Here is a 241,320-nt window from a genome sequence, read left to right as displayed (position 1 = left end):
TGCACTGACTTCCGACCTCTTCAGTGTAAGTACACACACACACACACACACACACACACACACACACACAGACAGATAAAAGGTTACAATGCAAAACAAACTTTTTTTGTGTTTCAAATGCTGGCAAAACACAGATGTGATAGTCACCAAGGTGATGGTGAAACTTTAATGTTTAATGTATTTTAATTTCCATGTTATTTTTTGCCCAGAAGAAAGTTGCTCTTTGAAAGCTGAGGTGACTAAAATTCCTTAGACAAAAATAGCATTTAGACAAAAAGGACACATAGGTACTTCTGGCCTAGATAAAAGTAATAATAGTTATTCACAACATGAAAACTGAGAAGACTCATAGTCTCAGATGAGAAACCTGATAGAAACTGTGAAATTCCTTTCCTTAGTTTAGTTGTAGATAAACATTAGCTGTATCTTGTTAAATCTGAGCACAATGTGTGATCTTGAGATCTCTACAAAACCTCAGGAGGGGATGCATGTGATTACCGAAGCATTTTCTTCACTACAGAGATATTAAGAAGAGATCTTTTTCATTATTTTTATTTTTTTAGGGGCAGTTTTATTTCTTTTAGATTGTTTTTTTTATTTTTAGTGAGTTCATTTTCTTGGGCCCTGTGACTATATTTATCATTATTGTTATAAATTATATCACAGTATGTCACATTATGCTTTTCTGGGTATATTGTGAATATCATCCTTAAAAATCACATCCCAACTGCATGTTTGATTAAAAATAGAGCATGATTAGTATTGTTTAACTGTATTTAGCATAGTATATGAAATATTGAATACTGAATGTTGAATTGGTTTTACAAATAAATGTATTTTGAAGTGGAGTGTTGGGATGGAGTGCTATTTTTTAAAATGCTTGTCAGTGTTCTAGAGCACATTCATCTATAACTGTCAAAACAGAAAGCAATTACAATGCTCTGAAAACATGTTTAACATTTACTTAAAATGATTTACAATATTATGCCTAAAACCTGCATGTGAGAACAGTTTTAAGTCATTCTATAAGCAGTGAGATATATGGATGATGTTGTGAATATGACTGACAACATTAAGGTCAATGATAAAGCTATAGGTAAGAAATAGGCTCAGTTTGAAATTGTAAGATAACTGTTTGTAAACAGATGTTTTGGTGTTGTTTGCATGTCTGTAAACAGGGTGTTTTGGTGTTGTTTGTGCAGCCCGGACGGACGCTGTGAGATCGGAAGCAGAGCAGCCAGTCAGAAGTGTTCTAAGCTTCCAGAAGAACCTACACTCTTCACATTACAGCAGAAATCACACACATGCCACACATCACACACTAGACCAGGAGTACATCGGCCAAGCTAAGGTGAGAGGGATAGATGAAGGACTACAAGAACAGAAATAGAGTAGAGCACAAAGAGAGCTAAGAGGCTATGGTAAAAAAAAAAGTACACATAGCACATAGGAAAAGAAAGAGATATATATATATATATATATATATATATATATATATATATATATATATATATATATATATATATATATATATATATACACAGTCGTATCAAATGTCTGGGCAATGCTCGTCAAATTACTTGTTTTGTTGGTGACATCATTTAGAGATATTTTTGTACATTTTAATACACAATTACTGTTGATTTGCTGAATTTAACCTATTAAAAATGTGGCCTGTGCAAAATGTAATACATATGTAATATTTTATGGTATATTTTTTCCAATATGTTAAATTCAGCAAATAATTAGAAATTGTGTGCTAAGATGCCCTATTTAGGTTTGTGCCCTGTTCTCTGTATGTTAACTTGTTTTCACTGTTTCAACATGTCATTTCAAGTGTTCAGACTTTTTGCATACAACTTTATATTTAGTGCAGAACATAAATCTCCTTAGTGAGCAAGCCTACTGATATTTGTAATTTTAGGTTTAGATTTTTGTTTGTTTGCATGATTTATTTTTTCATATTTCTTTCTAATTGGTAGTACATGTTAGGGTGTACGTGCATTTAATGTGTTTGGTGTTTCTCATTGTGAAATATCTGTTCTGTGACAGTGTTTGCTGCGCAAAGTTGGAAGCTGGAGCTTTGATATCTTCCTCTTTGATCGACTTTCAAATGGTGAGCCATCTACTGGCTACTGCCTGTGACTGCAGTAACCACTCTTCTTTATACACTATATAGAATTAAAGGAGCTTTTTGGCCTAACACTAGATATTTTAAACAGGTTTATGATGTTACAACCCATGTTATACATTATTCTGTAGAACATCATTATGTCCTTCGACCTCCTGTGTTAGGCATTTTATGTCATTTTTATTTTTTCGTTTGTCAATCATCCACTGATCTGTAGGCTAATAAATACAGCCAAGTGAGCATTACTCTTAGTCATAAAGAAATATTCTTTCTTTATACTGCATAAAATGGATGCCAAAAACCATTTTTACTCTTTCAGTCAGAAAAAGCCAAATTGTATGGTATCTAGTACCCAGGTAGATATCTTGCTCTCTAGTTTTTAGCCTGTTGTCTTCCTCATCTAATGAATAATTGCTGTTTTTTTAGGTAAGCCGTTGTGTTTACTATAATGATGATTTGAAGACAGTTACTGTAGTTATACGTCTAAAATAATATGTATGGTTCCTAACAATAAAGTTAGCTATCTGGTTTCCCTGTGCTAACATAAAAAAAACAGTAGGTTGCCACCAAAAATGTACCCTAAAGCAGTTGTACTTTTTTCTAAAGGTTCCTCTCACCTTTGCTAGTCATCATCAGAACAGGATTTTGCAAGTCTTTAACATGGAAAATCAAACTGTAGAGATTAAGCACATTTACAACTGATGTAAAGGTGGCTAGAGATGTAGGATTTTAGGTAAATAGTGTGGAGCTTTTAATTCTCCAGCTACAAAAAGCTACACAGACAATATTTGATCAATACTTTTCATAAATTTAGTAAAGCATATCACAGCCCTTAGTATTAGTATCGGTAATAAGGATGTAACAATACATCAGTATTTATTTTTCCAGTAAAACTGGTCCTTTTGCATAGGTAAAGAATTTTGTTTGGCACTTCTGTTGTGTTGCAATATACAGCACTTCTTTTCAAGCACAACTGTTTGCTCCAAGTAAAACTGATATTGTAGAAGAGACATATCATTACTGTGTTGTATTTTTGGAATACCAGACATTTATACCCCTGTGCTCATTCTTTCTTGACACAGGAAAGAGTTTAGTAGATTTAACCCTTCACCTCTTCATTGACTATGGACTAATAAAGCTTTTCCGGCTGGACTTGCTCAAACTGCGGCAATTTTTAGGCAAGCCCACAAACACATACACATACACAAATGTTGGGTTGGTTTACTAAATGCAAGTGGTAATACAGGCTTCAAATTCATTGTAGGAGTCACAGTGATTTCTTGTTCCCCCCATAGTGATGGTACATGAAGCCTACCGCAGACAGAACCCGTATCACAATGCTCTCCATGCTGCCGATGTCACCCAGGCCATGTACTGCTACATGCAGGAACCACAGGTGTGTGTGTGTTATTGAGGGGGAAAGCCAGGCCAGGCAATGCAGCTTGCATGGACCAAGACTAGGGGAAAGGGGGTGACAGCAGTGAGAGAGGATGACCTAAGAATGAAGAAATGGGGCAGAGGAAGCAATACTTTTTTACACCATATTATGAGTGTAAGACTAATAAATACCAATGCATCTAATGAAAATTTGTACGTGTGTCTGTGTGTATTTCCAGCTTTCGGAGTCTCTGACATCCTGCGATATCCTGTTGGGTTTGCTGGCTGCTGCAACTCATGATTTGGATCATCCAGGTGTCAATCAAACCTTCCTCATCAAAACCAACCACTATCTGGCCTCACTCTACCAGGTAAGGACACTTCCTTTGCACCCAGATCTGATTACTGCTAATTTCATTGCTGCTCACTACTGTTTATTTGTATATGGATCAGGTTTTTGCAACAAATGTGTTTAAATACCAGCATTTAATCAGAAGTCCCCATTGTTAGTGGTTTTTGGTGGCCTGGGACATGTGCTTGAGTTTGTAGTACACAAATAACACAAGGCAGAGAAAACAGAAACATGTAGGGAGCTAGATGTACTCTGCTCCCACTCTTGCCTTGTCTCATTTGTTCCACCCTAGCTCTGCCTTCTTTTTATTCTGGTCTGGTATGGCTGTGTAATCCCTTCTAGCACTAATTGCCTCAAAGGTGTAAGTTTTTCAGTTTGTGTGCGTGTGTGTGCGTGTGTGTGCGTGTGTGTGCGTGTGTGTGCGTGTGTGTGCGTGTGTGTGCGTGTATACACACACACACTATATATATATATATATATATATATATATATATATATATATATTGTGATAGTACTTTACAAAACTGTATTTGAATGGGAGCCTTTAGGAGTACTGAGGGGCGAGAAAACATCACAACATCACAGGAGTGTGGTTTAGTACGGCTGTGGATTAAAGCTTGGGGACCTGCCCTGAGTACGTACACATGGCTTGTTGGCTGTCAGGCAAATGAAATAATAGGGTTGGAAAGATGAGTGCAGGTCAGAACATTGAATTTTTGCTCAGAGGTCTGCCCTGAGATAGTATATGCAAAATGGAGTTCTTTGGTCAAGCAGAAATACAATATATGGGCGTGCCACTTTTGTACTATGTTCATTCCTTTGGGGGAAAAAATAGTCATTTACCAGGAATCTATGAAAATCGTACATCAAATCAAAAAGCAGTATACAAGCACACCATTCCTGTATACAAGACATAACATTCTGGAGTTGTAATGGTGACGATATCTCAAATACTGTGGGACAAGTTAGGGGACAAAAAATGTGTACCAAGAAGAAGAAGAAGAACATACCATACAACAATATGTGTTATGCGTTTTATTTAACTTATTTGAAAGCAATAGAAGATGACAGTTTGGATAAAATATGTAACATCCTCCTCTTTCTTTCTCCACTAAACTTGATGGCTCTGAATTAGTTCTACTCCAGAACTAATAATATATCCTGAAAATATATTAAAAATGTAAGTACAGTAACAAGAATAAATGTAAATTGTTACTTTCCACTTCTGGCTGGATCTCATACTTGAGTGTTGAAGCTTATTGACTCAGCATCAGCTGAGTGAAACCACACAGGTAAAGCCAAGAGACAGAAAATGAGGAACAGTCTAATTGTCAGGAAAAAGTACTATATAGGTACATTTTTATTCAAGGTACAAAAAAATGTAAATGTATCCTCAAAGGTAAATAATGATCTGAAAGTCCAATTGTATAAATTAAATTTCATAGGTACGTTCACTTTTCCAATGGAAATATTTGCATCTTCTCATCACCTAATGTTTTAAAATAGAAAAAGCCTGGGCAGAGTGCATGTAGAGCTGAATGATTAGGGGAAAATGTGTAATTGTGATTTTTCTGACCAATATTGCGATTGTGATTTTAAAAAAAGAAACACAATGATTTGCTCAGCTAGGTGTATGCATTCTTGATTTTAGCTTAAAAATATAACTGAAACGGAATATGGTCCAATTAAGTTCCCTGACTAAAGGCACTGAAGATGTTTCCTTGATGGTACTACTTCAATGGCAGTTCAGTACCGGTTCTCTGAGAGTGATAGGTGTGTGTGTGTGTGTGTGTGTGTTTGTTACTGTGTAATGTGTCTGTTACAGAACGCGTCAGTATTGGAGAACCACCACTGGAAATGTGCAGTCAGCTTGCTCAGAGAATCAGGTCTTCTGTCCCATTTCCCTTCTGAGGACAGGTACACACACACGCACACACACATCTTGCTCTTTTGCACTCACTGACATGCCGCTCAAGAAAAAATATACAGAGTCTATTTTAACTGTGTATATGTTGTAAATATAGAAATGACACTCCTGTGTAAGAACACTTCTAAACAATAAAGAATCTCATGTGTATGTAAATATATTGAGTTGTTGTTTTAAAATAATCTGACATAACCTCTGCACTGTGCCCCTGTGAACACCAGTTTAAACCAGGGTCTGTAGGTGTTTCATGTTTTCTTCCATCTGTGATTCTGGGCTTCAGTTACCTTTGGTCAGATGTAGTAATTCATTTCAAATGCAAATACGTATATTGCTGTTGTCGGTTCAAAAATCTCCAAAATAGTAACTTTACAGGAGAAGGAAAAAAAACATACTTTACTTTTAATGTAAGTCATTGGAGCCAGACATTTTCCAAGTCATTTTATGTAATTTCTTTTAGTTCATTCATCATGAAATATACCGGCCACATGTATATAAGGGCCACATGTATTTTCAAATTATGGCAAAAACTGAAAAACGGTTAGTATAGCTGATTACATGTTCTGTTCGAAGTACTAAAGTTTAATTCATTAGCAATGGTCGTTTTTTATTAATGCTATCCAAATTAACAGTATCCAAGGTGAGTTGTTGGGAAACTTTCTTTAACAATGGAAACTGTCATAGCTGCTGGACAGATTCATAGGACTAGAATATTTACCAGCAGAATAACTCGACTGCCTTTCATAGTGTGAAGGTGCTGTACAAAATACGCCTTGATGTGGGCAGAATTTGTTTTGTTTATGGATGGGAACGAAAGTAGTTTATTAACACCTCTATCTCTTTGTGAACTTCAGCTTCATTTTTTTACTGTGCCTTTTATGTCATGAGCTTTGTAAGGATAGCACAATTAGTAAGTGTTCCTTTGTACAGTTTGCATGATTAGCTTGAGCCTAAACTGAATATTAACTTCATTTCATGCATTTGTAACACATACTGGGGTCCCATCAAGGTCTCCATTCCTCTGTCATTAACTCAGTATGAATAAAAACTGTGTTTGTGTGTAGGCAGAACTTGGAGGAACGACTGGGATCTTTGATTCTGGCGACTGATATTAGCAGACAGAATGAATATCTGAGTCAGTTCAGAGCACACCTGGACCGAGCTGACCTACACTTGAACAATAGCCAGAACAGACACTTCATACTGCAGGTAGTATGCTTATAAAAGCACCTTGCCCAAATGATGAAAACAGAACACCCAACACATACTGCAAGTTAGAACTTGAAATATTTATCGAAACTTGGGATCAGATATCATTTGCCAAATATGCATTGCACTCAATTTTCACACAGTGTGCCTCCAGCTTTTACCAGTTTTCATCCTGTACTTCCCCCTCCTTTGGTTACTTCTTACTTTATGTGTCCTCTACTTTCATTGCCTTGTTTTAATCAGGCATGCTAGAGTCACCTGCTTGTGAATTTAGTGCACTTGTGAGAAAATGGATGCATGGAGAATTAACACAGCAGATAAAAACTTGTTGCTATGGGCAGGATTGGACTTTTAAAAAGTAGTGATGGCAGAATACTGAATAAACTATCCTGAATGTACTTAATAATGTGTCATAAAAATATAGAATACATCTTGATAAGCCACATGGGAATCTTTTTTTTTTTTTTTTTTTTTAAACTTAATTCACACTATTCCTTGTGTTACTGCTTGGCAGATTTTGTAATGTAATTATTCTGTTAATATGTTTCATGAACAGTTTTCTTATAACTGAAGTTATAAAAATTTAATTTTTTTTCAAAATCTCCTACTTCAGTCCACTGCTGCTCCCATAATCCCACAAGCAGGAGTCCAGTACAAGACTGATGCTATGCACCAGTATTCTCTCACAAACACGCCCACTACTGAGGAGATTATTAGTTTGATTATCCATCAAAAAGCTCAGTAATGCAGATAAATAACTGGTTCATCACCTTAATTTATGTCGATTAATGTCCTCTTTAGAATTAATTTGTCTAACAAGCAACTTTGCTACATTCAGTGCACCAATTCTAAAACAATTAATAAACATTCTTATAAAGTTTTTATATCTATTTTCTTTGTTATTTAATAGGTAGGTATTTTAATTTAATTTTAAAAATAACAAAAATATATAATTGTAAAAAAAAAAACATCAGTCCAAGTTATGTTTTATTAAGGCAGTATTCAGAATACAGTGATTTTATTTCTGTATTCTAAAAACATATTCCCAACACTTGTATTCCATCACACCCCAGAACTGGTTATGGATCATGTCATAAATTGGAAAGAAAGTTATTGGAAAGTTATTTTTTATTGGAAAAAAATTCACACCTGGTGTAAACTCTACAGCAATGCACTGCATGCTACACACATACACACATTACACCCAGCTCAGACACTGTTTACTGCAGGTGTATTATGAACCAATTTTGTGCTCAAAACACAGGAAGTGCTGATTTCTCATTACATTGTATAGCTGCAATGTTTTTGCTGTGCACAATACTGAATATGTCTTTCTCTTTTTCTCTCTTGCTCTTTCTTTCTCTCAGATGGCTCTGAAATGTGCAGATATCTGTAACCCCTGTAGACCCTGGCACATCAGCAAACTATGGAGCCACAAAGTCACTGATGAGTTCTTTAGTCAAGGTTCAAACCCACACTCACTCTTTCCATCTTCTTTAGTCAGTTCATTTCAGCTGACCTGGGCTGGAATTCCCAGAAGCATCTTGGCACTGATTCTTAAATGGTAACGCCAGCATCCATGCTGAACAGTCTCCGTACCACATAAGATAACACTAGCACACTACCACTTAACATTAGATGCTTTCAGGAAACCCAGGCCTGTTCAGTTACTTCCACAGTGACAGCATTATATTCACTTATAGCTATTAGCTATTTGCTATGTGCTGAATAACTGCTTAAGGCGGTGGTGAATCATGGTTTTGTGGGCCCCCTGGCTAAACACCTTTGGAAGCCTGTGAACTCTAACAGTAATTGACAAAAAGTCAAACCGGAGAGTTTTTTTTTTCCATATCAAAGGGTAAACCACTATCACATAATATATTTATCAGGTACCCTATGCATTTGTATTACTACTACTACTACGTATTATTATTATTATTATTATTATTATTATTATTATGTTGTAACAGAAGCATGAGTTTTTTTTATTATTGTTTTGCAGTTCAAATTCATAATTGAAATGCGACACTAGTTAGTATTCAGTATTTTAGTTTACATTATTTAGTAATTTAATGCAGTTAAAATTCATAGTTAAAAAAAGAATATCCCAAATAGTATCAGTTTAAGACCCCTGCTGTAGTGTGTTTCACTGATAAACCTAATGAATGTAGCTGTAGGTGATCCTATGTGAAATATGGGGAAGGTAGCTGTAGTATGTTGCAAGAGTTTGAATCCCAGGCCAAGAATCAGAGAGAGCAAAAATGGTCAAGCATGCTCCATGTGGGTAGGATGACCCTTTCATTCCCCTGTCACTTGATGCTAGCTAGTGTGGGCATAGAGCTATTCAATGAGAAAAAGCAGTGGCTTAACAATGTCCCATGGCTTGGCTTCATTCACAAGAAGCATGTACTTGTCTTTACCATCCAAGCATGGTAACATAGAGAGGGAGACCTATTTAGAGGACAGGAAGTGGATGGGAGAAATGATTGCTGTAGTGTGTTTCAGCATGAGTTGAAACTGTGCGACATGGATTAATTGTTTGTGTGTTTCTTTGTTTGTGTAGGTGACAGTGAAAAGAGGCAGAATCTGGATGTGAGCATACTATGTGACAGGAATGCAAACACTGTGGCCAAAATACAAATCGGTACTTTAGGCAAACACATGCACATAAATACACACACACACACACACACATTTGGACATTTATGCACACATCTACAATATATGGGCAAAAGTATGTCGATGACTCCCATTGATTTGGGTTGATTATTTTAGCCACAAGTACATAGCCGTGCAATCTGCGTAGTCAAAGGAATGCCACCTTCGCTGCAAGTCAGTTCATGCCCTGCTGGATGTGCCCTAGTCAACTGCAAAGTACTAATATTGTCAAATGCTCGCAGCTGCAAGCAACAGCAGCTGAGCCCTGAAGAGGTAGACAACTCAAACTCAAAGAGTGGTCACTGAGTGCTGAAGACCACCAACTTCTGCCTCTGGAAGCAACATCAGCACAATAAGAGTAAAGAGTTCAGGGTTTGGGCTTGGCCCTTTAGTTCCAGTGAAGAATAATATTAATGCTACACCATACAAAAACGTTTTACACAGTTATTATATATTAAAGCCCAAGGTTTTGGTATATGATTTTCAGTAAACTCATGTACATGTGATTTTAAGGTGTTCACATACTTTTGGCCAAATATTGTATGTACATCCTCATATGTTCACTTACTTACTCACATACCATACAAAAAGTCTCTCTTCCTTTCTCTCTGTTTCGGTAGGGTTCATATCGTTTGTGGTGGAACCATTGTTTTTGGAGTGGGCTCGTTTCTCAGACACGCCCCTTTCCCAAATAATGCTGGGTCACATGACTTCTAACAAGTACAAATGGACCCACCTACCACAGGAGGACCTGAGAGAAAGCACTCAGAGCACATCATCCAAAACTCTACCTCAGGGCGGCCTGGGGCCATGACCTTTTTGTACACATACACACACACACATCCACCACACACAGAAAAGCAAACAAACACATACAATACCTATGCCAAGGAGGGTAAGAGACTGAAGTACTGCCAACCCCCATGATTCCAGACACAAACATGCTTGCACACACTCCCACTTCATTAAACCACTAATTCTTATTTTAAACATAATTTATTGTATTTAATAAGCGCTTTTCTTCTTAAACATAGAGCAATACAGAGATACCTCACACTGCCTATTCTTCCAGTGCTCCTCATCAAGCTTCTGTTTAATTTATTTTGTGTTTGAAACAGTTGAAAGTTGAGTTGAAGGGAATGGAAATCAACATACAGACGTATACACATAAATTGATTTAGCTGAGAAGGGGTGTGCATGCTCCTCCTGAACTGATGTGCCATTACACTGTACTCAATATTGAACTGTACAAGTGATGACACGTGTGTTACTGTTACGTGCCATACTCCACTTATCCACTGGGTTTTTGCTCTCTCCACACACATGCGTACCTGTGCACGCACACACGCACATACACACACACACACTGATGTAAGTGCACTGATGCGTTTAACGCCATAAAACCAGTGTGTTTCTGTCTTTACACTGTGAACCAAGAGCAAATTGCTCTTACACATACAGAGCACATCATAAGCCAGCACTACGACTTCTACTGTCCCTGCTAATACAAACACACATTCATACAGCATATGTCCAAAAGTTTGTAGACACCTTCTTATTCTGTGTTTCTTCCATAATCAAGGGTAATTAGAGGGAGTATCCCCCCTCCCCCTTGATGCAGTAACAGCCTCTATTTTCATGTGAGGGTTTTGCACTAGATATTGGGACATGATGATTGGCATTCAGCCACAAGAGTACTGGTGATGGATGATTAATTTTAGATCATAAGCAGCACTCCGGCTCATCCCAAAGGCCTAATGCTGTGGGGTTTTACAGCTGACCATAGGCATTGGACATGGTGACCTGACTTGTGTAGCTTCTTTACTTTCCTATTTTATTACAGTGCTTTTCTATGCAGATTAAACAAGCTGTTTAAGCAAACTGTGCACAATTAAACGTCTGTGTCAGCAGTGGGTGCACCCAAAGGTAGCTGAATTCACTAACTGGAAGATGTCTACAAACTTTTGGGCATCTAGTGTATATATTTTAACCCCTCACATTCAGTTATGATGTGTGTAGTTTTATTTTGAGTCTGCATAGCCAGCTTGAAATGTGGGTTTGCCTACAGAAACTACACTATGGGTTACACACATCATTGTTCAGATGAGAGGGACTACATGGCCCACTGAGCCTTTTTAACAGTCTTTGTAAGTCTTTAAAAAGACAGTTAGTTTAACACCTTTATAGTAAATTTTAATAAAGACAGTTTTAACGTCTTTATAGCAATAGACAGTGAGTTTCATTGTCTTTACAACAGTTATAAAGACAGTGAGACTCAGTGAGTTATTACACCTTGTAAAGACAGTTATTCTCAATGGGTTCTAAAGCCTTTATAAGGGTGCTTATAAAGACTCATAGGACAAAGCAGTTTATTACTAAGCTTGTTTATAAGCTATGCACTAAGCTGTGTGACCAAATCTTTGTCACAGAGAGAGCTCAACCTCTTTCAGCAGCTGCTTGCCTTTAGCGAGGGACTTTTAGGTATTTTTTTCTGTCTTTGATTTTCAGGTTGATACATTCCACATTTATTTGATGTGCCCTTATTAAATTTTCCTTACACTCTCCCACTTGGTTTGTCCCCTCCAGTAGAAGACAGCTGTGAATGGTGATCTAGGGTTAGTTGTTATCTTTCACGTCTTGATTCTGAACCCATTAAGAATGGGTGGGGAATTATCCTAGATCAGTAATTTGAATCTTAGATACTCCATACACATGCACCTAGATTCTCTGATCATTTTGCATTGCTCTCTCTTGGCAAGCACAAGGAAGCTGAGGTTGAGTTGAGAATGCTGTTTACCATTTTGTGGGAAGTTCTTTTTGAATACAGCTTTTAACAAACCGAAGGAGAGTCGTTTCTAACGTTTTGCCAAAACTGATTTTGATACACACCCATTGCGGTAACATTTTCTTTAATAAAAAGGCAATTGACAGAAAAGGTTTTCTGTTTTGTTTCCTCTGTTATGTCACACTTGTTGTGTGTTCTGAAGTGCAGAGCATCCCAACTTTCCACTTCAACAAACAAACACCAGCAAACTCCGATGTTGGTGTGTCATATCTGTGGGTGTAGAATATTCTTGTTTATTTACACTGGTTCATTTAGCTTTCAACTTTTTTAAATTTGGAACAGTATAAATCCAAATGCTGAAACTGTAGTCCTAGAAGTAGAAGAAGTAAGTACACCCCATGGAATTTTTTTTTTGACATATGTGGACATATGAGTAATTTATCTTCAGTATGTAAAAGAGTATGTAACATGTAACTATAAACAGTATGTAAAGAGAAATGTTACATAATAGAACAACTGTATAAATTTGACACGCGCACACACACTTTCTAAGCCGCTTCTCCCTCAGGGTCGCAGGGGGTGCTGGAGCCTATCCCAGCGGTCATCAGGCAGAAGGCAGGATACACCCTGGACAGGTCACCAGTCCATCGTAGGACAGACAGACAGACATACGCAATCACTCACACTCACACCTAGGGGGCAATGTAGCATGTCCAATTGGCCTGACTGTATGTCTTTGGACTGTGGGAAGAAACCAGAGAACCCAGAGAAAACCCACACAGACATGGGGAGAACATGCAAACTCCACACAGAGAGGACCGTTCACCCGGCCGGGGAATCAAACCCAGGCCCTTCTTGCTGTGAGGCGACAGCGCTACCCACCATGCCACCCGACATTACAATCATTTATTAAAAAAACAACATTATGTCTGTTGAAAAAGTAAGTACATCCCTGGCCTCAGTAAATGGTACTATCCTTCTTGGCAGAAACAACTTTAGGGAGGCATTTACTGTAACTGTTAGTTTCTGACACTACCTGAAGATCCTGTGATGAAATTATGGGGTTCATAGAGACTTACAGTCTGTTACAGTTAAATTTGCTGGGGTGGCCTGGCCTGGATAAGTTGGCAGTGGCTTCTCCTCTTGTAGATTATGTTCCAGAGAGAGTGAAATAATTGATTTACAATACTTTGGATATCTTCTTGACGTCGTTCATGACTCATAAGCATCTACATTTTTCATTCTGAAGGCATGAGAGAGCTCTTTTGATATTCCATAATTCTAATAACAAAGAGCAAACCAGACCAGATATCTGAGGTTTCAATAGGATAAAGTTCTCCAATATATTCTCTAATGGTGTTCTAATCATTACCATCTGATTTCAATTTGACAAGTTTAAAGTAGTGCTTACTTACTTTTTTTAACATGAGAAATTTGCCTCACAGCAAGAAGGGCTTGGGTTTGATTCCCCGTCCAGGTGACCAGGGTCCTTTCTGCATGAAGTTTGCATGTTCTCCCCATGTCTGACTGGGGACTTTTCCAGGGTATATCCAGCCTTCCACCTTCCGATGACTGCTAGGATAGGCTCCAGTTCCCCCCTGCTTCACAGTGCACTGCCTCTGACTCTCCTACTCCAATAACAATCTATAAGACATATAAACAATCTATTTGTTACACCTCATTTATACACAGTTCTTCCACACCAGTTATATCACCAAATGCATTAGCTTCGTTTACACTTAATGTCATCTCAGCAGCTCAGAAATTGTAAATCTAAATGCCAAGTCATGAACTTGCAGCAAAGAAAGGATGCCAGGTGTCGAGTTCAAGCAAATAGATCAGTTTAAAAGAATGAGTTCATGGGTAAATTTAATTTACTCTAAGCCTTCTGGAAGTCCAAGACTTGTCACTGACTACCAGTAGCAACTTAATCAGTGGGTTAGAAATGGAAAAGATCAGTGACAGCTCTAAATCTCACTACTGAAATAATCACTGTGAAACTGCTACATGATAAATTATATGCCAATATCTCTGTCACAAGCTTCAAGTTAACATGAAATTTCTTTTACAAGCATCAAATGTATATGTTTAATCTAATGTTTAATTGCTCCCACTTAAAATGATGCAGCAGTGCCATTCTGGTGCCAATAAATGTCCTGGGCCACCTTAAACATTGCAGCAGTTACATTCTGGGGCCTGGTGCAGTGTTTAAGGTGGAATGAATAGGTCAAATAAGAAGTTATCTTTGGCCTCGTCAAAAAGTGTTAGTGTGAATCACTGTTAGCTGTGCACTAACAAACTGTCTGTGTTTTTCCCTCACCTTCACTATTCTACTTCCATTTGTGCATTGTTGCTTTTAATGTTGATGAATGTTATCACAAACATTGGATCACAAAGCCCTTCAGGAATAATTGTCCTAAAATAAGGACAAAAATTCTATGTTGATTGTTTTACATCGCCAGCGTGGGCTCATGTTGATGCTTGGGGCTCAGGCGCTGGCTTCACACTGCCTCTCATGGCTCTTGTGGCTCATGCTCTCATTTTAGTGATATTTGACTGTGAATTATTTAAGCTGATTAATGTACAAAAAACCCCAAAAATTGCTTTTGTCAAAAGTACTGAGAAAGTTTTCAATGGAAAAGTGTGAACACTGTTATGATACACATTTGATACAAATATCAGTCTATATAACCATATCAGTCTATATTATCCATCTACGAAGCGTTAACAACTAAGAAATGCATTTGTGCAGTGCTGTGTCTTGAGATGTTTTAAGATGTGTAAATGCAGCTGGATATGAAAACATTAATGTTAACCATTAAAAAAGAAATAATCTGTACATTATATTTATGGTATAAAGTGCAGTTGTGAAATTCACAGACAATCTAATTAAAACCACTTCGTTTTGTGTCACAAGTGACAGGGAAATTCCAAATATTTTTCTACATTACAGTATCATAAAATGGTTAAAATAACCAAAGCTATTCAGAGCAGTTTTGCGTGAATTGGTCTGTTATAGAGAAACTTATCATGTCAGAATTGTTGTGGTGGTGGTGATAGAAACCTGACACCTGAAGGGTGGTATCACACTGCTCAGCCTCCCTGGGAAAGTCAATGCAAAGGTGCTAGAAAGGAGACTCCGACTGCTAGTTGAACCTCAGAATGAGGCGGAACAATGTGGATTCCGTCCTGGCCGTGGAACAATGGACCAGCTTTTCACCCTTTCACAGATTGTTGAGGGGGCATGGGAGTTTGCCAACCCAGTCTACATGTGTTTTGTGGACTTGGAGAAGGTTTATGACCGTGTTCCCCGAGGTATCTTGTGGGAGGTCCTACGGGAGTATGGGGTGCCAGGGCTATTACTCCGGGCCATCCAATCTCTGTACTCTCAGAGTGAGAGCTGTGTCCGTATACTCGGCATTAAGTCAGACTCTTTCAGTGTTAGCGTTGGAATCCGCTAGGGTTGTGCCCTGTCTCCACTCTTGTTAGTGATATTCATGGACAGAGTGTCAGGGCGTAGCCGGGGTCAGGAGGGCATTATGTGTGGAGGCCGGAGGGCGGCGTCTCTGCTGTTTGCAGATGATGTTGTTCTTTTGACGGAATCACATGACTCGCTGGAGTGGTTTGCAGCTGAGTGTGAAGCGGTTGGTATGTGGATCAGCACCTCCAAGTCTGAGTCCATGGTCTTGGCCCGGAAAAGGATGGCATGCCCACTCCAGGTAAGGGGAAAGGACCTGCCCCAGGTGGAGGAGTTTAAATATCTTGGGGTCTTGTTCACGAGTGACGGGAAGAGGGATCGTGAGATCAGCCGCAGGCTGGGACAGGCGGCAGCAGTAATGCGGTCACTGTACCGGACTGTCTACATCCCAACCCTCACCTATGGTCATGAGCTGTGGGTAATGACCACAATAAAGAACGAGATCGCGAATACCAGCGGCGGAATGAGTTTTCTTTGTAGGGTGGCGGGCTACACATTATGTGAGCTCGGTCATCCGGGAGGAGCTCGGAGTACAGCCGCTACTCCTCCGCATTGAGAGGAGCCAGCTGAGGTGGTTCGGTCATCTGATCCGGATGCCCCCTGGACGCCTCCCGGTGGGGGTGTTCTAGGCATGGCCTACTGGGACAAGACCCCAGGGTTGTCCTAGGACCCGCTGGAAGGATTATATCTCCAAGTTGGCCTGGGAGAGGCTTGGGGTACCCGGGAATGAGCTGGAGGAAGTTGTGGGGGACAGGGTCATCTGGGATTCTCTGCTCTCCCAACTGCTACCGCGACCCTATCTGGACTAGCGGTCAACGACGATGATGGTGACATTGTTTTTTGATACTTTTTAGAAGTTTATTTCTAACAGCCATTCATGGTTCAATACCACTGTACAGAAATCGGAGTTGGCAGGTTTCTCTGCAATGAACCGTTTCACATTAAACCACTCTGAAAGACTTTGTTTACATCTCCACTATTGAACTATTCGGAAATTTAGAACATTTTGTGAAATTCCCCTTTAACAAAATAGTACTTCTAAGTCGTAGTGGCTAAGAATTTATTACTAATTAAGATGATGCAGTGTAATACTGACGATAGGAGTGCTTTTTAGAAATCTTGGATCTTTTAGGGATCTTCAAAATTAGCTACAAATATCTGTACCACTGGCACACAGGTTGGTATTGCTGGAAACTTGTACTTTCTGTAAGGCTCTGTACCACAGGATGTGCTCGAATACTACAGGAACACGTTCAAAGCGCACCATTGATTGGCTTGTACCAACCAGCCTCATCCAATCACACGCGAACGGGCGAGGCGGAGCCCACAGCCTTTTGCTCGGAGAGGATGCTGAGGTTTACTAGCAAGAGCGGTTAGTCCCTGCGCTTATGTTGTCAGTTTTTGAAAGATGCAAGATGATGATCAAAATTCGTGAAAAGGACTCGGATAATGTAATATCTGATGTCGTGTAAGCTAGATGTATCTTCAAAGCCTTTAGGAGTATTTTGTAGCTCTGCTGGTGGACAGTGTGGCGTGTGCTCGCAACTGTTTTGTCTTGTTTGTACACAAATGGGCGTAGCGTAGTGCGTCCAGTCATTTTAACAGACGTTAAAAGATGCAAGGCTACAGCCACAACCGTACTGCACACCGACTGTAGGCAGAAATCTGGAAGACAGTTGACCAGCTAGCTCTGGATAAAATACATAGGCCTAGGTTAAAATGATCAGAAATGACGATAAATTCTGACTGTGAATCGTTTGTAGCTTGTTGGTAGCGCGCTTGAAGACAGTTTGCTTCACCGCCGAGTGTGTATGGGTCGCTTAGCTCAGACGGCAGTATGAGTGCGGAGCCGGACGCTTTAGCCGTAGTGAATCAGCTGAGGGAGCTGGCAGCGGATCCTCTAAACCGGCGGGCCATAGTGGAGGACCAGGGCTGTCTGCCCGGTCTCATTTTATTCCTGGACAACACTAACCCACAGGTGGTCTATACAGCTCTGCAGGTGAGGGAGACAAAACGTACACACACGCACTTATTTAAGGGACCATGGGTTTCTGGGAGACAATCCATCTGTTTAAGTGACGTAATCTACCGTAGCTGACTGTTGTGTGTGTGTGTGTGTGTGTGTGTGTGTGTGTGTGTGTGTGTGTGTGTGTGTGTGCGCGTGTGTGCGTGTGCGCGTGCGCGCGCGCGTTTGTCCACATGTCCTCGCAATGGGAGAACAACATGACACATGCCGTTTTCACCACAAATTCAATTGTTTTGGGAAAAAAAACTAAAAGAGCAGAAATATTGCCTTTTGGTTACGGTAAGGTTATGGCAAGGTCAGGTTTAGCTGTATATTACAGTAATGCAGAAATCAATGGAAATCAGTCGAAGTTCTCACAAGTAATGTAAGTCAGACGTGTGTTTATGTGTAGGCTCTACGGTACCTGGCTGAGTGTCGTGCTAACAGAGAGAAGATGAGGGGGGAGTTTGGGATGCTGCTGAGTCTACAGAATGTAGTAGAGAAGTGAGTACAGTGCTGCTCTCACTCACAGATAGACGATTCTGTTTGGCTGAGAGCTGAACTGAAAAGCTGTATGAAACATCTGGGGTTGTGATTCTTTTCCTGTGTGGTTTCCAGGACAGCAACGCCGGGGGAGACGCGGCTGCTAGCATCTGAGGTGTATGAGCTGTTGAGGAACGTAGGAGCAGATGGAGGAGAGGAAGAAAGAGATGGAGAGAAGGATGAAGAGACGGCCCCCTGCAGGCGCAAAGCTCAATTTTTCCTCGGCTCATCCAACAAACGTGCTAAAACTGTCATATTATACATCGATGGCCTTGATGATTCGGTGTGTGTGTGTGTGTTTTCTGTTGCAGTGTCCTGTTCCTCATGACTGATGATTCTCAGTGAAGGTGTATATTGTTATTTGTACACAGTTACAGTGATATGAAGTTCGTCCCTGCAAGCACACTCCAAACTGTGATACAAACACCATTGTTCTATTGTTCGTGAAGCTGTAACAACGGGTGCCTTCTGACCCCTATGAGATAAAGAGCTACCTCATAGAGATAGCACCAGTCTGACACTAGATATCAGGTATGGAGCTAAGATCAGCAGAAAATACTGGACCAGATATCAGATGGTTAAATAGTATGAATCAAATCCTGTAACAAACTTAGCAATAGTACATTCTTATGTTGTGTGATGTCATGTAGTAGTTTCATCTTGTTGAATAGTGTTTGAGTGGTTTGTGCATGGCAGCCTACATTTAGATGCTCATCTTAAAGTGGAATTCCACCGATTTTTTTGTTCAATTTTGGTTTAGTTCTCTTACTGAGATGTAATCAAAGTAACTCAGAGTGGTTTGATGTGAACTGGATTACTGTAGAGAAACTCACTGCTTCTTTTATTTACAGCTGTGTTGATAGGAACCAGTGGCTACAGTGTTGACAATGCAATGATTTTATTTACTATCCAAAACAACCAGTAAACCTACACATGTCTTCTTAAGTTTTATATGTAATGTTAATAATAGTTAATAATAACTTTCAGTTTGTCAGTTAAATTTTATTTTGGGAAAAAGTCCCTCAAGCCAAAATCGTATTGCAAAACTAGTGTAAAACAAGGTCACAGCCATCAGGCAGTATAATCCTAATAATTTCATGTAATAACTTTTTGTGAGGGAGCTTTTAGAGGCATTAAGAGGTCTTGTTCCTGTCGCATTGATTGTGAAAAATTCTCTCTGTAAATCTCTCTAGAAAGGTGGGTCCACATTAAACCACTCTAAATTACATGTTTATACCTTCGTGATTTAATTATCTGCGATGGACTGGTGGTCTGTCCAGGGTGTATCCTGACTTCCGCCCAATGACTGCTGGGACAGGCTCCAGCTCCCCCCTGTGACCAGAAGGATGGGCGGTTTTAGAAAATGTGTGTGTGTGTGTGTGTGTGTGTGTGTGTGCATGGGATTTGATTGAAAAATTGTGGAATTCCGCTTTAAGATCATTTCTGCAATTAAAATAGGTTCCTGATGCAGTATTTTGCACTAATCTTTATTTTAAAACTTAACAGCATATTTTGTGTAATTTGCAGACATTTTTGTTACACATTTAAAAAGAATCTTTGGATTTGGCAACATTTCCATTTATTGTGATAGTAACACTGTTCTAAATGTTTAGATTTTAAACACTTTTCTGTAAAACTTTTCAGTCACAATTTAGTAACATTGTTTACCTTCCTTTATTTTAAAACAACTTGGGGAAAGCATCAAATAAACTAGACATCACTGCGTTATTTTTAAAAATAAAAGTTCTTCTACACTGATGTTTATTCGATGTTACAGCCAAGTGTTCCCAAAATGGTCATCAGTTATGGTAACAGTACAACTGTGATTCATTTAAAAAAGGTTTTATGGAAAAGTGTTTTACAATATACTTGTTTTACAAAACTGTAAATGTTTAATGTAATATCCTGTGAATGCAGGAGCGCAGGTCCCTCTGTGAGGATGCTCTACTGCGGATTCGAGGTGTGATCAGCTTCACTTTTCAGATGGCAGTGAAGAGATGCATTGTCAGAATCAGATCTGACCTAACTGCTGAGGTAAAATGCACACACTCAAAAAATGAAACATTAACATATATTTCCGTGGAAGCCCTTATATGGCACAGACCCGAAGCAAGGATGGTGAAGGATTCAGCAAGCCAGATATATGTAACACACTGTTTGTGGTTTTGTGGAATTTGTATTTTAATGTTTGTTGTTTTTCCAAAACCTAATACTCCTATAATTTCAGTTAATTGCTAAAACAAAATCATTTCATGCACATGCTGTACAATCCAGGCATTCCTGAGTAAATTATTGTCCAAAAAGGTTTAAGATTCTCAAGCACTTCCATTGTTAATTTGTTACAGAGCAGTATTGTTTGTGTGTGGTTTGACACTCAGTGGCCTTTATTCATCAAAGTGGTGTTTAAAAAAATGCCTTTAATGACAACCATAATACTCTACGTCTGATTCATAAAACTTTTGTATGATGTGTAAACACAGTGCGGAAATCCTGAATCAGTTTCAGTGCATGAAATCTCATTTATATGTGAAGCACTCCTTAATTAATTTTGATAGTATTGATTGCTTTTTGATGGGGCATGGGGGAATGATGCAATTGTGCATTTATTCTCATAAATTAACATATTTAAATGCTGTATTACTGCAGTGTATGAGATGCATTTGCACTAGTTGTGTTTTGTATTTTGGATTTTTTTGTGCAGTATGACTGGTACAAAAAAGCGCAGTATATTTTTAAATTGAACATAAAACAGCAACATTTGTTTATTTTACTGAATTGCCATGCATGTAAATTATTATTGTTATTTTTTATTTTTATTCTTATCATTGGTATTTTATATGATAATTCTATTCATAATAGATGGGGTTGGTTAACTGCAAATCAAGCATTTTTTTCAGTTTGTGAATATATTATCCTTAAAATGTACAAACAGAGTTTTGATGACTTAAGGTCCACAAATATGATTATCATGCGAAAGGGTTTGTGCTCCCTTGTTTCTGCATTCTTTGTCTGTCTCTGGTGGTGAATACATTTGTTTGACTTAAAGTTGCAGTAAAACACATAACCGTGCCTCCTCTCTTGATAGACTCTGGCCAGTGCAATTGCCTCAACTCAGGTGCTAAAGGCTCAGCAGGTGGTGAAAGGAGAGAACGGTGATGAGGTCAGACTTTAATACCATACTTATGTTCATACTACTACTATCCTTACTTTAAGACACTCTGACATTAATCTTAACACTAACCATCACTTTTATGCTGACCTTTCTCTAATACCAACCCTTACTCTCAAAAGAATTGTTCCTTTACCTCTACATCTAACATTTATCACTAATGCCTAATCATATCCCTAAAACGAACACAGTTAGTTCAACTTTGCATTGTAATTTTTGGAAGCAAATGATGGTGAAGTTATTCTCCATCCCTCCTTCTCTAAAATTAAAAATGTTTATTGTTAAAACAATCTGATCTGCCTAGTTAAGTCATCATCAATTAGATCCTTAGCTGGCAGCAAACAGATATTATTTAAATATGTACTCTTGAATTAAATAAAGTTACATTTAACAATAGAATAACATGGGACTTATCTGCTGAATGTAAGTGAAATTTTTTGTGAGTCAAGTGCTGGGAAAGAAGAGCAGTTTCTGCTTTCTCACTGAATTCATCTGATAATTCTGTTCATTTCTGTTTCAATTCTTTTTTTTTTTTTCCAACTTCATTTCTGACATACTGTATCTACCTTTGTGTAACAATTGAGTCAGGAACTTAGTGAAGCCATAGGCCGTGTTAGAAATTCAGCTTTCAGGAATCAGAAGTCAGGAGACCTTCAGCGTAGACTTGATTTTATTGACACACATGAAATGTGGGCACAGCTTAGTGGATCGCAGTCAGTCTATCACAGCCAGTCTGACTAGGGATATATTAGGAGAACCTTATAAACACTGGAAGTTGTGGGAGGAGGATAAAGGTGTGGAAAAGGGGTAAGGGGAGGGGTTAAGCAAGGGGGATGAGGGTGATAAGAAGAGGGGGGTTAAGCAAGGGAATGCGAGGGGGATGAGGGTGATAGGAAGAGGGGGTTAAACAGGGGGATGATGATTACCCTATCAAAAGGACAGAGGTGCCGACTCCCTGCAAGGATGGCGAACATCAACACTCCTTGATGGTTGCCACCCTGGAGGGTTATTTTGTGACCATATGGTCAGCAATCAAAGGGCCAAACCAACAATGCAGGGAGTTGACCACCTTAGATCAGCAGATAGAAGCTTAATTTCTCTCAATTCCCCCTTTGATTCTCCTTAATGGAGAATCACAAAATTATGTTATGACTACAAGTCTTTATTAGTGCAGAAGTGCCAAAAACATATGGTGTCTTCAGGTAGAGCTGGTCTATGATGGATGCAGGTCAGGGAGCTTGGATGATTTGCTTCTGCATGATGGAACGTCAGGTCTTCTGTGGGCATGCGTGTGCAATCCCATGCATTTGAACCATAGATCATGGTTATGATCATGCACAGTGTTTGAATTTGTGATGTATTCATGTTGTCCTGGTGAACTTGACAGCGTCTGTTGCTTGGTAGGTCGTCCTCAAGGTCTCATCCTTGTCTCCAATCAGCTGCGCAGATTTTCTTGAGACGCACGTTTCTTGAAGAGTCAACAAGGCATCTAGAAGTCCATGCAGTGTCCTGAGTGGATGGGGACACCGTCTCCGCTGTGTGGTTCTATAGAATACACAAAAGGAACATACGCAGTGAACTGTTCATCAGCAAAATTTGAAGATTTTCATTCAATGATTGTCATGCAGCTCCCCACTATCTGTCCCTCAGAAAAGGCTGTTATGGTGATTCACAGTGTTGTGGAGTCTTCACCTCAAGGGTAACCCCCATGATAATAGAAATCATAGTTCTTCCTTGAGGCTCTGTACATCACCCACCTCCTCTTTTACTGGCCCTTAAAGTCATTTTTGAGGAGCAGGCACAACCTTACAATGAGAAACATGAATCCATGTTTTCTTTCCTTCACATTTCACTGCTGAGTTAGTAATCAAAAGAACCTGATATGGGCCATCCCATCTGGGTTCTAGAGATTGTCTGTCATGTTTCCTCACCATGACCCATTGACCTGGAATTATTGTATGGCCACCTTCAGCTGGTTTGCTCCAAGCGCTATTGGCCTGACTCTGAGCTGCCTGTACTGCTTGTGTTAGTGTTTGACAATAATTAAGAAGTGCATCTGACAGTAAATGCACATCTGCTTTGCGGAGATCAATCACCCCTGGAACCAGCATTGGTCTACCTGTCACAACTTCATAAGGACTAAGCCCAACCGTTTTGTTGCTAGTTGCCCTTATACTGCAAAGTACCGCTGGCAAGGCTGCAGGCCATTTGACACCCTGACTGTGGAGTTTAGTCAGTCGTTCCTTGATGACACGGTTTACACGCTCTACCTGTCCTGAAGCTTGTGGTCTGTATGGACAGTGAAGTTTCCAGTTCACCTTCAGGAGTTTACAGACAGCCTGTACTACCTGTCCAGTGAAGTGAGTGCCTTGATCTGACTCAATTTGCTCAGGAAGACCCCACCTAGGAATAAAATCCTGCACTAACATTTTAGCAGTGTGTGCAGCAGTGCCCTTGGAAGTTGGATAACATTCAATCCAGCGAGAAAATTTATCCACTATGACCAAAACATCTTGTTTTCCCTCGCATTTAGGCAGTGTGATGTAATCTACCTGTAAATGGCGAAATGGACCTGGAGGCGCTACTGTCTTAGTAGCCGGACTGCGCATCTGAGGAACAACATTGACTTGGTTACAAGCAACACAATTTTGAACAACTGCTTTAGCCTGTTCCCTGAACTTAGGATTCCACCAGGAATGTGAAAACTGATTTACCATCTTTTCCACTCCAATGTGACCTAAAGAATGTATCTGTGTAGCTAAGTAAGGGAGTAGTGACTCAGGTGCAACTAATTTTCCCCCTTTGGTCCAGACACCATCTGGAGCAATTTTTGCACCTGAGTCCAGCCATGTCCAGAGTTCCCAGTTTGGGGAATCGGACTGTAGCTTGTGAATAGAAGAAATGTCATTAGTATTACACTCTGTATTAGTGAGGGATGCAATGAATAAACGTTTTTCTTTTTCTCAATAAGGTCAATGAAGTCAAGGCCCATTACCCTTGGATGTTTAAATTCCTTGGACAGTCTATCCAATGTGGCGGCATCCAAAGGAATGTGGCCAATCTGTACCCTTGTTTCCTTGACTTCACCACCCCTATTGAGGACCTCAGCAGATCTGATTGTTACAGGTCTCATTTGAAATACTTTACTCTGAGTAGATTCAGAATCTTCATCAGAGAGTGAGCAGAATGCGTCCATGTCTGGGTACAGCCCATGCAACATTGGAGGATTTTCAGCCTCTGTGTAGCATGGCTGACCTGGTCAGCAATCAAAGGGCCAAACCAACAATGCAGGGAGTTGACCACCTTAGATCAGCAGATAGAAGCTTAATTTCTCTCAGCCGGTATAATGTAGAAAAAGAACTGTTTTACTGGATTTGAGTGCCTGAGTACTATAACACTACTCATTTATAACTCTAGCGCTATCCATGCTCTAGGCCCTACAAAGATATGCGGTCAGATTCAAGTTAAGTCAAGACAACTGCATTTATGTAGCAAGTACAACATATGTGGCTTTTTATGAAACACTGTAGGGCCTAACTCTGAGCACAGAGAGTAACCACTGTGAATTTCAACATGGTATGGAATGCTTATAAATCATGCCTAGTACAGTTTCTTGGCATGGTAACCTAGACTTGCTCAATGTAGCAGAACCATTTGCATAATGGTGGATGGATTAATAATGTAGATATTCACTTTCAACTTTACTCTCATAACACATAAGATATGAATGCTGATTCATACATTTTTGCCTTGGTTTGAAAGAAAAAGAAACCATAAACATGCACAGGAGTCTATGCCGGTGCAGAATGGCAGGATTTGGCCATGGTAACCTTAACTCTGCAGTACAGAAGAGACTATTATGAAAAGCAGCTTTACAGAAAACTGTTTAGAAAACCTAACAAGAAAGCCATGTGCAACAGTGGGAAAACTTCCAAGATAACATGAGAAAGAACCATGTGTCACATAGCAAAACGGCAGGATGGCAGCAATGAAAAGATGCTAACTCTGACCGTAACTTTACATTACCCTAACTCTGTTCTTTACAAAGTGAAATACTGTGAGCCTATATGTTTGCTGATTTTCTCCTTTTTTGCCATACTTTCAGTGTAGCACTTCGGCCATAGCTGTAAAGCTGCAAATCACTACTGAAACTACTACTGTTATTTGAAACCAATGAGCATTTTTGCAGTAATAAATCTGAATCTCTACTGGCATCACCGGCCAAGCTCATCCAACTTTCAAACTCTGTTCCTGTGTTGTGTAGGTCCTGATTCCATTCCATGAGGAAGGGGAGGGTGAAGAGAATGTGTCGATGTGCACAAATCTGCCAGAGTACCTGTCTGAGGATGACAGTCCAAGCGTTGAGAAGGAGAAGGTTCTGAGCCGGGTTGGTTCTGCCAGTGAGGGCAGCGGCTGGCTTGCCTCTGCTGCAAACTTCCTCTCTAGATCATTCTATTGGTGATCACCTACTGTACTGAACACTCCTGGGATCTCTATATTCTGGTCAGAACTTTCTGTTGGTGACCACTTCATGCTCTCAGCATTCCAATGATGACTCTTTGCTGTCCAAATCTGCTGCAGGGATCAGGGGCAGTTTACAGTTGCAGAGAAAACTCACAATACACACACACTTCCACATGTATACATGTGAAAGTATTCAAACTGATTTAAAGTTTAATTTTTGTTGGAAAAAAAAGACAGATAAGTAACTAATTTTAACTTGTAGACAAATTGTAAGAGCATGTGAGTTCATATAAAAAAACTGATTAGAAAAATGTGTGAAGCAGGAGAAAATGTTGATGATTTTCAAGGGGTTTGAATAGTTCATTAAAGCACTGTATATGTGCAGGGCCTTTGTCACAAAATATTTCCAGTCATGTGAGTTGGTCTGTGTTGATACGTACATTTGAAATTGCGCTCTGTCTTAATGACCCTAGTGTAAATAATGGGCACATGATACCACTTTTTATAGCAGTCCCTTAAATGTACACACAATAATCTTAGTTTGTAATAGGTTTAAATTTATTTAATGGGCCTTTTAAGTAGACAGTGTGGATCAGCAGTGAGTGTGGCATTTACACATAACAGGCTGTAAGATTTTAAAAGTGGCACCAGTTAATGAGAGAGCTGTTGAGAGGCTTAATTTGACTACTTAAACTTAATTGGTATGTCTCAATGCCTAGTGAGCTACATAGGGAGCTAGGCAGCGTGGAATTGAAATGGAAGCTTATTGAGTGATAAAGCTATTGCATCACTTATTTTTTCTTTCAACTGCAAGCTATAGGTGTTTATGCACCTTAGGCATTCACATTGTTGCAGCATTTTCTGTTTTTGAGTAATGCTAGCTAAGTAGCTAGGTAGCTCCTTAAGGATATATTCACTCTCCTGAGATGAATTGTAGTTCCAGCCATGTTATTTAATGCTTTCCAGCAGTTCATTATGTTTAGCAGTTCATAAGTGGCAGGGCTCTTAAATATTGACCTGCCAGAACTCATGTACAGCTTCTGTATCCTTTACAGCAACCTGCAGAAGTGTTTTTCCCCATTTATCTCGACTTTATTACATTTATATCTTAAACTCTGATGGGCACCCAACCAGGAGGGCTCACACAGAGAGTCAGGAGAACAACAAGATAAGGAATGGACTATGTTCACCATGACTCAATAGCTCAAATGCAGCGCCAGGAGTGGCTTAGGCACCTTTCTCTAAGACACTGTTTCAGAAGTAGTAGTATTGGGTTCTCAGATGTTTCCCAGAAACTGTCATGCAATGGTGGGTTGATGCACATTGCATACCCCAACCACAGCATTATCACCCTTTGTGTTTCTTTATCTTGAAGCTTTTAACAGGGGCAGTTGCCAGGCTGGATGGAGTTATGCTGACTATATTTGCTGAAGTGGGGCTCCATTTTTATTGTCAGTTTTTGTGAGCTTGCATTGATTATCACACAAGGCAGCAACACATTGCTTTGTGCTGGACTAGGCTGATCCTGAGTCTCTTTGGCTTCATTGGTGTGGCCCTACTGCTGGTGCCCCTGGGATAGCAAGGGTAGAAAGTACCACCCTGATTGCTTTTGCTACTGGCTTAGGTGTCCTGTGAACGAAGGAATAGTCAAGAATAGTTTAGAATCATGTTTGGTTACCAGACTTACCCGTGTCCCTTCTTTGAGTGGTTGGTCAAGGCAGGCAGGATAGGCACTTGGATCTGTAATTGTTAGCTTTCTTGTTAGTGTTTTAGGAGTACTTTCCACTTTGACACCCACTGTAGCAAGCTAGTGGTTCAGGGAAAAGAATACAGAGGACCAAACCTCAACTGAAACATTAGCTTTTCGCTAATGAATCACTCATTTTAACAACGATCATGGGGACTCCTTTAAAGGAGCAAATGATATGATTTGTAGTTTAAAACATTCCAAAACTATCAGCAGAATGTGATGAAATAATAGTTCTGACATTGTCCAAGATGTCTGTGTATTGTGTTGTAGAGATGTCTGCTGAAGTTAGCATGCTAACCAACAGGCCTGTCCTTTTTCAGAATACCACTTAGTACCTCAAGGGACGACAGTGAGTCACTGTAGCGTCAAGTCTGCCATCAGTCCAACATAAGATGATGGGAAAATATTAAAGAATTGAGATTGAGATTGCATTTGACGGTTTAAAATCCTGCTGTACCACTCACAGTGTTTTGAAGAATAGTCTCTCTTGTATCACAAAACTTTTAATCAGATCCTCAAACCATGTTTACCTGACAAATCATTTTTCATGTAGGATTGAAAGTTGAGTTGTTTTTGTATTGAAATTGCAGTTTGAATGAGTGCAGTTTTTATCACACGAGCTGCAGTTTTTTAATACATTTTAATACATTATCTTAAGTTTTAATGGGGGAATTTTAACCTAATAACACTTGGGAAATGCCTGTTTGACCAATCAGAAAATGCACACATGTTCTGTATATGTGACAACACAACCATCATAACTAAATGGTAGTCCTGTGCATTCTGCTTTCAAGGTTTATTTACTTACACCAACTTACACTTTTGCACGAGTAGTGTGTTGCGTGTCCTTTGGCCTTTAGAAAAGCCTGAATTTGCCTTGTCACTGCAATTTGTGTGTGGAAGAGGGTAGGGGTGGGGGTTAACTCAATAAACAGGGAACAGTTTCAACTTGATTGTCAATAATACATACTTGCACACTGTTTGTTGCCAAATCACCACAATAACCACAGCCCATACACCCCTCAAAGGGATTTGTTTTGCTTTGTATCTGTAAAAACTTTCCAGCACTCTATTTAGTCAGAAAAACAAGTTCTCATTATCTTTCAAATTTCCTGTTGATATTTCCAATTTTTCTATTCTTCTCATAATGTCTATCATGTGTTTAGGTATGAAAATATTCCTTCATTGAAACTTCTGCCACTAAAGCATAACAGCTGCTCACAGACACACAATATACTTTAAAAGTTGTGGTATTTATGTTATTTATACACTTTATTTATGGTAATTAAAATTTAGTAATGATACTGTAATTACAGTTTTGGTGAATATATTAATTAAGTGTCTAGTCATCTTTCTATCTAAGGGATGCGTCAGTGCCTCTGTGGGGACAGTCAGCAGCTCAGATCCATCGATAACAGTTTGTTTTGTAATGTTCAATTATTAAGATGTATTGTGCAAAAGTCTTGGAAGGCCAAGAAAATTGCTTAAAACTGATTATCTCAGGATTAAATGTCCAAAATACATTCCAAAAAAGTTTGGGACAGTATGTGAAATGGTTATAAAAACAAAAAGCAGAAAACAGAACCCCCCCCCCCCACACACACACACACACACACACTCCACCATGACAAACAACTCTGCCAACTCTACAGTGATAATAATTGCTGCTTTTCTTTTTTGACCCAGAGAGCGCAACGTCCCTTTTTTCCAAGAAGAATTTGAAAGGTCGACTCAACAGACAACAAAACAGGTTTCCACTGTTCATTAGTCTGTTTCGGATGAACTTGAGCCCAGGGAAGTTTTTGAGCACTATTAACATATGACAATTGACATCCTCTATACATAGTACAGTCTTGAGTTTGTGGATGCAGTGACAATGTTCATTGACAGCAGTTTTAAAAATATTCCTCAGCCCATATGGTCATATCCATCTCCATACGATGCTATTTTTATGCAGAATTTGCTTATCACTGTTTTCTGTTTTTATTTACATTTTACCTACTGTCCCAACTTTTTTGGAATTGGGTTAATATTTTGCCTGTAAAGACTTTGTATGATATTATACAACAGTTAGTTGAGAGGTGTTCTAACTGTGCTGATATTTCGCCATAACATTGCGGGTTTTTCACAAACACTGTATCACTCAGCTAAGACGCCATTCTTAAGCAACGAGTTTGCCAACCATTTGAACGTTTTTACTTCTTACTTTGCACACAAACAGAAAACTGATACTTTTAAGATCACATTTGACCTACAGCCAAATGTGGTCAGACGCTGAAAGTGAGACTATAATGTTACTAAGTTCCCAAACTGTCATTACCGCTGAGCAAGTTTTTCAGTCGGCAGCTGTGACAGAAGAACACCTAAACAACCTGAAATTAGCCAGAAATTAACCACATACCATTCGCCAAATGTGTAGTCTTATCTTTAGAGTCTGAACAAATTGGACTGAACCATAAAACTGCCGCGATAAAAGTGGTAATGACAGTTTCGGGATTTAGTTTAAGGAGCTGAAGAACGAACTCCCCCTGTTCCCCCCTCATTGCGCATGTCGAAATCATGACGTCTTCAGTTGCCGCTGGTCTACAGGGCTTAATTGGCTTAATTCGTTTGTGTTTGTACAGTTATTTTGGCCTGTTCCTCGCGGTAAGCGGATTATCACGTAGTTTGCAAAATTACTTGTAATTAAACACGTCTTCAAGTATAAAATGTGCTGTTAGCAGATGTTTTAATGCTCAAACACTACATGGGCTTTCTTGCTAATGCTAGCTTTGGCTCTGTTTTCATCTAATTTTACTCCCAGTAACATAAATTAGAGTTAATGCTGTTTCTGATTTAATTACCGTACAGGCAGACACATTTTGTTGTTCAGACTTCAGTGATTTTCAAGGTGTATTTATGTCCCATATCCTCATGGGTCTGCTAAGATGTGTGAATAGATTTGAAATTTGTTGCTGAAATAAATAAACTACATTACACAGCACAGTAACTAGTCTGTGTTATTATTGTTAGACTACTCATCTCAGTGCACCTAGGAAGTTAGATTCCCTGTAGTGTAGCTGAAGTCTTACTGTTATGGTACTGATGTGACTTGTCTTTACAGTAACTTTTATTCATATTATACAACCTTTACACTGAGAATACAGGGGAAACATTTTTAACCAGAGTCTGAGAAAAGTGGTTTCCCCTTGTATATTCCAGCTGGAGTTGATTAATTACTTTTTAAAAGTGTGTTTTGTGCTAAGATCCTGTTGAAATACTAGTTTTATGTTGTGTTCGGATGGATTTAGTTTTACATAGAGAATGTGTCACTTTTTTCACTATATCAGTAAAAATTTTGTCTTTTATCTTCTAAAATAAGCAGTAGAAATAACCTCAGGTAAAATTTATTTTGTGTGAATATTCATATTCTGTGGAAAAGGAGTTTCTTAAGCATGGAGGCTTAAGGAAGCATTTTCTTGTGTTCTCTGTGACTAAAATCAAGCCATTATGTGCTGTCCTACCTCAAGCATACAACTCATAAGATTATAACCTAAACAAATACAGAAAAAAAATACTTGATTTTATATGATGATATTGTATGTTGATTCACAGGTTTATGACTATACAGTGCATTCACTTAAGACAGCTGGGTAAACAAAGGAATCTAAAAGAAATGTTTTGATATGTTTTCTATTTTTTTTTCCTAGATTAAAGGCTGTGTGTAAATTGAATAGCCACTCCCATGTCTGTCATCTACACCATGGTTTCTTATCCTGTGTGAGTCAGCGGATTGTGGTAAACTTTTTTTTACCCTTTCTTTCATGAAGGATAATCTGAATAGTCTTATAGGTGTCAGGCAGTGTGTTCATAACCATTTTATGTAAAAACTTTCTGTAAGGGAGATTTTAGCTGGTTCCTATTGCCACAACTATAAATTTAAAAAAAAATTCAGAGGAAGTTTCTTTTAAAGCTGGACCTGAGCTCTGCAAGGGCACTAGATCTCCTGTAGCCAAGCTGGACATAGGTCAATACCTCCTGTATAATAAAATGTATGATGAGTGTTGTCGCTCCTTTGTCTTGCAAATTTTGCTCTCAAAGCTTTACCAGAGTGGGGTCAGAATACTTTTGACAGTATTGCCAGCTTGCCATGAAGTGCTGGAGAGGGGTGGCCAGTTTCTAAAACATCCAGTGGGACATTATGTCCTGTCTGTTCAATTTCTGTTTGCTGACTATTTTCAAAGGTCTCTGATCCTGACAAATACCAGAGCACTATATAACTAGAGAGAGAGAGTGAGAGGGAGAGAGAACAAAGATATGGGTGGGTCTGGACTGCAGTCAAAAGAAACCAAACAGAGAAAGCTTTATGCTACTAAACAACAGCTTTGAACATATGCGCACTGGTGAAGCCTGGGGCAAATTGTAATGAGAGAAGCAGCTGCACACTCGAACTAAGAAGTCTGTCTTCATGTCTGTCTTCATAACGAAGATTTGCGACTTGGTCTATATGTTATGGTCATTAAATTAAGGAGAATTAGTAGTCCACAGACTAGGCAATACCGAAGCAAATGGTGCAAACGCTGAAGGCAGCGTGTTAATTCTTAATTGTTATCTGCAATATTAGTCAGTTGCTGCTGCATGTGGTAAAAACAAACAAACACTTACAGCCTACAGTGCTCATGCGCCACCCCTTTAAAATGCACCGCCCTCAAAACGCTCAACTCGGTCCATTCAGTTTGTCCAGATTTCAATTAGATACGCTGATTTTCCTTTTATGTTTTAGTAGACAAGACCCCTACTGACTGCTTTCCGTCGTCCGCTCTGTCAGAACCTCCGGGCAGAAGCCAAAATTCTTACTGTATATCAGTAGTGCTGATGTGAAAGGTTCGTGGGAAGGTGACCACCGTCTGAAGCTTTGAATCGATTAAACCGAAGGAGTTGACATGTTGGAGACTTTGTTGACGGTGTTTCTCGGCATCGCTTCCTTTTTCGTGCTCCACAGGCTGTTCGGGAGAAGGAGGTGAGTGAGTTTATGCGTCTTTTAATTTCATTTCAATAAATCAAGATGATTGATTTCTGAGAACAGCCATTCAGTAGCAGTGACAGCGCCGTATAGGAGGTAACAGGGCTATTGATTTTCTCTGCTGAAAAAGGGCCATTAGAAACCACTCAATCAAAACCTTGAAGTTTTGGGTTTTAATAGGAATTGGCTTAATTGTTTGCAATAGACCCCACCAGTTTCCTGTAGAATACTTTTAGATCCCATTAGGAGACCATCATATGCATTTAGAAACATGTTACAAAACCATTAGGAACCAGCAGAAGCACTTAATGGTTTCCATGTTTTTTTTTTTAGCAGGGTGGTTGTGTTGACGATGGTTACAGTATAAATGATTGTTGAGTTTTAAATATTTTTGTCCTGTTTTTACAGTTTAGGGGTCTTTTATGCTGCCTGATCATATACCCACAGAAAGCGTGAGCAGTAGTGAAACCATTTTAAATGTTTTCAAATTCGGGTTCAGGTTGTCAAGGTGGGCTGTGAAGTTCATTTTCTGCTTCCATGAGCAAGAAAAACGATAGTTTTCCGATAGTGCGGCGATATACACTGCTCAAAAAAATAAAGGGAACACTCAAATAACACATCCTAGATCTGAATGAATGAAATATTCTCATTGAATACTTTGTTCTGTACAAAGTTGAATGTGCTGACAACAAAATCACACAAAAATCATCAGTGGAAATCAAATTTATTAACCAATGGAGGCCTGGATTTGGAGTCACACACAAAATTAAAGTGGAAAAACACACTACAGGGTGATCCAACTTTGATGTAATGTCCTTAAAACAAGTCAAAATGAGGCTCACTTGTTTATATTTTTGGATTTATTCATTTGTCAATTACTTAATTCAGTTGTATATAATTAATATTTACAATTTCATTTTTAAAGTTTAAGAGCTATAACGCAAATTCAGCATTTCTTTACAATGTTTTTTTTACAGGCGTTGTGTATTTTTTCATACCTTTAAATCTCTCACTTTATTCTCAGTCTCAGCCTTTTGTGATTGGGGCTTCTAACATTGGTCCCCCTATACCAACTTACCACTCTGCCCGACACGCAGAGATCCAACTCCTACTGCATTAGGATCTCATTCCCATGCCTTACTAAGTTGTGGCCATGCATTATTTTATTTTTATTTTTATGGGATGTCACCAGCAGGGCTTTGCAGTAACCAGCTGTGCTGCTCTATATTGTCCTTTCTAGCAGGGGCCAGTGTTGCGAGGTTGGACAAGCTTTAGAGCACTGGCAAAACTCAACCCACTACAAATTCTCAAAACACCCAGTTTCTATTAAAACATACACACAAAGGAATTGTATTTTACATGCTTATACATGTCACATTGTTAGCTATACTTGTTAGATGTCAGTGTGTATTTTTTTTGTTGTTGTTGCACTAAAGATTTGTGGCACTGTGCTCTGTGGTTTTTGTCAGCCAGTGACAAGAAATGTTGCTTAGATGTTGCTGCATGCTGTAAATGAGCAAAATGGCATTTTCATTGTGGACACGGCTGTATTTTATATGTGGAACACCCCCTGGAAGGCTTGTTTAGCAAGCTAGTTTCTCCACGAGGGTGAGGCTATTAGCGCTCAAGTAGCTTTTGATGCTTCATAAGAGTGGTGCTTTGCATCACTGTGTAAGTAAAATGCAGTAAAATGCAAGAAAAGCATTTTGTCATTACTTTTGTCTTGGTATTAAAATGATTAGACATAGACAGTGCGCAGAGGTCACCAATTTTCCACGGAGTCAATTGTTACAGACCTTCAAACTTCATGTGGCCTTCAGATTAGCTCAAGAACACTGCGTAGAGAGCTTCATGGAGTGGGTTTCCATAGCTGAGCAGCTGCATCCAAGCCTTACATTACCAAGTGCAATGAAAGCATCAAATGCAGTGGTGTAAAGCGCCTCCACTGGACTCCAGAGCAGTGGAGACATGTCCTCTGAAGTGATGAATCCCACTTCTGCATCTTGTAATCCGATGGACAAGTCTGAGTTTGGTGGTTGCCAGGAGAATGGTACTTGTCTGACTGCATTGTGCCAAGTGTAAAGTTTGGTGGAGTGGGGATTATGGTGTGGGGTTGTTTTTCAGGAGTTTTGTTCAGCCCCCTAGTTCCAGTGAAAGGAACTATTAATGCTTCAGCAGACCAGAAGATTTTGAACAGTTTCATGCTCCCAACTTTATGGCCCCTTCCTGTTCCAACATGACTGCTCACCAGTGGTCCATAAAGACATGGATGAGTGTGAGTTTGGTGCAGCCTGCTTGCTTTGACTGGGCTGCTTGACTTAACTGGCTTTTGATAAGTTATTGTAGCCTGTTGTCAACTTCTGGTTAACACCCCAATGCTTACAGATTCATGCAAAAGATGGGAAGTGAATTGTGCCCCTCAATCAGAAACCAAGTATGCAGGTGTTCTCCATCGTGTGTAAATGTCCTTGATCAAAATTTTGGTGATTCGAAGTTCCTTTTGCCTTTCTAGGGAATATTTCAACCCATTTACCACAGTAGTCAACGATTACCAACAAATACTCATTCTGTTTAGGGCTTTTGGGAAAGGACCCATAATGTCAATGTCAAGCATGTAACCGGCGGGCTCTAGCACAGGAGTAGACTGATGACCAGGTAATTTTGTCACTCTGGGTTTGTACTTTTGACAAGTACTTTACTTTACTTAAAGCATTTGTTGAGCGTTGGTAATATTGGTCCAGTCCACAGGTAGGTCACCTATGACAATGATTGCCTTTTTTTTCTTCACCGTAGCTGCGTGACAAAGCATCAGGGGCTATGTGACACTGGCCTTTTCTATAGATGACCTTAACATCCAAACTCTGCATCGAATAGCCCACCTTGTGAGTATAGACGTTGGATTCGAGTGGTTAAAGACCCAAGTCAAGGCAGAATGATTCGAAATGTGCCTTCCAGATATGGTCTCCGTATTTCGACTGCCCGTAACACCGGCAGACACTCTTTCTCTGAAACAAAGTAGGACTTTTCTGCTCCATCGAACAACTTAGAAGCATAGGCTATTACTCTCTCTTAACCATCCTTTTCCTGGACAAGAACAGCTCCAATGCCATTTGCACTTGCATGTGTTTGAACCTTGAACTGTTGGGTGAAGACTGGAGATGTGAGAACTGGTGCTGACACCAAAGCTGCTTTGATTCACAGACTGCTCTTACTTTGTCTGGATCTGTTGCAGTCCCATCACTGGAAATCACATTTCCCAGAAAGTTCAAAGTTCTCTGCATGATGTTAAACTTTAGTTTCAAAGTTTTTCTACATAAGCAAACACTTCAAGGAGATCTTTCAGATGCTGTTCTTTGGTGGATGAACGTATTATGAAATCATCAATACACAAAACAATTTCTTTACCTGTGGAAGTACCACTTCCATCAGCTGCTAGAATGTAGCTACAGAGTTTTTAATCTGAAAGGCAAACACAAAAATTCTTGCAAGTGCTTGTGATGAATGCAGTCCTGGGGATGCTTTGAGAATCAACACTTGAGTGCCAATATCCACTCCGCAAATCGAGGGTAGTGAAGATGGAGGCACCATGTAATGACTCAAGGATTTCATGAATCTGAGGCATGGGATAATCATCCTGATGAGTTTTGGTGCTAAGACCATGATATTCTACACAGAAGCACAAACCTCTGTCTTTATTTGGCACAAGTATGTCAGGTGATGACTATGGGGATATAGAAGGCTGAATAATTTCCTCTACAGTCTGGTCAATGATCTGTTGCATGACCATGAGTGAGTATGCCTTCTTTCTCACAGGAAGCTCATCAGTTGTAACAATATGATGTTTGATGACATCAGAATCCCCAATGGCATCATGTACACCAATCATATAATAAACCTTCCAACTGGGGTCTGACATGTCACATACTTCTGCTGAGTATGTCAGCCTCTGGGTATGTCCTAGAGACTCTTGTGATACAGCAGAGATTGGTTGAGAAATACACAAGTATAAACTCAGACTCTGTGTGTGTTTCTGAGTGTTCTTGCCTTTTTCCATCTTCAGAAGGCAGACTGCAGATAGTGTTACTGAAATCAATGGTCATACCCTGTATTTATTACAAAATCTAAGCCCAAAAGGAGAGGAAAAGCAAGACCAGCATCAAATAGAATATATAATGGCTGTTGATCATGGCATATTTTATATGGCAGCCTGCATTCCTATTCAGTGGCACCAAAAAGCTCTCTGCACTTGTCCTGTGAGCCTGTGTGTGTTTTGAAGTTTTGTCCTTTGCAAGATTTTCAGAGCTTAATTTACTTAGTCATTAAACATAAACAACTCACGTCCTTTTGAGCCAGACGTGGTGGCCTTGTTGTGGTGTCCTGGTTCTGGTGACTCAATTCTATTGACCCAGTCCTAGAACTTGGACAGTTTCACTTGAGTAATCTGAGCACATTCTATACCCCCAAACTGAGAACTCACAGAATCGCTGAATCACATAGCTAGCTGAGTTAAACTTGGCATAGTGTAAGAGATTTAGAAGGTATTTGTGACATGACACAATTTAAATTTAATTAGTGATGAATCAAAATGTTAATTTTTTTAAAAAAGTGTATGGCAATGCAAAAGTGTGTTTATTTGTTTTGTAGGAGAGAGGGGGAGCCTCCTCTCATAAAAGGATGGATCCCGTTTCTGGGAAAAGCTTTGGAATTCAGGAAAGATTCCCATCAGTTTCTACAGCAACTACAGCAGAAGCATGGAGACGTCTTTACTGTTCTCATTGCAGGTATAATACACATTCATATACGTACCTAGAAACTGATGGATGTATAGTATAGCATTCTCAGTCCAGAATGAGTGATCATAAACCAGCTGGAATTCATTGGAACAGGAAATGCTGGTCAGAGAAAAAAATTCCTACAGTATTGCACCATTAAGACATGCATTTATAGTTGATAGCCTGTGTGTAGGAGGAGGGGTGGATGTCCAGAGCTGAGAACAAAGTGAAGAAGAAATGTGAGATGATGAAATGGAGGAGAGAGAGAGAATAAAAACTAACATTTGGTTTTAAGAAAATGGGTGTATACTTAACACAGTGATTCACATGCATAACAATCATTCTTGCTCAACAATGAAACTGTACTGCTGAGATCAGTCCAACATAGGCTTGCAAATAATTTTGACCAGGATTAGCACATTTTACATCAGTGGTGACTTTGGTTAAGTGAGTGTGTTAAAAGATATTCAATATGAATACATTTTTACTGTTGATAATGATTTGAACATGTTTCTCCAGACTTTGATCAGTTTAGAAGCAGGGTTGGATTTAATGATTCTGAGGCTTTAAGCAAAAGACAGAAATTGTGCCCCTTGGATGCACATTTTTAAATTAGTTTAGGCTGTTGGCTCCTGAGTGGCACAACCATCTGCACAAAAATATGATAATGATATGATATCTCAGCAACTGAACTTTTGTTTTTCTCTGGTGTTTCCTTCTTAGCACACAGAAATCACAGCAATGAACCTCCTCTTTCAAACATAGATTATCACGTAATTGTTTTTTGCACGCCTGTGGTAGACTGGTGACTGGTATGTATATGTGGAGTGGGTGGAGACGGGTGTCAGGGCTGAGTGAAAGGGAAGGTTTACAAGACAGTAGTGCGTCCTGCTATGATTTATGGTTTGGAGACTGTGGCTCTGTCTAAAAGACAGGAGGTTGGGAGTGACAAGGATGGACAAGATTAGAAATGAGCAGATCAGAGGGACAGTGAAGGTAGAGCAGTTTGGAGATAAAACCAGAGAGGCCAGGTTGAGATGGTTTGGACATGTGTTGAGGAGGAATAGTGGATATATTGGTCAAAGAATGTTGGAGATGGAGCTGCCGGGTAGAAGGAGAAGAGATAGACCTCAGAGAGGGTTTATGGATGTAGTGAAGGTGGACATGGAGATGGTTGGTATAAAAGTAGAGGAGACAGTGAATAGGGCAAGATGGAGGCAGATGATCCGCTGTGGCGACCCCTAAAGGGAGCAGCTGGAAGAAGAAGATATACATATACATATACATATAATCAGTCTGTCTCTATGTTGTGTCATCACATAACAACATGGAACAGTCCATTATAACCAAGGTTAGAGCCTGGGGTGTATGGAGGTAATATTGTGCCAGAAGTTTCGAAATACTACAATCCACATGCAAAAAAAAGGCAAAAAATGAGTCAATCAAATCACTCATTCTGATATAAATTTACTACTCATTTTTGCTATTTTTTTTTTTGCTATATTTTTTTCATTTTTTTTCTATTGGTTGATTTTGTGGTGATTTTTTTGCTTCTGGAATCACTCTTTTTCTACTCAAATTTTTCTTTACATCTGACTTTTGAAACCTTTTCATAGGAAGTGAGACTTAGAAGAAGACAACCGGCTGCACGCTCTATTGGTCAAATGATCTGCAGTGACACATCTTCTGAACATGTAGCCACTCAGCATGAACTGCACCACATCATTATGTAACTGTTATTTTGAGCATTGAAGAACAAAAACGTAGTTATTTGTAAATGAATGAAGCTGTACCTTCCAGGTTAGCTGCTAGCACTAGCTAACCTAGCAGTGTCCTCTAGGGCTAATTAGGCTAGATATACTGGTAATGCAACTAAACTGCTTAAATATCTTCAGTTAGTTCATTGTATTAATGTGGACAGTGATTTGGAGCAGCGGATTTTGTAAACTGGTGTACTGAGATAGCTAGAAAGACGGTTTCAGTGACAGAGGGAATCTGTGCATAAAAAACAAGAAAACGTTGAGATAATAGCCTTCGTAAACCCTAGAATGGAATGCCCAGTTATGACAACATGTCAACTGTATTCCCTTTGTAATGATTAAAATTGACCGTCAATCAACTATCAGACATGGCAGCATAACCCCCTCTGGCATTCACAGCCAACATTCTTCTCCTTGTTCGAGGTGGATCATGGCTCTCAGAGTTGGAGCGGCTACATGTTCAGAAGACCTGTCACCAGGGTTGGGATAACTACTGAAAAATGAGTAATTAGCTACTTTGTATCTACTTTCCCAAAATTTGTAGCTAGCAACAATTTACCTACTTTTCCAGAAAAAGTAGTGGCTGCTTTTTAGCTACTTTCAAAGCGTGATTGTCAGAATGCTAGTGAATCTCCACCTGACACACCAAACAAGCCCAACTGAAAGTGTGAACAAGACACATCACCAAAAAGTAAGTTTAGGTGTAACCAACAATCAAACCAAAGGCGTGATATGAAAAAAAAATTAACTAAGTAAAGGCAAAGTCAATCCATTCCACATTTGCTAACAAAAATCAACAAAAATAACTGAATACAAACCAAACAATTTTGTGCAAAGCATTGTCAACTGCTGAAATAAAACTGCTCCACTTTAAACATTTTAGACAGAAATGTACAGACATGACATTCAGAGTCCCTTGTTAAACTTCAGTAAAACTTTAGCCTCAAAATCCTCATTAGTGACCCTGGCTCTGTTTGGAATGAGAATCAGGCCTGCACAGCTGAATAATCTCTCCTCTGCTGCAGAGCTGTTATGGCATAGTAGAACTGGATAGGTAAAACAACATAATCTTCCTTTGTGGAAAATTGTTATAACACAGTTCTAACATAGCTTTCACAATAAATGGTCTTAAATGCTGGAGTTAATGTATAACTGCTAATTCACCTACCATTAATGCTTAAGGCTGATGCACAGCCTGCTGGTCACACAGCAATGCAGACAACGAAAAGGCAAAGAGAGAGATTTAAGACGAACTTCAATAATTTGGAGATTAATGGACTTTTTTGCAGCTTCTCACTCACCAGCTTCTCCTTCCAATTATCCCATTACACTTTAAATGGGGCAGCAGTATAATCTGGTGCCTCAGACACCATTTATTAGAACCAGAAGCTGGTGAATGATAAGCTAATTGAGCTTCATATTAAGTTGATCATTGAGAGACACTTTACAAGAAACTCGCAGAGAAGTTTCCTGAGATGCGGGAAAAGTGGCTGCAGCTGAGCTAAAGGTTAAATCAGAGCAAAGTAAGCATGTGTTTATATTATATTTTTATTCTGTAATAGCACATCAGCACATGCTGAGACATACTTACCGCCAAATTGGTAAAATGGACTTAAAATGTGCCACACAAGGTGGTTTGATTTTTGTTGGATGGACAAAATGGCTCTTCTTAACATTTCGGTTTCCGACCCCTGAGCTAAGCCTACTAGTAAGGGTGATCAGCGCACCCCTGAGATGCGTATGATCATTAGCTTGAACTGTCCAAGACTCAGTCAGGATTGCACAGTCGCCACCAGCCCAGTTATCAACCGCGTTGTATGGTTGCGATTTTGTGTGGATTGTTTGAAGTCTGTAGCGAAAATTATCGCTGTAGCTACACAAAAATGTGCAGGCGCTATAGCTGCTAGCTACATTTCATAAAACTGTAGCGGCTACAGCTACGAGCTACAAAAATTGTAGTTAGCTCCAAAAAGTAGCATGCTATTTAACTACTCTTCCATCCCTGCCTGTCACTCCAAATCATTTAATGAATAGTCAGTAATTAGTAGTAATCTTTTTGAAAAATTATGTTAAATTTAACTCTCTTTATTTGTATTTGCAACATATTTTGGACATTTTGCTTACAGATTTTTTTTATTTTATTTGAAACTTTTGGCACAACATTAACTTCATTGTATTTTGCACACTGAAAATAGTGACAGTTTCTACAGTCACAAATAGCAGTTTTTATAATGTACAATAGTGTGCAAAAGTCTTAAGTGGTGTAAAACCATTATCTGAGCATTGAGTGTGTTTCTGCATATAAAAATGTATCTTTAGAATAAATGTAAATAAACAAATACAGTATAATGTATCAAGACATTCTCATTTTCCAAAAAGTAGTTGATAACTTATGAGCTTGTTTGAAGAACAAATTTTGGTTCCATTTTCCTCCTGGATGTATTCAGCTGTCATGTGGGTTTTATTCAATTCCATCAGCAGCACTCGTGATATAACTCAAGGACTGTTTAGCTAAACCAGGTATTGGATGACAGCTACAATGAATACTGGGCTAACTGGAGGAGATATTTGGAGCTAGTTAAACAAATTCATTGACATACATAGTATATCTAAGTTGTATTTTCATGGGGCTCTTGGCTAATGGGGACCCGATGCAGCTACCTGCTTTGTCTAGTGCAAAGACTGTGCTGTTTAGAAGTGTTTCCAAACCGACAAAATGAAAGCCAAGAAATGCCAGCTTTCTGAATTTGGCAGATAGGTTTAGAATGTTCAGGAAAAGTACCTGACAGGCCAGACTGAACAACGGCCCATCCTGTGCAGGCTGATGCTGTTCCTTTATCTGCCTTGAATGGCTGCCCACTCCTAGTCACTTTTCTTTTGTTGATGGAGCTTCCTGCTATACAACGCTTTGCAAACCTTACCTGCATGCCACTGACACTTGTGGAATGAGATTTTTCTGTAAAGCTGTTTTGTGACAATGCCTGTTGTGCTATATACATATACTTTGACTTAGGAAAGTGAAAAATACTTAAAGCACTACTTGACACTATGTGTCATTTTATGGTGTTCATTATTATATTACATTATTACACAATATGTACTGGAAAATAAGGAAATACATATATACAGTGTGTGACATACCCCCTGGTATTCGGGGGTCCAATATTTTCTGGCTGCTAACTCAAAAGCCATTGCAGTGCTGATACTTAAATGGTAGCAAAAATTTGATTGAACCGTTCTTTTTTTTGGAAATGCTCTTTTCTAGTTTGATAATGCATTCTTCCACACATCAACTAAGATCTTACACATCTCTTTCTCATCATTCAAATTACACATGTATATACATTACAATTCTGCAAATTAGCAGAAACCTTAAAAAATGTACATCATTTATAATAGAATATATAAATTTTGTGTGTTTGTTATGTTGTAGGTAAATACATGACATTTCTGATGAACCCTCTCCTGTACCCAGCTGTGGTAAAACATGGGAGGCAGCTGGACTTTCATGAGTTTTCTGACGCAGCAGCATCTGCAACGTTCGGCTATCCAACTGTCCGCTCCGAAAAATACCCTGGCATGAGCAACAAAATCCTGAAATTATACCTGCTCCTGCAGGGCCCTGCTCTCAACTCTCTCACACAGACAATGATGGGTAACCTACAGGTCATCTTACGACATCGCTTAGCCTCCACCCAGGTTGCAAGGCCAGAGTGTGATTGGTGGGAGGAGGGCCTGTATCAATTTTGTGAACATGTGATGTTTGAAGCAACATTTCTCACACTGTTCGGACGACCCCCACAGGCAAATAAAGATCCAAAGATATACTTAGAAAGGCTCAGATGGATAGATACACTACGTGAAAACTTCAGGAAGTTTGATGCCATGTTTCCACTGCTGATTGCTGGCACACCCATTGGCCTACTGAGGAAAACCAAATCCATTCGGGAGAAGCTGATCAAGTTTTTTCATCCCGACAGAATGAAAGAATGGACCAGTCCATCGGAGTTTGTGCAGTCACGTACTGAATTGTTCCAACAGTATGACACACTCAAAGACATGGAGAGAGGAGGTAATCTGTACACATCTATTACTGTATGTACAAGCACACATATGAATTGTTCCAATAGTTGAACACTCTTGAAGTATTTGAGTAGGTAAGTCTTAAAGGTGGCCCACTGAAAGACTTGAGTAAAATGTAGACAGAAACTTTACAAAGGGGGTATCCTAATAAACAAAATGGGAATTGAAACAAGACCCATGCTTTTAGCTAAATGGTTCCCAGTTTCTTTATTATTCTTTATTATTTTATATCTGAGGAACTTAGTAAGCTGCATGTGGCCTTCTGTGGGACAGACTTTGTGGATGGTCATATGGATAGAAACCTTGACAGAGAGTCAGTTACCTCTCTGTTTTATTCCAAACTTTCAACAAAATTTCCTGTTACTAGAAACACTTGTGGAACTCAAAGCATCTGGTACTAAGATTAGGTTCCAGTGTTCTCAAATTGTTTAAAGTACCCTAACAATCATAAATTGAAACAAAAAAATCACATATCATGAATACGAAATTGTTACATGTATTTGTATATTATTGTTCTGTCCAAGAAACTATTAAAATGGCATCCCTGAAACTTCACAATTATTAAATATGTGAAGCTCTGTAAATATGCTAATTGAAAACCTCATCCCTTTCCTCAATATCCTGCACACTGTCTCTTTGTTTCAACAAGACTGCAGGAACTCCCACTGTAACATCAATAATTAGAAAGATTCTGTCTTTGTCACTCTGGAAACAGGCTCTCGATTTTACTTGCTCAGATTTGAGACTTTATTCTATAAACTTCAGAGTCTTTATACCTTCTTGCTAATCTAACACTTGTGGCTGGTGGCAACATCTAGCGGTGTGGCTGCCGGACCATTACTTACATTGAACCTCTGTGTTGTTGCCGTGGGATGTTAGGGGAAACCGGTTCTCTCTCCCTCTTGGCTCAGGTATTGGCAGCATGAGCTCATCCTGCTTCTCGCTGCTCTCTTAGGCACTGAGGCTCGGGCCCTGACCTCATGCTGCCTCATTCAGCTCTCATTGCTGCCTGGTACCTCATCTCATTAGCATACTAGTATATATAACCATAATTGATTCAAGCTAATTTGTAATGAACAAATCTAAGCTGCTATGCACAAAAGCAGTTAGTGTTTTTCTATGATGCTTGATGAAACTGGAGAATATAGAGCAAAATATTTAATCTGCTCCTTGATGCAGATTAACTGTTGATCCTCCACAGTCATAGGTTCTTTCTTTTGGATTCTTCACTTCTTACTTGTGTCCTCTTCAAGGGAAATTCACTGAAGCTGTCTTTGTTTGAAACTTCTTAGCTACAGTGTCATTATTTTCTTATAGCCATTACTTCATTAATGAAGATCAAAACACTTTTGTCTTAGTTTTATGTGTACAATCTCTAAAACTTAATCTTTTTCAATGAATGATTAATTACTAAGGGAATATGGCCTCTGTTTTTATGAGGTTTTTTTCTGAGACTAAATTTAATTAAAGGTTAGGACTTTCTCACATTATGCCTGAGACACAAACATTTTTTTCATTACCTTTTTTTTTAAAAACCCATCTTCACTGTTATTATGGAGCAGACTGAACATGCCAGTCAATACATACACTGGCTCTATATTTTTCTCTATATATATTTTTCTATATTCTCTCTCCCTCTTTAGCTCATCACTTTGCCATATTCTGGGCATCAGTGGGAAACACTATTCCAGCATGCTTCTGGTGTGTGTACCACATTCTCTCAAACCCACAAGCCCTCACAGCTGTGATGAAGGAGATTATGAATGTGATTGGAGACCCTGACGTCGAGTATATCCATAACCATAATATCACACTGACCAGAGAGCAGCTTAATAGAATGATATACCTTGGTAAATCACACTGACATGCACTGTACACACGCATATACATCCACTCAAATGCATGCATCATTATAAAATTGTGAAAAAAGATGACAAATGGACACGTAGAGCATTTCTTATTAGATTTATCTCTCCTCATATATCTCATTCTCTCTCTCTCTCTCTCTCTCTCTCTCATCTGTAGAAAGTGCTATTAATGAGAGTCTCCGCCTGTCCTCTGCTTCAATGAATATCCGAGTGGTTCAGGAGGATTTCTGTCTGAATCTGGACACCCAGTACTCTGTGTGTCTGCGTAAAGGGGACATTGTTGCTCTACACCCCCAGAGCACACACCTGGACCCTGACATCTATCCACACGCACAGGTGGCTGCAGAGACAAACCACAGTAGCTACAGTGACAACAAACAAATAAGCATAACTACTTAAACAACTGTCTGATTGACTGACTCTGAAGTAGCCTGATTTAAACGGTCTTATAAACCTCTCACTTTGTTTTGCTCCAAGTGCTAGAAGATTTACCCTGCTATGTTTAATTAGAACCAGGTTTTATTGGCCCAGTGTATTTTGCACATACAAGCATCTTGTCTTTGGCTACTAGGCGTGGAAAATACTTATACTTGTATTAGTTTGGAAGAATTCAAATTTATTTGAATATGATAAAAAAAGAGTACTCTTATTCAGTTTAATCATGATTTTACTTAATTACGTGATTTCCATTGTGAAAAAATACATACTTTTTTCTTCTTACAACTTCATTTTGAATTCTTACATTTCCATTTATATGTACAAACCCAGTTCCAAAAAAGTAGGTAAAGTGCCAAAATAATTTAAAAAGCACACACACACACATACATACACCCTGGAAAGGTCACCAGTGCATTGCAGGGCTACTATAAAAAGAAAGTAGTGATTTATAGATCTACTTCAATCTATAGTATAACAAAAACAATACAAAGACAGTATATTTAAGGTTTAACCTTATCGACATCATTGGGTTTTTTGGTTTTTTTTTTTTGATATTCTGAAATTGATGCCTGCAACACATTCCAAAAAAGTTGAGAGTTATTGTGATGTTAAAAAAGCATCTCAAAAAGTTGGAGCAACCATGCTTGAGTATAAAAACAGCATCCAGGAAAGATCTAGTATTTATGAGTAAGGATAGGTCAAAGCTTGCCACTTTGATAAAAATGCATCAGCAAGAAATAAAAAATAATATCCTCAGTAAGCATGTGCAATAGTTTTAGGGAATGTTATGTTGATTTTAACATAACAAACCCAGAATCATTCTGCATGTGTTTCAACAGCATAGCTACAGCAGTTTTTACCTGTCTCAATGAAGGACCTATACGGTTGCAGAGCTGAAGACTTGTATCCCCAAATGGTTATTAAGTTTTGTTAAAAGGAAAGATGATGTAACACAGTGGTAAACTTGTTCCTGTGCCAACTTTTTTGGAACATGTTGCAGTAAAACAGAAAATTCTATTTTAAATTTAACAGGTCAAATGGAATTTACCAATCATTGCTTTCTGTTTTTATTAGCATTTTACTAATGAATATGAAGGAATTAATATGATTATATGCTTTATGTGTTTTTATGGTCTTGCAGCAGTACCAGTTTGACCGGTTCGTGGAAGATGGGAAGGAGAAGACTGAGTTCTATAAAGGTGATCAGAAGGTCCGGTATTATCGCATGCCATTTGGATCAGGGGCCACAATGTGTCCTGGACGATTCTTTGCTGTTAACGAGATGAAGCAATTTGTGTGTATCACCTTGCTGATGTGTGACATGCAGCTGATTGTCGACCAGCAGGAGGCAAGGCTGGACAAAAGCCGAGCAGGCCTGGGTATCCTACCACCTGCTAACCACATCACCTTCAGATACAGACCGAAACGTCAACTTAAGGGCAGGGAAGAGGGAGACAGAAATGAATGATAGAGGACTAAGTGGACTGATGGAAGTTTCTGGAACGCAGCTTCTCCACTACAGATCACATCCAAATCTATATGAACTCTAATTGCTTCCACTGTTGATTATACACACCTGAATATATTAGAACTGCGTGGATGTAAAATTGACTTTTCAATGTTTAACTTATAAGTTGTCTGACCAGTGGTAGGATGGTCCCCCCTTTAGATGTGAGTCTTGGTCCTCCCGAGGTTTCTTCCTCCTCCAGCTCTGAGGGAGTTTTTCCTTGCCCCAGCGCTCACGGGGGTTCTGTATATTCTGTATATTATGTTCAGTGTTTTGTCTGATTCTCTGTGCTGTGATTCCCATTTTTGTAAAGCTGCTTTGTGACAACATCAGTTGTAAAAAGCGCTATATAAATAAATTTGATTTGATTTGATTAAGTGAGAGAGAATGAGACCTGTTTTGGTTCTCTTCCCAGAAACTATAACAAATTGCCTTAAAAAAAAAGGACAGATGTGACCAAAGGTTAAAATTATGTTGTGCTAATGAGAATTCGAGAAGCAAGAATGGTTTATGTTGATGTTCATTAACATTCTGAAATGCAATGGAACATAAGTTTTTCATTTATATGTGAATGCACTGTACAGTAATAATACAAATCACCACAAATACACTGTGAATTACAGAATAGTTTTTTTTATGTATCCTTATTATTTCCTTGTTTATGTCTTCATCTGGTATGACAAAATGATATTGTATATTAAAAAAGAAAGAATTGCAGAATAAATCTTACAAACCTGATCAGACTTTTATGTTATGCACTTGGTTGTAGACTAAATGAGCAAGGCTTACATGATCATTTGTTTCTAGTATCTGAATCATGCTGAATCATGAATTTGTCAGGGCCGCTGAGGTAACGTCTTGGATGAGGAGAGGATGTTACTGCGTTGTGACTCATACTGAGCAACACTGTGAAGCACCAAGACCCAAGAGCTTCAGAGGAAGGTCATATGTGAACTGAAAACAGCGCATTGACTTTAAATGGGTGCATAGACTATAAGATAACTGAAAATCTGTTTGTAAACATTGACTGATACAGCAGGACCTGGACGAAAAGACGCAGTCACTGTATCCATTCTCTGTAGGGGGCGATAAGCACAACTTTGGTGGCTTTTAGTACAAAACGAAGAAGTTCAGCAGTATTTTCATTCGAGAGCCTTTGGCGGATTATATCAGCAGGCGAAGCTTATAACCGCCAGACTGGTGAGTATTTATAGTTATTTGTAAGGGAAGAAGTTAAGATAGTGAATCAAAGAAAGGATTTTTGTCAGTTTGTGCGCTAGTACTAGGATGCGCCCGTGATTTCCGGTTGTGGGGTGACGTGTATTTGCACACGAGCCGAAGACAAAGCGAGTTGTGTGCTGTGCGCAGCGCTGTTGGAAAAAGGGCGCTTTGATTCGATCGTGCTGAGCATCGCTCGCTCCGGTAAGCCGCCGCTGATCGTAACGTCCGAGCTCTGCTCTTCACACGTGTGTTATTATTGTGAAAAGTGAACAGCGGCAGGTTTCACCGACCAGGCCTTGTCCTGTGAGACACAGGCGCGCTGTGCTGCTTTGCCAGCTCTTCGTGCTTCTTAACACTCGTCGATTCACTTGAAGTTTGTGGAGCAGGACATGATATTTAACTGATGTAGAGTAGATAAAATTCCGTGAGAGGAACTAAAACTAAACGTACCTTCAGAACGGGGTGTTGTCACTTACGTTTATACCGAAGTGACACGTTACACTAGAAAAGCTCAACATATGGTGGATATGACACAACCCACTAATAACGTTTGCGGATGACTGCGTGATTCATAATGATTGTAGTGACGTGACCGATACGTTTTTTCGTCTCGCGCACATCAGATTCAGTCCTGTTGAGCTCTATATGAGCTGAAAACACTATACTGTGTAGTGCTGTTGTTGATGTGTGTGCGCGAGGAGTGCTCCAGATGGCACTGCAGACCCTTCGCCCAGATGCTGTAATGCCAAATTAGTTAGTTCTCGTTACATATGTAGTCAGACGGGCCGAGTTCCAGGCTACATTTACTGACTTCTGTTCATGGATTTGTTTCTTTCTCGTGTAATTTCAGTTCCGTTTCTGATACTCCTGTACATTTATGCGGGAAGGGATGTGCTACTTCATTACATTTTAGTCGTTCGCTTTCAAAAATTCTTTTGTGCGTTGAATTTCATTCGGTTCTTTTTGGATAGTGTCTGGACTGATTTGCTGATGCTCACACCTCTCACGTTAGAGCTTGTCATTTTGTTTTCAGATTAGAAGCATCAAAAAGGGAAGAAGATGATCTAACAAACAGTTTTTTTTGGATAAGTTGTTGACATGATAGTTTTCAAAGTCCTACTCAAGTCTTTTTAAATTTTCTTTTTGTTTGTTTGTTTTTGCTATTTCTACTTAAGTCAAATTACAGCTCAGGGGAATTCTCTGACTTCCCGTTTTGAAGGTTTCTGGTTTGCTTAGTCACACTAACTTGTTCATTAGTATGGTGTACCCACCATATTCCAGGCCAGGAACACTGTTTTAACACCAATAGATAAATTGAACAAGTCATGATTCAAAAGTAAAACTGACTGAGAAATGGCAAATGGGATTGTCTAGTTTTATTACACATACATTTGACTCTTAATTTTGCTGTTGACCCCAGTTTTACATACTATGGTGTCAGAACTTTAAGGGGAGGAATTGGTGTTGCTGTATTATATATAAATATAATACCAATATATTCATTAATTCATCTACTGTAGGTGACCATGTCCCCTGCCTGGGCACACCTCCTGGCAGTTACATCACTGGTGCTGTTTGGGGCGTGCTCGGTGGGAGCGAGTGCTGACTGTGGCCCTGTTGCAGTGGAGACAGACATCCGGCTGGCAGAGCAGACACAGAAGCAGCACCTGCATGCACTCTTCCTGAAGTACGGACAGAATGGCAGCATATCATTGGCTGGTCTTCAAAGACTGCTGGAGGGAGTGGGGCTAGACCGCATCAGGAAAGTAGTAGTGCAGCACCATGGAAATGAACACAATCACACACACTCACATTCACACTTACACCCACATGCACATAAACACACCACACAGACGCACTCAGTGTCCAGCAAGAAGGAGAGTGACGGTTCTCATGTTGAAAAGAGTGACTCCACCCCCAACATACATTCTGATTCCGTTTCTGGAAAGAAGAGCCAATCAGATGCTCACCATAATCTTTACATGAAGAGAGCTCCTGACTCGACTGCACTTTTGACCACACCCTCTTATGCCACAAAGTCCCGCAGAGCGAATCGCAGTGCAAACTACAACCTCATGCAGGACGCTGACTCCCCTCAGTCTAATTCAACACACTCTAACCAGACTGAGAACTTGTCCGCACATCACCTGGATAACCATGAGCATGATGATCATGAGCATGATCATATCCAGACCAGCCTTAACTACAGTCAAGAGGTACACATTCTCATGCACATACCTGCTATAAATACAAGTCTGCACCATATTTAAGATTTTTGTGATTTTGTATTATTTCCATTCATTTAGTTTAGTTTAACATTGCACATGTGGGAGTTTTGATTGTTTATAAATTTGGCAGGGATACAGGTGCTCATTTACTTTCACATTTGCCTCCTTTAGTACCATCAAATGTGTTCCTGCAAAAAAACATTTGAATTTTACACATTACAACATGTGAAGGTCTCCGCTCATGACCCAACCTGTTATTCAAATGGCTTGCCATTTATGCCTGTCTGTCATTATTGGCAGCATCACTTGCTTCAAGAATGATACAAGCATCTGTAAAAACAGGTTATCTCAACAGCACAACAGCCATGTGTTGCTAGAAGAAGAGAAAAACATGCTCTGATGTTGAATTTCATTTGTTTGGTGCAGACCATAGTTAAAAATGTGTCAGAGCAGTGAACTGAACAAGGTTCGCCTGGAAGGCTGAGAACGATGCTCTTGGACAGGCCACACTTCTGTTGTACACTCCATGTACAGATGGAGTGTTTAGATCGATCGGAATGGACTGAAAGAAAAAGTTAGATTAGCCTGCACCAAACAACTCCACAGCATGCCAAAATCATGGTCATTACTATGTGTATGCATGTATGAAAGTGCTCTGAAACTACATTTCAATATAGCCAACATATAAACAGTTAGCTGCTGACAAAGGCATAGAGAGAAACTACATTTCAGCTGCGTTTAACAATGTTAGCTTGGACACATGCTTGCTGATGAAAAACTGAGATTCAGAACCCCATTTAAGTACTCCCTGCTCTGTATTGGTTCTCACTGTCTCTGCTGAGCTTTCCTCTGGAATACAAAGAAAAACAAAAAGACAGCTTGCAGTGCCACAGAGAGCAGAGCTCCTGGTCAAAGGAGTTTAAAGGAATACACCTGCATTTCTCAGCCTAATCTCTATACTATGTCTGCAGTGTACAGTTGCTTCAGTACTTGCAGATTAGCTTCTATATCAAGATATTTTGGCTAAAGAGAATTTTTGTAAAGTGAAATGTGTTGAAAGATGTGTTAATCGACAATACAATGCAGATGATATAAATGCAGAGAAAAATGCCAGAGTATTGCTTTAACCTAAGGGCCTTTAAGTGGATCTTCATTTTATTCCACTTTCATAGCTACATAAAAACATTTAAAATTGTGTATTATTTTCATAGTAATCACCAAGTAGTTCATAGTATTTACTCTCTAAAGTTTTCAATCAACCTTTATTTAGTCTCAGAGAACATTGAGGGTGCCCCTCATTTACAATGTTGCTAAGTTTTAAGTCTTAAGTTTATTTATTTATTTTTTTTTTTCATTTTTTTTTTTTAAGAGTGCTCCAGTGTAATACAATAAGCAACAAGATACATGGCAAGAAAATGAAGCACTCAAAGTTTCATAGTTGAATAGTAGTATTATTCAACCACATAATCAGTGGGATAACATATGGGAAGTGCAGAATTTGGCATCACATAGATGATCACTTGAGTTTTTCCCCATTGTTTCAGAAACCTAAATCTGTTCTTTTATCTCTTTTTCTCAGTGCCAGAATGCCACTACTATTTTGCAGTCCCATGGCATGTCCCAAGAAGTTATCCTCTCTGTACGAGACTTCAGTTTCCTTTGCCCTGGCCTCCTTGCACAGATTGATTCCAAGTCCTGCCTTCTGCATCCTGAGAACCAGTCAGGTTAGAACATGGTCCAAATTATTTATAAAGCCTATCTTATGCTCAGTAATGACATAGTGTGTTTAAGAGATGTGGTGGTTTAAATGTCACTTTCAGATTATAAAAATCACTGGCACCATGATGATCATCATCACCACCACCACCACCACCATCATCATCATCTACCCAGTGACAAAACACACAAGAGTTCTCCCATTCAGATTGGTAAGTATGTAATGTATACATGCAAATAAGAAGAGTATTAAGCATGTGTATGAGGAGATGTATTGAATACAGTCTAGATTCCAGAGAGATGTGCCTGTGTGTCATATCTCTGTATGTGTGTGACTGCATATGTGTGTATTTAATGTGTTGCAGCTTGGATTGGTGGGTTTCTCGCCATCACTATAATCAGCTTGCTGGCTCTGGTGGGCGTGGTCTTGATTCCACTCATGAACAGAGTCTGCTTTAACTTCCTGCTCAGCTTCTTGGTTGCCCTTGCTGTTGGCACACTTAGTGGAGACGCCTTCCTGCACCTTATACCACATGTAAGATACACACATAATTTACACACAGTTTCCTGTTCTAATCTACTTATTACCTGTGTTGCATACGTTCCTTTGCATTCCAAAGCTTACGTATATACAGCAGCCCTGTCTGGAGTCTCTGATTGACTTTTTTTTTTTTTTTTTAAATCAGTCTCAGGGTCACCACAAGCATCACCAGGAGGCCAGTGAGAGCTTGGAGCACAGTCTGCATGGAGACGATGAGGATTCTTTGAAGCCTGTTTGGACAGGACTGACAGCGCTGGGCGGAGTCTACGTCATGTTCCTCATTGAGCACTTCCTGACCCTTGCAAAAATGTACAAAGACAAAAAACAGAAGGTCAGACAAACAAACACCTGGTCTGACAAATACACATGTGGATTGAGCTGATTACAGGGCTGTATATTACAGTGTATTTATAGTGTTTGAAAATTAGGCAAGATTATTATTGTGACGACCCTAATGCACATTTTATCCAGGCAGTTGAAGTTTCCTAAAGGCTGTAGCATTTATAGCAATCTCATGACCAAGACTTGTCTTGTGTTTATGAGCTTGTTAAGTCTCATTAGCACAATGGATAGTACAAGTGATTGACAAGTGATAGTACAGTATGTAAAGTGGTTGTATAGCATGTTTATTCCAGCATCACCCCACAGGCAGGAGATTGGTGTATGATTCCTTGTTCAGTCAGGAATGGTAAGACACTCACCTTTGCATTTGCTTACCATTGTAAGTCACTCTTGATATCAGTGAGGGTGCGCTAATAATTCCATCATTATCTGATTTCAGCTGTTATCCAACTGGTCATGTAAGCAACATACTTGGATTTCGTACACCAGATTAAAGTCACTAATGAATATCTCAAAATCATGTAAAGAAACCTGGATTTTCGTTCAGTACTGGAGTTTGTAAATCCTTATTCAGATTTGTTTCCTTTTTCTACACCTGCACTGCCTGAGAAACAGTAAACACTAACTTAATATGCCATGGGCTGTGGTTATTTAGGGAATTCATTGGCTAGTAAAAGCAACGGTTGAGGTGTGCATTTTGAATTCATAAATCTGATTATTAAGAGACTCCTGTAGACCCTGATTACTGAATTGCTGTTAAAGGTGCCAAACAAAACTTTACCAACATTGGTTTTACTGCAGTTATCAGATTATGTGCATGTAAATGTAGTCACTAGCATAAAAAACAAACAGAACAAATTTTACCACCTTTAACAGCACACCTTGTATTTCAAGGAATCCAAGTTGCTCAAAATTGTGATTGTATACTATTCTTCCTTTTGTTAATTTATTTAAAACATACCTCATTAGAATTGGATTTGTTGTCAGAATGCTGAAAAATCACCAGCCCTAGTTGCCAGTAATGCTACATATTTTAACCAACACAGTCATCAATCACTATTCGACTTCAAGGTCAAATTCAGGCCTGTAGGATTTTGGTAGATTATAATGTGCAAATGTGTGTAAAATGCAAATGTGTGTTTGTGTGCATGCAGGTGCAGAGAAGGGCAGACTTGGCTAATGAAATTTTGGAGTCAGAGAAACTGCCAGCTCTAGAAGACCATGATGTTAAACCCCTGGATGGTATGTGTGTGTGTTTGTGTAACAATGAATTTGTGTATGAACCAGATGTTGCAAAACACTGCACAGTACCAGTTTTGAAACTAGATTTAGTTGTGTGTGTTTTTTTTTTAATAATCTTTGATTTTTCTTCTTATTCTGATTCTCCCTAAAACATGACTTTTTTTCCCCTAACCCCCATTTGATCCTCACAAAACTTTTATACTATTCTCGGGAGTCTGAAGTGTGATAATTATCAACATGTTGATATTTCCAAACAGTATGACCACCGTTTTGCTAATTAACCCTTCCACATTGGAACAAAGTTTACTTAAACAGTAACTGAAGATTGCTTCATTTGATATGGTTATGTGGCACATGATTCTGAGATGACCTATACATTTTTTGTTGCATGCCCATTGTTAGAGGGTGTTGTAACTGATGAGCTGTTTCTTGGCATCTGTACATCCGATATAGCTGAAATTTGATAGCTTGAAAATTGGGCCACCTCTAGCCAATCAGATGTCAGCATGTATTTGATAAGCTTGACATTGAGCAATCATGATTAAGCTTCAATGGTATGGAACTTTCTATTGCCCTATTAAATTAAGTGAATTGACCACTAACTGGCGCTACCTATGTTTTGAACAGTGAAATATCTCATTATCCTTTTCATTTCTGGACATCAAATTGGATTCTAATTATTCTCTCAAACAGGTCTTAAAATCATGTTGTTGTAATTTTCTTCATTCCACAGATAAGTATGGGTGTGTTGTCATTCAGCTTCCTAAGTTGAACAACTTTGTAATTGCATCATGTCAGAATTGGTTTGTCAGATATTTTTACTTACTTGTTTAAACTTACTATACCAAAGTCAAAAAGTAACTTTTACTCAAACTTGACAAACATCATCTTTACACATTTCTCATCACAAATTATGATAAATGGAGGCTTTTTTGAAAACTCTGTCTGCCTCATAGTGACCTCATAGTGCTGTTAGAGCTTATGGCAGTTATACTTTTTCTTTTCTGAAATTCTGTAAAGCTGCTTTGTGACAACATCCGTTGTAAAAAGCGCTATACAAATAAATTTTGATTTGATTTGATTTACTTGCAACTCTGCTTGGACCCCAAACCATAAGTTGTAGAACCACAAAATGTGGAGGTTATGTTTATGACGTAACCCACACCAAAGGATATTAAGCCTCATTATGCTGATGAGTGCTTGGACCTCGTGTATTGTGTTTTGCCACTTGCAGCTGCATGTAAATATTTCTTTCCTCCTTTTCCTTTTTCGCTTTCAGACGCTGGGGCAAATGGTAGGCATGCATGTGGACTCAGCTTACCTGAGGAAGAGGAAGTAATGTTATCTCAAAGCTGCTACACAGATGAAGACTGTGAGAATAAGTGCCATTCCCACTTCCATGACACGGTTGGCCAGTCAGATGAACAGCACCATCATCATCATGACTACCACCATATTTTGCACCACCACCACTCCCAGAATCATCACCCGCACACTCACACACATCGACACACGCAGTCATACTCTGTCCAGCACTTTGAGCATGCTGGGGTTGCCACCCTTGCTTGGATGGTTATCATGGGAGACGGCCTGCACAACTTCAGTGATGGACTGGCAATAGGTAATATACCCTCACACTGAGAGACCCATGTAAGCTCATTGCTGTAGCATAGCTTTAGTGATGGTCAACCTTCACACTCAACTTGCTCCTCTGATGAATCCCTTCTAATGATCTGTGAACCCACAGATATAGTATTTCATTTTTAATCGGTCAGTCAAAACTAAGATAATAATGTGTTTAAAATATTATAGACATGCATTTTATGAGTAAAGTTTTGTTTCTTTCTTCAGTAGCCTTTGAATGGTGGGAAACATAAAAGGTTAATATATAAATTATCAGTAGCCAACAAAAAAAGAGCTATAACTTCATTTTTGTCTGAAATTGACATGGAACACAATTATTTCTATGGACTATTATAACCGCTGTGAGCTAAATTACTTTCTTCAAATTGCATTGTTAAGTGGTCATGAAAATCACCTAAAAATACATACAAGCCCAATTCCAATGAAGTTGGGACGTTGTGTAAAACATAAATAAAAACAAAATACAATTAATTGCAAATCCTTTTCAACCTATATTCAACTGAATACACTACAAAGACAAGATATTTATATTGTTTTTATTTGCAAATATTCACTCATTTTGAATTTGATGCCTGCAACACATTCCAAAGAAGTTGGGACAGGGGCATGTTTACCACTGTGTTACATCACCTTTCCTTTAAACAATGCTCAATAAGGGCACGTAAATGTTGAAGCTTTGTAGGTGGAATTCTTTCCCATTCTTGCTTGATGTACAACTTCATTTGCTCAACAGTCCGGGGTCTCTGTTGTCGCATTTTACGCTTCATAATGCGCCACACATTTTCAATGGGAGACAGGTCTGGACTGCAGGCAGGCCAGTCTAGTACCTGCACTCTTTTACTACGAAGCCACGCTGTTGTAACATGTGCAGAATGGGGCTTGGTACTGTCTTGCTGAAATAAGCAGGGACGTCCCTGAAAAAGATGTTGCTTGGATGGCAGCATATGTTGCTCCAAAACCTGTATGTACCTTTCAGCATTAATGGTGCCTTCACAGATGTGCAAGTTACCCATGCCATGGGCACTAACACACCCCCATACCATCAGAGATGCTGGCTTTTGTACTTTGCACTGATAACAATCCGGACAGTCCTTTTCCTCTTTGGCCCGGAGGACACGGCGTCCATGATTCAAAACAATTTGGAATGTGGACAGACCACAGGACACTTTTCCACTTTGCGTCAGTCCATCTCAGATGAGCCCGGGCCCAGAGAAGCCGGCAGCATTTCTGGGTGTTGTTGATATATGGCTTCGCTTTGCATGGCAGAGTTTTAACCTGCCCTTGTAGACGGAGCGACGAACTGTGTTCACTGACAATGGTTTTCTGAAGTGTTCCTGAGCCCATGTGGTAATTATCCGTTACAGAATGATGTCAGTTTTTAATGCAGTGCTGCCTGAGGGATCGAAGGTCACGGGCATTCAGTGTTGGTTTTCTGCCTTGCTGCTTACGTGCAGAGATTTCTCCAGATTCTCTGAATCTTTTGATGATATTATGGACTGTAGATGATGAAATCCACATTGAGAAACACTGTTCTTAAACTGTTGGACTATTTGCTCATGCAGTTGTTCACAAAGTGGTGAACCTCGCCCCATCCTTGCTTGTGAACGACTGAGCCTTTCAGGGATGCCCTCTTTATACCCAATCATGACTCACCTGTTTCCAGTTAACCTGTTCACCTGTGGAATGTTCCAAACAGGTGTTTTTTGAACATTCCTCAACTTTCCCAGTCTTTTGTTGCCCCTGTCCCAACTTCTTTGGAACGTGTTGCAGGCATCAAATTCAAAATGAGTGAATATTTGGAAAAAACAATGTTTAGCCGTTTGAACATTAAATATCTTGTCTTTGTAGTGTATTCAATTGAATATAGATTGACAAGGATTTGCAAATCATCGTATTCTGTTTTTATTTGTGTTTTACACAACGTTCCAACTTCATTGGAATTGGGGTTGTAGAAAACAGTACAATAATAATGGTACAATTGTTTAACTCAATTAATGAAACTGTTCCACAGCAATATACCCATGTATTTTAGTCTTGGAGTGTACCAGAATGTTAAAATCACTGAAATGATGCCACCAGACACCACTGCAGAGGATTGTTTTCTGAACTTATAAACTCTTACACTACCCATAAGTTTTCATGTCTGTAAACATGTCTGATTCAACTTATCACTTAATTGCCAAGTTGAGTAGGAGTGGGAGCAGAGAAAACACTAAACTGTGATGTATACACTAATTTAAGAGGTCTTAATTATACAAACACTTAAAATCTAATTTAAAAATAGCAAAAATAAAATGCAACATCACAGAACATAACATATGTCTTTTAAAAATCCTTTTCTGTTTTTTCAGGAGCAGCATTTACAGAAGGTTTGTCCAGTGGTCTCAGCACATCAGTTGCTGTATTCTGCCACGAGCTTCCTCATGAATTGGGTGAGTAAATGTCCATCTTTGTCATTATCGTTAACTCTTTTGAGCTCATGTGTTTGCACATGCAGTTTGTAACCCTGCAGTTGTGTGAGTGTTGAGCCCATGGCTTGTCTGACTTGGGTTTTAACAATAAAACCGGCACAAAACTTCACTGTTGTATTGGAGAACACATAAAGAGATGATAACCGTTCTCCCTCTGTTTAGGTGATTTTGCGGTCTTGCTTAAGGCTGGGATGACTGTGAAACAGGCAATTCTCTATAACCTACTCTCAGCCCTAATGGGCTACCTGGGGATGATTACGGGGATTCTGATTGGCCACTATGCAGAGAATGTAGCCATGTGGATCTTTGCTCTTACAGCTGGACTCTTCCTGTACGTCGCACTGGTGGACATGGTGAGTCAACATTTTGCATTTATTCATCTATAAAATATTTGTTGCAAAGCAAATCTCACAGGCTTGTTTGTAATTTCTGTGTAGGTCCCGGAGATGCTGCATAACAATGCCAGTGAGGCAGGGTTCAGTCACTATGGGTTCTTTGTCCTGCAGAATGCTGGCATACTGCTGGGTTTTGGCATTATGCTCGTCATTGCAGTGTTCGAACACAAGATTCAACTCAGCATAGACTTCTAAATCCATGATGATCAGTCACACCAAACCTAGTTGGTAGCTCCTAGGATGATACTTAGTTCCTTATCAATCCATGACAGCAGAATGGACAGTACCATTGGCCAGTAGCCATTTTCTGCTCTTACACTTGGCTGACCATATAGACATTTTGCTGGGAACAGTCAATTGAGGACAAATGGGTATTTTGGAACTTAATATAATAATTTGGTGATTCATGGAAATCAGGTCTGTGACTTTAGTAGTTCAGGATGCTCAGTTCAGTGAGTCCATAATCACCTGGTCATCTCAGTCTGCTTGATGTGTTCAATGTGGTTTGCTCAGTTTTTTTTTTCTCTCGCAGAAGTTACATTGTGGCTGTCAAACTTAGTCATGCAGTGAATAATTTATCTCCAGTTTAAATAACCCTTATCCCTGTTCAGATACTCAGCAGTCATGATAGCCAGTCACAAACACTGACTAGAGTCTGTAAATATCACTGGCATTCTGTATTCACTTTGCCCTTCATTCATTCCATCAGTGCATCACTTATCTTACTGTATTTTTATTGTTACTAATGTCCATTGTGGCAGCTTGTGTAGCAACTGTTATTATACATGTTATGTGTTGTTGAATGTGCACGTGTACTTGTATAAGTTTGGAGTATGATGGAATTTCCTGTGTTTCACATTCCAGTAAAGATTCAGAGAATCTCTGCGAGGTCTCTTTTTTCACTCTGCATTAAGTTTTTGAATTAATTTAACTGTCTGTGTTTATTTGCACCTCATTTATACAGAAGATATTAGAATAGTTTTTAGTGTACAGTTGGGGCTGACATACATACAACCATTTTTGATGTGAGTATTGATTCCTTCATGTACTGAAGATTTCATGGAATGGGTTCACTAGTGCTAGAGGCTAATCATTATGCCCTGCGATGGACTGGTGATCTATGCAGTGTCCTGCCTTATACCCAGTGACTGCTGGGTTAAGCTCCAGCTACAAGCTTAGATTCTCATGGCTTCTTATAGAGTAACTGAGACCAACCCATAATAACCTGTGCTTCTTACACCTGTAGAACCACCCTGAATCTCAGTGTTCCTTCACCTTGGTGTTCCACCACCTCCTAAAGATGGAATGATGAGAACAGTGAGACACTGCAGCTGTTACACATTTTAAAGCAGCACTTAACTTGAGTCAAACAGTTATCAGACCTAGCTTCTTTTGCCAGCTGCCCATCCCAGCAGTCTTGGCTGTTCTAGGTTCATTTGTCATGATGACCGCAGGAACAGTGGTCTTCCCTGTAGCATATTGGAAGTCTGTAGTTTAAAAAACATGGCTGCACCATTTAAGGGTGAGGGGCAGGGTGTGGCATCCATGCCCAGATTAGCTTTGGCAGTGACCCATGGACCTGAATCACCTCTTCAAAACGTGTTGCTAGAGAATGTTTCCTCACTGGTGTGTAGCTAATCATTGCAACCCAGTGTAGTTGCAGTCTTTTCTTGTGGGTCTGCAGTGCAGCAGTTGGAAAAGGGTCACTTCCCACCCACACTCAAGGTCTGTGTGGCTGCTGTTTCTTTGAATAATGAATTTGCGGTTTATTATCAGTTCCCTGCTGAATAGCACAGGGTGCCTTCACTCCCCTCAGTCAGAAGTATGCTGTGAGTTAAACTTGATGTTGGATTGACTGTCCATTCTGTAAAGACACTCCAATTCAGATATGATGGCTCATCTGCACAGTTTGAGCCTTTCATTCTTCATCAGTGGTCATAGGACACTTGGCTGGATATTATTGGTTGGTGTACTGTTTTCGGGCCAGCAGTGACACTGAGGTGTTTTAAAAACTACAGCAGCACTGTGTGTTTGATCCACTCATACCAGCACAACACAGAGTAGCACACCATCCAAATAATATCTTCTCTGTGGTGGTCTTGTGTGGGTCCTGACTATTGAAGAACAGGGTGTAAGGGGGCTAACGAGGTATGCAGAGAAACAAATGGACTATATACCCATTTTGAATTTGTCAGCAAAATATTTCAAAAGTTGGGACAGGGGCAACAGAAGACTGGAAAAGTTGTGTAATCCTATTAAAAAAAAAACCTCATGGAGCATCTTGCAACTAATTCAGTCAACAGGTTAGTAACATGATCGAGTTGAAAGAAAAAGCATTCCGGAGAGGCTGGGTTCTCAGAACTAAAGATGGGAAGGGGATCATTACTCTGTGAAAGAGTGAAATTCGTTTTGGAAATAAGACACTGCATCTTCTGGGCTAAAGAGAAGAGGGACTATCCAGCTTGTTATCAGCACACAGTTCAAAAGCCAGCATCTGCAATGGTATTAGTGTGCATTACTGCCTGTGAGAATGTTTTTTACAGGAAAGTCCTTGCTTATTTCAGAAAGACAATACCACAGCACATTCTGCACATATTACAACAGGATGTATCTGTAGTAAAAGAATGCAAGTGCTAAACTGGCCTGCCTGCAGTCCAGACCTGTGAACCACTGAAAACATCCGGCATATTTTACTTAAGTTTACTTAATTCTGTCTATGGACTGTTTCCGTAGTGACATGAAAACACCGTTTTTTTTATATTGTTTGAAGGTTTTTTCTTTGAAAAATTAAAATCATGATAAATCAAAATCTTTGAAAAGAAATAAAATAGAAAGTTAAAAACAAGCAATGTATTAAGGGGTGAGTGTTTAGGACAGCCACCTCCCAGTATAAAGTACTCTATAAATGTTGATTTTGTACATATTTAGCTTATTACTACCTCAATAAATGTCTTGGATTTAAACAGATTATAACAATATTTGTAATTCCTTGTATCTAAGTTCTAAGTAAATACCCTTTTTTTTAATTGTTTTTTTTTTTTTACTGTGGGACAGGTTGAACTAATTCTGTAGAATTATTTGTTATTATATGCAATAATAATAATCATTAACAGCACACGGTATGATGAAAGCATCCTTCAGAAAGATTTCGGTCAAATATTCAATTTTTCTATTAGTTCATCCCCTGTTGAAAAATGAAGTGATGCAATATACCTAGCAGTCACTTTACAAAATTAACCAATCAAGTAAGGGGATAGCTTTCATAAGTGCAGTCGACTGCACCAGATTTCACTTAAGCAAACCCCACACTACCAATTTCAGGAGGACCTCGACCACTCACGGGCTTTAAAACGCAGAACAAGCAGTCCCAGATCAGAAAAAAACCTCAATGTGAAAACACCCTTAATTTCAGCATGCAGATGGAGGTTAGAGTTGAATTCCACAAGGAAAAAAAATGCACTAGGTTAGGTTACACTGCGCGTGTGTGTGTGGCCACTGCAGCTGTTGTCTTCAATTGAACTGGCTAAGTACCCCCTAGAGAAGGGGGGGGGGTCACTCTGTGAAGTGACTAGGCCTTCTGAAGCCATATTAACTGCCCCAAATTACCAACACACACAACTAGCATCAAACACAATACTGTCCAGTAGCTGAATATTTCAAATGAGAATCACCAGCCTAATATAATGATGCACACACACACTGAAACTTTGTAAATTATCGGGGCTTTCCGTTTCATTTCCCTGTACTGCTACTTCCAAAAATGTCCCTGTGTCCTCTTACAGTTGTATTTATATCTCTGAGGTGTGTATGAGAGTGTGTGTGCGTGTGTGTATGTGTGTTGTGTATGTGGGTGGGGGCTGTCTGGCAGGAGAGGTCTCTGCGTTTGCAACAGTCAGTCTTCATCTCCAGGTTACGCAGCCTGGCTGATCTCCTACCCACCAGGGTCTCTGTGTGTTTGTGTAAGGACTTACCCTCTCCAAACAGACCAGCAGTCTGTGAGAGTGTTGGAGATGGAGAAGAGAGGAGATATCATGTTGGGTGTTGAGGATGAGTCTGGTCAGCCAGTGTCAGCATTGTCGATCCTATCCTTGCTAGAACGCGTCTCTACAATCATCGATGGTGTGCAGGCCAGCCAGCAGCGCATGGAAGAACGCCAGCAGCAGCTTGAGACATCCGTAACTGCTGTCCAATCAGAGCTCCTCAAACTGGCCCAGGATCATGGAGCTACAGCAAGCACAGTTGACAAGTTGCTGCAGAAGGCCCGGCGTGTGAGTGCTCATGTAAAGGAGGTGCGTTCACGTGTGGAGAAACAGAATGTCCGCGTGAAGAAAGTGGAGACTACACAAGATGAACTTCTCACCAGGAACAAGTTCAGAGTTGTCATCTACCAGGTACTCTCACACACAATAATGATCATATATTTGCATTGTTTTAATAAACCCAGGGTGTAGTTTTAGGTAATATCTGAGTATGCAATCTGAAACAGTAGTGGGCTGTTGTGAGAGTAACTTGGTTGATTTGGTAAGAGCACAACATAAGCTAAATGACTAATCCAGCTAAGAGCATCTCCTTAGGTAACATCAAAGAGGGAAGTAATTTAGTAAGTAAAATTAAAGAATATAATGGAGCTTTTATGTAGTTTGGCACTGCTGTGCATCATCTGTTAGATTTTAGAAGCACTGGTATAAATCAGAAAATACTTTTGCTCTTTTTATGAGTAAAGCCCTATTAATCGAGTAAACTAGCTTAATTTCCACAACTTATTTTCCTGATTTCCTTCAGGGTGAGACTGAAATGCCGTCTGTTGCTGTGACGAAGACCCCTAAGGGGGCAGGGCTTGCCAATGTGGAGGTGGAGCCTGATGAATATGAGATGCCTGCAGACCTTTCTTCTGATGAGGAATATATGGTGGTAGAGGAGGCGGACTCGTCACGGGCGGCACGTCTGAAACAGACAGGCTTGAAGGGGATAGAGAACATCAAAGCAGCATTCTCCAAGGAGAGCATGAGTAAGACCCGTGAAAGAACCCGTGAGAACCTCAGCAAGACTAAGGAGAGTCTGAGCAAGACAGGACAGACTCTGGGCACCAAGTTCAACAACCTAGGTGAGAAGATCATTCCCCCTGAGCAGCGGGAGAAGATGCGTCAGAGTGGCGAGAGGCTGAAGGAGAACATTTCAAAGAAAGCTCCCAGCATCAAACTCAAAAAGGAGCGTGCTGTCGCTGAGGGCCAGGAAGGAGCTGAGGCGGAGGCTGCTGTGACCCCACCCAAAGGCAGGAAGTCCAACCCAGAGGTCACCTACACTGAGGTTGTCACAGAGAGCAAACGGGAGGGGCCTGTGTCTGAGGAAGGAGCCACCCGCGTTCCGGAGAAAGAGTAGAGCAGGTTCCCCATGGATACGGAAGAGAAATGTGGAAAACGGTGGAGGAGGAGGAAGAGATAGAGGGAAAACAGGAGTGCGAGAAAATGAGATGAAGTACAAATGAAATTAGGTGCTTAAGAAAGAGTATGAGTATCAGAAGTCATAAGTGAGAGAGAACTAAACTGTGTGTGAGCGTGTGGATGTAATTACCCAGTTCACAACAAATATCCTGGTTATAACCTTTTAGCTTAAATCCCACTGTGAACGTATTACATGGATGTCAAACTCAGGTTCTGGTCAGACACAGCTCTGCAGAAATTAAGGTTTTCCCTCTTATAACACTCTGAATTCAGCCTTCGATAAGTTGAATTAGGTGTATTTAATGAGATTTTAAGAAAGCTGAACTCTGCAGTCGGTGGCCCACCAAGGCTGGAATCTGACAAAGAGAATCAGTCAGTGAGACAACAGTTGTCTGTGTCATAGTTCCCAAAAAAAAATCAGGAATAATTCCCAATCCTGGGGGACCACATTATTGCCAAAGTCAGTGTTCATCACTCCCAGCCTTAAACTGGACACAAGCGCAGTCCACCTCATAAAGCCCTTGATAATTATCCTGTGAGTTGAATTAACTTTGCTGAATCAACAATAATACAGAGCTGCACAGAAATCATGGAATTGTTTTAATGTCTAATTGATGTCTGTGAGATTTGGTGTGTATAAGTGAGACAAAATGAGAAAGGAAAGGTCTGCTTGTTTATCCAGTTAGGAGGTTACTTGTAAGGATTTTAGGGTGGCTAGTTACAGTAGTGTGTGAGTGTCTGTGAACAGGTATTTCTGAACACTTTATCCTAACTTGACACTAATGAAACAAAAGAAAAATGTAGAAATGTAAAGTCAGTAAATGCCATCTGCATGGAAAAGGAGAGTTATTTTATTCCTTCACCTTTTTCTGTTTTGCCCTGCTTTAACAGTCTTGGGTCTGCATTAAGTTTTTCTATGAATAAAGTCACGTTTATGAATACAAGTAATGAGTCCTGAATCCAAACACAGTGCATTTATGTGTGAGTGTATTTGCTTTCATTCAAGTAACTAAACTCATCCTTAAAGGGGGTACTTTAAGGGAGTACAGTCATACATAAAAAACCCATCCGTGTTGTGCCCAAAAAACTGGGAGAAAAAATGCTTGGTTATGCAAATTGTAAATGTTCCCCTGTTCCGTGATCAATTGAAGCTCATTCCGAATGTACAAAACTAACTAAGAAACACTGAGAAAGCCATCCAAGAGTTAACCATTAAAAAAACACATTTTGAGTGCAAAGGCCATGCAGTGTTCTTACATATAAATATGAACATATGACAATACATTTGTATTAGGTTTTTACATATTAAACAAGCATCCAAAGTTGCTTAAATGTCTTACCTGCTCTTGTTGCTTTGAAAGAGGTTTCTTCAAAGTTTTGTTGGGCCCAGGTCTTTGGCTCATCCAAATGAGTGCTCATCCTAAAATGATAAAACAGAAGCTTGCTGACCAGCCAATAAAGAACTGAAATATGCACCAGTGATGCATTCAGCTTCTATTATCAAGTATTCAAAGTTGTCCCAGCACCTTTTTATGGATGAAACTACCACATTAGTTCAAACAGCAGTCCAAGAGAAAAAAATAGTTTTCAGACCATTTTCAGACATTTACAAGTAATATTATTATTATTATTTACAAGAACACTGTTATGATCCATTTAAACCCAAGTCATTAACAGAGACAGTAAGCTAATATATACAAAATTATCAATTATAGGGTTTTTATTGGGATTATTTTTGATATTTTTTCAATGTTTAAACTATCTTTCTGCTTTCTTAAATGGAAAAAAAACTTTATTTAAAAAGTGCTGTGTCACTTTTCATGATCCTTATTTTAGCCAAAATCCTGTATTTTAGAGCAATCCCTATCCATTTTGGCCACATGGTGAGCAATTAGATCCCATTGTATTGAGGTAAGTGTGTTTTTGTGTGTTTCAATGAGAAATATAATGATTTTGTGTGTGTGCAGCTGTTCAGAGCTGTGTTCACTAGTCATGTACTGGATAGCATTTTTGAGTTGTTTTTTTTTTGCTCAAAATAAAAGAAAATTGTCACTACCGAAACGGACACTAAATAAACATTGTGTATTTCAATAGTATTATGATTGTTTTAGTAGTGACAAAATAAACTGTTAAATCTTTTATTTTAATAAAATAAACAGAATTAAGGTAGAGATCACAAGAAATTTTTGTCTAAAGTCCAAGTTGATCCCAATACTATATTTGTGTGTGCATGTCAGATAGAGTCAGTGTGTGTATCTGACATGTCTGCTAAAAAAAGATGACTTGAAATAAATATGAACAGCTGAGCAGCTCTACTGGAATGCTCTCTCTCTCTCTCTCTCTGTCCCACACCCACACATGTAGATACACACATACTAAATGCTAAGACAGTGGTTCATGTCACATCTTTAGAAATTTACACACCTGTGCTTTGCTGCTATAGAAACGAGAACAACAATGCTGAAACACTGTAGCACTGCCACACAGAAACACTTCTACAGGGACATGCACATCAGAGAAATCAGCACATTATCATGAGACTAAGTAATAGTACACTCTTAAAAATGCTAGTTCTTCAAGGGTTCTTTAGTAAAGAAAATGGTTTATATAGAGCCATTAACACAACCTTTTGCATAATTAAAGGTTTCTTTGCATTGTTATATTTTTTTCAGATTGATGGAGAATGTGCTGTAGATAATCCTATATAGAACCTTTTTGAAAAGGGTTCTATATAACATCAAAAAGCGTTCTGCTATTGTTACGATTCCAAACCTGTAACAATAAAAAGAACCATTTTCAAGGATTTATTTAGAACCATATAAAACACATTCTCCATCAATCTGAAGAACCTATTCACAATGCAAAGAACCCTTTAATCATGCAAAAGGTTCTTTGAATGTTAATGGTTCTATATTGAACCTTTATCTTTACTAAAGAACCCTTGAAGAACAATCTATTTAAAGTGTAGTTACATTTCATTTATATGTGGTAGGTCTAGAGGGGTTAAAATGTAGAATGAATGAAATTATAACGTGTGCTAAAGCTTCAAATTTGAATACAATACAATTCGGAATTAATTTCAATGTTACAATTTATACGCTTATGCTACGCTTACTGTCTTTTAATAAGCTTTTTTCTCACTAGTCTCACGATGTCATAAAAAAATCTTTTATCACAAATAATAAGAACAACTCAACAACTTCTACATACCACATACATGACAGTTGGCAGACTGCAATGGCAGCAAAATGTTTGGTGGAAATTTCTCAGCTTGGAATATTTTTGAACTTGTATTTACCGTGGACAGCAACGTTTAATTTAGTTTTGTCCGTTTTATTTCTAAATAAATGTTATTACAGACTTTCGTTTCAATAAAAAAACCGTTGACGTTCAGTGAAGGAGTTTCACAAAACGTTTGCTCACGTTTCTGTCTGATTGAACGCAGCCCCACTTTCCTGACGACAGTAACTAAAACAAACCACTGAGTGCAGCACAGGTCGTTCGCACTTAGGTGCTTTTGGTATGTATAAAAATGCAAAAAAAAACTGTTGATAAACACGCACACTGCAGGAATTTGACTGACTATGTGGCAACTACTTTGACAGAAAGCATGGCAGACGATGGCCGAAGAGGAGAGGACGATGAACGGGGTCCCGGAGCACAGCATCAGATGTTCGTGGTTATGGAGGACTTACTGGATAAGCTAAAGCTGTTGGATTATGAGGAGCAAGTTCTTGTAAAGCACAACATGAAACCGTTGTCTAGGTAAATGTTTCTAAAGTGTTTCTCAAGTTAAACGGCATTGACTACATCAAGAAAGGGCTTAACTGATTTTTCGCTGTCAGGCGAGAAGGTTAGCTAGCTAGGTTAGCCTAAGATTAGCCGCGACACAACGCTAACTTTACCCAGCGCAGTATTGGCGAGTGGTAACAGTAGCGCTTAGATAAGTTAGTTAGTTTTAGTTAGTTAGTTAAGTTCCGTTAGTTTTTAAGCTTTTTTAAACGGTCGGCTCCGTCATGCTTGTTTTCAAACCCACATAGCTAACCTAGCTGTTGCATCCATTGCACGGCGACCTGGTGCCAGATACTTGCATTCCGCTGAAACAATCGTAGCTACGTACACAGTCAGACGTACCAATGAACCCGTTTTACTTGACAAGTTGTTGCTGTTCAAAAAGGCTGTGCTATAAACCGACTTAGCGTTACCTGTAACAAATCTTGATTCTGTTCTCTCTCCCTCTCTGTCTCTCTCTCTCTCTGTATGTGTGTGTGTGTGTGTGTGTGTTCGTGTGCGCGCGTTTTCTTGCTCTCTCCTAGGCATTATTTTGTAGCAAGTCCATACACAGCAAATAACCCCGGGGAGCAGTTCTATATGTTCAGTGTGATTGCAGCGTGGCTCATAACACTGTGTGGCCGGCCGTTTGAGACCCCACAAGAGCATGATGACCCCAACGCCACTGTCTCCAACGTCCTTTCCCAGCTCCGAGCCCTGGTCAGTAATAACCATGTGGGATCAGAGTAATGTGTATGTGCGTGAGTGTGAGAGAGAGAGTGAGCAGCCGAGATACAAAAGTACCATTGCTATAGTAATTAGTACTGTAAAAGACATACAAAAAGGACAAACGTCACTTACAGCCTTTCTCTGATGACTGGTGTGTATGTGTGCGGTTTTATGTAGGGAGGTCTAGTGGATTTCCCTCCTTCTAAACTGAAGTCTGGTTCTGGAGAGCATGTGTGTTACGTCCTGGACCGCCTGGCAGAGGAAGCACTGAAAAGTAGAGACTTCATCTGGAAGAAGTAACATACATGCACATATACATATACACATACACATCCAAAAGGATTAATGAACAAACTAACAAGAACTTAGAACAACAACACTTGCTTTCACTGTCCTACTTTTTTTACTCAGGCCTCTTTACCCCTCAGAAGAGTTGGAGGAGGAGTCTGTGATGGAAGATGATGCTGAGCTCACACTTAGTAAAGTGGAGGAGATGACTGTGAGGCAAACACACTCACAAACATGATTACATACATATACATACTCAGTACTAGACAATACACAGAGCTGTCACACTTCCTCCATGAATTGCCCAACTGACCTCTCTTACAGTAAAACAAGGCTAATTTCTAATCTTCTTTTCTTCTTCTTCTTCTTTTACCTCAAAGTGATTTTGTATATGCAAACTTCAAAAATCCTGGAATACAATTTGCAAAATGCTAATAAAAACAGGAAGCACTAAATTATAAATTTGGTTTGGCCTGTATTAAGATGGTACAGAAACACAATATTTGATTAGTTTTACCATATAAACCTCATTGGTAATACACTCATTCAAGATATGATGACTGCGTTGCAGACAAGTTGGGACACGAACGTGTTAGTCACTATGATGCATCCCATTGCTTTAAACAGAACTTAATAATCATCTGGGGACTGAAGACAACAATTCATCCAGTTTTGAAAAATGTTTTTTTTTGCCATTCTTTTGTTCTTTTGTTAATTCTTCAATCATGCAACCAAGTAGGGTCTTTGCTATCATTATTTTGAGCTTTATAATGTGCCACATGTTTTCAGTGCTATACAAGCAGGCTACTTTAGCACCTGTACTCTCTGATTATGCAGATGTGTTTTTGCATGTGCAGAATATGGCTTAGTGTTGTCATGTTTAAATAAGCATGGACATTCCTGAAAAAGACATTGTCTGAAAGGCAGCATATGTTGCTCCAAAATGTTCCTTGAAAATTAGTGTCTGATTTAATGGTGCCTTCACAGATGTGCAAATTACCCACTAATATTCCCCCGTAACTTGACAGCCCCTTTGCTTTTAAACTTTTTTCTAGTTACAATCTGGGTGGTCCTTTTCTACTTTGGTGTCTGAGAACACAATCCATAATTTCCATAAACTCTCTGAAACATTGACCCATCAGACCGCAATACATGTTTCCAATGAGCATCAGTCCATCTTAGATGAGCTTGAGCACAGAGACGTGATGGCATTTCTGGATGTTGTTGACATTGACTTTCACTGTGAATAGTACAGTCTTAACTTGCATTTGTGGGTGCACTGGTGAACAGTGTTTAATGATAACATTGTTTGCAAAGTTTTCTTGAGTCCATGTGATATCCATGACAGCATGCTGTTTTTTGAAGCAGTGTTGTCTGAGGGGCTAAAGGTCACGGGAATTCAGTTGTGCTTTTTGGGCTTTCCCTTGATGCAAAAGGATTTCTCTGAATTCCCCTAAATCTCTTGATGTTATTATGCACTGTAAAGGGTGGAATACCTAAAATCATTGCAATCTGTGGCTGAAGAACATTTATTTTTTAAACCGCTGTTGTTTTTTTTGTTTTTTTTTGCTGATGCATTTTTACAAAGAGACGAGCCTCTACCCATCCTCATAAAGGACTAGGGCTTTCCTGAATGCTCTTTTTAAACCTAAGCATGATTGCGTCACCTGTTTAAGATATTTTTAGAGCATTTCACAATGTTCCCAGTCTCAAATTGCTCCTGTTACAACTTTTTTGGAACTTGTAGAAGGCATCAATTTCAGAATCAGTGTATATTTACGAACAATGAATTTGATTTGATAAGGTAAAACATGACATATCTAGTCTTTTTACAGTTTTTGTTCAAATACATGTCGAAGTAGATTTATAAATCACTGCTTTCTGTTTTTGTTTTCATTTTATCTACTCTTCCAACTGTTTTTTGATTGAGTTTGTATTTTTTATTGTGTTTAAGTATGTTTAAAGGCATCTATTTACTTTTTGTATTTTAGAATAATATAATATACACTCTATATGCAGTACAGGATTAGATTCTGTGTGTGTGTGTGTGTGTGTGTGTGTAGGAGGAGCCTGATGAGGAAGAGGATGTTATTGATCTGGAAGAGCTAAAGACCAGAAGCAATCAGAGTGTGAGTTAAAATCAGCACCTTACCAAATGTCCGAACCATTCGGGCCACATAGGACACAGACAAAGGGTCTGGAGTACCCTCAGCTTTAATGAAGTACTAAGTGAAACAGGACCACAAAAGCATTTGCCAAGCCTCAGCCCATCGTTGCTAGTCATAAAGGACTAGAGATTTTCTGGATGACCTGTTTGTTAATTTTATATTCAATTTAATGATCATGGCACAGACAAAAACCCTTCAATCATGCAACCATATAGGGCTTGTGTTATTATTATTTTGAGCATTATAACGTGTCACATGTTTTCATATCTACTGAAAAATGTTTTCAATTGTTCTCTCTCTCTGTCTTTCTCACTTTCTTTACAGGAGGTGAGCCTCCCTGAGATAGTTGTGACTGAAGCTTATGTAATGCTGGTATTGTGTGTCAGTGTATGAGCGTAGATGTTTAGTGTGTGTATATAAATCTATATGCTTGCGAATGGGTGTGTGTGTGTAGGAGGCAGGAGGGGCGAGGCCAGAAATGATCCTGGAGTCTGTAACAGATTCAGCCGAATGGAATCTGGAGGTGGAAAGAGTTCTGCCCCAGCTCAAAGTCACCATCCGTTCAGATGTCAAGGTCCAAAGTTATTGCAAACATTTGTGCAACATCTGATTTTTTTTATTTTGTTTGTTTGTTGTTTTTTGTTGTTGTTTTTTTTTTTTTCAAGTTTTGTACCGTGCTGTTTAAGTTAAGACCTATGCATACAGCTGGATTAAAATTTATGAGACATTAATGAGGATGGGGACCAATAACTATCTTTGTCCTTTTATTTTGAATAATAGCCAACTAATTATTATTATTATTATTATTATTGATATTATTATTATTATTATTATTATTATTATTATTATTATTATTATTATCATAGGATTGGAGAATCCATGTAAGTCAAATGCATCAGCACCAGGACGGCATCAAAACATCTCTGAAGGAGGCCAAGGTTTGTTATATAAACAGACACACATACATAGTGCCAGTGTTCTGATGCCTATCACCACCGTTGTGAACAATAGTGACTTCATAAGTTTCTTTAGAATGGCACATGACTCATCAAACCATTCTGAATGACTTTGTGTACATTGTGCGTAATCAAAATTGTTACAAATTTTGAATGTGGTGGAATCCCCTTTAAATGCTTTTGGAGCTCACTGTTTGTATCTGTCTGAGCACCCGTCTGACTTTCTGTTTTTCTGTCTGTGGCTTTCAGGGCTATCTAGATAAGTTGCTGGAAGAGATCAGTAAGACTCAGGAGAAAGTGGGCAGTAGGGAAAAGTACATTAACTCTCAGCTGGAACATCTCATCACCGATTACCGGAATGCACAGTCTAAACTCAGTGAGGTAAACTTATTTGCCAACTAAAGCTCTTAAGGCAGACTTGTCAGGCTTGTCAGCCATTCATGATGATCTCTGCATATTTATCTCAGCTCATGAAGATAATTGAAGTATGGGTCATGTGTTCTTTTTTGTAAAATGTTTATTTGATCTGGATTAAATTAAATGAGTCATTTAAGTCTTGCACCTAAAGAAATTTCAGTTTAAAAGTGCTGAAAAGTGAGGTTGTTGTCCTTCATTGTACTTACTCAGGCAAGTTATCTGTTGCTAATCCTGTGTGTGTGTTTGTGTGTGCTTGTGTCTGTTTTCAGGCCAAAGAACTCTATCAGCAGGGAAGTGGAGGAGTGACAGAGAGAACCAGAACATTAGCAGAGGTAATAAAAATACAACATATTGCTGCTGTGTGAAAAAAAACCTTGTATCTCCATTTTTGTTGTTATACATGTTGTCCTTTATACTGTGCGTAAATTTTGTGATGAATGGACCCAAACGAATGGCCCAAAGTTACACAGAAAAAAGTCTCACTCCATTGACTTGACTTACATTAAAAGTAAAGTTTTTTCATTTTCCTGTAAAGTTACCATTTTGGAGATTTTCTTCCAACATCAGCATAAAACATAAAGACGCCACATTTAATTCACTAACAACAGCTTGCAAAACATTTGCGGACAGCTCATATAATCACTACAATACTACTAAAACAATAATTGTAAAACTAATATGTCATATATTTTAAATGACTTACTAATAGAACTGTTCCTATGATGTTCCTGTAACATTGTGCACAGATCAGTGAAGAGCTAGAGAAAGTCAAACAGGAAATGGAGGAAAAGGGCAGCAGCATGTCAGATGGAGGTGAAACAGCACACACTCACACTTACAGATAGTTAGCTCGCCTAACAATTGTTTTTTTTTTATATATATATTTATTCTGAGTGTTGTTTGTTTCTGTGTACACATGTTCATAGCCCCGGTGGTGAAGATCCGTCAGAGCCTGACTAAACTGAAGCAGGAGATTCAGCAAATGGATGTGCGTATGGGAGTGGTGGAACACACGCTGCTGCAGGCCAAATTAAAGGAAAAGAACAACATGACCAGAGACATGCATGCCACACACATAACAGAGACTAGCACACACACCTACTTATAACACCACGTACACATGCAGTATCTGTATATTTATATAATGTTGAAATATGTATGTGTATGTTGCTCACATATCTTATTTGTTCATCTTTATAATAAACTTAATCTTTCTTCTATATAACATATGTGTAAAGCTTTTAGTCCCAAAAAAACAAGCATACATTGGGTGTACCATCTAAAACACCATGTAAAATACTCAAACTCACTGGCCATTTTATCTGGTACTCCTACCATGTAAGTGTGCTTTGTAGGTGTGTTATTACTGACTGTATCCCAACTGTCGTTGTACAACTTAGCATTGTTTAGAATGGTCCACTACCCAAATAATATCTAGTCTGATGGTGGTCCTTTGCTGTTGTTTAATGGGGTGGTGTCTGCTGCAGTCTGTAATTTTGCAATGTTAAACCTACAAAATGCACCTATATGATAGGTGTATCTGATAAAAAAGACCAATAAGTATTTCATGTGGTGGTTTAATTATTTTGTGCATCCCCTCTATATGTTACAGATTCATATTGTTGACAGAAATTTGAAGGAACAGAAGTTCTTGCATAAGTAAATGGTTACAGATTAGTCATTCTGAGTGGTTTGAGTTGAAATTCTTCACTCTAGAGAGGCTTAGTTAGAATTCTACATAGTGGAGGCGATAAGAACCAAACATTGAAAGTCTTAAATGCCTCTAAAATCTACATCACAGGAAACTATTACACAAGTTGTTTATGCTGGCTGATGTGTTATTGTCTTAAGGATTTGGTCTAAAACATATGTATTTTTTTAGTAACTGATAATGACAGAGAGATAAAACCAAAGCTGCTTTTTTGAAGTTTTATTAAACTTTCAAATACAGTTTTTTGGGAAACTTTCAGGACACTATTGTTTTCTTATTTACTTTGTAGATTCACATTTTACATTTACAGTGTTTAGCAGACGCTCTTGTCCAGACTTAAGTGCTTTGTCTATCTAGAGAAAGGATCTTTGCTAGTTACCAATAGGTTAGAGAGAAGGCTAGTCCTGAGCTCAGATACTGCTAGAAACAAAAAGTCACCCAATGCAATAAAATACAATACATAAGTGCAGTAAAATACATTACAATCAGTACTTACACTCACTGGCCACTTTATTAGGTACAGTAAAAAGTTGGACCCCCTTTTGCATTCAGAACTGCCTTAATTCTTTGTGGCATACTTTCAACAAGGTATTGGAAACATTTCTTAGTTGTAACAAGTGGTTATTTGAGTTACTGTTGCCTTTCTATCATCTCAAACCAGTCTGCCCATTCTCCTCTGACCTCTCACAGCAACAGGCGTTTTCGTCCACACAACTGCCGCTCACTGGATTTTTTCTCTTTTTCGGACCATTCTCTGTAAGCCCTAGAGATGGTTGTGCATGAAAATCCCAGTAGATCAGCAGTTTCTGGAATACTCAGACCAGCCCCTCTGGCACCAACAACCATGCCACGTTCAAAGCCACTCACTTCCCCATTCTGATGCTCGGTTTGCACTTCAGCAAGTTGTCTTGACCACCTCTACATGTCTAAATGCATTAAGTTGGGGCCATGTGATTGGCTGATTAGCTATTTGTGTTAACAGGCAATTGAGCAATTGAATAAAGTGGCCGGTGAGCGTAATCCAGTGTTCATTTAAGTGCTGTATAAAGACATGTAAAATCAGAGCTAAGAGCTCATCTGTTCCTGCACATTTTGTGCTGGTCATCCCTTAGTCCTTCAACAGTGGTCATAGTGGTTACACTAACTGCTCTCCATTATGGAGGATGATGGCCACCCACTGCATACCATCATCATGGACAGGAGGAGCATATTTAGTAGCAGGTTGCTGTCACAGAGGTGCTCAATGGACAGATTCAGGAGGTCCCTTGTCCCCAGAGCCATCAGTCTCTTCAACTCTTCCCAGGGGGACCAGCAGAGAAGTGGGGGGAGAGGAGGACTGAATCTGAATCTCATGCTTATCTTGTGTTTATCTATTCATCTGCACGTATAGACAGCGTGCTGCACATATTGCACTTTCTGCATACCTCATAGCGCATTTTGCACATCTGGACACTAGACACTTTATTTGGTACAATATATGCACAAATTTATTTATTCATTCTGTGGTCATTCTGCCGTCACCTGTAAATTCTTGAACAGTCATTATTGCACTGCATCTCTCATCTCAGGTTATAGATGTCACAGATTGCTGTATTTTTTACTATTTGTATATATGCCTGTAGATAGGATTCTGGTTTATTTATTCTTGTTATATGTCTACACCCATTTATGGTTAATGTATAGTGTTGTGTGTCTGTTACTGGCTGCTAAATTTCCTTCGGGATCAATAAAGTATCTATCTATCATAGGACACTGCCCACATGGTGCTCGTGGACTGTTCTTAGACCAGCAATGGCACTGAGGTGTTCACTCGAACAGCACTGGATAGAACACATTCAACATGTCAGTGTCACTGCAGTGCTGAGAATGATTCACCACTCAAATAACACCTGCCCTGTGGGGATCCTGACCATTGAAACTAACAAACTGCAGAAAAGCAGATGGACTACTGTCTGTAATTATAGGACAACAAAGTGCACCTGTGTGGTAAGCGGAGCTGATGAAATGTACAGTGGGTTTATTAATAAGTTGGCTAATCTGTATATTTTTGTTTTTGTTTTTATTTATTTAAAGTTAATTGAAATATATTTTGTAGCCAGTTTCCATGTTAGTAGTCTGACCATGATGGGGCCTCTTTACACCCTCACTGCTATCTAATCTCCTGTTTGCGTCATATGCTCTGCCGCTGTGTTACATGTAAATTAGAAACAGCGCCGGTAGATGGCGCAAGACGCTGAACAACAGCTGGCGGCCGTAGTGGGAGCTGGTGGGAAGCCCCGACTCCTTCACTAGGAGAAGCTCACTACGCCCTTGGTGTCTGTCTCTCGCTGTAGGGAGCGTAACTGTGGACGCTGCGCTCCGCATTGACGCCTAACCAAGTGCGCTTTGACATTATCATTGTTTTTACCAGAGGGCTCTCCCTGTTGCCCGGAAAACACACCGTTCAGTGAAGTCTGGTAAGTTGGGCTGGGCCGATTTGGTTGCTTTGTTACTTTGTGTGAGATGCAGTGTTTTGCTTTTGTAGAGCGACGAGTTTGTTATCGCCAGCTTGAAGTAGATGCGTAGACCTTTGCACGTAGCTTTATGTTGACGCCTAGCAGTTGTTTCTGTAACGGTTCATTTTTCGGTTTTGTAGACTCTGTACAGTGTCAGTCTCACTATATGTCCGTCATTGTTGCAGCACCACCATCGTCGTACAGAGGACATCGTAACGGAAATGTTCTTAAGAACTGTCTGCGCGTTTCAGAGGGACGGGTTTTCATTTAGTTTAATGATTATATAAAATACTAAGTGGATTTTTCTCTGAGTTACTTTTGTTATGAGCATTTGTATTGCCGTTAGAAATCTCTGTAAGGCTCTTGCTTCTCCACTGAGACTGTTTTCCACGCAAGCCGTTACTGTCATTGCTGTATTCCCACAACAGAGAACTGAGGACTGGAGCTCGAGCTGATGTGTTCGTAGGTTGTTACACCAATAAAGACGCCGTTCTTTTCTAACCAGAAGACAGTGCATTGCACCCGATCGGTTGAATTTAAACACATGTATGGTTTGTTCGCTGACAGAATCAGGACAGGAAGCTCTCAGTCAATTCGGCTGCGAAAATTGAGAACTGGGGTGTCAGTACTGACAAAGAGGTCGCAGGCAATAGACTGTAAAGGCACGAGCGCCGAGAGTGTAGATCGCCTGTTTTGTAGTTCAGCTTTCATTCAATGCTGTATGGTGTTTTTTTGCTAATAACTCACTTAATCCAACATTTATTGAATTCATTTGCAGGACTTATAAAAAAAACATACATAAATATGAACATCTATTGTCTGTTGTAATACGTGAAGACTGATTGATTTAAGGAGTTAATCCTTTATCTTTTTCCAAAATGTTTTGTTTGTCTACAGCAGAACAAAGCACACCTTATTTAAGTTGCAATGTATCATTTTATCCATCAGTCACAGTTATTTATAGTTAAGCAAAAGTCCTAATTGATAAACAGTCCAATATGTGTACTAAATGTTTGCGTCTCATATGATATATAAGTTCTGGGTATGTATTAGTTTGGTGGTGGTGGGTGCATCAGGTCTATGGTTAGGAGTGATGCTGTGGACAGTGCTGAGATTTCACCATACTGCCCTCTCACACAGTGAAGTTCTATGGTTGTGTGTGTGTGTGTGTGTTTACTGAATACATCCCTGACAGAGAAGCACACAAAGATACAGAAAAATCAGAATACAAGAATAGTGTTGGAAATTAACCAGTATATACTGTGTGTGTGTGCGCGTGTGTGTGTGTGTCTGTGTGTGTGTGTGTGCGCGTGTGTGTGGGGAGCCACTTCCTGTTCAAACAAAAACAGACCGGCCATGTGATCACTGTGGGAACAGATTTAGGTCGTTACACATTTTTTGACTAGTCCAGCCCCCTGATTCTGCTTTTAGGCAGACAGACAACAGACCTCTCTCTCCCTCTCCCTCTCCTTCTCCCTCTCTCTCTCTCTCTAACACACTCACACACACACAGATACTGTACTAGAGCGGTAGAGATTGGCAGGTGTGTGGTTGAATCCTATTGGGTCGTGGTATAGCCAATCACAATCTCTCCTCTCCAGACTTGAAATGGTTAACAGGAAGTACTGGGGATTTTGATGGTTCCTCCCATTTTGCCAACATCATCCCCAGTTTTATCAGCCCCTTGCAGACCCCCTCTTTCCTCTTCCACTTCCGGTTCCCCTGTTCTCCCCGCTCTCACGCCATCAGCTACTCTCTCCTCTCCCTCTCCCTCTGCTCTGTAGTGCTGTGGATTGATTATTGTATTCAAAATTATATATATGTAATTTTATATAAAACACTTATTGCCCACATTAATCGTTTCATAGAATTTTCTCAGATGCCCTTTCACAGCACTATCACAGTATATTTTATGTATATACAACAATGAAAATGTTATTTCATTAACATACACTACACTTAAGATTTTTTTGTAGCATTCCAGCGATACAAGACATTGTTACAAGATCAACAATCAATATTTCATATTTGAAACACATCAGTCAAATGTAATACATACATACACACACAAGTACATACATATATCTAGTTTGTATTAGATGTTTGGTTTATGAAAAAGCAGAAATTAATTAGTCTAGTGTATATCTGAGAGAATGTGGTGTCTTTGTATGTGTTTGTGTATGTGTGGAGTGTGTCTGTGTCTGTGTCTGTCTTCAGAGGAGTATGTATTGGTAAGATTAGGGTTTTAGATAAAATGTGTCACGCTCTATAGCAATATGTTTTGGTATTTGTGAGTTACACTCATAACCATTATTCTACTACTGCATGTACATATATGTGTACATGCACATCATTTGTGTGTATCTGTTTTTTTAGGTTGAGCAGCAGTGGGAGCCATGGCTTTATTCTTCAGAGGAGCTGTTACAAGTTAGTAAAATCTCTTTCTCTCAGACTCTCTCTATCATTCTCTCTCTCTCTCTCTCTCTCTCTATCATTCTCTCTCTCTCTCTCTCTCTCTCTCTCTCTCTCTCTCTCTCTCTCTCTCTCTCTCTTTCTCTCTCTCTCTCTCTCTCTCTCTCTCTCTCTTTCTCTCTCTCTCTCTCTCTCTCTCTCTCTCTCTCTCTCTCTCTCTCTCTCTCTCTCTCTCTCCCATCTCTCACACACATACACACTAATGCGTAGCCTAGATGTTAATATAACTGCAGAATTAGTGTTGCTATTTGTTTGTTCTAGGTTCTCCCATAAAGACCAGGAGCAGGCAAGATGACCAGACATGTTACAGGTACATACCACATAATTTATGTGTGAGTGTATATATACAGCATTGTACAAAAGTGTGAGACCACCATTTATTTAATTTCCGGTTAAAATGGCCATTAGGTACAAGGTTTTTCAATAGATGTTTTTTGTGGTGCATCATAAAACAGCAGCCCATTACACTGAACTATGTGAAGTGCATCCACTTGCATAAGACGGGGATAGTCAAGAGAAAATAATTGGGGAAAAAACAGCATAAAAAAAAATTGTTAAAAGTTACAGATAAACAGCACTTAAGGTTTTCTTCAGAAGAAACTCAAGCTCCACTTTTGCTTCAAATCTGAAAGAATCCACAGGTGTTTGTGTACATCCTTCGACTGGACAAGATGGCTTATTGCTATGAGTCTAAAAGAATGATTAGCTGTCAAGAAGCTGTTACTCAGAAAGGAAAATGGACCAAAAGGGAAAAAAATGCAAATTAAATAAAGAAGTTCTGGTGTTCTAAGAACAATAAACTGGCCACCCCAGAGCCCAGACCTCAACATCATTGAATGTGTTTAGGATTACTTGGATTTTGTGAAGCAAAAAATCCAAACAACTTCTAATTCTGAACTTTGATCTTTTGATTAATTCTGATCTCTACACATTTCTTTGAAAAACTGAAAGTGAGTCTCCCAAAAAGAATGAATGCTGTAATACAGACTGGGCACACTAATTATGTTTTTTTTTATATATATTTTTTATATATTTATTTTTATGGCACTGAATGAAATACTTAATGGTCATTTTGACTGGAAACTCAAACAGTCAGTCAGTCAATCAGTCTTTATTTCAACTCTGAGGTACATTGGGGTGACCCTCATTTTCAGTGTAGGTAAGCAAATTGAACAGGGATTGGAAAAAAATTATTTAAGTGAAATGTATTAACTAAAACAAATCTAAATCAACAAGACAAAACGAACAAGAAGATTTATAAAGAAAAACAAAAGCTCAAATAAGAAACTGGAAATTAAACAGGAGGTGGTCTCTGGCTTTTGCGTAGTACTGTATTTATAAGCCTGTGTTATGAGTGAGCGTTAGAATATTTGTGCACATGTGTGTGAGTTTAATGTTTTTTTGTTTTGCTCCTTTAGTTTGGACTCCTCCTTCATCTCTGACTGCTCCTATGAGTGTTTCTCCACCAATCCGGTAACAGGCTCAATGTGTGTGTGCCGTCGGAGCCCACGCCTCCTCACTAATGGATACTATGTACTGACAGAAGACAGCTTTAATACTGATGACCAGGGTAACCTGACCCTCACTCCAACACAGACCAACGTCTCCTACAAAGAAAACCTTGTCCGGTCAGTGAGAGATAGACTGGTCTGTGTGTGTGAGAGTATGCTTCTGTGTTTGTGTGACTGAGAGAGAGAGAAAAAGGAAACAGAGGCAGAAACTGGGACAAAAAGAAAGAGAGAGTGTTAGAGGATGTGTTTCAGCCCAGTGATATGTTTTCTGTACCAGCTGTAAACACCAATAGTTTAATACTGTTCATGTCATGTCAAGTCTGCACTATGATGTTTTTTTTTTGTCAAAATTGAAAAAAAAGTAGCGGTTGAAAATTTAAGTTAGGAGAAAACAAAACACACTGTCACCTCTACGAGTTACCCTGCAAAGGCTGAATTAGCAGTTTAAAGTCAGAGAGGTGTTGGAGTCTGACAGTCATACGTCTTAACCTGTTAATGTCATGCACACTTATTAAAAAAAGAAAATCTGTTTCAATCTGGTCTCAAATGCACATTATACTGCTGATATGATGACAATAGTAGAAAATTCACTTACATCCTGGGTAACAGTAGACATTGTGGCTTTGGTAACAGGAATGGGGATAAACTTTACAGCACTCCCATGAGAACAGAATGAAATTTATTTTGCACCATGTAAAATGGTAATTTTGTAATAAAAGGACCAGTGTTTGTTTTTTATAGCAAGGGTCAGTTCTTTCAGCTTAAAATCACTGTTCTATCTTTGACAGGGCTTCTCATTCTCATAGTCCTCCACTCAAAACCGTTGGGTGAGCCATGTTTAGTAATCCACCATTAACTAAAATTTAGTTTTATATTATATACATTATATACATATATATTTTAAATGTAAATCTCCAGATTTGGTCAGATGGTTCATTTGCCACACCTACTGATTTCCATTACAGGAATATTACCTGTAGTAATTGAATTGGTAAATTTGACCATTGAGGATAAAATAACAAAACCATGGAAACTTAACTTTTGGCATGAAAATAACATGTTATTACACATAAAAATCCTTCTATAAAAAAGTGATAAAAAATTTGAACCAACAAAAACCTACAAAATCATTCAGAATTCTGTAAAGTTCCACCTTCAGGCAACATTACGAGTTTTCTGCTATGTGTTTAAGTATAAGTATAGTCAGGGTTGAGTACTGGCAATTAAATCTGTGACACTGGAATTATATTGCTTTCAGTCGATACTTGCTTTACAAAAAATAACAATATCAGGCAGATGTTTAGGTTTGGCTAATATTTCAATTTGATGACTTCTTTATTATACTCGAGAAGAGCAGAATGTTTGTTGCTGTGCATTTTGTTCATTTTGCTACATTTGTAACCCTCTACAAAGGAGTGTTACATTTCTATGTCATACTAATCCAGAGCGATTTAGTCCCAATTTCTACATTTCATTCATGTTTATGTCATTGTTATGCATCAGCAGATATGTGCATAAAAAATATCAGATATCATAATTGGTGCACAATTCCCATATTGGTGCAGCCCTCCTGTGTAGTTTATGACCATATTAAATAATATCCACTGATATTATCGGGAATCAGAATTTATTGCTCCTTAAAATCAGTATTACTCACAAAATCTTCAGTTCAGGTAGTTTTAAGTGTTTTAAGTCATTTTTAGTTTTTGTTAGTGTTTTACTACAAGGAACCTTAAAAATTAAGGTTAAAAATTGTCTGTGGTAGTCAAATATATTCTATGAGTTCATTAACTTCTATAATGAGTTTTCCTATAAGGGTTGTAAAAATACTTGAAAAATGATATGATACAGCTTGAGATGTCATGGAAATTGTGCATAGAAGCCAGTACAAGCTTATCAGTTATGTTAGACAAAGAGTGGAGACTGACTATTGGCAGTGTACAGGGAGCATTTTGTGTGTGTGTGTGTGTGTTTGTTCCTTGATGCTCTGTTCTAGACACGTGTGTTCTGAGTTATCTCATGCATTCCTGGTGTGTGACGCTATGTGTGTATGTGTGTCTGTAGATTAGCTCATGGTTCAGGTTTCTAAGCAACTCATGTTTCTGTGCAGTAAATCAACAACTCGTGTGACGTCTTTCTTTCTTCCACCCATAAATTGTGACTGATGTCAATTTTGGTAATTAAGTGTTATTTTGCCTTTTAGGATTTAGTATGTTTACTGCTGTGTAACAAAGACGATAGAGCTGTTAATAGTGACATTATGTTAAGAAAAATGGGTCTCACTTTATTTTGATAGTACAGTAAAGCCCCCTATAGATTATCTACAGATGTTCAAGTAACCACTTTGGTTACTTGGTCTGCTAAAACCCACTGAATTCTCATTGTTGTTAGGGTTATGGTTTAGAGTAAGGGAAATTAGGGTGAAATTTACAGACATTTTAAATTACAGACATTTTAAATAAAAAATAAAGGTTAGCAACATACATACAAATAATCTAAAACAGGTAGTTTTAAATACATCATTTGAACATAACATCTCTCTCTGTATTCATTTTCATAGCCCAATATTTACCAAGCTGCTGAAATCCAGTAATAGTTTCACAATCCAGTAATAGTTTCACAAAAAAGTTTATTATGAGTATATATACATATATCCTGCATGTAAACTGTCAGTAAAGTAGTTTTTTATCATTTAAGAAACATTGCTAAAGTTGTTCCTTTTCTATGCCAGAGTGATATAAAGAAACTTGGTCATGCATTTTTTACAATTTTTGCTAGCCTTCTTAAGAAGACAATACAGTCTCTACAGCCCATACAAAATGTAGCCGCTCAGATCCCAACAAAAACGAAAAGGAGAGCTCATATCATACTCATTTTGAAAGAACTATGTTCTAAAGGATTTAAAAGCACCTGTGTACCTCACAAAATGTTCCAGCATGTAAACTTAGATAGTGGCCAACAGCAAATACCTTCCATAAAGTAGGGAAAATGTGGAGAGGCCTTTTTCTGTTATTATGCTTCTAAACTGTGGAACTATTTTACTAGAAAGTGAAGCTTGGTACATACTTTTAAGAAACATTTCAAAATGTTCATTAAATTCATTAACTTCAAATTAAATGGATACCTCCCATTTTGTATTTATCTTTTTTAAAGCTGCTGTATGCAATATTTTTTTATAACATGTGTGCACTTCTGCAAGTCATGCTGTAAATGCTGAAAAAATGATTTAAAAGTAGGACTTTTTGGGACCACGTTGTATGTCTTTACATATGAACATCACATGCACAGCCTTAAACCGAAGATCCAGCTCAATGTTTAATTCTCAAATGTAACATCAACATTAAAATGATGAAGATATTATGACAATAGTAGATTATTTATTTACATCCCTGGAAGACACATCTTTTACCAAGGTTTGACTGAGTTCTTTCTTGATACACTTTCAACCCGTTTGCAAATATTACATATAAACATATTTTTGCACTTGTGGGGGAGCGAAGCACAACTGACATTACAGAATGTTCTTATGCACGTTCATTATTATGTAACTACTACTGCTATGTCATTGCTTCTTGTTATTTAAATAAATAATCTTAACTTTCTTTTTGTATTGACGTTACTGAACGGTAACTATAATGGAAAAAATTTAACTTAATTTTTTTCTATTACTGTTGAACTTTAGCATGTCTGTATTTTTTTTATCTCTATGAAAAGTGCTCCATTGTCAAATGTATTATTATTTATAGCATAAACCTTTACATTAGTTACAACACTTACATTTAATTAACTATTAATTAAAGCTACTGTTGCTGTGTTTTGCTTATGTCTGTGTAGAATTTTCCGTCGAAGGCGCAAAGTGAGAAGGTCACTAGCCAGTCTCCTGAGTGATGTCAGCCAGACATGTCAGTCATGGCTGGGTGAGCGTGTGTTTGGAAGAGCAGATTCCACACACATTAGTGAACCGCCTTCATGGTTGGATATTAGCAGCAGCACTGAAAATGACACACCAGTCTCTTTTAAATATGGTGAGAGGCTCTGTTTATACATTTTGTAAACTACTTACTTTTTTTAAATAGTGGAGAACAGTCTATGTTCTTGACTTGTTTGTGTGTGTTGCAGATCCTACAGAAACTTTCTTTCCTCCTGAAAAAGAAACATTTTTGCCAGAGGAGGAGCCCCACCCAGATGTCTGCTCTGCCCATGAGATGCCTAGCCTTTCAGGAACAGGCCTGCTGGACGTCCCACCCCCTTCTGAATGTCTCTACAACAGTTATTGTCCACCCACCTATCAAACTTCAGGTGAGTGAGAAAGAGAAATAGAATAGGAGAAGGCTGTTGATTGATTCTACTGTACTGACAAATGACAACTGATATGGACAATTTTATAAATGGAATATAAAAAGATCTTTAAAAAGGTTACTTCCAGTTCTAAAATCTCATTGGCTGAGCCATTTTCAAAGCCATTGTAAAGTGAATATGCACACAATAGACATTACTTGAATTGTTTATTAATGAAGCAATTTATTAAAGAATACTATTACTATTAATAAATTAAATGTGTGATTAGACATTTGTGTTGTGTTGTGCCTAACAACAGCCATGGCAAAATCACTGTAATGTACAACCTCTTGTAGATTATTGATTTAATTCATTATTTGAAATTTCAGTTTCAGATTGTGTGTTTTTGAAAGCCTTCCTCTTCTTCATCCTCACACTGTGTCTCTGCGCTGCTGTGTTCTCCAGGTATGGTCTGGAAAAAAAGTGTATGTAAGTAAGAAAGAGAAAGTTAGTGTTCACTGCAGTTAATTGTACTGTTACTGTAGGTATTGTGACTTAAGTAAGTCAGTGGTTTCACTGTGATGGATGAAAATGTTTTTTGGTAACAGCGCAATGATGTCATATCCTGACAGATGTGTGTTTGGAGGTTTTGCTGTAGCAGTGGCTTTCCTTTTCCTGATCTCATCTGTTTGTGAGTACACATACATGCACATGCACAAGCACAAGCATATTATTTGGCTTGTATTACAGTGACACCATGATAAAACCTACAAACAAACCAGGAAATAAGGAAATGTTTTCTTCGCTTAAAGAAGCAAAGCTCAGATGAACAATAAAAAATGGGATTTTTCCATGTAATTGTCATTTGTAAGGTTAATTAACCCAAATAAACAGACATATCAAGTTCAGATTGTGAAACACCATCATAATCTGTGAAAATGAATATGTGTGTTTTATTCCAGGTGTCTCTAAATCTGTAAGAGCAGTGCGATGGAGTCAAACCAAGACTGAGGTGAGTTATTGTGACTGCTAGAATAGACATCAGCTATATAGTGGTGCTAAAAAGTTTGTGAATCCTTTAGAATTTTCTATATTTCTGCATAAACATGACCTAAAACATCAGATTTTCACACTAATGGAAAATGATCCAGTATTACATATTTGTGAGTGGCAAAAGTCTGTGAACCTGTAGGATTAGCGGTTATTTTGAAGGTGGAATTAGAGTCAGGTGTTTTCAATCAATGGGATGACAATCAGGTGTGAGTGGGCACCGTGTTTTATTTAAAGAACAAGGATCTATCAAAGTCTCCTCTTCACAACACATGTTTATAGAAGTATATCATGGCCCGAACAAAGGAGATTTCTGATGACCTCAGAAAAAGAGTTATTGATGCTCATCAGGCTGGAAAAGGTTACAAAACCATCTCTAAAGAGTTTGGACTCCACCGATCCAACCACAGTCAGACAGATTGTGTACAAATGGAGGGAATACAAGGCCATTGTTTCCCTCCCCAGGAGTGGTTGACCAACAAAGATCACTCCAAGAGCAAGGGATGTAATAGTCAGTGAGGTCACAATGGACCCCAGAGTAACTTCTAAGCAACTGAAAGCCTCTCTCACGGTGGCTAATATTAATGTTCATGAGTCCACCATCAGGAGAACACTGAACAACAATGGTGTGCATGGCAGGGTGAAAGCCACTGCTCTCCAAAAAGAACATTCCTGCTCATCTGCAGTTTTCTAAAGATCACATGGACAAGCCAGAAGGCTTTTGGAAGAATGTTTTGTGGACATATGAGACTAAAATAGAACTTTTTGGTTTAAATGAAAAGCATTATGTTTGTATATTCCTGCATAAGAACCTTATCCCATCTGTGAAACATGGTGGTGGTAGTATCATAGCTTGGGCCTGTTTGGGGGGGGGGTTCACACCAGATACTGAAAACAAAGGTTCACATACTTTTGCCACTCACAAATATGTAATATTGGATCACTTTCCTCAATATACAAATGAGCAAGTATAATATTTTTGTGTCATTTGTTTAACTGGGTTCTCTTTATCTACTTTTAGGACTTGAAAATCTGATGATGTTTTAGGTCATATTTATGCAGAAATATAGAAAATTCTAAAGGGTTCACAAACTTTCAAGCACCACTGTAAGAGCAGTAATACCTGATTATCTGTCTCTCTGAATGTCTGAGCTGTAATAGCAAATTATACATATTCAGCAGCACCTAGACAAGGTGGCTGTTAGTATGAATTATGTATTTTGTATGAATATGATAGGGGTGGGAAATGTGGATAATTATGATGATACATTATGTCATTTTCTGAGTATACTATATGTTTTGTCAGTACTTCTAGAACATTGAACAACTGCATATATCGTGACAAAGACCTATGTAGACCAAAGATTTAGACAATGTATAATCAGTGTACAGTAATTGCAAAAAAACATAAAACATGGATGTCAGCCCATCCAATCAGTGTATCCATAAGTCTATTTTATTTTATTCATTTATGTTACTAGGTCTTTCAGTTGTCTTCCAAACGGTTTATTTTGAGTATGTGATAAGTATTGTGTAACGTGAAAAGATCTAAAATACATTGATGTCACCCACCTTTCAATTATTGTATGAATATAATGTACAAACATTAATTCCAAAGACGTTGGGACAGTGTGCAAAATTAAAACAAAAAGCAGTGATTAGTAAATTCTGTTTGACAAGAACATGTTTACCTCTGTGTTACATCACCTTTCCTTTTAACAGTCTAGCACCCACCCTCTCTGATTACGCAGTAATGCTTTTGTAACACAGTCAGCATGTGGCTTGACGTTGTCATGTTGAAATAAGTATGATGTCCCTGGAAAAAAATGTCATCTAGAAGGCAGCATATGTTGCTCTAAGTAATAATAATTCTAGCTTTTGAACATTAACTTGGTAACAATTCTTATATAGTCTGAAGAACACAAAGTCCATTATTTCCATAAACAATCTAAATGAAATGAGAAATTTCTCTGGAGTCCTTGAATCTATAGATGATGTAATGCACTGTAGAAGACAAAATACATAAAGTCCTTGCAATCGCTCAGTAAGGAGCGTCGTCCTTACAGTGTTGGATTTTCTGCTTATGCATTTTTGTCATAAAGGACTAGGCCTGTCCACGAAGCTGCTTTTATACCTGAGGATGATCATCTCTCTCATTTTTTATTTATAAACAAAAATAAAACAATACAGTAAATTATTAAATGTCTCTTCCCTTTGTAATGTTTTAGTTTAAGAACAGGTCAACATGGATTTACAGTTCACTGCTTTTTTCTGCTTTTTATTTGCATTTCATATACTATCCTCACCTTTCTGGAACTGAGGTTTGTATTATGTGGTGAAATGTTTGCCCCAGGACTGTGCTCACAGAGACTTTGTGTTTTTCCTGTAGGATATTACTTCCAGAAACGAGTGATGAAGTAACACAATACAATCTCAGAAACATACTCACATACACAACATTACTTACACACCACATCCTGCAACAAGTGGAGCTGAATGAGTGTGTCGACATCTAATTGTAAGAACATTAGTGTGTGTGAATGCACATTAGTATGCATGAGTGTGTGTCTGTAACAGTAAGTGTGTATCAGTTGGTTCTGCGTGTTGCTTACTGTTCTTGAATAGCTGGAGTTCATGTCATGAGACTCTGGAAAAAGGGAACATAAAATGTTGCATAATCAGATCCTTTAAATAGTGTGTTATGTGACACAAACACACTTAAATCTTGCCTTTTTATCCATGCTGTATCAAGTTGTGCAAGGGTGCTTTCATTAACTGTTCCCACTGCAGAGCTACCTGACAAGATTTCTAAATAATAGAATATTCCAAATCTAAGAAAGGTAAGCTGTGACCTAGCTGTGCTGTTTTGTGAGCATATTAATTGTAGACAATCCAAAAAAGTAAAAGTGGACAAAAAGTCTAAATATTATTTAACAGTGATGATGAATTATCAGTGATTACCTGAGTGTGCACCAGTTGTAGTGAAAGCACCTTGTTTTTTGATGCAAATATATGTTTGTGTGTACTGTGTAATTATTATTGATATTGTTATTAATATTTTGTTGTTATTAATGTATGAACAGATTCATCAGCTTAGCTGTTTGGACTCTTTGACAGCCAAAATATAGAAGGCAGCGTCCTCCTTCTCTACTGATGAATCAGGGCGACTTTATTCAGGTCTTCAGAGTTTTAACCAAATTTTGATGTTCTCTACGTACACATAGCAATAGAAATACAAAAGTGATGCTGTTGCTGATTGGTAGTGATAGCTGGGCAAATTGCAACAAACATGGTTGAGCATGAGATCGGACTAAGATTTAATTAAATACTGCTTTGGTATTAACATGTCAAACATGTTGCAGTGATCTTTGGCTCAGAGGTTTGACCGAACTGATCCAAAGCTTGCTATATGGTAAAAGCACAATACTCACAGTGTTACTTTTCACAATTACCTCTTACTGCATTAAGCAGTATTCTAATTCAGAAATTTACTACATGAAGAAATGTGAGCTGTAATAAATTATATTGGGGTCTTTTAAACACCAGCTCACCTGGGGCCAGAGGTGGGTAGAGTAGCCTAAACCCAGAGTGTTAACACTTGAGTAAAATGACTCAAATAAAAGTAAAGGTACCTTTCCAAAAAAGATCTTGAGTAGAAGTGCAAATGCATTGGGTCAAAAACTACTGGAGTACTAACGTACAGAACTGCAGTGGAACTTTTTAGTAAATCCAGCATCTATCAGCAGAAGAACTAAAGTTTGTTGGGCTCGATTCTTCTCTTTTTGGGATTCTTTTTGTTTAGTATAAAATACTAAAGCTCCCATCTTAGAGGTGTGACCAGCCACAGAGCAGTACAGAGCAGTACAATAACAAAACATAATAAAATTAAACATAAAATGAAATTCATCACTAAATATGAATGGGTTAAATGTGATAAAATTGACTAAAAATTAGATGCTGTAGCTCACTAGTATACTTGAATAGAGGTAAAAATATTATGCTGTGAAAATAGGAGAATACAAAACCATCAATGATTCACTTGATCTCTGCAGGTCATTCTGTGTATAACAGATCCTCCAACAAGAAACAATAATGCCTCTGAAAAGTAGATTCTGACTTCCAGGAGCATCATATACTTTCTCTAGACAGACAAAGCACTTCTTGTAAGTTGCTCTGGATAAGAGCGTCTGCTAATGTTGTAAATGTAAATGTAAATCATGAAGGGTTTAAAAGCAAATTCAGTGTTTAGTGTTGACCCTTTCAATAGGGAGACTCCTTGACAAATTATGCTACCTCATTGAAATATCCTTTTCACAGCACTTATTTATATGTGGCTCCTTACAAAAAACTGCAGGTAGGATATTTTTATAGCCTAAACCAGCACTAAAAGTACAGGTAGGATATTTTTTGTGCCTGAATCACCTTATCAGGGAGTAAAAGTAATATTAGGCTGAGTCTGTACAATACTTGAAGAAAGGCTGATTTAGTATTAAAACACAATAGAACAGAAAAAACGATGATCTAATATAATGATCCGTTTGCTTTATGTCCAGTTTGTTACTTAATAGCAAACAGAAGAGAAATTGTAGAAGTCCAAGGAGGGACCTGTTTATCACAGTGCCACCACGTTGGACAATAGTGATCTCATGCTCTGTGTTTATTGCATTTAGCCTGTTGTGCTTTTGCTGAAAGTTGTGGTATTGTAGTAGCTGATACCTCATCCCTTAAAAGGGAAGTGTGGTGTGAAGAGGGCTGTTGGGCCCTAAAAATGTGCCAGTTTTCCTATGGAGAGATGCTGCTTATTGCTCATTAAGTGCCTTTCAAGATATGTCCTTGAGGACCCTCAGCCATGGTTGCATATCAATGCCAATACCAGAAATGGTAACTTAAGTGTAAGATAACAACAGTGTGCAGTTTTATCTGCATGTACATTCCGATACAGGGTGCAGCCTGTGACACAGTCAATAGCGCTATATTTCTAATTCTTTAATATGGAGAACACATTTTCCATAATTCCATAGATATTTACTGAGTTTTTGTAATGACTTCACATAAAAGATGTCACATAAATATTCCAGTTGACTGGTATGCAGTTGACTGTTATAAAGCATCATGTTTGCTGGATGCTTGGAAGGTCTCTATATAGATTTATATAGAGCTTATTTTTTAATCAAAATGAGAGTAAGTAATTCTGTCCATCAGGAAAAAGACACTGGTCAGTTAACTTTAGAAATATATATGACAAGTATAGTATTTTATCTATATCTTATTCAGTTGTTAACAATAAACCACAAATTAGAAGGGCATTGAAGTGTGATGTTCATGTTAGTGTGATAAAGTACTCATAATGTATTGCCTGCCTGCAGGCCAAGATAATGAATAATTAAACGTCACTTAGTTTGTAGCTAAATCTTACTGTGTCTACTGACTGCATGTTGTTTATAAAAATTAAATATACCTTGTAAAAGTAGCAGTAAGTTATGAGGACTTAAATGATGTAGGTATCATTGATTGATAGATTGATAAGCTAGACTGTTTTGCTATAAATTCTGTCAAAAGGTAATTGAGACAGTGTTACAGTAATCAGTAAAACACCAGTCTGAAACCATAAGGAAAGAATGATGTTTGAAGGTTACATTGTTTTTTGCAGTGAGGGCAACCTGTGAACAAGGGGCTTAGTGACTTGCACAACTGCAGGGGTCAGTGGGTAATGATCTTACGACCTGCAGCCCTGTGGTCTTTTTCTCATGGTACCCAATAGGGTTTGAAACCACAGCCTTACGGCTGCTAGTGGCCTTCACCACTTAGCTGCCTAATGCTGTATATTTATGTATGAATTATACTTTGCCTGAAGATAATTCTTTTAGTTTTATACAAACTTCACATACATAATCTTGAACGTAGACAGTGAACAAGTAATTTTTCAAAGTTGCAATACTCAATTAAATTGGGACTTTTTCACAGAATACTGTGACACACACATACTGAACAAATAGAATTTGATACTAAACTGTATATAAATTGTATATTATTAAGTATTAAACAAAAACAGCTTTCTTTCAGATTGGCTCAGCAGGAAGAGCTTCTGTTTTTGGAAAGGTGCTATAACTGCATCAGTTAGTTGTGCATGAACAAATAAGATTTTCTTAAATTGAAATGTGTCATATTCGCTCACTATCTCACTATTCATGCATGAAACTATTCCCAATATTTTCTCTTTTCAATTTTATCATGTTTAATGTGTAATGAATTTCATTCTCAGTTGTAACCTAAACTGCAGATTTCATGTAGTAGCAGCTGACACATTCTAACTCACTGTGGCAGAAATTATATTTCTGTAAAACTTTGTAAAAATATGCTGAAAGATTAATTTACGAACTTTTAAGAAAGTGCTTAGGAATTTTGTATTGTGCCAGTGCATGCAAAGCTGAAATAATACAGGGGTTTGCATTTTTATTGGCTGTGCATCCCAAGTGATTTGTCATGAAACTCAGAATGGAATTTTACTAATAAACCGTTTTCATAGCCATCAGTTTTCTATTGTCTTCAGTATGATTGTTGTTGGAATGCCCCCACGAGTTGCTTCCCAGCTTATGATGAGCACAATATGATGCAGTTGTGTAAGTAGTAACTATGAGCACAGATTGTGTAAATTATGCAACTCGTTAGAAATGAGGCTTCGGAAAGAGGTATTGCTAAAAAAAAAAAAAAAAAAATTTACTGTAACATTTTTTGCTTTCTCAGCTTTCAGACAGTGCAGGCCTAAGTAATTACTGCCATCCTAATTTACCTTGCAATATATTTTATGAAAAAAATACACGATTCAAAAAAGAAACTAAAGTTTACAATGTTGAGAATTGACACAGAGATATTAGTATTTTTCTCACTTTCTGTACACAACATTTACAGAAAAGGCACTGGATATGCTTATATACATTTTATACAAACTTTACATATACTAATAATATGCTGTTCTCTTGCATTCCATATTCAACATCCAGTAGTCTTAAAAGAAAACTTTTTCAACCTAATTTCAATCTGCCACATCTGTCGCCTTTGGTCAATTATTATGGATGATCATGTCCAAAACAGAAAATGTAATAAATGCCAATAGGATAAGTGGATAAGACCCAGAAGGGTAAGTGGCTTTAAAAATGTGAATGTGTGTGTGTGCGCATGTGTGTAAATCTGTAAATTCTTGGGTCTAGTTTTCTTGTGGAGTTTCTCACAGTAGCCACTGATGGTCAAATTTGTTGAGCACAGAGGTCAAATATCTTTGGCCACTGCATAAACTAGTGCATGCATACACTCCAATTAAAAGATTTTTCTAAAGATGTCTATGTAGTTCACTGGTTGGGATGTAAACAGGTCATTCAGAGTGGTTTCATGTGAAAAGATCAATGAGAAACTTACCAACAGGAACCAGGTACTGCGCACAACAAAAATATAGCAATTGTTTTTACTACCCAATACGTCCAGTGAACCTAAAGATGTTCTAACTAGAATATGATAAAAAAAGGTGTCTGTGTCTTTCCACCATGAATACATTTTAGAAAGAAAGGAAAAAAATATTTTGGCCAAATTTTTCTGAAAAATATTAAACCGGCATCAGACAGTATAGTCATGACCATTTGATGTAATAACTTTCTGTGAGGAAGCTTAGAGGCAAACATTTGGTTCCTATGGCCAACACCGTGAATAATTCTGACTTGGTAAGTTTCTTTAGAACAGAGCATTTGACATTGTCACTCTGAATGACTTTGTTCACCTCTTGAACATTTAATTAAACAGAACATTTGAAAAATCAATGGAATGAAATCAGTAGCAAAGTTACTGGTCACAATTGACAAAAAAACAAAAAAACTCTGAAGTACTCCTTTAAATGGACATCTCATTTTGCTGTGTGAGAATGACTCATGTGGTTTCTGAGATGTGCGTTTGAGATAAAGGTTTTGCCGCACACCGCACAGCGGACCCCCCGCTGCCCTGTGTGGATGGTGAGGTGCACTTTGAGCGATCCTGACTGGGCAAAGCCCTTCCCACAGTGAGAACATCTGTACCGTCTCTCGCCCGTGTGTACACTCTGGTGCCGTTTCAGGTTGCTGGAGTCCGAGAAACGTTTCCCACACTGTGCACAGGCGAACGGCTTCTCCCCAGTGTGAACACGTACATGGATCTTCAGGTTCTTCAGGGATGCTAGCGATTTCCCGCAGAACGGACACACAAACAGACTTCCACCCCCCAGACTTCCTGGCCCTGTGTCTGTGGCGATCACCGGAAGTGGGGCGTGGACAGGAAGGGCTGTTTGTGAGTTGTGCATGTGCGGAGCGTGTTCTGTTCCATGAAGTGAAAATGGTGTGTCTGGTACATGTGCATCTGCTGCAGTAGTGTGTGCTGATAAAGGCTCAGAGGGCATGGAGTAAGAGCACGTGGGTGTGAGAGTGTGGCTGTGGTTATCAGGAGTGTGTGTGTCATGTGTAATGGCGTCTGAGAGTGAGTGTGTGTTAGGGGGTGACTGTTCCACAGCCTCTATTCTCTGTGCAAACAGGTTTTGCTCTTCCAGTTCATCTCTTCCTATTGGCTGGATGACCTGTCCATCAGTGGCAGAGCGACCACAGTCTGTAAAACCAAACCACAGCAGTAAATCAGCACACAAGTAATAAGCCATATCTGTATTTAAAAGCTGTGTGGGTTTGTGTGTTTACCCTGTGCCTGGAAGCTTCCGCTCTCTACAATCAGAACGTCCTCACATTCCTCTTTTGGCTGTGAAAATATAAACACAAATGTACAAACCAAAATAAATAAATAAGCTAGTGAGATGGTTCTGCTACTTCACATGCCTGGAGTTTTTTGCTTTGGATAAAGTCATGGATGATTTAAAATCCAGGCTAGAGTCTGCAGATGGAAAACAAGCTGTTTACACTGAAGCTCAAGAAAATATGTACTGGCTTCATAAAATATACCATCAAGCAAGTAAATCAATTATTAAATCAATGAAATCTAGTGATGGTGTAGAAGACAAAACTCTCCCATAGACTAGCTTCTACTCTGCCAGAGAAATCCAGCACAGACCAGCACATATTGTGTTTTGGATGTTGCTGTGCTGGTCCACCAGCAGAGCCATGCTGGGTGACTAGCTAAACCAGCAAAGACCACCATGGGCTGGATTTTTTTTTTTAGCAGGGTGTGAAGTTACAGATACATGTTACTGGGAAGAGAATAGAAGCCATTGAGTTTCTACTGGTGTAAAGTCGCAAATTTTAACATACCTCCGCTTGAAGGACTTGAGTTACTGGCGGAGATGTGTGGGGTTCCTCATGAATGCGAACAGTTGCCCGTGATCGGGGGCTTGGCTTCACACGGCAATGGGGTTCAGCTGAAAACATGAATCGTTTATGCACAGGACAATTAGACAGTTAGCTTTCAGCAGGTTTTACTTGGTGGTTTAAAGTACAGTAGTTTCAAGTCAGATAAAAGGGAACACTATAAGAAACTCTTGATCATTCCAGTTTCAGGAGGGCGCTAACTAGTGTATTATTCTTAACACTTGATTTTAAATTTAAAGGGGAATTCCTTTTTTAATAATTAATTAATACATTTCTTAATAATTAAGTGGTTATAATGTAAACCGAGTCGTTGTTAATCATGAAATGGTTAATATTTGCTTCATATATGGCCATTTTATTTACTATCCAAAACCTTCAGTTAACCTACACGTCTCCTGAGCTTTATAGGTAATGTTGCGTGTGGTAGAACTGACACAAATCGGGGGTTTCTTTGGAGACTTCGTCTTACAACGTCTTGCATATATCCCACCCCTATGAATATATTCAATAAATTGATTATATTACATTTTAAGCCAAAACGTTCCCACAAAACTATCGCAAACGAATGTCTGATATTAGGTAGTGTGTTCATAACCATGTCATGTAAAAACTTGATATAAAGGAGCTTTTGGAGACTCTGGTTCTATCACCACCACCATTGTGAACAATTCTAAAATTTCTTTAGAACCGAGCATTTCACACCAAATCACTCTGAATGACTTTGTTTACATTTCAGCTGTTTAATTATGTGTTGTTTTTTTAAAATACTGGTGAAGATCCTCACCTCACTTCGGTTTAGCAAAGGCTTATTAACTACGCAGCTGACTGGATGAGGTGAGCAGGAACGTTACAGAGAGGGACTCCAGAACCAGCGGTAAAAACCACTGAACTAACACTTTTCCCCATTTTACTATGAGCTAAAGGGTCATAAAAACCTGAATCCATCCTGATGCTCTAGATAAAGCATAAACTCACCACGCGGTTCAATCCGTTCCTCACACGCCCAGCTGCCGGCACGCTGCGCCTTCTCTCGCGCCGCTCTCAACTCCAGAGCGAGCAGCTTCCTCCGTAAACCCTCATTTTCTTTCTCCCGCCGAGAGATCTCCAGACGCAGCACGGCGTATCCGTCATCCACCAGCTCGCAGATCTCCGCCACCGCGGCGTTCGCCAGCGCCTCCATGATGGAGGCCAGCTGCGAATGAAAACGAGAAGACTCCGACATTTCTCCGCCTCGGTGTCCTGCTAAATATCGAAAGGGAAAAGGGGGAATTCGCTTCACACATACGGATCAGCGCCGGACCGTGTTTTGGTGGTAAACCGGAAACGCAGGGCTCTCTTTCTACGCATGCTCAGTGCGTACAAATTCGGGGATATTTTATGAATAGATTTACAGTGAAATATTAAGTATATATTTCACCCTACAGTAGTAAGATGCACGCCAAAATATTAACAAACTAAAATGTTTCGATATTTAGGGCTCATTCTATGTGTGTTAATAAAGGGCATTACTCTGAAATATAATAAGATGATGTTTAACGTAAAGAAGAATTCCGCCTATGTTTCCAATTTAATGTATAGTTGAAATGTAAGCAAAGTCATTCAGAGTGGTTTGGTATGACGTTTACAATTGTAAAGAAAATTACTGAATCAGCTAGCCTTTAAAATGTTCCTTTAAAATGGCTTTAAGCGTCTTTGGCTCGAAATTTCGTAACAGTTTGAGTAAATTAGTGTAAAACATGACGTGACATGGGAGAGTGACACTAATATTGTAATTGTTTGTATATGACCATTTTCCAACATCTGTTTTTGTCACTGTGCCTTTAGAGGGGCATTTCACCTACTTTTCAAAATTCACCTTACTGCAGTGACGTAGAAATACTCATTCAGAGTGATTTGATGTGAAATAGTTCATTGTACTTTTACGTACTTTACATACTTTTTACATACTAATTTTACATACTTTAATTCTTTACTGTGGTGGTGATAAAAACCAGGGTCCGCTATTTGTCTACAACACAGATTTAACCATTTTATTTAGTTTCTCTAGCACAGAGCATTTCACACCAAAGTAACCACTTAATTATGCAAAATTACAGATTTCTTACATTTTTTAAAGTTAAAACACTGAAATCATTTTACAGTGTACGACCCGGTTAACAGATATGGTTTACAAGCTTTAAACTAGCCATTTAAATTAACTAAATGTGAGTCACCCACTACAATATGATTGTGGGTTGACTGGGATTGAGTGGGACGGAGTTGTATTTGTGGCTACACTGTGGCAGCCATAGTCTTAAAATCAAGTACGAGAAAAAGTATGGTGGTAAACTGTAACAGTAGTTCACACCATGATCCCTTGTAACCTTGACATGCTCAGTGCTGTACAACAGGAGCCAGAGTGGAGAAGACGTGTGAAAGAAGAGGCAATGTTTTTGTGTTAAAGTTTATTTGTTACCACATGAACCGTTTTGAGACTGCGTTACAAGTATGGTCAGTGTTATCAGTTAAAAATCAGTGGCAAAAAGTTATTATCACAAGTATAGCCCCTATGCTGGCGTCCTAGTTGATGTCAATAATGGACATTTAAAAGACGTTTAATAAAGACGTTGCAAAAACAATCATTCTACCTTGTCTGTGGATGTCTTTTAAACATCTATTACTGACGTCCGGTGGACGTGTAAAATGGACGTTTAAAAGATGTTCAATACTGGCGTCCAGTGGACGTGTAAAATGGACGTCTAAAAGGCGATGAATAAAGACGTCGCAAAAACTTTCATTCTGGCTTTTCAGTGGACGTCTTTTGAACGTCTGACAAAGACGTTACCTTGACGTCTTTTGGACGTGTCTTTGCACAGTGGGACACTGCCCATCCCCACTCCTGGAGATGATACTGTTAAGGCTTTTGCTAATACTCTGCAAGATGGTCGGTCTCCTGCCGCGGGGCCTGGAGTCAAATTATCAGACACTTCTAATTCCCTTCGAAAACTGAGCAAGGAGACTGTTCATTAACCTGGAAGACTTGTAACTATCTATGTTAGTAGTAGTACAACAAGACAGCTGTACTTACAGCGGTCTATTACATTACAAACGTGGACTTAGACTTAGAAGTGAACTTTTCTGCTCTACTAAACTAGCAGAATGTGTACAGAGCAGATTTCTGAGCCTTACAATAACATTAACCAAATCTCTCAACTTTTTAACTTCTCAACGCACAAAAGAAGCTACATTCATTTTGCCCGGGGACTTTTATTTTAAAATCAGCGAAGGACGAAGACCCCGGAAATGACACTCGGTCAACAGCCCAACACAATTTTGCATCACTCGGAACGCTCGAGTTCAGCAACAACAGTAGAAAATACTGTTTTCCAGCAAATACTGAGATCTGAGCTTCTCTGCATCCGCTCAGTCGTCTCCGAGAGAACCTCCGAGCTTTGTTGGTCTCCTCGGCTCTTGGCGGAGTGAGTGTGAGAGGATGGCGAACTACCGGGCGTTTCACACCCAGCTCGCGACCATTATGGAGACCCTGACTCGCGCGGCAGTGGCGGAAATCTGCGAGCTCGTGGACGACGGCTACGCGATTTTACACACGGAGATTTCTCGGCACCAGAAGGAGAACGAAGAACTGCGACGGAAACTTCAGCTAATCGAGTCTATCGTGGCGGCTCGAGGGTACGGTGACGAGCGAGCGGCGTCCCGTGATAGCCGCTGTGACGGGGCGGTGTGTGAGGCAGCGGCGAGTAGGAAAAACTGTGGAAGCAGAGAGTCGTCGAGCCGTCGCGCCATGGCAGAGGTGAGAATGAGTCACTTGTCGATTTCTTTATTAAAGTAAAATTATATTAATAAACTGCTCTCAGCCTCTGTTGACAATTGGATTGTTTGGTTCACAGTCACGTGAATCAGAAGAGCGGGGACCCGTTACACTGCACGTTAAAGAGGAAGGTCAGGAGGCACGAGGCGGTGAGTGCTATGTGGCCACGCCCCCTACAACTGTAATGAACATAATACAGCATAGGCTGTTTGTTTTCTAATGCATATGATTTTTCCACAGATGATGATGATGATCTTGATGGGGAGGCAGTTGCCTTGGTAGCACACAGTTCTGACGGTGAAGTGGTGGAGCTCTCAGCGCAAGATGGCCCATCAGACACACATTCCATAAATGATGATGTTCACATACTTGCAGACACACACTCCCCGAACCCTTATGCAAACACACTCACAGAATCACTCTCACATACTGAAGAGTCCCAACACTCCAGCGTGGACCTCACTGCCTCAGATGAACCCCTCTGTTCCTTTAACACCCACGCTGATGCCGACCCACTCTCTGATACGCACTCTGACAGCACTGGTCACGGCCGGCCCTTTTCAGATAAATTGTGCGTGAAGAGGGAGCCTTTGGTGTGTGAAGATTTGGATCTCACTTTGGACTGGAATACGCACTCTGTGCGTAATTCCCTGTCTCACTCCCACACCACCGCCGGAATGGGCACAGACACACTGGCAGCCCACAGTTCCCCACTCTATGCTGCACAACATCTGGTTGCTCTGGGAAACGTGGCAGGGCTTGGGCTGTTTGGGGGACGTGGCTCTTTGCGGGGAGGTGGAGTTGGTGTAGGTGGCAAGAGGCATTTCATCTGTTCAATCTGTGGAAAAAGCTTCACCACAGCGCAGAGCCTAGACACACACACACGGATACACACGGGTGAGCGTCCGTACCGCTGTGAGCAGTGTGGCAAACGCTTCACCCAGTCTGGCCACCTCACAGCTCACCAGACTGTTCACACTGGAGAGAGACCGTATGAGTGCACACACTGTGGCAAACGCTTTGCCGGAAAACAATACCTCCGCATACACACCAAGAAACACCACCCAGAGTCCTGAACACATACAAGGCCACAGAAAACTAATATGCATATACACTGACTGGTCACTTCTCAAAGTACACCTCTTTCTATCTACACTCATTGTCAATTTAACTACCTTCACTTGCTATGTAAGGGCACTTTGTAATTATACAATTACACACTGAAGTCCATCTGTTTCACTGTAACCTTTCATCTTGTTCTGCTATGGTGAAGACCCCTACAGGACCCCATAGAGCAGTTATTATTTGGGTGGTGGATCATTTTCAGCACTGCAGTGACACTGACTTAGTGGTGGTGCTACGTTGGTGTACGTTGTGCGGGTATGAGTCAAGCAGGTAAAGCAGTTTTGCTGGACTTTTTAAACGCTGTCCACTCATTTTCCACTTTTAGACACAGCTGCCTTGTTGGTCACCCTCGTAGGTGCAGTCAGAGCCATTAGCACATCTGATTCTGCACAGTAGTCACAGGACACTGCTGACTGTATGATTTAGGTTTTTGGCCTATTCTCAGCCCTGCAGTGACTGAGGTGCTTGAAATCTCCATCAGCAGGGCTGTGTCTGATCCATTCATACTAGCACAAGGTCAGTGTCACTGTGGTACTGAAAAATCCACCACCCAAATACCTGCTCTATAAATGGTCATGTGGACTATGAACATTAAAGAACAGGGTGAAAGGGCTAACAATCTATGCTGAAAACAAATGGACTTACTGCTTAAGTGTAGAACCACAGAGTGATCCTATGTAGTAAGTGGAACTAATAAACAATGGGCCTCATTCACTAGTATCTTTCCAAGTTTCCTCTTAAATTTCTTGTAGAGAAAAGTCCTAAGAAAAAGCCTACATCAGATATATGACGTGTTCTTAAGCCACAGAATAGTTAGCACTCTTGTGCTCTTAAGTGTGTATATTCTTTTCTTACCCAAGAACAACTCCCAACTAAGAAAATATTGGTGAATATCAGAATCTTCGTGAAATCTTTATATATGGGTTTCAAAAAGAAATTTTCTTAAGAACAGTTGGTGAATAGGACCCAATGAGTGTAGATACAAGAAGGTGTACTTTAAAATGTGGCCTGCCAGTATACTGTTAAAGCATTACACATCCCCCATGGATATAGATATCCATGGATACACACTCTAAAATGAGCTAATACACTTCCAAAGGTAAAATGTGTCCATGTTCATTCAAAATGAAGAGAACTGGCCTACATTTTATACAAGCCAAGTATTCATGTTTATCTATAGCCTCAGGATATGGGCTGACCTGCAAGTCAGGAGAATTGTAGTTGAAAGAAAATTACAGGAGCATTCCACCTAAATATGTTACATTTGTGATGACAATTCAGAAAAACAGGAAACATTAAGAAGAGCAGCTACTGGTGACGGCTCTTTCAAGTATATATTCACTGTGGAACAAAGCAGAACAAGTTGGATTGGGCATGTCCATCAGACATGACGGTTGAAGGCAGTAAAGCCTGCCTCATCTCTCCACAACTGTGATTTGCAAGAAGAAATGACCCATTTGTTTTTTTAAACCTTTCCCTGATTCTGTTGCAGTGTTGTTGTCTGGACGATATAGATTTTTGCAAATTCAGACTCTTTGATGGCTTTTTCTTGGTGAAAATATTTTTTTGGGCCACAAATAAGATCTTAAACATTTTATTTAGGCCAGCAGATGGAGGCAGAATAATATGACCAATGACCAAAGCAAAACTGTTATGTGAAATAGTTATCTATAATGATACTTCAATAAAAAACCCTTCTTGTGTTGGGCTACTTCTTTAATTGTACCTATTTGAATATGTTGCATTATGGCCTTACTTCACTGAGCAAAAGCCTATATGAGTTAAGTAGTGAACTCACCAGTCCAGTGAAGGTTGGTGATATACAGACTGCTGAAGCTGTAGGAGCTCAGGAAGGTTTATGTAGCTTAAATTACTGCAAGCAAGTTCCCACTGTTAACAAAGGCCCTTCTCCACAAAACAAATATTCTTTAGTTATATATATGATTGTGGTGGGGTTTTTATAAGCTGACTCATACAGCAGCATTGAGTGTCTTCATTTGATGTGTAGCTCAGTTCAACAAAGCAAATATTCATGCCTGTTAAATGCCAGGAAAAACCTTTTGTAATTTTTTTAGTCTTTGCCATGATTTAAGATGTAATACATACTGAATCTGATATTGTAACTGAATATGTCACTGACCCTGGAGAAAAAAAACTAGTGGTTTTAGCTGCATATTGGTAGAACATTTTAGAATAAAAGTGGTTTATTTGTGAGACGTGTGTTTGAGTTTGTTCTTCACAAAGCTACTTGCATTGAAAAAATATTTAATGTGTTGAGAAACAATGATAGAAAAGAATTACGATACGGTAAAATTGTGTTTATTAAATACGTTGATGTATTTGTTGTAAAGTTAATCAGAGCACATTCAGTTAGGAGTTATTCAGTTAGAAATTTTGCTATTATTAAGGGATTTCAAACTCACCCATGTACATAATCAGGATCAGTACAATACTTATTTTAAAGCAATAACTACCTGTCACCTGGAAAACTGTAGAGCTTTGCAACCATTATGTAACTCTAAATACAGCATAGCTCAAGTGTGCTGAAGCTCTGAAATACTGAGGAACTGCTGAGTCAACAAATACCACATCTTAACCACTCAACCTCCCATTCTTTCAGTTAAATCAATTATTTATTTCACTTCCAGCCTTACATGTAACTTATCAGCTCTCAATCCATTCATTCGATTCGACTCAAAGGAGACAGCACAGTTAACCTTGACAGTTCATATGTCCATTAATCCTGGTGATGGATTTGGAAGTTATAATAATTTCCACCCCAGCAATGAACAAGGCAATTTGAAAACAGTTATATTTCATTGGCAACCTTGTTACATGACTGTCACTGAAGCATCTCTGTCCAGGGCCAAAACTACATGTTCATAACCAGGCATGCATGTAAGTTGTGTGTTGTGTTGTGTGTTCATCTGCGGCTTGTGCTGCCAGATTTTCTCTTTCCTGCAAGCAGGTGTTTGGGTTTCAGGTCGTGGACATGTCTGTCTGACTCGCCCTTCTTTCCCTGCCTGTTCATGCCCTTCTGAGAGTTCTTCATCATCGTCTTTGCTTTTTTCATCATCTGCAAAGGGAGACAGAGCCACAAAAAATAGAATTAGAGAAACCCTGATTGTCAAATTACTACAAAACATCCATTTTGTATACCAGATACTAGTACCAGTAATCTTATATTCCATGAGAATTCTGTTGTACACATCAATCCAAAGTTTTTCCAGAACCAGTCTGGAGATTTTGGGATGGAAATATCTACCTACATTAGAAAAAGCTAAACCCAATTGGTTTGACAGACATTTCAGGTTAAGTGACAAAATGTATTTGTACTTTGTGATTCTCTGCCTTACAATACTCCATCTACTGAGAATATTAAAGCACAACAAGAGCAAGAAATGGGGTTATAGATTCAGGATTAGAATGGGTAGACACACTGGATACATGCACAGCTAATTAGAGACACTGCCTTATACAACTTGACATCCTGCATAGACTAAATTATACAAAATCTAAGCTGCAAAAAAAAAAAAAAAAAAAAAATCATCTCCCCCATCAAACTGTAAAAGTGAGGATGCAATACTTCATAGCTGTATACCATATTCACAATTTTCTGGGCTGATTACTTTCTTTCAGAAATCTTAGACAAAACACTGCATTCTAATCCACTTTTAGTAGTGCTTTGAGAGTCCCAAAAGCAGCTGCTATCCTATTGTCTTATTACAGCACATTTATGCTAATGTCCAAGTGCAAAGCTTGAGAAAAGCCTTGGTAGTTAACTGCTCAGAACAGTCTGGAAATAACTGCTATAGTGCAACTGCATTAAATAGTAGGTATTTTAAGCTGAAGGCATTGCTTCATGGCTACAGCAACCAGAAAAAAACGCTGTTGCCAGTGTTTTCACTCACAGGTTCTCTATCAAGCACAGCTGCCAGATTCATGGTTTTCATGACAAATCTGGATAGTGTGAAAGTGAAGTGTGCATGAAAATTAAAACAAATCAATCGCTTCCACTTTGTTATAATACCACTGCACAGTTGACTGTGGAATATTTAGTAGCGAGGAAATTTCATGACTGGACTTGCTGCACAGGTGGCATCCTATCACTGTACCATGCTGGAATTCACTGAGCTCCTGAGAGCCACCCATTCTTTCACAAACATTTGTAGAAGCAGTCTGTATGCCTAGGTGCTTGGTTTCATACACCTGTGGCCATGGAAGTGACTGGAACACTTTGTTATAAATCAACATTTAGAAAAAAGATTGACATTTGTGAATAGATTCTTCCGCACGATGCATTCAAGAATCAATTTTATATATGTATATATATATATATATATATATATATATATATTTATTTATTAGGGGTAAAAACCTCTACGCAGCACATGATTCGATTATGATTCAGAAGGCTACCATGCAATTATAAAGCGATTACTGATGCATCTTTTTTTCTATACAGGATTTCTTTTTTCTCACTGTGATGCTGCAAGTGAACTGGAAAGCTCTTATTCACTGCTCTTGTTTGGAGCACGAGACACAGTCTGCCACTCATATGCACAGTTATGGTGACATAAGATACAGTGGCAATAGGTGTCCACGCAGCAACAGGATGGGAAAATTCGAACAAGAAGCTGCTGAATAAGAAGCTGACTTCAGCCTCTTAAAACAGGCAAAGGGTGAGAGACATTTTACAAGAAACTCTTCTACTCTTGAGGAAAAATGTCCTGGTGGAGATGGGAGGAAAGCAGCTATACCTAAAGCTTAAGCAGAGCAAAGTAAGGCTGCGTTTTCATTTATAGTTCTTAGCCCAAACTAGGACATTCTGGACATAGACAAGTGTTGTGGATCTCAAGGTTTCATTTTTCGTTGAAAAGACAAAATGGCTCTTCTTAACATTTGGGTTATTGACTCCTGACCTAACCTAGCTTTCAATGCAGAGCAGGTTGGATTTCTTGTTCATCTAAGTTGAGGTTTTGCTACATTTACGAGGAATACAGCACACTGTATAATATGTTCACTTAAGCGAGAGAGGAAGTTTAAGTCCAAAACTGATGAGAGATGCGAGTAGTACCTTGGCATCTCTGATTCCTGATTGGTCACGGGGTGGTCTGGATGCACTCTGACTACGTGTGCGTGAGGTTGGCGGAGCTGATGCTTCTCTCTTCCTCTTTCTAACCAGTGAGCGGGACCTCTGGGCCTGCTGGGCATAGTGGCTCTATAGAGATCAAGGATAAGCAGTTAAGATATATACAGTAACAAACCAACACATGCAAAAACAGTATTTTCTATCTAGCAAACTGTTGGCACAGACATAAAACAAAAATAATGGCAACATACAGACCACAGAATCTGATATACACATGCATGCAAGCACACACAGAGGAAGAATGGACAGTGCTTACCTCATTTTTATCTGTCATGTCCAAACCAAGATCCTCCATTTCCTTCTCCAGTGTTGCCCTATCCACCTGCACATAGTAACCATAGCAAATTTAACATCAGTCTGACAACAATCAGTGTACATTACAATTTAGAAGCAAGCCATTTTGGGGTATAAATCCTAAACAGTCAACAGCAAATTGATTCTCGATTCACTGTTTTTTGATTAGATTCAAACTGTCAAAAATTGAGTGATTTACTTCGATTCAATACCCCAAACGATTTCATTCAGTGATTCTTCTTTAACAAATGAAAAATATTAAATGCACTAAAATAAAATCCTAGAAGACTTGCCTTAATAATTCTCAAAAATGAAAACAGAATATGGGGGAAAAAAAGTTAAGAAACAACTGGTAAGTGGTAGACTAAATAAATAAAATCAATGCAAATAATCTTTCAAATCTCTAACATAAGTCACATAATAGCACAGCCTGCTCTGCTTCTCTGTGCATCGTGAGCAAAGGGACGCTGTTCAATTGAGGCACTACAGCCCTCAGTTCAGCTATTGTGTTGAGTTCAAGCTGTTTGTTTACTATCTTTTGTTTTAGTACTAAGCATCAACATCTTTGGTCAGCTTGTGAAAACTTTTTAGCATTTAAAATTGAGTGCTAACCAATGTAAGGGACCACATATTTTAATATCTATATACTGTACGCGACCTGGGGATCTTGACCACCAAACTATATTTTATTTGGGGAACTTGCCCTTCCAACAAGTTATTAAATGGTATTTTAAAAGAATCAGAGATATAATCATTACAGAACTTAGTTTAAAATGTGCCAGTGTGTAGATGTTATTTTGTACCTAGAGCTTGTCTGTGTGATGGTCAAGGTTGTCAGGCTTGAGGGAGCTATCAAGAGTCAGGCTCTACTCCAACACACCCACACACACACGAAAAAACCTACCCATAGATTAGAGGGGCAACGATCACTCCAATTGACAACATTTCAACGCTTATTGATGATGAGGGTCTGTCTGGTGCGGATTATTAGTTATGTTAGAGGTTTCTGTGCCTGGAGGCCATCTTTACGATGTTCAAGGCTGTTTCGATCAAGGGAAGGGGAAGAAGTCACGTACAACTTTAGGCTCCATTAAGTCTGCGCATCATACACACACAAGCACACACATACAGACACACAACTTTCACCTCAATTGATTACACTTCATCTTTAGCTAATATAAAAATCAGGTATTACAATGTTCTTAGGTGTATTACAATGTATGTTCCTCAGTGTGCAGTTGGGTCGTTCATCTCTGTAGGCCCTGACAATGAGTGCTTGTCTCTCTGGCTAATGCTGACTGGGTGGAGAAGGTCACTTCAGATACACAGGGTTGTTATAAATTCTTTTGGTAAAACCTTAAGAGTTCGGACAGGAGCACAGAGAGTTGAGACTTGGAGAGATAAGCAGGAACTCCTTGTCTTGGGAGATGGGAGAAAGAGCGAACCTGAGTCCACACTCAAGTTTACTGGGGCGATGGGTGCCCTAAAGGCTCTCAAGCCTATTTTCCCCCCCATTTTATTTCACTTTTGTTAAACTTTCCATATTTAGCATAATTTTGAAAAAGTCTTGATTTTTATTTTTCATATTTTCCTTTATTATCATAAAAACTTTTGTCCAGCGGTTTAAATCAATAAACTGGCAAAACTCCTTGTGGACCACAACGGACAATTTTTCCATTTTCACAATCTTACAATACTAAGAAAACGATTAGATCACAATAAGCCACAGAAAGTCACAGAAATCTCCAGAAACAGAATCGGACATCAATGAGAAGGTTACCGACCCATTGTAAAACCTCCTTTGAGCATTCACTTCTGCTATATTCATACCAGTACCAAGCGTCCAATTACCTGTCTCATGTGTGTCACTGAGCGAAACAGAGCAAAAGCATATTTGGGATGGATGTCCATAAGGTTATGATATGACAAAATTGAATTGTTTTCTACACAAACTGGAAAAAGCACACAGACCTTCTTGGCAGTGCGGGGTAATCTGGATCCATGGACATCTTTTTCTTTCGACTCCAGGATCTTCAGCTTCCTCTTCTCTCGAATCTGACTGGCAAGCTTACGAATTTCCTGCATCTCTTCATCTTCACTTTCTTCATCAGAGTCATATTCACCCGCTTTCTCCCGGAGCTCCTCCTCCTTTTCCAGCTGAGATAAGCGCTAGGGTGGAATGGACAATGTTAACATGCTTAGAAATACATAAGAAACTGGGTTTAACTTGGACCACGGAACAAACTGCAAACAAGCATGCTCTAAGCTGACAATTCTCACCTTCATGATGTCAGGATCAATGTAATCAGCAATGTTGTGTCCTTCCCAAATCTCAGGAATCTTATCACTTTTCTCCTCAGCATTCATCAGGTCCCAGTATTCTACAGGCACATAAATGAAATATATTAGATGCAGGAAAGCCATACATGCGTGTTTGTTTATTTACTTTTACATTACTTATTATAAATGCAGTATTATAAATGTTTACTATTAAATAAGTGTACATATATTTTTGTGTAAGCCAAATATATATTTAAATAAACATATGCTTAGCTCTATATCTATGTAATTACACTGTACCTTTTTGTTTGTGTTTGTGTGTGTATGTAATTACTCTGCAGGTCGAGTGTATAGTCGTCTCCAAGCTCTATCTCCAGGTCTCTCTCCAGTTTACGCTTGGGGGCATCAATTTCCATTGCCTTTCTGTGGATCACGGCCCCCTCTGGGATAAATGGAGGCCTTTCCTAAACAAACAAAATCCAGTAACAATTAAAAGTCAGCAACTATTTAAAGTTTAAGTTTAAAAAAATATGGTTCACTGTAAAGCCCATGCAGTGCAAGAATGGAGACCAAGCTTCAAAAAGTCTGTTTTGAATTTATTATTGTGATGCCACAATACCAAACACATATACATATATCAGTCTATGCAGTCTACAGCTATTTTCCCCCATCCTTTCATGCTGAAATGTTTCAGCCCTGACTGCTTTTTTAAAAAAAGGCACAACACAAGCAAGCCAAAATTTACATACAAGTAACAAACAGCCTGTTTAATTCTATAAGAATAAAGAAAGGTTGAAAAATGGTAATGTAAATAAATTAATTTTTAAAGTTTATAGTACATAAAGTGGATTCAGAGGAAAACTAAAATTAAAATATAAAGAAATGAAATACAGGAAAAATGTGGTATATGGGCCATGACATTAAAAACAACTAGAACTTCTCTGAAAGCCTAAGAATGAGGGAAAAGTTATTTTGGAACTAGTTTCACACTTTACAGTTGCATATATACTTCTTCCACTTAGACTCTTAGGTATTGCTGTCAATATATTAACAGCTTGGGACAGCTGCTTACAATCACAATTCCATGCCACGTTCCTTGACTCACAGATCACAGCATGTTAAATATCTCTGCACCTTATTCCACTACTTCATGTCCAGAAATGTGTGCTGTGTTGGTGTTATGTCTGTTTACTGTGTCAGTCTGTTTATCATATTTGTTTCTAGTTAAATTTTTTGTTTGCACACTATGTCTGCATGTTCGCACTTTGTACTTTTTGTTCCTTGTTGCACCATGTTGTTCCTGGAGGATCGTAGTTTCACTCCACTGTGTAATTGTACATAGACGGAATGACAATAAAAGCCTCTTGACTTTGGTTTCTTTTAAATCAGTACATTCATTTATTTTGTCATTGACCATGCCTCATCATCTGTGCCTGTTAAGGCCATGTTGGTTCTCATACCTTGTTATCTCTCTTGGTTGGCATGGCGAGGTGGAGTCTGTTTAGGACATCGTGGACTTTCTTCCCCTTCATTTTTGTGTCCACACGGTGAGCCAACAGCCTATCACATGCCTGAAAAACAGTCATGATCAAGTTTTCAAATGGTCAGAGAGAGAGAGAGACTTTGATTTCTGTTTTACCAATGATGCCGCACCACTTATGTAATAGCAGGACGCACACACATACAAGAGGCATATTCTCTGCTGCTTCTCTCAAGCAGATTGTCATAGAATTATGCACAGAGTACACTCCCATAGTGTTAAAAGTTTTCATGAATGTAAAACATTTTGTACATGTCTTTTGTACATTCTAGTAGCACACCGCTCAAGACAAAATGAAAAGCGTGCTGCATCTGCTATAAGCTGTTTTACTGGTATATACCTGTTTATACCGGGTAAAACATCTGAACATCTAAAACTCAATGACTTTTCTGTGCTCATGAGTATCTGAATGTTGTGAGGATCATGATCTTTGGATCTGGCAGATCCTGCTAAAATCTCATGTAGAAATCAATGTGTAGAACCAGCTGATAAGTAAGCTGATGTTCTACATACACTGCTCATAGCAGAATTTAAACAGCTCCATGTTGTGTTACTAGGGAATTATGGTTCAATTTTAGCAATTAATCCACAGTCCTTGTGTGGGGTAGCTGTACTGATCAGGGATCAACTACGGTCTGTTACAGCATTACCTACAATTGCGGAGGAGTCACTGATTGTATATATTATATGCACACACATAAGATTGGTTGGAACATACAGCCACTGTTGGTCTTACTGGGTGCCAATCACATTAGGGAATTCAAGTGTTTATAATATTGAGGACCCTGCATTTACATTAAAATAATATTACTGAATGACTAAAACTAAAAAATACTGATGCAGATTGTCCTCATACCTATAAAAATATACTTGTTTTAAAAATGAATGGACATTTTCCTTGACATCTAAGTAGAGCAACTAAGACACTCATGATTAACTAAACAAAATAATGCAATAGAGTATGATTATTAATTTTGACAGCCCTAAAAAAAAAAAATACATGCAGACACACACACATACATAAACATAGCACTGGCATCACTTCCCTTTACACCTCAATTGCTGCCTGCCTGCCTCTCAAATTCACACTCTGTAAGCTCACCTCTGTTTTGACCTGCATTACTCCTTGTTCCGTCAGTGTGCTTGTCTCAATCACTGGAATCCCCTCAGCAACGATATCTGCAAAGATTTTCTACATATGCAGGCACACAAACACACATAAACGTTGACATACGTGAACAGATATCATAACTGCCAAACATTTAAACATACTAAGGACAACAGCACAGCAAAGGGAAACTCACCTGATTCTCCTCTGACAGCTCATTTATCATCTTTACGTCACACTTGTTGGCCACTACAATTAGAGGCTGCAATGCCATGCACACACATACAGACACACAGATTGAAGCATTAAACAACAACTGTTTAACAAGGGTGTCAATCACACCTGATTCACCTCATCAAGGGGAAAAAAAACAAAAAAAAAAAACAATCAAACTGTGCTGGACTTCTACATCATAGCTTCTCACCCAAGAATATGTCTATGCTTCTAACAGGTAAATAGGAGCATGATTCTGTGGAGCAGTTCAGGCTGCATTGCTAGTGTATTTATATGCAAGAATGAGATACACAGACACAGACAGAGACAGAGAGAGAGAGAGAGTTTACCTTGTTAGCAAACAGGGGTCTGATGTTGTTGAACAATTCAAGCTGTTGTGAAAGTGTGTGTCCACACTGCTCTGACGCGTCCATCACATATAGCACAGCAGCTCGCAGATGGGCCAGCGCTGTGATCGCCTGCATCTCAATTGTGTTCCGTTCCTCCAGAGGGTGGTCCAGGATACCTGGGGTGTCCACTACCTACACAACACACTCTGTCATGGCAATCATGTATTTCCATTCACTTAGCAAACAGAACATACACATTTTCATGCAGTCATCAGGAGGTCTAATACTAAAATAGCTGAGGACCTATTTTATTACCTCCAGTAAATAAATACAATGTCTTTAAACACCATGACTTTGCAGTGCTGTCTGTTAGATCTATTATAGTAGCTCTATGAAAGATTATAACACTCACCTGCCAGCGCAGATACTTGTAGTCCATGTGACCTACAAACAGAGATTTAGTGGTGAAAGCATATGGCTGCACCTCCACATCTGCACGAGTAACCTGGATGCACACACAAACATGTTCCTCAGTTACAGCAGAGGATCAAAATTCTAACATCATGCACATCTCAGCATAGGTTACATACAAAATGTTGGCAAATTCTTTTAACTGATAACTGACTAGGGGTGCAGGAAACATTCTTAGATGTATCGCGATGTGGACATAGCAATTCACAAATGTCAAAAACGATTTTCTAAATTTTAATTTATAATGCAATTGAGTTGAGTTGATGGAACGCAAAGGGCAGAACTTGGAAGTGAGTAAGTGCAGCATCCAGACTCTAGTCTCTGGCAGCACATAACAAAAGCAAAACTGGATGAGCGAGAAACTCTACCGGCTCCCTCTGCATTAAAGCCAGGTTAGATCAGGAGTGACAACCCAAATGTTTAGAAGAGCCTTTTTGTCCTTTCAACAAAAATCTAACCACCTTGGGAGCCACAACATTTAACGCCCAGTATGTCTCAGTGTGTGCCAATATCCTAGAATAGACTAAAAAATTATGAACGAAAACACAGACCTACTTTGCTCTGCTTTAAGCTTTAGCTTAGCTATAGCTGCTTTCCACCCATCTCCACCAGAAAATTGTAAAATGTCTTTCATGGTTTGGCTGTTTTACGAGGCTGAAGTCGCTTCTTATTCATCAGCTTCTTGCTTGCATTTTTCTGTTCTACCTTAAATTCTGACTGAGGCGGAGAATGTAAATGTGGCCCCATTTAAGGTGGAACGGGAAAATTCAAAAGAGGAAGCAACTTCTGCTGCACAACGTTTTAGTGTTTGATTAACATTCGAGGAAACCAACTAAGGTGCTTATAAATGCGAATAAGTCTCAAAATGTTCGTCTTGGCTAAATCTCTCTCTGGCTTTTCGTTCGCTACTAGCCAGAAGAGACTGTGTTCCTAAGTGACCAGCAGTCTTCTCACCGCAGTCTCACAGATATTTTGCTGACACAATGACCCCTGATTCTCTACAACACGACCAAATCTGTAGTGAAAAAAAATCACTAAAGAAAACGGACAGGACATCTGTAACATGCTGCGTGGACATCCATCATCACTGGATCTTATTTCACAGTAACTGTACATTTTATCGCAGATGAGTCCCATGTGCTCCAAACAACAGCATTGAAAGAGAGTCTTCCAGTTCACTTACCACATTACTTCCATTTCTTTTATTAATAAAAAATATTGGAAGTAAATTCATTATAGATCATTACAAATACGTTGATTTAAAAGTACCAAGTCGCAAAAACAGAGATCCTGTATGTATGTATATATAAAATAATCATTCTATAATCGCATCGCTGCCCTCTGAATCATAACTGAATCGAATCGTGAGGTGCCAAGAGATTCCCACCCCTATAACTGACTGTCATTCGTTGGCAGTTAATCATTAACCAGAAACTTCAAGGACACCGCATAAAACCATATTAAGCATACCGTAAATAAGACCCTGGGGTCATACTACAGAAACTGAAAATCTTCTGTCATCAAAACAACTTTAGCTAGGGCTGAATTTAGGACAGAAGCTATTACAGAACAGGTCTTAAGTTCATAATCTTATCCTAACTCCAGATAAGAAAAACAGTATTACAGAAACATCCTAAGTAGATTAAACTTCCTTACCCCAGAAGTGTCCCATGTTCTGTTTTAACTGTTTCTATCCTTTCAATTAGTGACAGGCAGTATAGTTCACTACACCTAGCAGAATGAGATTACATTTATCTACATTGAAAATGGTCCTTTGAATTTTTCCTCAAACATCCGCTGCAGACACAATTTCCGCTGCTGTTGCCACTCTGTGTCTTTGTGTGTTTATGTTGATGAAATCAAATAAAATATTACAGTGATGGTGGTGATTAATGAGACAGAGCTGAATGTGTGGCTGTTTATTAGGAGTAATAATGTTAGCATGGTTGGATAAAGGGTTTGGGAAACCGGACGAACAGGACGAAGAGCTGTCAAAGAATTATTAAATATTAACTTCAGGTTCATCACACTTTAGTTTTGTTTAACTTTTTTTTTTTACATCAGCAATAGTACCTAGCTGTCTGGTTAACTAAATTATTTTGATTACATGTTTATGTTTTCAAATTATTATCTTGACCTGTCAGACCTGAAGACGAAAAAAAAAGAAGTTTCTGTAACATGGCCCCCAGTTAAGTTTAAACCAAGGGGCTGACTGCTCTATTATGACTATGAATATATGACCAAAAACTAAACAGTTGCCAAAATGACTGTTATATACAACAAAGGGCTGTTAATGGTTAATTATATCACAAACACACACACACACCTTGTTGATGAAGCTGGATTTGCCGACATTGGGGTATCCACAGAGCAGTAAAGTTCTGGTGTTTGGGTCAATGGTGGGCAGACGAGACAGATGCTGACGAACTGAAACGAACAGCAAACACAAAAACTAAATAAATTTGTGAAGTTTGACTTCACACATTTTTAAAAACAGAGACATTAGCCTCTGCTGTTATCCAGTCTACTTTGCAAGTGTGTACCTTGCTCTAGGTACTCCAGGCTCTGTTTCTGCCTCTTTAAGATGGTACACATGCGTCCAAGTGCCGCTCTTTTCAGCTGCTTACAGCGATATAATGAGTCCCCGTACTTCATCAGACGCACATAGTCTTTAGCCACGCTACATAAACATATGAAGATACACAAACACAGATACACATATATTAGTTATGTGCTTGGACGACTGCAACATTAGTAAAACAGAATTTGTTAAAAACTATCAGTACAGAAAACTATATTATCAGATTTCTTACTTATCAATGAGGTTTTTGGCGATATTGATCTGACCCAGAGCCAGCTTGTAATGATCCTTATCGTACAACACATTCATCAAATCAGCATAGAATGGGTGGATATCCTAAAACATAAAGGGGAGAGGAAGAAAAGACAAAAAAGATGGGAGGGGCACAGAGAGAAGGGGAGAGGAAAAAGACAGAAACAAAAAGGAGAACCCACAAGTAAATACCGGTAAACACACTAAACAAGTAAAGATCTCTACACATTTAACTGTGACTCACATCTAGCTTGGGGAAGTCGGTGAGGATCTGAGTGAGACGATCGTGGTAGTTCTGTTGTGTGAACTTGACCTTGCGCATGTAGAAATGACGGATGCGGTGGATCTGATAGTGCTTGTGGATCACGGTGGGGGTCTTGCGTTGTGTTTTGGATAGGGTCAAATCTATGAAATCCTGTCAGAAGAAAAAGGAAAAAACAGATTATAGCTGAGCAACGTGCTCCTATTTATCGTTATCATGGTAAACTATGTTAACTACAGCATAATGTTTTTCTAGCATATCGTGAATATTGTCAGTACTTCTACAAAACTAGTCAACTGCATGTGTCATGAGAAAAACAAGAATAGATAACTACTCCACGTCCTTTCTCACTTGAACCATCTAATAAAGGTCTGAGTAAGTCGGGATTTGGGACACTAGTAAAAAAAGTTAACAATATAGATCACAACATTTTAACGAGCTAGATCCAACTTTAGGAATATAGGAATTTATATCTGCAATCAATTAAACATGGCAAACGCTTCGACACATGGTTCGGACCACACAGCTGCTGCTGCTCCCTGTAACGCTGGCTAATGTTAGCTCTTTAACTTAGCCAGCATACGGGCGCACGTGTTCCCAGCCGGAGACGTTTACAGCACAATAACCACACTAACATCACATACACACCACATTAATGCATACAAAACCATATCGACACAGTAATTAAGCTCAAAATACGTACCTTGGCGGTGGGAACCACCATTATCTTTTTAAAGTTGTAGAGAGCCATGTTTGAGCACAAGCGAGCTCCGCTCCACGGCACCGGAAAGGAATGAGTCCAACTGAACACGCGGCGAAGCGTCAGGAACGCATGCGCAAAACGGAACAGGCAAGCGTTTTCGCCAACACCGCCCCCGGTGGCCAAGTGCGCCGTTCGTTCCTCGTATATATATGTTTTGACAGGCTGTAACTATGTTGAGTATAAACAAATGTTTACAAAAAATAGTGTTCCTTAATGCGCCTTAAAGTTAGCTTTTAGACTTTTAGGAGGGCAGCAGGAACCTTTTTCCCTTGGTGTTCCTGACGTTTAGCAATTGGTACCTACTGATTTCTGGATCTAACTGGCTTCAAAGGAAAGATTTGCATTTTTTTTGTTAGGAAAAAAAATTATAATTTAAAGTGTTTTTAGTCCCACAAAGGTCTTAGTCCTATGGGCAAAATTCTTTTTTTACCCATGACTTGTCTCGTTTTGTTTTGTTGCATTTGTACTACCAACCATTTTTTTTACAACAGAAAAAGCATCCCAATCAGGACAAATGAAGTTCTTACGTATTTTCTTGTTGTGTTAGGGTAAATGTCATACATACAAACTAATCTACTCTTTTATTAATCTTGAACAAAGTTCCTATAGTTGAATGTTAAAATTCAAGGGCAGAAGCTGTTCACAGATCAGTATCCAACCCTCTCACAGTTAGGGAATCAGGGACCTCCAGGAAACAACGCCAACGGTATTGTGTGTTTTAATCAAAATATCTTTAATTTAGACATTAAAACACCCAGTTGCAATATCTGATATAAGAAAAACGGTTTTAACACTTTGAAACAATACTTAATTCCTTTTCTCAGAGTAACTTTATTCCAGTGTAGCAGACACACAGTCCCTCAGTGCAGATCAGCAGAGATCATGTTTACACTGTTAATACTTTGTCAATACTTTGATTTCCAGCACACTCACTGTTTAATTTTGTACATGAAATTGTCCATGTCTGAAGTATAGACCTGTTGGGTTGAATTTGTATCCTCAGTTTGGAGAAAAGGGGAAAGTTTGCATAGTAGAGGTTCCGGTTCGAGTTCCAGCCTATTCCTCCTCATTCTTCTTTGCAGTCCACAATACCTGATACTGATATGAAACAGACCATTTAACTAATCAATCATGCGACCAGGCAAGTGTCCAATCAGTGGTGTGATAGAAGAGCATGAGAGTGTCTCTGGAACACCAGCATAGTCTCTCATCACACTGCTGACGAATGAGAACACATAAGACAAAGAGGAGAGAGGAAACGTCAGAATAAGGGAATTATTAGGGTAAATAAGGGTGTGCAAAAAATGGTAAGAGTAATACTTACGATGGGATCAGATAGTGTTTGTACGTGTAATGAGAAGTAAAAGGATATAGTACTGGCCGTAAAAGGACCAACTATGAGTGCATGTTTATGTAAGGATGAGGTACTGGCCATGTGGAAGAAAAAGTGTACATGTGTGTGTGCGTTCGTGTGTGTAAGAGGTACTGGTCCTATTGAGGTATTGAGTCCAATGTTTTCCAAACCCCATGCATGAATGCATGTATGAGTCTGAAGAAAAAGGCACCAGCAATGGCTCTATGGAGAGTACTCTTCACATCTGGACCTATTATTACTTGAACATTTTGGGTCCTTCTTCAGGTGTGCCCTGTATGTATGGTTACATGTATGTATGGGCATCTCTGCAAAATATCTCATATCACCACTTTTTCCAGAGACCTGATGGGCGGAGTTATTGCTTTCAGGCCATTGCCGGGGCAACTGTTGCCACGGCTGAGGGCATTTCCGACCACCATAGTGGTAGCATGACAATGTTCAGGAGGCCGGGGCAGGAAGACGGGACAGGAGCGTGTACGAGCGTGACCCTTTTGTCCCCCAGCGTGGCAGATCAGCTGGCTCACTGTGTCCAGTGGCGAGACTGGACGGGTGTGCGAGTGTGTGTGTTCCTCACGGCGCTTCAGCGAATACCATGTGAGGAAGATGAAGAGGAAGCCCAGGAACTTGAGGCTGGCAGCCAAGCCGAAGTAGACAAAGCGCAGGGAAGTGACATCATACTCCCAACAAGAGCCATGAACTCCACAGTCCTGCTGCCACAGCATGCAAGTAGTGTCAATCACTGCACCAAAATAGATTGGAGTAGGGATATAGGCTGGAGAGGGGAACGAGAAATACAGTTAATTTATTTTCCACTACTCTGTTAACATCATATTAACTAGGCTCTGAATGATATGATGACTGTGAGCAATACCAATACAGAGTTCAAATTTCTGATAACCAGTAATATTGGCCAATGTTATTTCCATCCATCCATCCATTTTCCAAGCCGCTTCTCTGTCAGGGTCGCGGGGGCCAATGTTATTTCATATGATTAAAAGACTCAACACAACAGTGGTTTACGGAGAGATATGATTTTCACCTTTCAACTGTAAATTGTCAAATGCAGGGTGATTCAAAAAAGATTCATCATCATTCCTCCAGCTGTATGGACAACATCAGCACAGCTGTCAAATTCATCCCATACTCAATTAAGCATGTTAGGTGTTACTGTACTCATGGTTCTTTCAATGTGATTTCAGAAATCATCCAGTGTTGTGGAACCAATGACTAATGCTGTGAGCTGTTGGAGGTAACTCATGTTGCACAGATATGACGGATTCACTCTTATTGAAGTGGAGAACACACAATGCTTTCTGCTCAGGGGTCGCCATCTTGCAGACTGAATGGAGCCACATTCCAGTGACAGTGAGAAACTCTACAGCCCCCTCTTTCAATTGGTATGTGATTGGTTTAAAATCTGATTCATCTTTTAGAATCTCCCACATTCTCTTGCATTTTTAAATTAAATAAACAAAAAACTACAAAAATTAAAAAAAAAAAAAAAAAAAAAAAAAAAAAAAACCCATGTCATACCCAAAGTCCTGAGAAGAACAAACTGCATTCCCAGAGCAAATGGTCTCTCCTGTTCCTCTACAGACCTACAGATAGAAGAAGAAGAAAAAAAAAAATATCACAATAAAGCTAATATAATGCTGTTGTGACCTCAGAACCGGACTCCTGCGTTAGCTACATTTGTAACTCCAAAGCTAGCAAACATTTGCAGTCTAAGGGCCCTGGAGGACCAAGCCGACTGTCAGCTGTCCTAGCCACCCCTTGACAACTAGTCTTAGCTCTCGGACTGACTTTTTAGCCTAGTGAATCAGTCCACCAAAAATAAGCAAACCAAACTCTTAAGAGGGCACAAGAAAGTAGTAGTTTTGTCATACCACTGTTACAATAATGCCAATTTCCACAACCAGCCTTAGGTGATTTTCTCTTATGATAATGCCAAGTGATAGTTAATGTTCACAGTCCCACACTAGGTTTAGCTTAAACATGGACATTTGAAGTTTCACTCCGTCACAAGAAAATGTCAGTAAATGGCTTAATTTCTGTGTGCAAACAAAGACTTTAACTTGGATAAAAAAAAATCATTTTAAAGGAGGACAGGAAATAAAACCCAAGAAAGAGAGAGGGAGAGAGAGATAGAGACCTGAGGGTAACGATGATGGCAGAAGGCTGGGCACAAGCAGTGATGAGAGTGACGATAAAGAGGAAGATGAGGAAGGTTACGAGTGTTCCGCAGGTGCGTTCGCACTTGCCAGCAAGTGCATAGCCATTTTCATTCAAGTACGTCTTCACAATGACCACTTGCAGGTCATGATTTCCTCCAGATGGAGTGATCACCTGCCTGCTCTGTACACACGCACAGTCCGAATAGTTCCTGATCTGCGGAAGAAAACACAGTAACAGATTATATATATATATGTGTGTGTGTGTGTGTGTGTGTGTGTGTGTATATATATATATATATATAAAAATAATGTATATATATGTATATGTGTGTGTGTGTGTGTGTGTGTGTGTGTGTGTGTGTGTGTGTGTGTGTGTGTACATGCCAAGGGGAACTCTTGTTCCTTTCAGGTGTTACTGGTCAGTGAAGTTACAGGAAAATGAGATGGGGCAAATTTATATATGACATTTATTACCTTCTTTTCTGGTAGTGGTAAATGTTTTTCCACACAGTTTAGTCTGTTTACTTTTATTGCCTGCTGTGAGAAAAACTGACTTAAAGCTTTATTCAAACTACAAGCATGCCCTTACCCCTGAGCTGTCATTGGAGACACTGTTGCAGCCTGCCAGACAGGGGTTAAAGTATGTGATTCCATCGGAACCACACACAGGAGCATATTCATGTATCCGGCAACCACAGTTCACATTACATCCTCCTGTTAGGTTTCGATGGGACAGAGTCAGTGTGGGCCTAGACAGACAGACAGACAGACAGACAGACAGACAGACAGACAGACAGACAGATACAGTTAAAACACAAACGTTTACAATAATTACATCATTATGATGTATAATGTATAAAGCTCCATCTTTACTTATTTTAAGTACATGTGTGGATTGTGTAAACTGTGTTTTGAAATGCAAAAAAGGACAATCATTAACGTGGAATTGGTCACAAGATGATAATTACAGTGTCAGCCCAGGAATTCTAAACCAGTATATACAGCCCCATTTCCAAAGAAATTTGGATGCAGAATGTAAACAAAAACAAAAATGCAAATGATATGCACATTTTTTTAAAATGGAAAATACTACAAAGACAACATATCAAATGCTAAATCTGAGTAATTTTATTGTATATGCCCTTTTTGAATTCAATGCCAATACATTCCAAAAAAGTTGAGACGGGGCCATGTTTACCACGGCGTTTCATCACCTCTTCTTTTAACAACACACTGTAAGCGTTTGGGATCTGAGGAGACCAATTGCTGTAGTTTTGAAAGTAAAATGTTTTCCCATTCTTGCTTAATAAAGGATTTCAGCTGCTTATCAGTTCGGGGTCTCCTCTGTTGTATTTTATTATTTTATAATGCGCCAAATGTTGTCAGTGGGTGACAGGTCTGGACTGCAGGCTGGCCAGTATAGCGCCCGAACTCCTTTAATACAGAGCAATGCTGCTGTAATACATGCAGAATGTGGTTTGACATTGTCTTGCTGAAATAAACAAGACTGTGCCTTTAAAAAAAAAAAAAAAAAAAGACATTGTCTGGATGGCAGCACATGTTGCCAAAACATGTATATATCGTTCAGCGTTCACAGATTTTCATCATGGATGCTGGCTTTTGAACTGTGCTGAAAACAAACAGAGTCGCGTTCTTCTTGAATTGTTCTTCGCGTGAGATGCGTTCTTCTTGAATTGTTGCACTATTTGTTTGCACAGTCTTTCACAGAGTAGTGAACCCCTCCTCATCTTTACTTCCTCAGCCTCTCTGGGATGCTTTATTTATACCCAATCATGTTACTGACCTGTTACCAACCAATCACCAGGTGTTTAGCATTACACAATTTTACCAGCCTTTTGTTGCACCCGTCCCAACTTATTTGGAATGTGTTGTTGCCATTACATTGAAAATGGGCATACATTTTTCAAAAAACAATATTTGTCAGTTTCAACATTTCAATTAAATATAGACTTTAAACGATCTGCACCATAGCATTTTGTTGTTATTTACATTTTGCACAGCGTCCCAACTTTTTTGGAAATGGGGTTGTACTTATACATGTAGGTTAGGTAATACTGGTTAATTTAATCTTCATGTTCATAGATAATACCCAGATGTATTTAAGGACGTAATATCCATATTCAGTGGTACAGTGCATGTCGTGTGTAATATTCATACCCAGTGGTATAAGGAATGTTGATTCCTCCTAAGTTGATACTCTCACAGCCAACGATGAAGAGTGTGGAGAAACAGAGCAGAGACACTCCACTACAGATCATGGCCAATTTTGCTGACTCTCTCGCTCCCAGCTTCAACTTCTTGATGATATAACCTCCCAGCACTATTCCCACACCTGCACTCGGCACAATTATTAACCCTGCAGCAGAGAGAAAGATGGCAAGAAACAAAAAGAGAAAAGAGTGGGAGACAAATAGAGGAATAAGCATGACAGAAACTTACAGCATAGTCATCAGAGAAGTCTGTTTGTGTGAATATGTTCACCTGTATAGATGCTGGCGCTGGATGCAGGAACCCCAAACTGAGACTCAATGAACTTGGGGATGAAGGTGATGAAGGCTGTGACAATAGCACACTCTGCTGTGTATGACAAACTCACAAACAAAAACGTCACGTTGCTCAAAATGCGTAGGGCTGCCTTCGGCAAGTCTGGGGGGGAAAAAAAGGAGATGTTTAATTATTTAACAATTACTAGAAAACCAAAAAAAAAAAAACCATGCAAACCAATCAAAACTTTCTCAAAAAAAAACAAAAAAAAAACACCACACACACACACAACAAACCGCACCCCCCCCCCCCAATATTTACTCAAGCCGATTATAACATATTTGACTAGAATTATGTCACCTGATCTATGATGTAGCCCATCAAAATAAGTGAAATGAAATTAACCATAGGTGTGATATTTAAAATTATTATTATTATTATTATTATTATTATTATTATTATTATTATTATCATCATCATCAGATTTTTGTAATCTCTCTCTTTATGTCTCTCTCTAGTCTGGATGCAACAGAGCCAGGTTTTGCTTATAATAGATGTAATAAATCAAAAACTTAAAACAATCAAATGAAGAATGGCTTTGCTTCAGAAACATTATGACCTCATTTTGAGAAAAAAAACAAAAAGCAGGTCATGTACAGCTCAATGCTTGAAAAGTTGTTTTGACCTATTACAGCCAGAGGACTGGCATTAAATACTCTTTGCATTACAGATCTAAGACTAGCAGAGCCAAAGCTTGGACCACCCCTCATCCCTAAATGTACTGTAATTTTCAAATACACTTTACAACATAAAACAGCACATTATAATGCAAGGTTGTTTTGTGAGGGCATTTGTACATTATAACAGACTAAATCTGGACCTTTTAGGTGTGGATTCTAAATTTGAACGTGTGGGTCAGGCCAGGCTCAACTAGGGCAGAGTATCCAAGCTATTTTTGAGTTTGGACTAAAATTTAATCTAATTAAAGCTCCAGCTTTGATTGCAAATTCTGTGTTTAAGAAAATGTTCATGCCTATGCAAACTGCTCCATCTGACCTTTGCCTTAATGCAGTGTCTGGAGTAGATAATCAGGAGCACTGAGAGAATTTCTGGATGGCCGGTCTACATCTGTTAAATCAGCAGCCATGCCCTCATGTACTACAGCCCCAGTGGCTAATTGCACAGGGTCAGTAAATGAATTTGAGGGTGGGTAGCGTTTAGCCTGCCCCAATTCAGTGCAGGCAGTGTTCTACAGAGTGAAATAAAAATAAAATAAAGACGATAAAAATGCCCAGATTTAAGAAAAAACTGTTTACTAACCTTATGTAAACACAATAGTTTAATAGCCTTTATCTGCAAAGTTAGCTAGTTGTAAGCTATTTTCAGAAACGTGACTAGATCAGCTGTCAACATTTGTGTGTGTAGCAGAAGTTAAATAGAGTTAAAATTTGGAATGATCTGGTCTGCAACCATACAGTCCCATGTATTGCCATATATGACAATAATAATATGATGCCTCTCAAAGCCACAACATCTTGACATACACAACACATACGACAGCTTATACATCTGTTAGGGGATGAGATCTGATGTGCTACCTTTGATGTCTTTCCCAAAGCCCATGGAAGAGGAGACAGCCTGGCTCTTGGCCTTTATCACATCATCATCACTGGTCATGTCTTCTACACTCTTCTTCTTGCCCCTGTTCTTCTTATGGCGAGGGGGGAGCTTCTTTGGGAAGGCAAACATGGGGAAGATCACCAAGAGCATGGCTACAGCACACAACAGAAAGCCACTCCACCTGAGAGAAAGGCGAATGGCACCAAGAGAGGGACAGGAGGACAGAGGAAGAGAAAGATAAAAGATCTGAGAGAGATAAAGATATGCAGAGTAAGAGAGACATAGCAGGAAACCACTCTCCCCAAGAGAGATGCACACAGAGAGAAAGACTGTTCATATTATAGTACAGAACCCTCCACTTTGTGACAGAAAGAGGTTGTGAGAGAGAGAATGATCTATTGGGACGTGCAGCTGGATATTACTTGAATTTGTCTTAGTTTTGATCTGTGGCCTACTTGTTGATGCACAATTTGTCAGCTACCCTCTACCCTGTCCATCAATGGAAAGAGACCCCACAGGTACCACTGCCCATAATTTATATATGACAGACCATTCCTAGCATAGCAGTGACACAAACATGGCAAGAGCGTGTTATTGTGGAACAAGCAAATACGGCACAGCAGCGTGACACTGAACACCAATGAAGGACAAGAAAATTACTACCACTTCTAATACTAGGCCACCACCCAAGTAATATCTGTGGTGAACCTACAGTGATCCCTTTCCACTGATGGAAAGGTAGTGTAGAGGTGTGAAATTTGGTTCCTTTCAGGTCACAGCTCTGCAGAGACTAAAGAGTTTTCCCATCTTCTAACACTGAGTTCACTTTAATAAGCCCTTACTGAAAAGCTGAACTAGGTGCAAAAAGGCAGCATTTTGCACAGCACTTTTTGATGCTGCGTGAAAGGCGTTTATTAGTCTTAAGGAAATATAGAAGACAACTGTGTTTTTTGCCATGCTGGGTGATTTGTTGTCTTTTTGCACATGTGCGTCAGTAGCACGATCTGTTCAGACTAATGTCACCTATTGGCCATATTAAAATGATATTGTGAATGATCAAAGAACAACATTTGAGCTTGTACCTGCAGTCAGAATGAAGCCTTAGTGAAAGAGTAAGTGACATGAGTGATTGTGTGAAACAGGCATGTGTGTGTGCGCAGGGCATGTGACTGAACTAACGTGTGTGTGTGTGTGTGTGTGTGTGTGTGTGCGCACATCTCTCACCAGTTTCCTACAAAACGTGGGTCATTCTGGTCGATGTTCACAACAGTGTTTGGGTCCACGTAGAACCCAATCAGAACTCCTCCCAGCAAGTAACCAGCAGAAGGACCAAGAGCTCCCATTACATACATGATCGCTACAAACACATGTATAAGACAGACACACACACACAAACACAAAACACATGCATATCCATGTCAAACTTGTGGTTGGCACATTCTAATAATATTACACAATACTACACACTGAAAAGGCATTGCAAATTTAAATCAATACTAAATGAAGAATCACAGTTGAAATGCTGCTAAAATAAAGCTGTGACTTTTGAGTGGTTACCCTGTTGATGGTGACTGCTCTTTGAAAGTTATATACAGATAATCCCACATAGTTTAAACCCCAAAAACAAAAAAAAACATACACAGCAAACACATCATAATTCCCTTGAAAACAATATTCAACTCATTTTGCCATTAGCTAATGCTGGCCAAATGTTTTCTAGCAATAACTGCTGACCAGTGTAGATAAAGCAGTTATTCCATAAAATACATTTTATGAGCAGTGATATAATCATGTGTGAAATAAGCCATTATTCAGCAGCCATTATCAAAAACACAAAGACTGCTCATTGTCCAATCAGAACCAAATTCAACAAAACGGTATTATTGATAAATCTATTAAAAATCTTTCCTCTCAATGTAACTTACCCAAGTAAAGTGAGGCATTCTCCTTCTTTACGTTATCATCCAGGTATGTTGGTCCGAGCGTGTAGATGGGCGTGGAGCCCATGCCCACCAAAATCTGAGCACAGATAAAGAGCGCCACATAAAGAGAATGCTCACTGTCCTCCTGGTCCCGCGGACATGCCTCCGGGCCATCTCTCCTGCTGTTGTTGGGGCTAGTGCAGAGCCCCTCGCCCCGTCCTGTAGTGTTCAGCTGCTCAAGCTGATACGGCGGAGAGATGAAGTGAGGGAGAGAGAAGAGAGCAGCACCCACCGCAATGAAAACACCCCCTATGGCGAGCCAACGTGGTCTTTGGCCTTGCCCACCAAAGTAGCTAATGAAGACAACAACGAGGAGACTTCCGATGTCAAAACAGCTGACGAGGAGACCAGACTCTGAACTGCGCAGACTGTAGCGCTTCTCTACAATAATAAAAACACACACACACACACAAATAAATACCTTGTCCTAGTACAGAAAACAGACAATATCTCAGTGATAAGACACTTGCAGAGAAGGTGCACAAATTAATTAATTGCTGTGTTCTGTATCACATTTCTATTATTTTTTTAATTAGAGAAAAACATTGAGACTATTATCTAGAGTTTTGTGAAATGCATTAAAAAAGTCTATTATGCACTTAATAGACTTAACTAGAATAATAAACAAATCAAAAGATCTGCTGGTGAAAGTTTCAGGCCTCAGAGAGTACAGCAAAATTGCTTCACTAGGAATAGAAGAGGAGGAGATTAGAAGGGTAGCAGAAGAAGATAACCGAGTAACCAAGAGGAAAAAAAAGAAATGGGACAAGAAAGAGAATGATTAACAAATGGTTCAAGAGTAGTAACTAAAAAAGTAGGGATGAGTGGAAAGGAGGGGGAAGAACAAGTGAAGAAAGAAATAAAAAGAGATGGAAGTAAGCAACGAAGAGAAGATAATTAAGCTGACAGAAAGAGAAACAGAGATAACAAGAGGAAAAACAGAGCCATTAAGGGTTGGGGTTGGAGTAAAGAAGAAGCAGTGTATCGCCCATACCGCTTACCTATGGTCGTGATGACGCTGCTGAGGTATCCGGACACCATGAGCGACTGGATGAACGTGAGGTAACACATATAGAACAAGAAGCAGCGCGAGTCCGCAAACACCCCTCTGACGTAGCGACGAACAGACACGCGCCGCAGCTGTGACCAAAGGACAGTGGCAGCGCGGCGTCTGCCACCGGGCCTACCGCCTGCCTCAGAGCTGCGGGAAGAGCCAAGTCCGGCCAGGCTAGACGTGGAGCGCTCCGGCCTGGAGGGGGAGTCGCCCCGGGGCGCTGAGAGGAGCCTCTGTCCTCCCTGTGGAGGATTATCGGTGCCATCTGTTTCCGGAGGCTGGCTCGCACTGAGCGCAGGGAGGCTTTTGGATTTGAGGGCCTGTGCCGAGTCCTCATTCACGTAGGGGAAAGGCTGAACCTGCACGGTCGAGTCACCGCCTGCGGCATCCTCACGATTCCAGGAGGCCATACTTGCAGGCGGGTCGGTGGTCACGTTAAAATAAAAAAAACTGACTGGTACAACTAAAGAACGCGCACAGGCTCGTGGACAATATAAATCCCACCCGAGTCCGAGACAACAAATAAGGTGACTGATAGGTCACTCTTACTGTTGGCCCCGGACAGCGCCACTATCTCACCTCTGCCTAACTCAACATTCCGGAGCCTGTGTATTCCTGTCCTTAAACTCAAACTCAGTTGCGGATTGATGGAGTCACTGGCGTGTATGGCTTATGAAGAAAAGAGCTTTGGTAGAAAGGTTCATCATGTCCTCAACAATAACCACCCATAACTGTCCCCACAGACTCCACCAGCTTTCTCACGTTTGGGTTTAAATCATGCTATCGTGTACTTTGATATTATTCTGACAATACTAAGGTAAACTTTACGAATTGGCTAAATACATTTACAGCCTGGGAAACTCAGCTTATCCCATGACACAAAGCAAACCGCTCATTCAGTACAGCCTGTGCTATTTTTCATGCCTAACCACCATACAGTGAACTAAACAGCACATACACACGCACGCACACACACACACACACACACACACCCGTAGTTAACAGCAGCTACGTTTCAGCGCTGAACGAGCACAATGTAAAACCCTACACGAAAGGCAGCAGTGCTGCAGAGCTGCCATTAGCGCAGTTAGCATGCTTTAGTGGAAGAAAAGCGGCACAAACGTCCCGACAAAGCCGGAATATCCTTCTAATAACCTGTCACCTCGCATCCTACCGAGAACGGGACTTTCTCCTCTCAGTGCAAGCTGATCCATGTTAACATCCAATGAATCATATTTTATATCCCCACCAAAAGAGGAGATGTTTCCCACAAGCGATGTGTCCTTGCTAAACCAGGGTCGCACCGACAGTTGTTTACTGTCCACCGGCTGCGGGACTCAGTGCTTCACTGCGGCGGCGTGAACTCAGACACACGACGTCACGGAGGCGGCGGGAGCCTTAAATTAAAAGGGCAACAGTCGAGGGACGCTCGGCGTACGAGTGGGTTTTGCGGATTCAGCGCAGATTCAGTGTCTAGTTAACTACATATCACACAGCTCCAATTTAACAACATGACTTTAACACTGAGGAAGAATAATAATTAACTTAAATGAGCAGCACGAGGGGCAAGTAAATAATCATTATCTTCCGGGTCGTGGTGTTGAAAATGGCGTGTATGTTCACGGGAGAAAAAACCGAGTCGGACTCTTAGGTTCAGCTTTCCCGAACGAGTCCAAATCAGCCTTATGTGGCAGCAAGAAAAGAACAGCTCAGTGAAAGCCCTTTGTCTTTTAATACTTCGGCAAATATTCAGTTCGAAAGTTACCGTTAAGACAATAAGACAATCCACAGTGCTCAGCATAAATTATTACCTCGTAAAAATATGACAAAAAGCTCGAGGTCGTGATTGTATCAAGTCTTCAGGTCCTTCAGATTTTAACTGCTTTTATCTCTGAATCCAGAGATTTCCGCCCGAAGAGATTAGAACAGTCACAAACAAGCACTGTTCAATAAACACCTGCATACTCAGTATAGAAACTAACGGATCTGAACCGGACAGGCTCAATTAATGTTTAAAACAAACCCCATTTACGAAAAAAATAGGGCATTTTCTAAAATGCAATAAAAAGGAATCTGCTTTGTTACTTCTCTTGAACCTCAAATTAATTTAAAAAGCACAAAGAAAAGAATTTTCACAGACCAACTTAACTCATATTTTGAAATATAAACAAATCTGATGCCTGCAACACATTCAACAAAAGTTGGGAAGAGGAATAATAAATCAGAGATTCATGTTTTCACTGCAGTTTACACAAGGTCCCAAGTTTTCCGGAAATGGCGTTTGTATTTATTCCTCAAATATGGTCACATCACTGCCTCCTTATCAGTGAGTAAATGCCTTCACTAAGCCAGTCCTCTGTGGGGTGCAGTCTGTGCTCTGTAGATAAGGGGCTGACAATTCCATGAAACGGCTTACAACAATAATTACAGAATTCTGCCTGGATAACACAGCAGTCACAGTCTAGCCATTTGAAGCAGTTTTCTCTCTCCAAAAGAATACCATATAAAATGTTGGCATGCAATGTAGCAAAGCCCAATGGCCATAATCAGTCAATGATGTACAGTGTAGTGGCAGTTGATACAACCTGTATTAATAATGTACAAAATACATACAACTAATAGCCACAATAATATTTTCCTTGAATTAAAGTACTAGCACTAGGCCAGACTACTGAGGAACTTATGCATGCACCAGATAACATCGTAATGTTATGAATTTATTGAAAAGGCAAGTAAGTAGACTAAGTGTAAAAATTCAGATAAAATGTGAACCAAAGACACTGAGCACTTAACATATGGACTATATTACTGCATTAAGCAGTATCCACAGAGGCACTATATCTGTTAAATTGAATCATTGTTCATCATTAATATCCATCAGTGGCAGGCAGTCACAGGTTGCTTTTCCACTTCTCTGAATCTCCAACTGGAAACACACACACACACACACACACACACACACACACACGTTCTGCATCAATTAGCAAAAGTACCCACATGAAAATAAGATGGTACTTTAAAGTAATGCATTGGTGATACATCAGATTTATGTTGTTTTTCACTTACTCCAGATGCAGTTAATCATCCAAGATCTGTTTGGTGTCCAAGTTTTGGTTCTTTAATTTTATATTGGAGTTACAAAGCCACACTAGAAGACAATATTTCCCCAAATATTTTCTGTAATACATGTCCAAAACATCGCTCAACCTGTACAAACCACACCTAAATCTTCATTAAGGTTACACAGAGTACTTGATGTACTTTTAGAAAACACCATGACTTAACTGTGAGCTAATGAAAATGAACAAAACTTCACCATGTAGCTGAAAGCAGTGGGCATATGGACACTAAATCACATTCATGATTTTTGTTGTTTCTTTTTACAAACATATACCATATATCTGTGTTATTAACATGAACCAGAGGTGGATTTCCGCACAACACCTCCTGTTGTTTAAAATGGCAGCAAGGTGAAGTTTTCAAATTAAGTCCTAAACCACATCAACAAGTCTGCACAACCTGGATGCAGTTTGAGATGTTAGCCTTATAGTCCTGCACTAAACTAAAGAAGCATCACTTGAACACCAAACCTGCCTTGCTTGATTGACTACATCTGGAATAAGTGCAAAACTGTAAATTTGATATTTTTGCCAATCCATTCCTTTAAACTACAGTAGTTGACTATTTTATTACATAATGTACCCAGAAAGATCTTTCCCTCTTTCTGTAGCTTTTTTAAATGATGAAGCAAGTTGATTTCTGCAGCACGATGTAAGTGCTCAGGGGTGTCCTAAAAACAAAGCAAAGTTAATACAACATTACAGCAAAATCAAAACATCAATGTCATGAGCACATCACCAAAAGGCAGTATGTGTGTGTGCCTGTGTGCTACCTTATAAACCAGTTTAACCAGGGCAGAGGAGCTGAAGGCATCTGCAGCATTATGTCTGAGCACGTCCAAAATCTGCTGCTCGCGAGCACCACGGTGAGTGATGTATTGCCGGATCTTACTGCATGCACTCAACACAACAGGACCATGACCTGATACACAGCACATACACACAAATCACAAAGTAATGTAAAACTAATAGGACAAACTGCAGAAGTAGATTCAAAAGCAGCCAATGAGTGTGAAAATAATGGCATTAAAATCTAAACAAAAGATTTATATGAACATTTTGCTTTTCTGTCAAATTTACAATGAGTTGCTGCCACTACACACACTGCCAAACTTCTACCATGTAACCATACACACCTATACTTTTTATTATGCATTAACAATTATTGTTATTTTGTTCAATTAACTTACAGTATAGACTGAAGTACACCTAGGTTATGTCAAAGTGTTTTATTTGATATTTCAACACCAAAAAGTTTTGTTGAACACCAAAAAATTATTAAATGATAAATAATATACTGTAATTATTTACTTGATAGATTTTCTGAATGATACTTGATTACCACTTTTTTGTATGTTCATTTCAGAATAAATTATAACAACAATAACTACAGCTCTGTTCAGCATTGTACACATTGAACTTCCTACTAATTAGTTGAAATCTGTGAAGTTGTAATGTAGCAGTATCGTAATCATTCATACATTTATCTGCAAAATCTTTATTTTATTTTGTTGAAAACAGTGACTTTTAAATTGCGATTCCAAACTCTTACACACTAATGGATATGCACACACATATACATAAACACACACCTGGGTAGATGAGGTCAGCATTGACATCAAGTAGTGTGTGCAGTGAGAGCATATAGTCATGTAGGTCTTCAAACACAGCCGTTCCCTCCCCCAGTATGCAGTCTCCAGAAAACACTGCCTTCTCCTCTTCCAGATACAGAGCCATGTGATCATCAGTGTGGCCTGGGGTGAACAACACCCTAGGCAAACACATTATATAAACATATACTGATCAGGTATAACATTATGACCACCTCCTTGTTTCTACACTCATTGTCCATTTTATCAGCTCCACTTACTATATAGGTGCACTTTGTAGTTCTATAATTACAGACTGTAGTCCATCTGTTTCTCTGCATACTGTATATGTGGTGGTGGTGTGTTAGTGTGTGTTGTGCTGGTATTAGTAGATCAGACACAGCAGTGCTGCTGGAGTTTTGCGTCCATCCACTGTCCACTCTATTAGACACTTCTACCATGTCAGTCCACCTTGTAGATGTAAAGTCTGAGACGATAGCTCATCTGCTGCTGCACAGTTTGTGTTGGTCATCCTCTAGTCCTTCATCAGTGGTCACAGGACGCTGCCCACAGGACACTGTTCACCTCAGTCCAGCAGTGACACTGAGGTGTTTAAAAACTCCAGCAGCACTGCTGTGTCTGATCCACTCAGACCAGCGCGACACACACTAACACACCACCACCTCATCAGTGTTACTCCAGTGCTGAGAATGATCCTCCACTCAAATAGTACCTGCTCTGTGAGGGTCCATGGGGGTACTGACTACTGAAGAACAGGGTAATAGGGGGCTACCAAAGTATGCAGAGAAACAGATGGACTAGAGTCTGTAATTGTAGAACTATAAAGTGCACCTATACAAGTGGAACTAATAAGATGGACAATGAGCATAGAAATAAGGGCATAATGTTATGCCTGATCAATGAACATGTATGGACACACAAACTTAACTCACATGTATGCTCACAGAGAACACACTGACTACATGTACATTGTATATTCTGAACTCACGCTCTCTAGCATCAGGCTTACCGTAGAGTAGCCCCCTCAGTCTTTATCACATCTCCATCCTTCAAGTAAGTGTATTTCCTCTTCTCCTCTCCAATCCCCTCTGGCTGAGAGGGAGAGCGAGGGAGTTTACTCACCTCCAAGTCTAAACACAAATATACACAAAACAAGCACTTACTACTACAAAATATATGACTCATTGAATCAGTATTTACAAGTCTAAATCAATGACAATGATCATGGCAGATGTCATTATGATAATTAAATCTATCCTAGTACTTGTCCAATTACTCATTTCACACCGTTCAAAAGTAACTAACCAGTTAAGCACAGGAATAACTACCACTATATGCAGAAGCAGCAGAGATGCAAGGAATTCTGATTGAAGCATGTTGGATTTAGTACATGATGACACAGACAATGTACATTTCAAACTTTTCTGAAACCACCCAATCAAAATCTCTGGCTTTTCCCACACTTGCAGACTGTTAGGTGGGCACAGGAGTCAGACGAACTCGGATAAAAGGACAAACGAGGTTTAATACAGGAGAACGAGTATCAGGGTCAAATACCAAAAAGCACAGGCAACCAAAATCGAAGGGGAAGACAAAATCATGGTCGATAAACAATCCAAAAAGTTCCAATTTCAAATATACAAAAACAGCTAGTGGAGGTACTAAAAGGGGGAGATCTAACAATAAACATACAGTCATAACAAGAACTTCAGAACCACAAAGTGAACTCTCAGTATGCTCAGGGAGGAAATCGAGCTGAAGCCCGGGCTTATATACTAACTAACTAGGTCATCGTGCACAGGTGTGTTGGGTTAATAATCAGGAGACTGCGAACGCTGGTAGTGACGCATGTGATTGTCTAGAAACACAGATTTATTTTAATATTTGACTGAGAGCGCGTCACTGCGGTAACGTTTTTGTACTATCAGCTTCTAAATCGACAAAAAGCGGTAAGTGGCTGAAATATCATGGCTTCTTCTGCGCAGAGTGTGGCATGTTTACCCTAACGCCCTTTTCCGCCTCTAGCGATAGTGTTTGTTAGCCAAGTGCCACTTAGTTAGCTGTTAGGTAGACCAGTAAGAAGTGCGTATCCGGGGATTATTGAGGGATAGGCAGGCAGAGGCAGCGTTAGCAGCTCCGGGTGTCTTAGGGAGAGTTAACACCCCCTTGACTCCGGCGTTAGAACCCTCACAACGGGGCGAATGAGTGACAACTCGGCGGTCTAGTCGGAAAGCTAAGCCTAATGCTAACGCTGAGGCCAAAGCTAGCCCACCGGAACACCACGCTCCTCCGACTCGCGTGTCAAACAGGTTTGCCCCGCTCAGGGAAGCATCCACCGTAAAGCCTGTTAAAAGCACTCTGGTCATAGGAGACTCGATTGTTCGACACGTGAAGTTAGCTACTCCTTTAGGGGCGCCAGCGGTTACAGTTAGATGTTTATTGGGAGCCAGAGCGCCGGACATTAGTGGCAACCTTAGACTCTTAGCTGATAAGAGATATTTGAGGATAGTCATTCATGTAGGGGCCAATGATATTCGTCTGCGGCAGTCTGAGGTAAATAAGGCTAGTATTAGAGAGGTGATTAAACAGGCCCAGACGATGTCCGATGCCGTAATCTGCTCTGGCCCCATCCCAATGCCGCGCGGCGCTGAAGCCCACAGCAGGCTTACGGCGTTAAACTGCTGGATGTCCAAGTGGTGTTCCGAAAATCAAGTGGGCTTTATAGACAATTGGTTACGTTTTGAGGGCAAGCCTGGTCTTATAGGTAGGGATGGTGCCCACCCCACGCGGGAGGGTGCTGCCTTACTTTCATGCAGCATAGCTCATATTCTTTTAGTTAGAAGGCAGAGTAGTGTAAACAGCTGCTGACAGTCCAGAGCCGGGACCAGGCCGCAGACAGACAGGCTAAACTGACCGTCTGCGATCCGCCTTGAGGCGTCACCCAAGATCTGCTTTATTGAGACTGTGTCTTTGCCCCGAATTAAAACTAAATTTAATCATAGAAAAACTCAAACAGTCCGTTTAAATAACCTAATCAACATATATCCATGTTCTGATGATAGCACTAACACCTTAGATCTAAAACTTGGACTACTTAATATAAGATCACTAAACTCTAAAGCAGTCGTCGTAAATGAAATTATAAGCGATCATAAATTTGACTTTTTTTGTCTTACTGAAACTTGGGTTAGAGCAGGTGAATATTTAGCTTTAAATGAAGCCACGTGTGTAGGCTATAATTATGCACATAGGCTAAGTTTGTCAGGCAAGAGAGGTTGAGTCTGTATAATATACCAAAATACTCTCGATATTAGTCAGAAACAATGTGACACTTTTACTTCCTTTGAGGTCCTCTCTGTTCACGTTACAAATCCAGTCACAGAAAAGAACGCATTTTCATTATTTAACATTTACAGGCCACCAGGGCCATACTCTGAATTTATAAAAGAATTTAGTGACTTTGCTGCAAACCTGGCTGTGTGCAACGATAAAGTAATAATTGTAGGGGATTTTAATATCCACAGTGAGAGGATAGATGACCCACTAAAAAAGGCATTTACCTCAATCCTAGACTCTGTTGGTTTTACCCAAAATGTAACAGGGCCTACACACTACTGTAGTCATACGTTAGATTTAGTTTTGACACTAGGTCTTAACATAGACAAGCTTAATATCCTACCGCAAACCACAGCAATCTCCGACTATTACCTAATTTCATATGAGCTACGACTTAGCCATAATATATATATGTTCCCTCATTATTCAACAAAGTGCTCAATAAAACCTTCTACCACCCTACAATTTATAGAAAATCTCCCAGAGTTATCAACCTCAGTCTCCACTGCATCAGACCCAATGGAACTAGATTTACTAACCGATTATTTAGAAAATACCTTACGATCCACTTCAGAAAATGTGGCCCCACTTAAAATAAAAAGAATAAGGCAGAAAAAGCTTGCCCGTGGTACAACAATAAAACCCGGACCTTAAAACAAACAGCTCGGAAATTAGAGCGGAAATGGCGTCAAACCAAGCTGGAAGTGTTCCACACTGCCTGGAAGGACAACCTTATAGAGTATAGAAATGCTCTCACTAAAGCTCGCTCAGCATATCTGGCCTCGCTGATCGAGAAAAATAAGTATAATCCTAGAATACTGTTTAAGGTGACTTCCCAAATCACAAAAAATCAGGCAGGTACTGAACCAGAAATCCCAGCAACTCTCACACAAGTTTTTAATGGACTTCTTTAATAATAAAATCGATAATATTAGACAACAAATTCAACCCACGGTATCAAATTCAAATCCAGCTTAGCTGTCATCTGACTTGGCTGATATAGAACAAAACACAGCTGTAGAAAAGAGCCTGGAAACTTTTTACCCACTCCCACAGCTCGAACTAGAGAAGATTATCTCTTCTGCAAATTGCACAACTTGCATACTCGATGCAATTCCATCAAAATTACTCAAAGAAGTACTGCCAGTCATTATAAACCCTAGTTCAACTATAGTAAACTCGTCCCTTAGTCTGGGCCATGTACCCAAAGCTTTTAAACTAGCAGTTATCAAACCCCTGATCAAGAAACCAAATCTTGATGTCGCCGTTTTGTCTAATTACAGGCCTTTTTATAACTTACCGTTTATATCAAAGATCTTAGAAAAGGCTGTGGCCCAACAACTTAGTTCATATCTACACAAGAACAATATATATGAAAAATATCAATCTGGATTCAGGCCACACCAGCACTGAGACAGCTCTAGTTAAGATAACTAATGATCTTCTTGCCTCTGATCAAGGCTACAGATCTCTCTTAGTGATACTTGACCTTAGCGTGGCTTTCGATACAATAGACCACAATATTCTCTTAGAAAGGTTAGAAAACATGGTTGGAATCACAGGGACGGTCCTATCATGGTTCAGATCTTACCTATCAGAACATTATCAGTTTGTTAGGGTAAACAATTTATCTTCCAATTATTCAAAAGTGAGATTTGGAATTCCGCAGGGGTCTATATTAGGACCATTATTATTTACACTATACATGTTACCGTTAGGCACAGTTATAAGTAACCATGGTGTAAACTTTCATTGTTATGCAGATGATACTCAACTGTACATATCAGCCAAGCCTGATGACAAATACAGGATAAGAAAATGGAGTACTGTGTAAAAGACGTGAAAGGCTGGATTAATTTCCTCCTATTAAACAGGAACAAAACTGAGGTTCTCCTTCTGGGTCCAAAATTAGCAAGAAGTAAATTACCAGATTTAATCTTAAATCTCGCCGACTTTACCTGGCTCAGCAGCAAAAAATCTTGGCGTTTATAATAGATTCAGATTTATCATTCGATCATCACACAGGCAGCATCACTAGGACAGCTTTTCTACATCTTTGCAACATTGCCAAGATAAGAAATGCCCTGTCCCTGCGTGATGCAGAAACACTAGTACACGCTTTTAATACTTCTAGGCTAGACTACTGTAACGTAGTCCCCAGAATTCAGAAGGTTTCAGCTGGGGGAAGAGCTTTTTCTTATAAAGCCCCCAAACTCTGGAATGATCTTCCAGAAACGGTTCGGGACTCAGACACAGTCTCAATGTTTAAGACTAGGCTGAAAACTCATGTTCAGTTTAGCTTTTGGTAGCTAATGTTCCCCCTTAGATAAAGGCAGCAGATCCAGGGGTCCATGGACACAGGGAATAATAGTAAATTGAGACACTGGTGCTGTCGTCCCGCTGCTCGCACGCGGTCACTCAGGTTTTTGGACGGTGGAGCGGAGGGATGCCAAACTGTTTCAGAGTGCTCTCGTGTCTGTGTCCTTCTGGTTCTCTCCTTTTAGTTAAGCTGTCATAGTCAGATCTACCGGAGTCATTAGCCACACTCTGTAAATGTTTACATTCCCTGTTTATGTACAATCGGATAGAATAAAACTAATTCCATCTCCCTGCTTTCTTTCCGAGTATACAATCACCCATATGTCTGGCTGGACACTGAAGGATGACTGACTGTCGAGTTCTCCTGCTACCCACTTCAGACCAGCTGCCCATGCCCCAGCTGCCACCACCTGCCTTGGACTAGCTGCCCACCCTACACTGATGTTCTCATAGACTCCTAGCTATTCCTAATACCAATATTACTGCTATTAATATTAGTAGTATAATCACTTGTAGGTAGTTTGACCAGAGGAGGATGGGTCCCCCCTTGTAAGCCTGGTTTCTTCCTCAGTTCTGAGGGAGTTTTTCCTTGCCAATTTTGTCCCTGGCTTGCTCACCAGGGGGGGTTTTGTACATTCTTACAATCCTGTTAAGACTTTTGTCTTTTCCGAAATTCTGTAAAGCTGCTTTGTGACATCCGTTGTAAAAAGCACTATACAAATAAATTCGATTTGATAAAACCATTTGTTCCCCAAGTTTGCATCTCAGATACTCTGTCTTTGCAAAAAAATAAAATACACAAACACAGAGATAAGATGCAATAACACTGACAACTGGTCCAACATTACAGCGGTCTAAATCTAATTGCTCAAGATTCCCTTGCTCATTTTTACCATCATGAATATGGGGAAATCTAATCTGTTTGTGTGCGTGTGTGTGTGAGCGAGAGAAGCTCTGACCTTTGCGTATGTGTGTGAAGATGTCAGGTACTCCTCCGGCATGATCATGGTGCCAGTGTGTAACAAGGATTTGCTGGATGGAGGTGTCATTCTGGTGCAGAGCTTCCTTTAGATTATTGATATACTCAGGAACGGAAGGCTCCCCTGTATCAATCAACACACGCCTCAAATCACATCCACACATTTAGACAGACACACACACACACAAACACACTTGCACAACTTATTTTACTCTTCTGAGATGACAGAAATCATTAAAAAAATCCATTACAAGGCTGATGAAATAATAATTAGCAGGATAATTAAGTTAATAAGAAGGTAACAAGGGACAAGAAGATTCACATGGAAGGGGCTGTTCAACTTGTACAAGCTGAATTCATTTGCATTTGTAGGGTAACTTTGGGGCAGAAGGACCTCAGGGTAAGATGTCGGCTCCCTTTATTTCATCTCCTGATCAAATGACGGAAACCTAAAATCAGCAGATTTACTGAATGGCTATATTCCAAATTCCCGGGATTTATTCTCCCAGACAAATTTTGGGGCAATTTTTATGTCATTGAATCATAACATTATTATTATTATTATTTAAATAATAACAAGAACAATAATAATAATGTTATGATTCAATGACATAAAAATTGCCCCAAAATTTGTCTGGGAGAATAAATCCCAGGAATTTGGAATATAGCCAGGTGTACTCCAGGTAGGGGGGACAAGATACACAACTGCAAGATTTTATTTTGCTATCTGTTATAAAATCTAAACTGACTGCTGTTCCTGTTTATTTCTCCCGATCAGTGAATAAGTAATGCATTGGCCTATTGTTATTAAAGGGGCCATGTTCCTATACCTTCTCCCCGTGCCCACCAGGTAAGTGTTGGTCCCTTGCAGCGTCATAGGTCCGGGATTACAGCCCAGAACACGGACCACTCTGGAGGAAAGCTGCTCGATGCGAGGAATAACGGCGGACATGTTCCCGGGTGAATGCAGACCACGCGCTCAGAAAACTATTATTCGCTTTCTATAAACCAGAACCAGAGCTTAACATTTGACCGTGTTACCTCTGCTCTGGTTAGACCGTCACTTTAGACTTCAAAACAAACGTTTTACTTCCGTTTCCCAACTGGATTTCAAAATACAAGTCATTAGTACGCCTCAATCAAATAAATGTGTCCAGTCCACGTTAAGCTTTTATATAACTATAAAGGTAAATTTTTAGTTTTATCTCTTTCATTTGGGCGCATGTTTGGCGATTCTCACGTGGATTTGATCGACAAAAGGCTTTTACTCAAACTCGAGTCCTTACCCACTCGAGAGTGCGCTGTCATACCAAGTAATAAGACATTCTAAAATTCTTGTTTCAAATATTTTTTTTATGCGGATTATACGTTGTAGTGAGAAAGCGTCTGTATTAAATTTAATACAAATACACTGCTCAAAAATAAAGGAAACACTCAAATAGCACATTCTAGATCTGAATGAATGAAATATTCTCATTGAATACTTTGTTCTGTACAAAGTTGAATGTGCCGACAACAAAATCACACAAAAATCATCAATGGAAATCAAATTTATTAACCAGTGGAGGCCTGGATTTGGAGTCACACACAAAATTAAAGTGGAAACACACACTACAGGCTGATCCAACTTTGATGTAATGTCCTTAAAACAAGTCCAAATGAGGCTCAGTATTGTGTGTGGCCTCCACGTGCCTGTATGACCTCCCTTTAACGCCTGGGCATGCTCCTGATAAGGTGGCGGATGGTCTCAGCAGGACCGCTACCTCTGCCTTTGTGCAATTTTTTATGAGTATTTAGTGTATCCACCCTTTGCCTTTATTGTAGCTTCCGCTCTTTTCAGAACACTTGCTTTCAGTTTTTTAAAGAACTCTGCAGGTATGTTTTTCCACACCTCCAAATTTCAGTCTTAGAAGTTGGTTTCAATTTTCTGCTTCTGAGAATCCATGAAATCCCAAACAGCTGAGGTCAACAACAGTTGAGGTCTGGCGTGGTCAGTCTTTTATTCAAAGAACTCCAGCAACTTCTTTAATTTACAAATGTTCTTTTTTTGCCTATTTTCTTTTCTCAGTAACAGCTTCATTACAGCTACACATCCTGTTAAGACCCATAGAATTGAGTTGTTGTCATGCCTTCGACGGTCTCGGGGAAGAGACGGAACGCAATCTCCCAGAATGCCATGGAAGATCACATGTCTGAGTCAGGAGTTTCTGACCCTGGCTCAGTAGACTCCAACCCCCAGAATCCTGCACCGGATCACATGACGCCAGCACAGTCCTATCAGAGATCGCGATCCCCGGACTATTGAGGATTCACACCTGTACCTACTTTCTGTGATTAGGAAGTAGGATATATAAACTCAGTTTGAACTCTCCAACTTCGCGAAGTATTGTTATGCAATCACTGAGCGTTCTTCTTATGATTTACTTGTCTCTTCCGTGTATCGACCTGATTTCCTGTTTTTCTCTACTTGGATTTTTGCCTGACCCATTTGTACCTTTCTTTATTCGAGCTTCACGGTGTTTGACTACTCTTGCCTGGAATTCGACTTTGATTTTTGGATTGCCCTTTCTGGATATTAAAACCCTTTTTCCTATCCGCAAGCGTCTGGTACTCTGTCATCGCGTCACAGTTGTCTTCATACAGTAGGACAGAAACACTTTTTTTTTTTCAGATCTCTCTCAAAGATGAAAACTTTAAAAGTTTTAAAGCCTGTTTTTCTGTTAATTACAGTTTTGGTGGTATAACAGATCTTGCCTGGTTATAAGTTCCATTTTTTCTGTATCTTTTAAAAAAAATAATCCAGTTTTTTTTCATGTACTTTCCATCTCTTATATCTAAAAATAAATCTCAAAAAAAAAAATTAAGGGCCAAATTAAATAAATGAAAGTCCCTGACTTTTGCACGTTACTGTACATACAAACACACAAACCGCTGCCCTCATACAGCCATACAGTTTTATAGTGAAGTGGTGTAGTGACAGTGGAAAGTGCAATTTACGTCAGTTAATGTGTATGAAAATGTTTGTGTACTTACAAAACAGTCAAAAACCCTATTTTTTACTATTGCAGTATTTACTGTACGGCACATACAATGAAACTTTATTCACAAGACTGCAGCATTTCATTTACTGAGAGAGCAAAAATAGCTTCTGGTCGAATTCTGGCTTCTATTTACAATCATCAGAAACAAAGAAAAATAGAAGTGTAATAGTCAACTCTGTCAGACCACAAGTGTAGTAACATTTCAGCAGAGAAAGAAACTAACCAAACATACATAGTGCACCCCTTTCATCATCACGTGATACATGATACAGCACATGACACATTTCTCCGTTACCAGATCACAAGACCAGTTAGGATGCTAAATAACAAGCATGGTCTACTATTGGCTTAGATGTTGCTATTTGATCTGTACATGCTGAATTTCAGGAGAACTGTTGAACGTTAAAAATGATGATGTGCAATGATGATTTGATAAAGCATTTCCTTGGCTTGGTGAAAATTATATCCTTGGCCTAATGGTCATGTTATGGTTATGTTTGTCGGTGTGTCCTAACTTGTTTCTTCAAATGTAAAAAAAGATCTTAGGTAGATCGCAACAAGAGAGAGACAGACTGCAAATCTCAAAAAAGGTAAAGCAGTGAGTGTACTTGATACAAAAGGATTGAAATATCCACATTTTCACATTAATAAATATAATAATAAAATATAAATATATTACATCAACACAATTATTACCAGAAGTGGTGATTTAATATAGTTCATTCTTCTGGAAACTGTGTACACTATTTGAACCAAGTAAATTCACTGCAGTACTTTTTAAAATTATATTAACTATGCTAATGACTACTTTTCTTCCAGGCCAGCTACATACTGCTGCTTAAACTAGTTACTCTATTCAGAAGCAGCTTCTGATAGTAATATCTGTTTGTATTATAGATAAGGTAAGGGAATTCTTTAATGAGATTAAATTCAGATTATATTCACAGTTGTTTTTGGTATAACCTTCCCTTCTCAGTGATGGAATGCAAGCTTGCGCTTAAAAGGACCTCTCTTAAGAAATGATATATTATGATGACCAAACAAAGGCAAAATGGATTATGCTTCGTAATCATTTGGCAAAGGATGAAATGCACATTCATGTACGCATAAAGACCTAAAACAATATGATTAATATAGCCCAAACATTTAACAGAGAGAAATCTAAATCTTCTTACAGCAGTAGAACAGTGTCTGCACTACAGGCTCAGAACAAATCGAAGAGGAGAGAAAGAGCTTAGAGAGAGAGCTTTAACTTTATATACAACATCTAGAGACAGAGGGAGAGAGAGAGAGAGAGGAAGGTGTTGAGGCTGGGTGAAAAGCAGGGGATGAAAGAAGGTTGTATATGGTAAGGATAAGGGGATGCAGAGAGAAAGAAGTAAAGAGAGACTGGGTAAAGTTTTGTTTTCATCCTGCTCCTCCATTTATCACTGAGGGAGGACTTTGAGGATGGCGTTTACCTCCTCTGCTACTGCAGTCAGTGCAAACTCAAACTGCTCCTAAAACACAAACAAAAAACAGTGGTTAGAGTGAAGGATGAATAGCTTTCATTGCTATCGCAGCATTTTTTCTTTCTATACTTTGTAATTGACTTATCACTGCTCCACACACTACTGTTGTGAGGTTTGACAAGCTACAGAATGTTAGCCAAAATTCCTTTCAACCTGTAGCATACAATATAGTTTTTGTCAAAATGTGAAAATTGAGCTAAGGTAACCTTATTAAGGTGGCAAATTAATTGTTGGTCCAACCTGCCTAAATAAAGACTTTCACTTTCCATTCCATTTTTTCAAAACTTTTCTACAATAAAATTATGAAGTAAAAGTCATTCTGAGTGGTCTGATGTGAAGCGCTTCATTCTACAAAAATTGTTCACAGTGGTGATAATAGGAACCATATGTTTGGTGGCTTTCAAAGCTCCTTCACAAATATCATCTGATTATAAATAGTTACCAGTACCATTTTGTATTTGCAAGATATTTTTTAACAGTAATTCTGAAGTAAGGTTTTGGAATAAAAACTATTTTATAAAACGCAATAACAGTGAAAGGTTACATGCAGAGGGTCAGGCAATATTGTCCCCAGTGAAAACTTTTTCAGATATATGATTTTACCATTGTAAAAATTACATTAAAAAACTCAGAAGACATGAAGGTTTGCTACTTATTTTGCATAGTAAATAGAACACCTCTATTTGTGTTGTAGACATTGTGGCCACTGATTCCTATTACCACCCTGCTAATTGTTAAGTTCCTCCACATTACATTACATTACATTACATTTAGCAGACGCTTTTATCCAAAGCGACTTACAAATAATGTGGTACATAGAACAAACATAGTCAGGCCTTAAAGGAGGCCAAGGGGTAATAGCAGGGTAGAGAAGGGAAGGAGGGCAAGTCCACAATGAACCATTTCACATCAAACCACTTTGAATGATTGTGTTTACATTGCAATGACTGAATTACGCGGAAGTTTGGAAAAAATGATAGAAATCACCTTTAAGATTAGCTCTGACATCCTACTCCAGCACAGTAGCGTGGCCACGACCCTATCTGGACTAAGCAGTTACAGATGATGATGATAATGGGATTTTTTCCAAGTTTTTTGCAAAGTGTGTCCAGCCTCACAACAGTTGCTCGTACAATACCACTTTTTCTTTTCCATAACCAATACCAGTATTGAAATCTTGATTAGTTTACACTGATCTGATATTTATTCATAAAAACTACTATGCTTAAAAGGAGCTATTTTTTTACTGAAGCACTTCACTTAAGATAAACATCTAAAAGTTGACTATCATTTTTAAACTACCTAAATACTACACTACCCCACAATTAACAACATCAGGGGCAGTCATGGGCTGGAGGTTAGGGAACCAGCCTCGAGAAGGAAGGTCGCTGGTTTGATGAGCCGACAGCATATGACTGAGGTGTCCTTGAGCAAGACACCTAACCCCTAACACCTAACCACAAGCAGATCATGGAAATATCAATTATGCTGTTATTAATATTGCTACATTAATCAGATTGTATTGTCTTAGCTTTCTATTGGTACTATAGCTTTCCAAGCTGCATATGAACAAAGATCATTATTGACATATCATACATATGGTCAAAATTTACAAGATTAAAAAGCAAATATAACTCTTGGTAGGATCCTGCCTTCCAGAAGCTTACGTGTTAGAGAGAAAGAGAGAGAGAGAGAGAAAAGGAGAGTCAGAGTATGTGTGGGTCTACCTTTGTTTGAACCATGCCAGGTCTCTGATCTCGCAGGTGCTCCAATGTAGCAGCAATATCAATTTCTTTAGCACCTACAGACATGAACAAATAAAAAAAATGTATTTACATTCAACATGTTACATTAAACACTGAGCGTAAAAATAATAATAAAAAATAACATAAAATCTAACATGCACAAACCACACATCTACATGTCTACAAATGCATTTTAAGATGCATAACTTTAGAAGATTTTGAAAGTAAAGAAGTCTTTATGCGCTGGGATAGGCTCCAGCATCCCCTTGTGACCCAGGAGGATAAGCGACTTAGATGATGATGAGTGAGTAGGTGTAAAAAATGCAAATTTTACAATTTGTAATACCTTTTCTATTTCATGCATTGAATTGGTAAAATTTTAATTGGAAAACCTTTAAATCTGAAAGGAGCCTAGGCTATGTGTAGCTAGAGGTGTGCAATATGATGATATTAAAACTGGTGCAAAAGTAATATTTATAAACCAGAACTTAGCCTACAGCATGTTGTGTAGAGTTATGGGTAATGGAGTCTAACTGTAATTTTTAACAACAGTTTAACAACAGAACTGCAGGTAAAAACAGAATCTATGGACACCAGAGGTTTTTAGAGAGAGAGAGTTCAATCAGCTTTTCTATATGTACCCACCTTTAGCCATTTTATTCAGAACCATATCAATCAGAATATATGTGCCAGTCCTTCCAGCTCCATCACTGAGACAGAATGAGAGAGTGAGATAGAGAGATGGAGAGAAAGACAGAGGGAGTGTAATTATTTGACATTTATTCTTAAGAGCATATGCATTAGTGGGGAGAGAGTGAAGTCAATGTGTGTAGGTGTGTGTCTGTATGTGCCATGTGAGCTTGAGTTTGTGCATAACATAAACCCCTCCCACTCTGACGGGATGCACCTAAATGGCTAGTTTTGATCATTGAGAGTGGTTTCTATTTGTAATTTACCATCTATCATTTATCATCTGAGATAAATTCTAGACGCTTAAAAGACAATAAGGGGAATACTGGAGATATGGTGTTTAAAATTTGATGAATCTGAATCTGTTTTAATCAGATCAGAAATTTACTGGGATTTTAATTTCTGAACCCTAATACAGCCCAAGAACTTTCTGTTCACGTTCAACTCTACCTGAACCATATCAGTCTGAACTCGTCCCAAGCCTAACAAAGTTTTGACTGAATTCAGCCCAATCTGACTCACAGCACCAAGTTTGACAACGAACCTGAATAAACCAAACTAAATTCTGTCTGAACCTGAACTGAACAGGCTCTGAATACATAATGATGTGACAGCAAAAGCCGTCATGAGATCACAGATGGTTTCAATTACAAATTGATATATAAAAATAATATGGTACTTTTTAAAATTAAGCTTAAATTCTGCAAAGCATGGAACACCATCAGTGTTCTCACGGTCTGAAGTGCTAATAGCAAGACATCAGCCTTTACCTGTTTAATCCAAATGCTTCTTTACATAGAACATTATTTTGTAATGTGTATATATATTCACGTGTTTATACTTGCCTGCAGTGAACGATGATGGGGCATGACCTTCCTCTGTAACATTTATTTACTTTTCTGTGAGAGAACACATACAACATGTCAAACACATTTCAGACCCAAAACCAAGTATTAATAATTTTTCTGATCATAGAACAGAGAGCACAACACCACTACACACAATAGGACAGTAAGGTTGTGCCACACAGACCCTGTTTACTCTTGGCATTAACATGCATCCAGAGTCAAACTGATGAGTTCCCCTTTTGAGTCTTGGTTCATCTCATGGTTTCTTCCTCATGCTCATATTGAGGTTTTCCTTGACATTGTCACCCTTAGTTTGCCAGTGATTTCTTTAAAGCTGCTTTGTGATTCCCGTTGCAAAAGAGAGTGTCAGGGTCAAAAGACCACCTTAATCAGCCTGCATCATTACAGCAGAGGCAAAAGCATCTCCTCATAGCTTATTTATCATCCCTTATCCTGTTTTATTGCATTGCTTTCTAAACATTTTTAAAAGCTTGTATATGTACACAAATTTCTGTTTTACAAATAACACATTAAGAGACTAATGTAGTAAATGTGTGTGGTATCGTTCCTCCAGTCATGAAATGTAATCATACGTGGTCACTGGAAATGCACTTGAGTCACATGAACCATGGAAGTGTCCACTTGTGATCAGATCACTAGAGACAGATGTTAATACCAAGTGTGAACAGGGCCAAACAAGCACACGCACATACACACATACACTGCAGTGGTATTAGCACACGTCAGAACATCATAGTGCAGAGGTGTCCAAAATTAACCACGAAGGGCCAATGAAGGTTTTCATTACATCAAATTACATCAGCTTGGCACCTTCATTTTGCATGGAACTCTGATGTTAGTTTGTTAGTACTAGCATTTTTGCATACTTTATTGTTGATATGTTTTATAGAATTTAAATAAACAAATAATTTTACTTAATAATTATAATATTATATTATATATATTATATTATATATATAAAATATTATATAATCATTTTACCTATTTTAAATTTGGGGATTCTTAATAGTTTACATTCTATTTAGTATTATTATATTATTCTTTTCAACCCCTTGTTCTCTGTTTTAATACTTGGCTACATTGCAAATGTGGGTCACCCTCAGTGTTGATTGAGTTAAATAAACATTGATTGATTCTTCTTGCTTAATTAGTTGGTCTTAGAGCTCAAGCAATTAATCAGGTGTGCTTCTGCTTTTGGAACACAAACCTGCAGCCACACCAGCCCTTCGCAATTAAGACTGGACGCCCCTGTCATACTGTTACATTCACATTAACTTCATATTGACTTCTCTACTAGATTTTAGTCTTCTAGTCATGTGTATGTGAACAGCTATGACATTCAGACAGCAGAGAAGCAGTGGGAGAAAGAGGAAAAAAAGAAAAGAGTGAGGGACAGACATGGAGAGAAAAGAGAGGAAAGTGTAGTCCCCCTGTTACCATGCACACCAGTGGCTAAGTACAGTGGGTGAGGAAAGAGTAAAAAGTAGAGCAGAGGGTGGAGGTCAGATTCAGCACAAAGGTCAGCGCCCACTGGGTAGGGAAAGGGGGGGTATCCCAAGGTGCACTTGGATGTGGAGTCACGATTGTCAGTGATCACTTTTGTGACTATGCAACTGGGGTCAGAGTTCACAAGCTGCATCAGCACAAAAATGACACTGGCAACCGCTCAAACCAACGAGAGAGAGAAAGGGAGGGGGAGGGGAGGAGAGAGAGAGAGAGAGAGAGACAGAGAGAGAGAGAGAGAGAGTTCATGACTCCCATTAACATCATTTTAACCTTGCGACTCCCATTATTTCCCGTCATTTTAAAGCTCTACAATACTGTGGTCCTACATGACTTTTCAGAGTGAGTCTCTTCAGAGTTTAGACTCAGGACCATTAGATTCACCAGAACTTTTTCACCTTTTCAAAATAATTTATTTCTGCCATATCTGTATCATATCATCAATTACCACAGACAGTTTTCATATTTCCCTATATTTATGAAGAAGAATTCTACCAAAAAAATCTGCATAATTCAGTCATTGACATATCAAGTCATTCTGAGTGATCTGGTGTAGTGTGTTCTCTTTAGAGTGGTGCTCTACACCAACACAACATAACCATTATAGCTAATATATCCATTTTCTATACTATTCACAACAACCAGTGAACCTACACGTATCTTCTAAGTTTTTATATGTAATTTTGATAAAGGTAAAGTAGTGATGAATCTGACTAAATGTAATTTGTTTGTGTACTATTTTGCCTTAGAACATGTGTACTGCTCCATCATAAATGGTTGTAAAAAAAATTAGGCAATTCAGGCATACCACATTTGCAACTGCCCATTGATGATTAAAAATGTGTTTTCAATAAATCAGGTTTCTGTTCTTTTCTAAGTCAAGGTGGGAAAAAATTAGTACCACCTTGACTTATAAAAGAAAGCCAATATGCAGTGCAGCAGTGGGTAGTCCTTTGCTGTTTAGTTTATGATACTGGTAAACAATCTTTATAACTTACTTTCTTCAGTGCTCACTGCACAATGACAAATGTACAGCTTCTTAGTTTCACTTTCTTTGTTATTTTTTCCTATTATTTCACCACGCTTATGACCAGATATAAAAGTGTACCAATACTGTTCATGCAAATGAAGCAGCATGAACTGGAAGTGAGAGATAGAGAAGCAAAGTGTGTGGGAGGGAGAGAGGGAGAATGAGAGACGGGTGAGTTAAAGAAATAGGAAGAGAAAGTAAAAAGGGGACAATAGGAGGCTCTGACATCATTGTGCCATTTATTACAATTAATGCACACTGGATCAGGGGGAAATTTAAAAAACACACACTCTCTCACATGTGGCACTGGTGGCATACCTGCGGAAGTCCAGTAGAGCCTGATTGGTCTCAGGTGTGTGTTGATTGAGCCAGGTGTGGTAATGGAACTGAGTGACGGTGCGGCTCTCGTTGGTCTGCATGTTCTTCAGGTAAAAGCTACGAACCAGGAAATCCTCACACCACACATGCTCCGACACCAGATTTACCTACAGATGCATAGACAGGGATAGATTTCTGACTAGGCCACTGACCACCATGGACTTAAAGGTCTAGGACAAAGTTAAGATGTAGATGTAAAAAACGAAATGAATGAATAACCACTGAATATGTGCGAATAAATGTTTTTTTTCTCCCACTTGCTGAGGAGATGTATTTTTTGCATGAACATGCAGGGGTAATTTCAAGTGTGTAACTAGTTGGTGCTGGCCATGTTTTAATGAGCAGAACAGAAATACTAATGAATCATAAGTGCTGAAATTAAGAAAAGACAAACAAAAAAAGGAAAATAAAAAAGGAAAGGACTTGAAGAGGACGGTCCAAATACATGCAAGACCATAATCTCTGTCAATACACAACGTAAAATATAATTATTATTTATTATTATTATTAATTTGTATTATTAAGACATATAAAGTTCATTGTGATTCCCAGCAACCACATGGGTAGCATTTACATAGAAAAAAATATCAACTTTATTTAGCTTATTACTCGCACTGCAATAATTAAATGTAGATGATTTCGATACAAACATGAATAATTTAATATACAAAAGAGTGTGGGTGGTGACTGTCTGCATATATGTTGCATTGTACCTTAGGAATACTGCTGAACCCCACACATTTTATCGTCTTGTTGAGAGGATGATATTTATCATGATATTTATCAACACACACCCTCCAGCAGTCTTAACCACCTTTGGGCCATGTTTGGAAAAGGGTAAAACGCCATTGTCGTAAAATTAGTATTTAATATGTTATTTGTCATGTTTTCTCATCTCTCAGCTTCATTCATTTAACAGAATGCATTTTGTATCCTTTGTCCTTTAAAGTTCACTCACTACTGAGCTGACGGCAGGTGTAAAGAGGGCCAAAGCTGCTATGCTCGGAAGATCCAGGGTCATTTTTCTTCCCAGGATCCACGGAGCATTTGGAAGGGCATCCAATAGATCAGAGATACACCAGAGATGCACAATGCTTTAGGGACCCCTCACCTCACCACCTGGAGAACAGCCCCTCAGTGTGACCCAAATGGAGGTGAGGAGGATCCTTAAGAAGATTAATCCCTGCAAAGCTGCTGGCCCGGATAACATTCCGGGACATATGCTGAAGTGCTGTGCAGACCAGCTCTCTGAGGTGCTGACAGACATCTTCAACTCCTCTTTAATCCAGGCAGTTGTACCCACCTGCCTGAAGACAGCCACCGTCATCCCAGTCCCTAAGAGCTCCACAGTGACAGGACTGAATGACTATCGGCCAGTAGCCCTCACCCCGACAAAGTGCTTTGAAAGACTGGTTATAACCCACATCAAAGCCAACACTGATGTCACTGGGGATCCACACCAGTACTTGTACCGGAAAAACCAATCCACAGAGGATGCCATCTCCACTATGGTCTACACTGCCCTCACCCACCTGGAGAGTAAGGATTCTTATGTCCGTGTGCCCTTTGTGGATTTCACATCAGCCTTTAATGCCATGATTCCCCAGACCCTGGTTTACAAACTCCATACACTTGGACTGAGCACCTGGATCCACAACATCTCCTCCTCCACCATCATCCTCAGCACGGACTCCCGTCAGGACTGTGTGCTGAGCCCCCTCCTGTTTACACTGCTCACATATGACTGCTCAGCTATCCATCCAGGCTGTCATATTGTAAAGTTTGCGGATGACACGGCAGTGGTTGGATGCATCACAAATAGTGATGAGTCTGGTTATAGGCAGGAGGTGGAACACCTGGAGAGTTGGTGTGAGAACAATCTCTGCATCAATGTGAAGAAAACAAAGGAGATGCATTCTGTGCTCCAGCATCACCGTGTGGCACGGAAACTGCTCTGCGGCAGAAAGGAAAGCTCTGCAGAGGGTGGTGAAGGCTGCACAGAGGACTGTTGGAGTCAGCCTTCCCACCACCATGGACATTTACACCTCCAGATGCAGGAAAAGGGCCACTGGCATCATGAAGGACCCCACTCATCCAGCACACACACTTTTTGTTTCCGCTCCCCTCAGGTAGGAGGCTGCGGAGCATTAAGATTAAAACAACCAGACTGAGAAACAGCTTCTTCGCTGAAGCAGTAAGACTCTTTAATTCCAATTAGACATCACGGCAATGGCACTTCACGTCCACTTATTTATCTCTGCTGCTGTACTGAATCAGTGCCTCTACTATATCACCCCTATACATGTCTCTTTATACATTATCAGTATTAAGATGTACACTTTCTACCTCGTACTCATGCTGCTGTTATTTGCTCCTTACTATTTATTGTTTATTGTTACTTTTGTTCTTGGGAGTTAACTAGGACCTTGAGTACACTATTTCGTTCCACCTCATGTACCACGTATGATGCGAGTGACAATAAAGCCGTATCTTATCTTATCTTACAATATTAAGAAAGCACTAAGCAAATATGTCATAAAAATTGGGAATCTACCTGGCAGCTATCCTGACTGCTATTTATTCACTGCTGTAAAGGCTAATAAATACAGACATGATATTCGACTTCTTAGAAGTGACGTTAGCTATCTAGCTTCCTTCTGCATTCCCCAGCTAATGGAAAAAAAATCATATTTATAGAACAAATTGGAGCTCTCAGCAGCATGTACATGTGAGAGCAGGGGAAATCCTTCCTTGAACAAGGACATTGCAATTTTTACAATTATAGCAAGAATCCAGGTGTTATTAACCCAGCTGGTACCCAATTTTTACTCTTCATGCTCTATGCACCTGGGCAAAACCAGGTAATTCAGTTTATGCTTACAGCATGTTTACACCTTTAACATGCACTTTGTGTCTGGATGCTATGTGGTTACATCAGATTTCATTTACATTTTTCACTAAAATGTAATTTTTTTCTCCTGGTTATGATTGGACAAGCTTGCCTTGGAAGACTTCATCAGCCTGGAGAGCATGAAAGCTCCTGGTTTGGGGCAAACTTCACCATTGCATATCCTCCATATTTTGTTGCCCTCAGACGCATTTATGCTCACATAATTATACACCGTTGACAAAACTATTACATTTACATTTGTGTTAAATCAAGATCGTCAAGATCTGTTTCTGACCACCTCAGAATGTTCGAGTGATCCAGTCGGAATCCGCTGATAATGGTGGTGTTTACGCCTGGCTTTTTATGTGTTAAAGTGAAATCCGAACATGATCTGATCACCAAAAACTGTTTGTGCAAGGCGTGCAAAACAAGTCCTACATGTTAAAATGCTAAAAGCTGTATATTTCCAGACATCATAGGATTGTGGATATAATACCCAAAGATTTATCATCAATATCAGAGACCCTCTCCCCAGAGGGAAACAGCAATCCATGGTTTAAAAAGCATTACGGGCTGCAAGCAAGGATACCAGAGGCTCCGAGTGGACAAATGGGATGAAATACTTGAGTATCCTAAACAATCTGCTGTTTTGTGGACATATATTGCAATATAATCAAACTGTGCTGTTGTTCATCTTTAACATGTTTTCTAGTATAGCGTTTTTGTATCAGCAGATGATGTGAGAAAAAGAGAAAAAAATACATATCAATCAATTGGTAACTACCTATATACTCCATCCATCCATCCATCCATTATCTTCCGCTTCTCCGGGGTTCGGGTCGCGGGGGCAGCATCCTAAGCAATGAAGCCCAGACCTCCCTTTCCCCAGCCACTTCCACCAGCTCTCCAAGGGGGATTCCGAGGCGCTCCCAGGCCAGCTGGGCGATATAGTCGCGCCAGCGTGTCCTGGGTCTTCCCCGGGGTCTCCTCCCAGGTGGACTCGCCTGTGACACCTCCCGAGGGAGGCGTCCAGGAGGCATCCTAACCAGATGCCTGAACCACCTCAGATGGCTCCTCTCGACGTGAAGAAGCAGCGGCTCTACTCCGAGTCCCTCCAGGATGACTGAACTTCTCACCCTATCTCTAAGAGAGAGTCCAGACACCCTGCGGAGGAAACTCATTTCGGCCGCTTGTATTCGCGATCTTATTCTTTCGGTCATTACCCAAAGCTCATGACCATAGGTGAGGGTGGGAACGTAGATCGACCGGTAAATCGAGAGCCTTGCCTTATGGCTCAGCTCTTTCTTTACCACAACAGACCGGTAAAGAGCCCGCATCACTGCTGACCCAGCACCAATCCGCCTGTCAATCTCCCGCTCCCTTGTACCATCACTCGTGAACAAGACCCCGAGATACTTGAACTCCTCCACTTGAGGCAAGAGCCTATCCCCGACCCAGAGAGGGCTCTCCACCCTTTTCCGCCTGAGAACCATGGTCTCGGATTTAGAGGTACTGATTCTCATCCCAGCCGCTTCACACTCGGCTGCAAACCGATCCAGCGAAAGCTGAAGTTCGCGGCCTGATGTCCCCAATAGGACCACATCATCTGCAAACAGCAGCGATGTGACCCTGAGGTCACCAAACTGGACACCCTCCATCCCTTGACTGCGCCTAGAAATTCTATCCATAAAAATTATGAATAGAATCGGTGACAAAGGGCAGCCCTGATGGAGTCCAACTCTCACTGGGAACGAGTCTGACTTACTGCCGGCTGTGCGGCGAACCAAACTCCAGCTTTGTTTGTACAGGGCCTGAATGGCTCGTAGCAAAGAGCCATGTACCCCGTACTCCCGAAGCACCTCCCACAGAATACCCCGGGGAACACAGTCGAATGCCTTCTCCAGATCCACAAAGCACATGTGGACTGGTTGGGCAAACTCCCATGAACCCTCCAGAATCCTGGAGAGGGTGAAGAGTTGGTCCAGTGTTCCACGACCAGGGCGGAACCCGCACTGTTCCTCCTGGATCCAAGGTTCGACTATAAGCCGGACTCTCTTCTCCAGTACCCCTGCATAGACCTTGCCAGGGAGGCTGAGGAGTGTGATTCCCCTGTAGTTGGAACACACCCTCCGGTCCCCTTTTTTAAAAAGAGGCACCACCACCCCAGTCTGCCAATCCAGTGGTACCGCCCCTGATGTCCACGCAATGTTGAAAAGGCGTGTCAGCCAAGACAGCCCCACAACATCCAGAGCCTTGAGGAACTCAGGGCGGATCTCATCCACCCCTGGAGCCTTGCCACCAAGGAGCTTCTTAACTACCTTAGCGACTTCGGCCTCAGTAATGGACAAGCCTATTCCCATGTCCCCAGACTCAGCCTCCTCACTGGAGAACGTGTCGGTGGGATTGAGAAGGTCCTCAAAGTATTCCTTCCACCGCCCAATGACGTCTTCAGTCGAAGTTAGCAGCACACCATCTCCACTATATACAGTGCTAGTGGCACACTGCTTTCCCCTTCTGAGTCGCCTGACGGTTTGCCAGAATCTTTTCGGAGCCGACTTAAAGTCACTTTCCAAGGCCTCACCAAACTCCTCCCATACACGGGTTTTTGCCTTGGCGACAACTGAAGCCGCAGATCGCTTGGCCTGTCGATACCTGCCAGCTGCCTCTGGTGTCCCACTTGACGGCATATCTCACCAGGCACCAACTACCTTACGGCCACAGCTACAGTCAGCCGCTTCAGCAATGGAGGAACGGAACATGGCCCATTCTGAGTCAATGTCCCCCACCTCCCCCGATATCTGGTCAAAGTTCTGACGGAGGTGTGAGTTGAAGATCAATCTGACAGGTTCTTCTGCTAGACGTTCCCAGCAAACCCTCACTATACGTTTGGGCTTGCCTGGTCTGACCGGCATCTTCCCCCACCACCTGATCCAACTCACCACCAGGTGGTGATCAGTTGACAGCTCAGCTCCTCTCTTTACCCGAGTGTCCAAAACACATGGCCGGAAGTCCGATGACACGACTACAAAGTCAATCATTGAACTGCGGCCTAGGGTGTCCTGGTGCCATGTACACTTACACATCCTTGTGTTCAAACATGGTGTTCGTGATGGACAAACTGTGGTTTGCGCAGAAGTCCAAAAACTGAACACCACTCGGGTTCAGATCAGAGAGGCCATTCCTCCCAATCACACCCCTCCAGGTCTCACTGTCATTGCCCACGTGAGCGTTGAAGTCCCCCAGTAGGACAATAGAGTCTCCAGGAGGAGCACTTTCAAGCACCCTTCCCAAGGACTCTAAGAAGGCTGGGTACTCTGAACTGCTGTTCGGTGCATAAGCACAGACAACAGTCAGGACCCGTTCCCAAACCCGAAGGCGTAGGGAAGCTACCCTCTCGTCCACCGGAGAAAACCCCAACATACAGGCACCGAGTCGAGGGGCTATGAGAAAGCCCACACCTGCCCGCCGCCTCTCACCATGGGCAACTCCAGAAAAGAATAAAGTCCAGCCCCTCTCAAGGAGATTGGACCCAGAGCCCAAGCTGTGTGTTGAGGTGAGCCCGACTATATCTAGCCGGTATCTCTCAACCTCGCGCACCAACTCAGGCTCCTTCCCCGCCAGTGAGGTAACGTTCCAAGTTCCAAAAGCCAGTTTCAGCAACCGAGGATCAGAACGCCAAGGCCCACGCCTTCGGACACTGCCCGATCCACAACGCACCAAACCCCTACTACTGCCCCTCCCATTGGTGGTGGGTCGATGGGAGGGGGGACTCATGTAACTCCTTCGGGCTGGGCCCGGCCGGGCACCATGAGTAAATGCCCGGCCACCAGACGCTCGCTGGCGAGCCCCTCCCCCAGGCCTGGCTCCAGGGTGGGGCCCCGGTAACCCTGTTCCGGGCAGGGTACACAAGTCCTGCTTTTGTGTCTTCATAGGGGTTATTATGGATCACACTTTGTCTGACCTGTCACCTAGGACCAGTTTGCCATGGGAGACCCTACCAGGAGCTTTTGCTCCAGACAACATAGCTCCTAAGATCATTCAAGCACGCAAACCCCTCCACCACGATAAGGTGGTGATCCAAGGAGAGGTACCTATATACTATACCTATATACCTATATACTGTTCTTCTAAATAGTAAAATAACTGTAAATGGTGTGCTGTGTGCTGCTTCACAGACATTAGGCCATCATGAATCTCCGAGAGTTAACTCAGCGTGCCAAAGTAAGCAAACTCATGTCGAATCAGCATTCCTGATAGTACTTGCCATTGTTTTATACTAGAAAAGTTAGCCCAAACAGGACAAAGTAGCATACATTTGGCTAATTCTCAAGCCAGCAAACATCAAACTGTGCTCTTTTTCTGCTAAAGCTTACTGTATTAAGATTTTGAAATCTCAGCCACAATTTCACAGTCAGTAATCTTGGCTACAAATGTACTCTCCTCTTGTAAAAAGATTTGATACTGGGGTCTGGAGGAGCAGATGTTTTATGTGTTACTGAAAGTTTTGTACTGTACTGTTGTGTACTACTGCAGACAGTCACTTGTTTATGCATACCTGTTAACTATTGGAGCTAATCAGATTTGAGACTTTTTGTGTATTTAAAATTGTGGATCTAAATAAAGAATTCAAATGTGCATGGTATATGAAGGTAGTGGTTGGTGTGTAAGGTTTGTGTGTGTATGTGCTGTACTTTGTATATAAGGTAGAGATCGTGTTTTGTACCTCGTATATGTGGTAGAGATTGGAGCCCTCGTCTGGCCAGTAGTGGTAACACTGTTTAACGCCGCTCTCTGTGAGAGGGGTCAGCATGACGATCACCACACAGCCACTTTCCCACACCATCTACATACAAAAGGAACATAAACATGTTACTCACACACGCACGCACGCACACACACACACACACACACACACACACACACACACATAACACACACTCTCCCACATAACTCTGCTCTCTTGCTGACGCACATGCACACATGCGCACAGGTGTCAATTCAGTTACTTCTATAAACTGTTTTCTGTAGTTTCGGAGGAATACAGCCATAAAAGGCCAGACTATGTGAAATTTAGTGTAATATTGTTTCCCTGTGAACTCTGGACACTAAACATAAAAAATCTGTTGCACACATATGTGGTTCTCACTTCCTATTTGATTAGACTTACTAAATTAGGGGATGTGCTCAACACACCACAGTGTCACTCACCTGAATTAAAAAAGGTTTGTGCTGTAATAATCAGATCTTTAGAGGAACAGAGGTTTGGTGTTTATATCTCTTGTGACACAAAAACCCACTAGCAATAATACACTTACTCCTTTATTTCACCTCGGAGATGATACCACTAAAGACTATTCATTCTGTCAGCTGATTACAAGAACACAAACTGACTCTGCTTTCCCTCTCTCTTTGCCTGCTTTGGTTGTGCATTTAACGGTGTGAGAGAGATTCCTTATCTTTTTACTTTTCAATTTAAGTAAAAACAATTTTTTGCTAATGTATTAAGTAATTAATATGATTGCCAGAGGAATACGCCACAGTAAGGATAATCAAAACTGGATAAACTGCTGTTGCAAATGATGAAATGCACTATATGAGTATAGTGAAATTATGGAAACTATGAATATAAGATTTACTGATTTACTGAAACCTATGTACATGTTTTACACCATCTACAGAAAGGACACACACACACAAACAGTGAGTTACCTGCCAGAAGTCAGCTACAGTGGAGGGCAGCGGACCCTGAGTGGCGATGTATGCAGGGTTCCTGGGGTCATGATCCATCTGAGAGTAAACAAAACATACCCACACACATTCATCACAATGCCCCTTATGTACAATATTGAATTGTAGTGTACAAAAGTGTATTGTATTGGAACCTTAGTGTGTCATGTGGTTTGTAGAGGCACTGTAATGGATTGTGCTGTGTATACTGTAGTAGAACTATAGTGTATAGTATTTATGTGGGAATGAATGTACTGTGTGTTGTGCACTGTTTTAGAACTGCAGTGTGTAATGCATACTTTGTAACCATAGTGTGATTGTAGTGTGTTGATTCCCTACCTAGACAAGTACACTACGGTATAAAGTCCTTGGACACAACTACTAATGCTACATTCACCTACCTCTTTACAACATAAAATTTTAAATCACTCTGGATAAAGGTGTCTGGCAAATGCACAAAATATAAATGTAGTTTGTATTTCCCTGAAACTGTGCTAGGCCTGCAACATTGATTTAAAAAACTGTCGATGTTGTACTGTGTACTGTGCCATTTACTGAACCTAAAACAGATTAAAGTGCACTTCACTTCTGTCAGATTTCAATACACTCTATACATGCTGTTGCATTATCATTGTTTAAAAGCAGAGAAGGCGTTTCACAACAGCACAACAATGATACACAAACTAAATGAATTAGCTAGCCTAAGTGGCTAATGTCAGCCCAGTAAATATAATGTTAGGCTACACACTAGAAAACAGAACATCTATTGAAAGTACAGAACATATCAATGAAGTTCAGCACACTGCAGCAAAATTAATAACATAGTATTTCAGTAATGAAATGTTAAGGCTCCAGACTAACGCTGTGCATGGAGTCCAGCTGATGATGTTAAATCTGTTTTAAGATGTCTTCAGGACGATAAAGTTGTGTGCATTAACACTTGAAATCTGTAAAATGTACAGTCATAAAATTACAAATGTGCTTGACGTTCAGGCCAGCCAAGCATAGTGTTTAATATAGAAAACTTATATAGTGATGTATCAGAGGTTGCCTAGCCCACTCTTGGAAATACATAAGTGATTGAAGTTGGATAAGAAAAAAACTAGAAGTAGTATAAAGAAGAAGAAAAAGAAGTAATATAAAGATATTTTCATTTATTTTATTAACTTTGGATAAATTAATAAAAAAATCACATAAATAAAAAATAAGTAATAAATATTACAAAAAAGATATTTTTGTAAATAAATAAAAGCTTTCTTTTTATTGCTATAATACCTTGTAATCAATCATATTTTTGATTCAGCAACAATTTCAACTGAGAAATAAAATTAAAAAGCAATGTAAAATGTAAATTGTCCAGGGTGTATCCTGCCTTCCACCTATTGACTGCTGGGATAGGCTCCAGCCCCCCCCACAACCCAGAAGGAAGAATGGCTTAGAAGGTGTGTGTGTGTGTGAAAACAAAGGCAATTTAATATTTTGATGGTCAATTTTCAAATTCAGGTTTTCATTTGTTTTATTTATTTCTCATTGAAACAGAAACATAACTGTTAGATTATCTGATTAAAATAGTTGATAGATTAAACAAATAAAGAAGTAATCTCTAGTTGCAACCTTAAAAGGTATTGTTGAAGTGGTACTGTAATGTGTTTGGTGTCTATTGTACAGAGGGGTGTGTGTGCAGTTAGCAATCTGGTTTATTATGCTATAGTTTGCAGCAGGTAGTGTATATTGTAGTTTGTAGTATTTACTCACAATAGGGCTGGCATTGATGTAGTCAGAGTTGCCTTGGCTGTTCTCCACTTTCAGACAGATTCTAGAATGATCATCTGAAATGCGCACACAAGCACACACACACACACAGACAAACATTTCAAAGTTTGCTGTGTTGTAACAGTAGAGTTACAATCACATTGTTTCCTTAAAGATCAGCTGACTATGGGTGCTTTCTGCAACAAGGACTAATTCTAGGCTTGCAGAAGGAGCTCATTATCACAGCTTTTCAGACAAGAGACTTTCTTCTGAAATGTGAACTGATTGCAAATACATCCATCCATCCATTTTCTAAGCCGCTTCTCCATCAGGGTCGCGGTGATTGCAAATACATATTACACACAATTCCATTGTGCACACATCTTTTACAAAATGCAACCTAAAAGGTCCATCCCTTTACTGTTTTTGACAATAAAAGGATGGAAGTTGGCATTAACACATATCATTACTGTTATGTTCTTTTGGAAAGTTACCTACACTTACACAATGATGAGCAGTCGTTATTGGATGTATGGGATGTCCCTGTGCAGGAACCTGCAATCAGTGAGCTGTTCTTATTTTATAAGATTTTTAGCTCTGACACTAGGTGTATATTTTATACAATATATTCAGTGCAACCACTCTCGCCACTTCACACGTTCTTCCTACAATTACAAAACTTGAAAATTAACCAATTGTGGTACTATACCTGCACCTGGAACTGATAGCTTTCATACACACTGCAAACTGCACCATTGATCACTTAAAGTAATCCCCAGATCACTGTTTTGAGGAAGACCCGGGACTGCTCCCAAGTGTAAAAACAGCTTTCATGCTCAAAAAAGTGCACCACACTCCCAGGGCACACGGCTGGGGTCAAGAAGAAAGAGTGAACATTCTTCACTAAAAAGACTCTAAAAAGATCTTTTACTACAGAATCAGCCTAAAGTCTGGTTTACACATCAGTTTCAGCACCATTGCCTGGCCTGGGCTTCCAGGGCTATAGCCCCAAATATTTTTTGACCAGCCACAAACCACCACACGTTTCACCCCAGCTCATGTGCACATCTATCTTATTGTCCAGGGTTTCATTCAACACAGCTACAGGTTATAACATTAGTAGGCAAAGAGAGAGAGCAAAGGCAGGACTATGCTAAGACATCCAAAAAACATTTCTTGAACATGCTACAACATATAAAAATAAATTTGCCTCTGTCAGTAGACATTAAAGAGGAGATGTGTAGAAGAGATGGCTGCTGCTTTTAATAATGGCATTAATAGGGAAACTTCTCTGTTTTCTACTACAAGCAGGGTTTCACTTGTTTTTTATAAGTTTTTTTACAAGATCAATGATCAATGATGAATACATGAAAGATTTGTTGATGTCTAGCTTCTCATAATAAATAGAAAAACCTTGGGTAGGGATCTTTACCTGCCCAGCAAAGGCCCTGTTCAGCATGATTTGCCTTTTTGTGTACACTGCCATGTGCATGTCTACGTATGGGTGCGTATGCGTGTAATACTCACATGGTATTACAGTGCTGACTCGGTTTTTCTTGGCATTGGAGTCTCTCTGTCCGATGCTGCAAGTGTTTGGCTCTGCCTGATATGCACACAGTGCTTCCCATTCCTTCTCCAGCCGGTTCTTATTTTTCAGATGATCCTCCATATATGACTACAGGAAAGGACATAAGATAATCCACTTGCATAAAGAAGGGGAAAATAAATGATAAAGCTTCAACAACTTAAGTTCAAAGAAATAATTAAAAGTTATAAAGAAAATTAGACTCCTAACAACTGTACAAGACTTGGCAAACCAAAACTGTCACTATCACATTAACAGTACTTAAAGCTTTCATTTTTGAGAGACAAGAAAATCAAAGCTCCATTCTTACTTCAGATCTAAAAAAATCACAGGTGTTTCTATCCATCCTTCCACTGGGAGAAGACAAATTAACAATATGAGTCTGAAAGATGTGTAGCTGTCAGGAAGCTGTTACTGAGAACTGACAAAAAAAATAGACAGTTTGAAAAGAAAGAAGATGCTGATGTTCTCAAAACAATGCCAATGGCCCTGTCCTCACTGAACGTGTTTAAGAATATTTGGATCATGAGAAGCAGAAAATGCAAAAAATATATTTTTAGTTGTTGTAGTTGTTTAGTTAGTCTGTATAATTTTCTGTTAAGTACATGTTTTCTATTTGTTCCTGATGATGCAAAACAAATAATTTGTACTTAATGGACATATTGCCTGGAATGTAAATAAATGAAGGGTCTCTAACTTTTCACAGTACTGGACAATTATTTAATGTGACCAGGCTTATTTTGATTTTGTAATACGCACATATAGCTTATAATGTACAATATGAAAGAAAAGGCTATTTTCTGTACATTTGAAATAAGTGCAATTATTAACTGAATAATTTTGATAAATATTTCATTGATGGTGATTATTAATTTACTCCTTCTTGTGAAGCCCTAACTGCAAGTCACAGTTTCTGCAGTGTATGTGGAATATGATATTCTGAAAATATTGTGGAGTGTGTGTGTGTGTGTGTGTGTGTGTGTGTGTGTGTGTGTGAGTGCAAGTGCGTGTGTACCAGTATCATGTGTCCAGTTGAGATGTCCATGTTGGAGTGGGCAGGTTCTTCACTCCAAGAGGATGTGCTTGTGCGGCCGGAGGGGCTGGGAATTGGTCCGTCACTCAGCTGAGATGATACACTGTTTATGCGAGATGAGTGACGAGGCTCTGGCCTCTCTACTGGCGGCTTCACAGCCATTCGCTGCCTACACAACTCCTACAGAGACAGAGAGGCGAGAGGGATGGAAAATGAGAGATGAAGAATGTAGGTGTCAAAGTACAAAGATGAAATACTTTTCACAGTGAGTGGTGAGAGGGAAGGAGGCACTATAAGAAAACCAAAGGCTTAACATTAGATTTAAAAGTTGAAAGGATACACAGTTATATATGTGTATGTGTCATATAAAAGATATTTTTATGTTATATATGTATACTGTATACAGTATGTATATACAGTTCCAAAAGTGTAGAGGCAGGGAATTCCAAAGTTGAGGAGCGAGGAGAAGAGAGTAGACCAGATCTAAGATTTTTTGTACGGATGACAGAGTTCAGAGAGGTACAAGCAAGCAAGTCAATTAAGAGCTTTATATGTAATGATAAAGAGTTTAAACTGAATGCGAGCAGTTATAGGAAGCCATTATGACTGGTAGAGAACTGAAGAGGCACTGAAAACATGGAAGTAAAATATTAGAAAATAGAAAATGTGGAGTCCAGAATAACACCTAGATTACAAACAGAAGGAATCAGAAGGTGCGTCTATAACATCACCAGCAGCCAGCTGAAGATCAATAACTTTCAAAAAGCAGCTTAAGACCATACCAACATGAGCTAGGTCTTCTCACATTTTAACATAAGAAGGGTTGTAGCATAAATTTCTTCATGTTCTATACATAAAGATCAGTGAAGAGGATGTAAGGAGAGACATTTCTTGAGTGCTAAAATAAATCTGGGTGTCATCAGTATAGAAATTAAATTGCAAACCATGCTGAAGAATTATAGTGTGAAGGGGGGAAATAAAATAGCGAATAACAAAGGATCTAAGACAAATCACTGTGGGACATGCTGAGAAACAGTATTAGTATTTATTTGTGTCTGCCTATGGAAATAAAATTCTGTCTGTCAGGTATTATTTATTCGTTACAATGTTAGTCTGAATGTTTCTCCTAGAGGCCATGAAAAGCATTATTTTATTTTACACTGAAAGTGACTACCTGTTGACAGCAAAAACTGAAACAGTCCTTTAACAAACTACCCTCGGTTTTGATGTATTGATTTGCGTTAGGTGAAGCCACTTTAAATTAGTTGTTAATTCATTCAGCTCGTTTTTGATTTTCCTTTTGTCTGTGGATTCCTGCAGTACATAAAATGTGAGCTAAATTGACCAATAAAGCATTAGTTGATTAAAATGTAGTTTTCTTGGTGATAGAAAGATGACCTAACCACTGACCTAAAAAAAATGACCTTAAAAACCTAAAAAAAATATAGGCCACTGAAAATAATACTCGAAAGAAAGAATGTAGAAATTAACATTCTCTCTGTAACTCTCTATCACTTACACACAAAATGCATCAATATCCACCCCCCAATATGCACACATACACGCAACCCTCTTGTACCTGGTAGGTAGCTGTGGCTTCAGTAGCAGGATCAGCCCCAAGATTAGTGAGTTTCTCTTTGAGTTTGTGATGTGAGCGATGGCGGAGGCAGTAGATGATGCTGGAGACCAGGAGGACACCGATGATGCAGATGATGGAGATCACTGTCAGGATCAAGAACTTCAGAGACTCAGATCGGCTGTACTTAGTGGGGATCTGACTCAGTTTAGCCCTCTACACAGAGAGTGAGAGAAGGAGAGTAAATAGAGAAAAGAAGACATAAAGCATACAGAGAGTCTGTTAACTTTGGCAGTAGCAGAACTATTGCCCATGCAGACTAGGCAATAGCACTGGAACTGTATACTACACTCATGACATATAATTGAAGCATTTACATCACCAACGTTTTTAAGAAAGCAAGAAAACCTTTTTGCCAAAAAAGGTTTTTTTTGGTTCAATGGAGGTCATTTTTGTAGAGGTGGCCCACTGGCTTTGGGGATTTAGGCTAATTTGATATTGAAGCAGGACACTGCCTGCACCACATGGTCATCAGGAACACAGGTGCTACAGAAGCTCAGTGGTTTATAACTCGATTTCAAGAAAAATCAACATGATATAGTGTTCCTGGTTTAAACTAGAGGGCATGTGGTGGATGCTCCAATTAAAATACTTTTGACTGAGTGCAAAGCTAAACATACCGTATATAGCTAAATAACTGTAATTTCATAGAAAGAATCAGTAGGTTTACATAATTTAAGAGGCTACATGCTACATTAGCTGCATTCACTAGCCAGCAGTATGACTGTCACATTTTGGAAAAGTCTTGGAATGAAGTCTGGATATGTGACCTTCATTTGTGAGAATTTGAGAACGGTTGTATGCATCATGGTCTTCATCGTCCCAAAATCAACCATATGCCAATCACCTATCAATGTATTTAAAAAAATATATATCTCCAATAGGCAGGAGAGAATATGTACAAATAACATGAGCTTCAGTGTGTTAAGAAGCACACACATAAAAGCAAACTAGCTAAGTAAGGCCATGTTCATATCTTGCGTTACTATATGTCCCAGATTTTGTCCATATATATGTTTAGAAGAAATTTAATTGTATTTGAGTTCAGAATTTCTTCAGGTCTAGCTGCATTGATTCCAAGATAGTCATGCACACATTACAGAAAACATTCAATAGTGTTCCTGCCTCTCTCTTTAGAGTTATTTTTAGGTGTCTAAATATACATTTAACCATAGTTTAATAAACTTGAAAGTTCATATACAAAGCAGGGCTATACATACACAAAGCAGGGCTCTGTATTACTCACAATTGTGAAAGTAAAAACATGTCAACAGCCTGTAAGACAGGGGTCATTTATTCCAAGGAGTGTAGTTTAGCACAGTTTGGTGGTTTTCAGCCACTCAAGATTGAACTCGTCAGGGTTAGTTTAATGTGCTTGAGTTTAAAAATCACCACTGTGCAGGACACTGGCTTTGGGCTAAAATTGACTACTGCTACTAATGGAAGATTTGGGGGCTACTAATCCCCTCAGGATAAATGAGGACAAAACAGAGAAAAAAGGAGAAACAGAAGCAAATATTCCATCAGGAACAGAAAGAGAAAAAGAAGGTTTCATACATCAGTAACTCCTGCTTCCACTATGGTAAGTCTGGCTTCTTTCTCCAGTGCATCCTTCTGATGAACTGATTAAACACACACACACACACACACACACACACACACACACACACAGACCACAGGAGAGAGAAAATAGGTATGTGTGTAATAGAGCTGGCACAAACAGCAATCTGCAGGCTTTGAAAACTCATGTTTATGAGTGAAGTGTAGACACCATAAAGATTCAGTCAAATCACACACACCCACTTCCTATAATATTCTATTTGGTCTTGATAAAGTAAAATGTGATCTTGTTTGTGTGGTGCGATGTCATAATGGTGCGTCAAGACTACTTTTCTCTGACACCTACAGAGATAAAACTTGTGCTTGTGATTTTTAGCAATAAACAGATCTGATGTTTGTGCTGTCACATTTTCAAACTGTTGTGATGTCTTATTAGAGTAGAAACTGAGAAAAAGAGAAAATATTACCGTCCTGAAGTGGATGCCAGGTTGGAGCGAGGCAATAAGGATTAGACATATGGCAGTTCTATACTTACATGTTTGAGATGACTTATCACTTGTTGTGCCTCAATGGTATGTCAACCTTGTCACTCATCTTCTACTATGCATTTTTCTTTGGGCTCAATAATTACAAGTGTTCTCATATGTGATTTCTTAGGCATCTTTGTTCTTTTAGTTTTAGTGGCTACAGTGATAAGCAGTTATGAATTTATGGTTCTTCTAGATTGAACCAGCTATAACTTTATTTATTTTAAACTTCTTTACTTTAATATCATATTAACAATCACCATTGTATGTAAAGGCCTTGGCTGACAGGCTACAATGTATGACACAGGCTTAAAAAAGAAAAGATTTCTAATATTAAATAGAGAAACAAATACCAACTTAGCCAATAGGCACTCGAGTGCTTACATTTTTAATGCCAGCCCTAGAATGTTTATGTGCGTGAGGGTGTAAAACTCTCACCTGCCACATTGGCAACGTCAGTTGTGGTCACATTTTGAGAATTTGGGCGCACCTGAAATGTCACAGCTGGACCAACAACACTACACACACACACACACACACACACACACATACGCACACAGAATTACTTCTTTATCGTGTTTGCTGAACTTTTCTACAGATTTCTCATCTGTAAATAAAAATCTTAAATGATTAACAGTTGCACAGAAAACAGCAAACACATTCGCTACACACAAACACATAAAAAACTCACGAGAGCTCAAGGAAATCAGTCATTTGGATCTTTGCTTTGCGAGACACCAGCTCCATGAGGTGCAGACCCTGATCAGTGGGAAGAGAACTGAGAGAGAGATGGAAGAGATAGAAGTCACATGGAGGGAGTCACTGGGTTGTGCAAAACTGCTTCTGTATGTTGATGAATGATTATGTGAGAAATAAACACTCACTCAGTGTCTGTAATAATGTATCCATAGACATCATTTTTGGCATTGCTCTGCACATCCAGCTGCAGGTCTTGCACTTTCATGACTTTGTGGGGAGGTGCGACATCCTGCAGGACAGAAGAAGGTGCTATTGCGGCGGCCTGCACCCAGCCCTCCACCTCCTCCACCTGCTCCATTGCCTTCTTCTGCACACCCACGTCCCGCTGGGTCGTTTTGCTGCGCACCGTCTCCACTGATATGCCCCGCCCCTTCACAAGCGGCCCCGCCTCTGAGCGGGAGGTCTCATCCAGATACTCCAGCAACTTCCCCAACAATCCAATTTCCTGTCATGATAGGAAAGAGGAAATATAAAGTAATGAATTAATAAATTATCAGACTGTCAAAAAAAGACCTAATCAAATATCTGCATTCTTCAGCCTCAACCTGGAGATCACATATTTCTAACCAATCCCTGTGACAGTATGTCAAAGAATAAAGCCTTTTTGCAAATAATGTTATTGCACCCAAGTCATACTGTGGACACAGAAACATAGGCCTACAAAGTGAGCAGCTGAGTTGATCTCTATCCCCCTCTGTCTCATCATCTGTCTCATGCTCTCTGTAGTCAGTATTTAGACCAGGAAAATACAATTACCTTGTGGTCTGCAACAGATCTCTCCTCTTCCATTGTTTGTTTTTCTGAAATAGAATTGAGCAGCACATCATCCTTATGTGTAGACAGATGTTCAACTTATGCAAGATACCACAGGATATGGGAAAACACCTGATCTAATCAAGCACAAAAAAATCCATATGCTAGAATTAAATCACCAGATGGAACGTTCAGTTTTCTAGGGCTGTAGCTAATCATATAAACTCCTTATAATTAACTAAAAAAATACATGTCTGTAAGTTTTAGTCCATTTTATTTTAAAAAATCATCCTTGTATTTACACTCTGTATTACAGTACCACTCTTGTTTCACTGTTACGTTCTGGATGAAAACAAATGGGTTAAATTCTTCAAACGCAGAGCAGAAAATTTACCAATTTTGCATGGAAAAAAGGCCACTGTCAGTCTTTGGGAAGTGACAGACACATTATTGACAGTAAATGCCAATGGGTTGTTAGAAATGGAAAATACTAGTGGTATCTCTACACCAGAGCTCACTATGCTACAAGACAAAGCTATGCTAGGTCTGTCTATCACTAGCTTAAGAAAAACACAGAGTGATGTTTTGATTAAGTTTTGTAACTTATGACTTGAATTGAAGGCACATAGGACCACCTACTAACTGTGCTGTGCTTATTACGGGAGACTGGGTTTTAAAAGGTATAATGAAATGATGTGAACTGTCAACATAAATTTCATACTTTGCTCCTGAAACCTGACATGTATATGTTTTACCTGAAACAGAAGGGCTGGCCTGAAACCTTTGGACAAGTGAAGTTTCTTCGTTCTGCTGCCTGGATGTCTCTGAGGCATTTTGGTTCTCTGAATCAGCTCCTGGCTGCTGGTCCTGGTCTCCAGGTTTCAGGTCCTTAGTCTGCAGGTCCTCAGGTTGCAGGTCTCCAGCCTGGTCCTCTCCCTCCAGATCTCGGGGTGTATATCCTTGCTCTGCTTGCTGCTCCACTATCTGCAGAGCATCAGCAATGAGACCAGCCAGCTGGTCCAGATCTGACGTACTGAGGCTCTCAATGTCTACATTGTGCTTCCCCACATTCCGCAGAACATTACGAATAAAGGTCTCTGATAATGGCAGAACCAAAAGGCACACGTTAGAACCACAGAAAAGTGAATTGCCCACAGCTATATGCACGTTTGCTGCAGAAAACAATAGAAAACAGAGCCTCAAATCAATACAGCCCATATGTGTTTTAATATGTCTTATGTATACCATAGAATATGCTGAGCCACAGTACTGCCAAAGAAATTGGAAGGATTGTTGCTTAATTGATTAATCAATTAATCAGACAAAAGAAATCATTGTTTCATTAACCGTTAATTAATTAATTCATTATAACCATATCAACTACAGATGGGTGGGAGATCATACCATCTATAGGAGTCAGGGGGTCCTTAAAGGAACTCTGTGAGGATCCACTCTTCACGAAGACTGGGTCAAGTTTTGGTCTACCATCCTCCTCAGGTTTATGTGGCATGTTTTGAGCCAGGTACTTCTTTAGAGCAGAAAGAAGAATGTCTGAACCATCCTGCTTTTGTGGAGAGGTGTATGCAGTATCACTCTGGTAATGGGTAAGGTCAGGGAAAGAAGCTGAGTGATAGGGTGACTCTGGGGTGAACTCAGGGGGGGCTGATTCAACTTTATTGCGGGGTTTTCCAGAACGATAATACTCAAGTGGCTGAGAAGACTTCATCTGGTTGACCTGTACACAAGCAATACATATCAAGAGTCAATATGTATATTGTTAATGACTTTATAAAACTGCAGTGTGCAAGGGAAATACAATTTAGTTAAAAACACTGGAATACTTATACAGGCACAGGCACTAAGAAGGACAGAAAACACACAATGCAAAGTGTTACAAGCACACACTATGTAATCTAATCTAAAAAAGCAATGTAATCTAAGAAATCAATACATTTCACTGGTGCATCACTGATATACAAAGTGAATAAGGGGCAATAGCCTCTGGACATAAGTCTTTAATCCATGTATTAATCCTCACAAGGGAAGGCTATTTTACCTATATTGGGAATTTTTACTGGCCGAAACATTCTTAGCTAGAGTTACACATTTTTAGCCTGCTTTCTAATGGTGAACATCAAAATGTCAAGTTTCCCTATAAATCGTGAGGATATTTGGTCTAGATATGTCCTGATCTCCCATAAAATATGAGTACTAGAGGCAAACAAGGCATATTTTAATGAATCACATGTGGCTATATTATACCTGATCAATTACGATCCTTCGTTGAGGTCAGTTGGTCTAATTGCATTGTTTATATAGATAGATAGATAGATAGATAGATAGATAGATAGATAGATAGATAGATAGATATACATATATAAAAATAAACTGAACTAAACAGAGATACACATATTTTGCTTTGTTTGGGTGTGATGGTCAATGTGTGACTATCTATGAAAATACAAATACTGGATTGGGAACTGGTATTGACAGATTTATTTAATAACTTAAAGGATAATTTTTGGTCCAAACAGATAAGCAATGATAAACACACACAAACCCTACCTTACTGCCTAATTTAGGCAGCAGACCCATGTGCAGCAAGTACTTCTGCAGACTCCTGCTAAGCTCTGCCTCTAATGGTTTCAGTCTTCCTTCACCCATAGCAACCGTCTTAACCATGGACCTACAGAAGAGAGGAGGGACTAACTATCAGAATTGTTCTGTCATAGGAATCCCCTCTTTCTTTAAAAAGCTACAGATCAGTGGTTCTCAACCTAGCTCTAGAGGGTGATGCGTTGTACACAATGTTTTGCATTCACCAGCAGATTCAGCTCAGCGTATAATTATCAAACCTTTCATGAGTTGAATCAGGTATGTGAGAGCAGGAAAAACACTGTGTAACATTGCTACACAAAGAACAAATCTCTTATGGTGAAAATACAGAGTATGTTGTAGTTCTTCTTCCTGGACATCATTTAAGAGAGATATATGTACACAATGTGGGGGTATTTGTTTCTGGCTAATGAAATGTAAAATGGTCATAGAAAATGTTTACACCTAACTTCTGCAGGTATATGCATGCATTACCTTGAGTCAGGTGGTGTTAGAGAGATCTTGCGTAGTTTAGAGAATTCTTTAGACAGAACCTGCTGAGTGATGTCATCTTCCCATGACAGACCTGAGGGAACATGAGCAGGATTCATGATAATAACATACAGGCCAAGTGTCTTCAGTATGCAGGGTTTTAATCACCACCTTGGAGATGCTCTGCGTAGTTGAATCCATTTTCCAGTCCTGGATTTTGAGATTGACTAGAAGAGGCGCTAATTACTGACAGTCTACAAACACTTTGTGTTGGTGGCGAAGTTGGCAGTTTATCTACTAAGAACTTTCATACAAATGAACAAATTGAACAATGCAATTCCAGAGGTCCAGTTCAATATTTAGATCTATGCAAAATCAACATTATGCCAATAAACGGCATTTATGTTGAACTGTGTCGGCACAGTTCAACATGGGCTTTTTACGATAGTTTGGCAAAATACACAGTCAAATCATTCAGTCAAAGCTGATTAATGTAAAAACTGCTCTTAAGGCAAATTATGTATCAAGAAATGGCAATTTAAAACACTGTTGCACTAAAATAATTTGATTTAGGTTTTTCTTCTTTTTCTTCTAGGTAAGAACAATACAACATAACAGACATTCACGGAATGTTTTTTCCATTGAAAATATACAAATGTGTTTGACACCCACGTTGTCACCAAAAATAAACTTTTCACAGGTATTTAACGGCACATAGTCAGTATTTACTCTCTTGGTAAATAAGTATAGGTGGTTCATTACAATCATTACAATCATTTCTCTTTTCACTTGTAGAGGGAAACTCCTATAAATGCATATGCAATAAGTGCAAAAGTGCCTCAAAGTCTCTTCAGTAAATCCTAACAGTTACTGTTTCATGACATAATTGGGTTTGCAACAGTGCAAAACATCAGTAAATCTGCCCCTAGCTGCTCAATCAGTTACATAAACAGTGCAGTTAAGTAACAATGATGATAAAATCCAACACTGAAAGCTTGATTAAATGTCTGCAATCGATGACCTCTGATCTATGGCAAACCTTTTTTCTTTTAAGACTGTACAGTTTGTTCAATTTAGTGTCCACTGCTATTGCAGCAGAGTAACAGCATTAGGGCAGGCTAGAGCTGGTCAATGAGATCCATCTATTTATGGAGCAATGTATAAAAGGCTCTCTCACATTCTCTCTCTTTCTCTCACTTACTAACACAAACACACAGTCTGTCAGCATCATCCTCCTGCGCATCATTATTTGCTCCTGGGTGATGCATTTAGGTGTGAGTCACCGCAGTAACTGCCGTGACGGTAGTAATGCGTGCAGTTGTCATGGCAGCAGAGACATGCATACCTCGGAGTGAGAGTTTCTGGAGCAGTGAACGGAATCTCTGCAGCGTTGCTGGCGTGATGTCATATGTGTAGACATCCGCTACTGTCATTGCCTGGCAACGACCGAACATGCCATCTGCAAAATAATGACACCATCAACTATGAATGTACATAACCACTTAGCAAAAATGTGAAACTACAGTTAACATATACATTTAGTTGACTCCAATAAGCCCTGCGATGGACTGACGACCTGTCCAGGGTGTATCCTGCCTTCTGCTTGATGACAGCTGGGATAGGCTCCAGCACGCCCCCCTCGACCCTGAGGGAGAAGTGGCTCTGAAAATGTGTGTGTGTGTGTGTATGTGTGTGTGTGTGTGTGTGTGTGTTTGTGTGTGACTCCAATAAAGTTTGCAGAATATACAGGTATTTGTTTTGAACATGCACTTAAAGTAGCTGTATTAAGACAACAATTCAGGTGTTGTGCATGGGAACAAATACCTTTGTCCTTTATTGAGTGCTAGTGCTTTTCTTTTCTTTTTTCTTAACTTTTATTTAACTTTTTAATAGTTTATTTATTTGACGAGGCAACTTACGGAAGCTGTGCCCTCTCAAAACATACTAGTAGAGAAAGTCTTGATCTGTTTTTTCACCGTGAAAGTGCTTCTTTCACTCTTATGGTCAGCCGCTGCACAGCAACATGGCCGCTTTGTTAACACACGGGATCAGCTGATCACGCTGAAGCTGGTCGGAATGGCGACCAGGACAACGAACATCCCCAAAGAGCTTTGGAGACGAACGCACAGGGGATGCAGAGGAGGAACAAAACAACACAAAGTGAGGGTGAGACGATGGAGGCTTATTGAGAAGAGGGGATATAAACCGCATCTCCCCTCTCTCATCATGGGCAACATGAGGTCGCTGTCTAATAAGATGGACGAGCTAACAACACTAGCCAGGAGTCAGAGGGAGTACTGGGAGTGTAGTCTAATGTACTTTTCTGAGACATGGCTACACCATGACATCCCAGATGACAATGTTTCCATCGATGGCTTCCAGACTATTCGGGCCGACCGGGGCTGCACCAAGAGCGGTAAGCACAAAGGAGGAGGGCTCGCTGTGCTAGTTAATAACTGCTGGTGTAACCCTGGACACATTACTATCAAGGAACATGCCTGTTGCCCGGACATTGAGCTGCTGGCTGTTGGACTCAGGCCATATTTTTTACCACATGAGTACTCACACCCATTACCTCAAACTCAACACCCGTGTGCCTTTATCGCCATATTGGGTGACTTTAACCACATCAATATGGCTAAGGCACTACCAAACTTCACTCAGTATGTTGACTGTCCCACCAGCGAGGAAAGAACACTGGACCTGTTGTATGCTAATGTTAAGGATGCATAAGAGTTGTATCAGTAAAGCAGTGCCTGAAAGAGGACTCAACCACACATCTTCTGAGGGTGGGCTGGTTTTACCCACTATGCTATCTCTTAGCGAGACTGTGATGAATGGAAATGCCCACCATTTCAGAGGGACATAGGTTAAAGACTGTCTCAAAGTGGTCTTTGGTTAATTTTTTACCTATCTGCTTGACCAAGCACCCATTAGTACAGTTGGAAAGATCTCTATATAGCCCCAGAAGGGTTCTTCTATTATGATGTCAAATTTGTAACAATAGAAGAACCCTTTGTGGTGTTGTACAGAACGCTTTTCAAAATGGTTCTATATAGCACTTTGTCTACCAATCTGAAGACCCATTTCATGATGCAAAGAATCCTTTAACCATGCAAATGTTTCTTTAAGTGTTCATGGTTATATTTAGAACTTATTTCTTTGTAAAGAACCCTTGAAGAGCCATGTTTAAAGAATGGTTAAGATGCTGTATATGTGCTGCATTAGGTGTATAAAACAGAGATTCACAGTCCAGTCCCCTGGCCAGTCCACATTTTTGTTCTCTTCCAGCTCTTACCCCCCATGAAGGGCTGTAGAATCAGACATGGTGCTCCATTAGATCTGTTGCCAGGGGCAACCGAGACAAGGGCAGCTGGTCGTGTTAAGGGCAATGACATTTGCTTGACCTACCACTAATTCTGTGACTGTGTTTGTGTACAACATGGCAACACGTAGCTAGATACTGTATCTTCTAGGCGATCTCCTACAAACACCAGATTCTGAAATATTTCATGTTTCGCCATGTTCTAGAGCAGGGGTTCCCAGCCCCAGTCCTGGTGAGCCCGTTTTGCATTTTTGTGTTTTATCTACTCTATACACCTGATACAGACCTGAGACAAAGCACAAAAATGTGTATAGTGTAAGATCACCAGGACTGAGATTGGGAAACCACATTCAAATGTTCCCGCATGTTCTTGGATGTTCTAGAATATGTTTTTGTGCTCCTTAACCATTGATATAAAGTGCTGTCAACAGATCATGCTCTGTCTGGGCTAATAATTGAAGCACAAAGAGTAGGAGAAGTGCTGGGTGATGGTGTCTTTGTGAATAGCATCTATTAGCATCTAATAGGCTGCTTTAGGTGCCATAATATGATTGAAACCTGAAAATCTGTTTAACAATAGAATGCAATAGAATAGAAATGTTAGAGTCAATAAAATAAAGAGTAATAAAAGTAACAAAAAATAGCAATTGTTATTAAAACAAAAACACAATATATGCCACACATGCTTTATAACACTTCCTCAATTCTCTTATTATGTAAATGATAACTAACATCCTAACATAGCTAAAAGCTCAAAAAACATAGTCAGTAAGCTTACACACACACACACACACACACACACACACACACACACACACACACACACTCACTGTTTAGAAGTGGGTCATGTCAACATTCAGAGTCAATTATTAACTAATTATCAACAATATTATTGTTATCACATAACCTTTATTCATTTAGTAATGCCATGACTACTACTTTAAGAATGTGTGTGCATAAGTCTAGCCTAGTGTAGTGTTTGAGCTTTTCTGGACAGCGTTACCATGGAACAGGTCAAGACATCCGAATTTCTTATTTTGGTATAATCAAATGAAATGCATTTAGTATTTAACATATTTAAAATTCAAATAAAAGTAAACAGTCTACCATAAATCATTTTTAAAACTGTATATAGGACTGTCTGAATAGTTACATAGCCACTTAATTGCTATTATTTGCGATGATCACAATTATTTAAGCTGACTGCAATCACTTTCCACATGCATTATAATTCCCAAGTCATATTACAGGTGACTTGGGTAAGTGTAAATTGAGTGCATTGTGTGAGGAATATAAATGCAGAAAACACAAAAAAGTTCGAACTTTACATGTTTAAAAAGGAGTGTAGCACAATATTTATTTATAATATTAATTTATTTGTAGCTAACTCTTCAATATTTAACATGTATGCTGGCAGAATGTGTATTATTTGCTTATATTTTAACTCTTGTGAAGAACATGTAACTTTGCTGAACTCTACACAAAATTCTGTAACCACAGATTATTGTGTGTGTGCGTATGTGTGTGTGTGTGTACACATTGTATTATTCAACAGTACTAGTGCTAGCTATTAAGTAAACATAACTAGCAAGTGGGGTGGCTAACCTTAGGCTTGTATTTTAACACTTGCAAACAATTAATTAAAAAACAACAAAACTGTTAATTACAATTATTTACATAACAATTAATCATCAGCTAAAATTTCATGATTCTGGCAGCCCTAACTGTGACCTAGTATAAAACTGGCAAATAATAGAATCACAGTGAAACTGGCAAATATTAAGATCTATAGATTCTGATAACCTATAATCTTCTGATATATATTAGAATATATATAATTTATAAAACAATCATTTTATAAATAGTTATTCTCAAAACCTACTGCAAATAGCAGGAACCTCCCCTTCTTGATTTTTTATTTTATTTTTGGAATTAAGGGGCGGCACGGTGGCGTGGTGGGTAGCGCTGTCGCCTCACAGCGAGGAGGGCCTGGGTTCGATTCCCCGGCCGGGTGACCAGGGTCCTCTCTGTGTGGAGTTTGCATGTTCTCCCCGTGTCTGCGTGGGTTTCCTCCGGGTTCTCCGGTTTCCTCCCACAGTCCAAAGACATGCAGTCAGGCCAATTGGACATGCTAAATTGCCCCTAGGTGTGAGTGTGTGAGTGACTGTCTGTGTCTGTGTGTCTGCCCTGTGATGGACTGGCGACCTGTCCAGGGTGTATCGTGCCTTTCGCCCGAAGACTGCTGGGATAGGCTCCAGCTCCCCCCCGCGACCCTGACGGAGAAGCGGCTTGGAAAATGGATGGATGGATGGATGGAATTAAGATGAGAACTCAGCCAACTATCTCCAACTATCTATACTCTTGTGTTTACTCAACTTGTTCCTCAACTAGTGTTTCCTAAACACCAGTAACCTACTCTACACTCACCAGCTTGTCTTCAGAAAGGAATGTTCTACTTTAATGGCCATAGTCTAGTTATTTGATAGGGTTTCCCATGCACATTGTCATTGTTCATAATTGTGTTCCATTATTTGTTTCCCATTTTGTCCTATTTGCAAACAAATAAACAAATACTAATAATAGAGTAAAGATTAAGCACGACTGCAAATGTATGAGGTAAATTTTGGAGGAGTTCTGGAAAAACAAGCTTAGGCCATGGGAAGGTTTGTTTGTTTAGCCACACCCAACGAGTCAACATCATGCAAAGGGAGGCACCATAATGTCCACACACATGCAGTCCAGGACTAACAAGAAGAGTATAATGTGTCATTTTTCTGGATCTTTCTTCAGAGATCTGCAGCAGAGACTGTGTTCTACAGTGTGTGTATGTATGTGTTACTGATTACAGTGACTCTGATTACTGTGCTGTAATATAGGTCATTGGTTCTCTATTTTTATGTGCATATGTGTAGATGTGTCTTACCATTGACACAAATCTCATAGCTCTCACACAGATCCTCCTCAAACAGGCAACCTAGGAAAGAGACAGAGAGAAAATAAGAACTGAAAGCAGCAATCCTGCACTGGCTGTGTATTTTGTGGATACATAAGACTATGGGCTTGCAAAGTAGGGATACGATGTCGTTGTTATGGTAAATTACACTGATTTATGCTTTTCTGAGTACACTGTGGATATCGTCAATATGTAAGGATAACTGGCCAACTGTATGTCATTAAAATGAGATTTCTAAACTGACTAAGGTTTAGAAACATTGTCAGGAGAGTCCAAAAGAGCATAACTGAACCTGCTTAGTTGAAGGTAGTGATGTGCAGTGAATCACTTAAAAAAGCACTTCTAACATAGCAAACAGACAAATCTTTTATAATTGTGATACATTTCGTGTATCATGAAAATGCCTTCAAATATTGTGATATTATACATTTTTGCCATACTGCCCACCTGAAAGACATTTTTATGAAAAATACAGAAGTAAATGAACAAATCCAGAAATGTAGACATGTGTAAAACACTAAATTGGTTTTGGTTTTTCCTGGTAGTTCAGGTTTTAAACTTCATGAAAGAAGTAGCTAATCAAAAGAACACATAGGCCAAACTATCTGAAACTGGGCTGACAAAAGCTGGCCTGTGATGATGTTGAATTTGCTCACCACACTAAATTTAAACTAAATTACTAAATTAAATAAATTACTAAACAAAATAAACAATAACAAATAAATTTTGTAATTTTGAAAAAATAAAACAAATAAAAGTTATGACAAGTAAAATGAAAAAGAAATATTCAAGATTCTGCACTATATCAAAGTCACTACTGAAATTTAAGAAAATTTGTGACAACCATTTTTATGCCTGTGTACAAAAAGGTCATTTTATTTAGCAACAGATATAATGAACCTCAGTTTAGATGACTCTCAGGAGGATGTGATCTGCATATCAGATGCATATTTTAAATATTTCCCTTGGATCATTTACTGATCCTGGTACTGATCTTGGTATCACTTGGTATTGTAATATCCAAAGCTGACAGTTCAGTTGTCAGTCAAAAACAGCCCTGATTGATCACCCATCTCAGATATGGTATTGCAGCACCTATTTCCACATGAAGCAGCAGATGATGGAATCATCCGGAAACCAAGACTGGTCAAAGTGTGAAGTGAGAAATGATAGAGGAGTGTGTTTGCTCATTTAGTCATGTCTGAAGAGTGGGAGGTGAGAGTGAAAGATCTGTCCTCATATGCACATGTCTGAGGAGTGGGAGGTGAGAAAGAGCAGTATCTGTGCTTGTTTGGAACTATCTTGAGGAGGAGGAGGTAAAGTTGCTGTATCTGTGCTCAATTGATTATGTCTGAGTGGGCTGGTGAACAGACTGAGTCACACCGCTTTCAGTCACAATTCTGACGTATTCACTATTCATTCTCAATGTGCATCCTAAAACAGAGCAGCTGCGCTTGCACTCACATACTCACTATTCTCAGAGAGAGTCACAACACCTACCCACATCAAATCCGAATTAGGATCTAACAGCTCTGTCTCCTATTCCTGAAATGCACTAAAAAAAAAAAAACAATTACCAACTGAAAATATAATTAATGTATACCTGAACATTAAATAAACTGCATTTTATGTTAAGGTAACAAGGTTCATTTGTGTTGACTGAACTCTATTTGACTCATTTAAAATGTGGAGCATGATTAAATTATTACATTATATGGAATGTGCATAATTCTGATATTTTCCACTCTAACATTAAGAACTCCTTTTTTTCAAAAACAGTTCCATTCCATGGAAAATAGTGTGAAACTTGGGTAGAAAAAGCAGAAAGTACGGTACAGATGACGATGTATCATTTACATAGTTAAAAGACAAGTATGAACTCATGCCCTGGAAGTTTTTTAGTCTTAGTGCAGAATTAATATCTGCACCATATACAGTGGAGAACCATGATCATTTAAGCTAAACCTTCTCTTTGGGTCATAAATGTCAAAACTGGGTCAATACCAAGAAAAACAACACACCTATATGACCATGCTAATCTCTGCTAGCACCTTCTACAGAGTTTAAAATAAGTAATATTAGTTAGCAAGAACATTCTAGGTCATCCTAAATTAGCTGTGGATATTTGAAGCTTGTAATAGACATTAACATATCTTTTACCTTGTATGTAGCAGTTTGACAGGAACTCTTTCAGTAAACAGCCCTGGCATGCCCAAGTTTTTTTTTTTTTTACCATTTCTAACAACTGTCTGAAATTTGGGACTTCTTTTTGCGATCATTGATGTATCTAGGACTTCCAGAAGGCCTAGAGAGACATTTTTTGTCACACTTACAGTGTATCAAAACATGACTGGCTGATTTCATGATGACTCACTTCCTAATTATGTTGGTAACTAATGTAATGCATAAGGCTTTCAGTCCAGCCCCTGGGGGCCTAACCAATGAAAGAGCAAGCTTGGCTGTGTCTGCAGAGATACCACAGGGAAACGTCTAATAAACCCTGAGGGTTCCTCAATGGCCATGTGACAGTGCTCCTGTTAAAAATGAAAACTAACCCTTGATTAGCACCAAAGTCAATGTGACACATTTAGTTTTTATAAGACTATGTATAAATGAATAACAGAACAGTTGGACAACAAGTGAAATGATGACTATCTTATGTGATAGAGCACTATTATTAGTATAAGTCTAAGTGCCATTGTAAGGTCATCATGCTTTACTCACATTTGCCTTTACAAATTTGTTGTCAGCTTTTACAACCCCAATTCCAGTGAAGTTGGGATGTTGTGTAAAACATAAATAAAAACAGAATACAATGATTTGCAAATCCTTTTCAATGTATTTTGAATTGAATACACTACAAAGACAAGATATTTAATGTTCAAACAGATAAACTTGATTGTTTTTTGCAAATATTCACTCATTTTGAATTTGATGCCTGCAACACGTTCCAAAGAGGTTGGGACAGGGGCAACAAAAGACTGGGAAAGTTGAGGAATGCTCAAAAAACACCTGTTTGGAACATTCCACAGGTGAACAGGTTAATTGGATTAAAAGGGAGCATCCCTGAAAGGCTCAGTTATTCACAAGCAAGGATGGGGTGAGGTTTACCACTTTGTGAATTTCATCATCTACAGTCCATAATATCATCAAAAGATTCAGAGAATCTGGAGAAATCTCTGCAAGTAAGCAGCAAGGCAGAAAACCAACATTGAATGCCCGTGACCTTTGATCCCTCAGGCGGCACTGCATTAAAAACCAACATCATTCTGTAACAGATATTACCACATGGGCTCAGGAACACTTCAGAAAACCATTGTCAGTTTGTCGCTCCATCTACAAGTGCAAGTTAAAACTCTGCCATGCAAAGCGAAAGACATACATCAACAACACCCAGAAATGCCGCCAGCTTCTTTGGGCCCGAGCTCATCTGAGATGGACTGACGCAAAGTGAAAAAGTGTCCTGTGGTCTGACGAGTCCACATTTCAAATTGTTTTTGGAAATCATGGACATCGTGTCCTCCGGGCCAAAGAGGAAAAGGACTGTCCGGATTGTTATCAGCGCAAAGTTCAAAAGCCAGCATCTCTGATGGTATGGGGGTGTGTTGGTGCCCATGGCATGGGTAACTTGCACATCTGTGAAGGCACCATTAATGCTGAAAGGTATATACAGGTTTTGGAGCAACATCTGCTGCCATCCAAGCAACGTCTTTTTCAGGGACGTCCCTGCTTATTTCAGCAAGACAATGCCAAGCCACATTCTGCACGTGTTACAACAGCGTGGCTTTGTAGTAAAAGAGTGCGGGTACTAGACTGGCCTGCTTGCAGTCCAGACCTGTCTCCCATTGAAAATTTGTGATTTTTTATTTTTTATTTCATTATGAAGCACAAAATATGACAATGGAGACCCCGGACTGTTGATCAACTGAAATTGTACAATCAAGCAAGAATGGGAAAGAATTCCACCTACAAAGCTTCAACAATTAGTGTCCTCAGTTCCCAAACACTTATTGAGTGTTGTTAAAAGGAAAGGTGATGTAACACAGTGGTAAACATGCCCCTGTCCCAACTTCTTTGGAACGTGTTGCAGGCATCAAATTCAAAATGAGTGAATATTTGCAAAAAACAATCAAGTTTATCTGTTTGAACATTAAATATCTTGTCTTTGTAGTGTATTCAATTGAATATAGGTTGAAAAGGTTTTGCAAGTCATCGTATTCTGTTTTTATTTATGTTTTACACAACATCCCAACTTAATTGGAATTGGGGTTGTACAATAATTCATGTAAATAAGTAAACTAATTTCTGCATGTTGAATGTTCACTTCTATGATATGCTAGAATATCAGGTTATTTCTGCTTTAATTGAAGGAAGCAGTTTATGTGCAGTCACTGTTATTTTCTTCTCTGTGTGATTGAATGTCATTGTTTTGTAAATAGTGACTTCCTGTGAAAACACAATTTTCACTAGTCTAAAAGAATTATGTTCATAATGTCACTTAAAATGTGATCAGTTCTGACTGAGTACAAATCAGGGCATTTTTACAACCTGCTGAAACACAACAATTGTGTTGATACTTTGAGACAAGTTAAAGAATAAAATAGGGAGTCAAAGAGGTTTTTTTTTTTTTAATTTTTTAAATTATTTTTTAACACTGCATTATTCGATCTAGAACATCACACCTTGGCCACTGAGGCAGGTTTTGGAGTTATTCACTCACAGTATGCTATTCGCTGTGTTAAAGAAAGGGACATTCATAACTGTCTGAAATCATTTACCTGGTCTCTGCATCCATTTGGCACTAACCACTGGCTTGGAATTTTGTAATGATTGGTAGGTAATAAAAAAAACTGGCTAGCCATTTTATCACTGTGCCTGATCCTAAAGAGGGACTATAACATCTGTAGTACCTCAAGGACTGCAGTTTAAATATGTCTGAGCTAAGTAATTCGTACATTGATACATTTGTGCGTTACAGGACCATCAAGCAATTGCACAAGACCATTTGGAACTTCCCTGGAGCTTCTCAAAGCTGTAAATACATTTGTGATTTGAAGATGATGATGATGATTATTATAATTAATAGGCTATTAGAGATATACTGGGTATTGGTATCCAGCCAATATCAGATGGAAAAAAGAATAAATCCAAATCTGTCATAAATCTAGCACAGAACTGCTTGTAGAGTTGCAAAATGACAGTTGACAATGACAGTAAAGCTACAACATTAGTAACCATATTATAACATCACATGATAAAAAAGAGATAAGGGTGAGGTAGTAGGGTTTGAGTAGAGGTAGTAGGGTTTTGTGCATTGTATGTAAAACATCAAAAATGTATATATTATATCAATAATGGCCTGTTACTGTGTCAGTTCCATCTCCAGCATAGTATATGGGTATCAGAAAGGAAAAGGGAATATCCTGTCATTGCTATGCTATCATTATTACTGTCATTCTTATAGTTATTATCATGATTCTTATTAAAGCATCACACGTTGTATAATTTAAAAGCAATTAACTGGACAGACAAAAAATAAAATTGGATTTTTTTTTACTGTTTTAATGTAAACTAGAAACTACAGAACCATCAACCCTGCCAGGCAGGATTAGATGAGGAAGAACAGTGAAGGTACACGCTGTATGTTTGAACATGCTCAGCCTTGAAGCCACTGTTGTCGCAGCACCAAAATCTGGCCTTGGGACTCTAAACATTGTCAAAAATAACGTGATTAAAGGCGTTTAAACGTAGTGACACTTTGGTGAGTGTTTATCTACAGACTTTTGACGGACAGCTTTTAATATTGTTCATTTTATCGTGATATCAGAGTGATATGAAGGTCAGACATCAGCGAGCCATCTGCATGAATTAAAGATGCTAAGACCTGTTGCTATGGTTACGGCTGCCCCTGATTGACAGGGTAACCTTTACAAGAGCTGGGTTAATGACGCTCTCTCTCTCTCTCTCTCTCTTACTCTCTACTACTTGTGTCTTCTTAGCTGTCCTGTCTCCACCAAAAGCGGGCTTTCCATGTACGAGCTGCTGTCTGCATCCACTCAGAGAAAAACAAACAGCGCTAATTATGGCCACTACTACAGGCGCTAGGCAAAAGTAATCGAGGCCTATTTGACAGACGTTAACCGACGCACAGATCAGAGTTTAAATGCATAAATTAGAGTAAATTATACAACAGCTCATGCATCTCTGATTGTTAGCTGAACAGGCCTCAATGATAATGCTGTTCCAAAGATAGCATTGACTGTTTCCTTACGGCTGGATATAGTGCACGATTTAAAAAGCATCGTCTTTTTTGCGACGCCTGTGAGAGAGCTCTCTCAAAAGCGTATTTTATAGCCACAGTTGAATCTGCTGGTGTTGTGGTCTACCAAGCCGTTATGTAATGACGGAAAGCCTAATGAATGTACTGCAACTACAGCCTATGGACGAGAGTGCAGCCCTGTCCTACATTAGTCTACTGATAACAGACAGGTTGACTGTACTGGCTCCGTACTCAGCAGCTGCTGAGTAAGATATGGTCCGTTTGTATGAATTAGACCCTTAACTCACAAAGCCCATCTGCTAGTGTGTCAGTTCCATTTCCAGTGTAGCCGGCTATGATACCTAGTGCTCCTGAAGCTAATGTTAGGCTATTCAAACAAACGACAAGCCTGTGTTCCTCTGTGAAGACACACACGCGGATATCTAAACGCAGTGGCTGCTGCTAGCTTATTTTCACAGATAAAAGGAGGCAGATAACGAAGGTAAGTGTCCGTAGCTGGACGTGAGCTAACAGTGACACTGCCCTCAGCCCGGAGGCGAAAGTACCTACCGAATCTCCGCTCCGCCGCCGCGGTGAGCGCGAGGAGACACAACAGCAACCAATGGAAATCCATTCCGGTTCTTATACAGCCATGACACGCTAATAATCCATTTCCCCTATTTTATCAGTCTCAGCGTGTTTTCTCTCCCGGGACAGAGCGCTACGAAGGGGAGAGGTGATGGAGAGATGGTGGACGCTGGAAGAGGGAGAGAGGGAGAGAGGGAGGAGGAAAGCAGCAGGAGGAGGAGGAGACGTAGTGCACGCGCAAGAACCTGGCTGCACTGGCCGCAGTGCGCGCGCTGCTCAAATGAGCGCCTGCCTCGCTTTGACATCACGCACGCTCTCTCTCTCTCTCTCTCTCTCTCTCTCTCACTCTCTCTCTCTCTCTCTCTCTCTCTCTCTCTCTCACTCTCTCTCTCTCTCTCTCTCTCTCTCTCTCTCTCTCTCTCTCTCTCTCTCTCTCTCGTACATAATACAGGCCAAGCGTGTGACAATAACATGGAGTCCAACCGGATCAATCTGCCTCGCAAATGGATCGAGTAAATCACGACTGGCCTTCACAAACGGTACTCTGGCTCAGGGACAAGAGGATCCTTTAGTTTTATTTTGAAAGAGGAAAACATGACGGGTTGCACACGTCAGCTGCCAGTTTACCTTGTACCTACACCCATTGGGCATGTTATTAAGTATAAAACAACTTTACTACATAGGTGCACTGAGGTATTTAATTTTTTTCATAATATAATAGCAAATATGCTGCGATAACATAAACAAATCTAAAAATGATGTTAATGCTCAATGCGTTGTATGAAGACGTTTTAGATGGGTCCATACTGATGCATGTAGCTGTAGATGAGTGAATGGCAAGCCAATAATTATAATAACTTAATAGGATCTCAGTGCAGAAATTGTGCAATATTAATGTTTATATACGTCTATAAACTATAAATTTATGTAAAATAAGAATTTATTGATTCATTCTAGTATTATTGGTAATGAATCAAAATATTGAATAAATACCCTCTGTCTATTTTTAAAAACATTTAAATTAACATTGCATAAGGCATTATTGAATAAAATAACACGATTATTCATATGATATATATTTTTAAACAGTGTATGTGGATTAAAGGCTTGTATTTTGATACTAAAATATTGACACTTCTGATTGTGACATCTCTTTTTTGAGAATACAGCAGTCACCATCAGTATTGTTAAACCGATATCCTATCAGTATCAGGATATTTACCTTGGTATTATAACCCTGTTTCCAAAAAGTCAGGAAGCTGAGCAAAATGTGAATAAAAGCAAAATGCAATGATCAGATTGAACCCTTTAATTACGAATAAGACAATGTATCAAAATTTGAAACTGGGAAATTTTATTATTTTTTGCAAAATATTTGAATTTGATGGCAGCAACACTTGGGATGAGGGCATATTTTGCATTGTGTTGAATTGCCTCTTCTTTTGACAACACTAAGCATTTTGGAACAGAGGACACCAACTCCTGTAGTTTTGAAAGTGAAATGTTTTCTCTTTCTTGCTTGATATAGAATTTCAGCTGCTCAACAGTATGTGGTCTCATTTGCCATATTTTTTGTTTCATAATGTGGCAAATGTCTTCAGTGGTGATCCTGTTTATATATGGTTTCGTCTTTGTATGGTATCATTTTAACTTTAATTTGTGGATGCAGCGATGAACTGTGTTCTCAGAGAATGATTTTTAGAAGTGCTACTAAGCCCATGCAGTGATTTCCACTACAAAATCATGTCTGTTTTTAATGCCTGAAGGCCAAGGCCAGACAAAACTAGTTTTCAGTCCCTTGCATACAGAGATTTCGGTAACACTTTATTTGAAGGCTACCTACATAAGGACTTCATGACGCATTCATAAGCACTGAATAATGTGTTTATGAAGCACTACTTGAACATTTATTAAGCGCTTATGTCGGTTCTCGCAACCTGACATAAGATGTTTTATGAAAAAAATGACATTGTACTGACATAATATGAATAAACCTTGAACATATTTACAGCACTAAACATTTAAAACACTATACATTACTATATATGTCAGCATTCTTAAGACAACATTGTACTGATATCAGGTTAAATATGCCTGGAAACCACCCCCTCTTTGCTCCATGGTATGGATAAGATGATTGATGCAATTATGTATGGTGTTTTAAATGTTTAGTGCTGTAAATATGTTCAACATTTATTCTTATTATGTCAGTACAATGTCATTTATTTCATAAAACATCTTATGTCAGGTTGTGAGAACTGACATAAGCACTTAATAAATGTACAAGTAGTGCTTCATAAACACATTATTCAGTGCTTATGAATGCGTCATAAATCCCTTATGTAGGTAGCCTTCAAATAAAGTGTTACCGAGATTTCTTCAGATTCGCTGAATCTTTTATTGCTTTTATGTACCATAGATGATGAAATCCCCAAATTCTTTGCTATTTTATATTGAGAAATGTTACTCAAACAGAGCTACTATTGTAAGCAAATGCTGAACATGGCAATATAAATGAAATCTGTGAGTCTGAAACTCAACTAAGGATATCATGTTGGTTGTGGTCAATTAAGTTGATGCTGCCTGACAGAGGACATAGTCTAAATTACAGCACATCTTTATGTCAGGATGTTATTCTTGTAGGACAGTCTGTCAGCTCAGCTCATCTTGGCAAAACCTCCACAGTTATTTTCACTCATTCAAGAACAAGCTCCTATTTCTTTGAATGGGGGAAGCCTATATATTGGAAACTGAAAGATACATTAACATTTCAAAAACATATTTGAGATCAAATCTATCAAAACAGGATAAATAATTTGAAGTGTTTGGCTCAGTTTTTTCTGCTTGTTTTTTCATCATGCGCAAAGCTCCACAATTAGAGGGAGTTTTTTGGCCTACAAGCTCTTTTACTGAAGGGCAGGACTTTCCCTGTAAACAGAAACTATGTTGAGATATAAGCGTTCCCATTCATTTTTAGGGTCATTTGGTCTGGCTTGTAACTCATTCACTTACATACTTTCTTGCATACTTATTCACTCAGGTCTAACAAGACTGTCCAAGGGGAGCTACTGTATTTAGTGTGAAAACAACCTTGTGTTAGCTGAGATGGCTAAGTCTATTGAGCATTGTGGATGCACATGAAGTGTGTGCTTTCTAGGACTTTTTGGGGTAATAGTGCTTCACATCCATGGGCATAACCAGGGGTAGGCCTGTGCCTACCCAGATTGATCACAGGCCTAACCAATTAAGTGGGAGGAAATATTTATTATATTTAATATCAGAAGCAGTTAAAGGGTGTATAGTGTCAAAAAAGAAAGGGATAAATGAGGTAACAGTCAGAGTGGGGTAATAAGGCAGGTGCTAGAAGAAGGTGCTAGAAGAAACACTGGGCTGTGATGATAGTTTCAGAGAATGGAATGTTGAGTGTGATGCTATATACCAGTATATTTACAAGTGTAGTTTAGAAGCTGAAATATTGTTTATGTGTAATATTGTCCTTGTTCAAGAGAGTGATGGCTTGTGGGAAGCAGCTTCTCTGTAGCCTGGATGCCCTGAGTCTTACTTGGCTGAAGCACTGGCCTGAGGGAAGGAGCTGCAACGGGTGGTGTCCAGTGTGTGACAAATCAGTGAAGCTTTTCTCTGCAGGCTTCCTGGATCTGGATGCATGTAGTTTCAGCAATATGGGCAACGTAACCCCAACTGTCCTCTCTGCACACCTGATGATTCTATGATGGCTGTGCAGAACCGCACCATCAGCTCCTTGGGCAGGTAGAACTTCCTCAGCTGACTCAGGAAGTACGTCCTCTGCTGGGCTTGCCTGATGATGGAACTGACGTTGCTGTCCCACTTCAGGTCTCTGGTGATTGTTGTGCCCAGGAACTTTCAGGACTCTACTGCCATCACAGTTCTGTCTATGCTGGCAGGGTTGGAAGGCTCCTCCTGAAGTCAATGAAACCAATGCAATTTCTCTGTTTCAACAGTTGATACACTGTTGTATAGTTGTATAGTTGTATATATGTATATATGTATATATGTATATATATATATATATATATATATATATATATAAACTGGTGATGTAAGGCTTGTATGCAGGTGGTTGGCCATGGAAACCCATTCCATGAAGTTCTTTATGCTGTTCTTGAGCTAATCTGAAGGCCACATGAAGTTTGGAGGTCTGTAGCAATTGACTATACATAAAGTTGGTGACCTCTGCACACTATGTGTCTCAGCATCTACTGACCCCGCTCTGTCATTATATGTGGCCAACCACAATCGCTTCCACTTTGTTATAATGCCACTGACAGTTGACTGGAATATTTAGTAGCGAGGAAATTTCACGACTGGACTTGAACAGGTGGCATCCTATCACAGTACCATACTGGAATTCACTGATCTTCTGCGAGCGACCCATTCTTTCACAAATGTTGGTAGAAGCAGTCTGCAGGCCTAAGTGCTTGGCTTTATACACCTATGGCCATGGAAGTGATTGGAACACCTAAATTCAGTGATTTGGATGAGTGAATACTTTTGGCAACATAGTGTATGTTGTCTTTGCACTGTTTACAATAAAATACAAGGTTTAAATGATTTGAACATCACTGTATTCCATTGTATTCACATTTTGCACAGCATCCCAATTTGTATTGAAACAGGGTTACCCTGATCTCACTAATGTTCTTGTGGCTGAAAATAAGTTGCATCCTTACCGTAATATATCACAATGTAACTTAAGTAGAGGCTGCTATTGCAGCAAAGGAGGGAACTCCCTATCAGTACTTTGGAAATAGACAACAAATAGTGTATGAGTACATTGTCTACCACAGCGGTTATCGATTCTGATGCAGAAGTGGCCCTGTCTTGCTCATTTGAATGTTTTCTCCGCTCCGACACACCTAGTTCACTAAACATTTCTGTTCTGAGTTGACTTTGAGCAAAAGGGAAAACCTGTGTTTCTCATCTTCTCATTTTACCAGCAGATGGCACCAAAAGAGAAGGCATCAGAGCGGGACTCAATAAAAACATTAAAAAAAAAAAACTTACAAGAGAGATCTTTTAAGTGTGTAGGAATACACCTAACCGTTACCTTCATCTCTTGACAGTAGACTGTGTAATTTTAATCAAATTGAAAGAGCGGATTCAAAAATGTCTAAATATTTCTTGAAGCAACAGCCCTTTCAGTAGAATGAAGTTGCAATGGCTTTGCTTGCATTTGTTTACACGATGGTTCTTGAAGGGTTCTTTAGTAAAAAAAAAAAGGTTTTGTATAGTACCATGAACACTCGAATAACCCTTTGCATGATTAAAGGGATCTTCACATTAATGTATATGGTTCTGTGTAGAGCCTTCTTGAAAAGGTTTCTTCTATGGTTATAAGCTCAACATTCTAACAATAGTAGAACACTTCATTAACATCCAGTCACAGTCCATCCAGTGAGTTTGTTTCGGGAAAGTTGCTCTTCTGTTGCACTGCTCCAAGAACACTTAATGATTCTATTTAGCACTTTTTTGTCAGTTTACATATTTCAGTGTGAAGTGACAGCAAATATAATAAGAGTGGGCAGACAGACATACTTGACTTGCTAGGTAGGGCATAGGTTCTTTATTACTGAAAACACAGAAGGACAAAAAGACTCTCAATCACTCTCACACACACATAGTGCAGAGCACCATGGCTGCTGTATTCTCTTTGAGACCCTCACAGAATGTTCTCACTGCAGCATAAAGCCTGTTACAGGTCAGGATGTCTTCAATGTGATTTGATTTGAGAACACCAATCACCAATCATTAGTTGGTCATCATTCAAATGTGACATAAAAACTGTGGATGCTTAAACGATAAAGCAATCTCAGACACTGACTCTCAGACCAGCCAGTGTGGAATAGCAAATCTGTAAGTGTCTCTGATGGGAAAAGTGCCTCAGAAAGTCAGTCAACAGTCAACTGCAACTAATAAGAAGGCACAAGACTCAGGTTGCTCGCATTGTATGATCGAGGCTGCTTATATAATGATTTAACATCATTTAAGATTGATGGTAGTAACACCTTCTGCTAGCATTATAGTGAAAAAATATAGCATTTTTAAATGATTAATAACTATTTTTCACAATTTCTGCATAATTTAATAATTCAGAGTCATTCAGAGTGCTTTGATGTAAAATGAGAAAGTCAACTTAGAGTTCTTTAGGGACCAGGGTCACAGTGTCTAAAACACAAATAAGGCTGGCTATTTTATTTACTATGCTCAATGACTGGTGAATCTACATGTCTTCTGAGCTATATATATCTTGGGGTACTATTTTGTCTTAAAACACTCTGTATGTACCTTTCTGCCAGGGAGAGATTTAGGCTGAAAGCTTACTTAAATCTTTAGTAAAACAATGCCTGCGGCTTTAGGCAGCATATTTTTAAGCTATTAACGTAATAACTTCCTTTGAGGTAGTTTGAGACATTAAATGCTATGGATGTTTGATTCTTATTACCACCGCACAACAATTTTGACTCTGTAGGTTTCTTTAGAATTTCACATCAAACCACTCTGTATGACTTTTTGTGGAATTTTCATTTAAAAACAAAGGCCATCACATACAGCACTTGATGTGCTCATCTGATAGACCCATCCAGGCATAAGGCACAGGGAATACACATGCACACACACCTTTGAAAGGCAAGCTTTCACAGAGATGCATTTCAAGAACATTCTGCCCTAACCTCAATATAATAATTAACAATATAATAAGCAAACCCCTTATTAATAAAGGTAACAACAGAAGAGTACAGACTGAGACACAGTCAGAGGGACAGTGGTCCGTCCAGGGGAGCTTAAAGGGAGAGGAGGACCTGCTTGATTAGAGGAAAGAAGAGTGAAGAGGCTAAGGTTTGGTCGTATCTACACAGCATTAGAGCATTTAAGGAAGGCCTTTGCAGGTGATGACATGCTTCTTAGGTGAAGTTTTGGAACATGACTATGCAACAGTAAGACTGATATATGTGCTTCATATGATTAGGACTGTTACATGGTAAATATCAAAATCTAATTAATGATATACACAACTGTGAATAACATGATACTGGTGAACTTTCCACACACACACACACACACGCACACGCACACGCACACGCACACACACACACACATACACACACAAAGTGCAAACTGCCATAGGTTAGACAGTATAGGAACAGATTTGGTTTAAGATAAAACACACTCATAGATGCACACACATATACACTTGGCTGTGACTGTTTACATTTCTCTTCTACTCTGGATGTATATTATGTTTATATTAATGCTTTTATTTATTTTTAAAGACCGACATGACAACAGTTGTTTTTCTGTATAGAAGCCTTAAAGGAATGCAGTAGATTATTTCAAACTAATCTGCCGCATCTGCATCATACAGCTGACTGCCATGGACCATAATTTCAATATGTTTACCTGTACCTAGTAAACAAGAACAAAACCTATTGCCTGGAAACAAACTTACAATAGACTTCAATGATACTTCAGCACCTGTCCACTATTACCAGTCTATTATAATTTTTGCAAGCAACATCTTTTATTAACAAAGTTACACAAATATGTCTGACAGTCAACTGTATGCTTACAGATGAGATGGAGATTATATAGAAAAATGCTGAAGAGCTCCTTTAAAGCTTCACAGACACAGCATGCAGATTCTCTCAACTTCAACACTTCACTTGTTCACTCTCTCACATATACATATTAGACACATGCTCCATTCTCTTGTTTCTATTGCACAAATTAACCCAAGAGACCCCCGTGCAACTTAAACAGATATTCAAAACATTTGCTCTGCAGGTCATCTTAATAAAATATCCTGATAAAAAATTAGTCTATATAACATAAGCAGAATGTGCCCATCAGCTAAAAACAGAACACTTCAATATGGCTGACATTTGTGTAGTTCATTCAGGGACTCCATGCAGGGAGTTGTAGTTTTTCTTGAAGGCAGGGTGTGATTGTGTCTTCTGATTAAGCAGATGGCTTCTTCCGTCCATCCTCACTTAGTTCGTACCTACCACCGCATAGCAAACACAATTACACATACTGCAGTCCACACAAAAAAGTGATTTTTAAGGTCTTCAAGTTTGATTCAAGATTAAGAAACAAATGAATGCCTTACCACTGGGTCCAGCCTTTTGTTATGTCCTCTGAAGTCAAATCCACCAGAACCTGACACACACAAACGCAATATGAGGAAAATCTGGTACAGGAAGAAGTCAACAGCCAGGTTTCCATCCAGTAGTTGAATTAAATTCAAATAACTGAAATGTTATAAAGAAAATGTAATATAAAAAAATGTTATAAATAAGAACATTCATAATCGTATTTATAACACTTTATTTCACATGTTTTAAATAAGAATAATGTAGCATTTCCATCAGGTCTGTTCTGTTCAAGAGAATTCAAATCAAATTTTTTACAACTGATGTCACAAAGCAGCTTCACAGAATTCCAGAAAAGAAAAAGTTTTAACAAGAATGTAAAACCCCCAGGTGAGCAAGCCAAGGGAGAAGGTGGCAAGGAAAAACTCCCTTAGAGCTGAGGAAGAAACCTTGGGAGGAACCAAGGCTCACAAGGGGAGACCCATCCTCCTCTGGTCAAACTCTAAACTCTACTTTAAACTCTACATTACAGTAAGTGCATTTACAAGCACTTCAGAATCCAATGATATTCAGATTTCTGCAGTTAGAAGATGAATCAGAAGATCAGAGTAAAGTCTAGAAATTAGTGCAAAAAATCCAATAAAGAGAGCTGGATTTTAGCTCAATAATTGATTTCTCAGGGCATGTAAACTCATTCAGATTTCTTTTAGATTTCTCAGTCATGTGCTGAAAATAAGCAAGCAGAGTTGAAAATTACAACCACAAAATGACAAAACACATTGGGAGCAACAATAAAATCAACTACATGATTGACTGAATGAAGAATTGAAATATTCTTCATTGTCTATATGATATATGTTTGTATTTTCAGGTAAAGTAGCTCAATGTTTAAAAAAAAAGCTGCAGCACAAAGTTTGAGGTTTTTTTTACATTTACTTCATGTCGCATTTTTTTGGCTGGCTGCAAAACGGAAATCTGATTATTGCTTGACTCATGTAAACCTGGAGTTTCCCATTACCTGATTACTCAAGTGCAGGTAGTGTTGATTGGATTACTGACATAATCAGATTTTTTGCAGTTACTGGATTATTAAGTGCAGGTAAACACACTTATTAACTATACGTTAAATAGGTCTGTCACAAGCAACAGGTAAAATAGGTGACATTACTTAGAAGCTGCAAATGTCTGTGTTTAATCTAGAATTTCCTTTTTTGAAATTTTCATTCTACCTTAAATGGTGCAACAGTTACATTTTGATGCCTAAATGCAGCAGGATGTAACTATTTTCAGGTAGAACAGAAAACACGGTACTAGTATTTCCATATCGTCGCTGTCCAATGAAAAACATGCATCTCCATGTTTTGCTGTTTTTACTTTTCTGCATTATTTGAGCTCAGCAGCTGTCCTTTACATTGTAACATGTAAAACTTCCATGAAGACTGGACGAATAGAAACGCACCAAAATAGCTTGGAATAAAATCGCTTTCCATTAACTTACATTTAAGGTAAAGTGCTTTTGAGACTATGGATATTCCTATCGAGATTCTTTCTCTACCTTGCCCAGAAGACCTTTGTGTTTGGACAGAATTCCACCTCCGTTCTTCACTGCTACATCCAGAGTCCTTCTGTGCAACTCCACCAGTGACACAGTGAATTCAAATCTACACCCACAGACACAGAAAGTCACACAAACACTGAGAATTGCACACTGGGGCTTATTTAAGTAAGCATCATCAAAGCTAGAAACTATAGGATGAGGAAAAAAGACAGGAGAAGAGACTAACGATTCATCGAAAGTTGGGTTGAGCTTTTTCTTCACTGTGTGGGTTTTTCTGCGTCCAGATCGTCGTTTATCCGGGAGCAGGTACAAACGCACGTATGGGTCAGAGCCGCTGTCTGTGAATGCTATGAGATTCCTGCAGATAGACACATAATCACACACCGGTAATATATATTGCATACCATACATGTCCAGCCATGACCCTGGAAAATATCACCCCACAGAGTTACAGCCTTTATCTAACAGAACCGGCTTTAATTTTCACATGATCCTAAAGGACTTGCTCTTTGAGCTTTATAAAGACCACAACCAAAAATATATGCAAATAAATTTATGTTCAAATGTTTATTGATTGTATTACATTAAACATATGTTTGCTTAGTATATTTTTTGCATAGAAACTGTTACTGCGAATTTCTCACACTCATATTTGGCCAATGAATACTGGTCCATATATTGGTTATCAGTCTCCATGTGTCATGTAAGTAGTAGGAAAAACACATATCGGCCAATCCCCACTATGAATTTATTCCTTATGTAGTTCTGTGCGTGTAGGAGGTGATGGTGGTGGGGTTACCTGCACTGGTGTACCACTACTACAAGCTTGTTTCGATGGGAACTATGTCTTATTGTCAACTCAATCTGTCCCAGGGGAAAATGATTAGGAGCAGAACCACTGTGGAGACACACACATACATGCATATATTCAGCATCATAATTTTGAAGAAGTACTACATACATGCATGCATGAATGCATACATACATACATACATGTATATACATGAGTGGTGTCAAAGTTAACACATTAATAATGCATCAACATGATAAAACACCTCTATTTTACACTGCTGCTCCTGCTTTTGCTAGAACTCCATGACTATAGCCCTCTCGTTCATTTAAAAACAGCTTTTAAATGGCCAGAACATTGAGTGATGACTCTTTTGATAAAAGCAAAATTACATTCAACTTCTGCCATGCCATGAATTTGTTTATCGCCAAATCAAGTCAAGTCACATCAAGTCTGAAGTATAATTCACAAGCAAAAACACACTGCTGATGCAGCAACATCACCAGACTATGCTGAAGAGTGTTCACAGAAGAACTATGGATAAATCATGGATAAATGTAATGCAGTGGTGTGAGAACAGACGAATCTGGAGGAGGAATTAGCAACATGCAAATAGTGTTGTTCTTGCTGTGTTCACCCTATGTAAATCACAATGTTCATAGTAATAAAATACTGCTATGAAACTATTTAAAATGTTAAATTTCATTGTGTAGTGATGCTTATTTGGTCCACTTATATAGCTATGACAAAATGCACAACTTTTTAAAAGATACCAGGTGATATCCTTTGTTAGTATATTCTGTCTCATGCTAGCATGCACATAAGCACATGAATGTGTAAATGTATTTCTTTACTTCTGAAGCTCCCGTATTCTGTGCTGTAGCTCCTGGGTGGCAAAGGGGTTGGAGATGTCAGAGGCAATGCTGGGAGTTGGCTCTTTGCTGTTCAGATTCAGCTGAGAGCCTGAGATTGCCAAATTAGAAGCGCTCTTTCCAGTTTGTGCAAGACGAACAGGTGATTCCTCTGATGGCGTACTGTTAGAGATTGGTCCTACCAATGGCTTGTTTTCAGGGACAGGTTTGAGAGCCTCTGGAGCAGAAGGAAGCTGGGTAGGAGGCTTGGGGGTGACAACAGAACTTGATGCTTTTGGGGTGGTGCTGGAACTTGAGGAATTTTGAGGAACGCTGGAGTTCGACGCATTTGGAATGATGCTAGCACTCCGACTGCGAACTTGCACTGAGGAGGGCTGATCTGACACAGACATCTTCTCCAAACTAAGAACCTACAACACAAATTCATACATAGAAAAGCTTCAGTTAAGGGTTACTTGGCATAAGTTATGGCATATGGGTTGTGGGCTGTATCTACCAAACCAGTGGTTCTCAGATGGGTCCACAGGGCCCCCCAAAGCAGTCTACCTTTTTTCTCTATTGCAACTCACTACACATGGGGATAGAGCAAAACTTATTTCTTGTGGCATCAATGCTTTTTATTTATCAAGGTGTGTGCAGAGGCCGTTTTGCACATGCACAAGGTTGCCTAACTTAATGAATAAGTACTGCTGAGTCACAAAAACTGTGTCAAACACTGAACAAATAGAGGAATCTGAAATGATTTATTAACATAAACTGACCAGGAAACCTGAGTGCATATTTAGTGCCAAAAAGAAAGTGGACTGAAAATGACCAAAGGGAACAAAAACACAGCCCGTAATTCTATTACATTTTTGCCATCTCCTCCATTTTCATCTAGCAGTTTTGTGGCTATCCTTGTTTTCTCAAGCCAAACTTTCACTTCGGTCTATGACTTTCCATAAGCAAAAATGTAAAAATACATGTCAAAAAGTATAAAAGTATAAAAGTGGGCAAAATTATTTAGTGTCTGAACTTCTGAAAAAATGTCTGTGTTATGACTGATGTCATTTAAATGACAGATCATTGATCATTTGCAAAACTAAAGCCAACCTCCCATGTCTTTTTAGCATTATAAGTTTTGAATGCTCTTCAAATATGGCCTTAGGTGTACAGCTAACTCACAACAAAGATGTTCAAATGTTCTGTATTAGCTTTACACACCCTCAACAAACTGATGCTTGGCATTGTACATGGCCCCATACATACACGGCATTAACACACATCTTGGGTGAATGGTAAGGGGACAGCACCAGGTATAATTATAAATGGTGTATAATGCATCTTAGAGACACGCTGTCATTCCATCACCCAAACCACCTTTGGAGGTAGTCAGGAACACAAAGGACCACATAATCTAACAAAGGGTTGTCTTAACTGTCTCCTCTCCCATTTGTTTGCAAGGTGATTTAGCAATCCATTCGATGTAAACCAATGCAACAGCCCTTTCATTTATATGAACAAGGACTCATATAACAAGATAATGGAAATAAAAATGAGAACAAATGCAGTGAGAGAATGATGATGTAAATGTGGAAAGCCCCCTTCCTCCAGACACAAAATCTGATTACAGGTGATCACTGGAGACACATGGAAATGCCAGACGTAAACGGCTAAACGTCTCACTGACCACTTATGATCAGATCACTTGAGATAAATGTTAATACCAAGCATGAACAGGGTCTTAAGTTTTTCCTGTGAAGATTATATCATTTGTGTCAATAATGGTTTTGCATGAAACACCTGAATTCCAATATAAGAAGGACTTGTGGACAAAGTGTTTGTATGAGTGTGTGCGTTTTGCTGCCTACCCTTAGTGCCATCTTCATTTTGAGTGTAGCACTGGGTCCTGCACTTTTCAGAGGGAACCTGTGACTGAGGGTCATATTCCCAGCCTCCAACAGCTGGGTCAGAGGGAGAGTCAAAGTCCCGAGTGTGCACTCATGCCTCTCATCCTTTACCTACAGAGACAGAATCAAACAAACATACAACACACAAACACAATGTATGCATGTGAAAGTTAATTTATCTATTGCTGTGTATATGCGTGTGAGGTTGGAGTTTGTGCATTTTGTTTTTACCTCCACTTCTAGTTCCTGACTCCTTGGGTTATGTATTAGGAATGTAAAGGCCTCCTCCCAAACGGGCTCATTGGTTTTATAACGTGTCTATGAGAAGGACAACAATAAATAAATCAATCATCAATAAATGAAAACATCAGGATTTGCTCAAAGTACACTGTAGTATTTCAAACATTAAAATAAAATTAAAATAAAAAACACTGTAAAAAATAAAAAATGAAAAAAATATTGAGATATGATGTATGTGTAGCATATGGTGATTCAACTGTTTTAAAAAGGAATTGTTATCAGTAATTTCTCGAGTTTGGAAAGTGATCAGATTGCCCTTGCAGTTTTCTGTCAACAATGAATTGGAGGTGCTGCACATTACTGTATAAAATAATCTATTATGTCACCCCTATTGAGCTGTATATGATTCTGTCAGTGTTCCAAAAGATTTAATGACAGTAAAAGACAGAAACAGCGTTTATAAAAGGGTTTTCCAGAAATGGACCACAATGTCCGTTATATGGATGATGTTTACTTTACTTTTTACAGTTGTATGGCTTAGCAAAAAATTCTGCTCGCAGAACCAGCAGATGGCATACCTTTGCATTTTTGCCCCTTATGTATTCCACAGATTTTACAAAAATTATGCATAACTTCATCACTAAGATGTAATAAAGTCATTTAGAATTGTTTGATGTAAGATGCTCAATTATAGACAAAAATGTAATGATTGATTTCTTTACAATGGTTATAATAGGAACCAGGAGTCATGTCTTTAACTGAAATATAGCCATTTTAAGGTTGATCATGGTGAAACCGCAGTAAATCAGCAAAAAAAAGTTTTCTTTGGGGACTGTTTTGCCTTACACCGCCTTGCATGTACCTCTCCGCCGTGAATGGATATGAAATAAAAAAAGTTTCAGATCGAGACCGGATCTTAAAACTACTGCAATACAATGTCTTGGTCATCAGTCAACGTATCTGTTAGCATTTCATGTAATGAACACTTTTGACTCACTGCATTTCTCTAGAATTGAGTATTTCAAATCAGACCACTGTGAGTGACACTGCTTACATCTTAATGATTTAATTATGCACAAATTTTGAAAAATTGATTAAATTTAAAAGAAAGAAACTATGTTAAAGAAACCGTATGTTTCACATTTCTGCTTCAAATCATATGCATTTCTATTATAGCTAGTAAGGTTTTGTACACCAAAATGCTGAACATTATACAAGGGGTTCATTCAAAACTGGATGTGTTAACCCAGCACAGTGGGCTTAAACGTCATCATGCCATAAAACCACAAACAAAGCATAATGTTAAATCAATCTTAATCTGTGTATACGATTACCTTGCTCTCGTAAGTCTTGTGTCCAACCCTAAACTGGACGAAGGGACTGGGGTCACTGCTGACCTTTTTTGCAGACTGGAGAGAAACAGGCGGCAACCACAAGTTCCGGATTATCAGGTTATCAAATCATACGGTTTTAAATCATTACATGGTACTGTTCTAAGCTTTACAGAGCTTCATAGAACTTACTTTTGTATTGAACAAATGGAAAACATCACATTCACTGATAAGCAGAAATACATTTTGTGTATAAAATATTTAAATAAAAATATGTATACATATTTGGAATGAAAGATTTGAAAAACATTACACCATAAACTTTTTTTTTTTAACTTTGGTGTCATCGTTATCTTATGTAATTCATTCATTTGTGGAAGATATATGTGGATTTCTAGACACTTTGTAGACATTTAATGTCATGAAAAATGTACCTACAACAGTATTCCCCCAATATATGTAACTCAAGGAACTAATCTTAACCTACAAAATGTAGATACTTTTCCAAAGATGTAAAATGTAATTTGGAATGTGGATGAACAGCAGGTATAGTGAAAGAGCCCACATACCCAGGAAACCTGATTACAAGAGAAGAAGCCATAAAACACAGCTAGCCATTCAGAACAGATTTGTTAGAGACATGCGTAGGACTCAAGCTCAAATCACAAACTTAGGCTTAATTTAAAACTATATTAAGATTTAAAAAACTACTAAACAAATTGGAAATTGAATCAGTACTGAGATGTCCAACTAATGCCTAACAAACTTCATTCTCTTTCAAGCCACCGTATACAGTCTAAACCTGAAACTGAAACCATATACCACACAATGTCCTCTACCATCTTAACTGCATGCCTTACATATCTCTAAAGTTGGCAAAAACACACTGCTCATGAACATATTTTTGACATTGTATATAACTAATAAAACACTCAAGTAATCTGTTGGTTTTTCCAGGATATCACAAACTTCAAAACAACAATCTGGTTTCAAGCATACCATTGGCTGATTTTACTGCTAGTGATTAGCCCCGAACAATTTTCAGAGCATAGTACTTTTACATGACTTCTTCAAACACACTCACACACAAAATGACATGGATTAGTTTGGTTATGGTTTGGTTAGTCAAACCAGGCCTACAGAACAAAAAAATATCAATCACATGAAATCTGGACACCACTCTTACCTGGCTTAAGGTGTTAGTGTCCTAGGTTAGAAGAAAGGTTTGGTCTGCATTTTCAATCTTTAAAAGCTCAAATGTCAAAAAGGCTGCTGTAATATGTTCTGCAGACTAAAAAAATGTGAAAACTAACACTGGAAAACTGATATGCTTTATTGGACCGCCCAGTGAGCTTGCTTGGAGGCAGTTATGCTCTCTGGCTGACTGACAGCTTTGTTTGAAATGTGCACAAGGACTTTATCTATCCCCTAGTAGATGTTGGTAATGCACCCTAAGTTAAGTCTGCCCAATGCCATTCATCCAATAGCAGACTACTCAGGCGCCGGGTTCAAATGCTACACAGTGTATGGCAAGCTACGGTTAAAGCTGTTGTGCTTCAGCTGTGTGTGTCCTTGCTTAATATAGTATGTTGTGGGTTGCCGCTGCTGTAAGCAGTAAGAGGGAACACTAATGGCTCCCTTCTCTGTTATTTGCAATTTAATTGAACTTTTAACGAATGATAGTTAATATTGCATATCCTGTTTAGATGGTCACTTATGTATCCTTTTTTCCCCCCAACCCAGTGCCTAGCTAACTGTTTTACCTTAACTGGATGTAGCTTGGATTGCTGAATAGTGGGAATAATCATTGAGTCAGTATTTAACATCATTAGGTTAAGTGGAGAAGGTTGTTCATTAAAATAATATCCTCCCAGTATTCTGTGCTCTGGGAAAAAAACTTACATAAACGCACATACAACAAAAACAGGGCAAAATAATAGTGACTGTCCTTATCTTATTATGGGCACAAAAGTACCATGGTGCAAAACATTAGTAAATCTGACCCCAAGTTGTCTATGTTTATAACAGATGCAGTCTATCTTGCTGGGTAGTGGCCGATTTATAATACTGACTGAAATGTAACCTTCCATTAAATCAGCCTATAATCTTCTTAACTTTTTGTCTTTCCTGTTCTTTTACATGCATGCACATTCAAAATGTTATATCTATGGCAATGTGTCTACGCATGATGATATTAGTCACATAACAAAAATGTAGACTCAAATTCAACAACAAATTCAATCTCCTCTACAGCATATCAAAATTGTATACATTACCAAAAAGGTCATTACTTCTGGAATAGATAATGTGGACAACAAACCAGTAAACATATATTTTTCCCTTTTAATACTTCCTGCTAAGTGTTTGCTTATTGTTAGGTGTACACTTTTGGATGTGATGTTTTGGATAAATGTGCCCACATCACTAAGTAGTGTGCCATTACCTTTAGTGCTTTATTGATTGAGGACTCCTTCAGACCTGCATGGTTGAATTCTAATGGATTGCGCTTTTTCCCAGGAAGAAGAGGATGACCCCACACAATATGTGCGTGTGCGCGCACACACACGCGCACAGGCAGAAGAGTAATTAGAAGAGAGCATGCAAGGAGAGATTAAAACCATGTTACCACAACAAACAAGCCCCTGGAATACACAAACTGAGCGATGGAAGACATGACAAAATGAACAACAGATTAGATGACATCAAATTCCCCCAAAACAAGAAAGTTGAAGGAATAGTTTGACCAAAAACCAAATTTAGATTATTTTTAAGCAACATATTAGGGCCTGGAGATTAATATATATTCAATTTACATTCAAATTATATTTATACATACAGAACCAATGTGTGAACACCTATTTTGTGACTGAAAATAATGAAAATTTGATTGCTAGTTGAACTACTCCTTCTAATGACATGACAGACACTGGGACACTCACACCATGTTTTAAGGGTTAATAATAGCATGTTATATAACAATGTTTATGAGGGAGAGAGAGTGTTTTATTAGTGATGTTTACAGAAAAAAGAACAGCATCACAAACAGAAAACACTGACAAGAGAGAGGTAATGAATGAAGAAAAAGGATGAGGAGAGTAGAAAAGGCAATCCACAGCAGGAGTCTTACTCACACTTCACTTTAGGGTGATGTTTATGAGCAAAATACAGCACATCAACATCTACAGTTGACTATGTATATATATTTTTAATAGAATCATGTACAAATATGTTGACTCTGCAATGATCTTAGCAGACACAACAATAAGACTTCCAGTTCACAGGCTATACAGGCTGTTTCACCACAGCACAAAACTACACTACATTAACTATTAATACCTATTAGAAGGCTCAAGATGGCATATCTTCATAAACATCCAACACAAAGTGAAGTGGTGTGTAAAACTGAAAACCTGGTTTCATTCAACATGCAATCAGATTGAAAGAAATTCCAATGCAATCAGATTTTTTTTTGAAAAACAAAAACACTGACAGTTTTAACTACCAAAAAAAAAAAAAAAAAAAAAAAAATCACTGCCATTATGAAGACCATATTTCTTTGATTTGAGTCAAAATGATCATCCACCCATCACATTTGCAGATAGAGACCATTACAGTGTACAGATGTAAACAACTACCATAAAGTTTTATGGCTAATTTTAACAATAAAAATAATGAAATTATGTCATGGCTAATATTTGTAGTTCTTTATAATACCAACTATTCCTATGAAAACCTGTCAAAAAGTATAAGGCCATCAAGGCTGCAACTGCCTGCACATCTGCAGTGTTCATCATCATGATTACGGAATACCTTTTAAAACAATTATATAGATTAAATCATAATTTCACAATTACAAACAATAATTAAATACAACTTTCATTGCTTTTACCATAATGGGAGCCAAAATGTCAAAAATATATGGTCATTTAAATTCATTTATTAGATTTGTTTCTTCATTGTAAAAATAAGTTTGAGAAATATCTACACTTATATCAAACACTGGCCAACTTCCATTCATTCCTTCCTACTGCTCTTCATCACTGAATCACAGCACTTATTTAGCTCATATAGAATCTGTGCCCACATGACTTTGCCATGTTATAATGTAATAATATGCAATACTGCGTTTTGTTCTTTGTGGCGTGTCTGAAAACCTCTGCAAAATACAATCCAAACGCCTAACTTTAACTGAAAGTATTTATAGAAATATTCTAATTTTGATAGTATGGTAAATTACTCTTATTCTTGTGTGAGAATGATCAGAAAAAGACTACAATGGTTCTTTTTAGCATGCAACTGCATGTTCAGCTGTGGTTCATTTTGTGTAGTTCTTTCATCGCTGGAAGTACACAGCCACTCTTCTATTCTGTACTCACTATATTCCTATCCTTGATTTTCAATTACCCTATCTGCCAGCTTGGTACAGGAATACTTCTGCAATTACGTCAGAAATTGCCCATTATCATTCACTATAAATGTGATATTTAATCACAGATATTCTATTCTTTTACTAAGTGCAGGGAAATGTGTCAAAATGACTGTCTTCATATGACAGCTAGCTGTGGCAGATAGGGATCAGGCTGAAAAATGCTGAAATATTCCTTAGTGTTAATATTACAATAATATTCCAGGAATCAGCTTCGAGATGAAAAACAACAAAATTGACTCATGCTGTAATTAAATACAAGCATACAGAACTAACTGACAGGCACACAAACGCTTTTGGTTCTCATAGCACTATTTCAATCAACTTCTATTTAGCGTGAATTTTAGAAAGGCAAAGCAGAAAACAAAAAAATTAATTAAGTCACATAAAGTCCTACAGACATCAGCAGCCACAAGGAAAAACAAATAAAACAGATGCTTTCATCTTTTATCATTTCAAAGAAGGATACATTGCTGTCATATCAAGCTTCATAATTTGTTTGTTTTTATACTTTTTACACAACTTACACAAATTTACAAAACTTGCTTTACATTGTGTGACCACTTTATGACAAGTGGACCATCAGAAATGACTGGGACTGAAATCTTGCTTCATTAATGTACTTAAGAAAGACTTTGATCTGACAGCAAAAGAAAGCAACAAGAATAACAACGACAACAACAACAACATCATCATTACCATGCTGACAAAAGAAACGCAAGCAGAAAGACTCACAAACAGAGTCCTGTAGAGGGTTGCAGTGTTCTCACAGAACACCAGACCTGCAGTGCGACGCTCCTTCAGACAACCACTGCCCAGGTCACCCTCAAACACACTCTTCCCCACAGGAAAAAGTGTGACACAGCAAAGGAGGCAAAGGGAAAGAAAAAGAGAGGAAGGGAGGAGTAGGTAAGAGTCAAAGAGACGGAAAGAGAAATGAAAAGAAGCTGAAAGCACATATGAACGCTGAAATATAGAAGTGAGCACAGATGACCATGCATAAGGCAGAAGAATGCACAGATGCAACTTCTGTTCACTACATACTGGTTCTGACACCTGAAGTGAAGATATTGGCTAATACAGAGTCCAATCAGATACTTTTTCCCTTCTTTAACTTAACTGAAGAAATTTATATTCACTGAACTAGTATTTTACCAAGGCCACGAAATCATCACTGTAGACATCCTATCTATTTTTTGTATTAAATTTAATTTAGTTTCCCTACATTTTACTAATATAAATGTAAAAGTCTGAAATAGCTGTTTTCTGATAAAGCTAGTGTGAAGAGCACAACAAAATTAGAAAAGCCCTCCTAAACGAGGCTTTTATTTTGACGTTGGGTTGCATTTAGAGAAACAATGGTGCATTTCACATGTATTCATCTCCTTAAAAAAAGCACATTCAGAACATTCAGTTTCATTAATAAAAACACAAAGTGAGAACGTGAGGTACATCACATTGTGGAATGACTCTCTCGCATTTCAAAGCAATCATGAGTAAGAAATAGTACTGACAGTTAACCTGGTCGAAACCCAAGAAAATGTATAGGATTGGGTGCATCCCTAACTGGAACTACAGTTGCCAAACAGGGCTTAGAGTGAAAAGAATAAAAAAGTGAGATAACATGATGGAATAGGGAGGAAAGGAGAGAGAGGGCAGAGACGAAGAAAGGAATCTTAAAAAAAAAAAAAAAAGCAACAAAACGTGTGTATATGTGTGCGTGTGTGTGAGTGTGTGTGCATGGGCATATTTGCCTGTTTGTGTATGTGTATGTATGTGTGTGTGTGCGTGCATCTGTGCTTACAGGCAAGTTCCTAGCTGAGTCCAGGTGTACGACCAGCAGTGCTGAAGCGAGTCCATCATTAGCCTGCCCTTTATCTGCCCTAATACTGCTCAACACCTGCAACACACCCACACACACCTAATAATTAACTGCACACAAGATCAACAGCTCAACAGACCCTCACTTTTAATTTTCTATACATTCAGTGTCTGGGATTGCCAGTGAGTTTTGTCATGTCCAATACACATCTGTGTGAGATGTATATGAGTGTTCATATGCATGTACTTGTGTGTGTTTGAGGGATACCTGGTCCAGTTTATCAGATGTAGAAAGAGGAGTGAGCCACTCCAGCTTTAGATGCAGTTTTCCAGAGGACACATCATCCAGCACAAACCACTAAACAAACACATAAATATATAAATAAACAGTTGTAAAAAAAACAGTTGCATCCCAAATACAAAGTGACTACTGATGCACTGAGATCAGTTTTTTGGTGCAATGGAAATTCAGGATACACTGAACTAAATAAAACTGAAACAGGTGGCAATAAATAAAACAATTTACATAGAATAAACTTACTAAACGTATTACAGTATGTAGGCAACGGTATTTGCCACGAAATAGTGTTCGCAACAAGAGAGAACAACTGGTCATCCAAAGCAAGAAATTATGGCTCTGTGGGTTGCTTTTTTCCCCCCAAAACATTAAGGCTACAGATGGCACTGCTGTAGTAATGGGGAATTTCCTTTCTGCCTCTGTTTTGATATGTTCTGTGTACAGAGCGGAAAGTCATGTTTTCAAATAATATCAAACAGCAGGGGACAAATTCTTGTTTGTCCTATCTTGATATTTGGTATGAGATTAGATAATCTTGTCTAATGTCCCTCCTAAAGACCAGGAAATGGGCCAATGGGGGGGGGGGGGCAACATTTTTCCTCTGCTGCTGCATCTGTGCTGATCAGCAGTGGAGAGTGAAAGGAACAGTGTTTTAATAACCATTTCCCAATTTCATTACCATTAAAATTCTTCATGTTTTGATTTTGACACTTCAGTTTTCATCTTTGTAATTATTGGTCAAAAATTTGGCCAGAAATAGGTAAAAATGTTTCAGTTTTTGGTGGCTGCAAATCTGGATCTAAACTAAATGTGAAGACTGTTTACCTCGTCAACTTTCTGCTCCTTCTGCAACTCGGTAACGTCAATGACAAGCCTTCAGGAAGAAAGAACACAGTTTTAAATAATTGTACTTTGAAAGTCTCTATCTTAAATGATATACTATTTATTCACTTGTTTTATGGACAAAGAAGCATTACCTGCCCAGGAAGTCATCTTCATCAGGGTCTTCATCAAACAACTCAATTTCCAGATGCTGGCCTGGCTGATCATACACATACGCCTAAAACACACATATAGACACATGAATGCATGCCTAAAAATTTTACATTTTCTGTACTGCTTCCCTAATATATTAATTTCTGTTAACTTCACAACACAGCTGTTCAGTGAAGCGTACTTATCAAATAATATACTCCAGTATCCAATACACTCAACCACATGGTTCAACAGCTCAACCATCAAACTGGACAGTAATGCTTCCAACTATGGTTCATTCACATTTGCTGGCATTAAAAAGTTGAGTCCTTATTCCAATGCTTGTGAGCTCTAAGCTAGCAAACATCTCTTCAGACTCCGAACCAAGCAATATTATATCCACTTCCTTAACCAAATTAACTAATTAAATACAAACAGGCCACATAAAACATTCCTCACACACTCCATTCATGTTTCCTAAAAGCACTATAATGTTAAAATCACTTAACCATTTTAAGGAGCATTCAACGCAAAACTCATTTTACAATTTGCATTACCATCTGCAGGAATCAACAAACCTCATATACTTCATTCCATTTAGGGTTTAGGCAGTCCTTGATGACTTTGCTCTGGAAGAGACGGTTGCCAACTTTAATGACCCCATACGGATCAGATTTGCCTTTAATCAAACCACCCAGAAACGTGTCCTTAGCCAACAGGTCCTGTGCCTCCATAAAATGCACTCGCAAAACACCCTGCAAACACAACACAAACACATTTAGATGAAGTGAAAGTTATAGTACAGCAAGTAAAAATGATCAGTTATGAAAGAATCAGGTTTCTGTGTTCTGTGTAATACAAGCTCCTACTCTTACGATTGTTGAAATGGGCTAGTAGCATGAGGGTGTACACTGAACAAATAATCCTTTTTTTCAAACCACAAATCACTGTAAAATACTACAACTATTCCCTCTACATTCCTAATAAAATGTCAGGAATACTGGTTGATTCTGGTCAGCATAGGCCAGAAATAATAAAAGGTAAAGATAGTAAATGCAAAAGTAAGCTCATACCTTAGGTATAGGGAAGCGTAGTTTTGCCATTTGTGCATCTTCCACCAGTGGGATGGATATTTTATTGGGCAGCACCAGGTAACTGCAGATAATATCTTCAATGACTCCATCACACAGTCCACTAAGAGAGAGGGGAAGAAGAAAGAGAGGTTTAGAAAGCAAGAGAGAGGGAGAAACACTATTTATCCTGAACTGTGCATTCATAAGTCATGCTACCACTCAAAAAATAAGCAAATGGAAGATGTTTCCCGTAGCTAAAACACACATTTTGCTGATTTTCTAAGACAAAAAAGTTACCACATCCTCTCCAGGAAACAAGTAAATATGACATTTTTTGCGCAAATATTAGTGCACAATTATTATTTGTTGAGTCTGACATACTGGGGAAAAAAACAAAAAACAAAATATAAACTAGGGATGCATCGATACCATTTTTTGCAGACCATATACAAGCATGCGCACATGTTTATAAGTACGTACAGATACAGATTCCGAAACCACACTTTAATCCACTTTGAATTAAGTAGTTGTTATAGTAATGAGTTCAATGACGTGATACAATTTTAAATGACGTGCACATGACATAGATTGAGTGGTGCTGCAGTGGAGAAGAGAGGGGTTAGTTCCACATAAGAAAAGTGTTTCTGTACAGCTGTAAGTAAGGCATATTTCAAAGTTTTAATCATATGTTGTCTCTTTCAACAACAGTCCTGTTACTATGCTACAGAGAATTACACCTGAAGCTAATCCGTTTGGCTGGTTGACCCTTGATCTTTGATCACAACTCACGCGGTTTCATTTTAAATAACACACGGCTCCCCAGAATAATAAGTGCTTACAATATCCTTACTTACAAACCTTCACTTTCCGTCATGGGTGAGTTTATCTGGGCAAATTTTCCAGCAGTCACATTCAGAATTTTCCAGCATGTCTGTCCAGTAAACACATACTGGACTACATTTTAAAAAATGTATGGAATGCGTACAAATCGATACTACAGCAACATCATCACAAAACAGATCAGAATCTAGTGCAAAGCTGCTGAACCTGATGGCCTACCTGTCCATGCCCTTAAGGCATCTGACTACAAATTGTGTAGTTGCATCACATACTTCACCAAAATACCAGTACCTGAGATGTTGGGTATACCTGACCAATTTTGACATGGTTAGCTGAAGAGCCATGGTTTAGATATTGTGTGAAGAATTGGCAGGACATATCAAGCCAAAACAAGACCCTTTAAGAATCAGTCAACTGTCTTAGGTTGCTACACAGTATATAAAATACTATAGCTCCAATGCCAGGGACACCATAGGACACCACTAACAGCATCATGTTTTGCTACAGCAGCTGTACCATATCAGGCTGTATTCGACTTTGAGGGTGCGTTGCTAAAATGCTTGGCTGTCTAGAGTAAAGAACATGCAGTTGGATATTTCTGTAACACAACAAAACTCTAGGGACAACAGCCCTAATTTTATTTTTAACACTATTTAAAAATTCACCAAACAATCTCCCACTGAACATATATTAAACTTATTTCTTCAATCATTATAATTATCTCCTGTTAGCTTCTCCTCTGTCTGCTCAACATAAAACACTCTGTGCCACATTTCAACAATCTGACAGGCTGTCAGGTAAAGAAATGTGTTTTTTGTCCATAGAATTCAGAAATTCTCCACTTTTTTCAGTCTCATTGCTTGCTTTGAACTCATATAATCCATTGTACAGCACAGGTTTCCAGTCTCCACAGAAATCGGTAAAAGTCTAAATGAAAAATGCTGAGCTCTGCTGTAAAGTAAATGCAGTGTCAGACTGCAAAACCCTGAAGTGGATGGGAAAATCAGTCCAGCTCATCAAGGTGTGCAGAATCATCAGAAAATAAACATCCCAGGCAAAAAAGCAATACTGCCACCAGGCGAATCGTACCACAGGACTGATTTCATACCAGTGTAAAAGACCATTTTTAAAATACTTTGCTGTTGGGCCATTTGACTACTACATGTTTAAAAATGCAGATATTTGAACAGCAGAAATCAGTAAAATGCCCATCTAAATATTTTTTACCCCCAAGCTGATGGTGACATGAAGGTGTGTTTCTTTGCCATGGCCACCAGAGGGATGGAGTGAGCTATTGTAGCTGACTGGGAGGGTGTGTCCCAATGTTTGAAAAGAAAAGAAGAATACAGCTTGAACAATCTAAACCACAACACATTGGCACCACCCTTTATATGACCGTAATGTGTGTGTGCGCGCGTGTGAGAGAGAGGAAAAAAAAGAGAGAGAGCAAGAGGGTGAGTCATGGGGAAACCAAACAACAGTCATTACAGGGCCGCTAGTAGACCTTTAAAGGGCAAGAAATCTGAAGAGTGGGATAAAAGGGAGGCATACATACAACTCATGTAAGATACCCATCCTATCATGACACACAACAATACACACTTGTGCTCTAACACATTCCCAAGAGTGAGTTCAAGTGGCTGGTGTTTGGATGAACCATGCAAATCATTTGTGAGGTAATATGATTCCTCTCTCTGTGAGGCCTAAGGGCAGACTCCCATAAGCCCTAAAGTATAGCAGCATTTTCAGGACTGCACTGTGTGTTTATGTTTGTGTGTGTGTGTGTGTATGTGTGTGTGTATACAAAGAAACTAAAATCTATGTCATGGTAGCTGTTCCAGCAACTGGCATACCTGACAATGTCAGAACAACCGTTTGTGTTCTAGCTCCAGCGTGTGTGTACTGACTCTTGCACAAAATGTTCACAGGTTCTCACCCTGATGCAATATTGACCAAGCCCAGAAACCTCAGTGTAGTCAGCTCACTCCCAGCCTCTGCTTCAGCACACTCGAGTTCTAAAGGACTGAATTTATATTCCTTCAATCCCAAAAAACAAAAATAGGCAGTTCTCTCTCTCTCTTTTTTTTTACTGTCCAACATGATATGAACAAAAGAGAAAGAATTTGTAATTTTGTCCCTTTTTTCTGGTACTTTAAATGTAATAAACCATAGTACCATTGAAAGCCTGGAATCACAGTTTAAAAGTTTGCAATCATTTATCATTCATTTGAATGATTTTATTATGATTAGATATAATTTGGGTGGTGGATCATTTTCAGCACTGCAGTAACACTAACATGGTGGTGGTAGACACACTGACTGTTTTGGTCCACATTGCGTAAAGTTAGAGACGATAGCTTATCTGTTGCTGCAGTTTGCGTTGGTCATCTTCTAGTTCTTCAGTGGTCATGCTATTGATGCTTTTGGCTGGTTATTTCTGGTTGGTGGGCTATCCTTAGTCCAGCAGTGACACTGAGACAGTACTACTTTCTCTGATCCACTCATACCAGTGCAACAGACACTAACACATGTCAGTCTCATTGCAATGCTGAGAATAATCCACCACCCAAATAACACGTGCCACTAAGTGGTCTTGTGGGGGTCCTGACCACTGAAGAACAGGGTAAAAAGGGGGTTAGTTGCAGGCTATAATGTACCTATATGGTGTGTGGAGCTGACAGAATGGACCGTGAGGTACTTAATAAAGCGGTCAGCCAATGTTGATCAGTCATTAAAGCTTTGTGTAACTGAAACAGTACAGCATTAAAACTAGAATCTAAACTATAAATATAAAATGATAGCGGCTGACAAGACCTGTTTTTTTAACCCCCTACAATAAACAATATTTTTCAAATGTTTGATGGAAAGAGTGATTTGTTACTAATTTCTTAAACAGAAGACAAAAGAAGGTTATGGTTAAGGTCAGAGAAGATGTGTAAGGTCTCAGGTAACGTGTGGAAGAGTGCATTACCAGACTAGAAAATAGAAGAAAAAAAATGTTATACTAAACATTTTGTTGCTGCCAAAGCTAGCATCAGCGCCACTATAGTGAGTTAGCAGTTTCTGTTTGTGTGTGTCAGTGAAAACAAGAGAAACGTGCACACACATAATTTTAACCGAATCAACGCTTTATCCAAAGTAGAAAAACACACTCAGCGCTGTGTATGTACAACACTGTGTATTGACAACACAGTTCTCCAACAAAAAAATCATCACCCGCGTTAAGCAAAGCTATGAGCGCCATATGCTCAGTGCACTTTCTGTTTCTACCTCAGGGTGTTTCCCTGGAAACAATTGTAATATAGACATATGGCACTCAACTGGGCTGGGTTATGTTTATTTATATCTGAGTAACTATGTCACAACAAACACTTAAAAACTGCCAGCAAAAAATAAGATATGCATAAAGACTCACTTCAATCCTGGGATATCCAGCATGTTGGTCAGACCAGTCCAGTTAATGTCCAATGTCTAGAAAAAGCATAAAAACAAACACAGACTTTAGTACACAAGGAGTTTCTGCATATAAGGATAATGGGTATAAGCATGTCTTTGTGCCATTGTGCTTTTTTCTTTGCCTCTCTCTTACTCCTGTTCACTACTAAACAGACATACAAAAAGCAAAAAAGAAATGTAGTTCAAGAGCTCAATCATAAAGAGCTTTAAACTAAAGATCAGTTTTTGTTCTGCAACTACAGACTCCAATGAACAACACTGTAACTACTGAAATATGGAATGTGTACATGGATCATCTGCTGGAGCAGTTGTGTTGTTTTGCAACTTGTGATGGGTTCAAGGATACGTGTGTTACCTGCAAAACGCAGTGGGCATTTGCTTGTGAGCAGATAATCAATACGGACAAAGCCCAGAGAGTAATCAATAATATGAAATATATATGAATTACAGGCATCAGGCCTATAAAATGCATTCAGACAATGCTGTTTTTCAGTTTTGCCCTCAGTACAGCTGAATTACATAGTTTTGTGTTGTCCTTGCTCTATCATACCTGGTTCAAAATATAAATGGAGCAGGAAAAACATGTTTATTGATAACTGACTGCACAAGTATACAGAGAGTATGAATGGAAGCATGAGAAACTACAGAGTATAAAATGTACTCTGTACTTGTTCGAAAACCCTCTATCCATATTGTTTTATCTGCAAGTCTGTCTCTCAAGGCCACAAAGTGAACAGTTAGGTCCCATTTTGAAGTAAATGTGTCCCAAAGAATATGTTTACAATATGTGCATAATGAAATTAATCCACACACAAATAAACAAGGTTTTACTGAATTTGGCTCAAGATTGCAGCCATTGCATTCCCTCTCATGTTATATTACTTCAGTAGAATATAATGGCTTACCAAAGTTAATCTTTAATGACGTGAAATAAAAGGCAATAAATGTTTCTCTTCATTTTCCATGTGATATCGAAGATAATTTACCACATTTCTATGCATTTGACCCATTTAAAATAATCTCAACGAGACTTTTTTATTTTTTGTAAACATACTTTTTTCTTATTTTTGAGGCACTGTCTTGCTGAGGCAGCATTCTTACACATATAGCACACTACTGTTCTGCAATCACCTTGCCAGGTCCTCAGCTTTGTCTGTCTTTACGTCTCTATCTGCCATTTATCAGTCCTGTTATTGTGGCATCATGTGTAGACCTGATAATGTGATTGTTGCTATTTTTAGCTGGGTGGTCACCGAGAGAGCAGTGAGTCTTGCACAGCTGCTCTGCAGGGCACCAACAGTAAAGTCAGTTTTGAAATTCTGAAGAACAGGGTTTGATTTTTGTACAGATCTAAGAGTTAACTCACTGCAAAAATTCAAACATTAATACATTTCTATAGACTACTGGTGTACCTTAAAGGTGGTCCACTAGCAAGCTGCAGATGGAATACAGTGAAAGCTCTCTGAGGTTTATATAGGTCTGCCTGGTGTAGCAGCAGTGAAGACCAAGATTTGAGGCTGGCAACACTGACAACAACAAAGCATCCTCTGGGAAAAAAGAGATATTTTTATCACCAGCAACTACTCTAATCATTTCAGAAGAATCTACTGTAAGAACTACAAGAACTGAGATTACATGATTGAATGGCCTTTGATTTTCCATGAGCATCTGAGAGTTTTAAGGCTTTTTGAGAAATCTCATTTTCCCATGTGTTTTCCATGTCTGGAAAAGAAGTGCATTGGTCTCCAGGCTGTGTTGTAGGCTTCTTGAGACTGTGCAGCTGGGAAATTCAGACTCATTGTGCGTATAGACTTCATTAGTCATGCCAGTGTTGTTTAGAGAAAGAAATACCAGGATTTAATAAACTAATAACATGAAACATATTGTAAATGACTCAGAAAAAAACTGTAATGGTGCAAGGAACACAAAAGCAGCAGTGAAGCTGCTTTTTTATTTATTTATTTTTTTAAAGTATGCTCACAAATTATTGAGTTTCCTCCTACAAAATATACGTCATCGTCAGTTTTAAAAAGCACCATAAAAACTTCTTTTTACGTTAAAAAAAATACTACTTAACTTCAAAGGCAAGTTTAAAATGCAATTTTAAGAAATTGTGAGGATCAGCTGGCATTTTTCAAATTCTGTAAATAAATAAATATAGAAATAAAATAGAACTACATTGTTTTGTTCCAATTCCATACTTCCCCCACTTTTTCTTTGTAATTTTATCCATAAGCAATCCTTTATACAAGAACTTTAATTACATTTTTATTTTTCCTTTTATTTATTACTGTTATTTTCCCTATTTTATGAATCTTCTCTTATTCTGGATTTTATTTGCCTTCCTCCTGGTTAAGCACAGTGAGCTTCATTTTAATGTAGGAAGGGGCTACATGAATTACATATGCTATAATTAAAAGAACAAAAAGTGCAGTGCTCTGGCATTAGTCTCCTATTGCCTAATAACATTTTACCCAATAACAACAATAGTTGTCAAATATTCAGTCAACTTTAGTGAAGAAAAGAAAGCGTTATGCCTGAGAGATTATTTGAAAATTTAGCAAGGAAAATATTAACTAAGAAGTAAAGTAAAAGGTTGAACAAGCCTACATTTATGCAGTCAATATTACTGTTCCATTATTCACAAACATAAACTGTCATTACCTAGTGAATGCTGTTTAGTCATGTATAATCAGACATCAGCTCATGGAAAAATCACAATTATTAAGCCAGAGCTGTCTAAAGTGCAATAAATTGAGGTAATCTATTTCTCCAACAGAGGAACCCTTCTGAAACACACCCTTCAGAGCTAAACTATGGGGCAAGTCAGCATGGTGTGCAACGAAACAAACAGACCTGTGTGAGAGTGTATCTGCGCATTTCCTGAATTTCTCAAGTCAAGGGACATAAAACATTGCCACACCTCAGCACACAAAAATAGGTCACAGAGCTCTCACCAACACAGAACTACATGCAGGCTCACACAAATCTATAGTAAATATGTTATTAAGGCTATAACATAACTTCTACAAACCCAATTCCAAAAATGTTGTGATAGTTCATTAAATGCAATTAGAAACAGAAAATTATTTACAAATCCACTTGGATCTATATGTTAAAAAAAACAGTACGAAGACAAGATATTTAATCATTTATCTATCAGTTTACCAGCATGAAGTTCAAAAGCCAGCATATGGATAGAAATGCTGTAAGAGTACAGCTTTTGTATCCAGGAAGACATGGATAATGTGGTGATAATCAGATTTGGCCACAAATATTTCTGTGCAAAGACAAGGCAATCCACTTTTCGAATGTTTTACATAAAAGCACGATGGAAAGTGTTTTGTACACCAGCAACACTAGTGGACTACATATTAAAATGAAGGAATGACTCATACTTTTCCATTTTAAAAGTTGAATTTTAATTGGACAGTTTAATGGATACTTTTTTACTATGCCAAATGAACACCAGATGCTGTGTTCAGACTAGTTCACAGTGGGACATCACTGCTATATTTCCTCAACTTTGCTAAATATTTACTAGTGCCTATTTTGTTGACAATTGGCCTTTTTTCCAAATTCAAAACATTGTTACAACATTTGGTTACATATTTTGGTTTGCCAATTTTGCCAGTGTGAACACAAAGTGAACCAGAACTAAAAAGAAAAAACACATTATCTTCTGCCTTGGTCTGAACCAAATGAACCAAACAATAAAACGTAAAAACACACTTGTTTTCTATTTAGTTTCTCCTTATTAACTCTTCTACATTCAAAACAGGTCAAAGAAATACCAAAGACTATAACAAATTTCTACAGCTTTATGACAAAATATAGCCCAAAAACAATGTACAAAACTGTACTGCCTCATCCTTATCATTGTTAAATAGCAAGTATCCACCCTCCCCTCAGGACAGGGTGGAAACAAATGCACATACACACAGAAAGCAGTTAAAAAAAAAAAAAAAAAAACACATCACATTCTTCACCAAACATGGACATGATTGTAACAGTTGAGCTGTTTCCACAGAGACCACACAGAGTTAATGCTATTATGGAATGGCCCGAGGGTACACAAATAAGAAAATGAACATTGACCAGACCTGATTCTTGAAAACAGTACAGTCTTTGCTGAAGATTGTCTTAGGGTGTGTTTACATGTATAGTTCAGTTGCTTTGGTCCAGGCCTAAAGCAGAAACATATACCTCTCAGATTAGTTCTGGTTCACTTAGTGTTCACACTGGTATAATTTACAACCAAAAGATGTAAGCAACAGTCTTATGGACAGAACAGTCACAAATTATATATTTAAGATAGATTTATAACATTAATTTGGTGACAATAACTGTGATAATATCCAAGAAAAATGTTCTGAACTCTGCTGTATTGTGGTTTAAATGAGCTTGTGGGTTTTATGTATGTCTTGTTTTGAGACGATTCATCCATATATTACTGTTGTTTACTGCATGGAAATCACTTCAAATCAGTGAAAAAACTTCAGGATTTTACTGCAAAAAAAAAAAAGTAAAAAATTCTGAAAGTGCAGCACATTAAAATATTAATATTTAATTTTTAAATATATAAAATAATATAAAACAGAGTTTTAAAACAAACTATCCATTCTACAATAAACAATTGAGAGCTACTGATGACAAAAAACTTTGCCAAAACAGTGTCAGAAATGTGTCTATTGCATGTCCCAAAAAAGCTGTGCAGATCACACTGAAGAGCAACTGTGGTTCATTTTATTCAAAGCAATCCAGCCAAATGGGAACTCACTCTTAAAAATGTATGTCCACAACTATACACACTATCATTTAACAATGGATTTGAACTTTGAATTTCAAACAAACAGAATTATTCTAAATTAACAGAAAGACTTATATCTTGTGGAAAAGTAAACAACAATAAAAAAACAGGTACAATCGATCTAAATCTTTTTTCCTTAGTATTTACAACAGTGCAAGACGGCTCAGCTGTCGTCAACGTGACTAAAGCAATTCTCAGCATTCATCCTCAGTCCTGCCCAGTTTCAAGTATTCCCTGGCATGACACACCTGATCCAGCTTATCAGGTAATTATTAAGCCCTTCAATTGCTGGATGAGGCGCGATGAGGTGGCAAAAAATTTTTTTTACCAATGCAGGGCATGAGTATCCATCTTAGAGTTTAGATATGGCTGAACACCCAGGCCAAAGAACAGTTAAAGCCACCATCTACATTGTTTAAAATTTTAACATTTTTGTTTTAACAATGAAGATATTTATTTGGGTTGTAATCAAGAAATATATATAAATGATATATTTTCGTTCAGTTACAGCTGCTATTCATTGGGTGACAGCAGTAACTTTTGGTGCTCTTCCTCACTTAGGGTGCTGGAAACGACTCAAGTACAATCGTAATTGCATTACTAACTTCTTATGCACTTCATGAGTCTTTGTAACAATCCTTACAAAAGCCCTTCTAAGGTGCTAGATCTCAACGATTTTATAAGCTGTATTATTATCTAATGCTTTTATGTTTCTGTCTGTGTAAAGCACTTTGAAAAGCCACTATTTATAAAAGGTGCTATACAAATAAATGTGCCTCGCACAATGTTATATCTGCAATTTACAGCTAGCTATGTAATTGCTGGCCTGTTCTGAAACGGAGGTCACACAAGCACCCATTATGAGTCTGCAGGGTCATATTTATGGACACTCGCTTATAGCAGGATCCTCAAACAGGTGGCAAATGCAGTAGGAAGTAGGAAGCAGCGTCAGCTATGCTAGGAACAACAATGCAATAAACTTTCATAACAAGCACTGTTAACAAATTCAGAAAAGCTTAAATAGCCTCCTTGCTGGGAGTTGTGACTGGGACATAAAGCAGTAGGAGATCAGCAACTTTATGTAAGGGGGACAACAGGAGCAGATGTTTATAAATAAAAAGAAAATATATAAGAATAAATCACATAGCCTTAGTACAATTAACCTTTACATTTGAGATTTATTACATTCATTTTGCCAGATTATTCAAAGTTACATGATTACATGTTTAGATACGAAGGGAGTTACACAATGAATTACATTTCCATTTAATTTCCAGTCTGCATTTTAGCTTTAAGTGACCTCAAGTATTAACATGATAAAGAAAGTAAAATGTGGCAAAAATATTAACTTAAACTACAGAATCTGCTTTTCTAACAGATTTTATCTGGTTGCTTTAATGAGCTACAAATAAGAAATAAGTAATATAAAATTAACCATTCTTTTGTTCAGTGGTATTAAATGTGACTTCTAAGAGTTACAAGTTATGGAAAAAACATCCACTGTTTTTGCTGCATATTGTTATTTAACTATTGTACTGTTGTTGCTATTCAATTATTGGGTGTGTAGGATGGGGCAGTAACGTGCCAAAATGTAATGTAGGCATGAGAAGTGGGACTGAAAAACAATTCAGTCTTTTTCTTCCAGAGAATCAAATAATCCTAATGATGGAATGAGGTGGGATTTAGGCCTGGCGCCTACTTTTCTTCTTTGCTTGTGGTGCATGTCACAAGTCAGACTAGCTTTCCTCAGGTCCAGAATGAAACTATACTGAATCTAGAGCTCATGAGAATTGGAACCTGCTAAATTAATAATGAAGTGTGTGGTTGTAGCCCTTATAGTCAGAAAAAAAACATTGTGAGTCACAGCACTAATGGTGAGTGCTAATAAAAAGAATTTGGCTGCAAGCATGTCTGATGAATCAAGGCATACCAGTGTGTAATTTAAAGCAGTGATTTTACTGTGTACTCCTCATTCCTGTCACTCTAGACAACAACACACCCAGGAGTTACCCAGAAACACACCCTAAACTAGGGCTGTCAAACTCAGATCCTGGAGATCCGCAGCAAAAGTTAAAATCTATCCACACCTGACGAGACTCAACTATGCACATTAATTTTAGTTATCATTTCTGAAATATTTTTCCAGGTTCATATTTCATGCCCAAACTTCAACAAATCTTGCCCTTTAATTTTTTGTTTATTGATCAGATAATAGCTGTTACGGTCATTAAACTAACAAAGAAATAGTTTACCAACAAATCACACTTACACAGCTTTCAAGCTTCCAATGCAAAAGTAAAGACGCAAACGTTGAACACCAACGTCTTGGCCGACTGAGTACATTTGGTATAACTGTGTACAGTTGCTTTTTCAGTGAACCACTACTTTGATTACTTTGACGCAATCATGATGAACGTGAGCATTGTTTAGTCTCTGGTTGGTGTTGCACCGCAAAATAAGTGGATCTTGGCAAGTGAAATCATCCTAAATCAGGTCTAGAAATGTAATATTTGTCATTTTCAGATAATTATAAACTTGTTATAATAGTTTTTTTTATTTTTTTTTTTTATTTTTATCGATCAAATAGATCATTTCAATTACTAAGATATCATTTGTTGCAGTGTGGAAAAGCATGGGTTGAATATGGACAGAATATTTGTTACTCTGGTCTAGTTTAGATTCAAAAGTGTTGTGGATTGGGTAGAACTATGGCAAAATGTTCTCAGGCTATATTCAGGGTTAGATCAAAATTTCACACACTGTTTCCTCTGCTCAATCTTACTTGCTTCATGACTATGCTGGAGAAGAATTCAAGGCTTTATGCCTGTGTACTTGCTGAAGTTATACTAAAAGCCATAAAATAGTGCTTTGAGAAGTTATTAAATTATGCTGCAGTAGAGGTCTGTATGTGTGTAGAATAATTCTCAGCACTGGTTGTTTATGCTTTTAAATGCAAATAGTGTGAAGCTACCAGGAAAAAGGATACCATTAAGTCTGGAGGGTGTTGGTTGGCACACATTTTTAAGATGGCAGAAGGTTTTTAGAGGAAAGAAAACCAAAAGCACTCCAATCAGAGGCATGTCTTCTAGTAATGCGATGGTTGAATGCATTAATTGAAAAATATTTTTGGAACTAAAACTTGCTTTTGGATAGATGATAATGTTTTTTTGTTCATCAATGATCAGTTGATGTCTGTAATAGTTATTAAATTAACTGGAAGGGAAAAACAAAATCACATTTACACAGTTTTAGCCTCACAGCTCCCAGTACAAGACCAAAGAGGTAAACTTTAAACAACAATCATCCTGGACGATTGACTATGTTCAGGATAAAGGGAAAACTGCATACAATAATTTAAAATGCAAAGCCAGCAGAAAAAGGATGCCATTGAGACGACTGGGAGGGTCTTTGTTTGTATATATGTATGTATGTGTACATATGTATGCACATGGCTTACAGGTTTTTTGAGGAAGAAAACAGAAAGTGCTCCAATCAGAGGCATGTCTCCTAGTAGTGGCTCCATGATGACTCTCAGCACTCCATGTAACTAAAAAACAGAATAAATTCAAATTGATACATGAACAAATCTCTACTAGCTGTGTCAGCCTTCTTAATGCTATAGGCCACTACTTTCTGATTATAACACTTGCCTCAGAATATGCACATTACACGTCAGTTTGTTTTACAACACCAAAACGACTACACTAAAGGTTAAGTCAACTGAAAATTTAGCTGTTGGGATGCAAAAATCCTTAAATTGTGACGTTAAATGTCAAATTGTATAGAAAGTTAAATACATATGTTCTTTATAATGATACAGTGATAAGAATCAGGAGTCTATGGCCACACCACAAATACAGTCATATTTTGGCTATCCAAAAAGGACCTGTGAACTCATACATCATGTGAGCTATATACAATTTTGATAATAGCAAAATAATGACTAAAAACCTGACTTAATAATCATTTGAGACTATTTTACTTACAACACGCTACATGTATCTCTCAAAAATGCATTTCAGGGGAAAAGCATCTCTCAAAACTACTGTAAAGCAATGTCTTAGCAATGTCTTAGCAACAGGCAATGTATTCATTAAGATTTAAATGTAATATCTTTCTGTAATGTACCTTTTAGAGACATTAACTCTTTGGACATCTGGTTCCTATCATCATCATTGTGCACAATTGTAAACTGTTAAGTTTCTATAGAAAGCAGCATTTCACATGAAACAACACAATTAATTTTTGATATCTTAAAGATTTGATTATAAGGATTTTTTTTTCTACACTACATACACATATCTTACGAAGAACAGGAATGTCTTTGCTCATATCACAAAATCCAACTGTCTTATTACACAAACACAAACTTTGATTTTACAGCTTAAAGAGATGTGTTTTGGATTCTCACATTTGTTTACAGATTATTTATCGTTTGACTGTTTATTTATAAACTAAAATGCAAAGAATGTCTTGCATTACAAGTTCACCTTATACACATACACACAAAAGAACAGTGGTTATTATGGGTTTTGGAAATTTAAACAGCCTCTTAAACCTACTAGCCAGACTGCTTGTTAGCCAGACTTGCTTGTGCACGGAGACCCATGTCTGTTCTATCTGTTCAAATTCTACACAACCAAGATTAGCTCACTTATGGAAACACTTCAACCTCTGAGCAATTAACTCTTGAAACAACCTGATCAATACTAAAATCTCAGACAGACACACACACCCTCCACACATACACACATAGATAACAGGGGCCACCAATCTGCAGAGTCATTCAGATCATTACTGGTGTGCACAAACAGTTAAAAAGAAGAGCTCTCTGCTGTCTTTACTGCAGCAATTCAGTCACACACACATAACCAGACATATACACACATCTAGTTGCAGCATGAGATTATTTACCTGTATGCTCTTGATGCCAGCTTTGCAGTAGTATTTCTTAATTTCCACGTCGATCTCTGTGTTTCCAATAAAGCTACACAAACACATAAAATACATTAACACAAGTAAACACATTTAAGACACACTCATGATTATTAGCAAAGGACCAGTGTGGGTGCACCAACCCTTAAATCAATTGTTCAATCAATTGTTTGTTGACTGAGACCAGCTGATTAAACAAAAGGAATCAGGTGTGATTCTACTTGACTGGAGTCAAACCCTGCAGCCACACTGGCCCTTTGTGAATAATTAACTTATTAATAAATACATAAATAAGCAAAATAAAAACAAATCAAGATGGGCTCACATATGATCTGCAGTAATGTAATGCTGCTGGCCAGGTGCAAAACATAACCACCAAGAAGTACAGTAAAATGGTCTCATTCAAGAGCATCACCTTATTTGTAGATCCATTATAATCTGTCGTTTGTCTACATTCTCTGTATATACCTTCACTCCATTCACTCGCAAAGGCTAGAGAGAGACAGAGAGAGACAGAGAGAGAGGGAGAAAGAAAGGGGTGGTGTGGAATTAGGATGATTAACATTGGTACATAAGTACTGCAACAGATAAACACTCTGCTCCTAATTTGTTTGTGCATCTTACATTTGCATTTCTTGTACATGTCTGTGCTGAGCATCTTGAAATAGAAATATGTAAACGGAAAGAGCATCTAAAGCTTTCAGTTAGGGCTGTCACAATGATTACATAAACACAATGACTTGCAATTTTTCAATCATTTCCCTCATTCGTTGGATTTCACAGTCACATTATGCTGCAACAACTGGGTGTGTTAGATTGAGGCAAATAAATGTAAATAAAGGAGAGCACTAAATGCATTCACTGAGACATCATGGGGTTTATTAAAACAAAATTTCAACCTTGGTACTATAATATTTTGAGGGCAGCACTGACTAAGCTTGAATTGTTAGGTAAGTAACTAATTGTAACTTTTTAGGATGCTCACAGAATGACTTTTATGGCTTATATTTTCACTCGTGTTAATTTGCTTAACTTTAGACACAATTGTATGGAACTGTAGATATTTCTGTGAGCAGGCACGCAGTATTTGACAGTACAACCAAAATAAGTGAACAAAAAGTGCTAACACAGTTAACAAGTTAGATGTCTAAAATAGGCAATCTGGCCAAATTAAGGCTTGTATTTTTAACAGCTTCAAACAGCAAGCAAAGACAATTAAATCATTAATCATAATTATTATTTATATGACATTTGCTTGTCAGCTAAAATGTCATGATCATAACAGCCCATAACTTCCAACTGAGGCATCTAGTAAAAGCCCTTGTGACTGCATATTACATTGAAAAAAGTCTACTTTATAAGACAATGTAGATGAGAAGAGACAGCATGTCTATATGCTAGGTATGAAGCTGAATGTACTAATATTTTTTGGTTTTTAAAGCGTTTTTGTTTACAACTCTTTAAGCCATCTTTGCATATAAACAACCTTCTCCAACACACACTTGCTGACATTCTTGTTTGTATCATCAAACAAATGTCTCTGAATAACTGCAACATACCTCTAGAACTGTACTACTGTGGATTGGTATAGTCCAAAACTTAGGACAGTTTACCATGCTGTAGAGCAGTAAGAGAACTCACCAAGGGCTGTCACTTTTCATTACATTGGTAAACGACGCATCTACCGAACATTTACATATTTAATTGAGTAATCAGAGTTTTTTTCCAGAGGCTTCAGCTTTCAGAGTCTCATATCTGTTTAGTTAGTTTAAAAGCAGACTAATCAAACCCACTTGATTCAACTCATTTGTTAGTTGCCAGATGTAGTGTGTGCGTTTGAATATCAACTAAATATCCCTTTTTTTTTTTATAGTGTGAAGCGGCTGGGATGAGAATCAGTACCTCCAAATCCGAGACCATGGTTCTCAGGCGGAAAAGGGTGGAGAGCCCTCTCTGGGTCGGGGATAGGCTCTTGCCTCAAGTGGAGGAGTTCAAGTATCTCGGGGTCTTGTTCACGAGTGATGGTACAAGGGAGCGGGAGATTGACAGGCGGATTGGTGCTGGGTCAGCAGTGATGCAGGCTCTTTACCGGTCTGTTGTGGTAAAGAAAGAGCTGAGCCATAAGGCAAGGCTCTCGATTTACCGGTCGATCTACGTTCCCACCCTCACCTATGGTCATGAGCTTTGGGTAATGACCGAAAGAATAAGATCGCGAATACAAGCGGCCGAAATGAGTTTCCTCCGCAGGGTGTCTGGGCTCTCCCTTAGAGATAGGGTGAGAAGTTCGGTCATCCGGGAGGGACTCGGAGTAGAGCCGCTGCTTCTTCACGTCGAGAGGAGTCAGCTGAGGTGGTTCGGGCATCTGGTTAGGATGCCTCCTGGACGCCTCCCCTGGGAGGTGTCACAGGCAAGTCCACCTGGGAGGAGACCCCGGGGAAGACCCAGGACACGCTGGCGTGACTATATCGCCCAGCTGGCCTGGGAGCGCCTCGGAATCCCCCTTGGAGAGCTAGTGGAAGTGGCTGGGGAAAGGGAGGTCTGGGCCTCATTGCTTAGGATGCTGCCCCTGCGACCCGAACCCCGGAGAAGCGGAAGCTAATGGATGGATGGATGGAAATTAAAATTATAAAAAAAAATTTACACTTTGATGAAGTGGTGAATTTTGTTTATGAATAAAGAAGAAATGTGAAAAACAGTGATGGAAACTTTCTTTTCCATCTGATGACAAACATGACAGCAGATGAAAATCATCAATGCTACCTCTGCAATGATGTTCCCAGGTGTTCGGTGGGCCGCAACTAAGTGGGAATAACAGGCCACTGACTGCTCTGAACTATTAGCACAATTGACAGAGTTACAACACTCTTCTTAGCTCCTGAGAGTGTGTGTGTGTGTGTGTGTGTGTGTGTGTCTGTGTGTGTACCTTGTCCCCCATGTCTATCTTGGAGAAGCAGAAGGAGCTGAGGTGCGAGTTCGCTCCTTTGACAGCTGGCTCGATGGTCTCACGGAAGAGTTTATCCACAAACTGGCAAATATACGGCCACATCTGCTGCACTGTCTGAATATGAGACACACAGAAATAGAGAGAGCGAGAGTGAGAGTGTGTGTCTGTAAGACTCAATATACACTCATCTTTGCATTTATCTAATAGAAAAAAAAGACCAGATCAGACTACTGAATTCGATGCGCTTTTCAGAAATTAAGTGTGTCACAAGTACAGTGCCCTGGTTTCAGTCGAGTTTGTGCTACACCGCAAAAGCTGACCTGTTTGCGTGTGTTTGTGTCAAATCTTTGTTCCTGCTAGAATTACCAGTGTACCTAGGGACATTGTGCAGCAGACTGGCCAAAGATCCAGTTTCAGATCTATTCATATCAGACCAGTAGAAACAAAGATAATATTTGTCGTTTTAAGAGCAGCCTTTATTAATTTCATAGGTACACACATAAAACACACCTTATTGAGCCATTCCACTCTCTCCACATCTGGAAAGTGGACCTGAAACAAAAGCACACATCAGCATTCATGTTAGTCCAATATACATACATGACTATTAATTCTGTACTGTATATTCCAAACAGGCAGGCACAGAGTACCATTTTAGAAAGTGACCTTACCAATAAAGCAAACAGAAAGGTTTTTGCTGAATCATTGTCTTTCTGATGATAAGTGTTACATAACTCTGACAGGACTACACAGCACATCAGCCCACAAGGCTAAAATAATCTGTCCCCTGCATCTGTCCCCCTTTCTCTCTGACAGGGAAAGCTATTCTATGTTACTGTAGAGAGTAACTTAAATAAAATAGTATTAGCTAGGGCTGCACAATGTGGACAAGATATTAAATTACAACTATAATTGTGATTGCAGTGTTTTGCAATATAACTGGAACACTGTCAGGCAAATAGGCTAAAGACTGGCCTGCATCATTTTGGACAAAACTTTTTGCCATTGTTGGATCCCTTGATTCATCAAAAATTATCCAAAACATCTGATGATGTACACAGCACCAAAAAATATTTCAATGATTGATTAAATGGCTTATTTTGCATATTAAAACCTTTGGCAATATCAATACTGCATGCAAGTAATTTTTACTCTTTGCTTTTTTGGGAAAATGCATTATCAATACTTTCACTGCACATTTAAAGTAACATCTCAAAGGTGATATTTCCTGCTTCAACCACAATGAGCCTGAGGTTCAATGTAATCCTACTCCAGTAGAACATAAAGGAGTCATTCAACACTACATTACAACCTTGTGATGTCATGCAGAACTCATCCATGAATGACCAACTCAAGTCTTCTTTTTCCTCTCTTATATTTATATATATATATATATATATATATATATATATATATATATATATATATATATATATATATATATATATATATATATTTATTTATTACACAGGTTTTCTGCAACTCAAATGATTATTTAGGAGTAGTAGCTCTGACTTTATAGATATATTTTACAGGAAAATATGCTTATGCTTACTAAACTTAAACTGAAACCAGCTCCCTTAGCATATATGCCCTCTATCCCTAAATGCTTAGGTATATGTGTTTTAGTTTTTTTCACTTGAATTCTTGTATAGCTATTGTCTTACTCCTCATTCTATATATACACACACGTTTTTTTCATAGCTACTGTCTTATTCTCTTATTAAAGTCTGTTGAGTATGTCATATGCCACAGATGTGTTCATTCACCAAGACAAATTCCTCATATGTTTCATATTTGATGAAATAAAGTGATTCTGATTCTTTCTTACTTACTTCAAGACACAATATTTACAGCCTAGACAATAAGTGGTTAATCAATATCATTCCTTGGTTTATGTTAGGTAGTAACTGCTGGAATAAGGCTGATAACTGGCAAGTTCATCAACACACGCACACACACACCCACACACACATCATCTAAGCTGCTTGTCCTTCTGGGTCATGGGGGGGGTGCTGGAGCCTATCCCAGCGGTCATCAGGCGGAAGGCAGGATACACGCTGGACAGGTCGCCAGTCCATCGCAGGGCAAGCTCATCAACATTTAGCTGGAATTACGGGGATAAAGGAACAACAATACAAACCACTACCCACTCTTAAATAAGTACTTGGTTCATAATCAAATACATAAATAGCTTACACAGCTTATCTACAAGTTTTCAAAATCCTACACACTCTCCATATGTCTCCAAGAGAGACATTCTCAGACTTTCATGCAAGACAACGAAATGGAAAATTCCTTTCTTTCCCCTCCTCCTTCACTCTATTCAAGCTTTCATTTTTGGGACGTTCTCCTGTGGGAGTAAACTCTATGACTCACAGTCCTGCTGTTTCCTGAGTACACACACTAACAGAGAGGGGATAGAAGCCCTGGGCTGAAATTAATGGGCTGATGTGAAACACTCCAAAATGTTAAAACCACAGGGTTTTCGCCTTTGACATGGTACATAGTACATTTTCCTCGGGGGGCATTTCTCCACCTGAATTACTTAACACTACAGCTAGCTCCTGAGGACTGGAAAGGTACACACAGTGTTCCAAACTTAAGGTAAATGTGTGCAACTGGTTGAGATCAGATCCAGGACTAGTTCATTCTACAGCTAGGTCAGTAATTTCAAGTGATTAATGGTAGTGTTTAAGTGTCGAGTGTTGGTAGCCCTGATTAACTGATAAACTAAGGCTGGTGTGCTTAATAAAAAACAAGGTCACTCTTCCAGGTGTTCAAATGGGCAGATGACATGGTCAGGGCACAGAAGGTAAGCAGGAGCTGTCCAATGATATTGGCAGGGTTTGTACAGTTACATAAGATGTACAGCGCCATCAGAGAAAAATACAAAATGTATGGTGTTCAAAGTTCAAAACTGGTAGACAATTTAAAGAGATAACAGTGCAATGAAACGTCCTACAAACCGGACCCTACAAACTTTGTTTCAACTGGACCATTTTCTGATTCCTTCTCCTAAATTTACACCAAACAAGCACAGCAACAGGAACTATTTTCTGTCTTATTAATTTTAGGGGTATTTTATAAAAACAATGCTTGTTCTCTATTAATCCACTATTAATCAATACTAATAATAATAATAATAATAATAATAATAATAATAATAATTCTAATACTAATAATCAATACTAATCTGTGACACCAGTATCAGTAGCTATACCGGTATTGAGGTTATATCGCACTGAGAAATCCTGAAACCTGCTCAGCAATCAACTTTTTATTTTTTAATGTCTTTTTATTCCTGTGATTGCTGAACTAATATAGTCTTCAAAATCTGAGTCTCGGTAATTCTATTATTGTGGTCAAACTTAAAAAAATAATCAAACAAACAAAAAAAAAATCTGACAGGATTTTGTTGACAAGCTCCCTACTTTCTGACACAACGATGTGGAGCACAAGTGATTCAACATGGAATGTCTCTCACACAGCTGAACACATGGCTTGTCACTACATCAGTAAAGAAATTACCTCCCTGCAGTGGAACCACCAAGGAATGCAAGCCCTCCCCTTCCTCAAGTACTACCACATAAAAACTAACTACCCATGAAAAACCATTCGAGCTGCCAACTCTAACCAGCCTTGCTGGAATACGACCCATTAGACTAACGTGTATGTATACGTTGTCCTTAATAAAAGAAATGCTCTCACTCATAACTGGCTGCTATTGAATGCTGAAGTACACAGTACCAAGTTCCACAATTGACTGGTTTGACAGGAAAGCTAAAGGGTGACTTAGAACCAAGCATAATTCAAAGCTGCTGAGCAGATAGCACTGGAATGCATGGAGGCAGTTGTTGCTCTGCTGGTCCGGGCACGATCACAGTAATTACAATCTGACTCATTAAAAATCTTCAGAGTCAATAAACTGTATTCTGTGAGCTAAAGTCACACTCTGCAAGGAGAAATAACACACCTAGCTGGGTTTTTTAATCCATTTCTACAGGACATCTGATCCAGAGTAAAACCAGAAGGACTAAGGACAAAACAAGGTCAGAGAGAGAGAGAGAGAGAGAGAGAGAGAGAGAGAGAGAGAGAGAGAGAGAGAGAGAGAGAGAGAGAGAGAGAGAGAGACTATTTTCAGCACATTCTGAAGAAATACTCAAGGGGAACACCCCACTGACATCATACAAATTATTCCCACAAACCTCATTCTATCCTCACATAACTCTCCCTCTCACTTTCGTGTGAGTGTGTGTGTGTGTGTATATATATATATATATATATATATATATATATATATATATATATATATATATATATATATATATATATATATTAGAGAGAGAGAGAGAGAGAGAGACCTTCTCTGTGACAACATTACCTTAACAACTTTTAATCGGGGAAATATAAACTAATAACATGAATAACTTTTAAGCTGCCAGAACATAAATTCATCTAACCTGAAGCAATTAAACACGCATGTGGTGTGCCGATGACAACACAGCCACGACTATCTAGTTTTCTGGCACATTATGTTCAGTGTTCAAGCCACAAAGCAGAAAATCTGGACAGAAAGGTCTTCAAAAACCACTGATTATTATTTTTATATTTTTTTTAGAAATAATAATATTAATCAGAAAAATCACCATTAGATATTTTGCCCAAAACCTTGTTTGTCATGTATTCAAGGTAGTATCACTTTCACAGATGAGCTTTAGTCCACAGATGTAGTGAGTTATCAGTTTGTAGCCTGCTATGATTTGTGCTTAGCCATTAGCAGTACTACTTTGTGTTGCAGCACTGTTAACACTAGAAAGATGATGCTGCAGTGCTGTATGTGGTCTGTGACGTGCATTAGTGAATATTTAGTTGTTCACTGATAGTTTTACAGCCACAGATTCTCATACATGTGTATGTGCCTTTTTTGCCTCCGTGATTAAAATTGTGGGAGGTTCACTCTTCTGTGTCTCTGGTCTCTGACCAACAGCTCAGAGTGAACCACACCTATAATATAGTCCTTAGAAGTTTCCTTGGCATTGTTTAAGTAATAGAACATGAGAGGGAGTGCGTTATTTGTGTTCTATTCTGATTTATTTATTTATTTATTGGTGTTCTATTTCTTTTATACAACTTTTAAGTAAATAAAGTAATAAATAAATAAATTGGGCCTTGAACGTGGCATTTAATGCGTTTTAATGTTAGCTAGCAATTCCTTCTGCCAAATTATAGTTCTTTAGCAAGCAGCGTGTTGCTACATCAGAGTATTGTACCATGGCACTGTATTGCACCATGATGCTTGTATTGTGACATGCATATTATGAACCTGCTGGCAATAACTAGCCCTATCCATCACTGACCCAAATTATACCTCACACTTTAACCAACAACTTTGTCACACACCCTCTTATGCACGCGCACACACACACAGAGGATGCCGTGAGAGATAAGAGGTAAGAAGTTACTTCCTGTTTACTGGTGAATAGCAGATTAGGCAAAATCACCCAGGGTCAATCTACAAAATATTTTGTCATTTAACTAAGCAATTAGAGTTTTTTTAAAAATTGACTACAACTACAACAACCACCCATTCATATCCTTTCGTTAAATCAAAAATGTTCAGATCAGTAGGAAGTTTTTAAATATGCATTATAACCATCTAAAGTGTTAACTAATTATGGCCAAATCATCAAGATCATCATTCATTTTTTATGACAGCCCTAAAACACAGCCGGAATTGTAATAAACTGCTAGATTTGATTACTATGCTTACACTCTGCCACATTATACCTAAAGACTTTATTTGTATGTTGTGCTAATGTTTCATGGGGATATTTACATATTCACATCAGTCTCGAGGGAACTGACAGTTCAAGAGTGCTCCTCCTCAAATCAACTATTCAAATGTGAAATCTTCCTGCTGACAGGTCTGTTCAGTCTGTCAACCAGTCCTTTAGATACAACAACAACTCTCAATAACAGAAGCAAACTGAGAACAGCTCCATCTGCATGTAAAAAGGCATACTGATCCTAGATCAGCAATCTTACAAAACTGCATTATATGTACCAAAACTTTCCTAACTACCACATGGAGCTGACACATATGCTGTCTTCTGCTCACAGCATGGCAGGTCTCCAGAAATAGCACACAGTTGTTTAGTGGAACGCTATGGTGAGCTCCATAGTAACACTTCCTTAGCCATTCTTGGTGCAAGCACCCGACTGGGTGACATCATGATGTGCATGCAATAGCATGTAGTAAAAGATATTCATAATTACTTAACAAACAACTTCAATACCATAACTGTGGACATGTTTAAGCAGTGGCTTGACAGCACTAGAACATCGCATGGAACCCCTGGCCACCAAACCTTAACCTAGAGCCACAAAACTTTAACTTGCTGAAGTTTACTGACTGTTAGAGTCAACTCAAATCTATATGAATCAAATAGCATTTAATTTCTGTGCATTTTCATTCTATTTCAGAAGGAGTTAAACAGTAATTACAAATTTTTTAAAATGTATGCATACTTCTTAAAATGTAAACAAAATCATTCAGAGTGGTTTGATTTGAAACATGCCATGTCAGACTTGTTCCCAGTAATGGTGATAAGAACTAGATATCTGAAGCATTTAATGCCTCTGAACAATACCTCATAGAAGGCTGTTACAGGTAATGGTCATGGATATGTTGCCTGATGCTAGAGATATTTTATGACAGTTTTGAGGGAGGATTTTGGCCTAAAACGTATTTTTAAATACATGTGCAGGACAGAGAGATACAATATACAGACAAAAGTATTGGGGCACCTACAGGTGCTTTTATGACATCCCATTCTAAATCCATAGAGGTTGGTCCACCCTTTGCAGCTAGGACAGTGTTCTACAAGATTTTGGAGTGTGTCTGTGGGAAATTTTGCACATTTATACAGAACTGCATTTGTGAGGTCAGACACAAACCCAGACTCATTCATCAGACTGCCAGATAGAAATTCATCACTCCACAGAACACTCCAGTGCCGGTGTGCTTCACATCACCCCCCTTGGTATTGCACTTGGCGATGTTAGGCGTGAAAGAAACTGGTCAGCCATGGAAACCCATGCCATGAAGCTCCCGGCACACAGTTTTTGTGCTTATATTAATGCAGTTATTGAGTTAGAAAAGTGCTGAGGACTTTTATGCACTATGCGCCTCAGCACTCAACAACCCCACTCTGTAACTTTATGTGGTCTGACACTTTGTGGCCGTGTTGCTGCGATTCCTAAACACTTCCCTTTTTTAATAATACCACTTATAGTTCATCATGGAATATCGCAAAGGTACTTGCTGCAACAGTGGCATCCTAATACCATACCACAATGTTTAGAATGACTCATTCTTTCACAAACGTTTGTAAAGGCAGGCTGCATCACTAGGTGCTTGATTTTATACACCTGTAACTGACTGAAACACCTGAATTCAATTATTAACAGGTATGTCTCAATACTTTTGTTCATATAGTGTACATGCAGGGCGTTCTAAGGCAAAATTGTACACACAGATTTAGATATTTTTTATTTATTACTACTACTCAGAAGACTGGACATTTTGGATAGAAAAGAATTTGACTATATTTGCCATTCTAGACATCTAGTTTAACATAACGAGGGAAATTAACTAATGGGGCAAAATAAATTAGTTAGATTTCAGGTTTATATTAAAATCATCACTACCTTGAATCCATCCAAATCCAAATGTTCGCTAATGCACTCATCAGCAAACTCGCCCAATGACCTGTCAGACAGGAAACTGACAAAAATGCTTTGTGTGAAGCAGGAAGCCATGTGGTGATCAATACCACTGGGATAAATGGAGTTAATGCACATTTCCTCTATCACTCATTAGCATTAGATATAAATGCTTACTTGCAAACACTTTTCACTGTGATGTGAAAAACATCTGTAAAAGGTTCTTGATTCAGTACTGCAGAATACAGTGCGGTTCTGTTTTGCTGGTCTCTGGTCACTGGAGTCCAACGGTGACCTACTCTACTTACTGCAGTCCACTGCTGGCTGTGATCAACATACACAGCAAACAAACACAGAGTCTTAACTCCCTGCTAATTTTTTCCCCCTAATTAACGCACTTTCTGCACATCTATTATAACTGTGACTCTTTTAAGAATTCTAGTGATAACAAATATTATTACTATTATTAATACTTGAGCACTGATTTTGTTTCAGAGTTATAGAGTTGGTGTACGGATAACTGTTATCTGCTATAAAGGATTGGTAACATAAGTAATAGCGTATTGGTTCTAAATCTACAGCAAAATGTGTTATTATTATATACTCAGGTGCTCATTATGATATTTTTTCATAACAGGCCCTTTTTGATGTATGTATTTTGATCATGCTGATTGCCTATATTAGGTAACAACTACACATAATTTAGCTCTAAAATACACCCTAATAAAGACTGACACTTCTAGTCACCCTATACCAGGTTGAGATGCTTGCTCAACAGGCTTGATGATCACATATCATCTGTGAAAATACTCATAGAGCCAAGCAGAACCATCTAAGAGATCATTTTCCAATAATACATGAGGACGTTTTTCTGCTTGTACAAACCTTATTCACATCTGGTGAATGACTATCTAACATACAGTGCCAGATGAGTTAGGTAAGACAAATTCTACAGGCTGACAGAACACTACCAACGGGCTTGGTGAGCCCTGATTCAAAGTTTATTAATGCTCCTGTTTTGTGGTTAAGAACTAAACACACCTCAGCCAGCTTATCAAGTACTGCAGAATGCCTGGCTCAGGTGTGTTAGGAGGCAAAACACAAAAATGCAGACAGGCTGAAATTGCCACAGCACTGAAAACCCTTTTCCAAAAGCTTCTACCCACTGACAACCTCTGAGCCTCTCACGCGTGTTTTTTAATTTCTCTTACAGTTTAACAGCGTTTCAGTTCTGCGCTGGTGCAAAAACTGCTGCCATGTTGACCACGTAGCTAATGATCTTCTGATACTCGTGCTTTGACCTTATGACGATTTTTTCAGACAGTCAGACTTTATCCCAGTCTTTCCCACTTTTGCCAAAATCACCTCTGAGACATGAAGGCTACGTTATTGCTGAATGTAGGTTAAGGGTCACAGCTTACGCCAGGCTTAGGGAGGGACAAGGTTAAAGTTCACAGTTCATCCTCACAATGACAAAACGACCAGCTGAGCGCCCCTGAATACATTATGCAACGCTGTTGAACCGACTTGCAGCAGCGCGTAAACAGCGTCAACACTCACCCACGGTGGCAGCTCTGAAGTTGGCAAACTCTGTCGCACGAATCTCTCTTCGTGCTCGAAAAAGGCCAGAGCTCTGTTCACCCTCGGAAACCTCGTACTCTGGTTCCGTTTGAGCCAGAATAACACGGCGAGGCCGATGAGGATCCAGCTGAAGCTAAACTCGAGATAGCCCAGCACATAAATGGGAAACACCAACAGGAACGTCTTGACGAATTTAATCCCCGTGTGTTTGGCGTCTTCTACCGAGGACTGAGACTCGCCGTCCGGTTCCAGCTCTGAGAGTGGGTCCGATTTGGGGGTTGCTGGTTTCGGAACCGAGTCTAGTCCGTTCGTTTTTGGCGCTGTACCCGGTTTGGGCTCCGCTTCATTTACTGTCGCACTCATTTCCCAGCAGTTCGATTAAAGTTCCCCAAGAAGGAGAGAGAGAGCGTCTCAAAGAGCACACAAAGCAGGTCACATGAAGCGATCACCACCTTGGTAGACAGACTAGCAAAAATTACTTCCACTCGTTCCGGCTGCAAAGTTCCTGGACTTCCTGAGATTGCGGATGATTGAATCACTTTGTGCTGAGGGGGAAACTGCGCAGCCTCCCCGCCTGACCTTGACTTATATGGAGCGCGTTTTCTACCTACGAATAAACACACCGTCCTCATAAACTTTTGACTGCCATGGTCCTACCGCTGCCCGCCCGCTCGCTCGCTCGCCACGTCTCAGCAAGTGACCTACACAGCTGCTCTGCAGCTCCAGCATGGCGACTCGCTCCGGCCGTGTACGGTAACGTTTCTGTATCTCCACATCCTGCCACAGACGTGCACTGTGCCCGCGCCCACACATACACACGCACAGGCTGCGGTACGGGTACGGGCACAGACACGCACACACATACACACACCCTCGACATGTTAAAAGACCAGCCCACTTCTCGTTTTACAGAGACGAAGATATGACGCCGAGAGGGGGACTTCGGTTCGCGGTCAACAGGCGCCCCCATGTGGGGAGAGACGGGGGCGGGGGGATTAGGGCCTACATGAGTTCAGGAGAGACTCATATAAATACAGTATCACAGACGGGCTTCTCAGTTACAAAAAGGATATAAACGTTACCTGCCGTCTTTGTGAATCATAAAGTGAAAATATTTTTCATTTATTTTTGAATTGTGTCCCTTGTCATGTGTTTTTAGGAAATAGGTATTTTTATTTATCTTATTAAAATGTAAAAAAAAAAAAAAACATAAATAAATTAAAGTTAAAAACGTTGCATTTTCTCTCTTTGCTTTAGACACGTGCTGCGTGGATTTACAAACATCTCATGTGATAAAGAAAATAAATATTAAGTTGTAAATTGTATTTTTACTTTTTTCAAATCCATATCCATTGTGTATGCAAATTACAAGCCGTGACTTGTAATGAAACTAATCAGTATTTGACATGGATTCAAATAAAGTATATTATTGTTTTCTTTTTCTTTTTGTAATGCCTGTTTGATTTGTAACCCTATGTTACACTATGTCAAACGCATGCCTTGTGATACATTAATGCATGACTGGAGTTAAATTCATCTGACATTAACTTATTGTTTTTTTCCTCGTGGGTTTGGCTACAATTTGGCCCCCTTCAGTCAGAGAAAAACTGTACTAACGTTATGTACTATGAATCCAAGCTATATGGCTTGGATTTGGTGAAACAATCATCAATCTAAATCTGAAGTAGCTCTACTACCTCATCGGCTTTCGAATAAAGCTACAAAAAACTTTCCATATCTTTTTTCTCTCTTAGATTTCAGTGTTTAGATCTTTGACAAAACTGGAATGGCAATAGCTTTTTTCATATAAGTAAAATGCTGTCACATAGCTAACATGGCAGTCATTTCTGTAACGTCTGTAAACACAAGTTTTTTATTCATCATTCTTCATTCTTCATTTATCTTGTACACTGGTGAAGAAAAAGTTTTAACAGACTGTTAATTAATTAAATTAAATTAACAGACCTAAACAAAGTAGTCTGTTTTTAAGACCATCTATTGAATCATTTCACATGAAACATGAATAAATAATTCAAAATATATTCAGTATGTTCAATGTACTGTAGAATGAGTGAATATGATAAACAGTGTAAAAAAGTCTAGAAATAATTCAATGGAAATGATCGAATGCACTTAGTCAGACCTTAATCATTAAGATTGTGCATTTGGTAAATAGACTCCAATTTTATTGTGTCAAAGTGGCTTTAAGTCCAAACTGTCTAATTAAGTATTTTGTCTAAGGACTTAATCACATTTCCCCATCTTTAGGCTTGTTCCAAAACTACAACAAGTTATAGAGGATATCTTCCCTCTCTATAGTCTCTCAGAATTTAGAGGTCATGTCAGTCTCTTCAAAGGACAAGTATGGAAGCCACATAACCCTACAAAAAGTTTTAATATGATAATAATAATCTTTTCTCTTGCTATTACTATTTAGGATCTGATAAAGACCATTGGCCCTGTTTGTATGAATCCACAGCAGACGGAATTGCCACTGACAAAGAGTGTCTGTGTTATGTGACTGTGTTTATGAACACTGTCAAACCAGGAGTCATATATAGCAGACCAATTCAATGTCACAAAATCCACTCTTGTTAAATATCTTCATGGGTTTGGTACTTTGGTAAATGTATGCATGGCACACCGCATTTCCTGGCCAGTAGGACAAACCCTGCATCATTCTGTGTTAGGTTTTCAAACAGCTGGATTTCCAAACACTATCTGTGCAGTAGATGGATGCCACATTCGTATTCAGAAGCCACACTGTGACAGAACCCTGGAACCCCCCTTTTTATAATGATTATTTTCAGATATTGTACCTTCCTATGCCTCTTGGCTTGCCAACAGGTTGGACGGGGATAACAGCTGCTCTGAGCCTAGTCTGGCTAGAGGTGATGGGTGGAAGGTGTGCCCCAGTGGAGGACTGTGTGAAGGTTGCTGGGGATGTGACCACCACTATGGGTATAAGGAATGGAAGGGGCCTAGTTGCAGGGGTGTAGGACTGGGTGAAGATTGCTGGGGATTTGACCACAACTGAAGGTAAAAGTAATGGAGGGGGGCTGGTTGCAGTAGTGTAACTCTGGGTGAAGACTGATTCCTGTAGTAGAGGCTGTAGAGACAGTCAACAGGGCCACTTTATAAAAATACTACAAAAAAGCATTCAAAAGCTTGGATGTCAATTATGTAGAACAACTACTTTTATCTGAAAAAGTACATCAAAATGAATAAAGTATTCCCGAAACCATTGCAGTCGCATCATGCTTTTATTGATCACTTGCAATTCTTCCCATTTTCTGCAACAGTTTTTGGTCCATTTCCTTGGCTGTTCTTCAAATTGATAAGGATGTTGTCTGTGTGATGTTATAGCACAGTTAACATGAAGCCTTACATACCCAAAAGCATAATAGAGAAATAGTGCACACCTGTTACAAATGTATAGATTGTTATTCTTCATTTGTTACAATGTGCCAAACTGCCACTCAGAACACATCTTTCCACTGAGCAGTGATTGGCTTTTAGATTTAGTGAGTGGTCTTTAGCGTACACAAATTAAACACATTTCAACCAGCAGTAAATGCCACTGTGTGCCATTTAGGTCCTTCTCCTAAGTGGTGTGTATAAAAAAATTGATGTGCAATTTTTAAGTGTGTATTCATAAATGATCAGCATCAGTGATGACAGTGTGATTAATTTTTTGATAATACTAACCTATTATAACTAATCACATAACATGCAATACTGGATGTTATTTTATGGATGTACTGTGTAACAATACTTCAGTAGGCACACCAATGAAGGATGTGCCCAATATGAGTCCTTGATGAATAATAGGGTTCATTTGTACAATGTCTTTGCTTCTTCAGGCACAGACAAAGCAATTATTCAGGCAGTGAAGATGAATTTCTTAACACAAACATAACACCATGCTTATTCACGCAGCTTTATTTATTAATCATATTTTAAAACATCTACAAAGTTTACAGAGAAAGAAAAATAAGTGCAATAGTAGTAATGTAATGCCTTTAAAAAAGCACTTAAGTTGTAAATCATAAAAGCATTTCAGAGTGCATTATAAAAATAAAATAAGAACATAAAGACCATTAAAACATCTAGAAAAATGACATTAAATATGTTGAATAATGCACGAAAATAAACTGTTATACTACTAGAGAACCTGATAACATTAGCATAAATACTTGGTCTTTAAGAGCTGCAACGAGAAAAAGGTTTCATTTTAGAATGAAACGAAACAAACATCACAGGTGTCAGTGCAGCTTCTAGCCAATGATGATTAGATAGATAGATAGATAGATAGATAGATAGATAGATAGATAGATAGATAGATAGATAGATAGATAGATACTTTATTGATCCCGAAGAAAATTAGCAAGATTAAGCTCTGTCGTCATCAAGCCATCTCTCAGCTTGCGCCGCTTGTGGGAAGCAGCTGCATCGACTGGCCGTATGTCATCATGACCCGCAGATGGCGCCAATGCACGTCGGACAATAAACTAACCAGCAGCGCCGGGTTAAGTCGAACCCACCTAATAACAGTATGGTACTGATGTGCAGGAGTACGGAACCCTGCTGGTGACATCCTGTATGAATAAAAAACAATGTGTGGCTACGCCTTATTAACGCATGGGAAAGAGATCCTAATGTGTAGCTACGACTCATTCCCACGCCTTACTAAGTCGTGGCCACGCATTATTTTTATTTTAACGGGATGTCACCCGCGGGGCTCCGCAGGCAGGAGAGACAGATTGAGTGTTGCCTTCTCTATGCAAAGCCTTGGGACACAATATTGCAACCTTTCCTGGTATTAATGCCACTTTAATGTCATAATTCTATGATTGTTTTTCTGGAAATATTGTGACTTTTTTCTCGAAATATTACGACTTTATTCTCGAAGTCTACTATTTCTATTTTTTAGTAACAGTGGCCCTAAAACGCCATTGAAGTCTTTGGTCACGAGGCCATCAGCAGTAGTGTGAAAATACTTGTTCCGAGTATAAATGAAAAAAAAATGGCAATAGTTAGAGATGGTAGGCAGGGATGGGCGCTTTCACTGATGTAGTTTTCTGTCCAGTACCAATGCTGATAGTTTTAAAAGTCTTCTGCACGTAAAAGGGTAGATGTAACATTTTGGTAAATTGAAAATTGCTAAATTTATACATAATTAAAATCAATTTTAAAGTCTTTGTATAACTGATAATTGTCCAGTACAAGACTGTTAGTATATTTTATGCAAGCATCAGTTCTCAAGGAAATGTCAGGTTTGGAACTACTGATACGTCAGGCCTGTCTTACCTGTAAGGTATTAGAAGATTACCTACAGTTTTGAGTTGTTTGACCTAATAGTATATAGTAAAATCAGTGTTTGCAGTAATGCCACCAGAAAGCTTGCAGGAATTGTGGTACCTGCTGTTATCTCCCATTTTTCAGTGTGGTTTGCTGACGCAGAAAATAAAGTCCAAGGAAGGAGTTCTATCAAGAAAAGAGGATGAGAGCTTCACAGGTCCTAGGTAAGTTTTAAGGGCAGTGGGAACAGAACCAGAAGAGAGACATGAATTTATCACTTTAAGAATTGGGGTGTTGATTACAGAAGAACAGGCCTTGAGTAGAGGGGTGGGGGCAGGGTCAAGCTAGCAGGAGGAAGTATTAGACTTAGTGATGAGTTCAGAGACAGAAAAGGAGTCAACAGGTGCGAAACAAGTTAGCTTTGTGTTCAAAGTAGGAAAATCAGTAAAGGAGAATAACTATGAACTAGAATAAAAGAGGCTATAGATCTGATTAATTTTCTTGTCAAAAAAATGTAGAAAAGCCTGACATTGCTCAGCTGAATAGGGGCACGCTGATACAGGAGGATTGAAGAGTTTGTTAACAATTTGAAAGAGAGTTTTTGGCCTAGACTTAGCATTATTTATGATGGAGGAGTAATAGTTGGGGGCGGCATGGTGGCGTGGTGGGTAGCGCTGTCGCCTCACAGTGAGGAGGGCCTGGGTTCGATTCCCCGGCCGGGTGACTGGGGTCCTGTCTGCGTGGGTTTCCTCCGGGTTCTCCGGTTTCCTCCCAGTCCAAAGACATGCAGCCAGGCCAATTGGACATGCTACATTGCCCCTAGGTGTGAGTGACTGTCTGTGTCTGTCTGTCTGTCTGCCCTGCGATGGACTGGCGACCTGTCCAGGGTGTATCCTGCCTTCCACCCGAAGACTGCTGGGATGGGCTCCAGCATCCCCCCGCGACCCTGACGGGGAAGCGGCTTAGAAAATGGATGGATGGATGGATGGAGTAATAGTTGGAGCAGGCAGTATTAAGGGCATCCCTATATTTGATTTAGACATCAATGTCTAAATAGCTGGCAACACAAGTGAATCCACTTCACAGTGAACATGTCCAAATTGTGTCCAATTGTGTTGTTGTCCCTCCCTGGTGTCATAAGACTCGTTAGAGTTACAAGGTTCCAGGAGTGAGTGAGAAGCAGGGCTGTAAAATTTGGTGTTTTGGGAACAATTTGCTCATACTGGCCACTGGATATTCAGCATGGTGCCTCATGGCAAAGAACTCTCTGAGGATGTGAGAAATAGAATTCTTGCTCTCCACAAAGATGGCCTAGGCTGTAAGAAGACTGCTAACACCTTAAAACTGAACTATAGCATGGTGGTCAAGGTCATACAGTGGATTTCCAGGACAGGTTCCACTCCGAACAGGCCACACCAGGGTCAACCAAAGAAGTTGAGTCCACGTGTTCAGCATCATATCCAGAGGTTGGCTTCAAAAAATAGACGAATGAGTGCTGACAGCATTGCTGCAGAGGTTGAAGAAGTGGGTGGTCAGCCTGTCAGTGCTCAGACCATACGCTGCACAATGCATCAACTCAGTATGCATGGCCGTCGTCCCAGAAGGAAACCTCTTCTGAAACTGCCGCACAAGAAAGCCCGCAAACAGTGTGTTGAAGACAAGCAGTCCAAGAACATGGATTACTGGAACCATGTCCTGTGATCTGACGAGACCAAAATAAACTTGTTTGGTTTAAACTTGTTTAAACTCAGATGGTGTCCATATATGTGTACACATATACACATATGTGTGTTTCTTGGGGACAGAGAAACAAAAAATGCTTCAGTAGAAAACCTTTTATTATTTATACTCTATATGTTTGTATGTGCCTGTGATGGACTGGTGACCTGTCCAGGGTGTATCCTGCCTTCCGCCCGAAGACTGCTGGGATAGGCTCCAGCTCCCCCCCGCGACCCTGACAGAGAAGCGGCTTAGAAAATGGATGGATGGATGTTTGTATGTGCCTTCCGCCCGATGACTGCTGGGATACCCCAATAATGATGAAGGATAAATAAAGGAAGGACTGATAGTGAATGTTATAGCATAATACCCCCAAGAAACATTTATATATATATATATATATATATATATATATATATATATATATATATATATAAACAAAAACACATGTAAGATTATGGTACATAAATACAATATTTTCAGGGTGATCTGAGTATGTTTATAATAACAATAATAAATAATGAAATAAAATTCTAAAATTCATTACCTAGAACCTAGAATAAAATGCATTTCAGGACACAATCTACAGCCCAGGACATCCTAGCAAAATAAAGGAGATGTCATTCAGACCTTGCAGTGCTGAGATCAGAGGGGGAGTATAATTTCGGCAGGTGTCAAAATAATACTGGCAAAATTCTTCTCCCCACAGTAAAATCCCCCCTGTTGACTTTAGAAACATATAATTTATATGCTGTAACCTATGAACAAGAAGTCAGCTGAATAAGTTAATCATTCCAGGCATAATGCATCCCCAGAGATAATAGGGGTATAATTTTGACAGGTTCACAGTACACCTTCTGACTATGTAAAAGCTGCTGACTTTTCAACCAAAATTAATCTTAAATTACTACCATTACAATAATTGTTATTACTACAGTTTTTAATTATGAGAAAAAATGATGAGAAAAAAGTCAGGTAATATTGCACGTCAGGTGATCAGACGTGAACTTTATTACTCCAGACAGAGGTTTAAAGCTCTATTTAATATGTCATAATAATTATCCTTATAACCGAAAGGCATTCAGTCACACCAGTGTTTAAATACTGCAACAACAACAATCGTTTCTAAACCATCGCGGTGAGAGTCTTTATTTGGCTTTAGAGCCTGTTGTGTTGTTTGCTGTGAAGGTGAAATTAAAGATAAAGCGTTATTTACACACAGAAATAGCCTAAGAAAAGAGTGCAGTCTGTCCACATGTTTACGTGAAGCCCGGCATCCCGCACACAGGAATTACACAAAAAGGAACAAATATATTCTCTCTCTCTCTCTCTCTCTGTATATATATATATATATATATATATATATATATATATATATATATATATATATATATATATAATGCAGCGTCTATTGTACGAATAGGCATAAATATATTTATATAT

The 241,320-nt window shown here is 39.0% G+C and overlaps 14 protein-coding genes across 20 annotated transcripts in view; 8 read left to right on the top strand and 6 right to left on the bottom strand.

The window, feature by feature from the left end:
• LOC108428331 (high affinity cAMP-specific 3',5'-cyclic phosphodiesterase 7A-like) overlaps positions 1–12,588 on the top strand; it is a 24,840-nt gene extending 12,252 nt beyond the window's left edge. Inside the window, exons 3-13 of one of the 2 annotated variants that reach the window (XM_017699248.2) lie at positions 1–25; positions 1,179–1,351; positions 2,053–2,116; positions 3,214–3,309; positions 3,427–3,527; positions 3,748–3,879; positions 5,686–5,777; positions 6,849–6,993; positions 8,361–8,457; positions 9,557–9,637; positions 10,272–12,588. The exon at positions 1–25 is cut by the window's left edge and continues 113 nt beyond it. In XM_017699248.2, the coding sequence (XP_017554737.2) occupies positions 1–25; positions 1,179–1,351; positions 2,053–2,116; positions 3,214–3,309; positions 3,427–3,527; positions 3,748–3,879; positions 5,686–5,777; positions 6,849–6,993; positions 8,361–8,457; positions 9,557–9,637; positions 10,272–10,465 (1,200 nt within the window). In that variant the 3' untranslated portion in view covers positions 10,466–12,588. The remainder of the gene's footprint in view (positions 26–1,178; positions 1,352–2,052; positions 2,117–3,213; positions 3,310–3,426; positions 3,528–3,747; positions 3,880–5,685; positions 5,778–6,848; positions 6,994–8,360; positions 8,458–9,556; positions 9,638–10,271) is intronic. The other variant, XM_017699249.2, reaches the window with a different exon arrangement.
• A 4,657-nt stretch (positions 12,589–17,245) lies between these two features.
• Positions 17,246–30,828, top strand: LOC108428330 (armadillo repeat-containing protein 1-like). The gene is made up of 6 exons (XM_017699247.2): positions 17,246–17,913; positions 18,332–18,423; positions 18,538–18,745; positions 20,380–20,496; positions 21,548–21,622; positions 25,896–30,828. The coding sequence occupies exons 1-6, from the start codon at positions 17,752–17,754 to the stop codon at positions 26,091–26,093; spliced, it is 852 nt and encodes a 283-aa protein (XP_017554736.1). The 5' UTR covers positions 17,246–17,751; the 3' UTR covers positions 26,094–30,828.
• Positions 30,829–32,513: 1,685 nt separating this feature from the next.
• On the top strand, positions 32,514–48,013 carry LOC108428329 (cytochrome P450 7B1). The gene is made up of 7 exons (XM_037547739.1): positions 32,514–32,844; positions 37,492–37,628; positions 42,813–43,451; positions 45,106–45,312; positions 45,488–45,666; positions 46,910–47,247; positions 47,653–48,013. The coding sequence occupies exons 1-6, from the start codon at positions 32,768–32,770 to the stop codon at positions 47,234–47,236; spliced, it is 1,566 nt and encodes a 521-aa protein (XP_037403636.1). The 5' UTR covers positions 32,514–32,767; the 3' UTR covers positions 47,237–47,247; positions 47,653–48,013.
• Positions 48,014–48,350: 337 nt separating this feature from the next.
• Positions 48,351–59,977, top strand: slc39a6 (solute carrier family 39 member 6). 2 transcript variants are annotated; one of them, XM_017699244.2, is made up of 11 exons: positions 48,351–48,475; positions 50,017–50,712; positions 52,304–52,448; positions 52,545–52,652; positions 52,806–52,975; positions 53,127–53,312; positions 54,478–54,565; positions 55,845–56,186; positions 58,561–58,641; positions 58,843–59,033; positions 59,118–59,270. In XM_017699244.2, exons 2-11 carry the CDS (start codon positions 50,023–50,025, stop codon positions 59,268–59,270), a joined length of 2,154 nt encoding a protein of 717 aa, XP_017554733.1. In that variant the 5' UTR covers positions 48,351–48,475; positions 50,017–50,022. The 2 variants fall into 2 exon arrangements, with proteins under 2 accessions (XP_017554733.1, XP_017554734.1); XM_017699245.2 differs by lacking the exon at positions 48,351–48,475 and adding an exon at positions 48,577–48,697 and having other exon boundaries at positions 59,118–59,977.
• Positions 59,978–62,921: 2,944 nt separating this feature from the next.
• Positions 62,922–65,488, top strand: cavin4a (caveolae associated protein 4a). Its single transcript, XM_017699243.2, has 2 exons — positions 62,922–63,466; positions 63,858–65,488. Exons 1-2 carry the CDS (start codon positions 63,086–63,088, stop codon positions 64,452–64,454), a joined length of 978 nt encoding a protein of 325 aa, XP_017554732.1. The 5' UTR covers positions 62,922–63,085; the 3' UTR covers positions 64,455–65,488.
• A 2,457-nt stretch (positions 65,489–67,945) lies between these two features.
• Positions 67,946–74,408, top strand: ift57 (intraflagellar transport 57 homolog (Chlamydomonas)). The gene is made up of 12 exons (XM_017699242.1): positions 67,946–68,036; positions 68,122–68,281; positions 68,833–69,007; positions 69,194–69,312; positions 69,428–69,515; positions 71,368–71,433; positions 71,927–72,046; positions 72,339–72,410; positions 72,678–72,809; positions 73,115–73,177; positions 73,592–73,658; positions 73,772–74,408. Exons 2-12 carry the CDS (start codon positions 68,127–68,129, stop codon positions 73,951–73,953), a joined length of 1,239 nt encoding a protein of 412 aa, XP_017554731.1. The 5' UTR covers positions 67,946–68,036; positions 68,122–68,126; the 3' UTR covers positions 73,954–74,408.
• Positions 74,409–76,800: 2,392 nt separating this feature from the next.
• tmem71 (transmembrane protein 71) lies at positions 76,801–92,894 on the top strand. 2 transcript variants are annotated; one of them, XM_017699241.2, is made up of 10 exons: positions 76,801–77,012; positions 79,428–79,478; positions 79,785–79,833; positions 80,942–81,151; positions 84,869–85,059; positions 85,154–85,333; positions 85,702–85,777; positions 85,945–86,003; positions 86,275–86,324; positions 88,752–92,894. In XM_017699241.2, the coding sequence occupies exons 2-10, from the start codon at positions 79,448–79,450 to the stop codon at positions 88,773–88,775; spliced, it is 870 nt and encodes a 289-aa protein (XP_017554730.1). In that variant the 5' UTR covers positions 76,801–77,012; positions 79,428–79,447; the 3' UTR covers positions 88,776–92,894. The 2 variants fall into 2 exon arrangements, with proteins under 2 accessions (XP_017554730.1, XP_017554729.1); XM_017699240.2 differs by having other exon boundaries at positions 85,921–86,003.
• Positions 92,799–97,003, bottom strand: LOC108428323 (zinc finger protein 16-like). The gene is made up of 4 exons (XM_017699238.2): positions 96,664–97,003; positions 95,632–95,738; positions 95,068–95,125; positions 92,799–94,981 (listed from the first exon to the last, which is right to left on the bottom strand). The coding sequence occupies exons 1-4, from the start codon at positions 96,908–96,910 to the stop codon at positions 94,254–94,256; spliced, it is 1,140 nt and encodes a 379-aa protein (XP_017554727.1). The 5' UTR covers positions 96,911–97,003; the 3' UTR covers positions 92,799–94,253.
• Positions 97,004–97,812: 809 nt separating this feature from the next.
• Positions 97,813–102,325, top strand: si:dkey-7l6.3 (zinc finger protein 235). Its single transcript, XM_017699237.2, has 3 exons — positions 97,813–99,478; positions 99,576–99,645; positions 99,737–102,325. Exons 1-3 carry the CDS (start codon positions 99,161–99,163, stop codon positions 100,570–100,572), a joined length of 1,224 nt encoding a protein of 407 aa, XP_017554726.1. The 5' UTR covers positions 97,813–99,160; the 3' UTR covers positions 100,573–102,325.
• A 593-nt stretch (positions 102,326–102,918) lies between these two features.
• gtpbp4 (GTP binding protein 4) lies at positions 102,919–115,947 on the bottom strand. The gene is made up of 16 exons (XM_017699236.2): positions 115,828–115,947; positions 115,107–115,277; positions 114,843–114,946; positions 114,573–114,709; positions 114,356–114,456; positions 111,971–112,063; positions 111,559–111,750; positions 111,192–111,257; positions 110,990–111,079; positions 109,808–109,918; positions 108,682–108,811; positions 108,348–108,448; positions 108,039–108,236; positions 106,030–106,095; positions 105,699–105,842; positions 102,919–103,697 (listed from the first exon to the last, which is right to left on the bottom strand). The coding sequence occupies exons 1-16, from the start codon at positions 115,873–115,875 to the stop codon at positions 103,545–103,547; spliced, it is 1,905 nt and encodes a 634-aa protein (XP_017554725.1). The 5' UTR covers positions 115,876–115,947; the 3' UTR covers positions 102,919–103,544.
• Positions 115,948–116,686: 739 nt separating this feature from the next.
• On the bottom strand, positions 116,687–128,106 carry slco5a1a (solute carrier organic anion transporter family member 5A1a). The gene is made up of 10 exons (XM_017699235.2): positions 126,545–128,106; positions 125,487–125,924; positions 124,786–124,918; positions 123,540–123,742; positions 121,939–122,103; positions 121,615–121,813; positions 120,026–120,185; positions 119,415–119,650; positions 118,796–118,860; positions 116,687–118,034 (listed from the first exon to the last, which is right to left on the bottom strand). The coding sequence occupies exons 1-10, from the start codon at positions 127,005–127,007 to the stop codon at positions 117,580–117,582; spliced, it is 2,517 nt and encodes an 838-aa protein (XP_017554724.1). The 5' UTR covers positions 127,008–128,106; the 3' UTR covers positions 116,687–117,579.
• A 755-nt stretch (positions 128,107–128,861) lies between these two features.
• Positions 128,862–139,037, bottom strand: lactb2 (lactamase, beta 2). The gene is made up of 7 exons (XM_017699234.2): positions 138,791–139,037; positions 137,941–138,104; positions 132,336–132,456; positions 131,309–131,487; positions 130,490–130,638; positions 130,300–130,387; positions 128,862–129,523 (listed from the first exon to the last, which is right to left on the bottom strand). The coding sequence occupies exons 1-7, from the start codon at positions 138,910–138,912 to the stop codon at positions 129,489–129,491; spliced, it is 858 nt and encodes a 285-aa protein (XP_017554723.1). The 5' UTR covers positions 138,913–139,037; the 3' UTR covers positions 128,862–129,488.
• A 1,975-nt stretch (positions 139,038–141,012) lies between these two features.
• slco5a1b (solute carrier organic anion transporter family member 5A1b) lies at positions 141,013–183,442 on the bottom strand. Its single transcript, XM_017699233.2, has 23 exons — positions 183,144–183,442; positions 176,285–176,335; positions 171,382–171,495; positions 170,040–170,130; positions 169,515–169,635; positions 168,354–168,684; positions 167,705–168,046; positions 166,953–166,996; positions 166,322–166,641; positions 166,129–166,215; positions 165,876–165,955; positions 164,908–164,972; positions 163,294–163,506; positions 161,697–161,894; positions 160,624–160,771; positions 159,100–159,173; positions 157,327–157,404; positions 156,341–156,460; positions 148,668–148,834; positions 145,793–145,846; positions 144,903–144,967; positions 144,240–144,313; positions 141,013–142,500 (listed from the first exon to the last, which is right to left on the bottom strand). The coding sequence occupies exons 1-23, from the start codon at positions 183,205–183,207 to the stop codon at positions 142,429–142,431; spliced, it is 2,973 nt and encodes a 990-aa protein (XP_017554722.2). The 5' UTR covers positions 183,208–183,442; the 3' UTR covers positions 141,013–142,428.
• Positions 183,443–188,735: 5,293 nt separating this feature from the next.
• Positions 188,736–233,767, bottom strand: esyt2a (extended synaptotagmin-like protein 2a). Of its 4 annotated transcripts, XM_017699228.2 has the most exons (24): positions 232,837–233,767; positions 224,059–224,100; positions 223,528–223,662; positions 221,020–221,096; positions 220,584–220,656; positions 219,127–219,216; positions 210,819–210,874; positions 206,564–206,684; positions 206,069–206,245; positions 205,493–205,575; positions 205,341–205,389; positions 204,486–204,575; positions 204,201–204,296; positions 203,132–203,233; positions 200,414–200,476; positions 197,974–198,048; positions 196,631–196,717; positions 196,361–196,510; positions 194,493–194,920; positions 193,648–193,746; positions 193,075–193,206; positions 192,846–192,951; positions 191,308–191,357; positions 188,736–191,199 (listed from the first exon to the last, which is right to left on the bottom strand). In XM_017699228.2, exons 1-24 carry the CDS (start codon positions 233,218–233,220, stop codon positions 191,157–191,159), a joined length of 2,808 nt encoding a protein of 935 aa, XP_017554717.1. In that variant the 5' UTR covers positions 233,221–233,767; the 3' UTR covers positions 188,736–191,156. The 4 variants fall into 4 exon arrangements, with proteins under 4 accessions (XP_017554717.1, XP_017554718.1, XP_017554719.1 ...); XM_017699229.2 differs by lacking the exon at positions 200,414–200,476; XM_017699230.2 differs by lacking the exon at positions 203,132–203,233 and having other exon boundaries at positions 232,837–233,766.
• Between the last annotated feature and the right edge of the window lie 7,553 nt (positions 233,768–241,320).

Source organism: Pygocentrus nattereri, chromosome 19 (assembly GCF_015220715.1).
Source record: "Pygocentrus nattereri isolate fPygNat1 chromosome 19, fPygNat1.pri, whole genome shotgun sequence".
Taxonomy (NCBI): Eukaryota; Metazoa; Chordata; class Actinopteri; order Characiformes; family Serrasalmidae; genus Pygocentrus; species Pygocentrus nattereri.
The sequence above is the reverse complement of the archived record's forward strand: the minus strand, read 5'-3'. Positions and strand labels throughout refer to the sequence as shown.

Excerpts from the sequence above, each read along its gene's own strand:
- LOC108428330 (XM_017699247.2), top strand. The coding sequence starts at position 17,752 with ATGAGTGCGGAGCCGGACGCTTTAGCCGTAGTGAATCAGCTGAGGGAG. Across the intron at positions 18,746-20,379 it reads TCGATGGCCTTGATGATTCG|GAGCGCAGGTCCCTCTGTGA; the intron begins GTGTGTGTGTGT and ends CTGTGAATGCAG. Across the intron at positions 20,497-21,547 it reads GATCTGACCTAACTGCTGAG|ACTCTGGCCAGTGCAATTGC; the intron begins GTAAAATGCACA and ends CTCTCTTGATAG.
- LOC108428329 (XM_037547739.1), top strand. The coding sequence starts at position 32,768 with ATGTTGGAGACTTTGTTGACGGTGTTTCTCGGCATCGCTTCCTTTTTC. Across the intron at positions 32,845-37,491 it reads AGGCTGTTCGGGAGAAGGAG|GAGAGAGGGGGAGCCTCCTC; the intron begins GTGAGTGAGTTT and ends TTTGTTTTGTAG. Across the intron at positions 37,629-42,812 it reads CTTTACTGTTCTCATTGCAG|GTAAATACATGACATTTCTG; the intron begins GTATAATACACA and ends GTTATGTTGTAG.
- slc39a6 (XM_017699245.2), top strand. The coding sequence starts at position 50,023 with ATGTCCCCTGCCTGGGCACACCTCCTGGCAGTTACATCACTGGTGCTG. Across the intron at positions 52,449-52,544 it reads GCATCCTGAGAACCAGTCAG|ATTATAAAAATCACTGGCAC; the intron begins GTTAGAACATGG and ends TGTCACTTTCAG. Across the intron at positions 54,566-55,844 it reads TGATGTTAAACCCCTGGATG|ACGCTGGGGCAAATGGTAGG; the intron begins GTATGTGTGTGT and ends TTTCGCTTTCAG.
- cavin4a (XM_017699243.2), top strand. The coding sequence starts at position 63,086 with ATGGAGAAGAGAGGAGATATCATGTTGGGTGTTGAGGATGAGTCTGGT. Across the intron at positions 63,467-63,857 it reads TCAGAGTTGTCATCTACCAG|GGTGAGACTGAAATGCCGTC; the intron begins GTACTCTCACAC and ends GATTTCCTTCAG.
- ift57 (XM_017699242.1), top strand. The coding sequence starts at position 68,127 with ATGGCAGACGATGGCCGAAGAGGAGAGGACGATGAACGGGGTCCCGGA. Across the intron at positions 69,313-69,427 it reads AGAGACTTCATCTGGAAGAA|GCCTCTTTACCCCTCAGAAG; the intron begins GTAACATACATG and ends TTTTTTACTCAG. Across the intron at positions 72,411-72,677 it reads CATCTCTGAAGGAGGCCAAG|GGCTATCTAGATAAGTTGCT; the intron begins GTTTGTTATATA and ends TGTGGCTTTCAG.
- tmem71 (XM_017699240.2), top strand. The coding sequence starts at position 79,448 with ATGGCTTTATTCTTCAGAGGAGCTGTTACAA. Across the intron at positions 79,834-80,941 it reads GATGACCAGACATGTTACAG|TTTGGACTCCTCCTTCATCT; the intron begins GTACATACCACA and ends TTGCTCCTTTAG. Across the intron at positions 86,004-86,274 it reads TTTCCTGATCTCATCTGTTT|GTGTCTCTAAATCTGTAAGA; the intron begins GTGAGTACACAT and ends GTTTTATTCCAG.
- LOC108428323 (XM_017699238.2), bottom strand. The coding sequence starts at position 96,910 with ATGTCGGAGTCTTCTCGTTTTCATTCGCAGCTGGCCTCCATCATGGAG. Across the intron at positions 95,739-96,663 it reads GGAACGGATTGAACCGCGTG|CTGAACCCCATTGCCGTGTG; the intron begins GTGAGTTTATGC and ends TCATGTTTTCAG. Across the intron at positions 95,126-95,631 it reads CTCAAGTCCTTCAAGCGGAG|CCAAAAGAGGAATGTGAGGA; the intron begins GTATGTTAAAAT and ends ATATTTTCACAG.
- si:dkey-7l6.3 (XM_017699237.2), top strand. The coding sequence starts at position 99,161 with ATGGCGAACTACCGGGCGTTTCACACCCAGCTCGCGACCATTATGGAG. Across the intron at positions 99,479-99,575 it reads GCCGTCGCGCCATGGCAGAG|TCACGTGAATCAGAAGAGCG; the intron begins GTGAGAATGAGT and ends TTTGGTTCACAG. Across the intron at positions 99,646-99,736 it reads AGGTCAGGAGGCACGAGGCG|ATGATGATGATGATCTTGAT; the intron begins GTGAGTGCTATG and ends ATTTTTCCACAG.
- gtpbp4 (XM_017699236.2), bottom strand. The coding sequence starts at position 115,875 with ATGGCTCTCTACAACTTTAAAAAGATAATGGTGGTTCCCACCGCCAAG. Across the intron at positions 114,710-114,842 it reads GCCAAAAACCTCATTGATAA|CGTGGCTAAAGACTATGTGC; the intron begins GTAAGAAATCTG and ends ATGTTTATGTAG. Across the intron at positions 108,449-108,681 it reads CTATACACTCGACCTGCAGA|AATACTGGGACCTGATGAAT; the intron begins GTAATTACATAC and ends ATGTGCCTGTAG.
- slco5a1a (XM_017699235.2), bottom strand. The coding sequence starts at position 127,007 with ATGGCCTCCTGGAATCGTGAGGATGCCGCAGGCGGTGACTCGACCGTG. Across the intron at positions 124,919-125,486 it reads GAATGCCTCACTTTACTTGG|CGATCATGTATGTAATGGGA; the intron begins GTAAGTTACATT and ends ATGTGTTTGTAG. Across the intron at positions 122,104-123,539 it reads CTTTGGGAAAGACATCAAAG|ACTTGCCGAAGGCAGCCCTA; the intron begins GTAGCACATCAG and ends TTTCCCCCCCAG.
- lactb2 (XM_017699234.2), bottom strand. The coding sequence starts at position 138,912 with ATGTCCGCCGTTATTCCTCGCATCGAGCAGCTTTCCTCCAGAGTGGTC. Across the intron at positions 130,639-131,308 it reads TGCTGACCTCATCTACCCAG|GTCATGGTCCTGTTGTGTTG; the intron begins GTGTGTGTTTAT and ends GCTGTGTATCAG. Across the intron at positions 129,524-130,299 it reads AGAGGGAAAGATCTTTCTGG|TTGGAGATTCAGAGAAGTGG; the intron begins GTACATTATGTA and ends GTGTGTTTCCAG.
- slco5a1b (XM_017699233.2), bottom strand. The coding sequence starts at position 183,207 with ATGGATTTCCATTGGTTGCTGTTGTGTCTCCTCGCGCTCACCGCGGCG. Across the intron at positions 168,685-169,514 it reads TGCCTAAATTAGGCAGTAAG|GTCAACCAGATGAAGTCTTC; the intron begins GTAGGGTTTGTG and ends GCTTGTGTACAG. Across the intron at positions 145,847-148,667 it reads GCTCTACTGGACTTCCGCAG|AAAAGTAAATAAATGTTACA; the intron begins GTATGCCACCAG and ends GTTCTCTCACAG.
- esyt2a (XM_017699228.2), bottom strand. The coding sequence starts at position 233,220 with ATGAGTGCGACAGTAAATGAAGCGGAGCCCAAACCGGGTACAGCGCCA. Across the intron at positions 196,718-197,973 it reads ACAAGACTTACGAGAGCAAG|ACACGTTATAAAACCAATGA; the intron begins GTAATCGTATAC and ends TCCTTCTCATAG. Across the intron at positions 196,511-196,630 it reads GTCAGGAACTAGAAGTGGAG|GTAAAGGATGAGAGGCATGA; the intron begins GTAAAAACAAAA and ends CTGTCTCTGTAG.